Source organism: Staurois parvus, unplaced genomic scaffold, assembly GCF_062004578.1.
Source record: "Staurois parvus isolate SC_StPar_1 unplaced genomic scaffold, SC_StPar_1.0 ptg000715l, whole genome shotgun sequence".
Taxonomy (NCBI): domain Eukaryota; kingdom Metazoa; phylum Chordata; class Amphibia; order Anura; family Ranidae; genus Staurois; species Staurois parvus.
The window spans coordinates 8,716,928-8,958,225 of NW_028318511.1; the positions used below are offsets into that span (position 1 = coordinate 8,716,928).

Consider the following 241,298-nt stretch of genomic DNA (forward strand, 5'->3'; position numbering starts at 1 on the left):
TTCAATCACTTAAGACCTGTCAGTCTTCAGAAAAAAGTCTAGCAAGCTGATTGGAAAAGAGTCTACTTTCTAGGCACAATCCCCTTAGTAAATACACAGTCCAGTTAGACATATTTCTAGGAGCAATGCTGGATATAGTCGCTAGGTGGCGCACAAGCACGGGCTTTGTCCCGTTAGTGGTTTTATGTGCTAATATAATGATATATCTTCATTCTCTATAACCACTTGCCCTCCTGAGGATTTACCCCCCTTCCTGACCAGGCCTTTTTTTGCTGTTTGGCGCTGCACTACTTCAACTGTTAATTGCGCGGTCATGCAATGCCGTACCCAAACAAAATTTACTTTCTTTTTTTTCACACAAATAGAGCTTTCTTTTGGTGGTATTTAATCACCTGTGCGCTTTTTATTTTTTGCACTATAAACAAAAAAAGACTGAAAATTTAGAAAAAAAAACAATATTTTCTGCTTTCGGCTATAAAAATTATATCATAAACTCAAAGTTAGTCATAAATTTAAGCCAAAATGTATTCTGCTCCATGTTTTTGGTAGAAAAAAATCCCAATAAGTGTATATTGATGGCTTTGTGTGAAAGTTATAATGTCTACAAACTATGGTATAGATACTGTAATGTATGCCATTTTTTGCTATACAGCACTGCACTAGTTTAAGTGACAATTGCGCGGTCATGCAATGCTGTACATAAATGAAATTTATGTCCATTTTTTCACACAAATAGAACTTTCTTTTGGTGGTATTTGATCACCTGTGCGCTTTTTATTTTTTGCACTATAAACAAAAAAAAAAAACAAGAACATTTTGAAAAAACAGTATTTTTTACTTTTGGCTATAAAAAATATATAGTAAACTCAAAGTTAGTCATAAATTTAAGCCAAAATTTATTCTGCTACATGTTTTTGGTAAAAAAAATCTCAATAAGTGTATATTGATTGCTTTAGGTGAAAGTTATAGTGTCTACAAACTATGGTATAGATACTGTAATTTATGCCATTTTTTTGCTATACAGCGCTGCACTAGTTTAACTGACAATTGCACGGTCATGCAAAGCTGCACCCAAACAAAATGTATGTCCTTTCTTTCACACAAATAGAGCTTTCTTTTGGTGGTATTTGATCACCTGTGCGCTTTTTATTTTTTGCGCTATAAACAAAAAAAAACCCAACATTTTGAAAAAAAACATTATTTTCTCATTTCTGTCATAAAAAATATCCAAAAAACTCAAATTTCGTCATAAATTTAGGCAAAAATGTATTCTGCTGCATGTTTTTGGTAAAAAAAAATCCCAATAAGTGTATATTGATTGCTTTGTGTGAAAGTTATAGTGTCTACAAACTGTATACTGGTATAGTGTCTACAAACTATATACTGGTATAGATATTGTAATTTATACCATTTTCTGCTATACAGCGCTGCACTAGTTTAACTAACAATTGCGCGGTCATGCAATGCTGTACATAAATTAAATTTATGTCCTTTTTTTCACACAGAGCTTTCTTTTGGTGGTGTTTGATCAGCTGTGCGCTTTTTATTTTTTGTGCCATAAACAAAAAAAACAATATTTTCTCATTTCTGTCATAAAAATATCCAAAAAACTAAACTTTCATCATAAATTTAAGCCAAAATGTATTGTGCTACATGTTTTTGGTAAAAAAAAAACCCAATAAGTGTATACTAATTGCTTTGTGTGAGTTATAGCATCTACAAACTATGGTATAGATAATTTGAAATTTACATAGCTTTAACTTTCTGACTGCCTATCACATTTCTTGAGGTGCTAAAATACCAGGATAGTACAAACACCCCCAAATGACCCTTTTTTGGAAAGTAGACACCCTAAGCTATCTGCTGAGAGGCATATTGAGTCCATGGAAGATTTATTTTTTTCCACAACTTTTTGGAATATTTTTACACAAAGTTGTCACTTAAATGATATATTGCTCACAAAAGCCATGGGTATATGTGGAATTACACCCCAAAATACATTCTGCTACTTCTACTGAGTATGGGGATACCACATGTGTGAGACTTTTTGGGAGCCTAGCCACATACAGGAGCCTGAAATCCAATGACCACTTTGAAAGCCTGAAGGTGCATAACTTCTTTATTTCACTTCCTCACTACCTATCACTGTTTCAGAGACCCTGAAATGCCAGGATAGCACCAAACCCCCCAAATGACCCCTTTTTGGAAAGTAGACACCCCAAGGAATTTAAAAAGAGGTATGGTAAGTATTTTTCAGATCTTATTGTTTCTCACGAGGTTTTGAAATATAAAAAAAAGAAAAGAAAAAAAATGTTTTTTTTTTCGTTCTTCATTTTCCCAAAACTTGTGGCAACAAACGATATCTGAAAAATACTCACCATGCTTCTTATCAAATTCCTTGGGGTGTCTACTTTCCAAAAATGGGTCATTTGGGGGGGGGGGGGGGGTTTGGTGCTATTCTGGCACTCCAGGGCTTCTGAAACTGTGATAGGTAGTCAGGAAATGTAATGAGGAAATAAAGCCCTTTAAAAGCCCGAAGGTGCTTATTGGATTTTGGGGTCCTGTGCTTGGCTAGACTGCCAAAATGTCTCTCACATGTGGTACCCCCATACTCGGGAGAAGTAGCAGAATGTATTTTGGGGAGTAATTCCACATATACCTATGGCATGTGTGAGCAATAAATTATTTAAATGACAATTTTGTGTAAAAACCTTTTTTTTTAGTCATTTTCCAAAAACTTGTGGTAAAAAAATAAATTTTATTGATTCAACATGCCTCTCAGCAAATAGTTTGGGGTGTCTACTTTCCAAAAAGGGGTAATTTTGGGGGGTGGGGGGCATTTTATGCCCAGCATTAGAAGATTATGCCACACATCACTCACTCTTCTAACCACCTGAAGACCAAGCCTTTTCTGACACTTTGTTCACATTAAAAAAATCTGTATTTTTGCTAGGAAATTAATTTGAACCCCCAAACATATTTTTTTTTTAGAGCAGACACCGTAGTGAATAAAATGGTGGGTGCTGCAATTTTTTATCTCACATAGTACTCACACAGCGATTTTTCAAACACAATTTGTTTGAAAAATATACACTTTTTTTTAAATTTTAATGCACAAAAACACAATATATATATTGGCCAATTATTTGGTAAGATTTAAAAGATGATGCTATGCTGAGTAAATAGATACCAAACAAGACATGCTTTAAAATTGCGCATGAAATGTGCCAACAAATATAAAATATATATGCCGAAGAATAGGGGCCATCCACCCACTGGCCACCCCAGGCCCCCATGCTTCGGCATATATGCTCTTTTTTTAAACTGCGGATGAAAAATCTCATCCGACAGTGCTGCCCACACTGATTTATGTATATTCTGAGAGCAAGTTCCTGTTGCTGTCAGAATAAACAGGTCAGTGCTGCAGCTGAAAGCATTCCTGCAAACAGCAATGGTTAACAATAAAACAGTAAAAGTAGAACAATAACAAAAATGACAACAACAAAAAAAACTATTTTTGGTTTTTAAAATTTAAATTTTTTTGGGGATTTGTACTTTTTATTTATTTTTTTAACCTTTTTTTTCCAAACTTTAACATTTTAAAAACAGATTGTAGGGTCTCTCCAAATGCGATAGCCAGTTTCCTGACTACCTAACATCTTTCGAGACCCTGTGTAAATGTACCCTGAACTGTGCCATGCTGTACCCTATACTAATACTCCACTAGTGTATGGTAGCGACGGAAGCAGTCCTTGACGCAGAGGCCAGGTTGGTCAGGACAGGAGGGACAACAAAAGCGGCTGTCACACCTAATTCCATGTCTGCTACAGACACATCTTTTTTGGGGGTTCCTATGGGTTGGGGTACCAGGAATGACATCAGGAAAATGCCTCTCATGCAGCCAGCTAACTGTATCTGGGTTGGGTTTTGGTGCATAGCACCTTCTGGATACAAAAGGGCCCTGATGATCTCTACCTGGAATTTTAGGAAGGATCCACTATGTCCAGTTGCTTTGTAAAGAACAAAAGCGTTATATAAAGCCAATTGAAATAAATAAACAGGCACTTTTTTGTACCAGCGTCTGGCTTTTCGGGAAACTAAGTATGGCTTCATCATCTGGTCGTTGAAGTCAACCCCTCCCATGTTAAGGTTATAATCATGGACACAGAGGGGCTTCTCAACAATACCAGCTGCCATGGTAATTTGGATGGTCGTATCTGCGTGAATGGAAGACAGGAAGAAAACATCCCGTTTGTCCTTCCACTTCACTGCGAGCAATTCTTCGTTTCTCAAGCAGGCTTTTTCCACCTTTCTAAGATGGGTATTTACAAGCCATTGGGGGATGTCCCAGCGATTAGGTCGCACAGTGCCACATGCGCCAGTTCCAAGATTGTACAAATGTCTAAATAGTGGCACGCTTGAATAAAAATTGTCCACGTATAAGTGGTACCCCATATGGAAAAAGGATGACGCCAAGTCTCAAACTATCTTGCAACTGCTCCCCATGTAGTGTGGGCGTCCAGGGGGCTCCACATGACTATCTTTTCCCTCGTAAATCTGAAACTCTATAGCCTGTTGCCCTCTCACGGGTCTTATACACCTTGACCCCATATCTGGCACGCTTGCTGGGGATAAACTGTTTGAATGCAAGGTGGACAGAAAAATTAATGAGGGACTCATCGATGCAGATGTTTTGCTGGGGAGTATACACATCTGCAAATGTTTGGTTAAAGTGAAAAAATTGGCATGCAGAAATGCATCCGGAAGGGATTTGGAGTGCGTTTTTGAGGTGTGAACTGGCCCTTAGTGTGCTGAGCGACCAATCTTGTGTGTACACTCCCAGCCGGTTCTGTCATTCTGTGCGTTGATGCACAGAACTTTGTGGCAAGCCACACCCTCAGCTTCTGTGCGGGACATCAGCTGCTCCTTCAATTACCTTTGCTTGTTGGAAAGAAATGATGCGCTAAGAAAACGGACAAGTGGTGGTGCATGGAGAAAATAGTGAGTTATTCTGCCCTTACATGCATTGAATTGTCAGCCGGGGCAGAGTTACTTAGGTCATAGGCTTTAATCGTTATCATTAGTGAGGGATACCCTGGCTGTCACCAGAACTAGTGTTCCCATTGGCAGATTTCCGCTCAGTTCCTGTTTTGGTGACAATCCAACATTTGGGATTTTCTTTCACTTTCTGTAAGAACAGTAATAAGGACAAATCTCCCTAACGAGGCACAGACAGCACTAGAACCTGATAGGTGCTCCACATATTTTCCCCTCCATCCAAAACTAAAAATGCTGTGTCTTTAGTTATTCTTTTGTTATGTAAAGCGTAAAGTCCACCCATTCATTCCTATAGACTTCTGAGTATGAGCTCATATTTCACAACTCATAGGATTAAATGGCTGACAGTGTCTGGCTGAGAAAACATTCAGTTAGTGGCCTATTGCTGGATCAGGAATGGGTAAGTATAGAGCTCACCACACACGTTACAATGTGACCATACAATCTCTGTTAGATCTACCCAAGACAATGTAGTGCAAGGAGCTGTCTGATTGAATACAAATTGATGGGTTGGACTGGGTAGGTGCTCCTATTACATAGCTTTGGTCAAATCTAAAGTGGATTGTATGGTCAGATTGTAAGACTAGGTGGGGCATAGAGGCATGGGATCTATCAGAGAATGTGATTGCACCAAAGGTTACTATTCCTCAATTCCTCAAATCTATTCCTCAATAGCCACGAAGAATATAAATCCACTTTGCACCAAATGCCTTGGCAATCCCAACTATTATGTTGTAAAAATTACATCATCACTCTTCTGTACATAGCCTGAGCAGAGCTTTGGGAAATACCCAGCAGGGTCCACCCACTACAGGCTGCTTAGAGGAAAATACAGGAGGAGGCGGAGACAAGACCAGCCACCCTGCACAAGGAGAGGGAGCAGCAGTGAGCGGTCTTAATTACAGGAAGCTCCTACACAGAAGTAAAGTCTCACACTGCATTGCTGCACAGATCTGGAAGAAATACAAAAAGCACAAGATCCAAGTAACAACACACATGCCTCTTGGAATTGGACAATATTGGCTTATCCCAGAGTTCAGTTTTAAAGACATTAGCACAATGTATACATAAAGGAAATTGCACAGAATATACAAATGGATGTTAAAATAAATTTGTATTTTGTTTGTATATTTCTTGCGATTTATTTTTGTTGTATTTGATGAAATGCTGGAAGTCACCTTATAGTTTATTAGAATGTTTTGTGTCTGTGCAAGCATTTCTAATAAAGTGTTTTGAAACAAATATGTTTGTTTGTTTTCTTGGCTTTTCAAGGAAGTTGTTTTAGGCCTCGTTCACACCATATGTGCAGAAACGCTGATGGAAACTGACGCACAGAATTCACTTGCAGAGACATCAGTTTACATCCGTTTTCATGTGTGCTGCAATGAGTTTGATATGCGTTGCAAATTCCTGCACAGAAAAAACCCGCACGCGATACCATATTCACATACAGAGCAATTGATTTTGTTGTACCCTTGCAGAACGCGTGCAGAAAAACTGACGTTTCTACACCATGGTGTGAAGTTCTTAATTTGACAATCCTACAACCCTCCAGGAACCCCCTCAGGGGAGCTCTTAGGAGTCGAAGGGAGCACTGTGCTCAGGTGTGAGTGGTGACAGAAGAGCCTCCCCTGTCATTGCCAGTTTTTATTACTCAATTTATGCAAGTGTCAGTTTTTGTGTCTGCATAACATTGATACATTTCTGGATAATTTATGAAAAACAGCGTCACGTTAATAGAGTGCTCTGGGACCTGAGGCTCTAGAGACTGTTTCCAATATGAGTTTTTGTTCATTTTTTTAAAAACAAATTTGAGAACAGATTCACTTAAATGGCCCACAGATGGTGCAAGTAAGGTGGTAGGTGATCCTGCAAATGATATAAGGAGTAATTGTCACTGCTTCAGGCCAATCTTACCTTGCCTGAAAAAAAGATTCTCTGAGTGCACATCCAGCTCTTCACTGAGATATATGGATCAGTGGTACTTAACCACTGGGCTATGGCAGACTCCCAGACCTTCCTTAAACATCTAAAGTGCCTCCCAGCTCCCATAGTGCCATCCAACCTCCCATAGGGTCCTGCTGTGCCTCTCAAACTCTCATGAGGCCCCCCCAGGCCACTTAAAAGGCCTCAATTTCCATAGTGCCTGCCAACCTTCCACAATGCCCCCTTCAGAGTACTCTAGAATGCTGAAGAGTCTCAAGCCCCCCATAGTGCCCCCAACAGTGTCCCACAGTGTCCTCCAGTCTCCCACATTGTCCCTGCAAAGCCCCCAGCCTCCTGGTGAGATCCAAAACCTTCAGATACTCCATCCCCCTCAATTGCCTCCAAGACTGCTACAGTGTCTTTTATGCACCTTCAGAACCCCCATCCCACCACAGTGACACCAAGCCCCATCCAGAGCCTTCCAGAAGCGCAATACAAGTTTTGTAAGGTACACTGTGGATATCTGTCTAAAGCATAAGATAAGCCCAGGTACATTGATTCTGAGGTCCCTTTATTTAACAATGAAAAGAGAACAAATAGGAGTAATGGGGACCCACAGAATAAATATTATGTAAGAATAAAGAAGAATGGATAAAGAGCAACACAAAGAATGACCAAGGAGAAGAGCATGAAGGGAAAAAAATGCAGTGAGAACACTAGGCCATGGAGCAAGGGGAGTTACAAAGAGGGAACCTGGGAGAAAGAAGGAACAAAGAGTAGAGGAGAAATGGTAGAAATGTGAAGAGTACAGTAGGCCTTAGAGTGGTAGAAATAGCGGAGAGGAAGCCAAGGAGAGAGAAGGAACAAGGAGTAAAGGAGAAAGGACAGAAGTACAAAGAGCACAGTAGGCCATAGAGTGGTGGCTGTAGTGGAGAGGAAGCCAAGGAGTAAGAAGGAACGAGTAGAGGGGGAAGAAAAGACATTCAAAAAACAAAGCAAGCCATGGTGTGGTGGAGAGGGAGCCCATCTGGAAGAACATACAAGGAATTTGAGAGGAAGGGAAGACATACGGAGAGCATAGTAGGCTGTGGAGTGGTGGGATAACCAAAAACAGAGCCGAGGAGACAGAAGGAACAAAGAGTATAGTAGGAATGAAAAAGAGGCAGACAGCACAGTAGGTCAGAGTTGTGAGAGCAGCAGATGTCAGATCATCGAACTCTGGTAGATTTTCATAGTAATGCAAAACCTGTGGTAGAGAAAAAAAGATCTTTTAAGATTACATAGTCGATAAATTGGAATTTATTTTTTTATTCATGATGTGGATAAACAGGGAGAAAGAAGGAACAAGGAGAAGTGGAGGCAGGAATGACATGTGAAGAGCACAGTAAGTCAAGGAGTGGTGGGATTAGTGGACAGGGAGCTGAGGAGAATGAAGAAACAAGGAATAGAGGATGAAGGAAAGACATGCAGAGAGCATTGTAACCCAAAGAGAGGTGGGAAGAGTGTAGAGGGAGCAAGAAGTAAGGGGAAGAGGAGGAGGGAAAGACACGCAGAGAGCACAGCAGGCCATAGAATGGCGGGGGTGGTGGAGACGGAGCCAAGGAGAAAAAAGGAACAGCAGAAAGAAAATACATGCCTAAAATACAGTAGGCCAAAGTTTACCTTGAGGATGCTGGAGAGCCCCTCCATTTTAGAAGGGACAAGCATTACCCAGGCCTTGGCAGCCCTAAGAAGATGTCTCTTTCCTTCCTACTATTCTCTTTGTTCCTTCTGTCTCCTTGGCTCTCTTTTTGCTTATCCCACCACTCCACAGCCTACTATGCTCTCTGCATGTCTTCCCCTCCTCTCTTACTCCTTGTTCGTTCTTCCAGATGGGCTCCCTCTCCACCACACCATGGCCTGCTTTGCTTTTTGAGTGTATCTTGAGGATGGGGGAGAGCCCTTCCATTTTAAGAGAAGGGACAAGCATTACCTAGGCCTTGGCAGCCCTAAGAAGATGTCAGATGATCTACCTCTGGTAGGTTTTCATAGGAATGCAAAACCTGTGGTGGAGAAAAAAAGATCTTTCAGGATTACATAGGCCATAGACAGGGATTTATTTTTTGTATTCATAATGTGGATAGACAGGGAGAAAAAGGGTACAAGGAGTGGGGATACAGGGGGAAAGAAGGAACAAGGAAAAGAGAAGGAAGGAAAGACGTGAAAAGCACAGTAGGCCATAGAATGGTAGGAATAGAAGAAAGGCAGCCAAGGACAAAGACAATGAAAGGCATAGTGGAGGAAGGAAAGCCATGCAGAGAGCATTGTAAGCCAAAGAGTGGTGGGAGTAGTGGAGAGGGAGCTGAGGAGAAAGAAGAAACAAAGAATAGAAGAGGAAGAAAAGAGATGCAGAGAGCATTGTAAGCCAAAGAAAGGTGGGAATAGTGTAGAGAGGGAGCAAGAAGAAACAAGAAACAAGAAGAGGGGTAAGGAAGACACTCAGAGAGCACAGTAGGTTAAAGAGTGGTGGGAGTACTGGAGAGGGAGCCAAGGAGAAAGAAGAAACAAGGAGAAGATCAGGAAGGAAAGACACACAGAAAGCACAGCAGGCCATATAATGGTGGAGGTGGTGGAGAGGGAGCCAAAGAAAGAAGGAACAAGCAGTAGAGGGAAGGAGGAAAAACATGCGAAAAGCACAATAGACTATAGAGTTGTGGGAGTAGTGTACATGCAGTGTACCCACACATCGGTGAGGAGGGAGGACTGCTGAGATATGTGAGTTTTGTTACTTTGCACTTTGAAAATAAAGGAGTCTTTAATGCTACACTTAGAGGGTGTTTTCTTCTTTGGCTCACTGGATTGGTGAGCCATTGTTCTTCAGAGGCACCTTGGCAGAATAAGAGAAATAGGAGGCCCACCAGGAAACACAAAGAAGGAAGGAAAAGTTGTTGGCCCTTTTTGATTCTAGGATCCAGGTTGATCCTACAAGCCTGTTGGCCCTTAGGGGTCGCAGGGAGGAGGTGAGGAGGAAATTTAGCCACTGTTTGGAGAAGATTTTGGCACAAATCACTTATTGAGCATCACCGTATATTGCATGAATTGATTTATCACTTGAAGAACATTATATATATTGATTTGTAGAAGGAACGGACATTTATTTATTCTTTTGCACTATTTTTTGGCACTTTTACACTTTTTAACAAGTTGGTACTACTTTTTTTTTTTTTTTTTTGGTCACTTATATGTCAATTATAAGCATGTGATTTATTTAAGCCACTTGTTTTATTTAAGAGTGTGATCATTTGAGTCATTTATTGATGCACTTATTTATTGAATATTTATTTGAGACACTTTAATCTTTTAGAGTGTGATCACTTGAGGTATTATTGTAATTATTTTTATTGATTATTTATTTTAGCAGTCATTATTTTTGTATTTTGTATATGAATTGATCACTTATTTATATATATTTATTTATTTTGAGCGCCACACTATATATTTATTTATGTTTGCACACTACACTAGGTATTAGTAGGAGAGTGTTGGCAGCTGTATTAGTCGTTCACCATTTTTAGCGCAAGAGGATTCTCTAGACTACCATTGAGGGCCTGCCCCCCTGTCCGCTCCTGATCCCAACTCCCCCTCTGTCTTTTCTCACATTCCGTGCTTGTTCTTTCCTTTGTCTTTTCTCCTTGCTACATTTTCTACAGTGAGCTTCCCAGAGACGAATACTAATAGTTTTTGTGTCTTATTTTAGGGTGCGTCCCTGGGTCATAGGTCTCTGTCATATTTATGTTGTTTACTGATGTACTTCTAATTCTATTGTCGAGATGTATAGATTGTTTTATCTCCTTGGATTTTCTTCATGCTTAAGACCAGTGCTCTGGTCCCATTTGTCTGTACCCATTGTTCTCTCTTCTTTTATATGTTTTGTTATAAAACATAATAAAGACAAATTTGCCTTTAAAATTTGTGGAAAAAAATAAAATCTTCCATGGATTCAATATGCCTTTCAGCAAATTCCTTGGGGTGTCTACTTTCCAAAAAGGAGTAATTTGAGGGAGTTTTATACTGCCTTGGCATTTTAGCACCTCAAAAAGTCAGTCAGAAAGTAAAAACTCTGTAAATTCCAATATACTGTAAAAACCATAGTTTGTAGATGATATAACTTTCACATAAACCAATATACACATATTGGGATTTTGTTTTTACCAAAGACATGCAGCAGAATGCATTTTGACCTAAATTTATGACTAACTTTTATTTTATTTGACATTTTTTTATAACCAAAAGTAGAAAATATAATTTTTTTTCAAAATGTTTGGTCTTTTTTCATTTATATCACAAAAAATACAAAAACCCAGTGATGATCAAATACCACCTTTGTGGGTTTCAACGAGTAATGATATTATGGGAATGAAAGAAATGCTGGCATTTGCCAATGACACTTATGACAAACATAAGTTATTGTGGTCAGTCTGGTTCCATTTCTCCTCTTCCTCGACCCTTCGGGAATTGTGTGCTCCTACTGTGCCTCCCTAGACCTCGTTTATTTGGACTAGTGGACTCGCAGTCCTCTGCCTAAGCACCAGCTTCCTTGCTTTAGACATGATATGTTATGGTCCCCTCCTGGGGTTTTTCCAGGGAGCACACCATTGAGGGCCTGCCCCCCCGTCCGCTCCTGATCCCAACTCCCCCTCTGTCTTTTCTCACATTCCGTGCTTGTTCTTTTCTTTGTCTTTTCTCCTTGCTACATTTTCTACAGTGAGCTTCCCAGAGACGAATACTAATAGTTTTTGTGTCTTATTTTAGGGTGCGTCCCTGGGTCATAGGTCTCTGTCATATTTATGTTGTTTACTGATGTACTTCTAATTCTATTGTCGAGATGTATAGATTGTTTTATCTCCTTGGATTGTCTTCATGCTTAAGACCAGTGCTCTGGTCCCATTTGTCTGTACCCATTGTTCTCTCTTCTTTTATATGTTTTGTTATAAAACATAATAAAGACAAATTTGCCTTTAAAATTTGTGGAAAAAAATAAAATCTTCCATGGATTCAATATGCCTTTCAGCAAATTCCTTGGGGTGTCTACTTTCCAAAAAGGAGTAATTTGAGGGAGTTTTATACTGCCTTGGCATTTTAGCACCTCAAAAAGGCAGTCAGAAAGTAAAAACTCTGTAAATTCCAATATACTGTAAAAACCATAGTTTGTAGATGATATAACTTTCACATAAACCAATATACACATATTGGGATTTTGTTTTTACCAAAGACATGCAGCAGAATGCATTTTGGCCTAAATTTATGACTAACTTTTATTTTATTTGACATTTTTTTATAACCAAAAGTAGAAAATATAATTTTTTTCAAAATGTTTGGTCTTTTTTCATTTATATCACAAAAAATACAAAAACCCAGTGATGATCAAATACCACCTTTGTGGGTTTCAACGAGTAATGATATTATGGGAATGAAAGAAATGCTGGCATTTGCCAATGACACTTATGACAAACATAAGTTATTGTGGTCAGTCTGGTTCCATTTCTCCTCTTCCTCGACCCTTCGGGAATTGTGTGCTCCTACTGTGCCTCCCTAGACCTCGTTTATTTGGACTAGTGGACTCGCAGTCCTCTGCCTAAGCACCAGCTTCCTTGCTTTAGACATGATATGTTATGGTCCCCTCCTGGGGTTTTTCCAGGGAGCACACCATTGAGGGCCTGCCCCCCCGTCCGCTCCTGATCCCAACTCCCCCTCTGTCTTTTCTCACATTCCGTGCTTGTTCTTTTCTTTGTCTTTTCTCCTTGCTACATTTTCTACAGTGAGCTTCCCAGAGACGAATACTAATAGTTTTTGTGTCTTATTTTAGGGTGCGTCCCTGGGTCATAGGTCTCTGTCATATTTATGTTGTTTACTGATGTACTTCTAATTCTATTGTCGAGATGTATAGATTGTTTTATCTCCTTGGATTGTCTTCATGCTTAAGACCAGTGCTCTGGTCCCATTTGTCTGTACCCATTGTTCTCTCTTCTTTTATATGTTTTGTTATAAAACATAATAAAGACAAATTTGCCTTTAAAATTTGTGGAAAAAAATAAAATCTTCTATGGATTCAATATGCCTTTCAGCAAATTCCTTGGGGTGTCTACTTTCCAAAAAGGAGTAATTTGAGGGAGTTTTATACTGCCTTGGCATTTTAGCACCTCAAAAAGGCAGTCAGAAAGTAAAAACTCTGTAAATTCCAATATACTGTAAAAACCATAGTTTGTAGATGATATAACTTTCACATAAACCAATATACACATATTGGGATTTTGTTTTTACCAAAGACATGCAGCAGAATGCATTTTGGCCTAAATTTATGACTAACTTTTATTTTATTTGACATTTTTTTTATAACCAAAAGTAGAAAATATAATTTTTTTCAAAATGTTTGGTCTTTTTTCATTTATATCACAAAAAATACAAAAACCCAGTGATGATCAAATACCACCAAAAGAAAGCATTATTAGTCTGAAAAAGCACGTACATTTTGGGTACAGCAATGCATAACCATGCAATTACCAGTTGAAATGGTGCATTGCCAAATAGCAAAAAAATGGCCTGGTCATAAAGGGGCATAAATCTTCTGGAACTGATGTGGTTAAATTCACACTGCAAGTCCATGACATATATGCAAATGACCACAATAGAGACCAATTTTGTTTACACATCATGTGAATCAATGTGTTCTAAAATGCATCTGAATTTGCACATGTGTAAACCGAGGTGGTTGTAGAGAAGAGAGGACTGCAGAAAAACAGGTACAACCTATGTAGGAGGATTTGTGTGTCTGTGTATCACCTGGGGTCAGTCACTTCACTGGGTATATGTAAGGTTTACAACCACTTTAGGAGGAATGGATTTTTATTTTTTTACACTTTTTACAAGTTTTTTTGAAAATTTTAGGAAACCTAGAGTGTAAACTTACTCGTTTATGTGTGCTACATACGTCAAGTTTGTCTTTTTATTGTGCCTGACTTTGTATTATGTTATTTATGTAATGGGAGAACCAAATAAAGATCTATAAAAGTAGTAAAAAAAATAAAAACAGGATTTAAAAAAAAAAAATTTTAAACTGGAATTAGGCTTTAAGAATAAACACTTTTAACATAGAAAAAAAACTGCATAGCCTATAAGTGTAATGCTACCAGCAGGCCAGACTTCCGCACTCTGTCATTCAAGGAGCCGCCATTCTAGTGAAATCATGCATCACACTCTTACCACGGTGCACTGCCCTGCTCAGCATCCTATCCCTTCACAATATGACCCTGCATGGACAATATTAACTCTTCCTCACCCTTGTCTTTCACTTTCTACTGTTCAAAGAGAGGCCTCTGCCCACGCACTGCAGCTGAGGACCAAAAGAGATGACATTAATAAAAATGAAAGCCAGGGAACTGTCTATTCTCCAAGTAAAAAGGAGCAACCAAGATAATGTGGATAACACACAGGTAAAGTAATTTTTTGACAGAAGAGAGACTTTTAGAGGTGTATTTATTAAAAAAAAAAAAAAAAGACAGTGAAACTTTATGTACATTTGTTCTGTGTGAATGTTTTCTCCAAGCCCAATGTTATTCATCCCCTTAAAAATAGAGAGGCTCAGAAAAATACCACATTATGACCAGCAGATGGAGCCGATGATTATAGTAAACAAGTATGTATTCCTTATGCTCACCAGCTCCATCTAGGGGCCATAATGTGGTGGTTTCCTGACTTGCTCTATTCTGTATTCTGTATGTATTCTGTATAATATCATATTAGTCACACTTTCTCCCTCGAAAGTCCAAAGTCAAAGTAAAACCTTCCCAGCGTCTGTGAAATCCTCAAATCAGTACAAATTCATGCTCCTAATTCATCCACCTTCATGAAATCACTCCTTCTTATTCCAAGTATACCTCAAAAAGGGAAGAAACTATACATAGTGCATTACCTATTTAATAACCAAATTAAATTTCAAACCCAGTGCATAATATATGCAAAAAATGTTTTCACCCAATTTCCACTTCTGAGTGACTGTATTAACCAATTCAATACCGGGCAATTTTACACCTTCCTGCCCAGGCCCGTTTTCAGGTTTCAGCGCTCTCACAATTTGAATGACAATTGCGCGGTCATACAACACTGTACCCAAACTAAAATTTTATCATTTTCTTCACACAACTAGAGCTTTCTTTTGGTGGTATTTAATCGCCACTGGGGTTTTTATTTTTTGCTAAATTAACAAAAAAAGACCAAAAATTTTGAAAAAAACACACGTTTTTCTTTGTTTCTGTTATAAGAGTTTGCAAATAAATAATTGTTCTTCATAAATTTAGGCCGAGATGTATTCTGCTACATGTCTTTGGTGAAAATAACCCAAATTAGGATGTATTTTTTAGTTTGTAGGAAAGTTATAGAGTTCACAAACTATGGTATAGATCTGAAAATTGATCAATCCTGAAGTACTGACAGCCAATCTAATTTCTTGAGGTCCAAGAATGTCAGAACAGTACAGATATCCCCCAAATGACCCCTTTTTGCAAAGTAGACAGTCCGACGTACTTCATAAGAGGCATGGCAAGTTTTTTGAAGTTGTATTTTTTTGTCATAATTTTTCAGAAAATGAAAAAATTAAAAAAATTAGTTTCACTATTTTTTTTTTTACATATTGTCACCAGTGCAGTACAGCGTCATCATATAACTGGCAGTGATTATTTTTTATTAATTTTTTTCTTTTTTTTAAGATTTTTTTTTCATATTGCACTATGACCAAAGTAGTACAATGTTACCATAGTAACATTGTACTACTTTGGGGAAGTGATCAGTATTTTTTTTTTTTTTTACACAATTTGCTTATAGCAAAGAATTACTTTGCTATAAGCAAGCATTTACCTGAATGACATCGATTCATTCAGGGTTTTTTTTTTTTTTGTGCTTAGCTGTGATTTGGCCACACATGTGCATGTGATTAGCTGTGACCATTCACAGCTAGACACTAGTATACAATAGATGGCATGAATGAAGCCATCCATTGTATATAACTGTCATGTGACCTGCTGTGACCGTCTATGTCCGACATAACATCCTTGACGCGTTTAGTCACTTTCGACTTCTTCAAAAAGTCCAAAGTCAAAACATCCGATGTCACGTCCTTGATGCATTTCGTCACTTCCGACTTCTTCAAAAAGATCCTGAGGAGGTGTTGACAGAACTGATCTGATCAATCAAGAGGTTTGAGGTGTGGCTGATGGGATGTCACCTTGATTATGACCATGTAGATGCCCTTCCACAGATACTGTTTTCTATAGGTATTATTATCTTTATGTACCCACAGGTTATATTCTAGTAATGTGTATATTATTGTTCAGCATAAAATTACCTCTTAAATGAATCCAAACATGATAGGTATCAGATGGCTATTTTACCTAGGTGAGGTAACGTGTACAATTTGCATCCAGTACCTTCCAGTATTGTGGTGTTTGGGCTTAAAGGATAAGTTCACCTTTTCGGGCAGAATTTCACTTTTCATAATAAATAGAAGCTTTTTCCAATGCTAATTATGGCCCAGCCATCCCAATGTGCTTTTCTCTCATTTACCTCTCCCACTGGACATTTCATTTTTTATCAGTTTATGTGAGATTTTTAACTGATTTTCAGATTGAATCATTTTCTGTTGATGATATCTCAGCATCCACCTCCCAGAAGCCTTCACTTCCTTGTTGCATCACAGAAGAGGGCAAGGTAGGATGTGTTCACCATTCTGGACCACACCTCGCTCATTACAACTACCTTTCTCCCATCAGCTATGTAGTACAAGGGCCTGTCTGATTTGATACCAATTGAATAGATTGTTCAGGTGTGTACTCCTATTCCATAGTTCTGGTAAATCTAATGGAAATTGTACAGAGATTGTACAATCAGATTGCATAGTGTATGGCTTTCTTCATACAAGTACATAGGAGGGAGTGTATGGAGACACTCAGTTGTCAGGCCCTGTTCACATCTCCACATAGTGAAGACTCACATTCCTGTATGCGTTTGATTTGGGTGTTTTGGAGCGTTTTCACTCGTCACGCATAGTGCAGTCCATTCACTTGAACGGGCTGCCATACATGCAACAATCTCCCGAGAGAAGCTCCAGAACATTTTTGGAGCGGAGCACGATCTGTTACCACAGTTTTGGGTGTGTTTGCTGCACTTGGGGTGCCTTTAATCACTTGCTTTCCAGAGGATTTACTCCCCTTCCTGACCAGGTCATTTTTTGCGTTACGGCTCTGCGGTAACTGACAATTGTGCGCTCATGCAACTCCGCACCCAGATGAAATTTACGTCCTTTTTCCCCATGAACTGAGCTTTCTTTCGGTGGTATTTGATCATCTGTACATTTTTTATTTTTTGCACTATAAGCAAAAAAAGACTGACAATTTTTAGAAAAAAACTATATTTTGGACTTTTTGCTATTAAACATGTCCAGTGAAAAAATGTAAAAAATCTAATTTCATCATAAATTTAGGCCAAAATGTATTCTGCTCCATGTCTTTGCTAAAATAAATCCCAATATGTGTAAGTAAATTGGTTTACGTGAAAGTTATAGCGTTTACAAAAGGCGGTATAGATACTGGGATTTTTTTTTTCTTCCTACTAGTAATGGTGGCGATCAGCAACTTTTAGCGGGACTGCGGCGGGCATTCTGACACTGGGGGGGGGGGGAAATAAATTGGTGTCACTGACATCCCCAGTGCCAGCAATACAGTGATCAGTGGTAAAAAAACAGCACTGCCTCTGTACTAATGGCACTGGTAATGACAGATGACCCCCTCCCATTAGCAGGTAATGAAAGATGATCCTCCCCCCCACCAAGTAATGACAAATGATCTACATCCCCCCACCAAGTAATGACAGATGGCTCCCTCCCCTTACCAGGTAATGACAAATGACCTACCTCCCTCCAACAGGTAATGACTGATGGCCTCCTTTCCCCCTGCCAGATAATGACAGATGACCCTATCTCCCCACACCAGGTAATGACAGATGACCAATCCTCTCCACCAGGTAATGGCAAATGGCCTCCCCCCCACAGGTAATGACTGATAGCCTCCTTCCCCCTACCAGGTAATGACAGATGACCCCTTTCCCCACCAGGTAATGACAGATGACTCTCTCCTCCTAGTAACGACACTTGGCCCCCAGGGAATTACTAATTCTCCCCCCCCACCATCCTGGTAATGTCACATTATTCCCCCTCTCCCCCATGCTGACAATGACAGATTCCCCATCTAGCTCTCCTGCTCATCCTGTTTAAAATGTCACAGTAAATCCTGCAGCCGCCCCTCCGGAGGGGTTTTTGTGAGAATTTTTGTGTGAGTGTCAGCAGGAGTTGTGGGGAGGGGTGGAGCAGTGTGTCTGTTCTCTGCACGGATCCAACCGCTATCTTTTTACCTCCCCAATGACAGCAGTACCAGATCCTGGATGGTGCTCACCTTCTCCTCCCTCGCTCAGCCCAGTGACAGCTCGGTGTCCATCCCTGCCTGGTTGTCAGCACTGACACTTTCCCATTCAGCAGGGCTGTCCTCACCACGTCCTTCCACCGCTACTCTCTGGAGCCAAGAGCTCAGAGCTCAGGAGCTTCCGCTTTGCTCTGGATTCTGCTTTGCCTGTCATAGTGACAGGGAGACAGCACTGGCCCCCCTGGAGCATGAGCACTGTCACAGTTGTGACCCCTTGAGATCCCTGATGCCAGGCCCATGCCATACACTATACATATGATTGTACAATCTCTGTACAACCTCCTTTAGATTTACCAAAACTTTATAATCGGAGGACACAACATCTATCCAATCACGATGTATCCAATCAAGCAGGCCCTTGCACTACAACAGGAGTGTCCCATGGGCTGCATTGAGGCCCAAGGAGTTTATCATGTGGCCTGAGCCCATCTGTAGAAATGCTGGGGTAACCAGGCAAATGCACATGGGGAGAGATCCTGGGGATGCTGTGAAAAAATAGGGTGTGTGTTTAATGAGGTCAGTGCAGGATATGTGTGCTAATGAGATCAGTCTGCTTCTGGGGTTCTACTGACTCCTCTGTCCTCTGTCTACATTCCAGGAATTCAAAAAGCTGTCTAAGAAATTTACCAAAGACTAAGGTAAGGCCTTGTTCTCCAGATCAAAGAGAGATTATATATTTTTGCCACTGAGGTACGTTAATTGTATATTGGTGCAAAGGAGAGCTGCATTTTAGAAAGAAAATAAGGTGAGTTTAGCCTTTAAACTGCTGCTAATTAATTGATACGGGTAAATATATCCTTATTTTGGCAGTACTATTATTATCTTAGGAGTTATGAAATACACTGAAGTTTGGATTTTACAGGACGAGATAGACAGAAATGTTAATTACTCCAGCTAAATTATTTACAATGGGGAGTTAACTAAGAGAATATCTGCTTGCTTTTACGATATCACTTAGCCCTGGATAAGACATTTTATTGCCAGCCATGTACTCATAATGGGTTTAATTACACTGCAAACCATGTGTGGCCAAATTAAAATGTTTTATAGCTTTATGATGGCTAATCCTAATTTCCAATGTTGACAACCTTGGGGGATTTTTGTTGTTTGCAGATATGGAGATGATAAGCAAACTCTTGACATACTGCAGTGTTCTGTTACAGATTTCCTGCTAAAACATTGAATTGGCTATTATTATTTGTCTTCTAAGTAATGGCCCGCAGAATGTTTTCAGCTATTCCTCAGTTGAGATAGCAGGTCCTTTGAAATCCAAGCCCCTAGCAGAAATGTGAATTAAGTTAAAAGGCTTTGGAGGTGCAGTCCTAAATATATGGAAAGGAATTCACTGCTGTTCTGTGTCCCTATTCTACAAAAATTTCATGGCCAACCTATGACTTCTGAACAGCATGTTTGTTCATCTCACATATCCTTTTGGGGTGCCCAGTCTGCACTGTGAATGTTTACATGTTATGTGCAATTAAACCATGGCAACATCTAATGTTTGTGTAGTATTATGTTCAGCAGACTGTGTTCTTCTATTGTTGTGACTTAGATGACGTTCAGAGCACATTTTATGCCCAATTCATGCAAAACTCCATGTAATCCCAAGGGGTTCACATACTTTTTCTTGTAACTGTATATGATGACACTGTACTGCATTGGTGACAGTATGTAAAAAAAAAAGTGAAAACATTTTCTTCATTTTCTACAAAATTATGACAAAATAAAATTGCCTTGCCTCTTACTAAATACCTCTGTCTACTTTCCGAAAAGCGGTCGTTTTGGTTGGTATTTGTACTGTCCTGGCATTTTTGGGCTTCAAGAAATTAGATCAGCTGTCAGTACATAAGGATTTTTCAATTCTTAGATATACTGTATACCATAGTTTGTGGACTCCATAAACTTTCCTACCAACTAAATAATAAACACTGCTTTGGGTTATTTTCACCAAAGACATGTAGCGGAATACATTTTGGCTTAAATTTTTTTTTCAAAATATTGTCTTTTGTTGTTTATAGTGCAAAAAATTAAAAATAAAAACAGTGGCGATTAAATACCACCAAAAGAAATCTCTATTTGTGTGCATAAAATTATAAAAATTTCATATTGGCACAGTGTTGCATGACCGGGCAATTGTCATTTAAAGTACAACAGCGCTGAAAGGTGAAAATTGGCCTGGGCAGGAAGGGGGTAAAAGTGCCAGGTAGTCAAGTGGTTAAAATACATATAATAATGATTACAGAGCTAAATTAATGTGTTTCTTTTATATCCTTCTAGAGTTCAGGTGTAACTCTCAATCTATGCAAAAAATAAATAAATATGTATATATATATATATATATATATACATACATACATACACTCTTTTTTGACACCCAAAGCATTTTAATACAGCCAAGAAAGGACATTCGTACTCAACCCCAATCACAAAAAGAGTTATTACTCCATAAACATTTGATTATTAAGTTTTATTTCCAGTGATCACAATATTACAGGTTTTCACTGTGATGGTCAATAAGAGAGTGTTTTGCACTTACATTTTCATTGCTATTAAATAATTTACCATAACATTGTATTTGTTACTTTTCTGTAACATCAAAGAACTGAAACATACCTTGAAAAGGGTGAATTCAGAAATAAAAAGACTAGATGTATGCTTGCATGATGACATTAAACTTGTCCTGCTCCTGAAGAATCAATGTTGAGCAAGTTGGGCTGAATCCTAGTTAGCTGAGTAAACATGATGGCTGTTTATCACTTCTGAGATGCGCTCAGGCACTGAATAGCTTCCCCATACTTCGCAAAGCTATTATTGTAAAACCTGAACATCTTTATGTGGGGCCCCTGATCTCACCCAAAAATCACGTTCATATCTGAAATAATTGTATTAATTTGTAATGCATGGCTAATAAAACAAAGTCCAACCACAGCTCTTACCATTTGTACCTTGAGTGGTGGTGGTTGTTGTGTATGTGAGCCAATCATTGAGCTGAAAATCACCCAACATGCACTTCCAGACCTAATGCAATGTATTGTACTTGCAGTGCAGAGGCCATGCATATTTAATTTGCTGTTGGATCACATTTTAATAGCATATATTTCTTAACCTATTGCAGTAGTATCCTTTGCAGTACATCATACACAAGAAAATTAGAATTTTCATGTTTGGATGACCAGATGTTCTGTAGATCCATTCTTACGCATAATGAACATCCAAGTGACAGTTCATGTCTTACAAACTTTGAGGCAATAACAGGTGACATTGACTTATGTTTCCTGTATCAACAACTAAAGTGAATGGACTCAAATTTTCCAACTAGTCATATAGTCATCAGTAGGGCCGGGACAAGGGGTGGGCCAGAGGAGTGACTGCCCTGGGCACAATGGTTTGCTGTAGGGATGGGGGCACCTTCCTTCTGTTAGAAGGCTGAGAGGAGTAGTGCAGTGAGGAAAGCAAGAGAGAGCCGGGAGGTGGTGCAGGCTGTGTTCTCTTAAAAAAAAACTGTGTACTTCCATGTCAATGCAAAACCTGACTTACAGATCAGGAGCTGCACAACAATATTGTCAAGCGAGTGACTGCTGGGAGCAGGATCCCCTAAGCTTGCACATCATGAACGAAGGGGGATGGGGGGGCAGTTTGGCATCTTTGCCCTGGGCGCTGGGTGACCTTGTCCTGGCACTGGTCATCAGTATCCAAGATACAGAGAGACAGTCGCATGACTATACTGATATATTTTTATTGTGTGACAATCTCTTTTCAACTGTGGCCAACTCAACACAAACCTGACCCAGCTGTCAAACAGACCTTTCAAACTGTTCTTTTTTTACATGTTTCACTATGTCTAATTAATTTAATTGTGTGCCATTTAGATCAGTGTTAACACACAGTCATACAGCTGCCTAATAAAGTGAAGCAACACAGACAGAAACAGGACATTTCATTTCAGGTGTCCCTCATCATCCAAATAAATCATCATATTTATACAGAACTGCAATTATTTGTGGTAAAGCATTTCTCTGTATTGTGATTGCATGCACAGCTAATACAGACCAAGCACAAGAACGTGGGGTCCACATTGTTCACTCCCAAGACCGGCTGCAAAATGATATTATAATAGTCTGTATGTAGGATAACCCCTTCACTGCCAAACTATGAATTCCTAAAGATGGAGATTTATTTCATCTGCCCTGCACAGACTCTTGGCAAGGCTCTGCCTGGCTCCAGATGTCTTTGCACAAAATCAGTTTATAAAATAAAGGAATATACATATAAAAATAATACTTTCATGCAATACTTATAGCTCATACCCCTTTTCACCTTATAACTGCTATAAGAACAGCAGGCCTCGTAGGCAGCAAAGAAAAGAAACAAAGTGTAGAGAAAATAAAAACTGTCGAGTCCATGAGATATACAAACATAAATATGTGAATACTATATATATATCTATACATACATGCAGATGTGCTGTGATGGCTTTGCTGTGTGCTGCAGGCATGTTAAATGCTTAGAGGCAACAATGGTTGAAAATACTCTGCAATGCACCACATGGCCCACTAGGGGGAAGGAAAGAACTTGCTGCATATTTATGTATACATTTATATATATACTGTATATATACTGCGGAGGTCCATATTGCTTTCCCTTGCTTTAACAATTTACAGGGGTACATCCAAAAATCCTTTTGCAGCCAAAGGCATACACAGCAGCGAGTGATTCTGCAAGGCTTTGTGGATCGTTGCATAGGATAGAGAGAGTCATTAAGGAGACATTCTGCTAGTCTTCAAGCTTCTCTTGACGCCTTCTCATGATTTCACTGAGTTCATTCCCACCCTGACTTATCTGAAAAAGAAATGTGATTTAATTATTAACGATAGCACTACACTCCTTAAATCCAGTGTCCATGCTCTTTAAAGTGAATATAAAGGCTGAAGTTTTTGTTCCCTTTTTGGATTTTATGTATGAAGCCCCCCTCCCCCGTTATATTTACCTGAGTCTGATCGCAATCCTGCACTGTGCACAAGAGCCTTGGCTCTCCCAGGTCTCTCCTCATTGGCTGAGACACAGATGAGGGAGCCATTGGCTCCTGCTGCTGTCAGTCACAGCCATTGAAGAGAGAGAGGGGGAACTGAGCTGCGCTCTGTAGGTTCTATGGATGTACAGGGAAAAACGAGTAGGATCAGGGCTGCTCTGTGCAAAACCATTGCACAGAGCAGAGAGGTATGACATGTTTGTTATTTTAATAAAAAAACAAAGCTTTACAACCACTTTAGGAAGGCACAGCTTATAGTCATCAATCATAAATGAAAAATATGCGTAAACTGCAGGGTTACACTGTAGGTCTGACTCAGCAGGTGACATGTTGGACCTTTGCTTCAACAAGGTGTTTCTCTATAGAATTCTTGCAGGTGACAGTCTATTCTACTGTTGTAGCTGCTTTCTAAGGGAAACAAATTGTGAGACGTATAACACCTTTTTGTTTTGATGTAAAAGTTCTGGAAAGTATTTAACTGAATACAATGGAAAAGTTCATCTGGACTTTAAACAATTGGTTGTGAAATATTGTAACTGAAAAATGATAGAAAGCTCCAAAACCTCCAATAAAATGGTCAGAATAAGGCATTTCCAGACCTATGCTCTTGGAATTTTAAAGACAAATATAGCACTATATCAAGTGAGACATATCTTTTATTATTCATTGGGACTTGTCTGGTAGGCTTTTATTTTTATCTGGACTTCAGATAAACTCAATTTCATAGACTTTTTTGTATTGTTTATGCAGTACTTATTTATTGTTTATGTAGAGGGCTGAGTAGCAGCCTGGGTGTGATAGCTAGCAGGGTCAAATTTGGGTCAGAGCTGAAAAGTAATACAGACTAGGTCTCTGAGACTTCCCCCTGTTCAAGAACGTTGGAGAAAGATCTAGAAACACTAGGCAGAGGTGAGGAGTGGCTAGTCTGTACTCTTGGAGGATCTTGGCCAATCCCCAAAAGGAGGCTTGGCAGGGGCCAGGGCAGCCTTTAAGAATAACCAAGCCTGCTCAGCAAGAGAGTGAAGAGAGAGTTCGGTTGGAAGATGGAGAGGAAGTGAGGCTGAAGAGCAGGATCATGGGAGGGAGCCCAGATGCAAGAGGGATCCACCTTCAGGCAGGAAGCTTGGAAGAAAGAAAGCTTGTGTCAGGAATGGACTTGCCAATAGTGGTGGGACTCACCTGCCTTGTGGGCTGCAGTACCAGGGCTGGCCAGCGGGTGCTCTCAACAACCAGAGGTTCACTTCGGCAATTAGCCATCACCTGGGGCTGATTGCAGGTGGTGTATTTAAGGGATGGCCAGACCTGCAGTCTGTGCCTTGGTGTGTGTTTTTCCATGGGCCCCTGTATCTTGTAACCTGCATTCCTGTTCCTGTTTCTGCCTGAATTGTTGCCGACCCTGCCTGATCCTGACCTCTGCTGACTTCTCCTGTTTGATCCCTGGCTTGTGACCCTGACCATTCTCTGCCTGACCCCCTGTACCTACCTGTCCGTTAGTTGCTGTACCCGGCTCGTGACCTGACTACTCTCCGCCTGCTCCTCCTGTACCTACCTGCCCGATAGTTATCGACCCGGCCTGCCTGACTACGTTGTGCTCTATATGTGTATGTACCTGTGTATCTATATCAGTTTAGGTTTGGGTTTGTTTCACCTTGTTGTATGTATTTGTGTTAGCTTGGGGTTTGGTGCACTGCGTTTATATTTGTATTGTTAGTCTTAATAAATTGTCTTATTTACTATATCTGAAGCCTACGTTTCCCTGTGTCAGTCCACACACTGCTGGTCACACCCGCATCTCTGATAGCTTGGGACTTCACAGGCCCCCTGAGAGAGGACCACGTGTGGGGCAGGGAGGAAGCGGCCCAGCTAGAAGGCCTGGTAGCAGACACCAACCCACCAGCAACACAGAAGGACAGAGAGAGTAGATCTGCACCCCCTGGGCCAGATAGGGGAAGGAGCACTCTGCTGGGAAACCAGATTAGCAACTACCCAGGACTGTCTTACTTTAAAGTTACAGGCACTGGATCCCCTGCTCATGGATTCACCCAGAATCTAGTATCTAGGGTCTGGGGTGGTACAACTGTAGACGCTGGCTAGCTCTCCAAGAAGAGGAATTTTTTTTTACTGTAAAAAAACTTGTATATAGTTCCAGGAAAGTTTCTCAGTTCTATTGGGCATCCTGTACGGGTTTACTCCATCCAAGTTATCAACCCCTCAATAATATCACAAAAACAAAGCTCAAGGACTGATTACTGTGTCCTGGATGCAAGTCTGACTGAGGAAATGTGTGTTGCCTGGCAGTGCAGGACTATAGGGGAACCCAAAAACTTCAGCAACTCCTAAGGGGGTAGTGCTACGTTTACAAACTGTTTATTTCGGTAATGGCATACAAATAGTACAGTGAAGACATATACAATGGACTGTATCCAAGAGCTGTCATCAAGAACATTTCAGTCTATACAGGCGTAGAACAACTGCATATGTCATACAAAAACATAATACAATCAGGCAAGGCATTGCATAACCCTCATGCAAAAGTACCTTGTGATGGAACTGACATTAAAAGTAGAAAAACAAGTAAGGCAAAGTTGTGGATAGAGTGGGGAAGGAAACCTTTGTTTTTTTATTTCTGTCTGTGCACCTGTTGTGTTGACTTCTTTTTAATTCCTGTCCTAGTGACATCTGATTAAAATCCTGACTAAAAAGAAGTGTAGAGAAATTTCCCCACTGGAAAAGTACCATATTCTTGACTGCTTACAACTTAGATATATACTTCTTATTGCTTGTGCCACATACATGGAGTGATTACTGCTGTCTTATCCAACAATTTCCCCCCGTTTTGTATGTAATGGCTATTTAACTGCTATTGTATTTAACTCTTGACAACAAAGTAAATATGAGTTTAATACAATACATAGGATTGTTAGTAGCATCTAATGTCAGCACTTCTCAAGCTCCGCCATATGCATTCTGTCTGAAAAGGACACCATCAGGGGCACCTTTTACCAATGTAGCATCCTCCTAGATAGGTTGTAATATAGGTTAGGTCACAGGTGTCAAACTGGCGGCCCTCCAGCTGTCCCCAAATTACAAGTCCCATGAGGCATTGCAAGATTGACAGTTACAAGCATGACTCCCAAAGGCAGAGGCATGATGGGACTTGTAGTTTTGCAACAGCTGGAGGGCCGCCATTTTGACACCCGTGGGTTAGGTGAATTTATTTTTGGCTCCTCTGCATTCAGTGGAGCAACTTGTTATTACTTCAGGCTGTTCTGGGATTCCCTGGCTGCAGGACTGACTATTTACCCTGCCACCTGGGGGGGGCAACCCATACACATGTAAGGGGCCTGAGGTTCCTGAGGGGCACGCCCACACGGGCCATAACCAACGAGACTGAATTGTTTCTGCTGTAGTAACTAGCAATTGTCACATCAATCGCAGCTCAGGTGTATGGAAGAGCTGCACTGCGTGTAGACTGCAGGACTGCTCAGTGCTCACTGTGGACTGGTCTCGAGACAAGTTCTTGTCACTGACTCTTTGTTGGATTGGGTTGTCTCTTTGCTATATGGGGATGTCTGTTTGCTTAATTGGGATGTCTCTTTGCTGAATATATGGGATGTCTCTTTGCTGGATTGGGGTGTCCCTTTGCTGGATTGGGATATCTCTTTTCTAGATGGGGATGTCTCTTTGCTAAATAGGGATGCCTCTTTGCTGGATTGGGATATTTCTTTTCTAGATGGGGATGTCTCTTTGCTGGATTGGGCTGTCTCTTTGTTGAATATATGGGAATGTCTCTTTGCTGAATATATGGGGCTGTCTATCTACTGGATTGGGCTATTTCTTTGCTATATGGGGATGTATCTTTGCTGGCTTGGGATGGCTCTTTGCAGAATATGTGGGGATGTATTTTTGCTGGAATGGGCTGTCTCTTTGCTGACTATATTTGTTTTTTGTTTTGGAGTTTTAATTTTGTTTTTTTTAGATCTGCTAGGGGAGGATAGCTTGGGGGACTTTGAAAAGGTAGTGCAGTTAGTGTTAGTGTAGAGTCCTGCTCAGAAGAGTCTAGCTTATTGTGGTGGCAGGCTTCAATGTTTTTACCAAAATATAATTCCTTACTGTTAAATCTTGAAAGCACTGATGACTTGGAATGCACTCTTCATTTTCATGTATTAGGAGTGTTAAAATAAGTGGGTGCACTGAAAGACTTTGTGGGATGGCCAGTGGGCAGATTTTGTTGGGCGGCTAGGCCTAAAGCTGTGTAAGGGGCCCCAAAATTTCTGATGGCTGCCCTGGATAATACTAAGAAGCTTGAGAAATTAACAGTGTCCTTGTGTTGCTACATTGTGTTACACAGCTCCCCTGATCTCCATTCAAGTTTCTTCAACAATAAATATAAAAAAAAGCACCTCCAGACTGATCAGTGACCTGGACAGTGATTGTTGCTGTGTGCCTGGCTGCTGTTGCACTAGTTTGGGAAAGGAACTTCAGGACAACTCAGCAGGCCCTTTCAGGAGTGAACGCTACACCTATGTGTTTTGTTCAAAATGGACTAGTTCCCTAGACAAAAGTAGAATTTTAGTCAGAAAATTAAGTCTTGATAGGTTACTTCATGCTGGCCGCTTTTGCAGCTATAGCTATGTAAAACATTAAAAATAAGTGCCTATACTGTTTAAACTCGAATAATGGATGGTCTCATCTTGCTCTGCACAGCCTCAGTTTTTCTCTATTCTTGGCACTGTGCCTAAAATCAGAGTCAATGGAGGCCAATCAACTGATAGCATAAGAGTGTGGTTTCCCCACAGTGTGGGTGCAGCACATTGTACCCACGGTTTTTGTATGGATTACCTACGCTTTCCAATAGACTTCTATTAGACTGGGCATTCTTGTTGCATTTCCTGAAATTGCACCAAACGTCTTGCATGCTGCGTCCTTGGTGTGCTGTCAGAAAAAGCACCAAAAACACCTGATCTATAAAAAAAGTCTATGGGAAAGCGTTGGTGACCCACATGAAAAATGTGGGTACACTACGCTGTGGGGAAACTGTAGCAGGGCACTGTGAAGGGGTCTAAATATTTACTGCTACTCAGGCCTTCTGGTTTTCAGCAAAATGACAGCCTCTGGCAAGGAACAAGCAGAAGCAGTGATGGAGGCACATTACAGAACACATTGGTTTTGGTAGCATAATTATTAATGTGTAATGTATGTTCCTTGCTAAAGAACATAATTTTTTTTATCAAGTTACTATGGGTAAAGTTCTACTTTAAGTGCATATAGCTACACTTTGTTGCCTTCAGTGATATATAGTTTAAACTATTGTCAAAATGGTTTCCACTGAGGATCAGTTGGTTGTGACCCTATTAGGCAAATACTGATCTCTTTTTAATCCAAGGTTCAATGATCTGATGAGTTACCTCTTTTCAAATTTTGAATGGAAGCCTCACAGTGGTGAAAGCAGCTGAATTAACTGAAGCACCGCATGTTCCTGGGATCCTATTGAAGGTTACATATTGTATGCTGATGACTGTTTTAAATTTAAACTAGCGCAAACTTATTTTCTATCATCTAATAGTCCAGTTGATACTTACTATCTGTGTGAGGAAAGTTGTAAATGACAATTGAATTTTACTTGTTACCACATTTGCTTCTTATCAACTTTAAAATATTAAAATAGAGAATTTCTGTTCAGTCACCATCTCTGATAAACCCATGCATGTAGACACTTACCTCTAACTGTGACTTTTGCACAAGCAGCTGACTGTATACTCTTCCACCTTCTTCCCCACAAACCTTCCTTAGCTCATCTTTGTTTAGAGAGAAAATCTGTGCCCCATTTAAAATGCCCAGTTGGCCTGATGTCCTGATGAAGAAAAAAGAACATCCCTTAGCTTGCTTAAGCATGAATAGGAAACATGACATGACAGTGTAAACACAAAGACTTTTGAAAACCAAAATATAGAGCTTGGATGGAGCACCATAGCTCTGTACAAGCAAAAACTGCAAGGTAAATCATGTTTGTCATATTTGTACCCTTTCACCCAAAAAAAACATTTGTGAGGTTAGGTATGGATGTTGGCTCGCAATTGGCATTCCGATTGTAATCAAAGGTATGCAAACAGGTTGAGGTCAGAGCACTGTGCAGGCCATTCAGGTTACTCACACCCATGAGGTTATAGACACCATTACCCCCTCCCACCCACCCCAATATCCTTTTATTTGGTTATTACATCCGGGAGAAGGGAAAGTTTGCCTAATCATGTGACCACTGTAATTAGCTGTCACAGTGGTCACATGATTGGGAGCTGGTCCCGCCAGATCCTAATCATTAGTACAGACCAAGAGCTGTCATTGTCAGTGCTGTGTATAGCATTTTGTATACCCCATGTCAATTTACTTTTGCTACTACTTTTGAATATTACTTTCTAGAAGTATCAAAGACAGGACAGGAAATTAAATATCTCCATCAGGGACATGCTCAGCATGACATGGACAATTTCGGGTTAATTTACTAATACTGTTGCACTCAGAATCTGGTGCACCTATGCATGGTAGCCAATCAGATTTTAACTTCAGCTTGTTCAATTAAGCTTTGGCAATAAAACCTGGAAGCTGATTGAGTTACACTAGATTTTACACTCTCCAGTTTTAGCAAAAAATCCCATTTGTATCCTGATTGGATACAAATTGAATTGATTGTTGAAGTAGGCACTTGAGTTAAATATCTTTTGTAGTACCCTTGTCCTAAACAAGGGCAACTATCTAAATTTAGTTTTTGACTGGGTGGTAGTTAGCCCAGATTGAATGTATAGTTTTTCAACTGTTTTTTTCCCTAAGCTTCAGTTGGGTTGTGATTTCTCACTTGTCACTGGTATCACTGGCCATAGTATAGGATTCCATAAACAAGCCTGAGTTGTGAATATTTATATTTCCTTCAGCCAATGCAGTAGGGGGTTTAGGTCACTGGTGCATGCTGGGGGAGAATATAAAAATTTGAGACAGACCATGTGCTTGTTCTTTTCCAGGGCTGAGGCCTGGAGAGGTGCTGTTGGATGGAGCTTTGCTGTTAGGTCCAATAGCCTGTTTGGAACCCTAATGTGTGCTGAAATGGTCCTGACGCTGTCCTGCCTGGTGTGGAGGGAGCTGTTCCAGAGAGAAGATCCAAAGAAGGCCCCTTGCTGGAGAAAGCCAAGAAGAATTCTGGTTTCACGCAGGGCTTGGAGACTTACTTGGCGGATGCAGTGAATTTGGAAATGTGCTTACACTGTTGCCGGGTCAGCTTAAAGGTTCTGACATTTTGAAGATGGACATTGATCTGGAGAGTCTGTAAGTGATCTGCTACAGTATCTGGGACCCATAATCCTCACCTCCTTAACTGTTCTGCAGTAAAATGCTAAAAAGAGGAAAGTGACTGATGCCCAATATTCTTTCTCAGTCCCCCATTTTAGCCTTGGACTCAGCTGTGGGGTGAAGTGCTAGCCCTCCTGCCTCTGGAGGTGCCATTCTGCCTTGGTGTGTCGGGGGGACTTTGATAAATCTAAAATAGATTTTGCGTGGATTGCACAATCAGGAAGCACTGTGTGAACAGTGTTATTAGTCACTGGTAAGATCTTGTCATGGATACATGTAAATTGTAATCACACATAAAAAAGTCAATTTTCACTTACGATTTAGTAAAACCCTTAGCTTCCAACCAGGCTTTCACTTCCTCTGGCTCAGACTGGAAAGTTAATGGAACATGTACTTGCTGAGCTTTTTGTGTTACAAAATTCCTTTTAGGTGGTTGATGACTTGTGATTTTCTTTAACAGTTCATCATTCACTTCATCCATATGGTGAATTAACTCTGCAGAAATAAAATGAACACCTTGAGAACTATTTGCTACAATAAACCAATGGAGGGAAGCAATGTCACAGAATGTACGATACTGTAGGATACAAATAAAGAACCGCGATAAGAACTATTACATTGTAATATGATCTCCTATCAACTTTGCTGCATTGGTGTCTGCTTGTGGAAAATAGAGTATGTTGCATTTAAATGCAGTGCAGTATGTTTCATTGTCCCAAACTGGTGATCACTGAAATAGAATGTGATAGGAGATCTCTCAAATAGGAGTACATACAGCAATAAAAACACTTTGTTTTTAATAGTCACAGTGCTCGTTATGGAAAAGAAAAATTGTGTCCTTTTAAAAAATACCCTTACTATAAAATTCAACAACAATTTGCAAAACATGTATAAAAAATATCTTTGTGCATGCAGCACAGTGGCTAAATGGTTAGCACTTCCGCCTGGCAGTACTAGGGTTGCTGGTTCAAATCCCGACCATGGCACCATCTGCCAGGAGTTTGCATGTTCTCCCTGTGCCTGCGTGGGTTTCCTCTGGATACTCCGGTTTCCTCCCACTCTCCAAAAGACATGCTGGTAGGTTAATTGGCTCCTTTCTAAATTGGCCCTAATATGTGTATGTATGGATATGAGTTAGGGACCTTAGATTGTACGCTCCTTGAGGGTTAGGAACTGATGTGAATGTACAATATATATGTAAAGCGCTGCGTAAATTGATGGTGCTATATAAGTACCTGAAATAAATAAATACATTTAAATGCACATTTTCAGCACATGTCAACTGTGATATTAATGGGCCCTAAAAGTAATTAAACGATCATTCTGTGCGTAGAACTGCTCTTCCACAGCATATCATTCCAAAAGTAGCAGCGCATTTCTTCTGGTGCTGTGATCTGCAGCAGCCAACAACATTTACAGCAGAAAATGTAATCCAGCCTAACTGATCGGCTGGCTGGGTGCAGTGACGCCTGTGAATTGTGTATGGCTGATGTATTTATTGCTTCAAATGGAATTCATGTTGAGTGTTTGAATGTAACATGAACAAACCCCATACATACACAATTTGCATATTAGAAGCAATGCCTAATGTATTGTAACAGGTCTGCTGTCATTGAGCCATGCAGGACATCCATAGACTATAATGTAAGATTATTTGTTTTGCAATTTCTTCTTCTGGCCACAAGATAGAAATATGTAGATGCTGACTTTTCCTTCCTGAACATTCACAGACAAAAGCACACTGGGAAGTAAAGCGTGTCAGTAGCATCAGGACACTGCATTTCCTGAACATTTGGATTGCATTTCCCAGAGGTCTGGGAGTACAGGCATGGTTAAAGAGACAGATGGAACTGGACTTCTTCCCGGGGTAACGAGGATTCGCCTCAGAGGGGGGGCTGAGGTGACAGGATGGTATCAAGGAACTCCACTTCAGAGAGAAAGTAGGAGCCAGTGTCAGCGATGCCCACAGCTGTGTGAGGGACATTCAGAGGCTACAGAGTGCGACTCAAGGGTGGAGAGATGAAGCTACCTACCAGAGATGCCATGGGCAACCCAGAGTGAGCAGATATCTAATCAGGGGGGCTGGGTTATTAGGAACTACCTCCCAGTTACCCCATAGCTAAAGTACTGCCTGCTGGCTTCATTGACTGGGTTAATGAGCTCCAACGGTTTAGCCGGTAAAGAGTCAGGACTAAAAACTGCTACAGACCATAGCTGCCCCAAAGTCTTAGCCTGTTTGCTAGTTAAAGTGGTACCATATCCTAGTTCCATTTATTTGATTGCACTCAAAACCAGTACAGAACTGCTATCATTCTAAATGCATTTCAAATTCAGCTGTATTGTTTGTTGCTGACTCACTAATTTATGTATTGATTCTGGCTAGTGATATATATATATATATATACAGTCATGGCCGAAATTGTTGGCACCCTTGATATTTTTCCTGAAAATCAAGTATTTCACACAAAAAAGGTATTGCATTAACACATGTTTTGCTATACACATGTTTATTCCCTTTGTATGTATTGGAACAAATATAAAACAGAGGCAGAAAAGCAAATATGACATAATGTCACACAAAACCCCAAAAATGGGCTGGACAAAAGTATTGGCACCCTTAACTTAATATTTGGTTGCACACCCTTTGGAAAACATAACTGAAATCAGTCGCTTCCTATAACCATCAATAAGCTTCTGACACCTCTCACCCGGAATTTTGGACCACTCTTCCTTTGCAAACAGCTCCAGGTCTCTCTTATTGGAAGGACACCTTTTCCCAACAGCAATTTTAAGATCTCTCCACAGGTGTTCAATGGGATTTAGATCTGGGCTCATTGCTGGCCACTTCAGAACTCTCCAGCGCTTCTTTGCCATCCATTTCTGAGTGCTTTTTGACGTATGTTTGGGGTCATTGTCCTGCTGGAAGACCCAGGATCTTGGACGCAAACCCAGCTTTCTGACACTGGGCCCTACAGTGCGACCCAAAATCCTTTGGTAATCCTCAGATTTCATGATGCCTTGCACACAGTCAAGGCACCCAGTGCCAGAGGCAGCAAAACAACCCCAAAACATCATTGAACCTCCACCATATTTTACCGTAGGTACTGTGTTTTGTTCTTTGTAGGCCTCATTCCGTTTTCGGTAAACAGTAGAATGATGTGCTTTACCGAAAAGCTCTATCTTGGTCTCATCTGTCCACAAGACGTTTTCCCAGAAGGCTTTTGGCTTACTCAAGTACATTTTGGCAAACTGTAGTCTTGCTTTTTTATGTCTCTGTGTCAGCAGTGGGGTCCTCCTGGGTCTCCTGCCATAGCGTTTCATTTCATTTAAATGTCGACGGATAGTTCGCGCTGACACTGATGCTCCCTGAGCCTGCAGGACAGCTTGAATGTCTTTGGAACATGTTTGGGGCTGCTTATCCACCATCCGGACTATTCTGCGTTGCAATCTTTCATCAATTTTCCTCATCCGTCCACGACCAGGGAGATTAGCTACAGTGCCATGGGTTGCAAACTTCTTGATAATGTTGCGCACTGTGGACAAAGGCAAATCTAGTTCTCTGGAGATGGACTTGTAACCTTGAGATTGTTGATATTTTGCCACAATTTTGGTTCTCAGGTCCTCAGACAGTTCTCGTCTCCTCTTTCTGTTGTCCATGCTTAGTGTGGCACAGACAGACACACAATGCAAAGGTTAAGTGAACGTCTCTCCTTTTTATCTGCTTTCAGGTGTGATTTCTATATTGCCCACACCTGTTACTTGCCCCAGGTGAGTTTACAGGAGCATCACATGCTTGTAACATTCTTATTTATCCGCAGTTGTGAAAGGGTGCCAATACTTTTGTCCAGCCCATTTTTGGAGGTTTGTGTGACATTATGTCGAATTTGCTTTCTTTCCTCCCTTTTTTTGTTTTGTCCCAATACACACAAAGGGAATAAACATGTGTATAGCAAAACATGTGTTAATGCAATACGTTTCGTGAGAAATACATGATTTCCTGGAGAAATATCAAGGGTGCCAACAATTTCGGCCATGACTGTATATATATATATATACACAAATCATTGGATTCAGGTGTTCAAGTTAACCTCCATAGCCACAGGTGTATAAAATCAAGCACCTAGGCATGCAGACTGCTTCTACAAACATTTGTGAAAGAATGGGTCCCCCTCAGGGGCTCAGTCAATTCAAGTGTGGTTCCATGATAGTTTGCTGCCTGTGCAGTAAGTCCATCCGTGAACTTTTCTTGCTACTAAATATTCCACAGTCAACTGGTAGTGTAATTAAAACAAAATGGAAGTGAATGGGAGCAACAGCAACTCAGCCACCAAGTGGTAGGCCATGTAAAATGACAGAGCGGGCTCAGCGCATGCTGAAGCACACAGTGCGCAGAAGTCGTCAACTGTCTGCAGAGTCAATAGCTAAAGACCTCTAAACTTCATGTGGCCTTCAGATTAGCACAACAATAGTGCATAGAGAGCTTCATGGAATGGGTTTCCTTGGCCAAGCAGCTGCATCCAAGCCTTACATCACCAAGTGCAATTCAGAGCGTTGGATGGAGTGGTGTAAAGCACGCCGCAACTGGACTCTAGAGCAGTGAAGATGTGTTCTCTGGAGTGACAAATCACGCTTCTATGTCTGGCAGTCCGATGGATGTGTCTGGGTTTGGGGTTGCCAGTAGAATGGTACTTGCCTAACTGCACTGTGCCAAGTGTAAAGTTTGGAGGGGGGATTTTGGTGTGGGGTTGTTTTTCAGGGGTTGGGCTTGGCCCGTTAGTTCCAGTGAAGGGAACAGGCCCTTTCTTGTTCCAACATGACTGCGCATCAGTGCACAAAGCAAGGTCCATAAAGACATGGATGAGCGAGTTTGGGGTGGGGGAACCTGACTGGCCTGCACAGAGTCCTGACCTCAACCCAATAGAACACCTTTGGGACGAATTAGAGCGGAGTCTGCGAGCCAGGCTTTCTTGTCCGATATCAGTGCCTGATCTCACAAATGCGCTTCTGGAAGAATGGTCAAACCTTCCCATAGACACACTCCTAAACCTTTTGGACAGCCTTCCCAGAAGAGTTGAAGCTGGTATAGATGCAGATAGATAGATAGATAAAGGTGGGCCAACTCAATATTGAACCCTACAGACTATGACTGGGATGCCATTAAAGTTCACATCAAAGCATATGTGCGTATAAAGACAGGCTTCCCAATACTTTTGGCAATATAGTATATACAGTATCTCACAGAAGTGAGTACACCCCTCACATTTTTGTAAATATTTTATTATATCTTTTCATGTGACAACACTGAAGAAATGACACTTTGCTACAATGTAAAGTAGTGAGTGTACAGCTTGTATAACAGTGTAAATTTGCTGTCCCCTCAAAATAAGTCAACACACAGCCATTAATGTCTAAACTGCTGGCAACAAAAGTGAGTACACCCCTAAACACAAATACAATAAAAAACACAAATAAAAAAAAATCTAATTGCCTCACAAGGCAATAACAGCAATACATTGATTTATTATCATCTAGCTTTCCTTTTCTTTTCCCCTCTTACTCCAAAGCAACCAATAGATATTATTCATAATATAGCATAAGAACTCTCTGTGACAGACCAACCTAGTCTACTAAGAACATACCCAACCTTTATTAAAAAATTAAAATTAGACTGTGATGTGTCTAACCATTTTTTCCATATTTTAAAAAACTTTTATGAGGCGTTTTGTTGAGCATAGGTATATTTCTCTAACATTACATGTTTATCCTTTTCCCGAATCCAATCCCCAAGGGTAGGAATCCCAACTAGAGGCTATCAACTTTTGTGCCGTAAAAAGTGATTTCGCAATAGCCAGTAGCTGGCCATGATCCAGGTTGTTTGAGTTCACATACCCTAAAAACCATAGAGTGGGATCTGGAATCAACACAGTGTCATATACAAAATTTAAAGGATAAGTTCACCTTTTAAAAAAAAAATTATAAATGCACATTTTTACGCAAATCCGATCGTTACATGTTACACCCTGAATATGGGTGTAACATGTAACATGTTACTAAAGGTGAACTTATCCTTTAACATATCTAGCACTTCCTAACAGTACCAATATAGTTTCAGACATCTCAATAACAGATGCATAAATGAGCCAGGAGATTGACCACATCTTGCACATTCAGAATTTACTCTCCTGCCTACCCTATGCAGCCCTGTACAGAATGAAAAGTTGGGTCACTGTGAGTTGGAGATATCAAAAATAGTACTTTACATTCTGCAACTTTTTTTAAACCAAATCACTCTGTGCTTCTTCCTCCTGAGTTGTCCTTCTTTTAGGTCTGTATAGATCTCTGCAAAAATACTATTATACTACCGGAATTGTTATACTACATTAAATATATTTATCTAACCTATTATTGCAACTCTCATATGCAATTATGACATTTGTTATTTTAAAAAGGAAAAGTAGCGATGATAAGCACTTGTGGGGTTTCGTTTAGTCAATTTTTTTGATCATACATTTTTTGTGGTCCACAGAACTTTGCTGTCTCAGAGAGTTGGGAGGCATATACACTACATCCTATTCTGCAGGAGATATAACCTTGCAGAAGGTATAAAAATCCGTTTCTTGTTAATACATTTTTAACATTTTAAAAAAACACTTGGAAATCCTTTCTGTCCTGGAGGCATGAAATACCTTTGTTGAATATGTCTCCCAAAATGGGTTGGGTGAAAGAAGGATACCCAACATATTATATGGGTATATTTGGGCTAGCAGCAAAGGTATCAGGCTGCTGGACAAGTTGTGGTACACTAATGGCATGGTATGAATCAGGTCTTACAGTCAGATAATACAGAACCAAACTGGGAATCTTACTATGTGCTGGATCTGTGACAATATGACCAGCACTGAGACTGCACACTTCCATTTTCACTTAGCTCTGGGGAAAAAAGTACTTTATAACAAAAACAGAACTTAGTTGGCTTTTGTATATGACATTATATGATACAGCCACACAGACTATCTGGCACGCTGTTTGGCACAGTCTATGGCAGTCTCTTTGGTGGTCTGTATGATGCAGTCATTCCTTAGCATTCTACATGGTCCAATCTCTGTCCAGATCTCTGATAGCTGATGTGGTCCCATCTTTGGTACTCTTTGTGGCATAGTCTATGGCAGTCTGCCTATACAGCCCTTGCCAAAAGTTTTGAGAATGACTCAAATATTAGTTTATCCACAAGGAAACACATGCAGTCATCATTTCTTTGCACAAAAAGGGATTCACAGGCAAGGATATTGCTGCTACTAAGATTGCACCTAAGTCAACCATTTATCAGATCATCAAGGACTTCAAGAAGAGAAGTCCAATTGTTGTGAAGAAGGCTTCAGGGTGCACAGTAAAGTCCAGCAAGTGCCAGGACTGTCTCCTTAAGTTGATTCAGCTGTGGGATCAGGGCACCACCAGTATAAAGCTTGCTCAAGAATGGCAGCAGGCAGGTGTGAGTGCATCTTCATGCACAGTGAGATAAAGACTTTTGGAGAATGGCCTGGTGTCAAGAAGGACAGCAAAGAAGCCACTTCTCTTCAGGAAAAACATCAGGGACAGACTGGTATTCTGCAAAAGGTACAGGGATTGGATTGCTGAGGACTGAGGTAGTCATTTTCTCTGATGAATCCCCTTTCCAATTCTTCGGGGCATCTGGAAAAACCTTGTCCGGAGAAGAAAAGGTAAGTGCTACCATCAGTCCTGTGTCATGCCAACAGTAAAGCATCCTGAGACCATTCATGTGTGGGGTTGCTTCTCAGCCAAGGGAGTGCGCTCACTCAGGATTTTCAAAAGGAACACAGCCACGAAAAAAGAATGGTACAAAAACATCCCTTTTCTCCCAACCATCCAAGAACAATTTGGTCACGAACAATGACTTTTCCAGCACCTTGCTATAAGGCAAAAGTGATCACTAAGTGGCTTAGGGAACAAACATTGAAATGTTGGGTTCATGGCCAGGAAACTCCTTAGACCTTAATCCCATTGAGTACTTGTGGTCAATCCTCAAAAGGTGGTTGAACAAAAAACCTCCCACAAATTAAGACAAACTCCAACTTGATTATGCAAGAATGGGCTGCCATCAGTCAAGATGTGGCGAATTGCAGAGGTCTTGAAAAAGAAGGGTCAGCATTGCAAATACTGACACTTTGCATAAACCTAATGTAATTGTCAATATAAGTCTTATGAAATGCTTGTAATATACTTCAGTATGCCTTAGTAACATCTGACAAACAAATCTAAAAAGCAGCAGACTTTGTGAATAATAATATTTGTGTCATTTTCAAAACTTTTGGCCAGGGCTGTACAGTAGTAGAGTCTTTGCACATGATGCCATATTTATGTATAGAGCAATCTGTATGGTACAGTCTCTGGTAGTCCCACCGTATCGTACTGCCTATATAAATCAGTCTGTATGGTACAGTCTATTGGTACGCTGCTACCATTCTATTTGGAGCAGTCTCTTTGTAACATGTACAATTGCTAGCAGTCTTTCTGTAACATAGCAGTCTCATGTAATACGACAGTCACCTTTTAACGGTTGTCAGGGGTCAATGGAGGTATCTGGCAGGATTTGAATATATGGCTCATTGGTTAGATCAGTTTATGGATTCAGAAGCAGGTTGGGTGTTGTGTTGGAGAATCTGTAAAGAGAAGGTAAACCGATGCCTTCTGCTGGACAGTCTGAGCTTTTGAAGAACACCAGATGAAAATAGAAGAAAACAAGTCTAAAAAAGAAAACTAATGCATCCATCACATCTAAGAATTGAGTCCCCACTTGCAGAACCTGTTCAAAAAAGGGGACCCCAGATGGTGACACGTTTAAGACACGTTTAAGAATCTTGGAGTGCCTACCCCGAGTTGTGATTGGAAGGTGTATGACCCTGACCTTACCATGGCAGTAGATGTCCGCTACCTGATGTAACAGGATAAATCTCACATGTGTATTTTTGACGCACGTCTGGTGAGTGTGCATTTTTTACCCCAGATTCACCGTGTGGTACACTAGAACTCTGCCCCACGCACTCATTAGGATCTATTGGATCCCCACGTTGGGCCTTCATTTATCTTGGGACTTTTTATTCACTCAATTTCACCTCAGTGTGATCTGATATTTGCACTTGATTTTATGCTATAATATGATGTCTATATTTATGTTATTTTAGCGCTGCACCTTATATGTAGGTAGGAAAGCCACTGCAACTACAGGGTGTAAATGTAAGGCCAGGTGCAGGTCTGTAGAACCAGAACCTAACTTACGTTCTTTGGTGTTCTGACTGGTTGACCATCCAGCCATCTCACTTCCCCATTTATCTCCAGCATAACTACTTGGAAGCTTGAATGCAGGGCTAATGGGACTTCTTGGGTTTCCTTCTCGGTATTTGTTTCCAAGCTAGAATATAAGCAGATATATTTGTAACAACAAGCTTAACACATATTGTATTATATTACAATAAAATTATATGGAATGTCTTTATTTTCTTGCTAAACAATTTCACATTTTTTTAAACAAACCATCCAGCTGTTTAAAAATTTCAGAAGTAAACAGAATATACCTGAAAATTGGCTAAACCCATTCAATTTGTTTATTTAAAACAGCAGCTAGTCATCTGCTTGGCTCAAGACATCTGCATATGAGATCTTGTTACTGTTATCTCATATATCCTATATAAGACTGGGGTAGGAGGGCATTTGTATTGATGCCCTAAGGACAGGTAATGCCTTCTTCCAAATTAAATATATTATTACTTTGCCATATGGTCCATCTATCTGGCTCTCTTCCGTTGATACTACATCAAGAATATTATATGGGACGTAGCCCTCTTGCCCAATGCTGTTTCTCAGCTTCCACCACTGTTTGTTATCTTCCAGAATCTGCAAGAAAAATACAAAAAGAAAACATCTAACACCTTAAATATACAGCAGAATCAAAAAGCTTGGCCTGTAGTCATCTGGTCATCTTTTGAAATTTGAAGAAAATAATAAAATTCATAAAAACAATATTACCTCCAGTACTTCATCTTTCATTACTGACAGTTCGTTGGCATTTCTGGCAGTGAAGTCATAACGAATTTTGGCGCATTTCTGTGGCTGTGCAGGCAGTGGTGCTTCATAACTGTTTAACAAAATATGAAAGAAGACTATGATTAATAAACTTTCTTGACATTGCTGGGAATTATAGGTGACCCTTAAAAACCTAGCACGATTAAAAAATCATTAATATGTTATCATTAATATAAATATTTAAAAATGTTGGTAATAAACTTTCATATTTAAAGGTACAATAGAGGAATAGAAGTATGAGTAAAGCGAATACTTTTTTTAAATTTTGGGTAGAGTGGAGAACATTTAAAGCAGATCTACACAATAGATTTTTTACCATAATGCATTCACTGCATAAAGGTCCAAAAAATACCCCACTACCTGTTTCCCCCCCCCATCCCTAAACATTTACCTGACTCCTTTCACTGATCTGGCTTTGTACCGGCTGCAGTACCGCTTTTCTCACTTCCTAGATTCACAGAAGACACTGAGAGCAGTGGGAGCCAAAGGCTTCTGTTGCTGTCAGTCAAACTCCTATGAGAAGGGAGCAGGGATGTGACTTACCAGTGCTGTGTGTGTCTATGGATGCACACAGCCTGGCTCAGAAGCCAGCGTGCACGGGTGATCCCATAGCACATGGCTTAATAAGGGGCACTCGAGGGAGGATTAAGAAGCGGACAGCACTGGCAAGGGAATGCCAAAAAGGAGGTAAGGGACCGGTCTGTAGAATAGGGTTATATGTAATAGCACCACCTGGTCTCCTCCACTGCACTGTGGGTCCTGTTAGTGCCCCTTCCCTTTAAAAGATGGTTGCAATAACATCACTCCATCTGGGCCTTTGACAAAGTCTTGATAACGAAACATATCAGGTGGAGCTTGATGACGCAACCAGAAAATGTTGTGAGAGCTACTGAAGGAGCTAGAGACAGGCTCTGGATGAATTTGTATCCTTGTGCACGTGTCTTGGGCACCTTTTGTGATTGTATCTTTTTATATTTTTACCTTCAATCAACATTTTAAACAGAGATCACTATTAGTTTTTACGTTATCCTTGAAGAATATACAGTATCTGTGCCTATCTGTGAAGTGCAGGAGACTGAGTGATGATATTGCAGCCATCCTTTAGCCCTGGGTCACACTGATGCGGTGCAGAATTTGCAGCGTTTTCTGTGCGAATTCCAAACCGCATCAGAATTGCACCATGCACAACTGCTGCAGGTGTGTATGTTAAGTTAACAACACCCCAAAAGCGATCGCAAAAAACGGTGCAATGTGCAGAATCAGATCACATTGGTGTGAATACCCATGCGATCCGATTCTAGTGCGGACCAAAAAAAGGGTCCTACACATTTTTGGTGCAGGTGCGGTGTGATTAGAGCCATAGAAAAAATGTATGGCTCCAATCGCACCGCACACAAATCACATGTGATTTGCACAGGAATGCAGTGCAGTTCCTGTGCGAATCACATGCGATATACAGCACAGATTATATATGTGAACCCAGGCTCAAAGGGAAGGAGTGCTAACAGGAACTACTGTGCAGTGGAGGAGACCAGGTGGCACTATTACGCATATCCCTTTAAAGGAGAAAGGTGCAGTATGGACCTATGGTAACCCATTCCCACTGTGCAAGGTGAAAGACCACCTTGTTATTAAATTGGCAAATGACCACAAAGTGGTGGTGTTTTTTAATGCAGAATCCATGTGGAACAGTATATCAATATTGAGCAATGAAAAGCACATTGCATACTTTTGGGTTTAAAAAGGGACATTATCATATACTTTTCAAAAGTATGACTTTTATGGTTTTTATTTATTATTAAATCCTGCGTTGCACTTAATTTTTGTTTATTTGGTTTTCTGCTAAGATCATCACTTGTGACCTCAAGCCAAGTGTAAGAAAGCTTTTGTCTGTATAAAAAAGAAAAAGTTAACTTGGCTAAGATGTCTAAACAGAAAGGCACAAGTGTATGGCGCAATCCTAGGCCTATAGTAATAAAACTCCCCAATGAGTCAATTTTTGAAAAAAGCTAAATAAGTCCATAACAGTCCATAATGTGAACAACCATAATAAAGCTGATGGCAGCACAAAGATAGGGAGTTCCACTGAGAGACAGGAATTGATCTCTGGAATGCAGTAGAAAAACAACTTTAATCAGCAGCCAAATTTACACTCACATAGTTCCATGTTAAGAGTGCTTGTCCGTATGGTTGCAGCTACTGGAAGGATTGTCCACCCTCAAGGGATCTGTTGGTAGCAGCTAGCAGCGGAGATGGAAACGCCAGAGAGCCTCTCGTCAGCTGGTGTACGAAGTCATCAGTGATTCCACATTTCCATCTCCACTGCTAGATGCTGCCGACAGATCCCTTGAGGGTGAATAATCCTTTCCATAGATGCAACCATACTAACAAGCGCTCTTAATGTGGAATGTAAGTATAAATTTGGCTGCTATATTAAAGTTGTTTTATTACTGCACTTAGTGGCGCCCCCTTGTATTCTTCTAAGAGTCTGTGTCTGACTCAGATTCTTAGTTAAATAGAACCAGAGGCAAAACTATTTTTTAAATTTGGACAGAGTAAGGGAGGGTTCCCTTGACAGTTTTTTTTGCAATCTGCATCCCATTGAGGAGATCTCCCTTCACTTCCTGTCTCATAACAGTGAAAGGAAATCCCTCCAAAGTGAGAGATATTCCTGAAAGTTACCAGAACGAATGTCCCCATTGGAGGATTCCCCCTGTATTCCTGTTCTGGTGACCATTCAAAATAAGACATTTTCTCTCACTTTCACTTTTGGTGATAACGGTCACCAGGACAATTAGTGAGGGTGAATCACCCTAACAGGGACACAGACAGAAATAAAATCCCGACAGGTATTCTAATACATCTCCACTCTATTAAAAAAAAAAAAGAAAATGTTTGCCTTCTGTTATACCTTAAAGTGGTTGTAAACCTCAGACACAAATATGAATAAAGCATATCCCTCTATAGTGTGTACTTGTCCCAATCCACAGCACTAAGTGTCATTTCTGCCTGCTGCCTCATTTCTCAGCTATCAGCATGAGTCACTTCTGACATGTTTTTATGGAACCAAGAGAAACATGGTGACAGAGGAGGGGCACAGCCTGTGATTAACAGCCTCAGCTCTGTTCATGTGTGCTGTGTGAAAGGGGTGTGTCTCTTCCTTCCAATCAGCTCTGAGTTCTCCTCACTGCTGTAACTTCAGCCCCCCCGCCCCCTGCTTTTCAGAGCTTTGAGATGCTGTGTAAATTCTGCACTTTGAAAAAATGTAGGGGGACAGACATTTTAGATAAACAGGTACAACTTATGTAGGAGGATTTGTTTAATCTCTGTGTATCCCCTGAGTCCAGTCACTTCACTGGGTATATGGAAGGGTTTACAACCACTCTAACTTCAGCAATACTCACGTGGTAAGTTTAGGGCCTGCGTTGTATTCTGGCTTAATTTCAGGCTGAACTGGTGAAGGCTGCTGTCTGAAAGATGGAGTCCGATAAGGATTTGCACTTGGAGGAGAAGCCTGGAAGACACAAATTGGACATTTAAATCACATTCAGTGTGACACTTATGATTTTATATGGGTTATCAAATAGATACACCCAATGCCAAGTCCACACTGTAATTGGACATTAGACCATAGCAACCAACAGTTTCCTTTCACTGTTCTAACCCCGGAGCCTCCAAACTTTGAACAAAGCGTCTTTTTACTGTTCTTCAGACTTTAGGGGGGTTGGACTGTGGCCAGCAGGAGTAAAAATGCAGCAGCTTCAGTAAGATTAATCAATTCTTCAATGCCTGCTGGTGGTCAGCGAGAGTAGGAAAATTACATAGTGTCTGTTGTCAGCAGAAGGAGCAATAGTGCCCCAATGTTGGTGTCAATGGGAGGAATAATGCCCCATCGTTGGTGTCAATGGGAGAACCAGTACCCCATCACTGGTGTCAGTGGGAGGAATATTGCCTCATTGTTGGTGTCAGTGGGGGGAAAAGTGCCACATCTTTGGTTTTAGTGGGAGAAATAGTGTCCCATCATTGGTGTCAGTGGGGGGAAAAGTGTGTCATCTTCAGTGGGAGTAAACAATACCTCAATGTCCACTAGTGGTCAGTGGGAGTAGAAAAAAATCACATAGTGCCTGTGGTCAGTAGGAGGAGGAATGGTGCCCCATCGTTGGCGACAGTAGGAGGAATAGTGCCCCATCATCGATGTTAGTGCAAGGAGTAGTGCCCCATAATTGCTATCATAGGGAGCAATAGTGCTCCATCGAGGATCTCTCCAAACTTTTAACAAAGGACCTGTTTATTGTCCTTCAGACTTTAGGGGGATTGGACTGTGGCCAGCAGGAGTAAAAATGCACCAGCTTCAGTGGGATTAAACAAAGCTTCAATGCCTGCTGGTGGTCAGTGGGAGTAAGAAAAGTACATAGCAGCTGTGGTCAGTAGGAGGAGCAATAGTGCCCCAATGTTGGTGTCAGTGGGAGGAATAGTGCCCCATCATTGGTGTTAGTGGGAGGAGTAGTGCCCCATAATTGTTGTCATTGGGAGCAATAGTGCCCCATCGTGGGTGTCAGTGGGAGGAATAGTGGCACATCTTTGGTTTTAGTGGAAGGAATAGTGCCCCATCGTATGTGTCAGTGGTAGGAATAGTGGCCCATCATTGGCATCAGTGGAAGGAATAGTGCCCTGTCATTGCTCTCAGTGGAAAGAATTGTGCCCCATCAATGGTGTCAGTGGGAGGAATTATGCCCTACTGTTGGACTCAATGGAAGGAATAGTGCCTCATTGCTGGTGTCAATAGGAGGAATAGTGCCTCATATCATTGGGAGGAATTATGCCCCACTGTTGGAGACAACAACCGTTCTTATTGCCTGGTAAGGGTTACTTTACATTTTGCATTATCATTATTCTTTATGGATACATTCCAGTATGTATATAGGTATATTTGGGAAGTGTAAAGTGTGTTTGTTTTCTGAAATGCATGCTAATGATAATTATGTACTCAAATATGCTCCATTTGAGAGCATAATCCATTGGCTAGGACCACATCCAGTGGCTTTGAAGCCACAGGTACATCTCAGAAGGCTCTATAATTAGTGTTTTTTCTGTGATAATGCTCAGCTGTGAAGAATGTACCTGCTTAAAGTACCGGTATATCTAAACCCTAGAGAAAAAATGTACATACATTGGGGTTGCCAGACCTAAGATATGTTGGCTGAATTTCTTAAGACTAATTACTTTTTGATCCTGACAGAAATGCAATGTCCGTGTAGCTTCCTGTGTACAAAACTCCAATCTCAAATAATGTTATAAGCTTCACCAGCTGTCCTCTGTGAACTAGAAAGAAACTCCTCTTTCTGAAATGGAGATGAGGAGAAAGGGATATGTATGTGGTCCAAATCAGGAGTGAGCAGCCTAGTTTGACAATGCTCTATAGATATAGTCAGGTGAGTGAACAATGCCACCCTATGGCAGGAAGTGTATTACTATCTGGATCACCAGGTGAAAATGAATAGGGAAAAGTCTGAAGAAAAACCCCAGTGAACTAGAGGGATATTTAAATTTTGTTGTCGAGTTTAGATACACTTTACAACTTATTTTATTTATAATCACAAAGCTATTCAACTTAGGGTTTAAAGTCTGTGAAAAAAAAAGGTGATTCGCTGCAGTTCTGCGCAGGCTATGCATTTCCTTCCATAGACAAAAGAAAATGGTTCTAACCCATACTTTATGCAAAAATAAAAAAAATTCTGGCTGCAATTGAGTTTTAATATAAATTATGTGACATTTTTAGAAATATACAGTAATTGTCTTAGATTAGAATTAAAGACAAAACTTTTTTCATTTTGGGATTTTGTTTTTTTTATGCTATCTGCGTTCCACTGTGGATATTTCCATTCAATTTCTGTCTCATAGCCAAAAGCAGGAAGTGAGGGGAAATCTCTCTGCAGCCGGGTGCCCCTCCAGCTGTGTGCCGTTCTCTGTCACTTCCCCCTTCCTTGCCACCGTGCAGCAAGCACTTCTGTGCCCAAAAAGGAGGAGAGCACTTCTGTGCCCACTCTCCTCCTCTCTCCCCTCCCCACTGCTGGGTGTGTGACTGCAGCAGCTGCGTTGTGACAGGGGAGAGGCACAGCTGCAGGCTCTGTGTTAAGATTCCTCCCTCCCTCTTGACAGCAGTACAGCAATGACTCAAGCCAATCAGTGGAAGGGAGGCAGCTCCGTGAATGATGATGCAGCCTCATGGAACCCTTAGTTTGTGGATGCTCCTGGCTGCATCAGTGACCACATTACCCAAAAAAGCCCTGCACCAGAGAAGGGGAGAGCAGAGTTTCCTGGGCAAAATGTGCAGAGGTCAGCCAGTCTAGTGCAGGGAGACAGGGATTGAGGACCCATCACTGAGGTGTCTGCACCTAAACCAGAGTACTGAGAAACTGAGCAGCTTTTGCTGTGCTGAGAACTGGAGAATACAGAGCTGTGACCTGTGTGCTGAGGGACTGAGCCACTTACAGGATACTATCTTTGCTGTGCTGAGGACTTGAGTCGCCCCAAGCAACCCAGAAGTGACCAGATGGTGAGCTGCAATATCGCTGGGACTAGTGAGCTGCTGTTGTGTGGATTCACTATCTGCTGCTAGAGAGACTGAGCCCTTTATTAACTGACCATAAAACCATCTAGTAGTCATTTGCTGCCTGCAGGCTTCACTGGGACTATTCCCATGTGCACCAACGGTACAACTGGGCCCCAACAATAGCCAGCTGAAGAGCTAGGACTGTCCTTATACAATTGCTACACACAGACCTTTTCCTATTGCTTATGCTTAGAGGTACGTCTCAGGGGACATTGCACCATATCCTAGCCATTCTCCTAGAGTGCCCTCTAAACCAGTTATATCATTATCATTCATGTTGCTGGTAATGTTTATATGCACTATTTAATGCTGACTTTGCTGATTTAGGGGGTGACTCCAGTCTAGTGGTACAGAACTCTATTCTGAGTTAGCTTGGCATAGCAATTACACTGTCTAGCAAACTGTGTCTCAATCTACCGTCTGCATGCTCATTTATATTCACACCATCATTTACTCCAACCTGAACCACACATTGAGTTAATTTATCAGTAAAATCTTATCTCTAGTTCCTGGTGCTAATTTCCAGCTAAGTTAAAGGTATCTATATACTTGTGTTCTTATAAGTTCTTGCAGTAACTTTAATTTAACCAGGTGTGTCAGGGGGGCTGAGGTTTTCCTGGGAGTCGAGGTGGAGAACAGAGAACCCAAATGACCAAGCAGCTCCTTCAGGGGGTAGCACTACATTTCAAAAGTGGGGGAATCCCAAGTTTTCACTAGAACTAGTGTCCCTATTTATAGATTTTCCCTCCATTACTGTTCTGGTGACAAGCCAAAATTTGAATCTTTTACTCTCAGCGGTAACAGTAAACAGGACAAATAGGGGAAATCTGCCTAACAGGAGCACAGACAGCAATAAAACCGCTCAGGTGTTCTAATCCCTCTCCACTCTATCTAAAACTAAAAAAAAAAAGCTTTGCTTTTAATTATACTCGATGTTTAAACCCAATATTCCAGTGTGCATTACTACTGTGTTAACTGCTGAGTTAGCCCGAGTCCACATCTCCAGAAGTCCAAACAACCCTGTAAGTGCTACATTCTTTGGTGTGCTGCAATGTCAGTACAATCTCAGTAGCTGATGTTAAAATCTAACACAAACATGCACACAAGCACAAACACATTAACCAGGTGCCCCTCTGTCATGCCTAAGGATAGTTTATAGGTTGAAACAATGAGGGTACACTTCAAACAGCACATTCACAAACCAGTTCTAGTAGAAAAAACATTTGCTGAGATTTGTAGGGACACAGGAGGTGCCACTTACATTTCTAGGTCCATGGTTTTCTATTGGTTTGGGTGGCTGCAACACAGGTATTAATTGTTGTTAGTATTATTAGTAAAATTAGGAAATGATAAGGTGATTATACATAAATAGTGACATACAATTTATGAAATAAAGAGAGCATTTTCTTGGAATGGAAAAGAGGATATGCTAGTCTGTTCACATCATAGATATAGAGTAAGGTGTGGTTAGTTAGGGTGGTTTAGGACCTTCTTGTAAGAGGAATGCATCAGTACAAGTAACAGAAGGCTTATCTTGGAAGAATTATATGTATGGGAAGTCTACCAGCGTGTATAGTGCCAAAGAAAATGAATAGGTTGATTCAAGATAAAGATCTGTAACAGGTTTAATTAATGAACTGAAAGACACATAAAAATACTGTAAAACTTAATACTAGGCTCAGTTCACCAACATAAATACATTATTTAACTCCATGAATTTATCTCATGATATTTTTTTCCTAAAAATATTCAACTTATAAACAGAAATATAGTTTAGGCAGGATTATTATTTTATCTTACAAAATATTTTTTATCATAAGAAAAGGCAATTTTTTCTGCTCTATCTGTATCTTAAATGCTCTGATATATAGCATGACATGCCTATGGTATAATATTAATATGCCACCCTGGTTTGTATCCCTCATATAACCAACCTATATGTAGAGCTTACCTCTTCATGGATCTTGGGTTTAAAAGGCTCTGGTGGATGTCCTATGTCTAGCTCCCAAGGAGCTCCCTGGAAGATGTCTGGAGGTGGTATCCAACCATTGTTGAATTTTGGAATGTACTGAGGAATCAGAGGCTCTCTTGGCCATTCTGCCCTGGAATCAAAAGTGTTTTTCTTTGTTAGTTGTCTAGAACTACATATCTATTACAATTTGAGATATCTTTAAGATATTGTATTCATCTATGTAGTGTGGAATGTTCTACAGTATTTTGCGTGGAGCCCACTATATCTGATAAAGGTCACACACACATACTAATGTCAACTATAGACATTGATAAACCGATTAGTACAATGAATATGTTTTTAAATCAAGGAGGGTAAATTGGAATACCCTAAGGAAAAATCATTCACTTTGTGCAGATAGAGTCCCATGTAGAACCCCAGCACTGTATGACACGGGGACTGTTCAATTAGTCATAATCTAGGAATATAACTTTCATAACCTGTGCTGAATGTGCCTTAGCCTGCTTCATGAGCTACCATTTTGAGGGACCGTCCTTACACGTTGTTCTCTCTGATGTGCTTGGTGATTTGCTGTACCTGGCATGTAGTATTGTTTTTATATTCTACTGTACAAATTCGATAAATGTTCTTCTAGAAAGAAAATCTACCAGTGACATGGAAAGAGTTACCTATGTGAATCCTAACAATTAATCCAAGTAACTACGTAAGAGATGCATCATTCCATATAAAAAGAGTTATCAGTTAGGATCCTTGCATCACAGAGCCATCTTGACAGAGGCCAGATCCTGAGCAATAGATCTGCATAAAACTTTAATTTTCCTGTTTACTTACCTTGATTTGGTCCATCGTTCTCCCAGAGCATCCCATGTCTGCATTTCTTTTGGGGTGAGATGCCCCCTTAGAAAATCTGTAGCGTCTTTTGAAAGGAGAGGACAGGTGATTGATCTTCCCAAATCTGGACCTCCTGAGCTCTGCATTATCTGTAGGAAATCGCACATATAAACTGTACAGCGCATGCACATGCAGATCTAGCCAGTTGGCTAGAAAGAAGCTGTAAAAAATACAGCACATGCATTTATATTCATAAATCACCTATACCCTTTGCCAGACACAATGAATAACACAATGGCAAGGACTGTGTTAATATAAGCTACATGTAGTATGTTTTTTACAGACAGGATGACACAGAAAAAGAAACAGCTCACCAGCTCCAGTGGCCCAAATAGGAAATGGATAAGCTCTGCAGCACTAGGATTCTGGATATGTTTTCTCAGCTTTGCCTGAAGAAACACAATATGCAAACAAATAAATATAGAGTTCAAGGAATATTTTTAGAAGTCAAAAGCAAGCATTGATTAATATCAAACACTGATAAGAACAAGGGTTCTGGTCTTGAACTTGTCAATCCAGGATCACCTTGTAGCAGAACTGCTGCATCTTCAAAGAAAGTGGGCAATTTGAGGTGTGGCATCTTGTATAGATGTCCCATGAATGGCTACCTGTGAAGATCTATTATATGTATTTATATAGGAAAAGATCAAGGAACATGCTAAAGTGATATAATCACTTGTCCTTAGAAAACCTTGGAATCCATCAATGTTAGATGTTGGCCAGGCAGACATGAATGGGCAAATATGGGTACATCTGTGCTGACATGTTTAGTTTATAGACCCCCAAATTTTAGGCTGTATGAAAATGAAAATAAAAATAAATTACAAACAGCAATAACACATTGAATAATCAGTTAAAGCATGAAGTACAGAAAATTATAACATATTCTTATTTGCAAACTCATAAACCAAAAAAACAAATACAGTATATAAAATAAATCAAAAAGGTTTTGTATGCCTCTCAAAGAATTCAAACTCAAAGAATACTAAATGAAAAAAATGAAACCTTCTTAATTTACCCCTCTCCCCTTAGAAAAACAGTCTCTAAAATAAAAAATGGATTGTTTTTATTGTTAATCAAATTTTGCCTAAGCAGTTCAATGAGAGAAATTTTGAGTTCTGTAAGTTCTCTGCAAAGTTAATTTCACCAAATCATTGTGCTCTTCCCTAGCAGTGACCATGAGGGGAAACTATTTTCTTCTAGAATTTACATGTGAATAGCTCAAGACTTTTTTCAAAGTCAGAGAAAGAGGTATTGTATGCATGTACAGCATTCCATTGTCTGGGACAAACTACACATATTTAATTGTATTTTTACCAAGAGGTTAATAGCCAGCTTGATCTTCTGATAGCAGTCGATGAACTCCAGCTCAGTAGGTGGCCGAGACCGTAATGTCAGGACTCCCTCTATGATTTGAAATTGCAGAAAATGATTATGTTATTCAGGCATTTCCAAAATGCACATAAAACAAATATGCTCCTTTCCCAATTGCAAAGATGTAATTGTAAATAGTTTTTTACTTCAAGCAAATTGGTTGATATACTGAAAGAAATTTTTAAAGTGAACCCCATTTTAAAATTACAAAAAACTGGGGGGCGGGGCTCTAACAAGCAAAAATCTACAACAGCTAGTTCCTGAAGTTGTGGTACCCTGTTTCAGAATGGCTTCCTATGGAGCCACCCTACACTGTGAACATCAACAGAAACACACAGCTCCAAAGCCTAGAAAGGTGAGGCACCGCTCTGCTCCTCTTTCCTCCCTTTTCCAAGCTAACAGACAGGCTGGAGACTGCACTGTCCACTCCTAACTCTTTTCTGTGAAGACTGGAAGTTCAGGGAAGTAGCACTAAGAAAGCAGGAGCCGAAAGCATTGAAGAATGGGAGAGAATTTTAACAGTTTACTGGGAGGTGTTTATATTCACATGTTCAATGTGTTAAGGTAAAAACACTGAGGGTTTTATACTACTAGGAAGCTAAATGCACCATTTTGCAATATAGGCTGTGTGTACTAAGAAAATGCAATCTGAGCATATGATGAAAAAAAGCATAAAGCAAGATAGCTTCTAGAAAAGCTGCTTGTTAAGGAGATCTAAATTTATGTACATATCTTGACTTTACTGCTTCTTCCTTTCACACTCCAGCTCAGCTGTAGAGGTACTACAAGAGCCTGATACCAGGTAAAATTTAGGAATTTTTATTGCTTGCACATTAAAAAAATATACATTTGATGATGTATTAATGATTACATAACTGCATGTCTGTCTGTTTGGATCTTTTATATCTCTTAAAAACACACAAAAGTAAGGATGTAGGAGAACAACACATAAAATCACACAAACTATTTAATTTTTGGTTTTAGGACGAAGTCTAGAAAACATAATCTGCTTACCACTTTGGTATGAAACTATAGAAACAGTGTCTGGAGTAGGGCGGTGGCACAGTAACAGTTACGAACCGATAATTACCTGCTGGCCCTTTCTTTTTATTCTTTTTGCCTTTCTTCCTTGCATTCAGCTGCTTGAAAGCTTCAGCTGCTTTTTGGAGTTTTGCCACAAAGAATTCTATGTCATCCAATGTGCAGTTTAAGCATTGCTGTAATAGAGATGCAAGTATTACCATAAGAAACTTCATTACAAAAATGGAAAAGACACAAATAACACCCTGACTCTCTGACTCCAAACGATCCTCTTATCCATGAATAAGGAAACTACATCAATTAGATTTAGCCAAAAATTGTATGTACAGGGAAACCTACAAAATGAAACCTTCCCATTCCTAACTGCAACAATGGCAATACATCAATAGCCTGCTTTAAGCTACCTATAGATATAAGAAGCATTGCACTTTATGATTTTTCACATTATATATACACATTAAAGGATGGTGACACACAGGATCAAGTGACATCTTAGGAGGTTATGAATGAGCTGGCACCCTCAGCTGGTAAAACTGAGGGCAAAAGTCTATATCCAACCTAACGAACAGGTAAAGTTCCTGAATAAGAGTGACACTATACTGATAAAGCACATATACTTGCTCCCCTGCACATCATACGACAGTCTGTCAAAAGAAAGATAAGTTTGTTCATCTACATCTATACAGTATTTGAATGTTTACAAGTATATAAACTGAAGTATTTTATATATATATATATATATATATATATATATATATACACATACACACACACTGCATATTGTATATTTATATATATATTTTGTATAAATGTATATATATATATACTATTTTTTATAAATAATAAAATAACAAATAAACATTTAATAGATGTGCAATCATGACATACATTTTGCTGAGTAACCTGGATTGAAAATCCAGATGGATCTACGTGTGTAGAGCAGTTAGGGCATATTCCATCCCATTCAACTATGCTTTCTACTGAGGTCTATTAACAAAATCAGCCATTCCCAGCAAAGCAGCAAGTCAGCCTGATGAAAATATGGAACATTAGCTTATGAACCATTCATATTTCATATTTACCTTTCTAATAATATAAAAATAGAATTGCTATTATAATCTCTGTACATATTAAATACAAAATTAAATAATGTGAGGGAGAGACCAATATCTATAGGAGAGAGGCCATTATCAGTGTATATTCCATCTTACAGCTGCATTTAAATGGTATTCACTAAAAGCAGGCAGCAGTGTGGAGCTTTCAGTGTCACATGGGGTTCTGTCTGTTTAACTCTGCAGAGAGCACACAGCAGAATACCTACAGTAAACCCATACTACTGCTTTTTAAACCATTCTTTATTGTAATTTTTTTCAAAAAATAATGTTTAACGAGAAACATAACAAAAGTTGAACTTTCTGTGATATTATTTTTGCTATGTTTCAATGTACAGTTATGGCCAAAAATATTGGCACCCCTGCATTGTATCAGATAATGCACCAATTTCGCCCAGAAAATTGTTGCATTTACAAATGTTTAGGTATTCTCATGTTTACTTCTTTTGTTTGTATAGGTATGACACAAAAAAAGTGGAGAAACAAACAGCAAAATCTGACACATTCCAAGCAAAACCCAAAAAATGGACAAAATTACTGGCACCTCAATTTAATATTTCGTAGCACATCCTTTGGAAAAAATAACAGAAATCATTCGCTTCCTGTAACCAGCAATGAGTTTCTTACACCTCTCTACTGAAATTTTGGACTACTCTTCTTATGCCAACTGCTCCAGGTCTCTCAGATTGGAAGGGTTCCTTTTCCCAACTGCTGTTTTGAGATCTTTCCACAGCTGTGCTGTGGGATTGAGTTCTAGACTCATTGCTGGCCAGTTCAGTACTCTTCAGTGCTTTGTCTTAAACCATTTCTGGATGCTTTTTGACATGTACTTTGGGTCATTGTCCTGTTGTAAGACCCATGACCTCTGACGGAGACCCAACTTTTTGACACTGGGCCCTACACTGCACCCCAGAATTCTTTAGAAGTCTACAGATTTCATAATGCCATGCACACAGTCAAGACATCCAGTGCCTGAAGCAGCAATACAACTCCAAAACATCAGTGAATCTCTACCATGTGTGACTGTATTCTTTTCTTGAAAGGCCTCATTTCTTTTTCTGAGTAAAATGAAGGGCTTTACCAAAAAACTGTAATTTTGTTTAGTCTGTCCACAGCACGTTCTTACCAAAGGATTTTGGCTTCCTCGGGTAAGTTTTGGCAAACTCCAGTCAGTCTTTTTTATGTTTCTTTGTCAGCAGTGGGGTTCTCCTGGGTCTCCTACCATAGAGTCTCTTTTCATTCGGATGGTGACATATAGTGCAAGCTGACACAGTTGTACCCTGTGCCTGAAGGTCAGCTTGAATTGGCCTGGAAATTGATCAAGGTTCTTTATCCACCATTCAAACAATCCTTTGTTGCAATATTTGATAATTTTTTCTCTTTTGTCCACATCCAGGGAGATTAGCTACAGTGCCATGGGCTGTAAACTTCTTCACAATGTTGCACACAGTGGACACAGGAACATTAAGATCTCTGAAGATGGACTTGTAACCTTGAGATTGTCCATGCTTTTCAACAATTTTTGTTCTCAAATCCTCAGACAATTCTTTGCTGCTCTTTCTCATCTCCATGCTCCATGCGGCACACAGACACACACAACAGAAAGGTTGAATCAATTTTTCACCATTTTAACTGGTTTCTGGTGTGATTTCTATATTGTCAGCACCTGTTAATTGATACAGGTGAGTTTAATTACAAATTACTGGAGCATCTCAAACTTGGAATGCAAGTATTTCTTACAATTTTGAGTAGGTGCCAATAATTTTGTTCAGTCCATTTGTGGGGTTTTGCATGGAATGTGTCAGATTTGGCTTTTTGTTTCTCCACTTTTTTGTGCCACACCAATACAAACAAAATAAATAGACATGACTCGCCATGACTGTATACTACTGCTTTTTAATTGTATCCCTATATGTCTATAGCCTACTTTAGAACGTTTGAGATGCTCTTTTTTTAGGAAAAGGGAAAAATGGTTGTACTGCCCATCAGCATCTTATTATCATTTTCAAATATTTATTGATAACCACGCAATAAAGTTGTAGTGTCGCTTACTGTTTCTCTTTCAATTTTTTTTGCTAGCGCTTCCCTGGATTCCTCTTGCTCCTGGGAGATGTTACTTCTTCGATCAAACTCTGCCAATGAAAGCAAAAAAAAAATATATGCTACCATCTAGAAAATAAAAAGCTGTAGATACTCTGTTAGGCATATGAAACAGTTCTTATTTATTGCATATTTTTGCATGTCACAGACCTCACGAAATTAGCCCGAAAATTTATGAGCAACAGAAAAAAAGGTACTACACTTTTACTTTACCCAGCGGTCACATCAAAGCCGATTTTGAAATCGTGCGACTTACAGTGAAGTCGCACGATTTTAAAATCGGGTGACCTGCCAATTTCATTGCGATTTGCAAGACATCTGACACAGATGTCTACGCAAATCGCAACAAAAGTAGTGCATGCACTACTTTAATAATAGGTGCGGCTCTGACCAAGTCGGAACTGCAACGATATGACTGCTCTAATAGCGGACAATAGGGTGTGACGTGGCATACGAGTTGCGATGCATGTAAATCGCATGCCAAATCGCACCTGATGTGAACAGGGGCTTAATAGAATAATCAAGCATGTTCAATATGGTGAGGAGAAAAATATATCAGAATATACTTTTCGGTTATCTGATTTCTGTGAAGAGAAACCAGATTAGTTGCTTTTTGACATTCTAAATGTACTCTTCAGTTGTTTTTGAGACTTACTCAGCCATTGATAAACATTACAATGTATTTATTCAATCTCTGTACAAACTAATTTAGATTTACCAACAACTAGGCTTTACAATGGACTACCTGGATCAGAATGCATTCAGTGTATATTCAAATTGTTAGGTCCGTGTGCTACATTATTGTTGGTAATGGTAAATTAAATTGTACAATCAGATTGCAACATACATGGCCATTTAAAGCCAAACTCTAGGCAAACAAATAAGTACACAGATGTCTAGGAGCTGATTTTCTTGCATGTTTTGTTTATTTTGACCATTCAGTCATGGGATTTATACAGCCCTGATACACAGCCATCTCGGTGACCTGACATTTCTCTGCTGCATTTAAGCAACACATTTTGGTCACCTCCCTTCCTGGCATATGATTGGACAGTGGAAGAGCAGCAACAAATACATGAGGCCATCTCTTCTTCCTACTTCTGTCAGAATGCTCCTTTTCAGCACATGTGAATGCAGGACACCTGATTAGCTGCTAGTGCTGCCTCTCCATTTCCTAGTATAACTATTGCTGTACAAGGGTTTAAAAGTTGCTGAAATTTGCTGTTCAGGTATTTATACTAGTTGCATTAAAAATAAATATAACACATTTTAATACATTAAAGATCCATAGGCATATAAAATTGGTATTTTTACGATATACAGTATATGGATGGAGTTCAGCTTTAAGAGTTTGAAGATTGTAAATTATATTTTACCAATCTCATTGGCTGCAGCTGGTGACATCACACGATTTTTGTTATCTCTGTAGGCTGGTTTGGGGGCAGTGGAGGGTGGCAGGATTGATTCTCTTTGCTTGATTTGCTCCTGGTTAATTCTACAATCAGAAATAACAAATTCATAGCAGTCACAAAGATATATTGTTGTTTCACAGAACCACATAAGAAAGGAACAAAAAGGCATTTATCCTGTGGCCACCAAGGACAACTTAATAGAATCAGAGCTTTCCAGTATGAATGAAGTACCTCCCAGTATGTGCTATATATACACTATATTGCCAAATGTATTGGGACACCCCTCCAAATCATTGGATTTAGGTGTTCCAATCACCTCCATGGCCACAGGTATATAAAATCAAGCACCTAGGCATGCAGACTGCTTCTACAAACATTTGTGAAAGAATGGGTCACTCTCAGAAGTGTGGTACCGTAATAGGTTGCCACCAGTGCAATAAGTCCATCCGTGAAATTTATTGCTGATAAATATTCCACGGTCAACTGTTAGTGGTATTATAACAAAGTGGAAGCAACTGGGAACAACAGCAACTCAGCAACGAAGTGGTAGGCCACGTAAGATGACATAGCGGAGTCAGCGCATGCTGAAGCACACAGTGCGCATAAGCAGTCAACTGTCTGCAGAGTCAATAGCTAAAGATCTCCAAACTTCATGTGGCCTTCAGATTAGCACAACAGCAGTGCATAGAGAGCTTCATGAAATGGGTTTCCATGGCCGAGCAGCTGCGTCCAAGCCTTGCATCACCAAGTGCAATGCAAAGCTTTAAATGCAGTGGTGTAAAGCACGCCACCACTGGACTCTAGAGCAGTGGAGACGTGTTCTCTGGAGTGACAAATCACGTTTCTCTGGCACTCTGGGTTTGGGGGCTGGCAGGAGAATGGTACTTGCCTGACTGCATTGTGCCAAGCGTAAAGTTTGGTGGAGGGGTTGTTTGTCAGGGATTGGGCTTGGCCCCTTAGCTCCAGTGAAGGGAACTCAGCATACCAAGACATTTTGGACAATTTCATGCTCCCTATTGTGTTGGAACAGTTTGAGGATGGCCCCTTCCTGTTCCAACATGACTGCACACCAGTGCACAAAGCAAGGTCCATAAAGACATAGACGAGTGAGTTTGGGGTGGATGAACTTGACTGCTGCACCTCACCCCACTAGAACACTTTTAGAATTAGAGTGGAGACTGCAAGCCAGGCCTTCTTATCCAACATCAGTGCCTGACCTCACAAATGCACTTCTGGAAGAATGGCCAAAAATTCCCATAGACATGCTCCTAACCTTTAGGACAGCCTTCCCAGAAGAAATGAAGCTGTTATAGCTGCAAAGGGTGGGCCAACTCAATGTTGAGCCCTACGGACTAAGACTGGGATGTCATTAAAGTGTGTGTGTAAAGGCAGGCGTCCCAATGCTATTGGCAATATAGTGTACAGTTGCAAGAAAAAGTATGTGAACCCCTTGGGATTACGTGGAGTTTTGCATGAATTAGGCATAAAATGTGCTCTGAACGTCATCTAAGCCACAACAATAGAAAAACACAGTCTGCTGAACATAAAACTACACAAACATTAGATGTTGCCATGGTTTAATTGCACATAACATGTAAACATTCACAGTGCAGGGAGGAAAAAGTATGTGAACCTTTGGACCTAATAACTGGTTGACCCTCCTTTGGCAGCAATAACCTCAACCAAACGTTTCCTGTAGTTGCAGATCAGACCTGCACAACGATCTGGAGTAATTTTGGACCACTCCTCTTCACAAAACTGTTTCAGTGTAGCAATATTCTTGGGATGTTTGGTGTGAATCGCTCTCTAAGGTCATGCCACAGCATTTGAATCGGGTTGAGGTCAGGACTCTGACTGGGCCACTCCAGAAGGTGTATTCTGTGCTGTTGCAGCCATTGTTTTGTTGAATTACTTGTATGCTTTGGGTCATTGCCCTGTTGCATCACCCATCCTCTGCGGAGCTTCAGTAGGCCGTACATTTTCCTGCAAAATGTCTTGATAAACTCTGGAATTCATTTTCCCATCAATGACAACGATCCGTCCAGGCCCTGAGGCAGCAAAGCAGCCCCAAACCATGATGCTCCCTCTGCCATGTTTTACAGTGGGGATGAGGTTTTGATGTTGGTGTGCTGTGCCTTTTTTTCTCCACACATAGTGTTGTGTGTTCTTCCCAAACAACTCAATCTTGGTTTCATCTGTCCACAGTATATTTTGTCAGTAATGCTGTGGAACATCCAGGTGTTCTTTTGCAAACTTCAAACGTGCTGCAATATTCTTTTTGGACAGCAATGGCTTCCTCCATGGTGTCCTCCCATGTACTCCATTCTTGTTTAATGTTTTCCTTATTGTAGATGTGTCAACAAAAATGTTAGCATGTGCCAGAGATTTCTGTAGGTCTTTAGCTGACACTCTGGGATTCTTCTTTACCTCATGCAGCATTCTGCGCTGTGCTCTTGCAATCATTTTTACAGGACGACCACGCCTAGGGAGAGTAGCAACAGTGCTAAACTTTCTCCATTTGTAGACAATATGTCTTACCGTGGACACATGAACATCAAGGCTTTTGGAGATACTTTTCTAACCCTTTCCAGCTTCATGCAAGTCAACAATTCTTGATCGTAGGTCTTCTGAGAGCTCTTTTCTGCGAGGCATGGTTCACATCAGACAGTGCTTCTTGAAACCAGTAAACCCAAAACAGGTGTGTGTTTTTTAAGGGCAGGATAGCTGTCAGCAACACAACCAATATCATCACACTGATTGGAGTCAAGGTTGGCTCACTCCTGGCTCCAATTAGCTCTGGGAGAAGTCATTAAGCTAGGGCCTCACATACTTTTTCCTCCCTGCACTGTGAATGTTTACATGTTATGTGCAATTAAACCATGGCAACATCTAATATTTGTGTAGTATTATGTTCAGCAGACTGTGTTCTTCTACTGTTGTGACTTAGATGACGTTCAGAGCACATTTTATGCCCAATTCATGCAAAACTCCACGTAATCCCAAGGGGTTCACATACTTTTTCTTGCAACTGTATGTTTATTGGTACAAACATTATTATACTTATGGAGCCCCTGTCACATTATGCATCATAATGGAGCCCTCTTGGAGCCTTTAGTTGCCCATAGATGTGAGGAAATTACCTGATCTGAGAGATTGTGTGTTAGTAGTAGTACGCTGACCACACTACCTGATCATTGTTAAAAGTTAGGGGTTTTAGCAATTCAATAAATTGCAAAACCTGTATCAGTTTCTGTTGCTTTACTATACGTAACCAGGCCCAAGGAACCCAAGTGGTCACTCAGGGCTGAGCATAGTTTTGTTGGGTGGGGAAGGCAAAGTGCATGTGCCTACTAAGAAACAGACGGAGATGGGCAGGAATTCTGCTGACAGTCTGGTCTGAGGGTAGCAAGAGTGTACATGCACTAATGACTAGCATTTTACGTCTATGGCCAGATTTACTGGTTATTTGGAAAGACTGATGCCCGGTACACACGTACCAAAATATGACTGTTCAGCAAGAACCTGCTGACTTTAGGTACATGTGTACTGATGTCTGTTCAACAGAATCCGGTCTAAAGACTGGTTTCTGTCAAACAGTCATGCTGGAAAACCAGCATTCAATCAAGTGCTGACCAGTGTATTCTGGCGGGAGGAAATCCCCGTTGTCAGAATAGAATAGCTCAGCTGGAGAGATCCCTGCATCACGAATTGTTGTGTTGATGTGGTGATCTGTCCATTTTTTTGTTCCACCCACTAGTTGAAGAAAAAAAAAACCTTACACATTGTACTCTAATGGCTTGGGCTATGCGGCGCTTGATCCCACCGAAGCTCTGCACTGCCCCTCTCTTCCTGGGTTTCTCTCTTTTTGTTCTTCCTTCACTTTCCTTCCTTCCTCCTTTACTTTGGTTATTTGTTCTCTCTATTCTTCATAATCAGGGCACTGCCCTGCATATCGAAACGTTTGTGAACTCTGCTATTCTATTCGATAAGTGTTTAGCATTTTTAAGATGGTCTTTGCGACCTATAGGTTACTTTTGTAAAGGAAAATATAAAATGATTTGCCTAGATTTTGCCCTGTGAGGCCATGAATGGCTCTTAAGTTAAACAAGTTAACTTCACTAGGCTGTGCTTTTTGTTACCCTTCCATTGGCTATGACAATTTCTGCCAGGGTTCTGATTGCTGTATTTCCTGCTGTATCTTGATGCATATTTCTTCAATAAAGAAGATTGAAAGAAAAAAAAAAACTGAACGTGTATACCCAGCCTTAATCAGCTAGTTCCTGTGTGTGCAATACCTTTATGAGACCAATATATTTTTGTAATAACGTGGGAGTTGGGTAGGGCTAGAGTTAATTTTAGGGCTTGGTTGATAGTTAGAGTTGACAGGTTAATACCTGTGAAACAAACAGAAAGTACGTAGAATGTTCTAACTCTTCCTTACTGCTTCCAAACCATGGGTTACTACCAGGGGCGGACTGACAACTCATGGGGCCCCCGGGCAATAGGGGATCATGGGGCCCCTGTGTCCTTGCCCAAACTCAAAAAAGCCTATGAAAAAAGGTACCAGGGGCATCTCATGGGGCCCCCTACTGACCCCGGGGCCCTTGGGCAGTGTCTGAATTTCCAAATGGTCAGTCCGCCCCTGGTCACTACAGGCATTCCCACTGAAGTCTATGGGGTCAAAAATGTCCAATTCTGACACAAATGTACCATGTACTCATGTAGCTTTTGGAGTGTCAGGTGTCGAACTCAAGGCATCTGAGAGCTCATATGTGAACAGTATCCGTTGAAATACATAGGATTTGGATGTTGAGAGTTTTGGAGCTGTAAGTCACAAAATGCTCAGGGGTAAATGGAGCCTAACAATTCAGCTGTTCTAAAGTCAACTGGTTATTAAAAGAGGTCCTGCGTCATTGATGCCTAATACAGGGAGCTGTCTTAGACAAACCACTCATGTCATCTTACTGTGGGTATGCCCCTAAAAGGCATACTTTATATATATCTCTACCATGGCATGATCTGTGCATTTTTTTTATACTATTACAATCCACTAGAACTGTGGGATGCAGGAGCCTATAACAAAGTGAAATGCATGTGTGACAAGCCTCAAATATAAGCAGTGCAATGTATATGTCAAAAGAATTAGAAAATTGCAGCTTCTATCAGCAGACCCTGTAGATAGAGCTGTAACTTTGAAGCAAAAAATATGTTTTCTGCAAATATATTTTTCATGTTTGACTTACTTCTGTCCTTACAAGTATATGTAATAAATATCAACCTTGTACTATGTGACATAGTCACTGTTCCTAAGCTTTATAACTCTCTTATCAACTAAAGTCTAAGTTTTTTTTGCTTATGATATACCCAAGAAGGGTGTAACCACAAAGTAGCTCTAATGCTGGTATAAGGACATGAAAAAACTCAGTGTATATGTGCAATATACCCATCTGAGGGCCAGTCTAATAGATTTTATCATATAGAAATTGAGAATACAATGCACCACTAACATGTCATTTTTCATAATAGTGTGGCTCTTCCTGTGATCTTCTTGATTTGCTGTCTATGCAAAGGAATAAATCATTCAGACATTTTCCTTAATTTGACATTTGTTCTGGGTTCCCAGAGTGTAACTCTAATCTCCCCAAAGTACGCTGCCTGTACTCCTCTCCCAGTGTGTAGCATCTAAAAGCAAGGTAAAAAGGAACCTCTATGATCTATATCAGGGGTGGACTGACAACTCATGGGGCCCCCGGGCAATGGGGGATCATGGGGCCCCTGTGTCCTTGCCCAAACTCAAAAAAGCCTATGAAAAAGGTACCAGGGGCATCTCATGGGGCCCCCTACTGACCTGGGCCCTTGGGCAGTGTCCGAGTTTCCAAATGGTCAGTCCACCCCTGATCTATATTCAGATACAGTGTTGTTTGATCCATGTGTAGCTCTGTATTGAATTAGCTGAGAATTCTGGCCAATCAGATACTACATACAGTATAAAATACGTCAACAACTGCCAGATATAACACATCTTGGTGTTGTTTTGCAGAGACTCTCCATCCTTTACATTAGAAAAATGTGATTTCTTTGTAGTCACTAACTATATATATATACATTGATGACTGGTCACTATATTAATAAATTACACTTTTTCTATTACAGGCATGGGAAACATAATGACTGGGTCATGGCTACCATGCAAGCTAAAACTCCTAAATAGGCATAAAGTTGACCATCATTGCTCTGTATATAATGTGCAGCATATAACCTGAAACAGAGCCTCAAGTATTGGCTGGTCAACCATAACACTTTAGTATTAATTATACTCACTTGAGTGTCTGTGGCCTAATTTTGTTCCCATGTTTTATGTCAGCAAGTGCACTTTCAATATCTGCATGGACCATTTCAGCCTATGAAAAAAAAAACAGTATAAATGGGTCATATAATCATTTTGACACTACAACCCAGGCCCGAACTGAAACAAAAACTAGGCCCAGGTATTTTAGACTGAGCAACCCATTTTTTTTGTGATGCACCAGGGACATGACTGGTCAGCAAGTAGTTATTATTGGACCTCGGGAAAACATTTTCCCAACTCCCCCATGCAATTTCACTCTCCACCTACTCTGAGATATGCAATAATAATAAAATCAGTTTACTGCAGCAGATCAGGCAGCGATTTCAATTGGTTGCCAGGTTACAGCATATCATTACCACTCAATGATTGGTTGCTAGAGGTTACAGCACATCATTTCTGCATGAGGATTGCTTGCTAAAGTTTACTGCACATCCTTACAGCTCACTGAATGGTTGCTAGAGGTTGAGGTTACTGTACATCATTACCACTCACTGATTGGTTGCTAGAGGTCACCGTACATCATTACCATGCACTATTTGGTTGCTAGAGGTTACTGCACATCCTTACCACTCACTGGTTGCTAGTGGTTACTGCACATCCTTACAGTTCACTAATTGGTTGCTAGAGGTCACTGCACATCATTACCACTCACTGATCGCTTGCTAGAGATTACTGCACATCACTACCTGTCACTGACTGGTTGCTAGAGGTTACTGCATATACTAAACAGAGGATAACATAAGGTAAAATGAAGGCAGCAAACCAGCATCAGACATAGAGCTCTATATCAGTACATCAAATAGTTAAACCCACAAAATGTATTTTTTTAACAGCAGTTTGCACTTGCTTTCTCTCCCTGGCTTGTGGTGTTTGCGGCAGGTGGCAGCAGTGACACCTATCCCCACATCAAGCCATGGGGTCTCCTCCAGCTCCTTCCCCTTCACAGTCAGCTGATCTATATTTTCCACCGCCTGGCCCTGACAGCGGAACTGAATGGGCCAGCTGGCCGTTGAGAAGCCAGTTGGACAACGTGGGCTCTTGGAGATGCCCAGCTGCTTTGAGCCCCGAGGATATGTGATCCAGCAGCCCTGTTGGCAGAACCAAATGTGCCTGGCCAGCAGCTGCTTTGAGCACAAAAGACATGTGGCCTGGAGGCCCTGGCTCAGTAGAACTAAGAAAAAAGTAAAACTAAAGGAAAAACTTTTTTCCCTCACTTTGGATAAATTAAAGGAGGGTTATAACCATTTTGACTGTCATATATGTACCTTTGGGGAGCTCCCCCTTCACTTCCTATCTCATAGCCAATACAAGAAGTGAGAGGAAATCCCAAAGTAAGGTAATCCCTGGTTGTCACCAGAATTAGTGTCCCGATTGGAGAATTACCTCTCTATTCCTGTTCGGATGACAACCCAAAATTTAGGATTTTCTTTCACTTGTACTCTGAGCCTGGGTTCACACTGATGCGGTGCGGAATTCGTAGAGGTTTCTATGTGAATTCTGCACCGCATCATAATCGCAACCCGTTCATGCGAACCGCTGTGGATGTGTATGTTAAGTTAGCAACACACTGAAATCGGTCCACAAAATGCGGTGCGATGTACAGAATTGGATCGTATGGGTGTGAATACCCATGCAATCCGATTCTAGTGTGGACAAAAAAAAAGGGTCCTGCACCTTTTTGTTGTGGATGTGGTGTGATTTGAGCCATACAAAATGTACGGTTGAAATTGCACTGCACAGAATTTGCACAGGAATGCGGTGTGGTTCCTGTGCGAATCACCGCAGACATGTGAACCCGGGCTCAGTGAAAATGGTAAACAGGACAATAAGAGAGGTAGAATCTCCCTAACAGGGGCACAGACAGCAAAAAAAACCCCAAAAAACTGACAGGTGTTCTAATCCTCCATTTATCCAAAACTAAAACAAAACAATTCTGTATTTAGTTTTGCTTTAAGTGCTAATGCCTAGGTTAGAACGCATAGAAACCAAACAAAATGTACTCTGAGGTACTCAGGCCACTACAAGATGAATTCTATTGCTTGCCAGAAGCTATTGCATTTAGGAATTAGCATTTGAAGGAAACCTGTACTAAAGGAATATTGGGGCTGCTATTGCAGACTTTGCTCAGAATATGCAAGTTACTGACTGATTCAGAGTCACTGAGTCAAAGAACGCATGCACCAAATGAAAAGAGAAAGGAGTTCCTAATTCATGCATGTTAGTTTTAAGTTAGTGATATATAAAGTACTAAAACTACTGGATTATCAGAATATTCAAGAAACTAGCATTTATAGAAGTTACAGATTTATTGTTCTTACTCTGAAATTTACCCTGTACACCTAATGCAGTCTTTTTCAGGCTGTGAAAATATCCCAGCGTGCCTCCTTAGCTAAATCTGTTATTGTTGCTACTACAACTTGTTTTTTTTACTTGACTTTACTGACTACTAGTTTACTTGCTTCAGCACTTGCTTGCTAGAAAAACACCTGATGAGTTGAGGAGTTACTGATCGTATGCTGACAGCTCTCCTGCTTGTCCTGTTTTAGGCATGCTTTATGGTAGTATTGTCACAGCAGAAACTTACAGCTGCTATGTGGGAATGAGGGAGGCGAGGGGGATTTGGTTCTGGGGCCCCTTGATCTGTAGTTACTACCTACCCTGCCAACATGTGTCACTGACTGAGAGTCCCACTCTGATTGATGTCTGAATAGGGAAGTAAAATTGTGAAAAGTGTTTTCAAAGGCAAAATGATTCTCAGATCTGACAATAAAATCTTGTTAAAGTATATACAGTATATATATACAGTCATGGCCGAAATTGTTGGCACCCTTGATATTTCTCCAGGAAATCATGTATTTCTCACGAAACGTATTGCATTAACACATGTTTTGCTATACACATGTTTATTCCCTTTGTGTGTATTGGGACAAAACAAAAAAAGGGAGGAAAGAAAGCAAATTCGACATAATGTCACACAAACCTCCAAAAATGGGCTGGACAAAAGTATTGGCACCCTTTCACAACTGCGGATAAATAAGAATGTTACAAGCATGTGATGCTCCTGTAAACTCACCTGGGGCAAGTAACAGGTGTGGGCAATATAGAAATCACACCTGAAAGCAGATAAAAAGGAGAGACGTTCACTTAACCTTTGCATTGTGTGTCTGTCTGTGCCACACTAAGCATGGACAACAGAAAGAGGAGACGAGAACTGTCTGAGGACCTGAGAACCAAAATTGTGGCAAAATATCAACAATCTCAAGGTTACAAGTCCATCTCCAGAGAACTAGATTTGCCTTTGTCCACAGTGCGCAACATTATCAAGAAGTTTGCAACCCATGGCACTGTAGCTAATCTCCCTGGTCGTGGACGGATGAGGAAAATTGATGAAAGATTGCAACGCAGAATAGTCCGGATGGTGGATAAGCAGCCCCAAACATGTTCCAAAGACATTCAAGCTGTCCTGCAGGCTCAGGGAGCATCAGTGTCAGCGCGAACTATCCGTCGACATTTAAATGAAATGAAACGCTATGGCAGGAGACCCAGGAGGACCCCACTGCTGACACAGAGACATAAAAAAGCAAGACTACAGTTTGCCAAAATGTACTTGAGTAAGCCAAAAGCCTTCTGGGAAAACGTCTTGTGGACAGATGAGACCAAGATAGAGCTTTTCGGTAAAGCACATCATTCTACTGTTTACCGAAAACGGAATGAGGCCTACAAAGAACAAAACACAGTACCTACGGTAAAATATGGTGGAGGTTCAATGATGTTTTGGGGTTGTTTTGCTGCCTCTGGCACTGGGTGCCTTGACTGTGTGCAAGGCATCATGAAATCTGAGGATTACCAAAGGATTTTGGGTCGCACTGTAGGGCCCAGTGTCAGAAAGCTGGGTTTGCGTCCAAGATCCTGGGTCTTCCAGCAGGACAATGACCCCAAACATACGTCAAAAAGCACTCAGAAATGGATGGCAAAGAAGCGCTGGAGAGTTCTGAAGTGGCCAGCAATGAGCCCAGATCTAAATCCCATTGAACACCTGTGGAGAGATCTTAAAATTGCTGTTGGGAAAAGGTGTCCTTCCAATAAGAGAGACCTGGAGCTGTTTGCAAAGGAAGAGTGGTCCAAAATTCCGGGTGAGAGGTGTCAGAAGCTTATTGATGGTTATAGGAAGCGACTGATTTCAGTTATGTTTTCCAAAGGGTGTGCAACCAAATATTAAGTTAAGGGTGCCAATACTTTTGTCCAGCCCATTTTTGGGGTTTTGTGTGACATTATGTCATATTTGCTTTTCTGCCTCTGTTTTATATTTGTTCCAATACATACAAAGGGAATAAACATGTGTATAGCAAAACATGTGTTAATGCAATACCTTTTTTGTGTGAAATACTTGATTTTCAGGAAAAATATCAAGGGTGCCAACAATTTCGGCCATGACTGTATATATATATATATATAGACAAATATCTAGTGACAATGGATGCTTTTTAACTCTAGACCTTGAGGAAGAGCCAAAACACAACATGTGATATATGGAGAAATCAAAAGAACTTGGAGGCAGACTGCTCTGGTTCATTAAGTTTTTTTTCATATTGACATTGATATGCTTCTTATCCTCATATGTCAGCAATACAAATCTAAAATTCAACAATGTATATAAACATTTCTTTTATATCTTAGGAAACCTACCATGAGTAAATTCAAGGCTGTCGCTGATAATCTTCATTTTAAAATACTTATTGTCCGGCTTTCATGTTGACCCTTGAAATCCTATTCTGCCTGTGTCACTTAACAGGATCAAGAATGCAGATCAAAGGGTTTAACTTTACTCTGACTTCACTTCTGCATGCTTCTTCATCAGAACTCAAAAAGTATTAAAATCTGAAACATCAGCATGGCGGCCAGGTAGTTATCATTTTCAGAAGCAGGTCAGCAATGGCTGCCTGGCATGTCTCTTGTGACAGTTTTTTAAAGGATAAGCTCACCTTTAAAAAAAAAATACACACTGTTTTGGAGGTAAAAAATGTGCATTTATTTATTTATTTTTTTACTTGGAGCCTGCAAAGCATTGCACCTGTGATCAGCAGATCATGGGTGCCATGCAGGACTCCTGCAGACTTGTCAGTGCATTTGCTTGTACCTCGTACGGCCAGGCAGATACAGACTCACAGGAAGAGACAATGAATTACCACAGCACTCAACAGCGCCGTAGTAGGTCATTAACAACAAGCCGACAGCCTCAAAGGCTGTTGGTACTTGTAGTCCCCAATTCACAGAACTCTTTTAAAAAATAGTGACAGCTAGCGGGGAGAGAAGATCCCTTGCTAGCTGTCATTAGATGCAGTGGAGCGGACAGTGGCTGCAGGAGTAGGAGCATGTTGCATGCTCCACCCTAAAAAAGGGTGGAACATGCAACGTGTTCCTAAAAGTGAACTTATCCTTCAAATCTTATTTGACTACACTATATTTGACTATACTACATTATATCTGTATTGCCACAAAGAACCAGTAGGTGGTGCCAAAAGGCCAAGGCAACTTCATGGATCAGGAAGCCCAACTTCAACAATCACTCTTCACATCCAATACTTGTAGTCAAAGAAAAAAGGAAGAAAATGACCAGACAGTATATCAATTGATTTATATTAATTATGTGGATGACTTTGACAGATGTTTAATATATTCATGTTTTTATATAAATAATGTTTCTTTCTTTCTTTTACTTCTTGCTCTTGAACACTTCACTTTGCGGAACATTAATAAAGTGGCAAATGTCATCAGTTCACATTTACTGGAGGCATTTGCCCTATTTATAAAGTTTTTTTGACTAGCCAGATTTGTCTGTACATTCCTCATTGTCAAGTGACAACTTGTGCAAACATCTGTTTGTAGTGGAAAGATGCTATCTTACATTCTCTGCACTAAAAAAAAGAGATGACTCAATGTGAAGACCAGTCTTGAACCGGTGTTTTTACATGCGCCATGAACTTGCAGCCCCCATGCCCATAATTACTAGAGGGGTGCTTTGAGACACCCCTACCCCCGCTCCCAAAAAAGGGTAATTTTTGCTAAGCACATGCAGTGGCCAGGAGGGGGAGCAGGGGCGGGGAGAATGGATTGCTGTATGTGCAACCTATCAGCTCTCTCCAGGCTGTAAAATATGCCTGGAGTCACTAGATTGTTATGGTGTCAGAACACACAGAAACCTTCATCTCATGCATGGAGGCTCACCCATTACTTTTCTCATTGAAACGAGAAGGAAGTGTTTGCTTATTTCTCTATCGCTTCTGCATTGTTTGCCAAGTCACAAGGTAGAGTGATGGAAATGACTTATCACTTGTCATTCCTGGAAACACATCTGCCCCGTCTATGGCATTTCTAAGGTTCCAACTACTCATAAGACTTTAAATGATAATTGTGATATTCATTTAGCCTTTAGTTGTCACTGGCTTCATTGCCAGCCTATGGAGTTGGGGTAGCTAGGACCGAATGCATGCACCTTGTTTGTCAGCAGTTTGCAATCTGTTACCTCTCTGCCTATTATAATAAAAGTAAACCTGTACTGACTGTATATACCCAAACACAAGCTCACAGGGACAATGTATAGCATGCACCCTATGCAGGACCATTTAACTGCTTCTATTTAATGCCATCTCCCACAGTCACTAATACTTCTTTACCCTTTATTTCCCCGATGCTCTGTTCTCTTTCAGAAGTAAGGAAAAGAACCCTGTACAAGTTCCAAGTCCAGACTTCATCAATTCAGTTCTCTTGGGTATAGGGAAGCATGTAGCTCACTTTTCTTCCTCCCAATTGACAGTGCTGCCTCTTGCCAACTGTTTTCTCAGGCACTCAGCACTGTCATTGAAGATGTGCACAATGGAAAAAATGTGTTTTGTTTTGGATTAGTTTGTTAATTTAATACTTTTGTTTCATCCTATTTGTTATGTTAAAATGATACATTTTCAAAATGCGTTTCGTATATACATTATTTTCAAATCGATTCCAATTGAATGTAAGGTATAAAAGTGAAATAAGATGATGATTCCGACTTAGGCTGCTTCATAGAATAGAATAGAAAGGAATAGAATAAAATAAAACAGAACAGAAAAAAAACTGAATAGCACAAAACAGAATAGAATTGAATAGAATAAAAAAGAATAGAACAGAATTGAATAGAATAAAACAGAATAATAGAAAATAAAAGAATAGAATAGAAAATAATAGATAATAGAATTATATTCTAATTTGTTTTATTCCATTCTATTCTTTTCTATTCTTTTCTGTTTTATTATATTCTATAAAGCAGCCTAGGTAGGAATCATCATCTTATTTCATTTTTATACTTTACTGTACGTATTGCAAATTCAGATAATTTATTTGCTGGGCAGAGTGACAGTTTCTCTGCCAAGGGCATCCCCTGATCCCCAAATATTCACATTACTTGTGCTCCCTGGCAGCTCCTTGCTCCTCTACAACTGGTGCTAAAATCAACTGTGTGGCGACCCTGGGGCACAGCCACATGAATCCATTCAGTCTTGTAATGGTACTGACGAGGCTTGGGCACTGTCATATGGGAGCATGTAACTTGCTCACCCATAACAAGAAGTGCCAGTATGCTCGCCAGCTGCGAAGGAGCAAGGAACTGTGAGAGATCGCAGGAAAGGTGAGTGTAAGGGTGTCAGGGTTTCTTTTTGCAAAGACATTGTCACTTCGCTTTAAAGTCAACATGTTTTGCCATGCATGAGCCAAGCACTAGTTAACTTTAACAGTGCTGTTCAGGCAAAGCAAATCAGGTCACCCAGACTTGTTTTCTCATATTCTCAGTTTATTGGCTCCTCACTTTTTCAATAATTTAAAAAACATGGGTTGTTTAAATCTTGTCTAGATTATAAAACAATAAAGTCTCATAATATTGTTATCTATATAGTCTATCAATTATCAGCATCAAAGGTTGACACATTAGTACAAAAATAAACTTTTATTGCATGTTAAATATGGAACAAGACTATAGAGCTGCTACAGCTACATGAGTTACTGTTTGAAAACAGAAAGTACTTCAAATTTACCACTTCCTTTTTTTTCTATAAATATATTTAAATTCTGATTGAAAAGCAAAATGACAAGTGAAAATAGAAAAAGAGGGTAGCATGGTGTAACCTCCATGGCAGTCTGATTACGTAATTATTTTTGAATGTCAAAGCGGTACATTGTTTTGCATGGAAATTTGTTGTTTTAAATTGTAGGCCTGTAATTCTTAGAAATAACTCATTGAACTCTGCCCAAACAAGAGTCTAGTAAACATCCCGCGTATGATACAGTTTGAAACATGAAATCATAAATTATAACATAAATAATTATAAAAAATAATAATATAATAATTATAAATTAAATTATAAATTTAATTCAATAATATAATCAAACCAAAAACACTGAAATTTGAAACAGAGCACAAAGTTCGCACATCACTGAGCTCAGTCGCAGAATCATCGCTGTCGTCACTTTCAGTGTCTGATGACTAATTTCCCCACGAATCATTATCGCTCAATTCTGCAAGTGATTCTGATTTACTATCGCTGTTTTATTGCTGGTCTAAAACAGCTTTTGACCTAAAGGGACGCTTTTTGGACGCCATGAGGAGAAATGGTTTGATACAGTAATGTAATCCTAACAGATTATAATGTATTGTGTGTATGTCATGTTTTTACTTCTTTTAATCTCCCGCCGGTTCCGACCCCTGTGTCGCGATGCTCGCAGGGAAGGGAACCCGGAAGACGGATGCTGGCATCAGCTGGAGGACACAGCGGGAGGACATCCGGGGATCGCAAGACAAGGTAAATTACATTACAGTGTAACCCCGAGGGTGGCTTGGGGTTACCACTTTTGGTACTGAAAATTAACCCGAGCCTCACTAGGGATTACCCTTAGGGAGGTTAATGGTATTATTTTACTCTTGCCCGCTCTAATTTATCACCAAGGTATTTGTCAAGTTTAAAAGCTCAATCACATCACAATGTGCTGTAGTGCTATCCCCGTAAGAGCCACTGAATTTGCTGGTTATTCACCAAACAGCGCAGAGACCATCAATCACGCAAGCAACAGTCCATTCCTGCTGGCTTCAATAAACAGTTTAGAGGTTGTCTTTTTATATTTTATTGTTTGTAGAATTTGAAATGGGAGAGGGGTTTGGGGCATGGGATACTCCAAATATTTGTAACACATAGCAATTGGAGGACACTCTTTTCTTTGAATGTGCACTAGTGCTGAACAGTCTAACGCCCCCTCCTCCTTACAGCTGAAGGCCATGAGGGCCATTCTGGAGTAGGCTATCACTTCACAGCTGAAGGCCATGAAGTTCTTTAGCATACAATCTCTTCCTTAATAGATAAGTTCACTTTTTTCATTTTTTTTCTTTTTTGGAACCTAGAAAGCATCACACCAGTGATCAGCAGATGGTGTCATGCAGAATTCCTGCAAACCTGTCAGTGTATTGCATACGAGCATGCAGATACAGTCTGACAGGAAGACTCAATGAACTACCACAGCACTCAACAGCACCGTGATAGTTATTTGAGAGCTACAAGCTGACAGCCGCAAGAACTGTTGGGACTTGTATTTCATTCATTCACAGAGCTTGGTGTGGGCGGAGCCCCATATGGCCGCGTTGTTATACAAAAAAGTTACAGCTACTATGGGGAACTTCTCCCTGTAGTGCTGTCACAGGGAGAGAGGACAGCGGGTGACAGCTGCAGCAGTGGGGAAAAAAACGGGTGGAACATGTAACATGTACCCAAAGGTGAACGTATTGTTTAAACAGTGAAGAATATCAGACAGTCTGAGCCCTCACAGCTGGGGACCATGAGCCAAATCTCTGACATATAATCATCTCCTTAGTATTTACTGAATACTGAGCACTCTAAAGCCTCACAGCTGAGGGTCACGGGGTAAGTCTTTGGATGTCTGGTTACCTGGAACTAAGCCTGTAACTGGTAGCTAGAGCAGATTCCAAACACACAGTCTCAAGGATCAAGGACAGCTGCCGGCTCCCAGCTTTGCCAGACACACCCCAGTGAATAAGATGGTATCTCTCAGGAACTGTCCATTTACCCCTGGAGCTTCTGAGGCCTCCTAGAGCAACAACACTGTCCATGGGCTGCTCAACAACAACAGCCCTAGACCACTGGAACCCTCCAGGAGAAAAGGAAACCTGCTCTTCAATGTCTCATATGATTTATCTCCATTCAAGCCCCCTACTGGACACACCTCTCCAGAGATTGGCTGGAACCTGATAACTATTCATGCTGGTTGATTTGAATCTCTCAACCTAAGCTCTGGAAACCTTTTCCAGATGCAGAGGGAAGCATTCAGATTTCCAGCCTGTGAGACCCTGATAGGGCCACAATAAACAATCAGTGTTCCCTAGATTACGGAAGGAGCCAAAAAATAGATTTGCTTAGCATATTATGCTAGGAGGGTGCTACAGTGCATTATGATGAATGTTGTGGTCAGTTGCCATTTAGAATTAATTGCACCATATAGGGACACACCATCCTTCCTGGAATCCTTCCTCTTGGGTGAAGACTGGCCAGGCTGTATTCCACCCTCTGAGACAGCCGCTGCCAGCACACTCAAGACCCAGTCTGTTCTACATTGCCAAGACATACTGTGAGTGTTTCCAGTCAGGTGCCTTCCCATCGGGCTGTATCTAAACTGACTTTGACATCAATACAAGTTCTGTTCTCACAACTGGACTCTGTCTACTTACTGCCGCCGCACAGCGCTGCATCAAACAACATATGCAGTGTGCTGCAGAGCACCTGTGCTATAGCGCACTGAAATGCACATGCTCTCTGTGTTGCATTTGAAAATAGAGCAATAGTTTTTTGTGTGTAAAAGTGCATTTACAGCTCATTAAAAATGAATGGGCTGAGTCATGCAACATGCAGGGGGGGGGCCACCATTTAGGCAAACTGAGATGACAGCTTCAGGTGGCACTTGGTGGGGGCAAGACTGAAGTTGGAGTTTCAATACTGGATACTCTGTTCTCACTGCAGCTCAGTAATGTTGCTTTGGTTGCTTGGACACTGGCGCTGCCTGTATTGTAACAATTAATGTGACTCAGCCACCTGCGGCCTAGCAAACAATGATCCTACGTAGCTCAGTTGCCAGCTCTAGCAACCAGTGATGCACAACTACACAGTGTCATTGGTTTCTAGGCCGCAGGTGGCAGAGTCATGGTGTCGGTGGTTACTGTGAGATCAGCAAAAAGGCCACCTCGGGTGGCAATTAACCTAGGCAGGCTCCTGGCAACATGAATCAATGCACAAAAATGCATGCATTGATGCACATCACGTTGTGGTAGAAAGCTGTGCTAGCATTTGAAGACATTAGCAAAGATATCTATAGAGAGATGTATATTGAATATTTGATATATTGTTCAGTGACAATGTCCTGAAAAGTAATGATAATATGTTTCTATTACTCACCTCCATTTCACAGTTAAAGAAGTGAATGTCAGGCTTGGTCTGATCTGGTTCCTGACATACTAGAAGGAGAATGTGTGGATAGCGATGTGGACCTTGTAAACTCTGGCAGTGATGTACAATGGACAGTGGGAAATTCTCCAACTCTTCCTAATATAGAAAAGAAATAATTGTCAATCTGTGTTGTAGTACTGATCATTCTCCTTGATTGTTTATGTATGATTTATCTTTGCCTTTATGTCTTGTGCACATTCTTAGCCTTTGCTATACAGCCATAAATGCATATGGTTATCTACAGTCAACAAGCAAAGCTAAAGTCCCACTAATACAGATGTGTCATCACACAAGTTCAGCTTGTTTTCATTGGAAGCTTTTATATGCACACCTACAAACACTTCCAGGCCTGCCAGTGAAAGTCCCACTTAGACCTCCTTCAGCTTGAGTCAGTGCTCAGTTACAGTTATGCCAACATTAGGTGTGGTTATCAGGTGCTATCAATACTATTTGATGCTCTATATCACACTATACCTGTGTGCCAGAGTCCAGAAGGCTGATGGAATTGCTCATAACCTGGAAAACCATTTCCTGGGCCCAGATCTTATCCTTGGATTCTAGTTGCATCAGCCGTTTGATGGCTTCATCCACTGTACCCAGAGCATCACTTTTATCCATCAAAAATGTAGCCAGATGCTAGAAAAACAGAAATAAAATAGCTTAGTGTCTTAAATATTAAAGATAAAGATTTCAAGGTGGATTTCTAATGTTTACATTAAGAATGTTATAAGGGGACTATAATTTTTTTCCTCACGTAGTTTTGCCAGCTAGTTTTTTCGCACTGTAGTCCCAAGTCTGTGGACTTGGGGCTGGGGATTTCATTGCTGAAAACAATTTTGATCTAAAATATGTACACTCATTCTTCTGACTGTGTCTGATTCTATACCCGGGTTTCTCAACCAGGGTTCCTCCAGAGGATGCTAGGGGTTTCTTGAGCAGCGAGCAGTTTTTGCTTCTCATATCCGTTCCCACCGATACCATTGATCTTTGTAGCTATCTGTAAGGGGTTAATTCTTCCCAATGACCAAAGCTGTAAGGAGCATTCTTCCCAATATCCATCACACAGTATCATGAGTTGTAGATATAGTAATTTTTAGCAGGGGTTCCCTGAGACCATAAAGTTATTTCAAGGGTTCCTCTGTGTTGAAAAGGTTGAGAAAGGCTGGTCTATACCCAAAACGTAACCTTATTTTGAAGCTTAACTCCACCCAAAATGTTTGTCTTTAGTTTTGAATAGAGTGGGAAAGAGTAAACATGTCTACAAGATTTTATTTCTGCTTGGGATCCCAATGGAACGTAACGGGAAGTTAGGCTCTAACTCTTCCTTACTCTATACAAACAAAATATTATGTTTTGGTTGGTGTTGGGCTTTAATATAACAAAAAAATGTAACCCTTAATACTTAAACCTCCCCTTCTTCCTAAAAAAACCTTTAAAAATTAACCTCTTAACCCTTGATCCTAAACCAAACCATAACCTAAACCTTTAACGCACACCCTGACACTAAATGTATCTGTAAAATTGTGCACATAACGAACCAAACTCTTCATAGTGAGATGTGAGAATTTCATGTGGCAAGAAAAAAAAAATTCCCTGGTGGTTTACAGAAAACAAAATGAGTGGCCAAGGGCTGAATGTGGCCAACCAGTGCTACCTCTGTAGCCATTTTTTTTTGTGTGGACGTGCTACAAGTAAGACAAAAGAAATTCAATATTTTTTTGCCTTTTCTTTCTTTTAAGCCGTGCGTGTCCGTGTCTGTGTTGATTGTCGAGCAGCCTAGTGCTAGGAAAGAACCCAGGGTTGTGCTTTCAAAATCATAATATGAATGTTTCCATTATTGCACAAAACTCTCTAACTTATCTACAGCTTATTAATAAAGCAAAAACTGTCATTAAAATATAGCAATTATTCCTATATCCTAGGAGGCACAACTAGGTATAATGGTTAGAGAAGCTGAACACATGAAGGCCTAAACTTTAGTCACATTTTTAGTATTCTGTACCATGTGATTAGTAGCTGATCCTCCCTGATTCAGCAGTATGCTATTTGCTTATGGGTTTCATTCTATTGCATACTCTCTTCCATCGAAATTGCTTGTAAATTCATTCTGCGCTCATGGGGCAACACCAAATACATTCTCTGCAGATTGAATGTGCAAAAATACTGCATTATGACTACTAGATAACAAGCAACCGTATTTCCTATGGTACGCAGTACCATCTGATGTGGCATTTTCCTCATTTTCATATACAATCTACAAAGAGTATAGCCTGAGAACATTCGATTTTGCCCAATTGGCACAGAGTGAATTTACATGCAGTTTTGATGGACAAACAGCTATGCACATTTTTTCATAAATACACCCCTATGTAAAATGTTAGGCAGAATTTCCTTCACAAGCAAAGTTGGTATTAAACTTGAATATAATGCAGAATAAATGCAGTCTGGCTTAGTACACCAGAACAAATGCAGTAGCATAACCAAACACACAGTAACACAGTCTGTACTTATAAAAATAGTTAGGATGCTTTTGTTTAACTCAAATGTAACCACTTGCCCTCCAGAGGATTTACCCCCCTTCCTGACCAGGCCATTATTTGCACTACGGCGCTGCTTTACTTTAACTGACAATTGCGCAGTCATGCAACGCTGGACCCAAATGAAATTTACGTCCTTTTTTTCCCACAAATTGAGCTTTCTTTCGGTGGTATTTGATCGTCTGTGCGTTTTTTATTTTTTGCACTATAAACAAAAAAAGGCAGACAATTTTGAAAAAAAAACAATATTTTTGATTTTTTGCTATTAAACATGTCCAGTAAAAAAATTTTAAAAAAATCAAATTTAGTCATAAATTTAGGCCAAAATGTATTCTGCTATGTCTCTTTGCTAAAAAAAAATCCCAACACGTATAAATTAATTGTTTTACGTGAAAGTCATAGTGTTTACAAATGGCGGTATATAAACTGGAATTTCTTTTTTTAATTTTTACTAGTAATGGTGGCAATCAGTGACTTATAGCGGGACTGCGGCGGGCATTCTGACACTGGGGGCAACTGACATCCCCAGTGACACCAAGACAGTGATCAGTGCTAAAAAACACCCACTGACACTGTACTAATGACACTGGAAGAGGTTAACATGAGGGGCAATCAAAGGGTTAACTGAGTGCTGCGTGTGTTTTACTATGAGGCCTTGTGTTTGTGCTTCACTGTAAGCACACTCCTTTCTATGGTTGTGCACAGCCATGCAAAGCAGTGTGCACAAGCTGACAGTTAGATCCTCTGCAATCACCAGGCGCAGCGAGTAATCACCGGCCAGAACCCAGTGACTGACAGCAGTGAAAGGCGCCTCGCATGTGCCCTTACCCAGAAATGCAAAATCACGTATATATACACGTGATTTAACGCACCCATGCCGCCCTGTAGCAGTATTTCTGCTATAGGGCGGACGGGAAGCGGTTAAATTGCTAGTTGCCCATTTTTTACTTCAGTACTTTCTAAAACGCTGGCCTGGAATAAATGGGGATGGGAAAGTCAGTACTTCTAATCTGTATACTTGTTGCAAGTCAGTGTCTCAGAAAGTACTGAAGCTACTGGATTAGTATGACAGCCAGGAATGATTATGTTGTGAAGGTTAGGTTAGCAATGGTAGCCTGCACACAGGTTACTGCAGGGCAGAGCTCTAAGTTGTTTCAAGAGGTAAAGTAGAATGTTCTAATTACTGGCAGAATGACATAGCCATTGAAAGGAATTGCATTCTCCATTAGAGAACTGTATACCCCGATTACACATCCTGCAAAGTCCCCCAGAACTATCTAGATCTAGATAGCTCCAAGAGTAAGGCCAGGCACTGCACATGTCCTTCAACAGGCTATCACATACTTTATACCAAATGCAGCAAAGTTCCCTTGCAGCAAGCACAAAAAAATCCACATTCAAATTGGACACGTTTAACCATTCTAAAGGTTGAAAGTGTGTGCCGCTTGACAAACCATATCATGCATGCAAAGAATACAAGCAATCAATGACTAAATACCTGCTTAAAATGTATAGGAACTGTTCTACTGCCATGTCTCTTTTCTGCCGATTGGACTGCCAGTCAGCATCATCACACTGGTGATGTCTACTCTGAGCTTCCTCCCTCTTGTAAGCCCACTTATTTTCTGCTCCCCACAATGAGCTTACAGAGCACTGTCTGATTTCAACTTTCAGCTGGTATATGGCAGCTATAAAGACTTATTTTAGGTAATAGTGCTAGCTGATTTAAAAAAATGACTGTACGACTTTTGAAGGACTAAACAGTTGAAATAAACGCATATATAAAATCCAGGAATTGTTTTTACCACCAGGAAAAACAAACCAGGAATTGTTTTTACCATCAAGTCAGTACATTGGAAAATGGTCACCATTTATTTGCTTTGGTTGCTGTGCTTTTTCTGTTGTTTATTGCCTTGATATACAGAAGCTATCCTTTGCTCTTAAAGGGCATGTACAGTATAGTGTTTTTCTTATTGAAAACTAAGTTTAACCCTTTCCTGTTCTGAACACCAGGGGATGGGGAAGAACAGCTGATCTCGTGACCACTGTGATTGACTGTTACAGTGGTCACATGATCAGGAGCCACCGGTCGTTAGGGAACCAATAGCTGTCTTTCACAGCTTGATCTCTGTGCTGGAAGTATGCAGTGAGCTTGCTCTCAGCAAAGAAACATTGGCTGCCCAGTGATACATATGTACAGGGTTTGGGCGTTAAAGCCCACTCTTTTGCTGTTTTGTGTTATGTGGGCAGCAAGATGTTAATGCTGTTTTTACTACTTTGATCAAGTAGGAATTAAATATTACTTATGAAAATTTAATATTTATCACTTTCAATCAGCAGGTGGGGCTACTGACTCCTTTTCAGTATTTACCAGTTTACTTTGATTTTCTGAAGAAGACCTGATTAATATAGTGCTGTACTGCAGCTAGATATATAATAGAAGTAATCTTTCTCATGGGTCCCTTCTATATTTAATATATATATATATATATATATATATATATATATATATATACACAGGGTTGGACAAAATTATGGAGACAGCAGATAAAAGAACAAAATCCTTATCCAATATGGTGTTGGACCGCATTTGACATCCAAGACAGCCTGAATTCTCCTGGGAATTGACAAATATAAGCCTTGAATGTTGAATAATGAAACCTGATACCACATTTTGTGCAAAAATCATTTCAGTTCTCACAGAGGTACCGGAGGCAGAAAACGAGCCTGAACCTTGTTCTCCAAAATTGACCATAGTGGGTCTATGATACTGAGCTCCAGCGACTGTGGCGCCCAGGGAAGGTGTGAGGCTTCATCTGCATGCTCGTCAAACCACAATTTGACAACACCAGTTGTGTGAATTGGAGCATTAGCGTCTTGGTAAATGGCACTGTCTTCGGGAAATAATGTCTGCACCATGGGGTGCACATAGTTGGACAAAAGTTGTACATATTTGCTGGCTACAGAGGCACATAGTGACTCTACCTTTCAAGGTGATGATGGGGACTGCAGAATACCAAGATATGGCTGCCCAAACCATGATTGCACTGCCACCATGTTTTACCAATGACACAAGACAGTCCTGGTTGAAAGCTTGGAATGGTGTTCGTGACACGTAAACATGTCCTTTTGTTGGGAACAGTGTGAAGCTCAAATATTGGACTATATTACAGTCTTCCGTTGATCAATAGTCCACAATTTATGGGTGTTGCACCACTCTCTCCTCTTCAGAGCATTAATATGGGTCACTAGTGGTTTGACAGTTGCAGCTCTCTCGTGAATGTTTTGCTTATGGAGTTCCCTCTGCACAGTTTTTGTGGGCATGGGCTTTATAAGACTGAGACTGGGCTTTGAAGCCACTTTTGCAGCAGTTGTTTTTTATTCTGGGTCACAATCCTGCCTGATGTCCTCTTGTCTCTTTCGGTCAGGTGACCATGTCGACCACTCTTTACTTATCAGACAACGTTTTCCCAGAACCTGTACATGCTGTCATAACCTTTGATACTGTACCTCATGACACAGCAAATAAATTGGCAACTTCAGTTGCAGAGGCACCAGCTAATGGGGCACCAACAATTTGCCCTCTTTGAAGCTCAAAATCCATGTCAGCACACGCAGTGAATGATGAAAATAAGACTTCCCACCTGTTAGCTAGGTGTCTCATCACACAGCGGAAGCTAAAGTATGTTACATCAGTTCCACTTCCAATGCAAAACATGTCGTCACTTTCACACCTGCAAATCATGTAGTGTTTCCATATTTTTGTCCAACCCGTGTATATACAGTATATATATCACAATAAATGTAAAAACTTTATTCATTTGTGAACTTAAAAAAATTTAAATAAAAGTGACCCAAACCATAATGACTCCACATTAAGGAGCACTAACAATTTAGCTTAGTGCCAACAGTTGGGAGAAGCACATGGGAGATTAATAAATGTGATTTTATACTTTTTTGGGGAGTCCACATTTCACGGGCCTATATATATTGTGTATATTACTGTGCAGCAGATATCCACAACTGCTTTGCCAGTTGTGAAATGATGGATTTAACAGGAATGGGCTTGACTTGCTCAAAAATGGCCCCAATGGGAATGGAATGTAGAGAGACTGTAGCCGGGCATCATGTGCCCAGGTTAGAAGGTGCAGCCCATCCCCCTTCCCTAGGTTACATTCCCAGCAAAGTTGCCCCACAATTCTCATTGGGAATGAAAAAAAAATTGCCCTTTTCACTATCACTTATTCATTTTATTATATAATTCACAGTTGCTAAATGACAGGATAACAGCTGGGATATCCATATATTGCTGTCACTTGCCATAAAACAACAAACCAATGTCTTTTGGCTCTGGAATGCCAGGAAAGAGACATGCGTTTGTCCTGCATTGCCTTTAAATCTTAATAATATCAATAACATATTTCCATATATTAAATCATATACAGTATGTCCTTAAGAGCATTGAAGTGGGAGTTTAGGCATTTACTAACTAAGCGTAAACCTGTTCCCACCCCCCATTTTATCTCCTATGCTAATTACCTTGTGAAAGGAAGATGCCTATACTTACCTATTCACAGAGTACTCTGGTCTGATCATGTGATCTCACCAGCACTCTGCTTCATAGATGAGGAGAGAACGCCAACAATGGCAGCAATGCCTGTGCAGTCATGTCACTCATAGGCTTGTTATTGAGCATCTGTAGTCGGCTGTCCCTCCTCTCCCCTGAAGCAGCCCCTGGGAGGCGATCATGTAACCGGACCAGAGCTTTCTGTAAATAGGTAGGTATAAGCATCTTCTTTTTACAGGATAGTTACAACAGGATTTAGAAGTGAGGTGGGAGCAGGTTTAAGCTTAGTTAGTAAATGCCTGGACTACTTTAAAGAGGTAGTTAAGTTCTCTATCTAATTTTTTAAGGGCCCCAGCTGGGTTATGCCATAATGTGCTAGTATGCATTGCATATTAGCACATTATGGAAGACCTACCTGCAAAAGAAACCCTCTAGTGCTGAGGTGTATTCAATCCGGAAGTTCCTGGGTACCCTGGGATCCTCCCTCCAGGTACTGTGCCTTCAGCCACTTGAATGACCGGGCCGCGATGACCTTACTCCCACGTATGCACAAGGGAGTCACATTGCCCCGGCATCAATCGGCTTTAAACGTACCCTGAGCTGCGCATGCGTGGCTCAGTGAACATACGGCTGACAGGCAGGGGGAAGGTTTTTTGACAGAAGAGACCGATATGGTCATAAATACCCTGCCTGTTAGCAAATTTTTAAGAAGCTAACTTTACTGGCGCTTTAAAGAAGGATTTTGTATACATAGTTGTTCAGGTTGAAAAAAGACACAACTCCATCAAGTTCAACCAATAGAAAAAAACCTCAATTTATACAAATTTTTACCCAAAGTTAATCCAGAAAAAGACAAAACCCCCTATGGAGCATGGTCCAATTTGCTCCAGTGCACACCAAACGCCAACGTACACACCAAACCCTCTTCTCTCAAAGCAAATCATATTTACCATTTCTGCTTCATGTGCATCATTCTTTTGATTCTTTCATCTCAACATTTTTAACTAACTTTCTTTTACCACCAAACAACGTTATATTGACAGCTATTTATCATATACAGTAATAAAGTCAGGTTAAATTGCATTGAGAAAAGAAGCTGTAGGTTGACAGATAAATGCGCTCAACTCCACTGTGACTTCTACCCTACTTCCTCTCCGGGTTTTTCTAACATTGAAGAGATTCGCTCCATTTTTGGGGCATGAAAATAGCTTCAAGATCGGAGCTTCAATTTTGCACAAAATTTCAGTTTTAGCTCATAGTGGCCAATCAGAAAAACCTGAGTAGTTCCTATTGACAACAATGCCAATTTTGAATGCATTTTCTTTGCTCCATGTCTTGCAGTCCATAAAATGTATGTTGATCATGCTAATCTTGGTGATTCTTTTACAGTGGCTTAGTGATTAGAACTTCTGCCTTGCAGCAATGGGGTCCTTGGCTTGAGACCCAGTCAGTACATTTGTCCACATTGAATTTGCATGTTCTTCCTGTGCTTGCATGCGTTAACTCCAGGTGCTCTGTTTCCCTCCCACATGCCAAAGACATGCTGGTAGGTTAATTGACTTCTGTTATATTAAGATATTCTAAAGGTGGTGTCTCACCCTTTGCCCCAACAGATAAGGAACCTTAAATCCCAGGGAGAAAAGTGCTATAAAAATGTAAATGAAATGAAAAACAAAAAATCCAAAGGATGCCTGCAGCCTATTCACCTATATCTATGAAGGACAGCTTCCCTTGCGGATAGGAGTGGTGTGGGAGGAGGGCTCCAGGCAAAGCAGAGGCACGGAAGGCTGCTGCAGCTTTACTTTTGGTTGTCAGTTGTGGTTGTCAACATTTATACCTCCACTTACAATACACTAGAGTCCCCATCATATATAAGAAATCCATACAAGATTCAGCTTTTCAGTGCTATTCTAAAATAAAAAATCACTTCTGAGAAACATGGTCTGTATGGAAAAAAAATCACTTAAAATGTCAACAAGTCTGTATTGTATGGTTATACAGCCTTCACTGCAAAGATGAGTAAACTACAGAAGTTGAAAAGATATGTTTTTAAAAATTAACATCCATACTAATAAGAGCCAACTAGTCCTAGGGACAAGCTCCACGTAGGCTTTGCCAAGCAACTCTGGCTTATCTCTTGTCAATTAGTGATGTGAAATATCATCTGAAGTTTGTCGACTTGTCCAGTCAGTTTCTGGTGACCGTTGATCAGATGTGATCATTCTTCATAATCTTGCACTGCTGACTTATTAAGCAACTTTATTGGAATTACTCAGAATAATAGACAACGCATGCAAGCAGACCTTTACAACAGCAGTAGCGCACAAGGAAAACCAACATCACAACCTTTTCTGGGTCTAAATGCTGCCTGTAATCACAATGTTCATAATTCATGATGGAGTCTTTGTATCTTAAATCGAGCTCAATGGCAGTTATATATTCCAGCAGTATCTAACACTGAGCAGTCTTGTCTCAGGATTCGAAGGTCTGTGGGTTCGGTGGAGGTCTAGGGATTATGTTGAGGTTTTGAGGTTAAGGTGAAGCTAAGGGTAATTTGCTTAGTACAAGGGGAGTCAAACCGGGACTTTTGAGTTTATATAATAAAAGAACAAATTTCAAGGAGTGGAAACTACATTTATTTTTTGGCATACTCCCCTGCTACATTTATACACTTATCCCAGCACTTAACTAATGCTTGGAAAGCTTTGAAAGATAAATATTTGTCAGTACACCTGAACCATCCTAGGACAGCCTGCTTCACTTCATCAAGATAGTGTTCACCGTTCCCACAGAAAGGTTAATTTGTTGTGCAATTTCACGACAGGTTGTGTTGAATATCCAGGATCCACATGCTGAATGTTCACAGGAATGACTACTGTGGGCTGGGAAGCACATCACCGACAGACATACGGCCTTCTTTGAAACGTTTACACCATTCAAATGTTTTACTGTGGCTGAGCATCTCATCACCATACTGTGCTTGAAGTCTTCTGTAGATATCCATGGGATTTACACCTTTGTTTACAAGAAACCTCATCACCACACGCTGTGCCATGCACACACTAACATTGTTGTCTGCCATCTTGATTAACGGTCTCTGGACTGGCCTGCGACATGTGTGCAACCTATTAGAAATAGGACATACTTGCCACCACGCTAGCATTCCTAGCGTGCAGTACCACCACGCTAGCATCCCTTTTTATACCTTTAAAAATTAAAAGTCCCGGTTTGACTTGAACGCCCCTCATATTTGCTTTTTGGGTGTAATAAATTAATTTGTTGGATGCTTTAAACGTGTGGAAAATAACACACTGTATATAGGGGAAGGATCAGATAAGATACCATGCAACAGCAAAAATGTGATCTTGAACAGTAAAATTGTTACTGAAAATGTTTGTGCAAAATTGCACCAATACACCAATGTTTAAAAGAAAAAAATGTTTCAGTACAGATCAGGGGCAGACTGACCATTTGGAAATTCGGGCACTGCCCGAGGGCCCGGGGTCAGTAGGGGGCCCCATGAGATGCCCCTGGTACTTTTTTCATAGGCTTTTTTTAGTTTGGGCAAGGACACAGGGGCCCCATGATCCCCTATTGCCTGGGGTCCCCATGAGTTGTCAGTCTGCCCCTGGTACAGATGCACTCTCTGATCACTCACCTGCACATAGCACTATGGCCTTCTTGATGAGCAAAGGCAAAGCTTAGGCATTTCCTAAACTGACTCAATCCTGTAAATCTCCATACAAATAACCTTAGGTAAATCTGTTCCAGAGTAGTCTGGTAGTCATAAAATACAGTATACTCTTACTAGTTATTTAAATATACACAGCCTATACATGCATAAATACCAAGCACAAGCTAACAGTACAGTAAAAAGGTATACTTATAGTTTTATTCATTACAGCTTATGGGGCCTGGGTTTGTGTCAAAATCCAATCAGTCTTATGCAAAATAACTATATAAGTAATGGACAAACTCCCCTCAGTCATTACTAATCAAACTGACTTATGATCCCAAAATAAGGATATTCCAATGATCATCCTTCATAAAAAAATATTAACAAATGCATAAAAATATACAAAAATATGTAAAGAGCAAAAATGAAAGCTGTATCACAGCCAAAGAAAAAAAAAGTTAAACCCAACACAAAAGGTGTAAATAATACCCCAAATCACACATAACACAAAATAAGTTAAGAACAACTTTATGTGTTTTGCAGTGTTATTTACACTTTTTGTGTTAGGTTTAATATATGTTTTTCTTTGTGTGCTACAGCTTTCCCACATCATGCATCAACATAACCATAATATTATTTTTATTTTCAATCCTGTACTATAGAAATAACTGGTAAAGGTCTCATTCACATGGGGCATGCGTACCATATGCCCGTGCAGGGTTGTTTACCTGCACAGGGAGGCACAGGTATTCCATGCATCTTTGTGCAGGCAGTTCCTTTAATGTCTACTGGGACAAAGCTGCTGCTCCCAATGTGACATCTGTGTGGGTGTTAGTGAGTGCGGGTGCATATACCTGAACTCATACTGTCTGCATTCGGGGACACACACCCGCACCCACACGGATGTCATATTGGGAGCAGCAGCTGTGGCTGTGCAGGCACTGTGTCCCAATAGACATCTATGGGACTGCCTACATGGAGATGCACGGAATGCCTGTGCATTCCCATGCTATGCTGGTAAACACGGCCCCTCATGGGTGTACGGTGCAGTATGAATGAGGCCTAGATCTGTTTTTATTTTAATATAAACAACATATTAGGGTATAATTACAGACCACACTTTTTTTGCAGGGTTGTCAAAAGTGAGGTAAAGTTCCATCTTTGGTGGCCTGGCCACCACTCTCTAGAAGGGGTTATTTTCTATCATTCCTAGAGTGGCAGAGGATAGGTCAATTTGATCAGTCTGCTATGCAATGATCAGTCCACTATTCACTATTTTCACTATTCACTATTTTCAGTAAAATACTAGTATAAACACAAATATATTTTCTGCAAACATTTTCAGTTCTGAAAGCTCAAGAACCCTTTACTACATATAATACTAGCCTTTAATGATGTAGCACCTTTTTAATATGTAGCACTACCCCTGTAGGGATCGCTGGTGATAGCTGGTTCTTCCCAATTAGTACTCACAAACACCAGTCCATGCACACTGGCTCCAATAACTCAGTTTACAGAATGTCTTTTTAAGATTTATTACCTAAAGAACTTTAAACAGGAGAGGGGTTGGGGCATGGGATACTGCAAACGCTTTGCACCGTAACAGGAGGACACATCTCTGTGAGCTCCTATGCATTCTGCTCAAAACAGGGCAATGACCAGCACTCTGAGACCCTATGAGAGCCCTCTCAGTCCATAGCTACCTTTATTCCAAAAGCACACAGTCACCCAGGATTACTATTCAGGGTTAACACTCACAAGTCCTAGGACAGCTGAACACCTTCCAACTTCCACCGCACACTTCTCAGTGAGGGAGATGACCCTTCTCCAGACCATGTCCCATAGGATGATGTCCCACAGTCTGCTCCTCAAATAGATTGCTTTAGGCTCTCAACTCGACCACAGCGTAAACCTCTATTGACAGCTACTCAGTCCACAGGCTGCCTCAGAGAGTCAGCAATCCCAGAGGCTTTGAAGGAGATCTCTCGAAACTATTTATCACCTCCCCAGCCACCTTCTGAATACTCCCCTCCATGGATTGGCTAGGGAATGATAAATATTCACGTTGGTCATCAGCTCTATATTCTGTAAATTCTTCCAGAATCAAGAGGGGGGAGCAGTCAAACTCCCAGCCTGTGAAGCCCTGAACAGACCAGAACAAACAAACAATTACTGCTCTCTTGGCTACAAAAGGAGCCAAAAATGAAGTTTGCCTAGCATCCTACGCTAAGAGGGATTTAGTTTATTTTACTTTCTTACATTTGGATTGTTACTTATACAAATGTTATCTGCTTTAAAAAAAAAAATTAGCTTAAAAAAAAACAACATTACAGGGATCCTGTGCACTGAGGAAATGGGGCACGCTAGCATTGCAGAAAGTGAGAAACCAACAAGTACAATTAGACCAACTTACACATGGCCAGAGACTGTCATGTGCATGGTGGTGGATCAGGATAACAATTAGGTCACATTCACTAGCCTTCCTTGTTTAACCTAAATTATCTGGGAAATGGGGCAAGTTCTCCTAGCTTTTAACCACTTGCCCTCCTAAGGATTTACCCCCCTTCCTGACCAGGCCATTTTTTGTGTTACGGCATTGTGTTACTTTAACTGAAAATTGTGTGGTCATACAATGCTGCACCCAATGAAACATACGTCCTTTTTTTCCCACGAATTGAGCTTTCTTTTGGTGGTATATGATCGCCTGTGCGGTTTTTATTTTCCGCACTATAAAAAAAACCCTACAATTTTTAGAAAAAAACAATATTTTTGACTTTTTGCTATTAAACATGTCCAGTATAAAAATGTAAAATATCAAATTTCGTCATAAACTTACACCAAAATGTATTATGCTAATTTTTTTTACTAGTAATGGTGGCGATCAACGACGTATAGCGGGACTGTGGGACTGTGGTGGACATTCTGACTCTGGGGGGAACTGACTTGGTGTCACTGACATCCCCAGTAACACCAATACAGTGATCAGTGCTAAAAAAAAGCACTGACACTGTACTAATGGCACTGGGCAGGAAGGGGTTAATTTGAGGAGTGATCAAAGGGTTAACTGTGTGCAGGGAGTGTTTTTTCTAGGGGCTGTGTCAGTGTGCTTTACTGTAATCATGCTGCTCAGGATGGTTGTGCTATGCACAGCCATCCAGAGCAGTGTGCCCGAGCTGACAGGGAGGAGGATTGTTAGTAAACAAAACAATCCTCCTCCCCATCGGAGAGCTTCGGAAATCACTGGGCGCAAGTGAGTAATTACCAGCCGGGATCTAGTGATTGACAGCCGCGGCCTGGAAATGCAAAATCACGTATTTATGCATAATTTTGCGCACTTTTGCCACCCTGTAGCAGTATTTCTGCTATAGGACGAACGGGAAGTAGTTAAAGATTAAGTAGTTTTGTATTACTGTTTGAATTGGTTGTTTGATTGTGTGTAAGTTTATATTGTAACTCTTTCATGATGGAGAGTAAAACAAATCTTTAACAGAATTTTACAACTTTGACCTGTGTTACTGTATCACTGTTACATATCATTGTAACTACCTGGTGTACCCAGGTGGATTATATTTTCGTTTTTATAGGACAAATTGGGCTTTCATTTGGTGGTAAATGGTAATGGATATCTCCTGATTATAATATATAAAAGGAAAACCAGGGCAAAATAGTAAAAAACATTTTTAAAATGCTGCTATATATTCCTTGCTATTACAGTAACCTACATCTAAAAAACAACCCAAAATAAATTCTCCTGCCCCTGACGATAACAGAAACACCACATATGTATATGTTAGCTGTTGTTTGTACCCCTAGCAGGGCCCAAATTAACACGCAATAACTTGACACCGGCAAAACTTGCTATACACTTTTCTAAGCGTCAGACTTTTTTTCGCCAAAATGCTGCTGGCTTCTAGTGGAGTTAATTTAACATTAGTGTGCATGAAGACTAACTGACACTGATACTAATAGTAGAAAAAAACAAGCTTTTTTTTAACCCTTACTTAAATACAGTAACCCTGACCCTTGACCCTGGCCTTCAACCCTAACTCCCTAATCCAGCTAATTTTATCTTTATTTTTTTAATTACTTTTTTTTTTTGCACACACACTTTTTTGTTTACAATTTTATCCTCTAGCAAGGAGAAAAAAGAGACAACGGGGGCGATTTACTAAAACTGTAGCACACAGAATCTGGAGCAGCTGTGCATGGTGGCCAATCAGCTTCTAACTTCAACTTGTTCAATTATTATTCAGTATTTCTGCTATAGGACGAACGGGAAGTAGTTAAAGATTAAGTAGTTTTGTATTACTGTTTGAATTGGTTGTTTGATTGTGTGTAAGTTTATATTGTAACTCTTTCATTATGGAGAGTAAAACAAATCTTTAACAGAATTTTACAACTTTGACCTGTGTTACTGTATCACTGTTACATATCATTGTAACTACCTGGTGTACCCAGGTGGATTATATTTTCGTTTTTATAGGACAAATTGGGCTTTCATTTGGTGGTAAATGGTAATGGATATCTGATTATAATATATAAAAGGAAAACCAGGGCAAAATAGTAAAAAAAATGTTTAAAATGCTGCTATATATTCCTTGCTATTACAGTAACCTACATCTAAAAAACAACCCAAAATAAATTCTCCTGCCCCTGACGATCACAGAAACACCACATATGTGTATGTTAGCTGTTGTTTCTACCCCTAGCAGGGCCCAAATCAATAATGCACATTTTGCTTTTTTTATAATCCTACCTAAAACACACCGACACCAAAGTAGAGTACACACTATGAGAAAATTGGAAGAACAATTCCATGCGAGGCACGATTGTTCATTTTTCATATAGTGTGTGCACAACTCAAGACACCCGATTCAGACCTTCCAAACAAACATTTCCAAAGGGACAAATGCTAAAATGTTTCTCGTACTAGAACAGAACTATCAATTTTAATTCATTGTGTGCTGTTCTTGTATGGTTTTCATATGAGAAAAATTGGATACGTAAGACTGCGTATGATAAGAAACAATAAACAACAAAAAAAGTCTTTGTCATATGAGAATTTTCGTACAATTAGCACCCTGCTCACTTTTGACCTGCTATGAAACAATTGAGGAAAATCGGATGATCATTTGTACGATTTTCTTATAGTGTGTTCTGGGCTTATGGCCTCATGCACACAGGACGCTTTTGCAGCTGCTTCTAGGGGCATTTGGTGGTTTTTTTTTTACTGCCTCTGAACTCCCCTCCATGTTAGCCTTTTTTTGCCCAAAATGCTGCTGGCTTCTAGTGGAGTTAATTTAACATTAGTGTGCATGAAGACTAACTGACACTGATACTAATAGTAGAAAAAAACAAACTTTTTTTAACCCTGCCTAAAATACAGTAACCCTGACCCTTGACCCTGGCCTTCAACCCTAACTCCCTAAACCAGCTAATTTTAGCTTTATTTTTTTCATTACTTTTTTTTTTTGCACACACTTTTCTGTTTCCAATTATATCCTCTAGCAAGGAGAAAAAAGATACAATGGGGGAGATTTACTTAAACTGTAGCACACAGAATCTGGAGCAGCTGTGCATGGTGGCCAATCAGCTTCTAACTTCAACTTGTTCAATTAAGTTTTGGCAAAAATACGCGGAAGCTGATTGGTTTCCATGCAGAGGTGCACTATATTTTGCACTCTATGGTGTTAGCAAATAACGGTATCTTTTTCTCCATTCAAGAGAAGAAAAAAACCCAACATGGGTGGGCTGTACAATGATTGATAACTGTGATAGTCAAATCAGGTGATTGGGAACTGGTCCTCCCGGTTATTGATCATTAGTACGTGACCCGGAGCTGTCATTGACAGCTTGGTCTCTGTGCTGGGAGAGCACTGTGCAACATGCTATCAGCACAAACACAGTATCGCATATATGTGGCCGCATGGATAAAGACCTATTTCTGTGAGGCCACATATAAACGTATGTTTGGTGGGAAAGGTTAAGTAAATAAAGGGATTATTATTATTATTATTATTATTATACAGTATTTATAAAGCGCCAATAGTTCACTCAGCGCTGTACATTACAAAGGGGGACAGAACATGTGACAGAACAATAACAATACAACGCAAAACATGAGGGGATCGAGAGCCCTGCTCTTTCGAGCTTACAATCTATTATTTCTAAATCCAAATGAAGGGGCCACAGCCTAATTTCCCCACGTTCAGGTCTGCGTGTCTATTTATTTATATAAAACAAACAAAAAAACAGCGAGAGCTCAAGGATCCGATTAGAATCAGCTGCGAATGCACTAAAAAGGAACCCTAAACCTTACACATAATACAAATAGAAAACAGTGCAGCGCTGAAAAATGACAAAACGTTGAAATAAATAATAATAAATTATAATTGATAAATCATTATTCGTGATATAAATATATGTGGATGAAGAGCTATGAATGGCACTGTAAAAAGAAAATATGTGCAACTGTGAAAGTCTTAAAGCAAGGAGTGTTCATAAGATGGTGAAGGTGTGACACAATCGGGTCAGCATACAGTGTTGCAAACGGGTCCTGTTGCACAGATGGTGTCAAATTATTCCATGTGGCTTTATCCATGTGGGAGATTAATAAAAATGCGCACTCACCAGATGCGCATAATCAAAGCGCTATTTGTTGAACCGTATATTACAATCGAGAATCAGCAGGAAGACTTTCACAGTTGCACATATTTTCTTTTTACAGCGCCATTCATAGCGCTTCATCCACATATATTTATATCATGAATAATGATCTATTAATTATAATTTATTATTATTATTATTATTTATTTCAAAGTTTTTGTCATTTTTCAGCACTGCACTGTTTTCTTTTTGTACTATTTATTTATATAGTAATTTGTCTTGGGTTTTGGGAAGACATATAAGGTGTATAGTCCGATGTCCCTGTGATTCCTATACAAGAAAAGAGAGGAACAACTGTCAGAGAGACAGGGAGGCACAGACTAATTCAAATATTTTCCGAACTACCCCCACTCTACTATAAGGCCCCTTTCACACTGGTCTTGTGATTGGGTCTGTTTACTCCCAGACACCCAAAGAACAGAGTGGGCCCTGTCCATGTCGGCTCTGCAGAGTGGACACGGCTGTGTTCTGTGATCTGTGAGTTGATCCCCTGCTGATTGTAATGGAAGCCACCCCATGTGAAAGGTGCCGAAATATGTGCTGTCTACCTGTTAAAAAAAAAAAAAAAAGTGTTTTGTCTGTATGCTTGTTGTCTAATTTTTTTCCTGTCCTGATGGAAAATAAGTAGAAATCTCAATAGGGACATAGATGAAAAGAGAAACATGTCATAGGCTTTATTCCTTCCATGCTCTATCCAGAACAAAATAAAATGTTTTGGCTGGTGCTGGTCTTTAACACGTCTCTTCAGATTTCATTTATCAGGCCGGTATTTCACTGCGAATAAAGTTTTATATTATAACTATATTACAGCTTACTGGGGTCTGTGCCTTAAACTGGAAGAAAAGCCTAACTATATCTGTTCTTAAAAATATTCCCTCCCCCTCCTGCTAGGTATCCTGCCTACCCTGTATAAAAAGATCTGTGTACTTACCTGTGTTTAACCTGCTTTGGTCCAGTCACATGATCCTGCAGCTCCATCTCTCCAATGTCAGTAGGCTGCTTCTGCAGGTGGGAGCTAGGGTTGTCACCCCATCCCTTTAAAGCCGAACACATATTAATTGCACAGGTTCTGTGGCTGATTAGGGGGTAATTAAACTCACATATCTCCATTAAATTAGCCCCAGAATCTGTGTAACTAATATGCGTTTGGTTTTAAAGGTATGAGGTGGCAACCCTACAGGGAGCGCCAACAACAGATAGGCCATTGGTGCCTATGAGTGACATCACGGCTCTGGGAAATCAGGGCCCTTGTCAAATGCTCCCTTACCACAGAGGTGCAGGGTCACAAGACCGGACCAGAGCATATTAAAAACACTGTAGGTAAGTACACAGATCTTTTTTATAAAGGATAGGCAGGAGGAGGTGGGATGGAACATTTTTAAGAAAATATATAGTTTAGAGATTCTAAAGGCAAAAACTATTTTTCTTTAAAATGACAAACATGTCATACTTACCTGCTCTGTCCAATGATTTTGTACAGAGCAGCCCACATCCTCCTCTTCTCGGGTTCCCTTCCGGCGTTCATGGCCCTTCCCTCCTCACGTGAGTGTCCCCATAGCAAGCGGCTTGCTCTAGAGGCACTTGTGCTTGCTCCCTCCTGAGCCGGCTCTGTATGTATATTAATACACAGAGCACTGCTTGGCCCCGCCCCCGTATCTGTCCTCACTGGCTGTACTTGCTCACTCCTGAACCGGCTCTGTGTGTCTATTAATACACAGAGCACTGCTTGGCCCCGCCCCCTTCTCTGTCCTCACTGGCTATACTTGACAGCAGGAGTCAATGGCTTCCACTGCTGCCTCTCTGCCTAATGAAGAGAGAGAGAGGGAGAGAGACGCTGCTTTTTTGCACATCACTGGATCAGGATCTGGGCTCAGGTAAGTATTTGGAGGGGCTGGGGGGAGCTGCATGCAGAAGGTTTTTTTTTACCTTAATGCACAGAACGCATTCAGGTAAAACACCTTGTACCTTTAGAGCCTCTTTAATGAGACCGCCTATGGGCTGGTGAACAATAGGTATGCATTAATGCAATAGGTAAACTGTCATGTAATTAGGTAGGTCCACAATCATAAGACTGAAGTTAATATGTGAACAGGAAACTGCATGTATACTGTATATAGCACTCCTATATCAGGTTGTTGGTATATTGGTTCAGGATCATTGGAGATAACATACTGTTTTCATGTGCTGATGTAAATAGTAAGGTTGTCAGGAAATATTCTGTTTATTCTGATAATGGGAGTTGTGTAGGCTGTATAATGTTTTAGCACTGACCAAATTCCAGGGTTACTACATAGCTCCCAACTGTCCCAACCGTTTGGAGGGGCTGTCCCTTTTTTAAAACCAAATCTCTCTGTCCTGCTTCCCTTCTCAGTTGTCCCTCTTTTTGATCTGATATATAGACCTCCATGAAAATAATGATTTATTTGACTGCCAAAAGTGTTATACTACACCGAGCCTTTCATTCTACCTCTAGATATTGCCAGGGGCGGACTGACAACTCATGGGGCCCCCGGGCAATAGGGGATCATGGGGCCCCTGTGTCCTTGCCCAAACTCAAAAAAACATAAAAAGGTACCAGGGGCATCTCATGGGGCCCCCTACTGACCCCGGGCCCTCAGGCAGTGCCTGAGTTTCCAAATGGTCAGTCTGCCCCTGGATATTGTATTTATTATTTTAAAAAAGCCAATATGAGGCCCCCTTCATACTGTACCTATCTGTACACCCATCAAGGGGTCATCTGCATACAGGCGTGCATCTGCATACAGGCGGTCCCATTCATATCTTTTGGGACGCAGGGGCTGCACAGACACAGCCATTGGTCCTAATTGGACAGCCATGTGGATGCTTGTCCCCTGAACACAGAGAGTTATAGATGTGTGGAACTGCATGAGGCCTGGGTGAAGAGGTTCAGGTGTAGTGAGTGAGCATTCTAACTTTAGCACAGATGCAGGGTTTCCTGGATAGCATTAGTATCGCACTCGCTGATTTTAGCTGTTACCTGCAATTGCTTTTAACCAGTTAGAGTGGTATTAACTACTTATCGCCTGGCCTATAGTAAAATGACGGCCAGGCGAACCTCTTGTCTCTCAGGTAGGGCGTCATATGATGTCCTTCCTTGATCGAGCTTTGCGCATGCCTGCAGGGCCGCACTGTGGTGAGATCTGTCACCGGCTGTGTACCTTGGACACGGCCGATGGCAGATCTGTGTACCGGCCCCTTTGCAAGTACCATGTGACCTGCTGTGACCAATCACAGCAGGTCACATGACAGTTGTATACAATGGATGGCTTCCTTTCATGCCATCCATTGTATACAAGTGTGTCTAGCTGTGAATGGTCACAGTGATCACATGCACAGGCTGGGCCAATCACTGCCCATCTGTGTCATGTAATTAGCCGTGGCCAATCACAGCTAATCACAACAAAAAAAACCTGAATGAATCGATTTCATTCAGTTAAATGTTTGCTTATAGCAAAGAAATTCTTTGATATAAGCAATCAAATTGTGAAAAAAAAAAAATACTGATCACTTCTCCAAAGTAGTACAATGTTACTATGGTAACATTATACTACTTTGATCATATTGTAATATGAAAAAAAAATCTTAAACAAAGAGAAAAAAAATTAATAAAAAAATAATAAAAAAATAAAATAAAACTGAAAAAAAAGTATAATTTTTTTTTTCGTACTGTCACCAGTCAGTGTCCCTGATCACCACCACACCAGTTATATGATGATGCTGTACTGCACTGGTGACAGTATGTAAAAAAAAATTGTAAAAATTATTTTTTTAATTTCTTCATTTTCTAAAAAATTATGACAAAAAAATTACAACTTCACAAAACTCGCCATGCCTCTTATGAAATACGTCGGACTGTCTACTTTTCAATAAGGGGTCATTTGGGGGATATCTGTACTGTTCTGACATTTTTGGGCCTCAAGAAATTAGATTGGTAGTCAGTACTTCAGGATTGATCAATTTTCAGATATATCCCATAGTTTGTGAACTCTATAACTTTCCTACAGACTAAATAATAAACACTGATTTGGGTTATTTACACCAAAGAAATATAGCAGAATATATTGTCCTAAATTTAGGAAGAACAATTATTTATTTGCAAACTTTTATAAGAGAAAAAAAGAAACGTGTATTTTTTTTAAATTTTCGGTCTTTTTTTGTTAATTTAGCAAAAAAATAAAAACCCCAGTGGTCATTTTTTTGTTAATTTAGCAAAAAAATATAAAAACCCCAGTGGTGATTAATACCACCAAAAAAAAGCTCTAGTTGTGTTAACAAAATGATAAAATTTTAGTTTCTGTACAGTGTTGCATGACCACGCAATTGTCATTCAAAGTGTGAGAGCGCTGAAACCTGAAAATTGACCTGGGCAGGAAGGGGGTAAAAGTGCCCGGTATTGAAGTGGTTAAAGTCATTTTTTATTGATTTGCTGACACTTCATCCTGCCTGACAGCTGTCATGTACACTGAGCCACACATGCCACTGAGCAGACATTTACAGCACCCAATCTGTGCCACGACAGTGTTACTCCTGTGCTTATGTGCGAGAGTGATGTATTGCAGCCCACCCATTCAAATGGCTAAACAGGTGGAACCCGGAAGGAAGACTGGGTTAAGATGGAAGCACCCGGAACCCCTGAGATCAGTGACAGTGCAGCGCTGGAGGGCATATTATGACAGGTAAGTCTGTCATAATGTGCTAATATGTGGTAAATACTAGCACATTATGGCACAAACCACCTGGGGGCACACATATATAAAAAAAGAAAAAGAGTTTAATACCACTTTAAATATGATCTCTGAGCACAACATTTTTATTGTCATTCGCTATGATATTTTTTACTTACCCATGCAGCATGCCTTTATTAGCTGTCAAAAGAATATAAAACCACTTGTTAGCTGCCTGTGCCACAGTACTACCAGCCTCGAGGCCAACCCCAGCGGTTGTGGCAGTGTCATCATAGTCTGGGTTTTTATTATGGGAAATGGCACTCAAGGGGGTGGAGATACAACCATGCCTGCAGGGTCAGCTGTGAGGTGGTATTAGTATTAGCTGTACTGACATGGGAGCTTATAAGGGATTTTTTAATCTTATCAGAGGAAAAAAAACTAATAGGCCAGGCAGTACCATCATGAGGTCAGATATACCGTAGCAGCTGAAGTTTCACAGGGAGCTAACAAATTATTTTATATGTTTATCAGAGGAGAGAAAGTTAATAAGAAATTAAATAGGAAAATTAAAGTGGTTATTAATCTCTAAAATGGAAAATGAACAAAGCATATCCTTATATAGTGTGTACTTGCCTCTATTCAAAGCACCCAGTGTGATTTCTGTCACCCCACTCATTCCTCTGCTATCTGCATGAGTCATTTCTGACAGTCTATGTGAACACCAGACAATCCCAGCAAATGCCCCTCTCCAGCACACAGGAGGTGATTGACAGCCTCAGCTGTGCATGTTGCCCTATAAAACTGTGCAGAGGGGATGGTGTGTCCATTTCCTGCACTCAGGTCTCAGATTAAACTCAGCTCTTTGCTCTATGCTGTGCAGTGTGAGATATTAGATCCTTTCCCCCTGCCTTCTGAAGCTGAGAAATGCTGTCTAGATTCTGTACTTCGAAGGCCTGTATAAAAGAGAGACGCAGATAAACAGGTACAACTTATGTCTAAGGATTTGCTTTATCTCTGTGTATCACCTGAGGCTAGTCTCTTCAGTGGGTATATGTAAGGCTCCTTTCTCACAGGAATGGTCAGCTCTTTACCTGCCTGGCATTCCTGGCTGCATAAGGAGGCAGTGTGGTGAACGATTCAACGCATCGCACAGCTCCCCTTTCTTTTTGTTTTGAACAAACTTTATTTGAAATGTAAAAAATTGTACGCTTCATTCATGTATAGCAGTGTGGTGAGTTGTGCTACTGCACAGTGCCATGTGATTCTGTACAGTGTGTTGTGCTAAAATGCAGCATTTTATTGCAGCCCCAAGTTGTGTTGCAGTGTGAATGGGGAACACAGGTAACAATTGTTTTCCATGTATCCTTGCAGTGGCAGACATTTTACAAATCAGTGAAACATCTGTCACCGCACAATGTGTGAATTATCCCTAAGGGTTCACATTCACATTAATAAGAAAATACTAAGCACAACACTGCATTTGTAAGCAAACAAAACAAATAAAAATATTTAAAATGTTGTGCCGAGTTCAGTTTTAAGCTCCAGAGCAGTTTTCACTTTGCATCTAAAAGCATCTTACTTCCACAATGATATTGTTATTATCTATGATCTAGGAGTGAGACGTACACTGTTTTGGCTTTTTTGGACAAAATAAGGGTTTTTTTGGTATTACGGTCTTTGAAAAGGTATTAATTTCCCACATATTTTAAAGGCTAAAACAATTAAACAAAATGCACATAGCAAGGTGCATGGGAGTGCCGTTAGAAATTGAATGACACCGCCAAGTACTAGCAAAAGGGCTGTGCATTTTTGTGCGTTGCAGAAATGCGTGCAATATTGCCCACAAATGTGAACCTATCCTAAAGCTAAAAAATGCTGAGCGTTTAATACTGCTTTGACATTTCCGGATGTCCACTATAACCAGGGGCGGACTGACCATTTGGAAACTTGGGCACTGCCCGAGGGCCCGGGGTCAGTAGGGGGCCTCATGAGATGCCCCTGGTACCTTTTTCATAGGCTCTTTTGAGTTTGTAAAGGACACAGGGGCCCCATGATCCCCTATTGCCCGGGGGGCTCCATGAATTGTCAGTCCACCCCTGACTATAACATTGCAAAACTTTTACTTTCTGAGCTTGTTCCACATTAATACAATGTATTATTTTAGCAATTACTGATGCTGAACTAACTGTTCAGCTTATCAGTGACCACAGAGCTACTGATGGCAGCTCTGCTACACAAATTGGAATCTCCTTGGGCCCTGAGGGCTTTGTGAGCATGTACCTATTTCGAGAAGACTCTGGGATGTATGAGAAATGGTCTAGGTCAGGGGTTCCTAACCTGGGGTCCATGGACCCCTAAGTGGTCCATGGATTGGTTTCAGGGGGTCTGTAAGTGTCATATAAAAAATAACATTAAGGTCTCATGCACACTGACAATGATTTTAACTCCTCTAGAAGACAGCAGCATTTTGGCCAAAAAAAAATGCTTGATGCCTGGAAAAGTGTGTACTGCGTTTACAGCATTTGGGGATTAATTAATTTCATTGGCAAGAATAAAGAATCTATTCTGGCCACTGAAATAAATTAACCCTCAAGGGCTAAAAGCGCCTAGCATTTACACACATTTAAGCACGTCAAGCATTTTTTCAGCCAAAATGCTGCTGCTCCAGGATGCCCTGGCAGTGGTTTTTTTGCCACTAAACTCTCCTGCCACAAAACGCTGATACAATCCTAGGTGTGCGTGAGTACATAGGATAACATGCAGTGGAGTTTGGAGGCAGGAAAATAAAATGCCTAACGCCCCTAATAGCAACTGTAAAAACGTCCAGAGTGCATGAAACCTTACATTCACTAGACAGCGCTCCTTGTTGTTCCAATCAATGGTTTCCTATTGAAAGAAATGAAAGAAAATGCACCCTGACGCTACTTATAGTGCTGGCCACTAAGCGTCATTTTGACTCGTTGTTGGCCCGTATTTATCATTTAAATTAGTATCATTGCTCTCTACACAACTGCCATCTTGTGCCATTCCATAACTGCAAGTGCTATTTTTTTTTGTTTTTGTATTAATAGTAGTGGTCAGGGGCAGACTGACCATTTGGAAACTTGGGCACTGCCCGAGGGCCCGGGGTCAGTAGGGGGCCCCATGAGATGCCCCTGGTACCTTTTTCATAGGCTTTTTTGAGTTAGGGCAAGGACACAGGGGCCCCATGATCCCCTTTTGCCCGGGGGCCCCATGAGTTGTCAGTCCACCCCTGGTAGTAGTAGTAGATTTCAGCAGAATTTAAATTGTTTTGTTTAATTTGCACAAGATGATTTTTCATTATATTATTTTTTTTGTAATGAGTGGCCATTACTTTTTGCATTGAAAGGAGTGAGTTTTTTGTTAAGCGTGTTTACTTTATTCAAACTTTGTCACATATATGAGGCAGTCAAATTTAAAAAAATAAAATAAAAAATATATATTCATTGCATGCAAAGTTTTGGTTATGTGAATATTTCTGGGGAAGGGGTCCATAGCTTTCATCAAATTCTTAGTAAGTCCATGACTCAAAAAAGGTTAAGCACCACTGTGCAGGTCCCTAAAGCAAAATTAACCTCTCTTAATCAACATGAACTATTTTTAATCCTTATGCTTCTAACCTTAGTAAATAGAAATGAAAGTATATTATATTTACTTGTTATAAACTTTTTTTTAAACATTTCTTGCTTCCTGGTTTCAGGCCTAGGCCAAAATGATCTCATACACCCTTTGAGTCTTCATGAGTATTTTTTTCAAAGTGTTTTTCAAAGTGATTTCTCAACAAAATAAAGTATGGAGAAATGGATGGATAGGAGAGTTGATGATTATTAAAAATTTATTAAATAGTGTTTTCAGTTTGTGGTGTTGAGATAAAGTTTAATTTCACTTTAACCAGATAATCATTGAACCTTTGTACCTTTAATATTTCAGTAATTAAAGGAGTTAGTTGGCAACCCTGCCACATTAGCAGTTTACAGGCTATCCTACCATTCAGTAGCTAGTCCATTAGAAACAATGTCTTTTACTTACAAGGAGAAAACATTATAAACATTCTTTGCTATCGCTAATCTCATATGGTCTTGTTTGTCACTCGATATGCCAGTCATCTATTCTCATCACCTTTATACAATCCGATGTCAATTAAAGGAGTGGCTTTGTTGAGCCATGTGTGAACTTTGAGTCTAACCTGCTTGTCTGTGTCATGGTGAAATGCTGAGCACACCCTGCTGTGCAGAGCCACAGTACACTGCTGTTCCGTGTACACTTACCACTGATACTCTGTGTCTGTGTTTGACCCGTTTTAACTGACCAAACAGCATTCTAGCACCTAATCAAACGGAATGTATAGTTTTTTTTCACATTTTTGATATATACGGTAATCTTATCTGTATAATTTTTAGATCCTTGTTTCTATATATAATTTGTAGTCATATATGTACAAGGTGTCCATAAATTCTGGACACATAGGTATTATCACTATGTTTTTTTCTCAATATCCATTTTGCCTGTGTGTCCAGACTTTAGGGACACCCTGAACACAGGGCAGCCATATTTGCTTCCTACATGCTCAGGCTCTGCTTCTTGCTTTTATTCCTATACCATGGTTGTGCTTTACCATTTTTTTTTCTTGCAATGCAAGTCTACGAAGTTGATTTACTAAAGGAGTAGAGACTGACCATTAAGCAGATTGACAGCTAGAGAATACGGTGAACATGTTCGGGTAAAATACCCAATCATGTCCGTGGAAAATTAAAAAAAAAAAATATATTTGCTAGCACAGGACTGGGTATTTAAAATGAGCACAGCTTTACTTTTTTCATTATAATTCACTTTGCTATGTAAACAGTCTTTGGTCGTTTAGTAAATCAAGCACTATGAGCTAAATATTTCACTAAAAGCAAAGGGGTTGATTAAGTAATGGAGTAGGAGACTGTTCCCTTAGCATAGTGACTATTTAGGCCTCATTTACATTCAATATACCACAGTGAATGCCCATGCAAGGGCCATGTTTACCTGCAAGGGGATGCACAGTGCAGGAAGTCCCTTTGATGACAAATGGGATGCATTGGCTGTACAAACACAGCTGCTGCTCCCAATATGACATCTGTGTGGGTGCACGGCCCTGAATGCAGACAATGTGTGTTTGGGACTGGTCACCCACATGGATGTCAGATTGGGAGCAGCAGCAGTATCTATGCAGCCGCTACATCCTAATTGTCACCAAAGGGACTGTCCGCCTACCACCGAATGCATGGAACACCTGTGCATTCCGCTGCAAGTAAACACAGCCCTTGCATGGGCGTTTGCTGTAGTATACCTCGTGTGAACAAGACCTTACAAATGAGTGGTCACCTAGCTTTGTAAATCATGTGAAGCTGTGTTCACTTCAATCAAACAATCAAAATTATTGTTTCTTTCTAGCAGAGTAGGGCTTCAGGTATGAGAGAGCGCATGACCTCCACACGACAGTGCTCAGGCCTAAGCAGCCAATCATCAGGCCCAAACACTGTCACCCCTTGTCAAAAATTGGCAGGGATGCAACTGAGGAGGTCATAAGGGAGCATAGTTCTGTGAGCATAAAACCCTAGGGAGTGGGCTATCTGTATACACTGTTATTGTGCCCTGATTAGGCCATGACAGTGTCTCTTTAGGTGTTAAAATGTTAGCACACCCCCATAACAGACATTTTGGTAGTAAGCAATGTCAGATGAATCATCCACTAACTTTGTTTATCTCTTGAAGACTCCAAAAGTGAAATCTGCTGAGAATTTCAGACCAAATTAGCTGGTACTGGCCTCTACCCCAACAAAGTTACACTCCCCCATCTACCGCTAACTCCTTCATATGTATTCTTCATTAATGTAAAGGACATTTAAAACCAATAGAACCAAAAAGATCTGAAGAAAAAGGATACAACAGGCAATTATTAAAATCAAGAACAGAAATTGTGCATTACATAGTTAATCTGGTTGAAAAAAGTCCATCCAGTTCAACCAACAGAGAGAAAAAAAGACACACCCACAAATAGAAAACCTCCATATACACAATCCTATATCCACAGTTGATCCAGAGGAAGGCAAAAAAATCCCAATAAAGTATGATGCAATTTGCTCCAGCAAGGGAAAAAAACTCCTTCCTGGTCCCCCAAGAGGCAATCGGATATTCTCTCCATCAATTTTACCTATAAATATTAGTATCCATATACATTATGTGTACATCAGAACAATCCAGGCCTTTTTTAAAACAATCTACTGAGCTGGCCAGAACCAGCTCTTGAGGGAGTCTATTCCACATTTTCACAGCTCTTACTGTGAAGAAACCTTTTCGTATTTGGAGATTAAATCTTTTTTCCCCCTTGTCCATTGTGATAACCTTAAGCTGAATAACTCTACACCGAGTTTACAATATGGATCACTTATATATTTAAATACGTTGATCATTTCCCCCCTTGATCCTCTCTTCCAAAGAGAGAATAAATTCAGTTCCTCTAATCTTTCCTCATAGCTGAGCTCCTCCATGCCACGTATCAGTTTGGTTACACTTTCTCCAGGTCCTCGAATCTCAGGGTAGGACTAAAACCCTGCTAGTTGCTTCATTCCACCTGTATCTATCAAAAAATAAAATAACTGTCTTAAATGGACTGGCCCAGACCAACACAGAGAACCACTTACGAATAAAGTGCACCCTTCAATCTGTAGTTTGCTCTAGGGGTGTCTTCAAACGCCACGTATACACATGCCCATATGAAAGAGGCAATTCCTGTGTAAACTGTTACAGCAATAAATTAGGATCTAATATATATGCAGAATCACAGTTCTACACTGTGATAGTCAAATCAATTAGACAAACTGATTTAAAAATGAAAAACCACAGGAGCACATTACAGAGCCTGATCACAGCTTGCATGTCCATATGAACAAACACTGCCTTCTACAACGACTTAGGGACATTTCTTCCTAGGTTTATATGCAAAAAAGTCCATGTATCAACTGTCCTTTGTACACATACAGTTCGTGTAACTAAATTGTCTACACAGCCTTTATGGTACTATACATTTCATGCTTTTGACCTATCTGTCTTCACCAGAGCTGTTGTCACACAGAACCATCCATTGTCCAATGCCAAAAATACATACAGACCTTATTTAAGGGCGCAAAAAGGAAAATGTAAAATTTTATAGCCTGTGGCAACCAAGCAGAATTCATCTTTGACATATGACAGTAAACTGAAATAAGATTGATTTACATTATTATCATACTTTATATAGCCTAGCTACGTCTATTCATACATTGTATTGCACGTAATAGACCTAGCACAACCATACCACATAAAACATACGTCACAGAGCAGTCGCTTGAGCAAACATCTGGCTTTTTACATCGCTGACAATGTAGGGTGAAAGAGTGTATTTTGACAGACAAATACGTAGGAAATAGCATGTATGTACATACACATTGATATATAACATCTGATAAGGATATGTAGCATGGCACCCTACAGTGACAGAACTCTCCACCATCTCCACCCATTTTTATGGATCTAGAATCCATAAGGATCCAAAAGACTTACTTAAACCAAGAAAGTCCATTGACAATCACTTTCCTGTCACCTATGCACCTGCCACGTACTGGCAAGAACACTTACCTCAACATTATACTGAGATGTCTCGTGCATGATGACATTTGAGTTGGAATATTTTTTCCTCTGTTCTGTAAGATAAAACATATGTATAGAATAAAAAAATCGATTATGATTATTGAAAAGAGAAATTAATCATCAATTTTTTTTAGACTCATATGGAGAACTGTAGAATACAACATACATACCATCGAATAGTGGGACATCCCAGGGCTGGTTGTTATAATTGTTATATGAATTCATGAGTTAAACAGATCAGTGCCTTCAGCTCACAGCAGTAATAGAATACACGGATCCGAGCAGTGACAGGTTTTCCTCCAACTATCTCGGTTACAGAAAGCAACATCCTATTGATGTTAGAGCACACCCACATTCACCTGTCAGCCCTCCTCTTTAACCCATAAAGTGGTGACTACACCTTCATGGGGAGTGGACAGGTATTTGAGAACCTCTTTGAAGCAATTTCCTTTAGTTTACCATTATCTTTTATGGCCTAATGCTGGAGGTTATTATAGCAGGCTCTTAGTTAGACTGGGCATGGCTGTTTTACAGTGGTTCAAGGTACAAGAACTCTTGTTCTCATCTCATAATGCCATTTAAATAAATCATTATGAATTCTCAGAGCTTAGAAACATTAATAAGGACTTTAAAAACAAAGGACGTGAATGGTTTGAAAGAGCAAAAACCAAAGCTGTACCAAATAAGGAAATGTAGTGGTAGGGAGGAGAGGTCATTTGTGATCTTTGCAATACGGCAATAAGCTGGGTCACCACATATTGAACAATCTAATTGTACAAACGCTGCTTCTGAGTTTATTTAAACTGCATTTGGATTAAAATGCATTTGTACTGGGAAGACTCAGATGTTAACAAATGCCTGTAAACACTTATTCCAAGAGTATCTATACATTATTATTATTATTACATCGAGTTTATATAGCGCCAAGGGTTTGCTCAGCGCTGTACAATAGAGGGGGGGACAATACATGAAACAGTACAGCAACTACAAACAGCACACGAGGGGTTAGAGGGCCCTACTATTTCGAGCTTACAATCTAGGAAAGAGGGGGTAGTGGTACAGGAGGAAGTGGCTGTGGGGGATGGATTGGTAGGAGGAATGAAGGAGGAACGGCTGCTAGGTGAGGTTGGGGTAGGCTTCCCTGAAGAGGTGGGTTTTCAGGGAGCGCCTGAAGGTGAGGAGGGAAGGTGACAGTCTGATGGATTGGGGTAGTGAGTTCCAGAGGATGAGGGAGGACCTGGAGAAGTCTTGCAGTTGTGTGTGGGAGGAGGAGACCAGGGAGCAAGATAGAAGGAGGTCCTGTGAAGAGCGAAGGGTACGGGTAGGGTGGTACCTGGGAATCAGTTTGGTGAGGTAGTTAGGGGCAGTGTTGTGAATGGCTTTGTAGGTCAGAGTGAGTAGTTTGAATTTGATGCGTTGGGCAATATGGAGCCAGTGGAGGGATAGGCAGAGGGGGGTGGCAGAGGTGGAGCGGTTGGTGAGGTGGATGAGTCTAGCCACTGAGTTCAGGATGGTCTGAAGCGGGGAGAGCCTGCACTGGGGTAGGCCGGTGAGGAGGGAGTTGCAGTAGTCGAGGCGTGAGATAATTAGGTTTGTAACTGTTTCTGTTTGGGTCTATTTCCTTGGAATTCACTATCAAACTTTAAGAGACACTGCTGTCTACCCATGTAGGTCAAAGTGACACAACCTCCTGATTCATCCACAGTTCCTCACTGCCTTCGTATTACAGGCCCCCACCCCCTCGCCCAGGTAAACTTATAGTGACACTAAAACTTTGTTTTGCTTTTTTCAAATAACAAACATGTCTATTTTTACCTGCTCTGTGCAGTGATTTTGCACAGATCTGCTCCAATCCTCTTCTTTTCAGGTCCCCGCTGGCACTCCTGGTTTCTCCCCCTCAAGCAGAACAACCAGGGAAAGCCTCTTGCCCTGGGGGCGCCACTGTGTGCTCATCCCCGAGCTGCTGCTCTATGTGTCCATAAGACACATAGAGCCGTGGCTTGGTCCTACCCCCTGCTATCTCCTCATTTGCTCACTGGTAATGATTGACAGCAGTGGGAGCCAATGGGCTCCTGCTGTTATCTCAGCCATTGAGAAGGGAGAGTTCCCAGACAGCAGACGCTGTCGAGAACATCGGAGAGGGCTCAGGTAAGGGGGGGGGGGCGATGCGCACAGAATGCATAAAATACATGAAGATAAAAAACCTGGAGCCTTTAGAACCACTTTCAGTGTTGGATGGGGTTGACGCTTCGGGTGGTTGCCTTTTTTTTAGTTTTCAGCACTGTGATAGTTTGACCTACAATTACAAATTAATTTTATATCATATTTTTGAGAGAAATAAAGCTTTCTTTTAGTGGTATTTATTCTTCACTGGGTTTCTTATTTTTTACTATATAAAGTTAAAAAGACTGAACATTTTCCTATAGTTTCTGTTATAAAGCTTTGCAAAAACAATATAATCTTTTTTCATAAATTGAGGTAAAAATGTATCCTGCTACATTTATTTGGTGAAATATATAATATATGCACAGGGTGGCCAACACATACAGAATATTTTTTATTAATTAATTCTGTAATTATTATTTTGGAAATAAAGGTATTTTTAGCTACAATTTCCCATTTTCCCTATGTATGGCACCTTTTGAGATGCCCTGAAAAAAAAATTATATATATATATATATCCCTCCCCCCCATTCCATGACAATGGCAATCAAGACACCGTTTTCGGCTAGTGGTACTAGAAGACACTGTTCTGGTGTAGCTGGTGACCAGGTTACTGTTGTTGGCTTGCACTGGCACTGGTGTCACTCTACCAGTGTGGTGGCAATCAGGACACTGTTGCTGATTTACACTGACTCTGGTGACACAGTCCTGGTGTGATTGTTATCAGAAACATTGTCGTTGGCTGACACTGGCTCTGGTGGTACTGAAATTGGCAAGCAAACAGGACAATGTTGCTAGGTTTTGCATTCTGGCAACAATGGAGCAAGGGTGGTGGTGGTCTGAAACACTGTTTCTGGTTTATACTGGTCTGGCAACACTGGGACTGTTATGGCGGCAATCAGAAACACTGTGGCAAGCTACACTGGTCTGGTAACACTGTATTATTTTGGCAGCAATCAAGGACACTGTGGCTGGAGGCACTGGTCTGGTGACTCTGGGCTGGTGTTGCGGCAATCAGGGGCAGACTTTCTAATTGCACTGGTCCACTGACACAGAGAACTGGTGAAGCTAGAAATCTGGGACACTGTAGTTGGCTACTTCTTTCCCCATGCAAGTCAATAAGAAAGAAAAAGCAGCTTGAAGCAGCTTATGAGATCAACTACATGTCAGATATTCCTGTCAATGAACACTCAATGGCCACAGTAAATGGAACCATCACATCTAAGGACTTGTAGGCAGAAATATATTATTTGTTTTTTAGAAATGCTTTTGTTTCCCAGTTATTTGAACTATAACAATATATTCAACCCTGTAGACTCTTAACCTTATCTTAGATGCCCCCCCACACTCACACCCACACCCACCCCTCCCCAGGAACTTACTTAAGTCCTCCTAATAGTGAGGGCCTCCTTTGGTATTTACAATCTTCCCATAGTCTTGCCCAGCGCAGTTTGATCCTGAGTGGCAACTTTCCATATACTTGATGTGGGCCGTGTGTGCACTGTTAGAGTATGGCCCAGTTCAAGTCTATGGGGCATTACTGCACAGTGCGGGCAGCTTTCTGGAAGCAGGATGTAAACAATAGTGGAAGCAACAGCCATTTGCAAGAGCTCAGTAAGCACCTGGGTAGGGAAGGTGAGATTAGGTTAGGGAATTGGGGGGGGGCTGTAGGGTTTATTTTAGTAAACCTTAATTCATTATTTAATTAAATTAAAGTGATTTAAATGAATGAATGAATTAAAGCTTAACTACAGCCGCATAAAAAAATCAACATTGCCAGTCCACTCTGCCTTACGATTAGGATAGGCACCAATAACCATACGGTACCCCTTCTTTGGCAAATGGAGGTTGAGAATAACTCTGCCTTGCAACATTAAACAGCACATAAGGAGAAATGTGAATGCTAACTAATGTTGTCATGACATTCCCCCTTTAATCCCTTAATTAACACTCTATACTAAGAATATTAATGTACTGTATGTACTCTGTAGCGCACATAATACTATGAATCCTTTGATTAGGTAAAACTATTGATAAACTACATGTACTTTTTCTATGGTTTAAATAATATTAACACTAAAGCCATCCAGCAAAAGCAATGCAGAAAGCCTACTTCAGACTGTTGAGACCTGTTGTGGTATTCTTAGGACTGACATTCATTCCTCTGCTTTGCTTATTACCATTATACAGTAAATTAAAAAAAACTCAAAAAAAGGGGATACTACCAGTCTTCCTGTATGGGGCCCAGGCTAGCAGGGGTCCCAGGCAGCTGGGTGAATCAGGTGTGGGCAGGGAGGGCGATTGGCATGGCGGGGGGTGGGGGGGATTACTGGAATCAATCCCGATTGACTCTCTCTGCAGCAGCTGAAAGCTGGACTCTTCTTCTCTCCCTCCTGCTGGCTTTCAGCTGCTGCAGAGACCCATACAGGTGATTGGTTTTAGTAATTGCCCCTCTTGCCGCACTCATCATCCTTACTGTGCACCACGTTTCCCCCTGCTGCCCAGGCCCCCTTGAGTGCCCCTACCCCTGCAGTGCTGCCAGTTTCCCACCGGAAGCTGCAAGCACACAATGGAATCCTTCAGAATGGTGAGTGGGGGATGGGCCGAGTAAATATGTTGCATTTACCATCCCCTTCCTTTCCTGAATGAACACAATGATTGATCATTATTAATCACTGTGTTCATTCATAACTGAAGCACAGTTAGCTGGGTTGTTTTTTTTTTTGGGAGGGGGTGGGTCCCTGTCAGGTTGGCTGTGTGGGGCCCACTTGTTTCTAATAGCAGCCCTGTGTGTAACTCAAATATTAGAGTCTTATATAGACTTCAATGTGTTAATGTAATTTCAAAAAATAATTTACAATAGTTTTAAATCTGCATCTTTTATTAAATAATGCTTGGTGATTCTACCATGAGGGTGCTTGGTCCGACACTTGCTGTTATAGGGAGATATTACCCTTTACCTTTCTCTCAGTTGTGCTTCTACATTGTCACCCTGTCAAATGGCTTTTATATGGAGATTACTACAGGCTGTTTTATCACACAATTAAGCAGACATTGGCCACTATTGTGACAATCAGGAAACCCACCGTGGGAGATGTATGTATTTGGAAGAACTTTGCTATCTAAATCTCAACTCCAAGAAAATTTAAAATTCTCCATGGCAATGCAGGTACCACCCCATTGCAAGGGTTAAACTGATTGTAAATCCTCACCTCATTCAGTTTAAAATTGTTAGAAATTCTGTATATAACCCTACAGAACAGAAAATGTACAGTTCACATGTGCTTTTCTGCATGCTTTACAGGAAACAGGAAACTTTATTTCAGAGAAAATACATAGAGTTTATCATAGATGCAGCTACCAACTTATAAACACTGCCATCTACTGGTTGCAGAATATATTTCTACTGAATACTGATGTAGTTGTTGCACACATGAACACTGAATTCCAACAAAAATAGAAATGAAAGGCAAACCATTTGTGTATGGATATAAAAAAAGTTATATACACCTTTTTCCCCCTTTTATCTAAGTGATCACATACCCTTTGTTCTCTACTGCATAAGAACTGGGGGAGGAGAAACAGCAATACACTGATTTTGGCTGTGAACCTGCGATGGCTGTGGCCAATTGTAGCACAGAGATCAATCTGTTAGTAAACACACAACATAAATCTGGCTGGTTTTGCTCTCTGATCTCACTTACCGTGCAGAGCTGAAATCAGGAAGAAAAGACAGCCAGTCTGTGAGTAAAATCAGCACACATACACTTGTTAGGCACACAGCTAACCCATTGATTGCCCTCCTGATCACCAGTGGTGTATTTAATTTTTTTTGCTGCCTTAGGCAACACAAAAATTGCCTGCCAGCACACATACACTTGTTAGGCACACAGCTAACCCATTGATTGCCCTCCTGATCACCAGTGGTGTGCTTAATTTTTTTTGCTGCTGTCAGGGATGGACTCGCCAATGGTGGAGGGACTCACCTGCGTTGTGGGCTGCAGTACTAGGGCTAGCCAGCGGGTGCTCTCAGCAACCAGAAGCTCACTCCTGCAGTCAGCCATCACCTGAGGCTGATTGCAGGAGGTGTATTTAAGGAATGGCCAGACCTGCAGTCAGTGCCTTGTTGTACTGTTTCGCTTGGCCCCGGTATCCTGATCCTGCTTGCTTCTACCCTGATTCTGCATGAACTTTGCCTGTACTGACCTTGGCTAGTCCTGACCACTCTCCCACCTGCTCCTGGTACCTTGTTTGCCCGTTTGTTAACGACCCGGCCTGCCTGACTACGTTTAGTGTTGTATGTATGGTTGTTTGTTGAAGGTTTGGTTTGTTGCACTGTGTTATGTTTTGCACTGCGTTTATGTATTGTTAGGCTTTAATAAATTGTATTGTTATACTATACCTGAAGCCTGCGTTTCCCTGTGTCAGTCCACAGACTTCTGGTCATACCCAGATTCCTGACAGCTGCCCTAGGCAACACAAAAACTGCCTGCTCCCTAAGATCAAGCCAATCACAGCACAGGCCCATAGAGCCCATTGTAGCCTTCCAAAGGTGCTTTCAAACCCTAACTGACTGCCTCCAAATTCAGCAGCACCTGTTATTCACCCATTCACAGCCCAGCTTGGGGTTGAGGTGGAAACAACCAAGTTAAAATGGTAATAAAGTCACTTTCAATATTTTCACCAACAGGTAAGCTTATAATAAAGCTTACCTGTAGGTCAAATAAATATCTCCTAAATGTGAACCGTTTAGGAGATATTCTATGGAGCAGCAGCCGGTGACAATTACAGCACATGCGCTCTGAAGGAACGGCATACCCGTGCCGTTCATTCAGAGCTGTGTGACATGGCCGAAACTCCCGCAGTGTCATCATCGGTGGCTCTGCCATGGAAGCAGCCGCAGCCTGTAAACCAGCCTGGCATCTGCATCAGAGACTGCTACACCATAGTGAACTAGGGCAGAGCATGGCACAGTATAGGGGTCCACACAACTCTGCAAAAGAAAGGTCTCTAAAGACGTTAGGTAGTCAAAAAACTGTCTAACACATTTTGCGAGACCCTAAAATCAAAGGCTGGAAAGGTTACTGTTCTGAAAAGTTAAGTTACAAAGAAAAGTTAAGTTTTTAGTTATTGTTACTGTGTGTTATTGTTAACTGTTGTTGTTTTCTTTGCAGGAACACCAATCAGCTGGAGCACTGATCTGTGTATTCTGATACCAGCAGGGTGCTGCTGTCAGAATGCATATGTAGCACCTCTCTAGCTAGGAGGAGCTAGACTCCAATTGTTAGCTAGGGCTGAGTAGAAGTCCGGGTGTAATAGCTAGTGGGGATCAAAATTTGGTCAGAGCTGAGAGGCTCTGCAGACCAGCTCACTGGAATTTCCACCTGCTCTAGAACTTTGTAGAAAGGTCTAGAAGCAGTGGGTGGATCTGAGCAGTGGCTGGTCTGTACTCTTAGAGGATCTTGGCCAATCCCCAATAGGAGGATTGGCAAGGGGTCAGGACAACCTTTAAGAGTAACTGAGCCTGCTTAGCAGAAGGAGGAGAGTGGTGGTGGGAGTTTGGGTGGAAGAGAGAGAGGATGTGAGACTGGAGTCGGGAGACTATGAGGGGGCCCAGATGGAGAGGGGCTCACCTGCAGGCAGAAGACCTTGGAAGGCTGAAAGCTTGGAACTTCCCTGGCCTCCTGAGAGAAGACTACCTGTGTGGCAGGGAAGGAGCATCCCAGCTAGAAGGCTGGTAGCAGCCACTGACCTACCGGCAGCACAGGAGAGGGACCAAGTGAGTAAAACTGTATCCCCTGGGCAAGTAAGGGGAAAGGAGCAATCTGGTGGGAAACTGTATCAGCTTTTTACCTGGGACTGTTCATATTACAGAGGTCAAATATTCCTGTAGTTCTTGACCAGGTTTGCACACACTGCAACAGGGATTTTGGCCCACTCCTCCACACAGATCTCCTCTAGATCTGTCAGGTTTCGGGGCTGTCACTGAGCAACAGAGTTTCAGCTCCCTCCAAAGGTGTTCTATTGGATTTAGGTCTGGAGACTGGCTAGGCCACTCCAGAACCTTGATATGCTTCTTACGGAGCCACTCCTTGGTTATCCGGGCTGTGTGCGGCGGGTCGTTGTCATGTTGGAAGACCCAGCCACGACCCATCTTCAATGCTCTGACTGAGGGAAGGAGGTTGTTGCTCAAAATCTCACAATAAATGGCCCCATTCATCCTCTCCTTAATACAGTGCAATCGTCCTGTCCCCTTTGCAGAAAAGCACCCCCAAAGCATGATGTTCCCACCCCATGCTTCACAGTATGAATGGTGTTCTTGGGATGCAACTCATCCTTCTTTTTCCTCCAAACACGACGAGTGAAGTTTAGATCAAAAAGTTCTACTTTGGTCTCATCTGACCACATGACTTTCTCCCATGCCTCCTTTGGATCATCCAGATGGTCATTGGCAAACTTCAGACGGGCCTGGACATGTAATGACTTGAGCAGAGGAACCTTCCGTGCAATGCATGATTTGAAACCATGACGACGTAGTGTTCTACCGACAGTGACCTTTGAAACTGTGGTCCCAGCTCTCTTCATGTCATTGACCAGCTCCTCCCTTGTAGTTCTGGGCTGATTCCTCACCTTTCTTATCATCAGTGATACCCCACGAGGTGAGATCTTGCATGGAGCCCCAGTCCGAGGGAGACTGACAGTCTTCTTTAGCCTCTTCCATTTTCTAACAATTGCTCCAATAGTTAATCTATTTTCACCAAGCTGCTTGGCAATTGCCCTGTAGCCCTTTCCAGCCTTGCGAAGGTCCACAATTTTGTCTCTGGTGTCTTTTGACAGCTCTATGATCTTGCCCATGGTAGTAGTTGGCGTCTGACTGACTGTGGGGTGGACAGGTGTCTTTAAAGAGCTCAGACAGGTGCTACTAAGTTAGATTAATGATCTGTACAATGTTACTATGGTAACATTGTACTACTTTGGTCATAGTGAAATATGAAAAAAAAATCTTAGAAAAAAACTGTAATAAAAAATTAAAAATAATAAAAAAATGAAAAAAAATAAAAATAAAATATTTTTTTTTTCATACTGCCACCAGTCAGTGTCCCTGATCACCGCCATGCCAGTTATATGATGATGCTGTACTGCACTGGTGACAGTATGTAAAAAAAAAATAGTGAAAATAATTTTTTTCATTTTTTCATTTTCTGAAAAATTATGACAAAAAAAATACAACTTCAAAAACCTCGCCATTCCTCTTATGAAGTACGTCGGACTGTCTACTTTGCAAAAAGGGGTCATTTGGGGGATATCTGTACTGTTCTGACATTCTTGGACCTCAAGAAATTAGATTGGCTGTCAGTACTTCAGGATTGATCAATATTCAGATCTATACCATAGTTTGTGAACTCTATAACTTTCCTACAAACTAAAAAATACATCCTAATTTGGGTTATTTTCACCAAAGACATGTAGCAGAATACATCTTGCCCTAAATTTATGAAGAACAATTATTTATTTTCAAACTTTTATAACAGAAACAAAGAAAAACTTTTTTTTTCAAAATGTTCGGTCTTTTTTTGTTAATTTAGCAAAAATAAAAACCCCAGCGGTGATTAAATACCACCAAAAGAAAGCTCTAGTTGTGTGAAGAAAATGATAAAATTTTAGTTTGGGTGCAATCTTGTATGACCGCGCAATTGTCATTCAAAGTGTGAGAGCTCTGAAACCTGAAAAATGGCCTGAGCAGGAAGGGGGTAAAAGTGCCCGGTATGGAAGTGGTTAATTTGTGAAAAAAATGTTTCATATATCACATAATGTAAATTGATATACACTATATGATCAAAAGTTTGTGGACACCAGACCAACACACGTACAATATACGAGCCAACATTTTGGGGTTATAACAGATTCCACTGGAAAGCGTGTCTCTGGGAATTTGGTCCATTTATTCAAAAGAGCATTTGTGAGGTCCAATACTGATGTTGAATGAAAAGGTCTGGCATGCAATAGGCATTTGAATTTGTCCAAAAGATTTTCAATAGGGTTGAGGTCAAGGCTCTGTGAAGGCAACTCAGGTTCCTCCACCACCAAGCTCATCAAACCATACCATTTTGGACCTGACTTTTGGGCACAACCCCATCCTAAAACTGTCAACACAAGGTTGGAAGCACACAGTAGTTTCATATTTCTTTATATGCTGTAACATTAACAAGAACCTTCATTGGAAACAAATGCACTCAATAATTACTGTAGAAGGAGGTGTCACATAATTTTTGCCATATAGTATTTGAGATTATTAGGTGTCCACAAACTTTTGATCATATAGTGTATATACTGTACAAATGAGTGTTGTATACTGTGTTTCATTTATATAACTGTGTAATTAGTTTTTGTTGAATACAGGGTGCATAAAAATATAGTGATATTTACTATAGAGCTCTGCACACATTCGATAGTAGTTAGCCTTATAAATAGACCCTAAATATTGCTCTGCCACTGAAGCATTAGCTTTACCAGAGGCACATAGATGTGTGAAGTATCATCCATAACAAGAATGGAAAGATATCTTTAGTATTTCAAAATGGACATTTATAGATACACAATGGGCTTTCATATTATAGCATTATCTTATATTTTAGGAAGCTATGTCCTGCAATAAATAATGCATTATCCAAATATGTTGTCTTGGCATATCCAGTATATGTAAATAGCCTGAAGGAAGGATAATGAAAATGTATGCCTAAAATAGAAATAGCATGTAAACCTATTTAGTATTATGTTCCTATAAACATATTTCCCCCCTTTGGCATGGTAAGAAGGGTATGACTAGTTGATCTATGCACACTGAGTATCACTTTTTTCACCTGCAGCTAGATAAAAATAATTACTTCCTGACTAAAAAAATAATATGTACATGCAATCAGTTAAAGTGGTTCTGAAGCCTAATTAATGCATTCTCTGCATTAAGGTACAAAATGTTTATGTAACAGTACTCATACCCTCCCTCCTCCCCTTATACTCTCATGAGCCCCCACCTGATCCAGAGCTGTGCCCGTCTGTAGTAGCTCTCCCCGGGCTCACAGACTTTTTTGAGGCAGTGGGAGCCATTGGCTCCCGCTGCTTGTCAGTCAAATTATATGACGACGAGTGGGGGGGGGCAGGGCCAAGCTATGGTCAAAGGCAGCGTGGCTCAGGTGGTATGCTACAATAGTGAGCAGCTACCTATGGTCCCACACCAAAAAGAGGTAGAGATAGGAGCAGAGGAGGATTGGTGGATAAAGGCAGCATGGCTCAGGAGTGAGCCCGCAGGTATGCTACAATAGGGAGCTGCCACCTATGGTCTCATACCAAAAAGAGGTAGAGGTGCAGGAGAGGAGGATCGGGGCCACTCCGTGCAATTCAACAAGTATGTCATGTTTGTTATTTTTTTTTTAAACAAGCATTCCCATTAGCTTTTGCAGCAGAGGATTATCATCTAATTTATATTAGGTCCTCTATACTGGAAAGTATAGTCCCAAGGTTTCCAACGAGATAGGAGCAGAGGAGGATTGGTGGACAAAGGCAGCGTGGCTCAGGAGTGAGCCCACAGGTATGCTACAATAGGGAGCAGCTACCTATGGTCCCACACCAAATGGAGGTAGAGATAGGAGCAGAGGAGGATTGGTGGATAAAGGCAGCGTGGCTCAGGAGCGAACTCGCAGCTATGCTAGAATAGGGAGCAGTTACCTATGGTCCCACACCAAAAACAGGTAGTTAGGGGCAGAGGAGGATTGGTGGACAAAAGCAGCGTGGCTCAGGAGCGAGCCCACAGGTATGCTACAATAGGGAGCAGCTACCTATGGTCCCACACCAAAAAGAGGTAGAGATAGGAGCAGAGGAGGAGTGGTGGACAAAGGCAGCGTGGCTCAGGAGTGAGCCTGCAGGTATGCTACAATAGGGAGCTGCCACCTATGATCTCACACCAAAAAGAGGTAGAGGTGCAGGAGAGGAGGATCGGGGCCACTCTGTGCAATTCAACAAGTATGTCATGTTTGTTATTTTTTTTTTAAACAAGCATTCCCATTAGCTTTTGCAGCAGAGGATTATCATTTAATTTATATTGGGTCCTCTATACTGGAAAGTAAAGTCCCAAGGTTTCCAACAGCAACCAATCAGATTGAAACCAAATGAAAGGCTGTATCTGATTGGATGTAGGTTTGTGTACAGGCATCAAGCTATTCTAGGCATACCTGAATGAAGGCCCCCTTTTTACAAGCCTCACCCCTTGTGTCATGTGATTGTTTTTGTAAAAACTACAATCATTGCATTATCGTTGACTGCATGCAGTTTGCTTTATATGTTAGACTTTCAACTGTACATATATAAAGATGGTTTCCTGAACTATAAAAATGAATATGACTCTTCTCGGCACCTTCAGTACCCCTTCCCCCTATGGTTCACTTTCAGAATTTAGCTTTAACTGCCTCCCGCCCGCCATATAAAACAATGACGGACGCAAGGCGGTTCTCTCGTTCTGGGAGGACGTCATATGACGTCCTCCCATTCTAACCGTGCATGCGCGGCTCTGGGAGTCCACAGCACGGCGATCGGCGGTGCGCTGTGTCCCTCGTACACAGTGGATCACCAATCAACGGAAAGAGCCAAAGATGTCGGCTTGGTCATGTGATCAGCTGTGTCCAATCACAGCTGATCACATGTAAACAGGGAAATGCCGGTTATCGGCATTTCTCTCCCCACGAGCTGAAATTCTAATTTCAAATAGAACAGAATAAAATAGAAGGAATATAACACTCAATTTTGTTCCAAAATTTGAATTTTGAAAATAATAGAATAGAATAGATTAAAATAGAAAATTAATAGAATAGAAAAGAATAGAATAGAAAAATAGAAAAGAACAGAATAGAAAAATAGAAAAGAATATAGATGTCTTCCAAAATTCAAATTTCGAAATTTGAAAAGAATAAGATAGAAAGAATATAGCTATCTGCTGAAATTAGAATTTTGAAAAGAATAGAATGAATAAAATAGAATAGAAAAGAATATAGAAAAACAGAATAGAATAGAAAATAAAAGCATACAATAGAAAATAAAGGAATAGAATAGAAAATAGTACAGAAAAAAAATGAATCGATTAAAATAGAATAGAAAAGAAAGAATATGGTCATCGTCTGAAATTCGAAGTTCGAAGAGAATAGAACCACCTATTCTTCACAATCAATTCGGATAGATTTGCTATTTTTGATTCAAATTTGATTTAAATATGTTGAGTCAATTGTAAAGATTCGAATCTGGTTGAAAATGAATAAACTAAACAAAATTAAATAAAATTCATTACAAATTCAACAAAACAAAAGTAGTAACTTAACAAATCGATCTGAAAGGAAACACATTTTTTTGTCCTGCACATGTCTAGGGGCACGTATTTAACACATCTGTAAGCAGAAGCTAGTACCCATTTTAGGGAAACCTCTCTTTAATCCCGTTAAACTTGATAGACCAGAATATTTTTGTCCTTGTAGGTGCACATATAGAGGGGATCAACTATTGATGCAAATTATGTTGTTATTGTGTTAATGCCTAAAAAATTTGAAAGTCTATGAATCAGCTGTAAGGAAAACATTTTTGTAGTAGCTGAACTACCCTGCACCTATTGCAGTAGGTAATCAGTAAATCTCTACATTTAAAACTGACATTTCTTCACAATTTAGACAAATATTCTTTGTTTGTCCTCCTAGTCACCTTTTCTGAACAGCTGCCTATGTAAAAAGCACTTCAAATTGCAGAATGTATTTATTCTAGCCCTGGAAGATGTCTGGTTATGACGAAACGTGTCGGGTGGAGCCTCCCTTGTGATGTCATCACATTGGATCACCATTTTGGACCATCTCTGTGAATTGATGCTTTTTATCTTTTTGTCTATTTAATAAACTGGCTGTTATTTACTGCACTATGAGAGGCACCTCTTTATTTTGCATGAACAAACATTGACCCTAAAACATTGAGATGGCTTGATGAGTTTCGGGCAGTGCACTTGGTTCCATATAGGCACAAGAATCTGGATATATATATATATATAGTCTTGGGCAGTGCACTTGGTTCCATATAGACACAAGAGTCTGGATAATATATACATTGAGAATGTTATGACCCCCTATAGTGAAGGGGTCTAGAGATCTGGTAAACCTCCGATTTGATAATACAGTGGTGGCTATTCACGATGGTGGTTATGTGGGAATGAAGATTTTTACTATTCAACACAGAAATCAGGGGACTGGTTTACCTTCTATGGACTGTTTGGGATGTGTTTTTAATTTTTTTGTTTACATTTGAGCACTATTTATTTATGCAGTATTGTATGTACATTATTAACTTTGTTTGCTATAGATTGTTTTTGCTTAGCGCAACACTAATTTATATTTTGCTTTGGTACTGAGAGGGGATATCCTCTAGGTGTGTTTGCGGCTTTGCACGACGAGAGTGTGGGGTATTTGCGCAGTGCATTATTTAATTTAGTATTTATTAAAGTAGTTACTTTTTTGAGCTCCCACTTCACCAGGCTCAGTCTAGGCACTAGTGAAGTAGTGAGTGCCTTCCCTCAGCTTCATAGGAATGCTACATCACTAAAGGATACAGGCAGATGTCGGGAATGTAATAGCGAAATCTTACTAGACTTCACCATTCTAATGAGATTTCTGTATTTAATTTCTGAAGACCTGTGCCATCTTTATTTAGGAATCATCTAGGGGGGTTCTCAACCAAAGACTTGCGAGCCATATGTGGTCCACAGAGCCCTCTGATGTGGCCCGTGACCTCATGGTCTGGGATGGCATCAGTGTGCAGTGAGCCAGCGCCAGCAGCAGGGGAAGCAAGTGGTGACTGAAGGAGCAGGAACTGCATAGATAGATGCTTCCTCTGTAGTGCCCGCTCCTGTGCCAGGCAGAGTGATACCAAGTACACTTCACCTGGGACCTTTCTAGCAGCCTAGCGATGCCAGCAGAAGCTGGAAGAGAAAAAGGTCAGTTTATTGAACGTCACATAGGTTTGCAATGGGCATATTAAAATAGGGTTACTGAGCTGCTTTCACACTGATCTGCAGATCCAGTGCAGCGCACCTGTGGCTTTCCTGCCAGTTTGCTGTATTGAGTCATAGACTTCTAATAAATCCTGCAGGTTTGGTGCACTTGCTGAAAGTGCACCACACCTGCAAGATATAATAGAAGTCTATGGCAAAGTGCAGCTAACTGGCAGGAAAGCCACAGGTGCGCTGTGCTGCACCCATCTTGTGGGTAAACTACCGCAAATCAGTGTGAAAGCAGCCTTATTGGGGGCTCAGGACATCAAGGGCTCATTTACATTTGCAGTTTGGAGGCAATAAAACCCCATATTAGGAATGCATTTTTACCACACTCCCCCAACCACTGGTGTAGTGTCAGGGGTCAATGTTGGCCCCGTCCCATGCTCCAGGGGGCTTGTGCAGCCTCCCTGTCACATTCTGTTTTACACTTGGACAGGAGGGGCAGCAGGGGGCAGCATATGCAGGCATTCAGGGGCTGCAGGAGGAAAATGTTCATTTTACTATTCAAAATAGAAAATTCGATATCCTGAACTATATTCAGGTATACTCATCCTCTTGTACAGCTGTGAATGATCTACATGTATCAGGATGATCTGTATGTATTCTTTATAAACTTTTGTACAAACGTGTTTACTAAGCACGCAAACTTATAGACAGGTGAGCAGAGGCTGATATATAAGCACATGCAATGACCAGACATGCCTATGATGAGCAAATATTATAGACCAGGGGTCTCCAAACTCTCTAAACAAAGGGCCAGTTTACTGTTTTTAAGACTTTGGGGGGGGGGGGGGCTGGTCTGTAAAAAATGCCCTGGCGTCAAAGGGAGTAAACAATACCTCATCATTGGTGTCAGTGGAAGGAATAATGCCCCATCATTGGTGTCAGTGGAAGAACACTGCCCCATCATTAGTATCATTGGGAGGAATGGTGCCCACTTTGGTGTCACCTGGAGCAATAGTAACCCAAGAGCCGGATATAGGCAGGCAAGGGGCCTTATCTGACCCACTGGCCACAGTTTGGAAACCACTGTTATAGACTTTCCTTTAGTTAATTTAAAAACCAATAATCAGAAAATAACCATAAGGAACTTACCAAATAAATCCTTTGCACTCATTTTGCCTGATCCTCCACTGTAAGAAACAGAAAACTTATTTAGTAAATAACACCAAATCTAGGTAAAGATAAATGTTAACATCTTATTTTTTTTAAAGCTTTGAACATATTTAATCATCTATAAATACTTAAATATTAACTCCAGGTAAACTTGAACTTAAAAACTAGATGAGATACATATGAGAGCGCTGCCAAAGGATTTTTGTCTGTTAAGTCGTCCTCAGATTTATGTAGCTCATCCAGTGAGAACAGCAAAGTAGACAGCGACCTGAATTTTCTCTGCTAATGTGAAAGCCCATTTCTTATGGAGTGTGTGTTTGTGTGAGTAGTGGGAGGAAGTCCCTCCAAATTGAGGGAATCCCTGGTTGCCACAAGGGTGACCTGAACTAGCGTGCCTATTGGAATATTTCCCCTTTATTCCTGTTCTTGTAATCACCCAAAATATGGATTTTCTTTACTTTCACACTTGGTGATAATGGTAAACAGGACAAAACAGTGAGGGTGACTCTCACTAACGGGGGCATAGACAACAATTAAAACCTGTACAAAAAAAATATCTCTAAGGTGAGTAAAGATAACAGGAAATTAAAGGATAAGTTCACCTTTGGGAACATGTTACATGTTCCACCTGTTTTTAGGGAGCAGCTGCTGCCTGATTCCCCCCTTCCTTGTGACAGCAGTACGGGGAGAAGTTCCCCGTACAAGTTGTCACTTTTTGAATAGAGAGCGGCCGCGTGGGGCCATGTCATTCATTCACAGAGTTCTGCAAATGAAGGAACCACAAGTTCCGACAGCCTTGGCGGCTGTCTGCTTATATTTCTCAATGAACTACCACGGCACTGTGGAGCATCGTGGTAGTTCATTGATTCTTCCTGTCAGTATATCTGCTTGCTAGTACATCCAGTACAGGCAAGCAGATATACTGACAGGTCTGTAGAAGACCTGTATGGCATCAGCGATCTGCTGATCATTGGTGCAATGCATTCCAAGTTCCTGCAATCAAAAATAATAAATGCACATTTTTTACCTGCAAAAAATGTGCATTTATTATTTTTGGTCAAAAGGTGAACTTATCCTTTAAGGTGCTGCAAACCTCTTACCATATCAAAAATAATGTATTTTTATAATTTATATAAAAAGTTTTAAAAACGTTTTCTAGACCGAGCAACTGCCCAGATACCTCTAATACAGTATGCTTGTGAAGCCAGCGCCCAGCAAAGATGTAACACATGATGTACATTTTGTACTGGATTACACTGTGCATTGTATTTTCCTTCTTGTCCATGTGGGACATCTTTGCAGAGGTGACTATTGGTTGGTGTGTGGCGGCCCTGCTGTCTGTTAACTAGATTTTCAGAGTGGATCCATATACCTGTATGCTCATGACTCTATTAGGATCCTTTCACAGGGGTGTCCGTTTTTCTTCCACCCTTTGACCAATGAAAAACGGACAGCAATGCGATTCTAAGGATCACATGGATCACCCATTTACATCCATTAAGATACATTTTTTTGAAATGGATCTAGGCTCTATTATAGATGTGGTGTCTCTGGTAAGAAGCTTGAATTTACATTAGTGATGGTTCACTAAAGTTGGCACATGATGGTTAAGCGGCAAGTTGGCACGTGTGGATTTTTCACTTTCTGAATGAACACTTACCAGGTATGGGCTCTATGTTTTATGCCTGATATTCATTTTACTGTTCAAGATGTCACCTATCTATATGTAGTTTATTAGCATAAAACACTTTTGTTTGTTTGTCGATCATTATTATAGCGCAATTTATGTGATTATTCTCACATTTAACGGAATAGCTCAACATATATATTTTTAAATTTTCATGATTCATAACTTACTACACTCTTGTAAAATGAAAGTTGTTATTTTTGGGTTTTCATCAAAAGATGTGAAAAAAAAATTCTTTCTGCTCCTGGGATTTATTTCTGATTCCTGAGCACTATATAATGGCTATGGGTCTTTGAATTTAATACATAAATCAATTATTGAAGTTATGAAGGAGATAACAGTTCTTACTTGGAGGAACCATGCTTGCTTCCAGTAGATCCTGACTGACTCATCGCTGCATCAGCTGTAATAAAACAGAAAAATAGTTATCACTATGTTATTTGAACGTGTCTTCAGAAGTGCTTCAACTCTTGGCACTCCAATTTTCATATCATCCTATTCTACCCATTCACGTCTGAGTGATGTGCTGTCCTTCAAGCATTTTTGGCCCCAATAATCATCAATAGAAGCACCTGCAAAATGCCTAAAAACATGCAAAACACACTATTTTGCATGGTTTTGCACCTAAGAACTCTCTTCCTCCTAGGATCTAGCTTTCCATTGGCTGAAACAAAAACATTTAAGCCTGAAATCGCACAAAGACTATGCAAAAAAAGACCAAAGATGCTGACGCTCAAGTGGCAATGCAATTTTACAGCTAATGACTCTCTGCATTTGTGTTGCTACAATGTTTCTAACCATATAATTCATTTGAATGAGCTGCCAAGTGCACCAAAATTACAATATGTTACCATGCATTGTGGTACACAGCAAGGCACTTGTGTTGGCAAGGTGTGCTGGGTGCATTAGGAGTGAGGAGGACAGCAGTGCGTCAATAAGAAGAATGTGTTTTCATGCGTATGAAAACAATAAATGATCTGCAGTGGTGTATTGGCCATGACAGCCGACTAGCAACCTAAATTAATGCAAGCACCTTCGGACTGGTTGCTACGAACTGACAGGCTGAGTCAAACCAGTAATAACTATAAAACACATCCACATGACCACAGTGTCATTATGAATCCTACATGGCCTTAGTCTGTATGAGCATGCACTTACACTGTAATATAAATAATGAAGGAAAAACTGTGCTCAAAAAAACATGGAGGTCACGTTATTATTATTATACAGGATTTATATAGCGCCAACAGTTTAACAATGTAACGGAAGACAATACAGTAACAATACAGTTCAATACAAGAGGGATTTGAGGGCCCTGCTCCTTGGAGCTTACAATCTAGGAGGGAGGGGCTAGTGGTACAAAAGGTAGTAACTGTGGGGGATATACTGGTTGGAAGAGTATTAGCTGAGGGCAGGATAGGCTTCCCTGAAGAGATAGGTTTTCAGAGATCGCCTAAAAGTGGGCAGAGTAGGCGATAGTCTGATAAATTGGGGTAGAGAGTTCCAGAGGATGGGGGAAGCTCTGGAGAAGTCCTGGAGAGGAGCATGGGAGGAGGAGACAAGGGAGCTAGAGAACAGGAGGTCTTGCAAGGAGTGGAGAGTACGGTTTGGGTGATATTTAGAGATAAGATCGGTAATGTAATTTGGGGCAGAGTTATAAATGGCTTTATACGTTATTGTTAGTGTTTTGAATTTTATCCGTTGGGCAACGGGAAGCCAGTGGAGGGATTGGCAGAGAGGGGTGGCAGATACAGAACGGTTAGTAAGGTGGATGAGTCTGGCAGCAGCATTCATGATAGACCGAAGTGGAGATAGCCTGCGATTAGGTAGGCCAATGAGGAGGGAGTTACAATAGTCAAGGTGAGATATAACAAGGGAGTGAATAAGTTGCTTAGTGGTTTCCGTGGTTAGGAACTGGTGTATCTTGGAGATGTTGCGGAGGTGAAGTCTACAAGATTTGGACAGTGATTGGATTTGGGGCTGAAAGGACAGATGGGAATCTAGGGTTACACCTAGTACCCTGGCATGAGGGAATATGTTATGATGCTCCTCCGGTTTCTTAGTCACTGACCAAAAATCCATATTCATAAACTAACCTAGCTGATTATCCTAAAGGAAACCTGTACTAAAAGAATACAGAGGCTGTCACTACAGGCCACTCCTTTTGAAATTGCTAGCTATCTAACGGTCATATTGATCCAGCGACTCTAATACTTTATGGGTCACTGATCTGAAAGAAGTATGTCAGGATTCACAAATAGTCAGAAATCCTCCTGCGCTATGAGATGGAAGTACTAAACCTATTCTACAGCTGCCAACACTCAAAAACTGATACCAAAACAGTGTCAATAAATCATAAAAAACAGTGTAGCGCTCTTAAAAAACTGTGTCTAGTACTCAATATTAATTCCTAAAAATAAATAAATCAATATAAAATATTGTAATATACAATAGTGACAAAAAATAAGTGCCAAACTAAGATATCAAACCGAAATCTATCACCCATTTAAAAAATACGTGTACTATTATATAAATAATATATGCCTACTATTTCACACAACCATATGGATAGTGTACACACATCTACTATAATTAAGTCAAAAACTCCAAACTTCATCCAATGAGGGAACTCTTAGCAGTGCTCACACAGTGCCAAAAAAATAAACATTTATAAATGTGTCTTAAACAATGTCCTTTTGTGGGAATGAATAAAATCATGCAGTGTGCAGCAGTGATAATTAAATAAATCCGTGACTGTGCCAAACTCTTCTCCTGTTAATGGCTAGATTGCCTCCTCACCTCCTCCTAGTGACCCCAAAGGGGCCAACAGGCTTGCAGGATCACCCTGGATCCTTGATTTTTAATGGCCAGCAGCTTCCTTCCTTCCCTGGATCTCCTTTGTGGGGCTCCTAGTGCCCCTAATCAGTCAAGGTGGTTCTGAAGGATAATAGCTCACCAATCCAGTGAGCCAAGAAAAACCTCTAAGTGTAGTACTTTAGTAAACTTGGTTTATTCAAAGAGTAAAAGAGTATCACTCACATTACAAGCAGTCTTCCCTCCTCACTGATGTGTGGGTATACTGCATGTGAATGGGACCTCCTGGGTGTAGCAAAATGGCGTCTCACGCCGGAAATGCGTCACCACGCACCGGAACTACGGACTCGCGAACCTACGCGTTACGTCACCGTCTGCTCGTGACTTCCTCGGGGTCAGTCACGAGCAGACGGTGATGTAACGCGTAGGTTCGCGAGTCCGTAGTTCCGGTGCGTGGTGACGCATTTCCGGCGTGAGACGCCATTTTGCTACACCCAGGAGGTCCCATTCACATGCAGTATACCCACACATCAGTGAGGAGGGAAGACTGCTTGTAATGTGAGTGATACTCTTTTACTCTTTGAATAAACCAAGTTTACTAAAGTACTACACTTAGAGGTTTTTCTTGGCTCACTGGATTGGTGAGCTATTATCCTTCAGAACCACCTTGACTGATCAGGGGCACTAGGAGCCCCACAAAGGAGATCCAGGGAAGGAAGGAAGCTGCTGGCCATTAAATATCAAGGATCCAGGGTGATCCTGCAAGCCTGTTGGCCCCTTTGGGGTCACTAGGAGGAGGTGAGGAGGCAATCTAGCCGTTAACAGGAGAAGAGTTTGGCACAGTCACGGATTTATTTAATTATCACTGCTGCACACTGCATGATTTTATTCATTCCCACAAAAGGACATTGTTTAAGACACATTTATAAATGTTTATTTTTTTGGCACTGTGTGAGCACTGCTAAGAGTTCCCTCATTGGATGAAGTTTGGAGTTTTTGACTTAATTATAGTAGATGTGTGTACACTATCCATATGGTTGTGTGAAATAGTAGTCATATATTATTTATATGATAGTACACGTATTTTTTAAATGGGTGATAGATTTCTGTTTGATATCTTAGTTTGGCACTTATTTTTTGTCACTATTGTATATTACAATATTTTATATTGATTTATTTATTTTTAGGAATTAATATTGAGTACTAGACACAGTTTTTTAAGAGCGCTACACTGTTTTTTATGAGTATGTCAGGATTGACTTAATGCTGACCTTCTGCATGCTTGTTCCAGGTCCACTCAGAAAGTACTAAAGCCAGAGCCAGTCAGACAGCAAGCATTTTTATTACATACACAGAAAACACAAATCAGTGAATTAGCTACATAGCTTGTGTCCTGTTAAGACATTAGGGGAGATCAACTAAAACTGCATGGTGCAAAATCTGGTGCAGTTCTGCATAGAAAACAATCGGCTTCCAGGTTTGATTGCCAAAGCATAATTGGACAAGCTGAAGTTAGAAGCTAACTGGCTACCATGTGCACAGCTGCACCAGATTCTAAGTGCTTCAGTTTTAGTGAATTTTCCCCATAGTGTCCAAAGAATTTGTCAGTTGGCCCTTTATCACTGGAGAATGGAGTTGGGCTTGACATTCGATTCGAATGCAAGATCGATCGTTCAAATGTTTGGCTAAACCCTTGAATGGTAAGGGTGTTTGGTGGGCTGTTTGCCCTCCGTGCCCTGACCACCTGACAGTGGTCAGGTGCATTGCTTTGGCCAATCACAGCACATGATGATCTCACAAGGAGGTAGGGTTGATATCACCGGGTGGGGTGGGCCCTGGGCCCCGCCCCCCGCCCCTTAGATATTTAGGAACTGCCAGGCCAGCGCAGCTGTCAGATGGTGGGAGCCAGCATCGAGAATGGAGCATTTTTTTTCTTCTTCTCTGGTCAGCGGTGCCAGTGGGCATCGAGATTGATGTTGGATCTACTTTGGGGGACTTTTTTTATTTTTGTTTTTAATGAAGGACTTGTCAAAGACTGTCTACTGTCATGTTTTACACTACACTTTCTTTTGAATGAGTAGTGGTACCATGTAAACCAAACTCATTCACATAGGGGGGGCTGGATCTTGTTAAAGGGAGCTTCCATATTCCGATAAGCCTCCTACCCGCAGACTCCCACAACTACCAGCCACGGTTGTGGAGAAGGGACCCTTTTCCCCATCAGCATAGGGACAAGGTGCTTTAGGGAGGGAGCCCATCTGCCCCAAAGCACCCCTCTATGTTGAGGGCATGTGGCCTGGTATGCCTCAGGGGGAGGTGCTCGCTTATCCCCCCCCCTTTTCTGACCTGCTGGGCTGCATACTCAGATAAGGGTCTGATATGGATTTTGGGGGGGACCCCATGACATTTTTTTTTTAATTTTGGCATGGAGGTTCCCCTCAAAATCCATACCAGACCTGAAGGGCTTTTTTTTTCCATTCAGCTGTTAGCTGGGAAACCTGCTGACAGTTGAAACATTAAAGAAAGTTTTCACTACTAAAATACCACATGACTTAATAATATAACTCATGCGGTATTTTAGTAGCTGTGCGGTACCTTACCGCATACTTGGATGCTGTAAGATACCGCTTAGTGAATTGTCCCGGTTCAAAGTTTGCGGTTGAACTTTCATTAGGTTCGAATGTTCGACCGCGAACCAAACAAGGGTGTTTGGCCCATCACTGCTAGAAAAGGTATTTCTGTCCTGCTCCACTACGACCAGTCATTATAGCAACCTTTCTTAATCAGGAATCCATGGAATCCTAGGGTGCCTCCAGAAGTTGCTAGGGGTTCCTTGAGCAATTAATCTATTTTTGCCTATCAGAAAAAGTTAGCACTTACACTAACCCTGTTTTTACCTGTATGTAAGGGAGCATTCTCCTTACTAACCTCCAGTGCAATAGGCTCTTTTTTTCACTGACTGTATAAAGGGCTCTTCTCTCAATGATCACCAGTGTAAGGTGATCTTTCTCCCACTGACCATTAATGTAAGGGGCATTCTTCCACTGACCACCAGGGAAACAACATTTTTCACTGTCTGCATTTCTTCTTCTGGACATGATTAGTCTTTATTTCATTTTTTGTTATTACCGAATTTAGGTATATGTCAGCTTGCCATTCATGCTAAAAATCCATGTGCTGTAGATATAGTAATTATTAGTAGGGGTTCCCTGTGACCTAAATGTTGTTTTCACGGTTCATCCATGTTAAAAAAGATTAAAAGAGGCTGCTTGTAGAAGTAACATCCCTGAACTGACTCCCTGGTCTGGACAGACACATAAAGGTTGTTTGCTGGAACAAAGGGCACTCTGACTGTGCACTTTGTATAGAAAAGGAAATGAGTATTGATGAGTCTCAGCCGCTACATCAAATATACATTTTGAATAAGACAGTACAAAGTATAATGATTGTAACAAGTACAATTACCCACAGCAACCAATCACAATCAGTTTACTATAGCCATACCAGCAAAGAAATTGTTTTTTAGTGGTTGATCTTGGTTGTTGCACTTTGTAAATTGTCATTACTTGTATTGCTTTAGTAAACAAAGTCACACATCTTAGCTGGTAGCATTAAAGAATAGTTTACATGGATATACGTTTCATAGGGGGATGAAATGTGCAGGACTGAGAATCAGGAGTTTTGACTACCCTCTGACTTTCTAATCTGCATGCTGGTTGCAGGCCAGTAATGCAAAAAGTATAAAAGCCAAAGACCACCAGGCAAGATTTTTTTTCTTTAGTATTGGTTTCCTGTAAAACAAGAGCATATCTCTTCATCTCCACCAAAATGTAAAGATCTGTCCATCTATGGATAAACAGGCAATGCTATACTCCGTAGCTAAAAAAAAAAGTTTATAATTTGTTGAAGGTGATCTCTTTTGCATACTACAACCTACACATGATGTGATTAGTTACTACACAATAACACTTTGTTTATGTTAATTACAATGCACTCCAAAACCTTAACCATTCATCATTTATTACATGTCAAATTTAGCTAAATTAATAATCATTGTGTAAGCAGGTGCTTGGCTAAGAATAGAGAGTGAGAGAAACAATGGCTGCAGCTGCTCCTTGTAGCTGCTGCCCCACAGTGCCAAACTGGTTAACAGCCATATCAACAAGAGGGAGCTGCTGAGCAGGAGGAGTTCAATAGACTGAGTTAGGCAACACTTCACTTGTGGGAACTGTAGTCCAGAGAAGAGAGAGACTCTGCTGTAATTAATAGCTTTTGAACTGCATTCCCCAGAGAGAGATTGCCAGGAGGAGTGGAAAGAGCTGCATTTTCTCAGGCTGCACAGGACTCATCTTCCTCTTGCCATGAGTCCAGAGAGTGCACATTGCTGGCCAGTGTGCCCCACCACTGCCGCATAACAGGGACCTAAGCAGGATCCGGAGTGCTAAGGTCCGGATGTGCTGACAGCCAGAGTAACTTGGATTGCTATATGTGACCGGATGGTGACCTGCAACATTCCTGGGACTGGTGAGCTGCTGCTGTGGGGATTTACTACCTGCTGTTAGAGAGTCTGAGTCCTTTAGGAACTGACCATACAACCATCTAGTATCTTTATTGCTGCCTGCAGGTTTGACTGACTACTCTCATGTGTAGCAACAGTACAGCTAAGCCCTAACGCTAGCCGGCCAAAGAGTTAGGACTAAAAACTGTCCCTTTACAGCTGTTACACAGAGAACTTCACCTATTGCTTATGCTAAGAGGTACTTCTCAGGGGACATTGCACCATATGCTAACCGTATAGTGCTATTATTCACATTGCAGGTAATGCTTATATGCATTGTTTATTGCTGATTTTGCTGGTTCATGAGTTAATCCCATGCTAGTGGTACAGAACTCTATTCTAAGTTACCTTGGCATAGTGATTATACTGTCTAGTGAACTGTGTCTGAACCTGCCATTTGTGTGATCATTTATGATCAACCCGCCGTTTATTCCAACCCATACCAATACATTAATTTTGGTCGTGGGAGAAGGGCACAGGAAGGCCAGGCAAATAACTGTCTGTCGCCGCCTGCTTCCTGGTTTTCAGGTGTGTGCATGCACCATGTTGACCCGTGCTGTGATTGGACACAGCACAAGCTATTCAACAGGTTTCAGCCAATAATTTTGGCTGAAAACTGGTGATCAGCTGTGTTCAATCACAGAACAGAGTCCCATGTTTGCAAACAGGACTCTGTTCACAGCACAGTGATCTGTTTCTTCTCCCTGCAAAGCATGTAGAAAAACAGCCAAATCTGTTAGTAAAAGCAACACATATTACACTTGTTAAGCACACAGTTAACCCATTGATTGCTCTTGATGTTAACCCCTTCCCAACCAGTGTCATTAATACAGTGTACAGTATTATACTGTATATGATCACTGTATGTCAGTCAGTAAGTGTACCACCAAGCAAGTGTCTGTTAGTGCCAGATCGCCTGCAACACATCACAGCCCCACTACAAGTCTCTGCTCACCGACATTACCAGTGTAGCATCTATAACTGCGTAAATTCCAGTATATATACCATAGTTTGTAGGCGCTATAGCTTTCACACAAAGCAATTAATATACACTTATTGGGATTTTTTTTTCTATCAAAGACATGTAGCAGAATACATTTTGGCCTAAATTTCTGAAGAAATTAGATTTTTTTTATTGGATATGTTTTAGAACAGAAAATAGAAAATATTGTTTTATTTTCAAAATTTTTGGTCTTTTTTCATTTAATACATTTTTTTATAAATTTAATTTGGGTACAGTGTTGCATGACCGCACAATTACCAGTGGTCTGGTCCTGAAGGGGGTAAAACCTTCGGGAGGTCAAGTGGTTAAAGTGAACCTGAACTCAAAAAATTAAGCCTTAAAGGGACATCTAGAAATGTTACTATGCCTAAGCAGTACCCTGAAAATCTACAATTGGTCTTTAATTTTTCCTGAAAAACCAGTGTGCTTCATGTGCCTAAACCAGTGGTGGTCAACTTTCTTAATATATGGTGTCTCAAGTGCGGCCCTTGATATCACTAAAGGGCCACACATAATATTTATTGATTGCCCTGTTACAGAAAGCTGACAAGGGCTGCAGGCATACAACAGGAAATGGTCAAAGACTATGTGCATTTTATCTACAAGAGATGGTCAGAGACTGCAAACATGCTATAGGAGTTATTGGAGACTGGAGACACGCTTAAGGAGACAGCCATAGACTAGAGACATGTTACATGGGACTGTTAGAGATTACTGCTATCACAGCTCCTTTACAAATCAATGCTTCCACATTTTTGATTCTTACAGCTCTCTTAAAAATGACTTGTGCCACACTTAAAATGTTACTAAACCCAGGGCCCTGCATTCACTATATCTGGTTTCCCACAGTACACACAACAAGGAAATACAATTATTTTAGTAAATACAAACTGCTAAATACCTTTTCTCATCAGCAGTTAGAGCAGTCTTGTGACTTCTATCAGTGCCCAACAGAGTACATGGTAAAGCTTGTAGAAGGAGTTTTTTCTGCTTTAGGAGAATGCAAAACCCCTGACCTCTGTCTGGACAGTGCTGATTGGCCCTGTGCTGATCACATGTACGCTTCCTAGAACCAAAAACTTCTCTAGCAATACACACAAAACTAAGCATGTACAGAAGGGCTAAGGGTTCATTCTGTCTTATCAGGTGGACATTTGAACAAGAATAGGGGCAGAGAAGAAAGGATCAGACAGCCTTTATACACAATGCAGAGTATTAACCCCCTTAGGTTCCACAGTGAGTATAACAAGCATGCTTTACTGTATATACAGACTGATTTTACTGTTGTAGGTTTAGTAACACTTTAATACTTCTCTCCACAAGATCCATTATAAAAGATCAGAGGGGAAAAACATAAAAGTGATGGACAGCACAGAAAAGATAAGATAAAACAAAAGAAATAAACAGAACCGTTTCACTTAAATATTTTTCCTTCACTGGCCTGAATAAGCAGGTAAGTATGGAAAGCATAGACAATGACTGCAAGAGCCCTGAAGACTGCACAATTACTGCTAAAGGATGGGCACCAAGGGTCTAGGCACTGCTATGCCTTGAGCTGCATAACATATTTGTGCAGTGTGAGATCATCTAAGGCATGCGGCCCTTTGCTTGCTTTTATCCGGCCCTTGGGGTATTATTACCCCAACTCTCAGCAACAGTGGGGCATATTCATGCCACTGACACTGGGGTACTAGTCTTCCCACTGACACCAACGATGGAACACTATTACTCTCATTGATATCAATGATGGGGCACTATTTCTCCAACTGACACCAATGATGGGGCACTATTTCTCCCACAAACACCAATGACGAGGCACTTTTCCTCCCAATGACTCCAATGAAGAGGCACTATTCCTCCCACTGACATCAATGATGAGGCACTATTTCTCCCGCTGACACCAATGATGTGGCACTATTCCTCTCACTGACACCAATTATGGGGCACAATTCCTCCGTCTGATGTCAATGGTCAGGCACTATTCCCCCCAATGACACCAATGATGTGGCAATATTTTTCCTACTGAGATCAATGATGGGGCACTATTCCTCCCACTGACACCAATGATGTGGCACTAATCCTCCCACTGACACCAATGATGAGGCGCTATTCCTCCTACTGACACCAATGATGGGGCACTATTCCTCCCCTACTACCAATGATATGGCATTGTTTACTCCCACTGATGCCAGGGCACTTTCTTTTTCCAACTGTCCACAGTCTGGCCCCCTAAAGTTAGAAGTATAGTAAAGTGGCCCTTTGTTTAGAAAGTTTGGAGACCCCTGATCTAAGGCACTGTGCCTCTCACTGCTAGTCTCAGTATATTTAGCTTGAGATTTTGGTGGTATATATATTTTTTTTAAATTGCAAACATGTCATACTTACTTGATTTGTGCAATGGTTTTGCACAGAGTGGCCCATTGCCTATGTTCCTGGCTCCTGCCGAGTGCCCACCATAGCATGCCGCTTGCTATGGGGGAACTTGTGCGAGCTCCATAGATACACAGAGCGCTGCTCAGCCCCGCTCCCTCCTCACTGGCGGTGATTGAGAGCAACCGGAACCAATGGCTCCCTCAGAGTCTATGAGAGAGCCAGCGCTGGATCAAGATTGGGCTCAGGTAAGTATAACGGGGTCTAGTGGGGGAAGCTGTACTTAGAAGGTTTTTTATCTGAATGCAGAGAATGCATTCAGGTAAAAAACCTTCAGCCTTTAGAACTACTTTAATAATGACATCACCAGTCGTCAAATAACTAGTTCTGACATGAGAAAGCAAAGCCCTACCAAGATGGTCCCTTTGACACAGAGATACAGTGCAGAACAAGGTGTAGTAAATCAGTGATGGGGAAAAATCAGCTGCAGAGAGCCTATAGGCAGTACTGGTGTCTAGTTTGCCCCCTGCTTGCCTTTGTTAGGCCATGGCTTCCACAGTACAGGTTCTCTTTAAATACGGCAACAGATATGTTCCCACAATCCCAACATTCTTACATTTTTCACCTTTGAGCAAAGAGTTTCTTTTCACATTCCTTGAATATTTAACAGAATAACTGGAAGAGATTGTATGGCCTTACAGTATATAGTGACATGCCAAGGCTATGCCACTGAGGTATAAAAGGCTGCAGTGTTTGCTGTGTAATCTCTTCCAAATGTCTGTCCCTGGAGTCTGAGAAATCACCTATGAACAACTAAAAGGTTAGATTCATAATGTGTTTTACGGAGCACTGCTTCGGCTCATAATGCACATTATGCTTATTAATCTAAAAGAAGTCACATTCTCTTTTTTTACTTTCATTTATAGGCATTAAAAGATAAGTTCACCTTTGGAACATGTTATGTGTTCTTCTCATATTTAGGGTGGAACATATAACATGTTCCAGGTCCTGCCTCCCCCTCTTCCAATCCCCCCTCCCTGTGACAGTGGATGAGGGATCTTCTCCCTCTCCTCCCTACCTGCTGTCACAATTTGAAAACAACACAGCTGTGCGGGGTTCTGCCCATACAGCCACGTCACTTATTCACAGGGTTCTGTGAATGAATGAAATGCTACAAGTATCACCGGCCACCGCGGCCAACAGCTTGTAGTTCTCAATGAACTGTAAGGGCACTAGTGAAAACTCTCATAGTTCATTGATCCTTCCTGAAATTCAGTAACTGCCTGCCTGTATGGGAGGTATGGGCAGACAGTGAACTGAGAGTCTGCAGGAGCCTGGCATTGCACTCACGATTGGCTGATCAGGGGTGCAATGTTTTACGGGCTCCAGTGTAAAAAAAATAATTCACTTTTTTTTAATCTGCAAAAAGATTTACATTTATTTTTTTTTTTATAAAGGGAAAACATATCCTTTAATTGTGTGAAGCTCATAAGAAAAGGTAACTATTGCATTTTTGTTATTTCTGTAAATAGGAAGCAGTCAGTGTGAGGGGATTTCTATCCCAGCTCCACAATCTAGTCCCATCTTTACAATGTCCAAACAAGCCTCCAGAAGGCAAATGGGGCAGTGGGTAAGTTCCAAAAAGATGAGGATCAGTAGCAGAGGGTGTGCGATATCAAGAGAACCCTAAACAGACAGAGTGACAAGTTCACTTTACCATTTAAAGTGACTGGGTCTCTTGAAAGAACAATCCCCTACCACCACTCACTGAAAGAACAATCCCCTACCACCACAAAAGGTAGCCTGCCACCACCCAACAGTTTATCCGCAGAACGGTCTGCTGGGACACCCCACACACACAGATCTCCGTCTGGCCGATCTGTTACCTTTTACAATCTGCACGCAATCTGCCCACACACAGTGCAATTGCATACAGATTGGCAATGAGCTTGACCGAGCGTTTAAAGGCACTAAAATACGATACAATCTAATCCAATCTAATCTCTCCAATCCAATCTCATCTCTCCAATCTCTCCGAAGATATGAGCATGTGCTTAAATACACAGAAGTCACTAATTATTTTAAGCTTTAATTTCCCAAAAGTGGGCAGTGCATAAAATATGTACAAAATATAAAAAGTTACAGAAATACAAGAAATACAAGAAGACACACAAATGACTATTCACTATAAAATAAAAAGGGAATAAAAGACAGAAGTAAAACTTTACCAGTATTTACCCTGCAACTGGAGCAAGTCAGAGAATCAGCAATCCGTTGGTCGATCAAACCAGCTCCGTAGGAATCACAAATGTCCCAGTGTCTGGGTACCCTTTTCATGGGGATATGGACGTAGGAGGGACATTAGTCCTCGGCCAATTGACCATGGGGGGGGGGGTGTTCCTGAATCTGCCCAAAGGGTGTTCTGGGTGTTGACCTGCCCAAGTTCAATTGGGCCAAGACCGGCTTGAAACACTAAGTCGGGGATTGGATTTCCAACACCAGCGCATCAGTCCGATCGCGACAGTACCAAACACCAGTCGACTGTCGCCATCCAGCGCCACCTTACCATTTCCTGCATTTTCCTGGCCTTCTGCCTACCCCACAAGTATGATTTTTAGTGCCGATGTGGCCTACAGAATGCCCTACAAGAAGGGAGAATGTTCATCTCTCTGCAACTAATATTTTAGCTTTTATGAGAGATTAAACATACCCCTTTTGATGTATGGATGAAGCTGGAATGTCTGGGCCACTTCCCTTAAACTGGTTTCACCAGAAGGTGACAACCTTATTAACACAAAAGGTGTCATTTCCCCAAAGCAGGGCTTTTCAGCCTAATTGATGCTAATTGTACCTCATTTCCCTAATGACAAGGACTGAATAAACATCCTTAATGACAATGGAATGTCCCTGCAGAATATACATCCTTAATGACAATGGAATGTCCCTCCAGTTACGATTACATATTGCTACTGATCACATCTTATCTACTCAAATCTGTACATTTATGTCACATGCACGTTACATCATTACACTATTTATAGATAAGAGTGCTCCTGTGAACCTTAATTAGTGATATTAAATGCATGGTAAGTGCCAAATTACCTCACTGGTAACCTGTTCAGAAAATAGGTGAAACATTTTCATATATGTGACCCAATTGCAATATGATATTTCTTACGCATAGGCTGATGCTATGGAAATGTAAACATTCAGGACAGGTGTGCTTTATTTTGTTTCTACTACAGAACATAAGTAAAGGTTATGCAAATGATATGGGTACTTTTGTTAAGTCACCCCTAAATAACCTAAGTTATAAGTTATAGTAAACCTAAAACCAAAATTATTTTAAAAATTTGGATAGAGTAGAGAATGTTGCCCCAATCTGTGTCCCATTGGGGAGATCTTCCTTCACTTTTTGTTCTGTAGACCCAAAATCAAATTAGAGGAAACTATGCACACAGCCTTCCCGATTAGTCCTGGAGATTACATAGATCTGCTATAGGGCATAATAAAACTGCCAGTACATGCAATGAGGTACTGATGGAGACTGACATTTTACGCCATGACAGAGCCCACCATCCCCTGTATTGTGCTTCGAAAGCTGAGGAACAGAATAATTTGGGAGTTAATGTCACTGATGCTGAAGGATTCTGGAAGGGCCATGGCTTTGAGTTCCAGATAAAAATAAGAGGCACAAATTACTGCAGCAATGTAATCATCAACAGAAGTATGGCCAATGCTATTATTACACTACAGAATAAATAATTCAGCTTTGTAATAAGTTTAGTTGGTAAAATACAGCATGTCTTTGATGATATATGTGTAACTCACTCCTACTTAGGTGCTAGGATTTGTATAGTTAGGATAAGTATAGCTGTGTTTCTCTGCTTAACAGAGAGGCTATTAGGAAAATCTAATTGGGCTCACTGCTTAACAGAGTGCTGTGATGGATTAGTCAGGTCTGCTCATGATGCCCTGGTGCTGCTCATTAGATTGTCTGAGTTATGCCCGCCTCCAGGAATCTATGAGAGCCTTCTAGAACCTGGGAGGGGACTAGCAAATGAGCAGCATGAATATGGATAAAGCCCTGGCCTATTGCAGGGGGGTGGCCCCATTGCATGCTGGGAATGGTATTTATGTTCTGTGAGCACATGGGTTCAGCATCTTTCCCAGGAGTGGACTGCACTAAGCCAAGCTGGAGGCAGGCTTGCCTCGCCTGATACTTGCTGCCATGTGGGCCTCAGGTGGGTTACCTGAGAGCCTGGAGATAGAAGGAATGGCCTTTTATCAACAGTACACTGACTGAGGGGAGCCGTCCGCCAAAGATTTGTCTGGCATCACTGGAGACAGAGTTGCTTGGAAGATTGGAAGGAGGTTGCCATTCTGTCCTTGGGCTTGTTAGTACAGACACTGAAAGATCTTGGGGAATCTCTCTACTTTTCTACCCCTCAGGTGCTTGATAGTCAGCGTGGGTCTGAGAAAAGGGAACACGGGCTAGTGTTGAAGAGCTTGTCAACTGTTGCTACTGCAATGGACTTTGATCAGTTCTATTACTTCTGGACTGCCACAGTCTGCCGTAAAGGGAGTGCACCTGAGGAGCTCAGCTCTGCAACTATTAGGGACTTTGTTCACTCCTAAGCTACTTGTTGCTACAATTTAAAGAGTATTCTGCTATCTGCTTTCAGCCAGGATTTCAATAGTGCTCAACTAAGATATCAGCTAAATGTTCTCAGTGTGAATAGTTCTAATTTTGAAGTATCCTACTAAATTCCCCATCCCTATCCCCAGTTCTACAATAAAACTCCAAAAACAAACATTTCCTAGACTGGTCATCGAAGACAACTAGCGAAAGAGTGTGCATACATGGTTGTGGAAAATACTTTGTGCCTGGCTGAGGGGCGAAGCAAGGGGGAAACCTGGGCAAAAATACAATATGCTCCTCCAGGGGTAGCGCTAAATATAGTATGTATGGTAAAAGTGAATCCTCTATACCTTTTCTCAATGTTTCTAGCAATGTGAGCAGTCAAGTGGCCTATTCTGAATTCTGAATCCTAGTTGTGGCAAGACCATATAGGCTTTCCAGTATAATGCTTGAGTTATTCAAGACCAAGAGTCAGTGTTGATGGGGGAATCCCTCCAGCTTCTCGGTCTATTCCCTGCCATCAGAATACAATCATCACTGCTGTCGGCTATAGCCAGCAGCAGTGATTGTACGAAAAAAGCCCAACAGGCTGGTTGTACTGAACTTGATAGATAGATTGACTTCAGTACAACCAGCCTGCCCAAAGATGGATCGAAATTTGTCAGATTCCAGCTTTAACTTAGAGACTTAGAGAAAAATGAATACTGTATACAATAAAAATACTTTTGTTGAATCATTTATCAAAGGAGTGATTTCCCTCATCATTTCTAAATAAAAAGCCTTGGTCATCTTGATTTTGATCCATGCTCAACCTGGTAAATACATAAAATTAGGAAGGTTTTAATTTAATATAGCTGTAGAGTCTGGCTTGGGGCTGAACTGGAGGAACACTTAAAGCAATTCTAAAGTTTAATTTTTGTTTTTTGGAAAATAACAAACATGTCTTTACTTACCTGCTGTGTGCAGTGGTTTTGCACAGAGCAACCTAGATCCTCCTCTTCTTGGGTACCCTGCAGGCTCTCCTGGCCCCTCGTTCCTGTTGGGTGCCCCCACAGCAAGGAACTTGCTATGGGGGCACCTGCTGCTCCATGTGTCCATTCACACATGGAGCCGTGGCTTGACCCTGCCCCCTCTCTCTTCATTGGCTGACTGGCTGTGATTGACAGCAGTGGGAACCAATGGCTCCCGCTTGCTGTCTCAGCCAATGAGGCAGAGACCCGGGACAGCCAAGGTTGTTGTTCACGTCACTGGATCACGATGAGGCTCGAGTAAGTATTGAGAGGGCAGGGGGCAATGCTGCACACAGAAGGTTTTTTAACCTTCAAGCATAGAATGCATGAAGGTGAAAAACCTTGAGCCTTTACAACCACTTTAAGAAGGTTCTTATATTTTCAAACTTTTTCTCACTTTCAACAAGTATTGAGTCTAAATGGTAAGGGCAACATTGTTGGGCTGTACTTAGAGCACGTTTCCTTAATCTGGCCCTGATCATATCTCATCAAGTACTGTCTCATGTGGGACAAGATCCAATTTACTTCCATAATGAGATGTTGCAGAGATTTCATTGGATTTCTTATCCAGACCTGGTCATTTATCCTCTATTGCAGCTGCACAAACTATACACATATCACAGCAGGAGTAATACATCGTAGAATGTCAAGAGGGTCAAGACACAGTTTACAGTATTTTCATTCAAGCCAATTTGCCCAAGTGGTTTTGTGACTAGCCCATGTATGTGTGCATAATTGCACATAGCATGTGGGTAGGGCCTCCTCATGGCCAGAGGCCACATTGCAACCTTGGGGCCCCACAAACAGATGAATAATGTATTTTTACCTGCCAGTGACTCCTGTCCTGGTATGGACCACACAGTCATTTCAGAAGTGACAGCGTAGAGCATTGTCCCTCCCCACAAGCTCTTCCACTAAACACTTTTTCACCCTTTCAGCTTGTAGACTAGGAGGGAAGCTGCTGTATACATTATGAGGCCAAGCACACTGTGGTTTCAGGCTGGGTTCCTAGGACCAGTCCATTCTACAGCAAGGCCCTAAGACAGGGACCCAACTGCACGGAAGGGTGAACCCCAGCTACCAGTCCACCCCTCCTATGGGACCTCTGTGTTCCACACCTGAGCTGGCTGCTGCTCCTCACTCACTTTGTTACCCAGAGGGTTAACCTGAAGTAAGCACACTTTGTTCCCCAAAGCATATCCACAGTGGATTCATATTCTTCTTCACAAGAACCAGACCTGATGTGTATCTCTACCAATAAATATTTTATGTTTCAATTTGCATCCATTGCATACAGATTTCAGGAGGATTGCAGTATGGTAATTCACATAACTACGCAATATCAGTTTAACAGAACTTAAACCTGTCCAGTGCAAGGATGAACCCAAGGATGACCCCATAAGGTAAAAAAAGAAAGTCAAGTCCTTAGTCCCATGCTTGGGTCCCGATGAGGGGTAACTCTAACATTACCATAACAATCACATCTCACAGTGTATGGTCATTCTCCTGACTCCCAGAAAGACCACAAGGCCCAGCCTCCTCCTGTATTTATCACTCCCCAAAGACAGAAAGAGACTCATGCAGGGGGAGGCACGCCACAGCACTAAACCTTTACCCTATAAAGCACACAATATTATTAACTCTAAAGACACCCAACATAATTAATTATTCAGGCACCTGCCTACAAGCAGACGTCCATGTGCATGGCTGCAGTCTGTAATTTTTGTACTGTACCAAAAATTCTTTTGAATATAATATATACAATTGCTCTAAAGTCAGTAAATGTACAGAATTATATTTAATATGCTGTTTATTCACCAGTTCAATTGACATGCTGTGCTGATGCCACTTATATGATGCAAATATTTGACGAGACAATATTAACAATGTAATCTCCTAAAAAGCCAGCTGTTTCAACATTGTGGTAGAGCACTGGACCTGGAGATAAGTACAGTACTCTGTTGTTATTCTAGTACTCTTCATTTCCCTTTCACTTATGCTTTGACTACTAGTATTATTATTATTATTATTATTGAGAATTTATATAGCGCCAACAGTTTGCTCAGCGCTTTACAATATAACGGGAGACAATACAGCAACAATACACTTCAATACAAGAGGGTTAAGAGGGCCCTGCTCCTTGGAGCTTACAATCCAAGAGGGAGGGGCTAGTGGTACAAAAAGTAATAACTGTGGGGGATGGACTGGTAGGAGGAATAGAAGATTCCAATAATTAGCTGAGGGCAGGATAGGTTTCCCTGAAGAGATATTTTTTTAGAGATCGCCTAAAAGTGAGCAGAGTAGGTGACAGTCTGATAAATTGGGGCAGAGAGTTCCAGAGGATGGGAGAAGCTCTGGAGAAGTCCTGGAGACAAGAATGGGAGGAGGAGACAAGGGAGCTAGAGAGCAGGAGGTTTTGTGAGGAGCAGAGAGTACAATTTGGGTTATATTTGGAGACAAGATTGGTGATGTCATTTGGGGCAGGGTTATAAATGGTTTTATATGTTATTGTTAATGTTTTTAATTTTATCTGCTGGGCAATGGGAAGCCAGTGGAGGGATTGGCAGAGAGGGGTGGCAGATATGTAATGGTTGGTAAGGTGGATGAGTCTGGCAGCAGCATTCAGGATAGACTGAAGAGGGGATAGCCTGCGATGAGGTAGGCCAATGAGGAGGGAGTTACAATAGTCAAGGCGAGAGATAACAAGGGAGTGAATAAGTTGCTTAGTAGCTTTAGAGGTTAAGAACGGGTGTATCTTGGAGATGTTGCGGAGGTGAAGTCTACAAGATTAGTATACTAGTATAGTATAACTACTAGTATAATTTAACAGGAGACAGGACACTTAGCATAGCCTCTTCTCATCCCTGCACAATAATATTTATTAATAGACCATTATTAATAGGGCCATGTCTTTTACCTGGTACTACATTTCATGTACTATGGCAAAAAACATCAGAAAGGTTTTACATTAAAATGTAATAATGCTTGAGAATTACAAAATTTGCAAATTTTGTTAATTTAATAATTGCTTTTATTTCATAGACATTTATCTTTAATTTAAATGAAATCCCTATTAAAAATCAAAATGTGTATATAAACCCTGAGGCTAGGATCAAACCTATGTGATTGGTGCAGCTCACGTTTGCGCTGGCACAGCAACCCATTCCTTTGAATGGGCTACTCTACCTGCTGGAAACACAGGAAAAAGATCCCTGCACCTTTTCAAAATCGCAGCTGTACAGAAATTACATGATGCTTTTGCATTTCCCGCAGTTAAAAACGCACTGAATTAATGGCACTTCTGCATGTCTGCTAAATAGCAGCATAGTTTACCTGTGGGTGCAGTAAGGAGTGTGATTTACATGTATTCCTGCATCCACATATATGTGAACCTAGCCTGATAATGAACTTGTTTGCTCCTCTTTGGTGTGTTAAAGGATAAGTTCATGTTACAGATGCACCAGCTTCCGTTTTTCCCTCAAGTCCCTATTTTGACAGCAAGCAGGGGATCTTCTCCCCCCACTCGCTGTCACAATCTAAAAATACCCATGGCGGTGTGGGACTCTGCCCATTCGACCACGTCATTCATTCACAGTGTTCTGTGAATGTGAAAACTACATGTACTGACAGCCTTTGCAGCTGTTCTCCATGATCTACCAGGGTGCTGTTGAGCGCTCTAAGTAGTTCATTGAGCTTCCTGTTATTCCCACATTGGAGGTAGAGGCAGACAGCTACACAGACAGTCTGCTGGATCATGGGGGCAATGCTTTACAGGCTCCTAACAAAAAAAAATAATGAATGCATATCTTTTTTACCTGCAAAAAATGGTGCATTTATTATTGTTTTTGTAAAGCTGAACTTATCCTTTAAATATATAATTGAAATTGTTTTGTTATATCTGTCTAATCAGTTAAAAAAGGAATACCTGTTGATCGTATCAGGAATCCTGTGCATTCTGCATTGTTGTCAGCTCTGCACAGTCCATTCCTGTGGGCTATAGAACACCTCCTTATATCATAGGGATGAAGGGAGGAAGAAGTATTCTGCAGTCCTAAAATACTTCCTGTCCTAGAGTGACAATACTGCTACTCTTTAGATACAGTGCGGTGAGTGTTGTCACCCTTGGGCAGACAGTATGTTACTCTCAAGATTGCCGGGTGGAAATAATGGGAAAAAAAAGTCTGAAAAAAAAAACCTAATGCAACCACCACATCTAAGGCCTGGTAAGCTGCAATTTATTAAAATTGTGTTCCTGGGTTTATAAACAGTTTCTACATCACTATTCTACTGAGGTAAAGCTTAGCTTACTTAAAACATTGTCAGCCTCACACCTAAAGAACTAAAATGCAAAAAATGACTGGTTAAATCAACAAGTGTTTTTTTTTTACTGCTACCATTCCTTTATACTAGCCTTTCAAAATAATTAAAAAACAATAATTTAGTGGTTGGATAAAAGGTTTAGTGTAGTACAACTCTTTGGTATTTGCCCTTGTTTTAGGGGTCTATATACCAGACAATATAGAGAGACATTTAAGAAGCAAACCGGGCATATAGATTTGTCTAAAAAAGGGACAACTCCTTCTGAAGAGGGACAGTTGGGAGCTGTTAGTTTTTCTGTTATATGTTCTGATATTTGCCAAGTGCGGCCCCTTAGGCTCATGTTTTTTTTCCACAAACCTTAGAAATGTACCTTATTGCAGAGCTTATAGCTGCTAATGGTGGCTACGTGCATTTTGTTTTTTTATCCGATTGATCAAAGCAATCAAATCCGCAAACAATCTAATAGCTATAATTTCTCTTCCAATCGATTTAGGCTTGATTTTGATTGGAATTGATCGATCATTGGCCAGGGTGGAATATTATCTATCATTATTTATCAATTGGCAACACTGAGATACCTTGTTCATTAATTTCACTCGTATGTAAATTATTTCAATCCATCAGATTAGTTCACATGGCGGGAAAACAGATAATCTACAATTGTAAAGTAATTTTGTATTTTACCAATCAATCAAAGTCCACTTCCCTGTGTATGGCATATTGATCAATAGGGTTATTGACTATAGATTTCCTATTGGAAGAGACCGATCAGAAAAGTAATTGATAATTTATTGTAGTGTGTTTGGCCACCATAAGTTAGGATAGTCACATACTGTACGTCTAGTTCTTTATGATAAAGGTTTGGAAACCTCCTCAACTGCCAAACTAGGGTCTAGGAATGATAGGAACTTGACTGCCTCTAATTACTGCTGTCTTTGAGAAATACATACTTTTGTGGAACCACCCATCCCAGGATAAACTGAATAAGTGATTGTGAAGAAGTACTTCTCTCCCGGTTCTATTCAGATAAGTTATTTGTTCGGTCATCACTAGTGTTGTCTCTTGATTTTAGCAAGCCAATCAAACCTGTACTTCTATATTAGTCATTCTAGCCAGGTTTTATTATATCTTGGTGTAATAACTCCTTGTGCAATCTTAATCTTCCTTTTTTGAACCCTTTGTACTTAGGAGATAAACTAAAAATGCGTCACTGTAGTGTAATACTATAGATCAAAAGATATGGGACACTTTCCAAGTTCAAAGTGATAAGAGCTGTTTGCAGACTAAAATACTGACTATCCAGAATAGCACATTCAATGCCTTCCAAAATTGAACATCTCAATTTACAGAATTTACAGAAGCAGTCACAACCTTTATTTCTTATATTGTATGCCAGTGATGTCACAAACATTGTAGCTAAAGATTATTGACAAATTGTTCCTTAAGGTGATATTAAGAGCTTTTTTTTAAATAACAAACTTGTTATACTTACTTGCTCTGTGCAATGGTTTTGCAAAAAGCAACCCCAATCCTCCTCTTCTCTGGTCCCCCATCGGCCCTCCTGGCCCCTCCCTTCTACCTATTACCTCCATAGCAAGCAGCTTGCTATGGGGGCACGCAAGCAGACTTGCTCCCAAGCCACTGCTTTGTGTGTCCATTCACACACAGAGTGCAGCTCCGCCCTGCCCCCACTCTCTCCTCATTGGCTCACGGTCTGTGATTGACAGTGGGAGCCAATGGCCAATGAGGAGGGAGAGACCTGGGAGAGTCAAGGCTTTTGTGCACATCACTGGATTGAGATCGGGCTCAGGTAAGTATTAGGGGTGCTGGGGATACTGCTGCATACAAAACTTTTTTTGCCTTTATGCATAGAAGGCACGAAGGTAAAAACCTTAAGATTTTACAGCCACTTTAAAGCTGCACAGGATTCTCAAATATTCCTTTTGTCCAACGCAAATTCTTCATTTTCTGCATTACCTTTGTGGAACTGCACCTTTGTGGAAATTGGCACAATTCATTTCAGACATGATGAATGCTTCCAGAGCCCGTTCTTTTAGAGAGTAATATATTATTCTTTTAACTGACAGAGACTATTTTTCCTTTATTGTGCATATGATAAAATGCACATTGTAGGCCTGAAGATTGCCTAAAACCCCCAAAATAACATACCAAAAAAAGGAGTATCACTCTTTCCACTATATTCTCTGCAAATTAAATCAAAATTAAAAAAAAGCATGAGAGGTGTTCCTGGTGGCTGTGCAAATGGATGGAACCAATAACTGAATTGGTAGGGACAGGGGCGGACTGACCATTTGGAAACTTGGGCACTGCCCGAGGGCCCGGGGTCAGTAGGGGGCCCCATGAGATGCCCCTGGTACCTTTTTCATAGGCTTTTTTGAGTTTGGGCAAGGACACAGGGGCCCCATGATCCCCTATTGCCCGGAGGCCCCATGAGTTGTCAGTCTGCCCCTGGGTAGGAAAGGAGTTGGAGATGAGTTACAGAGGCAAATTCTGCTAGCCTTGCTATCCTGTAGTGAAAGCTGCAGTGACCAGGACAGGTTTAATCGAAATGCCTGCATTTTATATTTGCTTGCAACTCTATATTTTTTTGACAGAGTCCCTTTAATCCATGCTGTTTCTGTTATGAATATAGTGAATATAGCGTTTGCTGCTGCAGCAGCATGTCTCCCATGTCCAGTATGCCAGGATTGTTTTTCAATCCAATTAATTTACAATTATAGCATTGAGATTTACAAATGTATCAGTTATTGCACTTGACAACAGGTATTGATTGGTGTTATTACTACTAAATTAACACGATTACATGTTTATGGAGAATTAATAATATAACGATTGCTTGATATGCACCAAAGCCTGAATTTGAAAATTCACCAGCTTCTGGCGCAGTGATTGGTTTAGGGCAGTGTTTCTCAACTCCAGTCCTCATGGACCCCCAACAGGTCATGTTTTCAGGATTTCCATTATTTTGCACAGGTGATTTGATCAGTTTCACTGCCTTAGTAATTACCACAGCTGTTTCATCTGAGGGAAATCCTGAAAACATGACCTGTTGGGGGTCCATGAGGACTGGAGTTGAGAAACACTGGTTTAGGGAGATGAAACTCTACAGTTGTGCTTGACTGAACCTTGCCTGTCCCCTTCTTTATTTCCATGCCAGCCTGGAATATATCTGGGGCAAAGTCACTCTGTTCACCTCCCATAACAAGCCAACCCTCTTTATTAAGGCTACAACACATCAAAATAATAGCCCCATAGGCAGGTAACAGATGAAGAATCAGTGGTAATGTTACATTAAAATACACTATATTGCCAACAGTATTGGGATATGCCTCCAAATAATTGGATTCAGTTGTTCCAATCACCTCCATGGCCACAGGTGTATAAAATCAATCACCTAGGCATACAGACTGATTCTACAAACATTTGTGAAGGAATGGGTTGCTCTCAGGAGCTCAGTGGCACCGTGATAGGTTGCCACCTGTGCAATAACTCCATCCATGAAATTTCCTTGCTACTAAATATTCCACGGTCAACCGTTAGTGGTATTATAACAAAGTGGAAGCAACTTGGAACAACAGCAACTCAGCCACAAAATGCTAGGCCACATAAAACGTCAGAGCTGGGACAGCGCATGCTGAAGCGCACAGTGCATAAAAGTCACCAACTGTCTGCAGAGTACTTGCCTGACTGCATTTTGCCAAATGTAAAGTTTGGCGGAGGGGGCATTGTGGTATGGGGTTGTTTTTCAGGGGTTGGGCTTGGCCCCCTAGTTCCAGTGAAGGGAACTCTTAAGGTGTCAGCATACCAAGACATTTTGGACATTTCATGCTCCCAACTTTGTGGGAACAGTTTGAGGATGGCCCCTTCCTGTTCCAACATTACTGCACACCAATGCACAAAGCAAGGTCCATAAAGACATGGATGAGTGAGTTTGGGGTGGAGGAACTTGACTGTGCTGCACAGAGTCCTGACCTCAACCCTATAGAACACCTTTGGGATGAATTAGAGTGGAGACTGCGAGCCAGGCCTTCTCGTCCGACATCAGTGCCTGACCTCACAATTGCACTTCTGGAAGAATGGTCAGACCTTTCCATAGACACACTCCTAAACCTTGTGGACAGCCTTCCCAGAAGAGTTGAAGCTGTTATACCTGCAAAGGGTGGGCCAACTCAATATTGAACCCTACGGACTAAGACTGGGATGCCATTAAAGTTCATGTGCGTGTAAAGCAGCGGTTCTCAACCTGGGGGTCGAACGACACTTTCACAGGGGTCGCCTAAGACCATCGGAAAACACATATTTCCGATGGCCTTAGGAACCGAGACACCGCTCCTCTGTCTGTCTCCAGGTATGGGCGGGATGACATGCCGTCCCTGTCATCTGGACACACCCCCGGGATCAATCCTCGCCGGTGATTGGCCGCCGGAACTGTAGCTCAGGAGAGGCACACAGGCGGGCAATCACCGGCGAGGAGGTGGAGCTTGGAGAGGAGGAGCCGAGCGGCACCGCGAAGATCGAGCGAGTGAAGAGGAGGAGAGCGGCCGGAGAAGGAAGACGTCTGACCGGTAAGTGTCTGTACCATGGGAGAGGGAGGGAGCGAGCGAGCCCAGGCTGGAGCAGGGGTCAGCAAGGTAAGTATCATTGGTGTCAGTGGGAGGAATAGTGCCCCATCATTGGTGTCACTAATACCAATGATGGGGCACTATTCCTCCCCCCACTGACACCAACGATGGGGCACTATTCCTCCCCCCACTGACACCAACGATGGGGCACTATTCCTCCCCCCACTGACACCAACGATGGGGCACTATTCCTCCCCCCACTGACACCAACGATGGGGCACTATTCCTCCCCCCACTGACACCAACGATGGGGCACTATTCCTCCCCCCACTGACACCAACAATGGGGCACTATTCCTCCCACTGACACCAACGTTGGGGCACTATTGCTCCCCCTGATACCAACGATGGGGCACTATTCCTCCCACTGACACCAACGATGGGGCACTATTCCTCCCACTGACACCAACGATGGGGGCACTATTCCTCCCCCCACTGACACCAATGATGGGGCACTATTCCTCCCACTGACACCAATGATGGGGCACTATTCCTCCCACTGACACCAATGATGGGGCACTATTCCTCCCACTGACACCAATGATGGGGGAACTATTCCTCCCCCCACTGACACCAACGATGGGGCACTATTCCTCCCCCCACTGACACCAACGATGGGGCACTATTCCTCCCACTGATACCAACGATGGGGCACTATTCCTCCCACTGACACCAATGTTGGGGCACTATTGCTCCCCCTGATACCAATGATGGGGCACTATTCCTCCCACTGACACCAATGATGGGGGCACTATTCCTCCCACTGATACCAATGATGGGGCACTATTCCTCCCACTGATACCAATGACGGGGCACTATTCCTCCCACTGACACCAGTGTTGGGGCACTATTCCTCCCACTGACACCAGTGATGGGACACTTTTCCTCCCACTGACATCAGTGATGGGACACTATTCCTCCCACTGACACCAGTGATGGGGCACTATTCCTCCCACTGACACCAATGATGGGGCACTATTCCCCCCACTGACACCAATGATGGGGCACTATTCCCCCCACTGACACCAATGATGGGGCACTATTACTCCCACTGACACCAATGATGGGGCACTATTCCCCCCACTGACACCAATGATGGGGCACTATTCCCCCCACTGACACCAATGATGGGGCACTATTACTCCCACTGACACCAATGATGGGACACTATTCCCCCCACTGACACCTATGATGGGGCACTATTCCTCCCACTGACACCAATGATGGGGCACTATTCCTCCCACTGACACCAATGATGGGGCACTATTCCTCCCACTGACACCAATGATGGGGCACTATTCCTCCCACTGATACCAATGATGGGGCACTATTCCTCCCACTGACACCAGTGTTGGGGCACTATTCCTCCCACTGACACCAACGATGGGGCACTATTCCTCCCACTGACACCAATGATGGGGGCACTATTCCTCCCCCCACTGACACCAACGATGGGGCACTATTCCTCCCACTGACACCAATGATGGGGCACTATTCCTCCCACTGACACCAAGGATGGGGCACTATTCCTCCCACTGACACCAATGATGGGGCACTATTCCCCCCACTGACACCAATGATGGGGCACTACTCCCCCCACTGACACCAATGATGGGGCGCTATTCCCCCCACTGACACCTATGATGGGGCGCTATTCCTCCCACTGACACCAATGATGGGGCGCTATTCCTCCCACTGACACCAATGATGGGGCGCTATTCCTCCCGCTGACACCAATGATGGGGCGCTATTCCTCCCGCTGACACCAATGATGGGGCGCTATTCCTCCCGCTGACACCAATGATGGGGCGCTATTCCTCCCGCTGACACCAATGATGGGGCACTATTCCCCCCACTGACACCTATGATGGGGCACTATTCCTCCCACTGACACCAATGATGGGGCACTATTCCTACCACTGACACCAAGGATGGGGCACTATTCCTACCACTGATACCAATGATGGGGTACTATTCTTCCCATTGACATCAGTGATGGGACACTATTCCTCCCACTGACACCAATGACGTGACACTACTCCTCCCACTTCCAAATTACAGTTATGAAGTAGCAACGAAAATAATTTTATGGTTGGGGGTCACCACAACATGAGGAACTGTATTAAGGGGTCGCGGCATTAGAAAGGTTGAGAACCACTGGTGTAAAGGAAAGCGTCCCAATACTTTTGGCAATATAATATATATGTGAACCCTTACATTGCAAAACAACCCATTCAGTTTATTATAGAAATGAGAGGCAAGATGTGTGTGTTTGTGTTTTTTTTAATTGATCACATAATCTCTGTTCTCAGCTGCACAAGAGGCTTGGAGAGGTGGAGAAACACCAGTACACTGATCTTACTAGTGAACAATTGTGCAGGGGGGCGTGTCAGCATGTCTTTGCCAGCAAGTCTGTATCCATTGAAGGATATGTAGGTGGTGCTCTCAGCACAGCCAGAAAACTAGTCACGCTGGGATGGATGTGCTTCTATTCTCAGTGTGGTCTGTTTGCAGGAGGACTGGCAGGATCACCATGTATTTTACACAAAGTAAGCAATACACTGAGAACAAGATACTTTTTTCTTAACAGCAGTACATGGTACCGCAAACACATATCAGGAATATGAAATGCTTGGGTAACATATTCTTTAGTTGTTTACACTTTCACTTTCATAATATCACTTGTCCAGATCTTACCTTCTGCTGATTAGTGGGGGGTCTTTCTACTCACAGCACTATGATCAACAGTAGGGAGCATGTGGGTAAGTAGCACTGTTGACTGTTTTCCAGTGCAGCCAAAGGGTTGAGCAATGAATGTTCTAAGAAGAAATGTTTTTTTGGTAGAGTGGGGAAGGGATGAAAGCAGGGGTGGACTGACAACTCATGGGGCCCCCGGGCAATAGGGGATCATGGGGCCCCTGTGTTCTTGCCCAAACTCAAAAAAGCCTATGAAAAAAGGTACCAGGGGCATCTCATGGGGCCCCCTACTGACCCTGGGCCCTCGGGCAGTGCCCGAGTTTCCAAATGGTCAGTCCGCCCCTGGATGGAAGTCTTGTTAAGTGTTTTCCATTGCCTTGTCCCCGTGGGCACGGTTCTCCTCACTTTCTGGGTGATCACCTAGACCAGTGGTTCTCAACCTTTCTAATGCCGCGACCCCTTAATACAGTTCCTCATGTTGTGGTGACCCCCAACCATAAAATTATTTTCGTTGCTACTTCATAACTGTAATTTGGAAGTGGGAGGAGTAGTGTCACGTCATTGGTGTCAGTGGGAGGAATAGTGTCCCATCACTGATGTCAATGGGAAGAATAGTACCCCATCATTGGTATCAGTGGTAGGAATAGTGCCCCATCCTTGGTGTCAGTGGTAGGAATAGTGCCCCATCATTGGTGTCAGTGGGAGGAATAGTGCCCCATCATAGGTGTCAGTGGGGGGAATAGTGCCCCATCATTGGTGTCAGCGGGAGGAATAGCGCCCCATCATTGGTGTCAGCGGGAGGAATAGCGCCCCATCATTGGTGTCAGCGGGAGGAATAGCGCCCCATCATTGGTGTCAGCGGGAGGAATAGCGCCCCATCATTGGTGTCAGCGGGAGGAATAGCGCCCCATCATTGGTGTCAGCGGGAGGAATAGCGCCCCATCATAGGTGTCAGTGGGGGGAATAGCGCCCCATCATTGGTGTCAGTGGGGGGAGTAGTGCCCCATCATTGGTGTCAGTGGGGGGAATAGTGCCCCATCATTGGTGTCAGTGGGAGGAATAGTGCCCCATCATTGGTGTCAGTTGGAGGAATAGTGCCCCATCCTTGGTGTCAGTGGGAGGAATAGTGCCCCATCATTGGTGTCAGTGGGAGGAATAGTGCCCCATCGTTGGTGTCAGTGGGGGGAGGAATAGTGCCCCCATCGTTGGTGTCAGTGGGAGGAATAGTGCCCCATCGTTGGTGTCAGTGGGAGGAATAGTGCCCCAACACTGGTGTCAGTGGGAGGAATAGTGCCCCATCATTGGTATCAGTGGGAGGAATAGTGCCCCATCATTGGTGTCAGTGGGAGGAATAGTGCCCCATCATTGGTGTCAGTGGGAGGAATAGTGCCCCATCATTGGTGTCAGTGGGGGGAATAGTGCCCCATCATAGGTGTCAGTGGGGGGAATAGTGCCCCATCATTGGTGTCAGTGGGAGTAATAGTGCCCCATCATTGGTGTCAGTGGGGGGAATAGTGCCCCATCATTGGTGTCAGTGGGGGGAATAGTGCCCCATCATTGGTGTCAGTGGGAGTAATAGTGCCCCATCATTGGTGTCAGTGGGGGGAATAGTGCCCCATCATTGGTGTCAGTGGGGGGAATAGTGCCCCATCATTGGTGTCAGTGGGGGGAATAGTGCCCCATCATTGGTGTCAGTGGGGGGAATAGTGCCCCATCATTGGTGTCAGTGGGAGGAATAGTGCCCCATCACTGGTGTCAGTGGGAGGAATAGTGTCCCATCACTGATGTCAGTGGGAGGAAAAGTGTCCCATCACTGGTGTCAGTGGGAGGAATAGTGCCCCAACACTGGTGTCAGTGGGAGGAATAGTGCCCCGTCATTGGTATCAGTGGGAGGAATAGTGCCCCATCATTGGTATCAGTGGGAGGAATAGTGCCCCCATCATTGGTGTCAGTGGGAGGAATAGTGCCCCATCATTGGTATCAGGGGGAGCAATAGTGCCCCAACATTGGTGTCAGTGGGAGGAATAGTGCCCCATCGTTGGTGTCAGTGGGAGGAATAGTGCCCCATCGTTGGTGTCAGTGGGGGGAGGAATAGTGCCCCATCGTTGGTGTCAGTGGGGGGAGGAATAGTTCCCCCATCGTTGGTGTCAGTGGGAGGAATAGTGCCCCATCATTGGTGTCAGTGGGAGGAATAGTGCCCCATCGTTGGTGTCAGTGGGGGGAGAAATAGTGCCCCATCGTTGGTGTCAGTGGGGGGAGGAATAGTTCCCCCATCGTTGGTGTCAGTGGGAGGAATAGTGCCCCATCATTGGTGTCAGTGGGAGGAATAGTGCCCCATCATTGGTGTCAGTGGGGGGAGGAATAGTGCCCCCATCATTGGTGTCAGTGGGAGGAATAGTGCCCCTTCGTTGGTGTCAGTGGGAGGAATAGTGCCCCATCGTTGGTATCAGGGGGAGCAATAGTGCCCCAACATTGGTGTCAGTGGGAGGAATAGTGCCCCATTGTTGGTATCAGTGGGGGGAGGAATAGTGCCCCATCGTTGGTGTCAGTGGGGGGAGGAATAGTGCCCCATCGTTGGTGTCAGTGGGGGGAGGAATAGTGCCCCATCGTTGGTGTCAGTGGGGGGGAGGAATAGTGCCCCATCGTTGGTGTCAGTGGGGGGAGGAATAGTGCCCCATCATTGGTATTAGTGACACCAATGATGGGGCACTATTCCTCCCACTGACACCAATGATACTTACCTTGCTGACCCCTGCTCCAGCCTGGGCTCGCTCGCTCCCTCCCTCTCCCATGGTACAGACACTTACCGGTCAGACGTCTTCCTTCTCCGGCCGCTCTCCTCCTCTTCACTCGCTCGATCTTCGCGGTGCCGCTCGGCTCCTCCTCTCCAAGCTCCACCTCCTCGCCGGTGATTGCCCGCCTGTGTGCCTCTCCTGAGCTACAGTTCCGGCGGCCAATCACCGGCGAGGATTGATCCCGGGGGTGTGTCCAGATGACAGGGACGGCATGTCATCCCGCCCACACCTGGAGACAGACAGAGGAGCGGTGTCTCGGTTCCTAAGGCCATCGGAAATATGTGTTTTCCGATGGTCTTAGGCGACCCCTGTGAAAGTGTCGTTCGACCCCCAAAGGGGTCGCGACCCCCAGGTTGAGAACCGCTGACCTAGACCAAAGTGCAAAGAATTTCCTCTCAAGAGACAGAGGTAATAACGAAAGCCTGACAGAGGTCTTGACCTTTCTCCACACCACCTAGAAGTAATACATTGAAGGCCTGTGTGTGAGCTCTGCATTCTGGATCATCTATATTGAAACATGCTATTGTTTATTAATATATTTAACATATTATAAAGAGTTGCAAAATTAGGAACACAGAATTCTAATGTTACATGTAAACAGCTACATGGGCAGGTATTGTTTGTTCATATGTATAATTTTTATTTAACAGGAAAGCCTCTAGTTTTTATTAGTCTTTAATCATTAATTATTTCTGAATCATGTACATTGTTAAAGTGCATAAAAAACTCCAAAATAATCCAAACTCAGGACAAGGTTGTTTAGTTCTTTTATGTTCCAAGTATACACACTGACTTGTTGATGTCAGAACCAGTTCTATTTTTATGTGAGAAAAAGATAAAATAAAGATAAGCGTTAGTATATATGGACAACAGACCCAGAAGCAAGTCAAGTGCATCAGACTTTAACGTAAAAATGTCTTGCATTTGAGATACGTTTGAGATCCCTTCGAAATATTTTTGAGTTGGCGGGAGCAGGTAAAGCTGCTTTGTTTAAGCTACAAGTCATTCAAGGTGCAGCCTACACAGGGCTATGGACTCAATTTATTGAATATGACAGCATTGGTGCACAGCCCAGTCTCATGCTGGATTCATATAGTCTTCCAAACTCAGAAATGGCTATTTTCTGAGCTCTTGGCATTTGAACAGAGCAGTGGGGGAAAGGTAAGAATATGCAGATTGAGAGGAAAGCATTAAAAGAAATCCACAATGTCAAGCACAGGTTTGACAACAGAAAAGCAATGCTCTTGCCGGGACCAGTGGTGTGCTCATAGTTACATAGTTAGTCTGGCTGAAAAAAGACAAAATCCATTCAGTTCAACCATTAAAGGAAAAGAAAAAGTTATAATCTTATACCCACAGTTGATCCAGAGGAAGGCAAAACAAAACCCAGCAAAGCATGATCCAATTTGCTCCAGCTGGGACAAAATTTCTTCCTGATCCCCTGAGAGAAAATCAGATATTCCCTGGATCAACTTTACCTATAAATGTTAGTATCCAGTTATATTCTGTGTATCTAAGAAATAATCTACACCTTTTTTGAAGCAATCCACTGAGCTGAACAGAACCAACTCTTGAGGGAGTCTATTCCACATTTTTACAGCTCTCACTGTGAAGAAACCTTTCCATGTTTGGAGATTAAATTTCTTTTCCTCCAGATGTAAAGAGTGCCCCCTTGTCCTCTGTGATGACCTCAGGGTGAATAACTCTGCACCGAGTTCACTATATGAACCACTGATGTATTTATACATGTTGATCATATCCCCCCTTAATCTCCTCTTCTCAAGAGAGAATAAATTCAGTTCCTCTAATCTTTCCTCATAGCTGAGCTCCTCCATGCCTCTTATCAGTTTGGTTGCCCTTCTCTGTACTTACTCAAGTTCCCCAATATTCTTTTTGTGAAATGGTGCCCAAAACTGAACTGCATATTCCAGATGAGGTATTACTAATGATTTGTACCGGAGTAATATGACATCTCTCTCTCTGGAGTCTATACCTCTTTTAATATAAGAGAGGATTTTGCTCGCTTTAGAAACCGCAATATAACATCAACTGGATGATTCGATGGCTGTATCCTGTTTTGCATGCACAGGTTTGCTTGATGCTGTTTTGTTGTGTAGCCAGGTGCTGGCTATATCATTATGCCATTCAGGGACATTTACAGATGGGACTATGGTTAATCCTTTTTCCCCCTAGTGCACAGTACTGGGGCTGCTACATCACACCCCGTTAACAGAGTGGATCCAGTTCCTCTGACAGTAGAGGATCCTGGGACCCATAGTCCTAAAGCCAATACATACTGTATTTCTGAGTGCTGAATGAACTACAACTACCAGAGAGCTGGGGACCCAGAAGGTTGCTGGGAAAGCAGATATATTCTACAGCAAATAACTGGCTCGCTCTCTTGGTGCAGGATTCAAAGCTCCTCCAGACACAGATTTCTGGCTACTACTGCTGGACTCTGCATACCAGTTCAGCACAGTAGTGACACTGATCGCCACACCGAAATCACATTAGCTTCTCTGCATCAGGACTGTCACTATCCAGTCTTCACACAGTCATCTCTGCTTGCTGCACTGACAGGCTGTCAGGTGGCAACTCTGCACTTCTCTGCGAACAGCCAAGAGCTTGTGCAAGTACCCTATTCCTAGGAGGCCATGCTATCCATGGGACTGGTGAGCGGGTGGATGCCCAACCTCTTTTTTACAACACTCTAGAGACATGCAGACACCTTTACACCTCAGTACCAAGAGATCATGAACATTTACCACAGCCTATCTGTTATCTTCATTGAATTACCATTACGCACTCCACCATTGCAGGCAGAAGACAACGACTACTTTCACATCAGGAGCTATAAACATCTCAGGACTCAAGTTGCTACTTCTAGTTAAAGAGACCTCTTTGCATCTAAGCCATTGTTATTCAAATGAGGGTGTCTATTCTCATTTATGCCAGAGTGTATATTATTATTATTATACAGTATTTATAAAGCGCCAATAGTTCGCTCAGTGCTGTACATTACAAAGGGGGACAGAACATGTGACAGAACAATACCAATACAATGCAAAACATGAGGGGTTCGAGGGCCCTGCTCTTTCGAGCTTACAATTTAGGAGGGAGGGGATGCTGGCACAGGAGGAGATAGCTGTGGGGGATGGAGTGGTAGGAAGAGTGGAGGAGGTCGGTCAAGTTAGCAGGGGGTGAGGTAGGCTTCCCTGAAGAGATGGGTTTTCAGGGTGCGCCTAAAGGAGAGGAGAGTAGGTGATAATCTGATGGGTTGGGGCAGGGAGTTCCAGAGGATGGGTGACACCCTGGAGAAGTCCTGGAGGCGGGCATGGGAGGAGGAGACCAGGGAACTAGAGAGAAGGAGGTCTTGTGAGGAGCGGAGTGTGCGTGCTGGGCGGTACTTGGATATTAGTCAGTGATGTAGTTCGGGGCAGTATGGTGGACAGCTTTGTACGTCAGTGTTAGGATTTTGAATTTGAATTTGATCCGTTGCACAATCGGAAGCCAGTGGAGGGATTGGCAGAGGGGGGTGGCGGAAACGGAGCGGTTGGAAAATACGGTTGGTATATACATATATATTTACATAATTCTTTGCATTTCCTGTTGTGATGCCTGTGGCCGAGAGGCAACTGATAACGTGAACAAGCCTTTTGTTCTGCTGCTGGTGTTGCAGTTACATCGTTACAACATACAACTTGTGACCATATAATCGGTTAACCGTTGCTATTTGGTTATTTCCATTTTATCAGTGTTTTGCTTTTATGTGTTAACTGGGGATATACTTCCTAAACCGTCATTCTGTGATCTACTCTTTTGAACAAGCCTAATATAGAGATGTTATTGAAGAATCATGTCTCTTGCATTATTATTTCATGCTGTTGGAATGTGTGTGAACCCAGAGGGTCAGAGGTGTCAGGAGGCTTGCAAGGTCAGCGCAACCACTGGGGACAAGCATTATCAAGCGGCTCTTGTAGGGGTAGCGCTACAGTTGCAATTTTAACAAAGATACTTGAACTATTACTTTCATGCTATTCACAAATATTTAACAAATTATCATGTTCTGCTACATAGCACTTGAATGATCTGTATGACTATAGATATGTCCTTGGTATTGACACCTTCCATTCAAGATTCTGAATGTAAACCAATATTATGTGTACTCTACTAGACAATGCATATAGGCAGCTCAATTTTTTAACGCAGTACTAAACTGCATAGTAGCAGTTTGCACCGCATAGTAGTAGATTATGATAGATTTACCAGAAAACTAAGACTTCCAGCAGCGCACTGACACCTCTGTAGGCGCTTCCATCTTCACGTGGTCTTCCTTCTAGGTTTGCAGTCTTCAGCGATATGAATTGCCGAGCTGCAATGACGTCACTCCTGCAAGTCACTGTTTATGGCACAGAGCTCTGAAAGAACGGCACAGTATGCTGTTCCTTCAGAGCACATGCGCCAGTGATGTCACCAGTTGCTTTTTTAGTAAATATCTCCTAAACGGTGAGATATTTACTGTACCTATAGGTAAGTCTTATTATAGGCTTACCTATAGGTAAAAATCAACCAAGGGTGTTTACTCCCACTTTAACTGAAGTCATGGTTAGTTCTCTTATGGGGACCTCAATTGTGATATCTCTTGTGGTTATCTCTTGTATGATTCATGCAATAATGATACTACAAGGTGGGAAGTATACAGTACAGCCAGAACCCCAGGGCTGAGGTCTTGTTAATGGGTTTACCACAGAGATAAAGAAACAATTGCTGACTACACCCAACACCACCAGCTCACAAATTAAGATTTGGGAGAACTGTCTATTTAACATTAAAGTAGTTTTAAATCTGATAAATAAAAAAATGAACAAGGCATATGCCTAGTGTGATTTATAGCTCTTTTCTTCTACCTCTGCTATCTGCAGGAGTCACTTCTGATCATTTATCCTGACCCAAAACAATCTCAGTACACAGGCCTTCCTCTCCTCTAGCACTAGCATTGAATGGCAGCCTCAGCTGTGCATGATTCCCTATGAGACTGTGTAGGGGGCGGTGCTCAGGTCTTAGATTACACTCAGCTCTCTTCTCTGTGCTGTGCATTGCGTGACATCAGATCCCCAACACCTGCTTTTTGGAGCTGAGAAATGTTGTGTAAAATATGTGCTTTGAATGGATGTAGAGGAAAAAGAGCTATTGCTAAACAGGTACAACGTATGTAGGAGGATTTGTTTAACTAGTTGCCGGCTGCAGATAGCCGAATGATGGCTGCACTGTGGCCGGCCAGTTCTGGGAGGGCATCATATGACGTCCTCCCTAAACGCACTCTCCTGCGCACCCCCAGGGGCCGCGCACCCGGCGATCTCCGTCCAATGGACACAGCTGATCACGTGATGTGGTAAAAGACCAATCACAGCGGCCATTTACCACGAGATCAGCCGTGTACAATGACACGCTGATCACAGGAAAATGCAATTGCCAGTTCTCTGCTGCACTTTCCTCATGCTGTCAGAGCAGTTGTCAGAGCAGGGATCGGCACCGATCATCTTGGCACTGATGATCAGTGCCCTGATGATTGGTGCCCAGGACTACCACCCACCAGTTCCGCCCACCTGTGCCCAGAAGTGCCACCCACCTGTGCCCAGCAGTTCCACCCACTTGTGCCCAGCAGTGCCACCCACCTGTGCCCAGCAGTTCCACCCACTTGTGCCCAGCAGTGCCACCCACCTGTGCCCATCATTGCCACCCACCTGTGCCACCAGTCAGTGCCCAGCAGTTGTGCCAGTCAGTGCCCAGCAGTGCCGCCAGTCAGTGCCGCCTATCAGTGCCGTCTATCCGTGCCACCTCATTAGTGCTGTCTATCAGTGCCCCCTATCAATGCCCTTCAGTGCCGCCTATCAGTGCCCATCAGTGCCGCCTATCAATGCCCATCAGTGCCGCCTATCAGTGCCCATTAGTGCTACCTATCAGTGCAGCCTCATTAACGCACATCAGTGCAGGAGAAAAATGACCTGTTTGCAAAATTTTATAATAGAAACAAAGAAACTTTTTTTTTTTCAAATTTTTTGCTCTTTTTTTGTTTATAGCGCAAAAAGTAAAACACCCAGCGGCAAGTAAATACCACCGAAAGAAAGCTTTATTTGTGAGAACAATATGGGTACAATGTTGCATGACCGTGCAATTGTCATGCAAAGTGCGACAGCGCTGAAAGCTGGATGTTGTGCATTTTATGCTATGTTAATGAATACATACTGTACGTAATGTTCTTCTAACATACTGACTTTTTAAACTATTCTGGCTTTTGAAACCTTTGGAAGGTGTGTGGAAGGTGCATACTTGCAGACATTGAGAAATACTGTGTGAGCTGCGATTGGTCACGGCTTGTCACATGGTACAAGGCTGTTGTGAATAGCCTTGTACCATGTGACCTCTGTGATCATTCACAGATTTCACTAGTAGTAAGCAATGATGTCAGGAAGTGACATCTTGCTTACTACTATTCATGTGTTCACTGATTGGCCAATCAGTGATCACATGATCGGGACCTTACGCAGAAGTTCCGTACAGCGATCAGTGTTCCGCTGTGTCCTGAGGACACAGCGAGCACTGGATCATGGTGCAGCGTGCTCCCAAGGAGCACACACAGGCAATTAGTGCAGGGGGCCGTTTCTAATCAGCAACCTGCTTTGGCACTGCTCCTGTCCGGCTGTTTATGTACATGGGTCGGACGGGAAGTGGTTAACATATGAGAATAGCTTAAACCTGGACACCAGGCACTTTTCCAAATTCACTGACAAAATACAAAGATGGGAGCTGTTTTAATTGCCATTATTGTGTAATTTTGTTCATCTAGTCCTGAGATGTACTTGTTTTGCCAGAAAGGACAGCACAGGGGTGACCTTCATTTCTTTATTTCAGGTAGTCAGTACAGTTTGCACACCTGTCCACTCAGGGCCGGAGCTACCACTAGACAAACTAGGCAATCACCTAGGGCGCGGCCAGGTCCGCCAATAGGGCAGTACAGCTGACAACATTCATTAGATTTTACCTGGGCCCTATCAGTTTATTTGAAATGTGGATAAAATTCATTTTCAGTAAATGATCTGAGAAAAGAACAATGTATGGCTACATGAGCAGCAAGGATACAGATTGGAGGGGGTTACAAAACAGGAACAAAATTCCCTTCTTCTTCGACTATGGCCATTTCACCGAGCCTGGATATGGACACATATTGCAAGACTATTGAGGGACTCTTTTTTTAATTTTAGGAACAGGCAGCTAAAGCCGCGCTGCGTTCTGCCATGCTGATCAGTGGCGACCGGCAGCGGCTGTTCACAGCCTTTCACTGGCGGAATGATTATTCCTTCCTCTGCTGAGGAGGTTGGAAGGTGAGGCTGTAGTCTGGCAGCAGGAGGTGATTCAACAGAAAGGTGACCAAAGGCACAGACAGCAATGGGAACTTGGTGCACAGGCAAGCTCACAATATCTGTTTTCTGAGACACAGACAGCCATACACTGTATACAGACAGACATACAGAACCTTCTGTATTGTGTGATCATCATAATGATAATGATGGTGATTACATAAGCACAGCGAGATGCTTACTGTTAATTCCTATTTAAACCACTACTCATTATGCTGCAGAGGCACTGCCACCATAGTATGGCAATAGTGGCAGGGTGCTGTGTAAAATCCCTTCACCACTATGGTGGCAGTGCCTTTGCAGCATAATGGGGAGTGGTTGAGGGTGGTAAATGTGTGGCTCGGCCACACATTTTTAATGTCTCTCAAACACAAGTGTAAATAGGAACTAACAGGAAGCATCTCACTGAGTGTATGTAAATCTGAAAGGCTGACTGTCAGGTGGAAATGATCGAAAAGCTGTGCAGCCTCCAGATCACTTCTACACCCCCCCCCCTCATGTGCCCTGCTATGCTTCCCAGCCTCCGTGCTCCCATCAGCCGTCCTGGAACCTGCATGGTGGGTACCACTGGTGGAAGGGAGGGAGATCAGCGAACACCTGTTCATTGATCTCCCCTTCCTATTAATGTCCTGGAAGCAATGTGTAAAGTGTCACTTCTGGGTCCTGATGTCACTGTCCCCAGACAGGATTGGATGATGTAAGCTGTCCCCTGCAAACTGAAGAAGTGAAGAAGAGGTATCCAGCCAATGAGGTGCCATGCAAACCATGCTGCATGCAATATTACTTCCTCCCAGCTTCACAGCCAGTCTCCACACAGACCTAACATTGGCAAGCATTAACTCTGTGTGGATTTTTATTTTGAAGGTCTATTTTTTGGGGAGTGGGGGGTGCAAGTAGCAGGTCTTGCTTAGAGTGCAAATTAGGCTACCACTGGCCCTGTCTCCACCCCTAGTGTATGGATGAACAATCAAGGAGTGCAGAAGTAGACTGATGAGGTCACATCTTTCCTGTCTACATGCTTGCTGACAGCTAAATCAGTTGCATCGTTTGGCCAGCGGTTGTAGCGCAGTCCCATTCACTTGTATGGGTCACGTTTGCTGGTTCTACTGCTCTCCGCATGAGATCTGTTGTATAAATTTTGAAGCACAGAACCATGACCAAGGCAGTGTTTATTGATATGACCACTTGGTATGTTGACTTGTGGCTGGGTGGTCAAGTAGTGGCAAAATTGTGGCTCAACCACCTATGCCCCCCCCCCCCCCCCCCAGCCATCCAAGGCCTAACAGGAAACAGTGGGAGAAGAAAGTAAGCATACTAAAAGCAAGGGGTCTTAGAAGGAAACATAATGAAGTCAAGGGTGGTGAAATGAGGGGCCAATTGTGGCTTTAGATGGCTAGATTGAGGCTGTTTGGAAAGGAGAAGTCCATTATGGGTTTAGATGGCTAGACTGAGGATGAGGATGGTGGGAAAGGAGGGGTCCATTATAGGTTTAGATGGCTGGACTAAGGATGGTGTGAAAGGAGGAGGATGGTGGGAAAAGAGGGGTCTATTATAGGTTTAGATGGCTGGACTAAGGATGGCGTGAAAGGAGGAGGATGGTGGGAAAGGAGGGGTACATTATAGGTTTAGATGGCTAGACTAAGGATGGTATGAAAGGAGGAGGATGGTGGGAAAAGAGGGGTCTATTATAGGTTTAGATGGCTGGACTAAGGATGGCGTGAAAGGAGGAGGATGGTGGGAAAGGAGGGGTACATTATAGGTTTAGATGGCTAGACTAAGGATGGTATGAAAGGAGGAGGATGGTGGGAAAAGAGGGGTCTATTATAGGTTTAGATGGCTGGACTAAGGATGGCGTGAAAGGAGGAGGATGGTGGGAAAAGAGGGGTCTATTATAGGTTTAGAAGGCTAGACTGAAGATGATTGAAAAGGAGGATGTCATTAAAGCCACCCAGCACATGGCCTCTAACCAAAAATCTATTGGCACATAAGCACAGTTGACTCATTTATAGGTCAATGCCCTTTACTGAGAGAATATGAAAAACCAACATTTCATATTTTCGTCACTTCTGGGTCCTGATATGTGCCTGTATGAAAAAATATCCTGTTCTGTTTTTATTACTTCCTTTGTGTGAAATCCCTGGTGTTCCTGCCAGTCCTTCTGCTTTCCTATTAAAAATCAACTACACTAGGCATGAGAGCACAGCGTGTTCAGTGTTCTAGCTGGAAGACTTGGTCTGACATGCCTGCCCCCCTCCCCCTAACTCAGCCATTCTCTGGGAAGTTCAGTGAGTCGCTGTTTCTCCTCTCCTAGCTCTTATGCAGCTGAGAACAGAGGGTATGTGATCACTTATAAAAAAGAGGAAAGAAGGTACGGTATTTATAATGTTTTTTTTTATATTTATATGCAAATGTTTTGCCTTTCATTTCTATTTTAAACTGAATGGGTTGTTTTACAAGGTGAGAGTTTACACGTATTTTAAAATGCTCTGTGGTTTTGACATTTTTTTACAGAGCCAAACCGTATACCATCAATTGCCAACTGTTCTATACAAAAGAAAGTAGAACTGGGATGTATGAGATCTACAGTGTCTAACAGCAACTAAAATGTTTGCCCCCCTGAAGGGTATGGCTTGATAACATTTTGACAGACTATCTAAGTATGTTTAGGCTGGGGTCTAATTAGGAGGAAGCTTTCAAATCTTGTGGTTTTAGGAGTCTAAAATGCTGATGGAGACAGGGGCGGACTGACAACTCATGGGGCCCCCGGGCAATAGGGGATCATGGGGCCCCTGTGTCCTTGCCCAAACTCAAAAAAGCCTATGAAAAAGGTACCAAGGGCATCTCATGGGGCCCACTACTGACCCCGGGCCCTCGGGCAGTGCCCAAGTTTCCAAATGGTCAGTCCGCCTCTGGATGGAGATATACCTAAGTTGCAATCTCTGCACATAATGGCGAATTCCCTAGGCCTAACGTTATTTCATTATTTAGATTTACTCATTTATAATGAATAATCATATGGAATTAATTTTTTAGGGTATATTTTACTGACGTAATACAAGCTCATGAGAAGAACAGAGTAATAAAGGCCCATTGACTCCATAAGCAATTAAAGGTTTTTATAACAGTGTTAACAGAACATTGACCTTCATTATACATAGTTTATGGGGTTACAGAATTCCAAGAATGTGTTTATTGTCTTCATTAACATATTGGATTTCTAGGATACACCTCTCTTCTTTAAATAGAAATTGTGACATCAACTGCTCTGCCTCTCCATCTAGTCCAGGGGTCTGCAACCTTTAAGACATAAAGAGCCACTTGGACCCGTTTCCGAGAGGGAAAAAAAGACTGGGAGCCGCAAAACCATTGCAACATTTAAAACAAATCCGACACTGCATATATTGCAAAAAGCGCTCTGGTCATGAAGGGGGTTTAAGGGCCCAGTAAGCAAAGGGTTAATCAGGGCCACAGTGTATCATCATAATCACAATCATAGCCTTAGGCCAGTGGTGGGCAACCTTTTTTTTCAACTGAGCCAAATCTCGCCAAAACCACGATTTAAATTTATTTTGAGAGCCACATTTTTAAAACTGAAAATACATCCCCCATATAGTAATTCATCCCCCATAGTAATTCATCCCCCATATAGTAATTCATCCCCCATATAGTAATTCATCCCCCCTATAGTAATTCATCCCCCCTATAGTAATTCATCCCCCCTATAGTAATTCATTCCCATATTGTGTCAATTCACTTACCTGTACTCCGCGCGTTCCTCTCGCCGTGTTCCCGCGCAGTTCTGGTCTTCAGGGCGGACTGTGAGAGGAGAGGAGTTCGTCACGCTGCCCCGCCTACATCCTGACAGCCAATGTTTGCCACGCTCCGCGGGCCGGATTATAAGGTCCGCCGGGCCGTAGTTTGCCCATTGCTGGGCTAGCTGCAGAGTCCTGACTTTTGGGGCGGCCGCCCGAGAGGAGGGAGGGGAGCGGGCGCCCGGCACACAGAAGAGCTGCATTAACCTCCCTGGCGGTATGATTCCTTCCGATTTTTTGTGCTGAAAGCGGTACCATTTTTTCGCATGGAAATAGTTTTTTATTGTAGGCTGTAATTTTTAGGAAAATTTCCCCACCAATCATTATCACTCAATTCTGCAAGTGGTTCTGATTTACTATCGCTGTTCTCTAGCCGGTCTAAAACCGCTTTTGACCTAAAGGGACGCTTTTTGGACGCCATGGACTTTTCTAAGTTTCCAGGCAGAAAGAACAGACAAAATGCAGGCAGGGCGCAGGACAAAGCACTCGGGACAATATGTATGTGAAATGGGATGAAACAGCAATGTTTTACTATTGAAAATTGAAAAAAAAAAAAAAAGACATTTTTTAAATTTCCCGCCGCTGGCGGCGGCGCCCGTACGTCCCGACGTCACGGGGCCCGGAACACAGAAGCCGGATGCCGGCATCGGCCGGAGGAGATGGCCGGGGACGCTGCAGGGGACACATCGCGGGAACGAAGGACAAGGTAAGTGCTGCAGGGACCCCCAGAGCAGCGCCGCATGGTAAGCCTGAGTGTAGCTCGTGGTATAGAAATTCTACCACGAGCTACACTCGGGAAAACCGCCAGGGAGGTTAAAAGAGCCGCGGCTTGCCGACCACTGAGCTACGGCAACCCTATTGCCTGTCACCTGGTGGGCAGTGTGCTCCGGAGCCGCAGCAAAGGTGAAAAAGAGCCGCATGCGGCTCTGGAGCCGCGGGTTGCCGACACCCGATCTAGTCCAATCAGAGAAAATCTCCTATTCACTGTATAAAATACATGATGCTCTCTGAATGGCAGAGGTGTCAAGCAAGTGACTCCATGTGTTCAAGTGACACTAAATAATATCCTTATTTTCCAAAAATAATCCACACTCATCCACTACTTCATGGCCCTGCAATAGATTTGTCATGAAAGTAATTTCTTACTGCCTCCTTGTAACTAGAGGAGTAAGTTGAAGTTTGTAGGCCCCAATGCAAAGGTTGACCTGGGGCCCCCAACTACCACCTGTCGCTTACACCGTGGGGCAATATAGTCCTGCTGTGCGCCAAAATACTCCAAGAGCCTAAAGAGTTATTTCAAATCTTTATTTACTTATTGAGATGGTAAATCAAAACATTTTGGAGAAAGTTTCCACATTTTGACATATCTTTCCAATTTTTTTAATACCCTGGAGCAGGGGTAGGCAACCTTTGAGAGGTGGAGGTTTACCTAAACAACAGGAAAGGGATCAAAGATCACTGTGGTGCAGTGCCTTTTTTTTTTGTTAAGAAATTATGGCCTAACTAAATAGTAAGGAAAACATAGAAAAATATAATAAAACACGTCACTGTAAAAATATAAATTTAGCCTACCATAAAGTGAACGATGTAAGTCAGTAAGGCAGTAGACAATGTCAGTAGGGCAGTGGAATGGTGTTAATACGGCAGTGGATGGTGTTGATAGGGCAGTGGACAGTGGCAGTAGGGCAGTGTTATGAATGGACCCAGGATCAATCCTCCGTGAGCTCCCGAACTTTTCTCACTCACTTCTGTTTGTTTGCAATGTACATTAAAAACATAGATTGTAAGCTTTAACAAGCAGGGTATTCTGATCCCTCCTGTATTAAATTTGTTGTAAAGCACTGTGTAAGATGTCGGTGCTATATAAATCCTGTATAATAATAATGATTGATGTCACATACACTGCTGTATGCACACTTCACTTCCCATAGTCTAGAGTCCCTAGCCCATCTTGGGAACCAGCAAGACAGGGTGGCTACATCCCTACATATGGAGAGTGAACATAGGCACCCTCTAACGTGAAGTCAGAAAACAGCAGCAAAAACAATAGAATCTGAAGATTTGAAGGATGCTGAGAGCAATAGAAGGTATTTTTCTAAGTTGAGCGTCACTTGACAAGTCATTTGAGTAGCACCCAAAAGTGACTAGTGCTGTCAATAGGTAGCACAGGCTACTATAGAGAATTGTGAATTTCTACATCCCCAATGACCCCCAAGATGTGAGATATGAAAAATTATATGAAACCAAGCTGGACCAATGTAAGTTTAAAAAAAGATCAGTCCTAGAGTTCAGCTTTAAAAAATCCTCTTATGAGAGCCATTGTGGACAACCAGGGCCAGGACAAGGGGTGGGCAGAAACGACAGCTGCCTTGGGTGCAGCAGAGGAAGGGGGCAGAGAATGAATGTAGGGGGTCACACCCATTCTACAGCATGCATTAGCAGTGGGGGAGGGTGCGCAGTTCCACATCCTTGCCCTGGGCGCTGGATGAACCTGTCCTGGTACTGGACATAACTGCCAATAGGTACCACCAAAGAACAATTTTAGGCCCAACAGTAAACTACTGGGCAACAATGATCATTTACTTACATTGAGTGGACAGATGGAACAATATTATTATTATTATACAGTATTTATAAAGCGCCAACAGTTCGCTCAGCGCTGTACATTACAAAGGGAGACAGAACATGCGACAGTACGAAAACAATACAATGTGATACACGAGGGGTTCGAGGGCCCTGCTCTTTCGAGCTTACAATCTAGGAGGGAGGGGATAGTGGTACAGGAGGAGATAGCTGTGGGGAATGAAGTGGTATGAAGAGTGGAGGAGGTCGGCAATTAACAGGGGGTGGGGTTGGCTTCCCTGAAGAGGTGGGTTTTCAGGGTGCGCCTAAATGAGAGGAGAGTAGGTGATAGTCTGATGGATTGGGGTAGGGAGTTCCAGAGGATAGGTGATGTCCTGGAGAAATCCTGGAGGCGGGCATGGGAGGAGTAGACCAGGGAATTAGAGAGAAGGAGGTCTTGAGAGGAGCGGAGTGTGCGTGCTGGGTGGTACTTGGATATTAGGTCGGTGATGTAGTTTGAGGCAGTATGATGGACAGCTTTGTATGTCAGTGTTAGGATTTTGAATTTGATCCGTTGTGCAATCGGAAGCCAGTGGAGAGATTGGCAGAGGGGGGTGGCGGAAACGGAGCGGTTGGTGAGGTGAATGAGTCTGGCTGCCGTGTTCAGGATTGACTGAAGCGAGGATAGCCTGTGGCGAGGCAGGCCAGTGAGGAGGGAGTTGCAGTAATCGAGTCGTGATATGATGAGGGAGTGGATGAGCGGTTTAGTGGTTTCTGGGGTTAGGAACATGCGGATTTTGGTGATGTTACGGAGGTGGAGTCTGCATGAGTTTTTTAGTGATTGGACTTGGGGCTGGAAGGATAGGTTGGAGTCCAGAATGACACCAAGTACTCTGGCCTGCGGGGCGGGCCTGATAGTGGCATTGTTGGATGTGATGGAGAAGTCAGTGGGGGGATGAACCTGTCTTGGTACTGGACATAACTGCCAATAGGTACCACCAAAGAACAATTTTAGGCCCAACAGTCAACTACTGGACAACAATGATCATTTACTTACATTGAGTGGACAGATGGAACAATACAATAATTTTCTCGTGGTCTGTAATATACATTTAGACCAATAGCAAACATCCTTTTCACGTCTTCTCAAATGCTGTCAGGAGGTAACACTCTGCATAACTCAATGCTGGTCAATCAGGGAGTGAAGGTAATTTTCGCTGCCTGACACCACTTGAATATTACAAACTAAGGCAATTAGGACATCATGACAAATGCCTCCTGCTTCTCATCTGCCATAATGCAGGTCTTAGTGACAACTAGAGGAGGTCAATATAATATTAAAAAAAAGCCTTGTCACATTAACCCCAGCAAATATATTTTAGATTCTTTATGTCCAGAACTACCAGACATGGTGCAGTCAGCACAACTGTAATTTGACAAATAGAAAAAAAGAAAAGAAACTGTGCCTGCACTTGTAAAGATTTACTGAAGAGTTAATTAATATTAACTGGAAATACCAAATATGTACAAACAACCCTTTCCCAGCAAGTTCATAACAATATTAACATCCACAGATCTGTCTTATTAAACAGACGTGCCCTTCTACATTCAGGTCTGTGTTAAATTGAGGATGTAAAAGCACTTAGCCCATTGCTATTTATCAAAATATAAAATATCAAAGACTCCAAGGGGATTTAACCCACCTTTATATATGTAGAACTAGACTAGAGAAGCCCGAACACCAGCCCAATCCTACATCCAGTGCAAAGTGGCCCCCAGTCTACTGCTGCTGCTAATGGTTCCTTCTGGAAAATCTAGTTTCCGGGGAATTACTGACCCAGGCCACACAAGCAGATATGGATTTCTGGGATCTCCAGAATTCCAACAAGTGTATAGGAGGTTTGTAGATACATCAGGTGGGAATTCTAGATTGAATTTCACACGGCTCAGTGGATCTCGATTAGATAAAAGGTCATATTTTGGGTATAGGGTGTGGAAAGTCTGTAGAATAGCTTTAATCAGCGGAAGACTGGTAATTTCAAAAGAATCATAGGCTTTCTTGATCCCTGGCCATATATGTAAGGGAGTTAGCGAAAACTCTTGTTTAAATTATATCCAGTCTTTGAGTGTAGTTAGACATTCCAGTCCACTACTTTGGTTAATTGACAAACCGTAGTATTTTATTCTGTCCAGAAAGACTATACGTCCTTTACGTTTTATGAGACAAAATGTATTTTATATGTGAGCATTTGTTGAGAAAAGGGCAATGTTTGAAGTGAGTTGAAAAACTGACTGGGAAGCATTATAGGAACATTTTGGAATAAATAGAGTCTAGACAGGGTTTTCATTTTGAATATGTCTGGCTACCCTACCAAGCCATGAGAAATGTGATTTATCCCAGGCCTTCAGGTCTGAATCAAGAAGGTGGTAAACTCAGGAAAAGTTGAGTGAGTATAGGTGATCTCCATATCTGTTTTCTATATACCATAATCTAGATGCTTATCTAAGGGCTAAAATCTACATTCCACATTATAAGTATAGACTTCCTTTTTTTCAGTATTTGGAAGACTTTTGGCTAAATGACTGTAATCTGTTCTCTCTCTAGAACTGACAATTCACATTTCTAATCAGCCAAATTCCTGACATCCTCATGTGGAGATTACACACACATCCAACAATATCACCATGTTCATACTTATGTAGACTCCTGGAATGAGATACATAGATAATATTCTTTTGATTTATGAAAACAAAAGTGCGGCTGACCCTTATATGGCCATATGGCCAATCAGATTGACTGTTTCATTTGAAAGGCTAAAACGTATTGGTTGTTGTGGATAGCTCTAGTTTTCATAATGAACCATTTAATGCATCTTTTGCATTTTATTTGTAAATAATACCCTAAAGTAGAACTAAAAGCAATAATTTTTTCATTTTGGATAAAGTAAGGGAGGGTTATAACTGCTGCCAGTTTTGTTTTGCCATCCTATTGAGGAGAGTTCCCTTCACTTCCTGTCCAAAGTGAGGGAATCCCAAACTGTCACCAAGGCTCCTTTGGGATATTTCCCCTCTACTCCTGTTCTGGTGGCAAATCAAAATCTGGGAATTTCTTTTACTTTCACTTTTGTCGATAATGATAAACAGGACAAACAGAGATGACGAATCTCCCGGGGGCCATAGACAGCAATAAAAACCTGACAGGTGTTCTAATCCCTCTCCATTTTATCCAAAACTAAAAAAAAAGTTGCCTTTAGTTATACTGTAACGTCTTTGCTATCATCACTGACACTGGCCATTCACTTCCTAATATTTACTAATGATGTTACATAGTTATTCTGGTTTAAAAAAGACACAAGTCCGCCCAGTTCAATCAAGAGACAAAAAAACACACATGACACACACAAATAGAAAACCTCCCAGAGACAATCCTATACCCACAGTTGACTCGGAGGAAGGTAGAAAAAAAAAAAAGAAAAAAGAAGCATAATCCAATTTATTCCAGCGGGGGAAAGAAATCCTTTCTGATCCCTCAAGCGGCAATCAAATATTTCCTGAGTTAACTTTACCTATAATGTAAATTATTTGAACATTGCTTGCAGTTATCATGTAACTATAGGTCTCAATTAGGCTCTGATCAGGTGCGGACTGACAACACATGGGGCACCCGGGCAATAGGGGATCATGGGGCCCCTGCGTCCTTGCCCAAACTCAAAAAAGCCTATGAAAAAGGTACCAGGGGCATCTCATGGGGCCCCCTATTGACCCTGGGCCCTCGGGCAGTGCCCAAGTTTCCAAATGGTCAGTCCACCCCTGGCTCTGATTACAGAGATTTTCTTTCCTGCTGGAAATTTGGAATGGGGAGCCTAGATCTTACCTCTTCCCTGAGAGAATGCATCAGTTCTTTTACTACAAATGAATTAACATGTTACTTAGCCAAGGCTTGCAACGAGCAATGATAACCAGTGAACCATGAATTCCGATTGGAGGCTGTGGGTACCTAGCACTTTGTACTTTGCTTTATTGAATAAATCTGTAAAACATCACACAAATCAAGAAGGGACATTTGTGGTGTTTTCCATTAAAAATTAAAAGAATCTACAGATATCATAAATGCTAGACAGAGCTGACTGTTTATAGACAAATGAAAGAGAACCAGTCCCCAACAGGCATCTTTAATAATTGTTACTATAGTGCAGGCTTCTACCAGAGATCACTAGATTTATGATTATTTACTCTTACAGTCAGAGCATAGGTATCAGGTAAGGCTGTAAGGTCATTCTATCTCCTGCCTGAGCTTAGTGATGATAACAGTTACCATATGACAAAAGTGCTATGTTACCCTCATCTAGCAGCTTGGAGAAACAGTGGGATTGATTTACTAAAGCTGGAGAGTACAAAATCAGGCTCACTTCTGCGTAGAAACCAATCAGCTTCCAGGTTTTTTTGCCAAAGCTTAATTGAACAAGCTGAGGTTAGAAGCTGATTTGTTTCTTTACAGAAGTGAGCCTGATTTTGCACTTTCCAGATTTAGTAAAATAAACCCCAGTATGTCAGTTATTGGTCCTGAGCATAGGCTTAAAACACAGCAATCGACGTGGAGGTTGTAGATCCTAACAATATGCTGATATTTGTCCTTTGACATGACTAGTGTAGAAGAGATGTGCTAGTTAAGACCATAGCTACTGAACAATCCCCTACACAACTGTCTCTCTCTCTTTCACTCCATGTCTCCCTTCCCCCCAACTCTCAATATACCAATGAAGGAGACCAAACCACCATTGGAGTAAAATGGCCATCACGGCCTTTTATTAACAATTCAACTTAAATAACACAAAAACATTCCTTAAAACAGAAACATACAGGAAAAAGTTGTTGGTTTTAGAAGGCACAAAACAATACCGGAACCTTAACCATAATTAATACTAAGCCTCCAGCTACAACACACCAGCGCAGAGACAAAACACACCATCCGCAGTGCAGAACCTCCACCTTCCAGTTAAACCTTGGTTAACCGGAATGCTCCCGGGCACATCATTCCACCGATGGGTCCCAAACATTCACTTTAGCTTAAAATTATTTGCCGCCTCCAAAGACCAACAACTGCCCAAAGCCAGAACAAACCTGGATCTGAAAGACCCAAACAACCCCAAGGGATGGAAGTTTCCTCTTCGGCTGCCCCTCCTGTACTGGATTGTCTGACCCTCCACCACTCCCAAAGGTGCCGAAGACCCCACCCTGCACTACCCATCACCAATCACGTAATCCTACATGTTTTACAACCTTCCCTTAACCCTTTACTGTCTTTCCTACCCTCTTCACATAGTCATGTCTGCCCTTCGCTATTTTTTTTTTTTCTATGGACACCGCTGGAGGATAGTACAAGTGAATAACTGCACACATCTAACTATGTCCGCTAAGGCTGAAGTATTATAACAACCTATGGAGGGGCTCAGCAGACTCCACCACTATAGGCTGCCTGCAGAACACTACAGGAGGGGGGCAGAGACAAGACCAGTCACCCTGCACATGAAGAAAGAGCAACAGTGACTGGTCTTTATTACAGGAAGCTCCTACACAGAGGCAAACTTTTACACTGGATTACTGCACAGATGGGGAAGAAATATACAAAGCACTCCAAGGTTTGTATTTAGACAATGTTTGCTTATATCAGAGTTCAGCTTTACGGTCACTGCTATACTTGAATCTATACAGCAATGTTTTAACAATCTATACGACAGCCTCCACTCATGTTACTTGATGGACATCACTAGATACACATTTTATATATAGAACAACAGATGTGCTTTTGTTTTAGTACACATGGAATAAATAGAAAACTAAATTACATCTATAAATAGCATATATTTACCTTTAATTATTAATACTGATAGACAGCAGCGTTTGTCAATTATTAATGCTCATTTTTTGAGCATGTTGGATACATACTTCACTAGATTGTTGTCTTTAGCTGTCACAATGCAGACACAGTTAGAGTGATAGTTAACCTTTAGGCCTCATGCACACAGGGAATTTTTGCAGCCACTTTTTAGGGGCATCAGGCGGTTTGGTTTTTTTTACTGCTTCCAAACGGCCCTCCATGTTATCCTATATGTCCATGAACACATAGATTTTTAGAAGCTTTTAGTAACAGTAGCGCTTACCAGCAGGAAAAGAAAAACCCAGATCAAGTGCAGAAAAGAAAAACCCAGATCAAGGAGCAGCAGTGTTTTGACAGAAAAAACCCTTGACTCATGTAAACGCGACTAAACATGCCTAAACGTGTGTTAACGCTAGATACGTTTAGCGCTTGAATGTTAGGCTACGTTCACACTAGCCTTGTGTGCAGGCGGCAGAGAGGCGTTTGGGAAGCGTTTTTACCGCTTCCCAAACGCCTCTGCCAATTCTGCACATTACAGCACATGGTGCTGTTCTAACGGGAGCGTTGCGTCGCGTCGGGTTGCGTCGCGGCAAAACGGACGCCTCTGGACGAGTCAGGAGGCTTTGAAGCCTCCTATTCTCGTCTATGGTGCCGCTCCGCAAACGCCCGGCCGGCGTTTGCGGTGCGGTTGCGACGCGGTTGCGGGGCGTTTGCGGAGCGGTAACACCACTCAAACTGCATTATAGGCATTTGTGGGGCGTTATTAACGCTCGGCAAACGCCTAGCAACCGCCGCTAAACCGCGCATGCGGCGTTTGCGGAGCGTTTGCCGAGCGTTAAAAAACGCTCCGCAAACGCCGGACCAACGCTTGCCAAACGCTATAGGAGCGTTTGGCAAGCGTTGGCAAAACAGCCTAGTGTGAACGAGCCCTTAATTAATTTCAATGGACAGAATAAATTGTTATTGTGACCAATTAAATGAATTAATGCCCAGCGCTTGATCCTTGTAAAAGTGCCTAAACGCTTGCAACAGGAGTCAAGAGGAGCAAAAATCACCCTGTGTGCATGAGGCCTTTGTTTTTTAAGCACATTCAGCAGCTAGTTTATTCACTTACTGAGTATGTGGCTTGTTTATCTTTTAGGGTCCATTCACAGCAGATGTGGTAGGGTTATCCCAGTGCAGTCCCACCACATGGCAAGGCAAAATGCTCTGTCTGCTGTGTGCATTGTGGAGGTGTGCAGGCATAGTGCACTGAAAAAAATTACTGAATGCACTACTTTTTTTTCAGCACAGTGCAGCACAGCGCAAGGCACAGCCAGCTGAACTTTATGAAATGTCTGTATGACATTTCAATAAACTTGTTTAGGAAAAAAAGGGGACAGTGCAGTATAGTGAGGTGATCCTTCTAGACTGCCCCACACACTAGCCGCTGCATTACAACCCAGCAGCTTGTGTGAATAGAGCCTTAATCCTTGCCTAAGTTCAAGTATAAGCTGGTGCCATGACCGCTGCCTTAGGTTTCTTGTTTCAGGGTGTCTCCTTTCTCTTGCAGCATCCTATGGAGCCACCCTTGCATGTAGGGGCTAGAGTTGTGTCTCCCTACATTGTGTGCATTATTATAAACACACAACCCTCTAGCCCAGTCTTTTTCAACTTAGGTGTTGCCTGAGGTCTTCAGGGGTGCCGCGGCATCCTGGTAGAGAAAAGCTGTCAGATGCTGATCTCTGATCACAAGCTGAACTGTACTTTGGCAATGAGGAAGCTCGGTCAGACCTAGCAAAGTGGAAGGAAAAGGAGGGGGGGGGGGTGAGTGCTGTGCTCTCTACCTCCCTCTAGAGTGCAGTACCCGGTGTGTGAGAGAAGGTGCTGTACTGCAACTTTTTAACCGATTGACCACCGCCCTCTAGCAGATGTACTGCTACAGGGTGGCACAGCTGCACAAAATCACGTATATATACGTGCTTTGCATTTCTGGGTAGGGAGGGTGTGCGCCGCCCTACCCGCGCTGCTATTGACTGCTGGCGATGTCAATGACTCAGTGATCAACGGCAAAGCTGACAGGGGAGAGACCTGTGTGTAAACAACACAGGTCTCTCTCCTGTTAGCATGGACATGCTGCTTTGTATCTCTCTGCACAGCAGAGAGATACAAAGCAGCATGTCCCCCAAATAAAACAACACACAATGTAAAACACACACAGCACACTGTTAACCCTTTGATCACAACAGATGTTAACCCCTTCCTGTTTCATGGCCAGGTGTGGGCTACTGCTTTGTTATTTTTTCATTAGTTAAGCAGGTAAAAGTTCTGGAGTTGATTCTAAGTATGGTATTTGCATTTGGAATCTATTGGTGTGAACCTACATCATGCATTCAAAGGAGCTGTCCATGCAAGTGAAAAAGGACATTGTAAGGCTTCAATAATGAACCAAATCCATCAGAGAGATAGCAGCAACATTAGGAGTAGCCAAAGCAACAGTTTGGTACATTCCGAGGAAAGAAGAACGCACTGATGAACTCAGCAACATAAAAATTCATGGACGTCCATGGAAGACAACAGTGGGGGATGATCGCAGGATCCTCTCTATTGTAAAGAAAAACCCATTCACAACGTCCAGACAAGTGAAGGACACTCTCTAGGAGGTGGGCGTATCATTGTCAAAGTCTACAATCAAGAGAAGACTTCACGAGAGCAAATACTGAGGGTTCACTACAAGGTACAAACCATTCATAAGCCTGAAGAATAGAAAAACCAGATTAGACTTTGTAAAAAAAAATCTAAAAAAGCCAGACCAGTTCTGGAAAAGCATTCTTCGGATGGATGAAACTAAGATTAAGCTGTACCAGAGTGATGGCAAGAAAAAAGTGTGGAGAAGGCTTGGAACAGCTCATGATCCAAAGCACACAACGTCATCTGTAAAACATGGTGGAGACAGTGTGATGGCATGGGCATGCATGGCTTCCAGTGGCACTGGGTCATTGGTGTTTATTGATGATGTGACAGAAGACAGAAGCAGCCGGATGAATTCTGCAGTGTTTAGAGATATACCGTCAGCCCAGATTCAGCCATTTGCAGCAAAGTTGATTGGACGGTGCTTCACAGTACAGATGGACAATGATCTAAAACACACTGCAAAAGCAACCCAGGAGCTTTTGAAGGAAAAGAAGTGGAATATTCTGCAATGGCCAATGGTCAGGTGAGTCAATCACCTGATCTCAACCCAATTGAGCATGCATTTCACTTGCTGAAAGCGAAACTAAAATACAGAAAGACTCACAAACAAAGAACAACTGAAGACAGCTGCAGTTAGAGCCTGGCACAGCATTAGAAAGGAGGAAACTCAGTCTTTGGTAATGTCCATGGGGTTCCAGACTCCAGGCAGTCATTGCCAGTAAAGGATTCTCAACAAAATATTAAAAATGAACATTTTTTTATGATTAAATTCATTTGTGCAATTACATTTGAGCCCCTGAAAATGGATTGACTGTGTATAAAAATGGTTGCAGTTCCTAAAATGTGTACTTGATATTATGTTAAACTCCTTGAATTATAGCTGAAAGTCTGCACTTCAAATTCATTTGGAGTGTTTCATTGTAATTTATTCTGGTGGCAGACAGAGCCAAAAGTATGCAAATTGTGCCTGTGTCCAAATATATATGGACCTAACTGTATATATAAAGAATCTAAATAAAGAGCATATTATAGTAGATCCCTTTTAGGTACACTGGCATTCACTGAAACCACGGATGGAGCCGCACAATAAAGCATAAATTATTGCTTTATCTCGATCACTTGTGTGTAAATTTCAACTTGAGCTAAACCATGTAGCTTTTTCAACAAAGAAGCAAGGCAAACAGAGGAAACATGAAAATGAACCTAAAGCTCCACCTGCAGGCTGCATTGAAAATACAACATATTCATATGCAATATTTTATATTTATCTGACAGAAAAACTCAAATGTCATTTTTAGTCCTGTTTATGAAAAATAGGTTTGTTTACAACTTCTGTAATTAACCTTTAATTGAAGCCTGTCTTTTGCTAATTATAGGTCAATTGAAAAAGCTGAGCTAAATCTAAGATGGTGTCACCTAACAGAAGACTGCCATGAGCCTGTCTTTGTACTGAATAGAAGCAGAGTACTTATCATAATGCCAGCTGACATTCCAAACACAACTGAAACACCTATCTCTTCCTGCATATAATGTTGCTGCTAGTGAAACAAAGTACGTATGCACGCCTCTGCAGATAAATCTGACAGGGGTCAAAATAAAACTAGCCTAACAGGAAGTTAAAATGATCTAAATGAGGTAAAAAAAGAAAAAATATCTTAAAGCGATTTCCATAAGGAACACTAGTTCCTTAAAGAAAATATCTTCAATCAATTCTAATGAACACTCTCTCAATTAACATTGATTATTTGTAATCCTTATGCTTTAGTATATAGGTTGGTAGATATATTATATTTACTTGTTTTTAACTTTGTTTTACATTTCTTAGTTTCTGTCTGGTTTCCAGGCCTAGGCAAATAGTGTCATACATCCCAGGAGTCTTCAGGAGGGGAGGAGAGACTTTCTCAGCTAAGCCTGAGCTAAGAGAAGATGGATTCCAGGAAGTAAACTCTACATGGATCATCTGATCTTGACTACGGCCAGAAATGTTAGAGGGGTGTTTTTCAGTGATTTTTAAAAATCAAAATAAAGCCTGGAGACATGGATGGGTGAGTTTGCTTTGAATATTAAAAATGAATGAAATTGTGTTTTCAGCTTTTGTGGCTCAGATGCATTGTAGTTTCACTTTTTAAAAAAATATATTACTTAAAAAAAAAAAAAAAATAAATTATATAAAATAATGATATTAGATAATAAAATAATAATTGTACACATGTCAACCTATCTACACAGGTTAGCCATTGCTGAGTGTTCTAGGGCTTACTGGTAACAATGGCAGCACATGAAAATTCACATAGTAGGGTGAACCCAACCTACAGTTTATCTAAAGCCAAAATTGTTTTTGTTTTGACTTGAGTGGGTAATAGTGAGACTCTGATTAGCATCTGTTTGGTGCCTCTTCTCAAATATGCATAGATATTCATATTGGGTGATTACTGCCTCCTGGGAGGGGCCCCCATTTTGTGGAGAGCTGCTGTACCCAAGCCACCGGGTTACATAGTTACATAGTTAGTCTGGCTGAAAAAAGACAAAAGTCTATCCAATTCAACCATTAAAATAAAATGTTATAATCCTATACCCACAGTTGGTCTAGAGGAAGGCAAAAAACCCAGCAAAGCATGATCCAATTTGCTCCTGCAGGGGAAAAAATTCCTTCCTGATCCCCCGAGAGGCAATCAGATATTCCCTGAATCCACTTTACCTATAAATGTTAGTATCCAATTATATTCTGTGTATCTAAGAAAGAATCCAGGCCTTTTTTAAAGCAATCCACCGAGCTTGCCAGAACCAACTCTTGAGGGAGTCTATTCCACATTTTCACAACTCTCACTGTGAAGAAACCTGTCTGTGTTTGAAGATTAAATTTCTTTTCTTCCAGATGTAAAGAGTGACCCCTTGTCCTCTGTGATGACCTCAGGGTGAATAGCTCTACACCGAGGTCACTACATGAACCACTGATGTATTTATACATGTTGATCATATCCCCCCTTAATTCAGTTCCTCTAATCTTTCCACATAGCTGATCTCCTCCATGCCTCTTATCAGTTTGGTTGCCCTTCTCCGTACTTTCTCCAGTTCCCCAATGTTCTTTTTGTGAATTGGTGCCCAAAACTGAACTGCATATTCCAGATGAGGTCTTACTAATGATTTGTACAGGGGTAAATTTATATCTCTCTCTCTGGAGTCTATTTTGCTCACTTTAGAAACTGCAGCTTGGCATTGCATGTCATTATTAAGCTTGTGATCTACCAGAACTCCCAGATCCTTCTCCACCATTGATCCCTCAGTTGTACTCCCCCTAGTATGTATGATGCATGCATATTCTTAGCCCCCAAGTGCATCACCTTACATTTGAGCTAAGGACTTCTATTTGTATTGGTTTGAAAGTCATGCCCAGTGCCTCACCCCTACCTCTCCTTGAGTAATAAAAACATGACAGGGGTTCTGTCCCATCCACCCAAAAATATAATTTTTTGTCTTTAAATACACTGTAATAAATACCTTTCTGTTACATATACATATGATGTAAACAAGGCTTAACTGATGAACTGCTTTATTGAAAAGTTTGTTCCAGTATTAGTATGATCCCAACGGAAATGGAAAGGTAAACTCAAAGCCCAACAAAAATGTGAAATGTGCATCTAAATTAGATGGAATTCATTCATCCATTGTTTATGCATTTTAACTGCTCAAGTCTCCTGCCATCTGTACATAGATACACTAGGATTCATTTCTGAACAAATGAAAAGGAATGTATAAGCCATTCCTCAGGGCTTTGTGATGTCGCATAAGGTTACATTTATTTTGAAAGAACCCTGCCCGATTTAGCATAGCATGAATCCTAAAATTAGATATTGCTTCAGGTAAGAATTTTTGTTTGTAGAAATAAGCTTAATTATCACAAAGAAATTGATCAGAGTAAAAAATAACAACTAAAGAGCAGGCTTTACTCCAATATAATGAATTATAATTAAAAGACGTGTGCAAGAAAGAATAAAAAACAAAGAGGAATCACGAACATGAAACAGATACTGTATATCATTCTATAATACTTAATCAATGCAAGCATCATTGCAACAATCCTTTTCAATTTTACATTCAGGCCTTGTTTACATTGGTGGTTGGGGGGCTGTAAAAACAGGAGGTAGAGTTGTGTTTTTACTGACCCCGCCCCCACACACACACATACCCTAAACTTCAAAGGCAGCCATGTGTGGGTTTTACACATGCCATGGGATTGAGTAGGTAATAGTGAGACTCTGATTAGCATTTGTTTGGTGCCCCTTCTCAGGTATACATACAGTAGATATTCATACTGGGTGACCCTTTCCTCCCAGGAGGGGCCCCCATTTTGTGGAGAGCTGTTGAACGCAAGCCACCAGGCTGAGCTAAGGACTTTCATTTGTATTGGTTGGAGAGTCATGTCCAGTGCCTCACTCCTACCTCTCCTTGAGTAATAAAAACATAACAGGGGTTCTATCCCTTCCACCCAAAAATATTTTTTTTGGTTTTAGATATACTGTAACCAATACTTTTCTGGTACACATACATATGATGTAGAAAAGGCCTAACTTTAGGCTTTGTATCATGGCACAGCAAAAATGACCCCCCCCCCCCCAATTATGTTATGGGGCCACACCACAACCTCCCTGGCCCATGATGCAGGCTTTTAGGTGTTAAAACAGGCAGTGTTTTAACCCTTAAAAGCCTGAAAATGCCCTCTGAAAAACAATCCACAGTGGGTTAGGGAGCTACCGTAAGCATAAACAAACCCTTGGCACACTTTGGATATCAGTAATGCATGGTTTTTGTGGGAAGTTAGAGCTGAATGCCAGACACATATATAAACACAAATACATGCATCTCTTTAATCATTAATACATCCTAACATTTATTTTTTAACTGCAAGCAGTGTAAGTACAGTCTGTACAGCAGAGCTCAGAGATGAAGAGGGAGAAGAAGCACAAGGAACCAACTAGGTGTGTTGTAGTGTAAGGAACCATGCTGTTAGGAGGGGAGAGCGGAATGACAAAGAGGTTAGCTCAATGGGACAATGCTTCTACTTTCACTGTCCAACCAAGGGGGATGGTGGGAGAGGTTCAAGACCTGTAAGTGAAACTGAGAAAGGTCAGGTGCCTTCCCTTGCTAATCAGAACTTTGCTATGTGACAGAACTGTGTAATTCTCAGAGCTGGTTGTACAGAAATACCAATCCTTTGCCAGGTAAAACAGCTCATGTATATGTATTTATTCTGTGTATTAAAGTGTTACTAAACCCAGGACCCTGCATTCACTATATCTAGTCTCCCATGGTATACAGAACATGGAAATTAAATTAATTTAGTAAATATAAACTGCTAAATACCTTTTCTCATCAGCAGTATTTAGCAATCTTGTGACTTCTATCAGTGTCCAGCTGAGCACTGATTAAAGCATGTAGGAGTTTTCATTCTCCTCTGACTGTCCTATGAGGCTGCATGACCGCTTATCCTCTGTCTGGACAGTTCTGTATTGATCACATGCACCTTCCCAAAGAAAAAAGTAACTCTATAGCAATACATACTAAACCGAGCATGTGCAGAGTGACTCCAAGAGCTCCGGACTCTCAGCAGATGGATTGGGGACAGTAGAAGAAAAGGAGGATCAGAGAAGACAGTATCAAACAGCCTTTTTACACAACATATATTTACAGTTACCCAGCATGCCATCAGACCTAGCCTCTATGGGATAGGCAGAGGCTGTATCAATATTCATGCATTCAGTTCTGCGTAACTCCACACCTATCATCTAGAAATCTCTCAAGTCTCCTGGATACAAAAGCAGCTAGGCAGGATGGCAGCAGCTCAACACACAGAGCAGACCTAACTAAATGATCAAAACTCACCAAGTACAAATACAGTGAGCTAACTGTGTTTACCTAACAAATAATTACAGCCCCTCTGCCTACAGAGTGACAATTCTATATATCTAACCTTAGCAACTACCTAGGAGGGTGTTAAATCATAAAAATGAGTGTCTTCAGCAACCACTGCTGCTGGTTACACACTATTGATGTTTACATGTAGGCCCTGAATGATGAATTCATGAATGACTGAAGGCCGATCATTCTGCACATTTATCGCTGCCGATAAATGACACATTCAGAGCCACCATGCATCCTTGGCTGCTAAGATGCAGGCAGGTCCACATTTTTTTGTTGTTAATGTAGCACCCTCCTAGATAGCTAGGGGGAGCTAGCGTTCAGTTGTTAGGCAGAGGGCGAGTAGCAGCCTTTGGTGTTAGTCTGGTGGGCTCTGCAGGCCAGATCCCTGATACCTCCCCCAGCTCTAGAATCTGGAGAAAATTCTAGAAGCAGTGGGCAGGGGTGAGGGGGGGCTGGCCTGCATGCTTGGAGGGCCTTGGCCAATACCCAAGCAGGGGGCTTGGCATGGATCCAGGGCAGCCTTCAAATGTGACAGAGCCTGCTTAGCAGCAAGAGAATTCAGGTGGAAGATGAAATGAGAGGCTGGAGAGCCAGAGCCTGGGAGGGGGCCCAGATGATAAAGGGTTCACATACAGGCAGAGGAGCTGGAGAGGAGGAAAGCTTAGGACCTCATTGGCCCCCAGAGCGATGACCATCTGTGGAGCTGGGAAGGAGTGACCCAGAAGAAGGCCTGAGAGCAGCCATTGACCCATCATCTCACAGACAGGGGGCTGAGTGAGTAGACCTACACCCCCTGGGCCAGAAAGGGGATGAAGCACTCTAGTGGAAAACTGGATTAGCTGCTACCTGGGACTGTCTTACCCTTTAAAGTGACAGGCTCTGGGGATTTTCTTTCTTTCTCTGTGATATAGAAGCAATAGAACCCCATCCAAAATGAATGTTTTGGTTAGAAGTTCACATTGATGGGTCATTAGCACTGGAGAAACACTTGAAAGAAAAGTAACGCATTTGAAATCTACCATATTCAAGGTCTGCTTTGGGTTTCCTGAATTTAAGCTTTTTCCTATCTGCTGATCTGATTCTACATAATCCAGCACATGGGATGTCTAAGTGCTGCCTGCTCTCCCCGAACTGGCCCACCATGCCTTTCATGTTATGCTAGAGTATACCAGAGCAAAGCAGGGTTGCTACAGGTCATTCATTGCTAGAAATGCACTCATCTGTTTAATTAGATTGCTAAACAGAGTTATTGCCTGAAGAATAGGCCAGGGTGCCTTGAAAGGGCTACAATCTTTTTAGTTAGCCAATAAATTACACTATTTATTACAGCTACTTATAGAGCGCTGTCAATTTGCGGAGCACGTTACACACACACACACACACATATATATATATATTACTTTTTTCTCAGAAAATAGGTGGAGGAACACAAGCACGACCCCCCCCCCCCTACACACACACACACACCCTCCAAATTACATCAAATAGTGGTTAAATTTTACTAACAGTAGGAGGGGCTTAAAGGGGCAATAAATACCAGGAATGCATTAAGTATAGAGTTTAGGGCTGCCCACTTACAGAGTTCGGGGTACACTATATACATAGTGCAGAGTTCAGGGGTGTGATACACACAGAATGCAGAGTTCAGGGGTGCACTACACACAGAGTGCAGAGTTAAATCTTCTTACACAGTTTCTTACCTCTGCATCCACCATCCACATCTCACTTTCACCCCTCTTCAGCTCTGACCTCTGAAGGCAACCCCTCTGCTGCCCCCATCTTCTCCCTCCTTAAAAGCTCCATCAGCTTCCACATGTCTTCCTTTTGTTGCTCTATTAAGCTGAAGCACCCAGCCGGATACAGTACCCCCTCACACACTGTAGGTGGCTCCACCTCTCTCACTTGCAGGGAGATCATCCAGTGGGGGTGATGACATCTGCACTGCATCCCAGGCATCTGCATGTCCCTTGTCTCCATCCTGCATCTGCCCAGGAGATCAGATCTGTGGGAGTCGTTGGGAGACAAGCTGTCACTAGTAAACACAGAAGCCAGACTTCTGTATTTACGAATGATAGTGGTGCAGATAGGGATGATAGGGAGCAGAGGGCCTGAGCCAGAGGTGGTGGAGCTCAGTTCCACAAAGTTCCAGCTAAAAAAAAAGCCCTGTATATTATAGATTCACATCAGTCCCTGTCCTCCGGGAGCAGGCTGCTGACATCTTCTCATGGAGAGAAAAGCAGCGCCATCTAAGTGCAGCATTAATGAAACAGTTTATTGAGGATAAAAATTGTCAACTCACAAGAAAGCAATGTTAAAGTGCTTGTAAACACAGGATCATCCACTGAAATCCAGGCATTTCCGCTAGCATGGGTGGCAGGGGTTGGTGCACGTTTGGAGCATGCGTGCTCCTTCTTCAGGCCATTAAGATACTTCAGTGGATGATCCTATGTTCACAAGTGCTTTAAGACTGCTTTCTTGTGCTTTGACATTTTTTATCCTCAAACAATTGTTTCATTAATGCTGCACTTAGATGGCACCGCTTTTCTCTCCATTTGTTTTCTCCAGAGTCCATCCCTGGGTCAAGCACCCTTGGATATATCTGATTACCTCCTAGATTGTAAGCTCGAAAGAGCAGGGCCCTCGAACCCCTCATGTATTGTTTTGTTACTGTATTGTCTCATGTTCTGTCCCCCACTATAATGCACTGTGCTGAGCAAACCTTTTGGCGCTATATAAATACTGTATAATAATAATAATTATAGACTTATACTTGAACTATATGGATTTTCCCATGATTGTTTTCTAAGGACTTTGAACACATTGTCGCAATAGCCACTCCAGCCTCCTCTGAGTGCACCAAATACCAATTTGTCTTTTGCTGACATCTTTCCTCTGGGCTTTTTCCAAGTGCCGGGTTATAGGGCTCGTTCACACTTGACTGTTTTACCAACTCTTGCCAAACGCCGTTATAGCGGTTGGCAAGCGTTGGTCCGGTGTTTGCGGAGCGTTTTTTAATGCTCGGCAAACGCTCCGCAAACGCCGCATGCGCGGTTCAGCGACGGTTACTAGACATTTGCCGAACGTTAAAAATGCCCTACAAACGCCTATAATAAAGTTTGAATGGTGTTATCGCTCCCCAAACGCCAGCCGCGCATTTGCGGAGTGGCACCATAGACTAGAATAGGAGGCTTCAACGCCTCCTGACTCGACCAGAGGCGTCCGTTTTGCCACGCCGCGTCTCTAACGCTCTCGTTAGAACAGCACCATGTGCTGCAATGTGCAGAATTGTCTGAGGCATTTGGAAAGCGGTAAAAACGCTTCCCAAATGCCTTTCTGCTGCCTGCACACAACGCTAGTGTGAACGTAGCCTTAAGCTTCTAGATTGGCCGGTGGGGATCCTTGCATGCTCATGGGAGTCATTCATCCTGGCAAATTGGCACTGAGAATGTATGATGAGCTGTGCAGGTGCAGCTCAGTGAACATGCAATATAGGGCTGTGAACAGGCATAACATGTCTTTTCTGCAATAAAAAACTGCCTTTTAGCTATTTTTTTTGTTCCACTTGCAATATATTCACACATTCACACAACAACCAAAATATCAGTTAAATTATACATCTTGGTAACTATAATCTGTAAATAAAACACATATATTATCATGCCATCCTAGAGGAACAACAGCTGAACTCAGCAGAGGTGACAAAGCTAGCTTGCCTGCTGGCATGGCAGTAACAGTCAGTAAATGGTTAAGGGCACACAAAAACTCCGAGCCACCCGTGTGTAAATGACAAAGGCCTAGTAACTGTACACCTCACAGCGCCTGCTCTCTGCCGTGTGCCCCACGCCCCCTATTCTGTTAATATTTCATAGCATGCAGGTGTCCTTCTGTTCCTCTGCCAAAGATCCTCTGCTAGAGACATTAGGCGGAGGGGTATAAGGTTTCTACACCATATAGCTGGCCAGCTAGGGGATTTCTACAGGATATGATTATATCAACATTGTATAAGGTAGTTGGGTTGCATTCATTTGCCAGTCGCTTGTAATCAATGCGGAAAAAAAACAGTATATATATTTACATTAATACCCTGGTTTGAGGGTGCTTGCTTACACAGAAAAGAGATACAATAAACTTTTCAGATCTGTACAGGTATATTTTCTTGACTTAAATGACATCTGGTTTGACATCATTTAATGGGTCAGTGATCCCAAATCTGATATTTCAGGGGACTGTCACTGTTTTTGATACTCTGTCTAATAATGCTCCATCTCCCTCCTTTATCACATTTGAAGTTCATTTATTTACAAGTACCTTCTTATTCACAAAATAGCTGGAGACCCTTGAAAACATAAGGAGAAAAGATGGCGGTGCGGGGTCTGGCGTGTGGCAGCACAGTGGCAGATTGTACCAGACAACACTGGATTCCCTGGCTTGTGAGCATTTTTTTAATACAACCCAGCGCACAAGGTAAGAGGAGGAAAAAAGGGGGGAGTAAGGTTCCTCTTTAACCACCTGACAAATTGTTATATCCATTGGGGGTTGGGGAAAAGTCCGAGTTTCGGGAGCTTCACACCTGGAGTGTCCATTTTGAGTAGGCCTACTCTCCCTGGTTGATGTTTTATGTGTTTTATATTATGGACAATGTAACTGTAGCAGCTGATACATGCAAATATGTGCAAGAATTGGTCAAAACTGCCAGGCGGACAGGAACAGGGGTCAGGACTTAAGACAGGGATATCTTGTTGTTGGGGTGTCTAAGACACTTAAGAAGCCAGGGATTGTTTCAGGCCACCAGATTTTATCCAGGGGCATACCTACAGGGGTCGCAATTGCGACTAGGTACCATGATACAGGGGGCCCATGCAGCTGCCCTATACACCTGTATAGGAGGGGCAGTGGGGGCAGAAAATAGAACTAATGTCCTCCATTTTCCTCCTGCAGCCTCCCAGCAGTTACTTTACATGACCCCCCCCACGTCCCTCCTATCCATGAGGATTCCGTATGAACACCTGGGTTCCGTATGAACTTCTGCCCCCCACAGCTCTTCTGGGTTCCCACCTCCCCAAGAAAGGGGAAGGGCCCAGTAAATGTGTCATTAATGAAAGAATACCATATCATATTGTCTGAATGAATACCATATCGATCACTGACTCTGTTTATTCACAAACTATGTTTACTATGCCTCAGTTTGTGAATGAACAGGAAGCTCTGTACAAAGCTTTTTCTGTCCACTCATTCTGTGCTGCTCAGCCTGCAGAGATGGAAATTGACATTTGTGTCCTCAATCTCCTTTTTCTGTCTCAAAGGTGAAAAATCAGAGGTCTGTTTAGATCCCTGATATCTCACCAAAGCCCCCCAATGGAGATCCTAAAAAATTGTAAAAAAAATAAAAAAATTGTAAAAAAAAAAACAACATACCATGGTAAAAAATAATTAAAAAAACTAAACAACAAATATAAAAAACTACCGACACTAGTGGCGGAACTACCAGGCTCGCAAAGGTCGCACTTGCGGACTGACCCTTTAATAAGATGTGCAGCAACTCATAGCAGCTGATCAGAAACCTGAATCAGCTTTCAAAGCATCACTTAGATCAGTGGTCTCCAAACTGCGGCCCGGATGTGGCCCTTTGCTTGCTGTTATCTGGCCCTTGGGGTACTATTTCATCCACTGATACCAACAATGGGGCATAATACCCCCACTGACACCAATGGAGGGGCACAATTTCCTCCAAGCCACAAGCATTAGGCTACAATTTCTCCCACTGCTATCATAGATGGGGAGCTATTTCTCCTACTAATACTAAAGATGGGGTATTGTCTATTCCCACTGACGTCGGGACCTTTTCTACTCCCAATAGCCACAGTCCAGCCCCACTAAAGTCTGAAGGACAGTAAACTGGCATGCTTTTTTAGAAAGCTTGGAGACCCCTGACTTCGATCCTTCAGACTTTAGGCCAGTGGAAGTATAAAATGCATTGGAGAGAGTGGATAGTGTCTCAGGATTGGTGGTCAATGGCAGTAAAACGATTACATAGTGTGCGTGGATGCATGAGGAAGAATATTGCCCTATTAGTGGTATTAGTGGGAGGAATAGTGCCCTATTGTTGGTGTCAGTGGGATGAAAAGTGCCCAGTTGTTTATATCAGTGGTTGTTGGTGTCAGTGGAAGGAATAGTGCTTTGTATCCGAGGGAGGAATAGTGCGTCATATCAGTGGGCCAGAAAAAGGCGAGAAAAGGGTCGCAGTTTGGAAACCACTGTTTTAAATTCATAAAAACAGTTTTTTGATTGCTTAGAAAGAAAGGTTAACATTACTCTTTTTCTTTCAGAATAAAGTCTATTGTCATTATTTGCTGTGTTCTCTACACAGAACATTATAAAACAAAAATGGACATGTGAATTTGTTCAGACATCATGAAAAGTCATATGCAAGTAAAAGCAGCCAACAAAATATCACTTAACTGTAGCCAGGTCCATTAAAAGATAACCCTGAATGTATGTAATGAGATTATGTTCTTTGCACTTCATCATTGCTCCTTGCACTGCTTAAGCTGAAAAAGCATGTTTGCCTAGTGAAGTTGTCCGGATTTGTACTGCTACTTTTCAGTTATTCTAAAAATGCTTGCAATCTTCAAAATCAAGTCAATTTATTAAAAATAACAAGGACCAAGCAGTAACCTTATAAACAAAGGCTGACGTTTTTAACTCTTAGATTGTAAGCTCCAAGGAGCTGGGCCCTCCTAACCTTCTTGTATTGAACTGTATTGTTGCTGTATTGTCTCCCGTTATATTGTAAAGTGCTGAGCAAACTGTTGGTGCTGTATAAATCCTGTATAATAATAATTTTAGAGCCATATGGACTGAAAAGCACACTACCTTACAAGGTATAGCATGTATATGTTTAACCAGTTGCCAACCGCAGATAGCCGAATGACGGCTACACTGCGGCCGGCCAGTTCTGGGAGGGCGCCATATGATGTCCTCCCAGAACGCGCTCTCCAGGGGCGCGCACCCGGCGATCTCCATGATCGTTATGTCCTTTGGACACAGCTGATCACATGATGTGGTAAAAGGCCAATCACGTTGTCAGATCGTGAGGAAAGTACTGCCGAGAACCGGCAGTTGTTAGAGCAGGGATCAGCACTGATGATCAGGGCACTGATGATCAGTGCCCTGATGATCGATGCCCAGCAGTGACACCCACCAGTTCCGCCCACTTGTGCCCAGCAGTGCACCCACCTGTGTCCAGCAGTGCAACCACCTGTGCCCAGCAGTGCCCACCAGTCAACCAAGCAGTGCCACACACCTGTTCCCAGCAGTGCCATCCAGAAGTGCCACCTACCTGTGCCCACCAGTGCCACCCACCTGTGCCCACCAGTGCCACCCACCTGTGCCCACCAGTGCCACCAGTCAGTGCCCAGGCAGCGGTTGTACCAGTCAGTGCCCAGCAGTTGTGCCAGTCAATGCCTAGCAGTGCCGCCAGTCAGTGCCCAGCAGTCATGCTAGTCAGTGCCACCTGTCAGTGCTGTCTATCAGTACCCATCAGGGGCGGACTGACCATTTGGAAACTTGGGCCCTGCCTGAGGGCCCGGGGTCAGTAGGGGAACCCATGAGATGCCCCTGGTACCTTTTTTATAGGCTTTTTTGAGTTTGGGCAAGGACACAGGGGCCCCATGATCCCCTATTGCCTGGTGGCCCCATGAGTTGTCAGTCCGCCCCTGGTACCCATCATCAGTGCCGGCTATCCGTGCCACCTCATTAGTGCTGCCTATCAGTGCCGCCTGTCAGTGCCATTCAGTGCTGCCTATCAGTGCCCATCAGTGCTGCCTCATCAACGCACATCAGCGAAGGAGAAAAATTACCTGTTTGCAAAATTTTATAATAGAAACAAAGAAACTCTTTTTTCACATTTTTTGCACTTTTTTTGTTTATAGCACAAAAAGTAAAACACCCAGTGATGAGTAAGTATCACCAAAAGAAAGCTCTATTTATGAGAAAAAAATTATAAAAATTTCATATGGGTACAATCTTGCATAACCGCGCAATTGTCAAAGTGCGACAGTGCTGAAAGCTGAAAATTGGCCTGGTAAAAAAGGGGGTATAAGTGTCCGGTAGGCAAGTGGTTAACTGACTAAATCTTGAGGTCCAACAGAGCAATGATGTAGTATTGGGATAATAATGCAAAGTAAGTACAGGCTGTCATCACTTTGTTATTTTACTATAAATATTATTTTGTATCAGCAGACTCAGACCTGACCTGAGATCATTTCAGACATAATGGAACGTGTATACTAGGTCCAAGGTTCTTTTGAAAGGTTGTCAATTCCCAGTGATAATGAAGGAATGCCCTTTGTCTACACAAAACCTTTGCAATGCTATAGTACATTTAATCTTGACTGTGCATGGAGACCATCCATACACGCATCTCTACCAAATTACCTGATTTTGTATGTAAACCCAAATTTATAATAAATGTATCTGCTTGCCCATGCCCTGTTAGTATTAAAAGTGCATTCATTGTTTATTTTATCTTTAGAAAAATGGATTTGATAGTTTATTTTTGGTTTCCTGACTTCTTATTTTGGGGTGACAATGCTCATTCACTGTCTTACAAAACAGCGATGGCATTGTCACCCCTACAAGCTGGCCCTTGTGACCTGTGAGAGGAAGTGGTGACTAAAACTAAAAAAAAAGTGTTGTAAGGAAGCTTTTTGTGCTACATTAAAGCACAGCTGTGTTGCAAGAGGGGCAAAAGATATTCTTTTTAACATGCTTTTTAACATGTGCATTTCCACCTGCTTTAATCTCTTTGCTGCCAGAACTTTTTTTTTGCATGATTAAAAATAATTTTAGGCCTGAAGATTAGTTAACCACTTGCCTACTGGGCACTTATACCCCCTTCTTTACCAGGCCAACTTTCAGCGCTGTCGCACTTTGATTGACAATTGCGCGGTCATGCAAGATTGTAGCCAAAAATTTGAAAAAAAAAAAAAAGTTTCTTTGTTTCTATTATAAAATTTTTCATACAGGTAATTTTTCTCCTTCACTGATGTGCGTTGATGAGGCAGCACTGATGGACACTAATAGGTGGCACTGATGGGCACTGATAGGCAGCACTGATGGGCACTGATAGGCTGCACTGAAGGGCACTGATAGGCAGCACTAATGAGGTGGCACTACTAGGCAGCACTAATGAGGTGACACGGATAGGAGGCACTGATAGGTGGCACTGATAGACAGCACTTATAGGTGGCACTGACTGGCATCACTGCTGGGCACTGACTGGCGGCACTGCTAGGCATTGACTGGCGCAACTGCTGGGCACTGACTGGCACAACCGCTGGGATGCACTGATGGGCACTGGTGGGTGTCACTGGTGGGCACAGGTGGGTGGGACAGGCGTGTGCACTGCTGGGCACAGGTGGGCACACTGCTGGGCACAGGTGGGTGGAACTGGAGGGTGGCACTGCTGGGCACCGATCATCAGGGCACTGATCATCAGTGCCCGGATGATCAGTGCCGATCCCTGCTCTGACAACTGCCGGTTCTCGGCAGTACTTTCCTCACGCTCTGACAGCGTGAGGAAAGTGCAGCTGAGAATCGTCAATCGCATTTCCCGGTGATCAGCGTGTCATTGGACACGGTTGATCACGTGGTAAAAGGCCGCTGTGATTGGCCTTTTACCACATCACGTGATCAGCTGTGTCCGTAGGACACAGCAATCATGGAGATCGCCGGGTGCGCGCCCCCGAGGGCGTGCAGGAGAGCGCGTTCTGGGAGGACGTCACATGACGCCCTCCCAGAACTGACCTGCCGCAGTGTAGCCGTCATTTGGCTATCTGTGGTTGGCAAGTAGTTAAAAAACCCCAAACATTATATATTTTCTGCATGCAGAGACCCTGGAGATAAAATGGTGGTAGTTCCATTTTTTATATGTCAAACGATGTTTATGCAACAATTTGTCAAGTGCAAATTGCCAGTAAAAAACAAACTGAGGCAAATTTTAGGGCACGCTTTAATGTTTATCTTTCAGGCCAAGGATTCCAAGCACTTTTTCACAATGCAGATATCATGTCTTATTATAAGGTATGATCCATTAACCACTTGCCTACAGGGCACTTCTACCCCCTTCCTGCCCAGGTCAATTTTCAGCTTTCAGTGCTGTCGCATTTTGAATGACAATTGCGCTGTCGTGCAACACTGTACCCATATGAAATTTTTATCATTTTTTTCACACAAATAGAGCTTTTTTTGGTGGTATTTAATTGCCACTGGGTGTTTTATTTTTTGCGCTATAAACAAAAAAAGAGCAAAAAAATTTAAAAAAATAGGTTTTCTTTGTTTCTATTATAAAATTTTGGAAACAGGTAATTTTTCTCCTTCGCTGATGTGCGTTGATGAGGCTGTACTGATAGGCGGCACTGCTGGGCACTGACTGGTGGCACTGCCGGGTGACACTGATGGGGGGCACTGCTGGGCACAGGTGGGTGGCACTGCTTGGCACAGGTGGGTGGCACTGCTGGGCGGCACTGATGGGCACTGATCATCAATGACCTGATGATCAGTGCCCATCTGTTTGCTGACAATTGCTGGTTCTTGGCAGTACTTTTCTCACGCTGTGACAGTGGGAGGAAAGTGCCGCCGATAACCAGCAACTATATACAGTATACCTGGTGATCTGCTGTGTCATTGGACACAGCTGATCACGTGGTAAAAGGCTGCTGTGATTGGACACAGATCACAGAGAGGAGGGCACGTTCTGGGAGGACGTCATATGACGCCCTCCCAGAACTCGACAGCCGCTCTGTAGCCATCGTTTGGCTATAGCATGGTTAGCAAGTGGTTAAACTCAGACCTTGATGTTTGAACAGAGGTCAAGTTTCCAATTCAGTTTTTCATAGACTGGAATGTGACAAGTAGCTATGTGTGCATCTGACATCTGTTCAGCCATGTGGGTGTGTGACATTGTTAGAGGTCCCTCCCGTCTGTGGGCTGCATTACTATGGAGAAGTAAGCCACATGGATGCCACTTTATCAATGACAATATTAAATGAGCAGTTTGGACTTTGAAGGCCTTAGGCTGACCTCACTAAATCAAAGTGAGGACAAAAAGGGACTATTTGTCTCTTTTGGTTATGCAGTTGTGTCAATCTGCATGTGCTGTGGTGCCCTATGTGTATTGTTACTTGTCACCTCGGATATTGAGATAGAAGATAGGAAGACTTGCCAAACAGGTTAGACAAAGGTTTTTGGAGCCGTTTGGTAGCAGCAATAGGAATGACTAATACTACTTTATCCAGGGAATATCGTAGAATATGCCTCTCTAAACTCTTGTTTTTATAGAATGTCTGGCCAATAGTAATGTGCAGGAAGCAAGTAGAATTAGGAAGCTTTGTCAGGTAGTGCCTAAGCTTTGGACATTCGTCCAAAATTGTCCTTATTGGAATCCACCACTGACTGTCAGAGGCAAAGTCATAAAGGAAAGCAGATGTCTCCATCTGTTCTACATTATACTCTGCAGGGTTATGCACACTATGCTCCACATTTTCAGGTCCATTTATTAAATGCAGGCCATGGTGTGGAGCCTGTGGTGCTCTATGGAGTTCCCTCTGTTTAGTACAGCAAGAAGAACTCTGTGATGGGAGGAAAGCCAGTCATGTTACTTTGATGGATCACATGACCAGGCTCTCCATCTTTGCCCTTTTTTTTTTTTTTCGTTCGTTCCTCCCGCTGGTTGAATGAAAAAAACTATGCATGTATACCCTGCTTAAGCCAATGATCCCAAAAGTATTAGGCCAAATATAAGTTGTTAGAATCTCTCAAAACAAATATATAATCTTACCCTGTTTTCTATAATATTCTCACACAAATGGTATAGTGGAGCAAAATGTTAACTTTGTGATTTCAAATTTCAACGGTATTAGGGCCTCATTCACACGGGTGGCAAAGGTGCAGCTGATTGACCCGTGTTTTTACTGCCCACCTAAAGCCTAACATGGGCAGCTGGGGGGATTCCTATCAATGCTGTGGCTGCAATGCTTTGCTTCACTACTGTGGCAAAAATAACTTGCCATGTCAAGTTTAAGAGGTGGCAACGCCTGTCAAACTCACCTACTGAAGTAAACGGGACTGCGCCACAACCAGCAGCATGGTATTTCAATGTAAAATAGCTGCACAAAAACAGCAAAAAAAAGAAAGAACGCATTTACATTTGGTTCACAATATTACCACAGGCTGCAGGTTGGTTGTGGGTGCAGAAATTACACCTGTTCCCACATCCACAACCATCTGCAGCCGAATCGCAGGCCTCTTGCAAGACGCATTCTGAATGGCAGCCACATGCATTTCAGCCCACAGCGCGAGTGCAGGTGTGGGAACCGCATACTCACGAAGACCATGCGTTTTTCCTGCATCTGCCTTTTCAGAGAGGTGCATATACCTTTTATCTGCGGGAAACATGGCCCAGCAGTAGTGTGAACCGAGGGTTAGGAGGAAGCAGTACAGCCACATGAACACCTAGAAGTCACTGCTCCAACTCTTTCTGAAAACTGATCCACTGCAGATTGCTTTTCAACAGGCACTACTGCAAAATCTAGAATATTAAAATTAGGAGCAGTTGACTACAGCAATAATTTAGGTTCCAATTTACCTTTTAAACCTACAGGATTACTGGAGGGAAATAATCCAATATATTTAGGAGATATGTGGGATAGCCATACAGAGAGATCCTATATACTACCGGTATTTAAAAATAGAGTACTCTATCATCTAATTAGTGCGGCTAGGGGCTTGATTCCCAAGTTCTGGCAGGTTACTGATGCACCAAAAATTAACGAATGGATAAACAGAGTTGAAAATATTTATAGGATGGAGGAGCTATGTCACATAGAGCAGGATAAAATGGAAAAATGTGGAAAAACATGGTGTAGTTGGCTGAAATTTAAATCCTTTGAAAGATATATGGAACTGATTGGAATTGTAGAGGAAGTTTAGAAGTCAGGAGAGAGCCTTAATTGAGAATTTGAGGGAGAGCAGTATCAGAGATAGATAGGTAAACATGAGAGAAGATATAGTTCAGGAAAGAGGATGTGGATTGGGAAAATGGGTTGGGGGGAGGGTGGAAGGATGGGGGGGGGGGGGGTAATATTGGGGTAAATGGAATGTGTACACGTGAAATATTTTTATAAATGTGTTCTTTTTGTACTGAAAATCAAATAAAAGTTAAACAAAAAAAAAACATACCTTTTAAAATACATCTAATAGGAAATTTGACAATGAAACATGGGCAGCCCCTCTGCAATAGGATTTATAAACCACTCTTGTGTAATATTTATGATCCAAAAATGTGGGTTCTACAAATTTGAGGTTGGCTGTCTTTAGCCTGTATGGAATTTGACCATCAGGTCTTTAGGTTATCATTGTGCTGTGCTATGAGGAAAGAGTTAATTTGTATGTCTGGGAGCTGCCATTCAGGTTTGCATCTCCTGTTTGGCGGATAGATCCGGTTTATCTGCCTTGATAATAATGGCAACCAAGAAAATTGACTTACAACACCTATAGTGAAGACGATTCAGCTACACCCAGAAACCTTACAAATCTCAGCACAGTCAATCACGTCACATCACAGTACCAACTGGTAAATGTTCCTATAAGCATAGCTACACAGGTTGGTATAAATCAGTATATCATTTGTGTATCCTAATATATAAGTCTAGGTTCACACCTAAGCGTTTTCCATTGCGCTTTGCAGAAACGCACAGCAGTCCATTTAACATGATTTCCTATGTGCGCTTTTTGGAAGGGGTCAGAGACTTTTTTTATATGCAAAACATTGTGTTTTTGGTTCTAAAGACTTCAATGGAGATGCTGCAAAAAAGCATGTAGTACATTTTTGATGCGTTTTGCGGTTTAATCTGCCCAGCAACAAATCGGGAAAAAAAGAAAAACGCATCTGCAAAAACGCACCACAGAAAGCACTGCAGAGATGGATCAAACGTAAACTGCATAGGTGTGAACCTAGCCTAAGGAAACCAATATCATAGCTTTCCAAACTCAGGCTTAAAGCGGAGTTCCACTCATGCTGTCAAAAAATAAGTCAGCAGCTACAAAAACTGTAGCTGCTGACTGGCTGTCCTGTATTTCAGGAGGCCGGCATCTTCAGCGTGGGCACCCTTGCGGCTTCACAGCCGGGTACCCACTGCGCATGCGCAAGTAGCGCTGCGCTTCATGAATGGTCCTGTAGTCCTCTGGGACCTGTCACCTGTCCCAAAAGACTACAGGGAGGGAGGGAGGACACCTTCCGTTTCCGATCGCCTAGGCGATTGTACCAGAAGTGGGAGCGGGTACCTGTCAAATTCGGGTACCCGCTTCCCCCTGCGCCCCAAAGGTGCCGATCCTTAATGGGGAGCAGTCCTTAAAGCGGAACTTCCCCTTTTGGGTGGAGCTCCGCTTTAAGTACCTTTTCCTATCATACCATGTAACACATGTATTCTATGTCTCCTAATACAAGAGGATGGTTTCAAACACCACACCACAGGTTGCGCACCTCAAATGATATGGTAAAACATACATATTTTTCCAGTTTAGATTGACAGTTTTACCCTCAGCCAGCTGCATGGAGAGACTGTCTAATATCAGCCGTGAGCCCAGACAAGAAACAGGTGAGCCTCTGTAGGGCCTTAAAGCTTGAAACTTTTAATCACTTAACCCCTTCACGCCTAAGGGTAAAGCAAATCTTAAAGGCTAAGTAAAATTTTACAACGCTGACATGCATTAGTAAAACCATACATATAATCACAACTACTTTGTACATCCAGATGGATTATACCTTGTTTTTTTCAGGGCAAATTGGACTTTCATTTGGTGGTAAATTATAATGGATATCTCCGGATTTTGTTTTATTATCAAAGGAAAACTGGCCCAAAATAGTAAAAAAATAATTTTTGTTATTTAGGTGTATGTTTCTTGTTACTACCATAACCTACCACCAAAGAACAACCCAAAATACATTTTCCAGTTCTTGACAATCGCAGTGATATCATATATGTGTATGTTATTTGTACCTGTACTACAGCCCAGAAACAATAGTGCACATTTTGTTTTGTGTGTTTTTACCTAAAACACACGGATACTGATACCAATTAAAAAAAAAATCCTGACCTTGACCCAAACACTAACCCTGGCTCTGAACTAGATGAAATCTTGATCTAGGTACTTTTTCAGAACACAATAGCTTTGTGGGAATCATTCCCTTATCAAAACAACTGGTGGAAGGTTGTGTTTCCATGCGTGGTAGTAGGTAAGAAAATCATATCATCTATGGCCTGCTTAAAAGAGAAGTAGGGGGTTTGGATTTTTTCCCCAAATCATACTTACTAGTTGGATGCAGTATCAGTCCAATACTGCATCTGTCCCCCGCCGACTCTTAGGGTGAGAATTTAGCTATCAAATGACCGCTGATCGCTGAGTTCCCACAGCCGCTCTGAGCTGTCAGTCACCGCTGTCTGCTTTGCCCCCCCCTCAGCGCTCAATGGAGCACTGGGCTATGGAGGGGGAGGTAGTGGCTGGTTCAGACTCTCAGGCGATCACTGAGGTACCACTCTAGACTCTGGGGTGGATCCCGACTTTAAAGTTGGAATCTTTCCTCAGCCTGGACCGGCTGAGTGACTTCAGCTGAAAATGGGCCACAGGCAGGGGCGGACTGACCATTCGAGCACTAGGGCAATGCCCGAGGGCCCGGGCTCAGTAGGGGGCCCCATGAGATGCCCCTGGTACCTTTTATTGGCTTTTTAATAGGCTTTTTTGGGTGTGGGCGAGGACACAGGAGCCCCATGATCCCCTATTGCCTGGGGGCCCCATGAGTTGTCAGTTGGCCCCTGGTCACAGGAGTGCAGAACCAACTGCACTCCTGTGATCCACAGAAGAAGCACAGCCAAAAAAGCTTTGGCTGTACTTCTCCTTTAAGGGAAAACTCCTTTGCAAAATGAACAGCCTATACGTAAATCAAGTGTATAAAAAGCCAAAACCTTTTTTTTCTGGTTATAGATAAAGAAGAGAAAGTTTAGATTCTCTTTCAAGTTTTATTGCTGTTTTTGCTTCTGATGGGAAGATTCATCCCTCTAAGGCTGGCCATACACTATACAATTTTCTTGAGATTTTTGCTTTAGATTTACCAAAAACCATATAATATTAGGTCAAACCTAACAACACTTTCAATTGTATCCAGTTAGGCTAGCTCTTGCACTACATAGTTGAAGGCAAATCTAAAGGAAATTGGGCAGAAATTGGACAGAAAATTGTATAGTGTATGGCCAGCCTATGTGTCTTGCTTGCCATTGTCCCAACGACAGAAAATGTTGGGAAATCCTATATTTTAGAGTAGTTACCAGAAAAAGAAGTACAATGCAGGCAAATGTTTTGGTTACAACTATCTAAAATGGGAAATCCACTCTCATTTTCTGTTACGTCTCCTGGACAGGAAGTGAAGGAAATTCTTTTCAGTTGGCCAGTATAAGCTAATCTGATAGGGGGTGGCTATACACTCTCTATTAAAATGAAAATTCAGATTCTTACAAATGCCCATTTGAAATTCTTTATTTTATTACTTCTTTTCCTTACAGAAATCACACTACATTTATCTGTAAATACATATTTTATTCTTGATATAGTCAATGCACCAGTATGTAAACACTTCATGTACTCACTTTTTATCTACATATGCACACACTTCTTTCCTTCCTACATTTCTGTTGTTTAGTAGGCCAGCATACTTGTGATAGTTTCACCTATACTATCACACATCAGCAAACAACAACTCAAGTATCACCTGGAGATAAAAGATAAATTTGCACCTCCAGTGTGCAAAATCAATAGTGGAGAACTTAATGCCAAGACCCCAGGCGACAGAGGCAGCAGATACAAACATCATTCATCTGTTCTTTATCAGATGAGAAAGAGGAACAATTTGCAGAACGAAAGGACAAACCCTGTCCACACCCCCAGTATATGGAAACAAAGAATTCCTGCATAAAAATGCTTAGTTAAACTCATTGGTGACTCCCCCCCTCCATTGGTTTCCTTTTCTACAGCATTAAAAAATAAATGCCATAACAATCTGCTTATTCAAATCAAATTTCATCATAAATTTAGGCCAAAATGTATTCTGCTCCATGTCTTTGTTAAAAAAAATCCCAATACGTGCAAATTAATTGGTTTACGTGAAAGTTATAGCGTTTACAAATGGGGGTGTATATACTGGAATTTTTTTTTATTTTTCTACTAATAAGCGACTTATAGCAGGACCTATAGCGGGACTGTGGTGGGCATTCTGACACTGGGGGGAACTGACTTGATGTCGCTGACATCCCCCAATGACACCAATACAGTGATCAATACTAAAAAAAAAAAGCACTGACCCTGTACTAATGGCACTGGGCAGGAAGGTGTTAACATGAGGGGCGTTCAAAGGGTTAACTGTGTGCTGGGTGTGTTTTACTATGGGGCTGTGTGTTTGTGTTTCACTGTAAGCACACTGCTTTGTATGGCTGTTCTGTACACAGCCATGCAAAGCAGTGTGCAGGAGCTGACAGGGAGAACTGTTTTGTTTACAAACAGCCGTAGCCACGGATGGCACAGGTAGGGTGTGCGCGCCCCCTACCTGAAAATGCAAAATCACGTATATATATATATATATATATATATATATACATGATTTTGCACACCCATGCCGCCCTGTAGCAGTATTTCTGCTATAGGGCGGACGGGAAGCAGTTAAATGGAATAGAAGCCTGTTCATTCTGATCTCTTCAGTGCTGTGTGTTTCATGCCTCCCTTTCTTTCCAGTACAGCAGCCTCCATATATGCCCTGCTTCAAGTGAGACTACAAAAACCCATGTGACTGAAGCGCTTCTAAGAGTGTTGGACACCTGTGCCCCCGCTTTAGTTCCTTTCTCAGACCCCCGCGTCACTTCAGGAGTCAATAGCGATGTACAGGTCAAAGGAGTAAACCAAGGGGACACAGGAATCATACACTCCCAGAAGCTTGAATGTTTAGGAGTCTTCCGAAGGCTGCAGTGCTGGAACAAATGAAAGGTAGATAAACAGGCCATTAGAAAGGCAAGTATAAACACTCTTCTATTGCAGGGACATTTCAATTGGATTTTTTTAAGAGGCTGTGTCAACATGCTTTGGACTTATGTTAATGGAATACGTTTGACATGCTTGAGATGCTTTTGAGATAATTTAGAAATCATTGTAATGCTGGCCATAGACGGGTCGAAAAGATTTTTGCACTGTTAGTGGGTTAATTGGTCAGCCGTTTTTCGGGTTTTTTGCACAGTTTTTTTATCGGTCATATTGGAAAATTTGCGGCCGATTTGGATGATTGGCCGATTTTCCCGGCAATGATGGACCGATCATTTTACCGAAAAAAAATCTGCGCATGAGTTGTGACCTGCAAGGAAGAATAATAATAATAATAATAATAATAATAAGAAGAAGAAGAACAATAATAATAATAATAAGAAAAATAATAAGAAGAAGAAGAAGTCCGCTATTATATTTTATATGAAAAAGTCTTGCGGTTGCAACAAATGTATCCATTTGTATCCAAATAAAAACATAATGTATTTGTATTGCTGTCACATTGTATGGTGTGCTCCCCTGTCTATGTCAAAATGGTTTCTTGTCCCATTCTTTTGTGAGCATTGGTGGCAGCATCGGCAACGGCACCAACCGATTTTTCGTTTATCGGCCACCAATTCGACCGATTTTTTGTTTATCGGCCGTCAATTCGGCCGATAAACTGCCCATCTATGGCCTGCAATAGGTGTTATTGGACCTGCTGTTGACCTTCTTTTGACCTGCATTTGACCTGCCTTGAATTGGTTTTGCATTCCCATAGGATTTTATGGGAATTCAAACAACATCTGAAACTAACAAAAGCCCGTAGACACAAGCCCTAAGACTGCTGGGCAGATGACACTTCTAGGGGTGTTGAACGCCTATGTCCTACACTGTACACTGTAATTGCACGGTAGTTCCTGTAGAACTCAATAGTGAAGTATGGTTCAAAGGATGGAAACATGGGGACACAGGAATCCAACACTCCCAGAAGTGTTCAATGTTGAGGAGTCTATGAAAGCTAAACACTCTCCTATTGCAGGGATCTTTAATCTGGATTTTTTTAAGGGTCAGTGTCAATGGCATCAAATTGACATCAGTTTTAGCTGCTTCTATGATTATTCAGAATTCATTGACAGGTGTATTTGACCTGCAGTTGACATTCATGGCTTGCATTTGACCTGATTCATGCAAGTTTTGCATTCCATTAGACTTGTATGGGAATGCAGAACCTGTTTGAAGAGAACAAAAAAGGCTGTCAACACAACCTTAACCCAACATGTTTGCTTTAAGTGGCACGTATATTTGTAGAGGTCTTTACATCAGGCATTAAAGGCGAGTTCCAGATGAAAAAAAAAAGTAAAAGTTATCAGCTACAAAAACTGTAGCTGCTGACTTTTAAAATACAGACACTTACCTGTCCCTTGGTCCAGCAGTGTCCTCACCATGGCTGGTTTTACCGGCCATCTTCTCTCCCTGGCACCAGCATCTTCAGTGTGGGCACCGGCTTTGACAGATTGGGGCTTCACAGCCGGGTGCCCACTGCACATGTGCGAGAAGAGCTGCACTGTGTGAGCGGCCCTGTCACGTGTCGCAGATTACGGGGATGGGGGGGGGGGACAACTTCCACTTCCGATCACCTAGGCAATCACAGTGGAAGTGGGAGTGGGTACCTGTCAAATTCGGGTACTGCCTCCCCAAAGGTTCCAATCCTTAATGGTGAGCGGGGGACAAAGTCTTAAAGCGGAACTTCCCCTTTTGGGTGCAGCTCCGCTTTAAAGATGGGACAGCTGAAAAAGAAAGTGGGATTGTCCTGCAAAACGGGTAAAATTCAAGTGCAAGGCAATAAAAAAACTGCATTTACTGTATTTCAGAATAACATCCGAATAAAATTTACAGGATATCACTAAACCAATGTTTTAAAGACTGGACCTCACTTCACTTTGTCAGTTTGGATGAAGGTCTTCAAACAATGCATCTGTCAAAGCTGTAATATACAGTACATATTGTAAAGGTCCATTTTTTTTTCAAAGAAACTTTGTCGCTAGGAGGAATGAGAGCAAAATGCTGCAGGTATGAAGTGCAGGTACAGTTGTGACCAAAATTATTCAACCCCCACTGAAATTGAGTGTTTTGGCCAGTTTGACATTGCTTTTGATCATTCAGTCATCTTGCTTACATTTACATTAAAGAGGCACTTGTAGGTCAGACAAATATAACATAACAGTTATAATGAAATAACCACAAATGTCTTTTCTGTGCTCACAGCATTATCAGTTTTATTCAACCCCCAAGTGACATTCAATCTTAGTACTTAGTACAGCATCCTTTTACAGTTATAACAGCTTTTAAACGTGAAGCATAGCTTGACACAAGTGTCTTGCAGCGATCTACGGGTATCTTCGCCCATTCTTCATGGGCAAAGGCCTCCAGTTCAGTCACATTCTTAGGCTTGCGCACTGCAACTGCTTTCTTTAAGTCCCACCAGAGGTTCTCAATCGGATTTAAGTCTGGTGACTGCGATGGCCACTCCAAAATGTTCCAGCCTTTCCTCTGCAACCATGCTCTAGTGGACTTGGAGGTATGCTTGGGATCATTGTCCTGTTGAAAGGTCCAACGTCTCCCAAGCCTCAGGTGTGTGACGGACTGCATCACGTTTCCATCCAATATCTCCTGGTACTGAAGAGAATTCATGGTACCTTGCACACGCTGAAGCTTCCCTGTACCTGCAGAAGCAAAACAGCCCCAAAGCATGATTGACCCTCCACCATGCTTCACAGTAGGCAAGGTGTTCTTTTCATCATAGGCCTTGTTCTTCCTCCTCCAAACATAGCGTTGATCCATGGGCCCAAACAGTTCTAATTTTGTTTCATCAGTCCACAGAACACTATCCCACAACTTTTGTGGTTTGTCCACATGGCTTTTGGCATACTGCAGTCGACTCTTCTTATTCTTTGGAGACAGCAAGGGGGTACGCCTGGGAGTTCTGGCACGGAGGCCTTCATTACGCAGTGTGCGTCTTATTGTCTGGGCTGAAACTTCTGTACCCACATCTGACAAATCTTTTCTCAGTTCCTCAGCAGTCACACGGGGACTTCTCTCCACTCTACGCTTCAGGTAGCGCACAGCAGTCGAAGTCAGCATCTTCTTTCTGCCACGACCAGGTAGCGTTTCAACAGTGCCCTTTGCCTTGAATTTGCGAATGATGCTTCCTAAGGTGTCTCTTGGTATGTTTAACATCTTTGCAATCTTCTTATAGCCATTGCCCTTCCTGTGAAGAGAAATCACCTCTTCTCTTGTCTTCCTGGACCATTCTCTTGCCTTCACCATGTTTGTAACCACACCAGTAAATGTCTAGAAGGAGCTGAGTATCACAGTCATTTTAAAGCTGCCTAATTGGTGCTTATTATGCTTGATTGCTGCTCGGTGACATCCACAGGTGTTTTCAATACCTGATGGAAAGCACCTGTATGAACCTCTGTTCTTCAGAGTGGTAGTCTTTAAGGGGTTGAATAATTGTGGCAATGAAGAAACCACATAAGAACCATTTACTACTGTATTACATAAACAATTGATGTCATTTTAGTTGCATTTGGGTAGTTACAACGTCCTTGTAGGATTTGATTCTGAATACAATTCCAAATGTACACTATAGTCCCTAAACCCCTTTACAGCATTGGGGGTTGAATAATTTTGGTCACAACTGTACCTAGAGATAACTATGAATATAGTCAGCATCCTCCCAAACCTTCCTGACATAGCCGAACTGTTCTGAGATTTCATAGTGATCTTATACTATAGTGTCAATAGGAATGAGTTGGGTGAGGCTTAGCGACAAGCTCCAACACTACTCAGAAATGCTTGTGCCTGGCAGAGCAGCCAGGGATTTGGTTGTGACAGGAAGGATTGGGATGCTATTGCAGGAATATCTTGGTGCCGGCACTACATACTTGCAGCAACTTCCCTCTCTTGCCTTGTGACAGAGTCTATTTAATAAAGTTATTTTTAGACTTCATTTTTGCCTTTCTGCCTTGTAATTCTGGTGCCATCCATTTATCTGAAGGCAGAACGTTTTGATATGTGTGCAATCAAGGTAAAAAGCAACAGACATAGACAATGTACTGTATGTTGAACATGCTGTAGTCAGTTTCAGTCATCTGTGTCCCTTGTATAATGTATCACCGGAGCACAGGAGTCTATTACATAACTGAAGGGAGATAACTTTGTGGTAAACACAATAAATCAAATGCTTGCTTTCATTTTCATTGGTGGCAAAAGAAGGTATACATAATCAGCTTTGCGATTTTATGAGCAACTTTACCTTCACTATCGGGTTGATTTATTAAAACTGGAGGAATCTGGCACAGCTTTGAATGATAGCCAATCAACATGTAACTTCAGCTTATTCAATTAACCATTTCAATACCGGGCAATTTTACACCTTCCTGCCCAGGCCATTTTTCAGGTCTAAGTGCTCTCATACTTTGAATGACAATTGCGCGGTCATACAACATTGTACCCAAACTAAAATTTTATCATTTTCTTCACACAACTAGAGCTTTCTTTTGGTGGTATTTAATCACTGCTGGGGTTTTTATTTTTTGCTAAATTAACAAAAAAAGACCAAAATTTTGAAAAAAAAACACGTTTTTCTTTGTTTCTGTTATAAAAGTTTGTAAATAAATTATTGTTCTTCATAAATTTAGGCCAAGATGTATTCTGCTACATGTCTTTGGTGAAAATAACCCAAATTAGGATGTATTTTTTAGTTTGTAGGAAAGTTATAGAGTTCACAAACTATGGTATAGATCTGAAAATTGATCAATCCTGAAGTACTGACAGCCAATCTAATTTCTTGAGGTCCAAGAATGTCAGAACAGTACAGATATCCCCCAAATTACCCCTTTTTGCAAAGTAGACAGTCCAGCGTATTTCATAAGAAGCATGGTGCATTTTTGAAGTTGTATTTTTTTTGTCATAATTTTTCGGAAAATTAAAAAATTAAAAAAATTATTTTCACTATTTTTTTTTACATACTGTCACCAGTGTAGTACAGCGTCATCATATAACTGGCATGGCGGTGAACAGGGACACTGACTGGTGACAGTATGAAAAAAAAAAATATATATGTATATATATATTTTTTTATTATTTTTAATTTTTTATTACATTTTTTTTATTTTTTTAAAGATTTTTTTTTCATATTTCATCATGACCAAAGTAGTACAATGTTACCATAGTAACATTGTACTACTTTGGGGAAGTGATCAGTATTTTTTTTTTTTTTTTTTTTACACAATTTGCTTATAGCAAAGAATTACTTTGCTATAAGCAAGAATTTACCAGAATGAAATCGATTCATTCAGGTTTTTTTTTTTTTTTGTGCTTAGCTGTGATTTGGCCAAAGCTAATCACATGACATGTGCATATGACCTGCTGTGACCATTCACAGCTAGGCACCAGTATACAATGGATGGCATGAATGAAGCCATCCATTGTATACAACTGTCATGTGACCTGCTGTGATTGGTCACAGCAGGTCACATGGTACTGGCAACGGGGGCCGGTACTCAGATCTGTCATCGGCCGTGTCCGAGGTACACGGCCGGTGACAGATCGCGCCGCTGCGTGGCTCTGCAACCGCGCGAACTGCGCATGTGCGGGAGCACGCCAAATGGTGTGCACCCGGAAAGGTGAAGCATTTTTGCCGCCGCCAAACGGCTATAGGCCGGGCGGCTAATGGTTAAGCTTTGACAATAAAACCTGGAAGCTGATTGGTTTCTATGCAGAGCTGCACCAGATTTTGCATGCTCCAGTTTTAGTAAATCAACCCCTATGCATTTTCATGCAGGAGCTGGGCAGGTCTTAAATAACACTTAATTCGCCCTATCCCGCTTTTCCTGGCCAGTTGCAGGGCTGGATCTAGCCTATTTGATCTGGTGGTGTAGTAAAAAAAAAGTCAGGGGGCATAATGAAAATAGTGTGACAGAGGTGCATGGAACCAGTATTCCCTGTTCACTTGGTATGCTTCTGTACCACAGAGTCACAACCTGGAAATAATATCTGACAGGTAGTGCAGAGAGAACACTAGTATGTATTAGTATGATTAAACAGAACCTGCGTCCCTATCAGAGTTCCCCCTTACATCATGGTTCCTATAAGAGTCCTCCCTAACATCAGGTGTCCTCATCAGAGTGTCCCTTATATAAAATGTCCACATTAGAGTGCCCCCTTAAAACAATTGTCTCAACAGAGTGCCCCTATACATCAACTGTCCTCATCAGAGAGCCCCTTTACATCAAGTCTCATGGATCAGTTGTATGCACTCTCAGAGATCTGGGAGGGGCACAAGTAAAGTCTGGGGGTGCAAAGCCCACCCCAGCATCCCCCTAGATTCAGGCCTGGCCAGTTGGGTCTTTCCTGCTGTCTAGCAGCCAGGTTGGGAAGTAGCTAGCATGGCAAGCTATACACTTGTGCAACCAGGTTAAGCAATGTGAATATCAAACTGCATAATGGTTGTAGCTCAAGTAATAAATCATAGAGGTGGTATAGGGACTTTACAATGTGCCACATTGATTGCACTCTTATCTTTAAAAAGGGACAATTTCTGTTACATATATAAGGAGGAAAATGTCACATCTAGTTGTGCTTGCCATGATGAGTACCAAAGGACCATTCTGAAGGCAGTCAGATACAATAGCCATGTTCAGTAGTTACTTTTATAGGATATTTTGATTTGTTACTGCCCTTAGATACAACCTCTGTTAATGCACATAGTTTCTCTATGCAGCTTTTTGTGTTGCTTTTGTACAGTATGTACTTTAACTATTGGAGATTGATGTTTGATAGCGTGGGTGGCAGCAAATGAATGCAAGAGGAATACTGTCCACAACAAAGCGTGTTTGCTTTATCATGTGAAACTCCACTAACTGAACTAACTGACTGCTATAGACACCCTATCAGATTGTATTATTCAGTGAATAGATGATATGTGTGGAAGTATAGGAGTGTTTTTATTGCGCACAAAGTAAACACCCCTCTGCCAGTGCTTGGCTCATGTGTGAAACAGGAATGCACATTTCACAACTTTCTTTACATGTTTTGTTTACATGGCCAGCTAAGGGGTGGAGAAACCAGGTAGTTGAACCCCCAGCCACCGTACTGCAAGTTTAGGGACGTTTTGGTACGCCAAAGTCATAAACCACATAACAATACAACAGATATATCTCATAAAAGTTTTACACTATATATACACACATCACATAAAACTAGCTTAAAACTAACATATCAAGGCTGGTAGTTCAAATGTATATCCACAGTTTTCAGACTATTCTTTAACCGCTTGCTGTCAGCCTCCCGTAGGAGAATAGCAGCAGGGCAGCTCTCCTGTGCTGGATCACGTATTTACTGTAGTACGTCATCTGGCACTTCCAAGCAGCGTGTGTGCGTGCTGCCAACGCAACAGCTGTGATTAGTCACAGCACAAGTCGTTCAGCAGGTGCTGGCCAATGATTGACAGTCTGCACCCACTGATCGGTGAGGAGGAAGACAGATCAGAGCTCTGTCATTGTAAATAATACTGTCAGTGGGGATGTGCCATTTTTTGTATCCCTGCAAAGCAGGGAATAAAAACAGGCACATCCCTTAGTAAAAGCACTTCACAGTACTCTGGTTAGGCACACATTTAACCCTTTGATCTCCCTAGATGTTTAGCCCCTTCCCAGCCAGTGTCATTGGTACAGTGACAGTGTATATTTTTAGCACTGATCACTGTATTAGTGTCACTGGGTCCCGCAAAGTGACAAAAGTGTCAATTAGTGTCAGATCGCCCGCCACACTATTGCAGTCCCACTAAAAAGTTGCTGACAATTAGTATAAATTAAATAAATAGAAATTCCAGTATATATACCATAGTTTGTAAGCACTAGATCTTTCATGCAAACCAATCAATATACGCTTATTGGGATATTTTTTTTCCAAAAATATGTATCAGAATATATATTGGTCTAAATTTCAAGAAATTTAATTTTTGATTTTTTTAATTGGATATGTTTTGTAGCAGAAAGTAAAAAAAAAATATTTTATTTTCTATTTGTGGTCTTTTTTAATTTATAGCGCAAAAAATTCAGTGGTGATCAAATACCACCAAAAGAAAGCTCTATTTATATGAAAAACATATGATATAAATTTGTGTACAGCATTGCATGACCACGTAATTGTCAGTTAAAGTAACGCAGTGCCAAAAAGCAAAAAATGGCCTGGTCATGAGGGGGGGTAAATCTTTCAGAGGTCATGTGGTTAAAGATATATATCCCCTTTTGATTTATCCTGGTCTATTTTAACAGCGGTCTGTATATAGCATGTTGATATTTCACAATGATTGACATGATCCAGAGACCTGCAATTTCCCCACAATGCGTTTCATGAACAACGGTCACTTCTCAGGAGGATATTTTCAGTGAGTACAGATCTAAAGCTATATCCAGCCAATTTAAAACTAATGTGCCATACTACCTGGGACAACTCCCTTTCCAGAACACTCTGGTTCAGCCAATGGATGAGAGCACTGATCAGAATTCGATTGGCAGACCTTTTTTCTTTGATCATGCCACTTCGACAGAAGCCGACGTGTAGCCTGACATACACACGGGCTGAATGTCGGCCAGTTTCTATTGAACCGGCCAAAGCCACCATACATTTGGCCCTTGTGTACTAGGCTATAGCCTCTGTTTGATCTGTAACTGTCATCATGTTGCACATGTGATCAGTTATGACACCAGACATTTGATGGTCTGACAGTTTGGTTAAGAGCACAAGCAAATGTGACAGCTAGCATTCCCGGCATGCTGGGAATGTAACTGCTTATTGAAACCATTACATTGATGGGTTTAGTTCCGCTTTAACTCTCTTCCTCCTATGTATTTTCTTTATTTTTAATAAGTAGTCAACCACATTGTGGGCCTTATTTAATTAAAAAAAAAGGCAGTAGCATTGCACATAGCAGATTCTAACTGTCATTTTTTGGTAGTGCAAGATAAGAAAAGAAGCTGGCATCTGATTGGTTGCTATGAACATCAACTGCCTTCTATGTATTGACTTTTCTGAAAGCTCTGATTTGGCTAGACTAATCAATAAGAAATGCGCACTTCATCATACTATAAAGGTTGTAACAAAATCATGATTTCAATGAAGAGAATGTGTTCTTAATCATGGCATATCTTATTTTTAAAAACTAGGTGAAGGAAAACTATCTTACTGTCCACAGTAACCAAACTCAAAGTGGTTTGTAATGTAAGCAATTTGAAAATTTAGAAATTTGGAAAACAATTGGATTGGTTATTTGGCAAGACGGGCAATCATTTACTCCAATTCCCTATAAAACACTCATTGCATGTTCTGCTATGGAGAGCTTGGCAATCACAGCAGCTAGGTGTAAAGCATCATTTCAAGTATAAGTCTGCCCAATCTTTCCCCATACTACTCTCTTACTGGCCATCATTCACCTCCTGAAATGTTGCCACAGTAAAACAACTGCAAACTTTCTGGAATGCGAAAGAACAACATATCATAGCACAATGTTTGGATTAGGGATTAATTCCCCTGAAATTTTGGCACAATTTGGGAGATTTTGGCAAAACTATCATATGGCAAAATGAATTGGAGTTGATGGAGAAGGCAAAAGTTAACTTGGTTATTAGGGGTGCAATGGGCTTAAAATGGCTCCTGGGGATTACAGAAGCTTCTTTAACCACTTCAAGTCCGGACACTTTGACCCCCTTTCTGTCCAGGCCAATTTTCAGCTTTCAGTGCTATCACACTTTGAATGACAACTGTGCGGTCATGCAACACAGTACCCATATGAATTTTTTTGCATTTTTTGAGACAAATAAAACTTTATTTTGGTGGTATTTATTCACCACTGGGATTTTTATTGCTGTATAAATGAAAAAGTCCAAACATTTTGTAGAAAAAAGTGATTTTCTTATACAATTTTGCAAATAAATAATCTTTCTTCATAAATCTTTGCCAAAATGTATTCAGCTATCTTTTTAGTAAAAAAAAAAAAATAACCCAAATTAGTTTATAACCAAAAATTACAATTTTTAAAACTTTTTTTACATTTTTATTTTATTTTTTTATATTATTATTTATGTGTTTTTATGTTTGTTTTTTACATACTGTCACCCTAGCTGTACAGTGTTACCATAGTGACACTGCACTACTGGTGGGGGGTGATGAACATTTTCTTTTTTTTTTTTACACTGATTGCCTTTACACCCATAAAGGCTGTAAAAGCAATTATTTCTCCTTCTATCTGGCTGCATTCTTGCAACCAATGAGAAATACTGTGAGAGCTGTGATAGGTCACAGCTTGTCACAAGGTACAAGGCTGTTGTGAATAGCCTTGTACCATGTGACCTCTGTGATGATTCACAGATTTCACTAGTAGTAAGCAATGATGTCAGAAAGTGACATCTTGCTTACTACAATTCATGTGATCACTGATTGGCCAATCAGTGATTACATGATCGGGACCTCAGCACTGTTCCACTGGGAGCACGCACAGGCAGTGAATGCAGAGGCCATTTATAAACGGCCATCCACTCCTGCATTGCTCCCGTCTGGCCGTTTATGTACATGGGCCGGACAGGAAGTGGTTAAACTATCTTGGACCTGTTCTTGTGCCAAAATCAGCATCTCATTTGCCTCATTATTTATGTTTTTCACAGAAAAAAAATAAAATGGCGGCAGTACACAGATGCAATTAAATAAATTAAAAAGGAAAACAAGTAAAAACACCACTACTGGAAAAAACATACCCTACACTCATGCACACACAATATAAAACATACCGCCTCAGTATAGAAAACAAGAATAGCCTTAGTACAGAAAACAGCTTTTCAACCTGCTCGATGATGTCAATTTTGCAAAAAAAAAAATAACATGTATCACAAGCACAGAACATGTAGCCAAAGGACATTTTTTAGAAGTTTGATAAAAAGGTTTATTGTGGTAAAAAAACAACAACAAAGTTTAATAATTAAAGTGCACCTGTGCCCAGACAAATAAAGTAATTACAAAGGAGCTTTAAAACAAGGCATTGCTATCCTCTCTAATGGCTTGTGCTGTGAAGTAATTCATTCTCATACATAACAACAAATGCTCAAAAGGCCTTATTCACATGGGTGCAAACGCCGGTACACCATGAACAAGCGTTTGTTTATGCACCGGGTGCAATCCAGAGTGGGCAGCCTATGTTAATGAATAGACGAGCATGGGCTGTACAGACTCACTGCACAGGCATGCAGGGGCAGGTACATGGTTCTGAATGATCACTGTCTGTGCTTGAGGCCGCATACCTGTCAATCTCGGCTGTGTGGGTGAGTCTACACAGCTCCTGCGTATTCATTCATTAACATAGGCTGCCTTCATGCAGCTCCATGCGGCAACAGTAGTATAAACAAATGACTCTTTTATGGTGTTTTAGTAGCCTCAATGCCTGTTGCTTACAAGCACCTGCTGTGTGTTTACATTAACCTCCCTAGCGGTATGATAATATCAGATTTTTGGTGCTGAAAGCGGTACCATTTTTTTGCATGGAAATGTGTATTTTTTTTTATTGTAGGCCTGTAATTTAGGAATAACTCACTGAAATCTGTCCGAACAAGAGTCTAATAAACATTCCAGATATGATAAAACTTGAAACACAAAATCATAAATTATAATTTAATAAATAATCATAAAAAATAATAATATAATAATAATAAATTTAATTAAATAATATAATCAAACCAAAACCACTGAAATTTGAAATATAGCGCCAATTTAGCACATCGCTGAGCAAAGTCGCAAAATCGTTTTCAGTGTCTGATGACGAATTTTCTCACGAATCATTATCACTCAATTTTGCAAGTGGTTCTAATTTACAATCGCTGTTCTCTACCTGGTCTAAAACCGCTTTTGACCTAAAGGGACACTTTTTGGACGCCATGGACTTTTCTAAGTTTCCAGACAGAAAGAACAGTCAAAATGCAGGCAGGGGACAGGAAAAAGCAGTAGGGACAACATTTATGTGAAATGTTTTGAAACAGCAATGTTTTACTATGGCCGGGGACGCTGCAGGGGACGCATCGCGGGAGCGAAGGACAAGGTAAGCGCTGCAGGGACTCCCTATGCAACGCTGCCTGGTAAGCCCGAGTGTAGCTCGGGGTTACCGCTTTTGGTACTGAAACTTTACCCCGAGCTACACTCGGGAATACCGCTAGGAAGGTTAAAAGACTGCCAAGATTCTGTTTGAAAAGAAAGTAATAGGAAAAGCGCTAAGTGCCTATGTTGTGAACTTTTAGGATGAATTTCTTCAAAATGCTTATAGTTAAAGGGGTGAATGAAATTAAGAATATGTAAATACTTTAGTGTGCAGGTTCATTCTATAGTAAAAGTAATCAAGAGGTATATACATCAGACCAAAATGAGTGACCAGTGAAGAGAAAGGAGGGACACTGGGCTTTGGTCGAAAAGATGGACAGATAAAGTGAGGCACAGTTAGTAGCTATGCAGTTAGAGACCATTTACATCTCCACATTTCTACTTGTTTTCAACCATATTAGAAACCAAGTTGCATCTGTTAAAGTGAAGTAAGGAAACAAAACACCATAGCAGTTTTGCTTCACAGAAGGACTTATGCTTGTGAGGACTTTTTTGACCTTATTCCATATTCTGAAAAACAATGGCCGAATAAACTGTGATTTTTTTTAATACATAGTTGGCACTGATGTGAATGTTTCCTGTTGCTTTACACAGCTCTGTTTTTAGGCTCATCAGCCGAACCTCTGCCACCCACAAGATCAACACAGCCGTCTCCTGAAATTATTATTGTTAACACACCTTGCAAATCCAAAGTTTGAGCATTTTGGACTAAGGAGGAGGAGGAGAGATTGGGTTTCTCTGTTTAGATTTATTTTATTTAACACAAAACAGCCAAAAGGAGTATAAAGAAGAAATCTGGCTTACTCTAGTGTTGGATAGCTTGGAGAAGGGCTATGCCCTTTGTTAGGCTTTCATTGTTGCTGATGTCCAAGCCTTTTATAAAAGAGCCACATCTTTCCATACATAGCAACACTACAAAAGACACCAACACCGTTGTCATCATTTTCGAGTAGCAAAAATAGATTCATAAACAAGTAAAACACAAATCAGTACAATATTTCCAGTGAACAGACAGCTAACATCAACTCGATCTTCAGGTCTTGACATAACCAAAAGACCATAAGTATTACTACAAAATCATCTCAAATTTCACACAAAGCTTCCCAGGACAACTGTAAGGGGCCAAGCCTTGCACCATATTGAGGAGATTTTAACTCATTTTGTGTCTCTCCATGCAGCAATAAGGCTTCGTTCAGACTCTCTTTGGCATTGAGCCTGCATCCGCCCAAGGCTATGTACAGGCAGCCTACAGAGGTAGATGCAGCAGCTGAACGGACGCAGCCATATGTAGCTGCTTGTCAAAATTAGGCAGAAGTGGGTGCACAAATCCAACACTGTGTGCAATTGGATCTGTGCACTTACACCTGTCCGTATGTCAAAAATGTCCATGCATCTGCTGCCTCTGCATCCACCTCTATAGAGTGCCCTCTTGCTGTTTGGGGCAGATGCAGGCGCAATAACAAAGGAAGCCTGTAGGATGGGTGTTATGGCCTGTCTAAATGAGGAAAGAAAGTTAATTTTACCTATGGGGTTATACATAGAAAAAAAAACAAAAACAAAACAAAACAAAAGCTGACATATACTATCCAACTCTAGCATAAATGTTTTACTGCTGTCTATGTTTGTCTACCCTTTCTTCCTGTCCCAGCTGGCAGAAGTCACCAGGATAGGTAACAGGTAACACAGACAGCAAATAAATCATAAAAGAGGACCTAACTCTTCCATACTTTCCAAAACTAAAAATAGATCTTGAGTAGACTACTTAATGCAAGAAAATGGCCATCTAAGGTGGGGCATGGTTTATCTTCATAGGGAAGGATGGGGTCAGACATCTGACAGCAATATAGCCTGATTAGTGAAACATGGATGACTTCTTAGAATGCTCTTAGCTCCCAGCAGTCTTCAGTTTAGTGGTGTGCAAATATTTACTGCCAAAAATCAAGGAGTGTTTGGCAACTTAAATGTAGTCAAATTTGTGTACTTAAAGTGGAATTCCAGTCCATAGCAAACTAGGGCTAAACCTACTCCCACCCTATTCTAAAGCTATTCTATCTAACCCTGTAAAGAAAAGATCTCTTTATGTACCTATTCTGAAGCAGTGTTGGTCCGGTCTCCAGTGGCAGCTTCCGTATGCAGGAGAGAAGCCGATAATGGCTAAGAAATGCTTGGGAAATTACTTCACCCCTTGACTTACTATGGGGCATCTATTGTCAGCTGCCTCTCCTGCACACAGAAGCTCAGCTTGGGACCGGACTGGAGCTGCTTCAGACTAGGTATGTATACAGATCTTTTCTTAATAGGGTTAGATAGAATAGCTTTAGAAAGGGCGTGGGGGAAGGTTTAGCATTATTTAACTATTGAATGGAATTCCACTTTAAGGAGAGGTACTTAAAATGTCTCTATTTGCTATTTTGTTTTGGATACAGTAGGGAAAGGTAGACATCTTTGTCTTTTTTTCTGCTGTCTGTGTTCCTTTACTCCTGTCCTGTAGACACCACAAGATGAGAGAGGAAATTAGTAAATCCTCTCTTAGGCCCCGGTCACACCTGAATGATTTTTCATGTATTTCCAAAAGAAATAAGATTTCCATTTTTATTCTACCTGAGAGATGTGCTACTGCTTGTTCCACCAAAGAGAACAGGTTCCTTTTTGGGGCATGATCATGCGTTTTTAGTCTAATAGATGAGAGCACTTGAAAAATTGCACATAACATACAGTATATTGTTGTGCTTAACAGCCAGTCTCCTTCTCCTAGTAACCTGTTTTCCATCGGCTTAAACAAAAATGCTTACACCTGGAATTGCAAGAAGAACGTAGGTAAAAAAAACCCTGAAGACGCCAACGTTTGGATTGAATCTGGACAGTTGTCACTTTTCTGTCCTGGTAATTAGGTCACTAGATGAAAGGATAACATTGTGTCTAGGGACACTTCCATTAGCTTCTTTTTACATTTTAAAAGCTATGTATATTCCAGCAACTCTGTGTCTCCAAATGTGTGTGGGAACATGTGGTAAATTTGAGTGCATTAATTACTGTTTTCTTGTGCCATTCTCATTAATGATATGGTTTAAAAATGAATGAGTAGGAGATTCAATGATGTTTCAGATTTTTTAATAATAGTGTATTTGATTTGTCTCCATTGTAAATCAATCAGGAAATTTCTGATACTATGTAATTAAATGATAATTACAACAATTTCAGATATGTCAGTCATAGCACAAAAATGTTATCACTTAAAGCAGTAATTATGTTATCACAATGACCACATCTGAGTTCATCAAAATAAACTGGCTGGTCTTTGCAAAGTAAGGCCTTATTGAAATTCGATTTGGCAACAGTGCTCACATGGGTCCATTAGATACTCAGTCTCAGTTGTTTTCTCCAAAACAAGCTGTCAAGACTGTCTTCTGCCCAAGAAGTCATACCTCCCCTACACTCCACATAGCCTAAAGTGGTTGTAAACCACTGAAACAAAAAATGAACAAAGCATATCCCTCTATAGTGTGTACTTGCCTCAATCTAAAGCACCCAATGTGATTTCTGTATCCTCTGTCATTCCTCTGCTGCCTACAGGACTAAGTTCTGACAGGTCATGTGGACACCACAGAATCTTGAGAGAAGGTTTGCCTCCACTAAAGCACACAGAAGGTGATTGACAGTCTCTGCTGTGCATGTTTTCCTATGAGACTGTGTAGAAGTGGGTGTGTGTTTTCCCTCTACTCAGGCCTCAGATTATACTCAGCTTCCTGCTCTATGCTGTGCAGTGTGTGACGTCTTATCTCTGCCCCCTGCCTGTTGAAGCTGAGAAATAGCCTTTGATCTGTGCATTTTAGCAGGCAATAGAGAAGAAAAGGTAAGGGTTTACATGTAAGGGTATATGTAAGGGTTTACAACCAGTCTACACAGCAACACAGAAGCAGCCTAAATGTTGCTTCTAATGGGTAATGTTTTGCCTGCAGACATTGGATCCAGCCTACACATCTAACCATTTTCTGATAACTGTGGATAGCTCTAGGCATGTGTCACTCGAGTGATTTTCTAGCAGTCATTTGTAACCACTACATAATCGCACTACTTAGTGACTTTGTTGCTAGGAAAAAGTGAATTGCATTCATAAGTTACAATGGATATAAATAGTCTACACACCCCGGTTAAAATGTCAGGTTTCTGTAATGTAAAAAAATGAGACAAAGATAAATAATTTGAGAACTTTTTCCACCTTTAATGTGACCTATAAACTGTACAACTAATTTGAACAACAAACTGAAATCTTTTAGGTAGAGGGAAGTAAAAATAAAAAACTAAAATAATATGGTTGCATAAGTGTGCACACCCTTAAACTAATACTTTGTTGAAGCACCTTTTGATTTTATTCCAGCACTCAGTCTTTTTGGGTATGAGTCTATCAGCATGGCACATCTTGACATGACAATATTTGCCCACTCTTCCTTGCAAAAACACTGCAAATCTGTCAGATTGTGAGGGCATCTCCTGTGCACAGCCCTCTTCAGATCACCACACAGATTTTCGATCGGATTCATGTCTGGGCTTTGGCTGGGCCATTCCAAAACGTATTCTTTTTCTGGTGCAGCCATTCCTTTGTTGAGTTGGATGTATGCCTTGGGTTGTTGTCATATTGAAAGGTGAAGTTCTTTTTCACGTTCAGCTTTCTAGCAGGAGCTTGAATATTTTGTGCCAGTATTGACTGGTATTTGGAACTGTTCATAATTCCCTGTACCTTGACTAAGGCCTCAGTTCCAACTGAAGAAAAACAGCCCCAAAGCATGATGCTGCCACCACCATGCTTCACTGTGGGTATGGTGTTCTTTTGGTGATGCGCAGTGTTGTTTTTGTCCCAAACATATCTTTCGGAATTATGGCCAAAAAGTTCAACCTTGGTTTCATCAGACCATAACACATTTTCCATATGCTTTTGGGAGACTTTAGAAGTGTTTTTGCTAAATTTAGGCGGGCTTGGATGTTTTTCTTCATAAGAAAAGGCTTCCGTCTTGCCACTCTACCCCATAGCCCAGACATATGAAGAATATGGGAGATTGTTGTCACATGTACCACACAGCCAGTACTTGCCAGATATTCCTGCAGTTCCTTTAATGTTGCTGTAGGCCTCTTGGCAGCCTCCCAGACCAGTTTTCTTCTCATCTTTTCATCAATTTTGGACTGACGTCCAGTTCTTGGTAATGTCACTGTTGCACCATAGTTTCTCAACTTGATGATGACTGTCTTCACTGTGTTCCATAGTATATCTAATGCCTTGGAAATTCTTTTGTACCCTTCTCCTGACTGATACCTTTTAACAATAAGATCTTTCTGATGCTTTGGAAGCTCTCTGCAGACCATGGCCTTTGCTGTAGGATGCGACTAAGAAAATGTCAGGAAAGACCTACTAGACAGCTGAACTTTATTTGGGGTTAATCAGAGGCACTTTAAATGATCTCAGGTGTGTACTGATTCCTATTTAACATGATTTTGAATGTGATTGTTTAATTCTGAACACAGCTACATCCCCAGTTATATGAGAGTGTGTACACTTATGCAACCACATTATTTAGTTTTTTTTATGTTTACTCCCCCCCTAAAAGATTTCAGTTTGTTTTTCAATTGAGTTGTACAGTTTATAGGTTACATTAAAGGTGGGAAAAGTTCTGAAATGATTTATCTTTGTCTAATTTTTTTACATCACAGAAACCTTACATTTTAACAGGGGCATGTAGACTTTTAATATCCACTGTATCTGTGTGATTTCAGTGATTTGTAGCTCGGTTACTGAACTAATGACTTTTTGAAGTATTTTGAGCTAGCAACAATAGCACTTTATGTCTAATAAAACTGTTATTGATCATAACACACCAGAGATGTCTAGATGCACAGACATGCACTGTAGTCAGCTACAACAACCCTGTAGCCAGAATAATAGCAAAAAGATGTATAAAAACTACAACACTCTACTACAACGTTGCTGGTGTGACATAGCCCTTAGGCCTTGTTTAGGGTTTTTTTTTACCATTGCTGTACCACCCATCTTAAGCTAATATGGTGGCCAGAGGGGGAGGTACAGATGCCACAGCATTGATACTTTGCTTTATATCTTTTCACGCTCAGCGGGCAGTACAGTCACCAAACATGACCCAGTCAGATGAACAGGACCCTGCCGCAACCACCCTTTAACTGCTTGTAATGCAAGTGGTTGAGCTGCTGAGTTGGGCTTTAAACTACTATAGCGCGTACCCCCAAAGGAGCTAGTGTTTTCTTGGGTCCCTTGTTCCCAGAGCCCATGACTCTGTAAGGAACACCACCCTCTCCAACATACCCTGGCAGAAGAGGGAATATTTATTGCAACAATATACTGTATATTCTGTAATACAACAATAAATAAACAGAAATGGCAATACCGACTAGAGAATGACCCCTAACCCCTATAATTAGGGAGGTTTTGTCTAACTGTCCAAGGTCAATGCTAACATAATTAATCAGCAGTCTTTTTTCAAAACCTTCCTCTACTGGCCAGTACATTGGGGCCAAAACCCAATTTTGAAGTGCTCAGAAAGTTACTCTGAATCCAGGTATAGGCACTGGCACTGTTTCCCAGGCAAACAATACTTTTTGCTCTTTAAAAGGGTGTCGTAGGGTTTGTCTAGCAGCCTCTCACCATCTCCTGGGGTGATGATTTGTCTCTTGCCAGCTCAGTGAAGTCAGCAGAAACAGTGTTGTCCCCAACAATCAGACGGTCGCACCAGTCAGCAACAGTGGCATGCTCCCCAATAATTAGGCAGCAGCACTAGTCAGCAACAGTGGCCTTCTCACAAATGACCAGGCAGGTGTTCTCATGTAGCAGGAGATGTTTGCTATTCCTCTCCTCTGCCTCCTTGATGCAGTGCTAAAACGTTCTACTAACAGCTTGTCTGTCTTCCACAATGTCCTCACCACATCTGCCTTGAGCCAGGGAACTGTTCTTACTTTTCCTCTCCACAGAACTCCCGGTCATGCTAGGATTTCTTTATTTATTTATTTTAGGTACTCATATAGCGCTGTCAATTTTACACAGCACTTTACATATATATTGTACATTCACATCAATCCCTGCCCTCAAGGAGTGTACAATCTAAGGCCCCTAACTCACATTCATACATACACATACTAGGGCCAATTTAGACAGGAGCACATTAACCTACCAGCATGTCTTAGGAGTGTGGTAGGAAACCAGAGTACCCAGAGAAAACCCACGCAGGCACAGGGAGAACATGCAAACTCCATGCAGGAGGTGCCGTGGCTGGGATTCGAACCAACGACCCTAGTACTGCCAGGTAGAAGTGCTAACCATTTAGCCACTGTGCTGTCCATGTGTAGCTTCATGGCCAACTTGAAACATTGGCACAGACTGTCAAGGGACTACATTCCCCACAATTTTAATTTTCTCCTAGCAGGCTCTTGTCCCAGAATACGTAGCAGTCTATTTCCTCTTCCTATGTGTTCTCCCGGAGGTGGACGGGGCTTCTCTTTGGCTCTCTGTGTCTCCACACAGCCACTCCTGTGTTTGACAGGAGGAGAGGAAGTGCAGGACAGCAACAATTATAGTAGCCAAGTCCCTGCCATCAGACAGAGCAGCGCTGGACCAGGGGCCACACTATATACAGACTTTTCCTGGTGATGCTGCTGTTTAACCTGGTGTGAACTGATTTCCTTATCCAGCCCAACAACACTATTCTATATGTCAGTGTTATCAGGAAGCATTGCTCACCTGTTCCTCTGAGCCTTTCTACAGTGCACATGTGCATGAATTGTTCACTGAGCTTCACCTGTCAGCTCAGTCTGTACTGTCCAATGACAGATCCTACCGTCCTCCCTAACCCTCCATTCACATCAAGCCCGACTTTGATATCATGTGACTTACAGTGAAGTCGCACAATTTCAAAGTCAGGGGACCCACCGATTTCAGGTGCAATTTACAAGACATCTGATACAGATATCTATGCAAATCGCACCAAAAGTAGTACATGTACTACTTTTGAAATTGGTGCGGATCCAACCAAGCCGATATGACCGTTCCAATTGTGGACAATAGGGTGCGACTTGGCATGCGATTTGCAAGTCACAGGGTATGCAAATTGCATGGCAAGTCCCATCCAGTGTGCACCAGGGCTTAATGTCAGAGGTCAAGTGACTGCAAAGAAACCTTCCAAAAAACAAAATGGTAATATTATGGGTATATAAAATAAATGAATATAACAGAGTGATAAAGTCATCTTCTAGGGACAATTCAGCTTGCTGTTAATATGCTGAATTTTCTTATCATTTCAACCTAAACTACAAACAACATAATTAATAAAAGTGTTCCTGATAATCATAGTTTCATGCTTCATTGTGTTTGCAGCAGAACAGTATTTCTCGTTAATAGGAAAAGTCAAATTTCCTAGTAGCAGTAGAGAAAGGACTGCCCCTTTAATGGGCATTTACGGCTGTGTTTGACGGATCAAGGTTCATAATTTTATGGTGACATTAGGAAAGCAAAGAGCATAGAGCAATCCAGAATGTCCTCTGAAGTCTAGCCACTCCCTGGGTGGGTGCATTAACCCTTCACTTACTGTGATAAATAATCATGTAAATTAATACTGATCTTTGAGCCGTTATGAAGGAAATAAGTCATGCATTTTTTATAACCTTTACAGATACACGTTAACATTTATTGATGCTTAGGTGTTTTTATATGTCATAAACACTGTCTGCAGAGGGCCCTCGTACATTACAAATATGTGGGTGCCTCCTCAGTGCCCATCACTCTGGCATGACTTATTTTAGACATATTGTCAAAACGCCAGACATTTTTTTATTGTCTTTGCTTTCTCAGTGATATCCTGAGTGTCATTTGTACTAGAAGAAACTGAGAAATATGTATGATCTTTCCTTCTGAAAATGCTTGTTCCCTGGCTGTCATATGGATACAACATTTACAAATACTTTCTGAATCAAACACTGCAGATCAAATTACTTGACTATGTCCTGAATTTGATTTCTTAAGTGAATTAGTACATTGTATCTTTATCTAAAGCTGAACTGATGAAATTATTTGTATTACATACTTACATTGGACCAGCTTGGCACAATCTAAGTATGCATATCTCATGCCTAGTAGGCCGCTGGGGAAGCTGACAATCACTGTTGTAGTCACCGCCAGGGGCGGACTGACAACTCGTGGGGCCCCCCCGGGCAATAGGGGATCATGGGGCCCCTGTGCCCCTGTGTCCTCGCCCACACTCAAACCACACCCAAAAAAGCCTATGAAAACTACCAAGGGCATCTCATGGGGCCCCTTTCTGACCCCGGGCCCTCGGGCAGTGCCCGAGTTTCCCAATGGTCAGTCCGCCCCTGGCCAGCGCTACTGTGGTGACAGCCATGATCTCCTGGGTTCTGTGCAAATGGCTTTCCCAACAGAACACATGGGGTCATTTTTTTTGACCCACTGCCATTTATAGTATCCCATGTTTTTTCCAAATAATATAAGATATTCTCTGATTGAACGAGGTTTAAAGGAGAGGTAGTGATGGTCACATCATGATTTCCCCCTTCCAATCAGAGAATACCTTATATTCATTAAAAAAAAGCATGTTTCTTTTTTTTTCTTTTTTTTTTTTGGTGCTGACTTTGGTGCAGTCATGTGACACCCCAGGGTCCTCTTACTTTTTCTTTCTGAAATGGTGGCAAGCAGTCCTCAATGATGCCAAGAACAGTGTCATGTAGTGACAGGAGCCCTGTTCTTTACATCATTCTTCTATGAACCCATGAAAACTTGATGAAATTTCATTGGTGCCTTGGGCTCACAGAAATTGGGTTAATAAAGCTGGGTGTCATGCAACCCAGAGAAGGAGCAATATACAAGAGCAGAGGAGGGCAGCATTGGAACATGAAGAGGGTCAGTAGAGGGTCAGTAATGCTTTGTAACACCCAGTGCCATGTAGACACAGGAGCGCTGTGCTCTACATCATTCTTCTATGAGCCCATGGAAGCTTGATGACATGCTGGCAGGGGAAATTCCCTTGGCAACTTGGGCTCACAGAAATCAGGTTGAATGAAGCTGGGTGTCATTCAGCTCAGAGAAGAAGCAATATGCAGGACCAAAAGAGGGCACAGAGTGCAATACTGGAGTATGGAGTGGGTCAGTAATGCTTTGTAACTTTAAAGAGTCTGGCGGGACGGTGCAAAACATTTGGTGAAGTTGGGCATTAAAGTGGTCTTTTTAGATTTGCCCTTCATGTAAGCTTATAAAAAGTCTTACCTACAGGTTCCTTAGAAATGGCCTGTGGTTGCCCTGTTTAGTAGATATGGTCACCATTTCCAGTTGATGACATCATTGGCATATGCGCAATACTCTCGCAGTACTCTCTGTATTCACAGAACACTGAGTGTGCTGCAATAGTGACTTCCATGTGCATGCATGGGAGTGACGTCATTGCAGACCAGCCATTCAGAAGAACAAAGAGCGTGAACCTGGACGGAAGACCAGGATAAGATGGAAGTGCCAAGAGCGATGACAGCTGAGTTGCCAATTTGACTTTTATGATTAACTAATATAGTAGGAAAAGCTACAGAATGCAGAAATATAGTAATAAATTACTTTTATATACATTTTTTAAAATACAACTAAAAGCAAAACTTTTTTTTTTAAGTTTTGGATAGAGTGGAGATGGATTAGAACACTTGTCAGTTTGAACTGCTGTCTGTGTCCCCATTGAGGAGATTCACCCTCTATTTTTCCTGTTTACCGTTATCACTGAAAGTGAAAGAAAATCCCAAATTTTGGGTTGCCTCCAGAAAAGTACAAAAGAGAGGAAATATTAAAAAGGGGATATTAGTTCTGGTGAACTGAGGGCCCCAAGGGAGTCCCTCACTTTAGAGGGATTTTCTCTCACTTTCTGTTTTGGCTACAAGAAAGGAAGGGAAATCTCCCCAATAGTACACAGATGGCCAAAAATAAACTCACAGAGGTTATGACCTTACTTTAAGTCTGGATCCGCTGCAATTGCGGTGACAATCCCCATGAAATGGCAGGATTAACCAAGTATCTACAAAAAAGCAAACGATGCAGAAGGAAAGGTTCTGCAAACAGGGGACATAACTGTACATAAATAAGCACAGATGCATTTTATTGACATTTATTTTACTGTATTTTTGTATTGTATTTTATTGTAGATTTATTGACACTAACGGATTTGTTTATTTAGGATATTATCTAGTTGCTGTACAAAGTTACTTTTTGGCATTTTTTTAACCTAAGGTCTAAATAAAATACTGTCATCACTATTGGTAATACTTATCTAAATGGCTTGTTTTGCGTGCTTTATGTGTTACATGAATGCAAATTTATTATCAAGAGCTTTTATCTTCTGGTTTCAAGCAGACTAACCAAGCTCTTACTTACTATTTACACATCATGATCAGTGTAGACATTGGGCTCAAATAATACCCACTGATAATACTGCAAAGACCTGTAAAAGCTTGCTTACAAGTTGACATGGGAAAAACATGCAAACTTCTTTTGACCTTCAGTCACACGGAATATAAACAAAGCAGCCTGATGGAACTGGAGAGCTTGTATACACAGGAGAATAAGGTACCTGCCGAATAGTTGCTGTATAATCATTTAGTACAGATTTTTTAGGCTTATGCTCATTTTAGGGATCATTCATAGGGATGCTCAGCCCCATGCAGCATGAAAAGCCATTTGTTTTCTGTTTTTTACTACTACTGAGCTGCATGCAGGCAGCCCATATAAAGTGAATGGGTACTCATGGGCTGTACGGACTCTTCTGCACAGCTGAGTTTAACAAGTATGTAAGCACGGGTGCAGAAATCCACATGCAGATCCTGTGCGTCCAGGTCCACTCACTAGTCCCTACCAAGCTTGACTGTGCGGGTGAATCCGTACAGCACAATCATATTCATTCATTTTGTTTAGGCTGAACACAGCTCTGTGATAATGATAGTAAAAAAAAAAGTAAACAAACTGCTCTGCACAAAGCATGGAGCTGAGCTCCCATGTGAATGAGCTGTTAATAATTCCAGGTATGATTCACTGCATTCCACATTACATTTACTCTTTATAAATGCCAGTTTAAAGTGGTTCTAAAGGTAGAAGGTTTTTTACTTTAACCATTTGCCAACAGTGCTATAGCCGAATGATGGCTACAGAGCAGTTGTCCAGTCTTGGGAGGGCGTCATATGACATCCTCCCAGAACGAGCCCTCCCGCGCTCCCCTAGGGGCGCGCACCCGGCAATCTCCATGATCGCTGTGTCCTGCGGACACAGCTGATCCCATGATGTGGTAAAAGGTCAATCACAGCGGCCTTTTATCACGTGATCAGCTGTGCCCAATGACACAGCAGATCACCAGTAAATGCAGTTGCTAGTTATCGGCTGCACTTTCCTCACGCTGTCACAGTGTGAGGAAAGTACTGCCGATAACCGCCAATTGTCAGAGGATGCATTGGCACCGATCATCAGGGCACTGTTGATCAGTGTCCAGCAGTGCCAATTACCAGTGCTGCCCACCTGTGCCCAGCAGTGCTGCTCACAAGTGCTCAGCAGTGCCACCCACCTGTGCCCATCAGTGCCCAGCAGTGCCACCCACCAGTGCCCAGCAGTGTCCCCCACCAGTGCCCAGCAGTGCTGGCAGTCAGTGCCACCCATCAGTGCTGCCCATCAGGGGCAGCAGCGGGAGCCATTGGCTCCCGCTGCTGTCAATCACAGCCAGTGAGGAAAGTGCAAGGGGCACACAGAGTGTGGCTCAGAATTGAGCCCGCACAAGTTCCCCCATAGCAGGAGGCTTGCTATGGGACCACTTGGCGGGGGGAGGAGGCAGGAGCACCTGCAGGGGACCCCAGAAGAGAAGGATTGGGGCTGCTCTGTACAAAACTATTACACAGAGGAGGTAAGTATGACATGTTTTTTGAAATAGACAAATAAACTAAATGCTGCGCTGCTAATAAAGAGTATAAGTACCAAATAATCAAACAATTGGATATAAAAACATCAAATGTACATAATGAACGGGCATAAATCATATAAATAAAACACAATGCCCATAAAAATATTCTGTGTACTATGAATTAGAACGGGGAATTGTGGATATAGTTTTAACGTCAACTTCCTTCCTTTTTCTTGATCTCTGACCCCGGTTCAGTAACCGGTCACTTTAAGGGTTGCTTGGGATCAAATCTCCCACAATTATGTACATTTGATGTTTTTATATCCAATTGTTAGATGATTTGGTACTTATACTCTTTATTAGCAGCACAGCATTTAGTTTATTTGTCTATTTACCTTAATATTGTGGGAACACAATTTTTTATACAGTTATTATTCATTTTAGTCACATTGAGGTAGTGCAGAAGATTAATTTTTTTCATTTTATATGACATGTTTATTATTATTTTTGTAAAATTCCTTTAGAATCACTTTAACTCTTCAAATGGTCTAAATTCCTTCTTTATTGTATAACAGTGCCAAAAAAACAAGTGTAAAACATAGACACTATTCAACAAAAATGGTCTCCTAAATCCTATATTCTCTTCAGCTTTCAGCACTTCTAGGAGTGTTGCCTGTGTCCCCTGCTGCATGCGGTGGTTTCATCCTCCAATCATCCTCCAATCCCTACGTCTCTGCTGGGTCCTGTAGTGACGTAGAGCTCAGGGGATGGAACCACAATGTGCAGTTGGGAACATATTTTAGGATTTTTTTAGAATTGAAATGTGTTAAGATACTTAACACAGCCTCCTCCGCCACCCTAATCAGTTGACTCTACAGTGCATTAAAAAAGTCTACACACCCCTGTTAAAATGTCAGGTTTCTGTGATGTATAAAAATGAGACAAAGATAAATAATTTCAGAACTTTTTCCACCTTTAAATGTGACCTATAAACTGTACAACTCAGTTGAACAACATTTTTAGGTGGAGTGAAGTAACAATAAATACCTAAAATAATACAGTTACATAAGTGTGCACACCCTTAAACTAATACTTTGTTGAAGCACCTTTGATTTTATTACAACACTGAGTCTTTTTGGGTATGAGTCTATCAGCATGGCACATCTTGACTTGGCAATATTTGCCCATTCTTCCTTGCAAATTCCTTTGTTGATTTGGATGTATGCTTTGGGTCATTGTTATGCTGAAAGATGAAGTTCCTCTTCATGATCAGCTTTCTAGCAGAAGCCTGAAGGTTTTGTGCCAATATTGACTGGTATTTGGAACTGTTCATAATTCCTTCTACCTTGACTAAGGCCCCAGTTCCAGCTGAAGAAAAACAGCCCCAAAGCATGATGCTGCCACCACCATGCTTCACTGTGGGTATGGTGTTCTTTTGGTGATGTGCAGTGTTGTTTTTGCGCCAAACATATCTTTTGGTATTATGGCCAAAAAGTTCAACCTTGGTTTCATCAGACCATAACACATTTTCCCACATGCTTTTGGAGACTTCAGGTGTGTTTTTGCAAAATTCAGTCATGCCTGGATGTTGTTCTTCTTAAGAAAAGGTTTCCGTCTTGCCACTCTACTCCATAGCCCAGACATATGAAGAATACGCGAGATTGTTGTCACATGCACCACACAGCCAGTACTTGCCAGATATTCCTGGAGCTCCTTTAATGTGACTGTAGGCCTCTTGGTAGCCTCCAAGACCAGTTTTCTTCTCATCTTTTCATCAATTTTGGAGGGACGTCCAGTTCATGGTAATGTCACTGTTGCGCCATATTTTCTCCAGTTGATGATGACTGTCTTCACTGTGTTCTATGGTATTTCCAGTGCCTTGGAAATTCTTTTGTACGCTTCTCCTGACTGATACCTTTTAACAATGAGATCACTCTGATACTTTGGAAGCTCTCTGCGGACTATGGCTTTTGCTGTAGGATGCGACTAAGAAAATGTCAGGAAAGACCTACTAGAACAGCTGAACTTTATTTGGCGTTAATCAAAGGCACTTTAAACGATGGCAGGTGTGTACTGACTCCTATTTAACATGATTTTGAATGTGATTGCTTAATTCTGAACACAGCTACATCACTAATATATAATATATATTTATAAGAGGGTGTGCACACTTATGCAACCACATTATTTTAGTTTTTTATGTTTCCTCCCCCCCCCCAAAAAAAAAATTTTCAGTTTGTTTTTCAATGGAGTTGTACAGTTTTTGTGTAGACATTTTATATCCACTGTAGGTTCTTTCACACAGCTAAATCAGGTCACAGTTTAGAGATCGGCTATCTAAAATATAAGCTGCAAATGGACTGATGAAAAGAAGTGAGCTAAATGGAATTTCTTTCAAAGATTTTTTATTACAAAAATAATTAAAGGTATTGTTAAAGCAGTGAAAGGACCACTTAGAGTCATTTACCAGGGCCATTTCTTTTTACCAACCCAGCAGGCACCTGCAAGTGCTTGCTGTTTGGTGTGGATCTCTTGTAGAGTCGTGTTGACCTAGAAGGTCCCTGGGTGGACTACAGGAGATCAAAACCTATGTCTAGGCACCCAAAGGTGTACTTTTATTATTTTTTTGTATGCCCACAGGTCTAATTTGTTTAATTGTGCTCATTGCTTACCAATTGTCTTCACTAAAAAGTTCCTACAGAGATGTGACAAAGGTCAGAAGATCCCAGTACTGAATAATCATGTGTGAGTATGTTTCATGTTAGCACCATATACTTTACATACAAAACTTGGCTTGGCACTTGTAAACAAGATCTTTGCTGGCTATAGCTCTTACCATGCACTGACTTGATTCTCATTGCACAAAAGTACTTACTCCAGTATTAGATTACAGTCAAACATTTTATAAATAGACGCATTTTTGCATGTTATGTATAAAGACTTACATGTTTCTGGACAGGCTCCCAAACACAAATGATAAAATGGTCCAGCATTCAGCCATGTTATAGTTAGGGTCATATTAAACATATCTATGTATGGATGGAGGCTGCGCAGTGGACTATGGTTAATGTGTAGATGAAACTGGCTGCTGCTAGCAATACCACAAGTGTATCAATACAACCAATGTGTGAATACAAACATAAATAAATGCTGCGCTGCCACTAGTGAGTGAATGTGCTGCCAAACTCCATTCGTGATGGTGACCTCAGATAAATGTGTACCTCTATACCATATAAACTTAAAGTGTACCCCTCCTCCCCAGGGTTTCAGTGTATCCGTATGGCAGAGGGAAATTTTACATTCCTATGCATCATGTGTGCTTAGACCAATGCTATAAGCCTGTGCTATATTAGTGAAATAATGTGCAAATACTGCAACAATCATGGATATCAGTTCTCCCTATGTGAACCGATTTCAATCAAAACATGGAAATATTAATATACATAAATACAGTGCACTTATTGCAAATATTAAAGTACCAGAAGATTGTAGGTTCGACTCCTACCTGGCTCGTCACATGGGGCTCCTGATGACATCATACGACGAAACGCGTAGGACAGGGCTTGACAGTGCCACTTTTGTCTCTTGCGAGGGATTACAGAGGATTACATTGTCTCAGGATTTTTAAAGTGCCATGGACATGCTTTACATGTAAATGCATTTTTAAGTGTGTTTTACTTAATAAAAACATTATTATGCTATGGAAGCTTTCCTTTGATGTTTTTCACAGCGGTGGAGGAGTATTGTGGATGGTCTGGAGTGGATAGAGGCGTCAAGATTACACAGGCAGCTGTTCGCTGTAGGGGCTTGCTGAAGCACCAAACACGCAGTTGGACCTTCCTATGCAGGTGGTCAACATCTTGGGGTGAGTGGGGCTCTGGATGGGGAGCACTAAGTGCAGCACTCAATACAAAGATCTTTATGGATTAGAAGATTGATCACTGAATCACCTAGTCTCACATGGGATGTGGAAAGTGTTACACATTGGGACTTTAAATATTTGAATGTGGAAAGTGGTGCACTGGGACTTTAATATTTGCAATAGGTGCACTGTATTTATGTATATTAATATTTTCATGTTCTGATTGAAATCAGTTCACATTGGGAGAACTGATGTCCATGAGTGTTGCACTATTTGCACACTATTTCACTAATATAGCACAGGCTTATAGCATTGGTCTAAGCACGGAAAATATATAGGAATGTTAAATTTCCCCCCGCCATAGGGATACACTGGGACTCTGGGGAGGAGGGGTTACATAGTTACATAGATAGTCTGGCTGAAAAAAGACAAAAATCCATCCAGTTCAACCATAGAAAAAAAAAAGTTATAATCCTATACCCACAGTTAATCCAGAAGAAGGCAAAAACACCCCCAGCAAAGCATGATCCAATTTGCACCTGCTGGGAAAAAAATTCCTTCCTGATCCCCCGAGAGGCAATCGGATATTCCCTGGATATCAACTTTACCTATAAATGTTAGTATCCAGTTATATTCTGCGTATCTAAGAAACAATCCAGGCCTTTTTTGAAGCAATACACTGAGCTGGCCAGAACCAACTGTTGAGGGAGTCTATTCCACATTTTCACAGCTCTCGCTATGAAGAAACCTTTCCGTGTTTGGAGATTAAATCTCTTTTCCTCCAGACATAAAGAGTGCCCCCTTGTACTTTGTGATGACCTCAGGGTGAATAGCTCTACACCAAATTCACTGAACCACTGATGTATTTATACATGTTGATCATATCCCCCCTTAATATCCTCTTCTCAAGAGAGAATAAATTCAGTTCCTAATCTTTCCTCATAGCTGAGCTCCTCCATGCCTCATATCAGTTTAGTTGCCCTTCTCTGTACTTTCTCCAGTTCCCCAATGTTCTTTTTGTGAATTGGTGCCCAAAACTGAACTGCATATTCCAGATACAGGTACACTTTAAGTTTATATGGTATAGAGGTACACATTTATCTTTGGGTCACCATCATAAATGGAGTGTGGCACATTCACTCACTAGTGGCAGCGCAGCATTTATTTATGTTCATATCAAACATAGGAGCCAAGAAGCCAGTAATAGCAAAATATTACTGAAGATCATAGTATGCTGAGGGGATCGTATTAGGAAGGAGACGGTTCTGTGAAAGAGTTAAACTGATGGCAGGTTTTATATGGAGTGACCCCTGTCTGGCCGCCACGCTGCAGTAGTGTAGTGACATTAGTACTGCCACACTCACATTCCAGAGCTGGGACATTCAGCCTCCTGTCAGGGGCTCTTGGTAATGGAGCAGGAATTTGACCCTGCTATTCACATGTGAAGCATACTATGACTAAACCTCTAATTAGCATCGACTTCTTAGCATTTGTTTGTTCAGTGCATTTTTTTGCTTGTTGTGACAGAAGAGCATTGTAAAAGGAACAGAAAACATCTGACACATTATACCGTGTACGGTATGGAAACCATACACTGATATGTACATGACACAAGCTATGTCCTGTAGTTGTCCGTCTTCCACTAGTCAACAAGGTGTGCACTTTAGAATTACGTGCGATGAGCAGTGATAATGAATAACGTCAATATGTGATAATGACTGTCAAAGCCAGTATTGTATAATGGGGATTATTACGACTATTGGTATTATCATTAAACAAACCCAAAAAGCAGAATACTGGAACATGAGGCATCCCTAGGGTTGGTGTCACCGGGTGAGGTAACACGCGGTGTCACCCCTCCAGAGAGGAAGGAGCAGTGCCGGTGTAGCGGTAAAATGAGTATCCCGAACCCGTGAAGATATGTATCCCCTGAAGCAACTGCGCATGTGCCAGTTTCAGGCCGAAGAAGCCGATCTCCAACTTTAGCACAGAGCTGCCACAGTTAACCCCTTACAGGCTGCAAACCGCTGAAGCTGATCCCGCGGATCACTATGGGTTGCAAGATCAATTAACCCCGTATAGGTTGAACCTATACAGGGTTAACTGATCTTGCAACCCATAGTGATCCACGGGAACAGCTTCAGCAGTTTGCAGCTTGTAAGGGGTTAACTGGCAGCTCTATCCTAAAGTCGGAGATTGGTGATTGGCTTCTTTGGCCTGACACCGGCACATGCACTGTTGCTTCAGGGGATACATATCTTCACGGGTTCGGGATACTCATTTTACCGCTACACCGGGGGGCAGCTGTCAGTGTACCGGGAATCCGGGATCACCCCAATAACTGGCCAGGACCTTCATAGAGCCCAGAAGTTCTGCTGGCATCCTGCTCCTGCACCCCCTGTGATGGTGTCACCCGGTGCGGCCTGCACCCCCCTAGGGACGCTACTGTACTGGGCTTTTCATAATGCACTCTAGCACAGCACATACATGTGAACAGATCACATTGAAAACAAGGAATTTTCTCCCACTAATGCATTTTGTTGTTTTTTAAAATACGGCACATTGCATGCCAATGCATTGACAAGCTCTTAAAGTGAAAATGTGCAAGGCAAATCAACAGGTTCAGAAGCCCTAACAATCTGCTGTCTTAGGTTTTTTACTAAGACAGGATCTTTGAGTTTGTTTCAGTAGTATCTATGGCATTATGTCTGGAGGAAGATAAAAGACAACCTTGTTTCACTTGGACAAGCAAGATGGGGGGAGGGTGGCAAAGTTACAGATACGTTTTCCACAAAGACACAAACACAAGATGTCACCTCTTTCACAAGCAAAACTTAGGAGTTGATTTACTAAAACTTTAACCACAAAGACACAAACACAAGATGTCACCTCTTTCACAAGCAAAACTTAGGAGTTGATTTACTAAAACTTTAACCACTCCACTATAGACATATAGTGGAGTGGTTAAAGATTTAACAAGACACATACCAGATTGAAAGATCCTTAAAAAAAAAAACAACACAGCCAACGTAAAGTGATAATAAACCCGAAATAAAAAAATGTATTAAATTGCAGTTTACCAATAAACAGATGTGGTGGCTATATCAGTTTTCTTTTCTTTGGCTTTTTTCCTTCTGTTTTTACCTGGTGATCTGTCCAGTAACCCACCTCCTGTAACAATAAGGCTCAACTCTGGAGGAATAAGCACAGGAGGCACAGCAGACAGCAGCACTGTTAGTTGGGGGGGAGGGCGGGGGGTAGTGATAGATGTACCAGCAGATGTAAATACAATAATAAATTGCAGACAAACTCCAGCTCACACATTTTTATCATTTACTGCAAAAAGTTGTTTTCTTATGAGATAAAGGTTTTACATAAATAAATAAAAGCTGAACATTGTATTCTCCCCAACACTGGCAGTAGTAAATGGTCTGTCTCATCCATGTATACTGATACAGTCTGCTGGAGAGTTTGTGCTTCTGAAAAATAACAGGCTTTCTGGCAATTAATGCATCCATCACATCTAAGAATTGGTAAGCTGCAATGTAATAAATATTTGCTTTTGGGTTTTTTACTGCTATAAGAAATGTTTAACAAAAAGCTGAGAAAACTCCTAGCAGTATCATTAATAGTATCCAGAAGAGTCTGCAAAGCCTCTTTATACAACCCTGTAAATAACCACAAAATCACCAAACACAGCTATGCTACAATGTGAACAGAACACATTAAATCTCCTAAGTGATATATGCATCCAATTAAATATCATATTTTGTCTCTAACAAAGCATAACTTCATTCTGTACATTAATATGTTGATTGTCAGATTGTAAAGCATGGTCAAATTAGAATATAGATATAGTTAAAACATTGAGGGAGTAACAACTCAAGCCTAATAAAATACCTCAACAAATATTCAGCACACTCCTCAGACCCTTTGATTGGTTAATTCTGTAAATACCTTCTTTAGGAACATACAAAGATGGCTGCAAATGGCCAGTTTAAGCTCTCATTCACCATTAACACTGTAAAAGAATTGTAAGAGTAATGAGCTCTAATCTAATCCATCAGATTGGGTTTACTCTGCAAATTAAATATATAAAAAACAAAGGCCAGGTAAACTTTGTTTTTTGTTTTTTACTTTTAATCCTGTTTATTTTACAATTGCTAAATGTCTGTTTTATAATATATTTTCTCTATATTCCATTTTTTCATTCAAATGATATTTAAAACCATTTAACTGAATCTCTAAATACTCTAATAACCTGAAATTAATGAACTTGGTGCCTTGGTGAACTTGGAGTGTTAAAGATCAGAAAAGCTACAAAAGATTCTGTGAATGGTGCATGTTTCTGTTTAATGCGTAGTGGCAGCTAAGGTTTGTGCTCGTAAAGCATTCACTGCTCAGTTAAGCAAGCCAAATGAGGTCCACTTTCAGTCACTGGCGCTTACAGTGTTGTCCTGCAAGCCGGAAAATCTCTGCACAGGGTGAGGCTGAGAGTGAATATCATCACATTCTGGTTGTCAGGGGCAGACTGATCATTCGGGCACTCGGGCACTGCCTGAGGGTCTGGGGTTAGTAGGGGGCCCCATGAGATGCCCCTGGTACCTTTCATAGGCTTTGTTGGGTCTGGTTTGAGTGTGGGCGAGGACGGACTTACCATTTGGGCATTGCCCGATGGCCCGGGGTCAGTAGGGGCTCCCATGAGATGCCCCTGGTACCTTTCATAGGCTTTTTTGGGTGTGGTTTGAGTGTGGGCAAGGACACAGGGGCCCCATAGTCCCCTATTGTCCGGGGGCCCCATGAGTTGTCAGTCCGGCCCTGGGGGGGTACTTCTGTTAAGAACATTAACGTCACATTGTGAATATATTTGAAGATTTCTGCGCCCCATTGTGTATTTTTACAGTATTTTTATGCACTATAAGCACACTTGAGAACTTTTGAAACCCCTGAACCTGATTCTGTAAGGATAGCCTTGTTGCATCAAATTAGGACAAAAATAACATTATTTTTAGGGGCTTGGTTCAGTGGTGACAAGCCTGGAGGCTGATTATTTTATAAATGTAGTTCCCTTTGTAGAACGGGGTACAATTAAAGAGGATGCATGTATTCTCCATAAAGGGGTCTTTTCAAATATTACTTTATACTGTAGAAAGAAGTGATAGACATTAGCTTCATGTAAATATTTTTAATGAAATAATTTGTATTTGTAAATGTAAACAACAACGACTGTGCTTTACGCTCTCCACACAAAGTCTATGGGTCGGCTGGCTCATTGAAAACAATGCATTACCTCTGAGGCTGATATCTTATTTCAACAGTAAGAGCCAGAGTATCTACGCTGAGCCACTAAGAACTCCCTCTGGTGGCTAATCCACAAATCATATTTGCTTGTTATTTATTACACTACCAAAATATAGAAGATCAAGCTTAAGTAGAAAATTCTTTGAGGCAAACACTACAATAAAAATACAATTAATAATAATATGTAAATATACTATATTTTTCATTTAAACACTGAACTTCAGTTACAGTTTGGTGGCTAAATGAAGCAAGAGGCCCTGGAGCCCATAATATGGGAACTTTCTTTGAAATCTCACCTAAGCATTCTGGGAAATGACTGCAGTTATATACATGTGCAAAAAATGAACGAACGAAACCAGCGCTCCAGTCTTCATACAACCAAGGCGATGCCAAAATGCCAACCGAAGAGGTGCTGTCCTTTTAAGATCGGGGAATCTGACCACTAGTGTGCCCTTGTTTGTTCTTTTCCACATGTGCAAAAAAGGTGGCATTGCACTTGCTGTTTCTGGATGGCACCCCGAATGCAGGTAGCAGTCCTGCATTTTGTAGCACAGTGCCAAAAAAAGGTACACAAGCTATTTGTCGCATGTAGAGCAGCCCAAGGGAATTGGCCTATGTCCATGAAGCCCTATGTTCTGGTGTGAAAATGTGGCAAAAAAATGCAACATGACGTTTAGGTATGAATGCAGCCTAAGCCTACTACAGCTATACAATATTAGGATGGCATTAATAACTCTTATGTGGTCTCATTTCCAAACATGTGATCAGACATTCCATATGAAGTCATGACCCTGCATTGCATAAGCTATTCCCCTTCATTGTAGAAGCGTTTCTTGTATTTGGCAGCAAGGAGTAGAACTAGTTCATTCACTAGGTTATTCCCTGTCAGAGCTGCATCAAGCCTGTCAAAAGGTCACAACTAAGCGGAAGGTCAGTGTGACACTCGCAGGAAGCGATATATTACTTTGTTAAAGGGAAATGATGGTGTACTTTAAGTAACTACACTTTTTGAGTTACTATTGTAATTACAATCTTATTTTTGTAACTAGAACAGACTTAATTTTCTACTTTTTTGTATCCCATATTTTCCCATAAGTTCTGAACTATAAATGCTGCCTTTAGTTTCCATCTAGCTGCTCTCTGGATATGTAAAATTTAATTAAAACATTTATAGCGCTAAAGGACTGCTGAGATAAGATCAAATAGCCAGAGGTTGATTTATGATGTCTGCAGGGCATGTCATTGTTTACTTCTTACTGCACCTGCATTTTGTATCTTTTGTATCTTTTGTAAAATGCAGAGTGTGGTGTGGAGCCTGCCATGTCCTTAAAGCTGAAGTTTAGTTAAATAAAAAATGTTTTTGGGTTCACATATATGTTGTGCGGTATATCGCATGTGATTAGCATAGGAACCGCACCACATTCCTGTATAAATCACATGCGATTTGTGTGCGGTGCGATCGGAGCCATACGTTTTGTATGGCTCTAATCGCACCCGCACCAAAAACATGCAGGACCCTTTTTTTGGTCCGCACTAGAATTGGATCACATGGGTATTCACTTCTCTGCAATCCGATTCTGCACATCGCACCGCGTGTTGCAGACTGCTTTTGGGGTGTTGTTAACTTAACATACACACACGCAGCAGTTCGCATGAACGGGGTGCGATGCTGAATTCACACAGAAAATGCTGCGAATTCTGCACCACATCAGTGTGAACCAGAGCTCAGCCACATAATTCCACTGTATTGAAGTGCATCCCAAGTTCTATTGATTACTCCTTACTGCGTCTTCTTTATAGCTCTGAACTAAAAACCTTCAGCCTTTACAACTACTTTAAAGAAACCTCATTCCTTATTCTTTTATTTAAAAGCTGTAAGTGTAAAAGATTTAGTGGGGGGGGTCCCTAAGATCTAAAAACTATTACCAGGGTTCCTCCATGCTTAAAAAAGGTTGAGAAAGGCTAATCATGTAGCATGTGGATTAGAACAGGGGCGGACTGACAATTCATGGGGCCCCTGGGCAATAGGAGATCATGGGGCCCCTGTGTCCTTGCCCAAACTCAAAAAAGCCTATGAAAAAGGTACCATTGGCATCTCATGGGGCCCCCTACTGACCCTGGGCCCTCGGACAGCGCCTGAGTTTCCAAATGGTCAGTCCGCCCCTGGTTTAGGAAACACTGCTCTTCAGTATATTCTCCTCTAATATACAACACTGGTGCTCACATGCTGCATGATTGCTTTCACCAATAATCGAGCATACGTGTTAAGCCACAGTCTGAGCAGTCTCTTGTCATGCATGACTAAAAGTGTCAGCATACCTTTAAAATGTGCAATAAAGGATCATCTACGTAAAAAGGAACACCACGATGGGAAGTTGCATGAATCCATACATTTAAGGTGTGACATATAGTAGCTAATTAATATTGATACTACCTGCCTTCCCATTTTCTTTGCAGGGAGCATTTCTGTGAACAGGTACTGGATTATTTAACCCATAAGAGCCATCTGAAGTTCACCCATAAATTATTCTATTTCAACTTTGAGGGAGATTTACTAAAACTGGTGCACACAGAATATGGTGCAGCTGTGCCTAGTAAGCAATCAGCTTCTAACTTCAGCCTTTTCAAATAAGCATTGACAATAAACCCTGGTTCACATATGTGCGTTCCTGTGGTCTGCGTTTTGCATGGGCATGAGAGCCCATTTATTTGAATGGACTCCAGTGCCCCAGGACATGCAGGGAAGAAGTCCCTGCACTTCTTCTGAAAATGCAGCCCTCACGGGAACATCGGTTCCCAGTACGGTTGCGATTTCCAGTGCGGGCGGCGTGTCATTAGAATTAATGGCACCCACCCGTGGGTCCGCATTCTTCTGAGCGGGTAGTGCGACTGCACAAATTTTTGTGCAGATCTGCAGCGGCACCACCCGCACATATGTGAACCAAGCCTAAAACCAAGAAGCTGATTGGTTACTGTGCTCAGCTGCACCAGTTTTAGTAAATCTACCCTTTGTGTCATAACTTGAAGCAACTTAGCATCATAGAAAAAAACAGTTTTCTGTCGATTAATAAAAATCGATCATCAAACCATTTCAGATTCTTTTTTAATCAGCCTAAATTTTTAACTTCTACACTTAGTTGGCCTTTACAGCTTTTAATTGTTTAGCTGTTATGTCCCAGCCACTTTGAAAGGCAACTTCACAGTACCAGCCAGCAAAGGCTCTCATGTACTTGGAAAGGATGCAGTTTATGGCTTTATTGCACTAGGTGTATAAATCTCGCTGTACCATTCTACTAAAATGATTATCTATCTTTTGCAATCTGTTCCAGCCATACTATCTGCTTAGATAACATCAGTTTTGAGCAATTATAGTAATTCCGTTAACTTTGCAAGACTCTGTAAAGAAAACTCTCATTTGTATTCAAAATGAGAGTTAATATACAACCAAATGTTGTTCAGCCATGATGTGTGAATATATAAAGATTGGTCAAAACACTGCAAATTGCAATTCAATGATTCTAAATGTAAAATAATGCACCTATGGAAAAAGAATCCCTTGAGTACATCATTGGGGGTACAGGGTTGGCCAGCACTACAGAGGAAAATGTTTTGGGGGGAACTTATTTCAGATGATTGCTAAATGAGCAAACAGTGTGGCCAGACAGTGGGAAAAGTGAATAGAATTCTAGGATGCATCACTAGGAAGGAGGTCCTGATTCCCCTATATAGATCTTTGCCCCCGGTTCACATATACGCGTTTCTGCAGGCCGCGTTTTGCGCGGGCACGAGAGCCCATTCATTTGAATGTACTCACGTGCCCCGGGACATGCAGGAAAGAAGTCACTGCACTTCTTTGGAAACCACAGCCCGCACGGGAACCTTGGTTCCCAGTGCGGTTGCAATTTCCATTGCAGGCGGTGTGCCATTAGAATTAATGGCACCCACCCGCGGGTCCGCATTCTTCTGTGTGGGTGGTGCGGCTGCACGGATTTTTGCGCGGATCCGCAGCGGCACCACCCGCACATATGTGAACCTAGCCTAAGTTAGACCTCATTTAGAATACTGGGGTGTATTTACTAAAACTGGAGAGTGCAAAAACTGTTGCAGTTGTGCATGGGAGTCAATCAGCTTCTAACTTCAGCTTGTTCAGTTAAGCTTTGACAAAAAAAAACAAAACTGAAAGCTGTTTGGTTTCTATGCAGAGCTGCACCAGATTTTGCACTCTCCAGCTTTAGTAAATTAACCCCAAAGTGTTCAGTTCTTGGGATCTCACTTACAAAAAGATATTGATAAGATAGAACAAGTCCAGAGACAAGTAACAAAAATGGTCTGAGAGATAAAACATATCAGGAGCGATTTCATCAACTTAATATGTACAGTCTGGAGGAAAGAAGGGAAAGGGCAGACATGATTGAACCCTTTAAATAAATATATCAAGGGGTGAATAAGGTTCAAGATAAGGTTCAAGAGCGCAGTATCTTCAATATAAAACTAAGCTATGACCTCAAACTAACAGAAGGAAAGTTCAAAACTAATCTTAGAAAGTATTATTTTACTAAAAGAGTAGTTGATACTTGGAATAGACTTCCAGCAGAGGTAGTGAGTCAGTCAGCAGTAAGTGGCTTTAAACATGCCTGGGACAAACATATATCTATACTCAGACAAAAAGTTAAAAAAGAAACACACAAAAAAAAGCATTAAAAAAATGGGCAGACTTGATGGACCACTTGGTCTTTTTCTGCCATCACTTTTCTGCGTTTCTATAAATGTATATTTTTTCTCTACACATGCCCTATACAAGTAGGTGAACGTATTTAATGTTCAGCCAATTAGAAGTTGAATTTCAGTTGTCCTAGTTGCTGTGGATTGCAGCACACCATTGCAGGTAATAAATACATTCAAATAGTTTCTCATCTCCGCAGACTGTGCCAAGGTTACAGGACAAGGAATGTCTACTCGATGAAGCACTTTAAACAAGACTAGCATTAATGTCAGAATTTACGCTCCTTCAATGAACCACTTGCCAAAGCTTCCAGTAATGAACACAACAAGAAGCAGCTTGGGGTAGTGCCAGACCCACTCTCATATTACATGGTGCCTTGCCAAGGGGCCCATTAAGGTACAGAGACAGAGGAAGTGACCAGCTTGTCCCCCCTATTCTACAGCATCAGTTTTGTACAGTTCAGGTATAGTCCTGGTGCTTTCCACTAGCCTCGATCCCATCACTGTCTGTGACCATGATTAGCCTCTTCCTAGGTTAGTCCTTGCATTTGGTCCTGATTAGCCTGATGCTGGTTTTGTTTTGTATTTGACTGATCTGCACCATCAATTCCTTAATATCTGAAAAGCGTTCACATACTATTTCTCTTCATATAGCCTAGACATTTATAGTTACCATTTTTGAAAGCATCCCTTTTAATTACAGTGTAATTATTATCTAGCAAGATCCTTTTATTTCTGTTTGGTTTCATAGGTTTCCTCTGTTCAATCAATGTGCCCATTGTTAGCCCTTTCATTAGTATGTAGAGTCACATTCAGTTTAGTAGATGTTTAACAGGCCAGCAGGTACTCACCGTCTTTAACCTGCACGTTGTTTCGCACCGTGTGCCTTTAATCCAATCTCCTAGTAATTCCAGAGGAGGCAATAAAAGAAAGCACTTGCTGCGTCGGGGCTCCCCCTTGGATGTCACTTTGCCTGGATGCCACTGAACTGCTCTCTGTAGTGCTCTGACAGCAGGTGAATGTTTCACTGTGAACAAATAGAGGTGGAGTTAAACCAGAAGGACAGGTCTAGTGATCCAGGGAGGGGACACCTCCAGCCCTGTACACACTGACTAGACAGGAGAGAATGTGTGTGTGCTTACTGCTGTATATTTTCCACTTCGCTGTGTATTAAACCAATATGAAGTCTCAGGTTTACAAAGATACATAACCTCATATATCCAGAATCCCACGCTGTCTGCTAATGACATGGCAACCTTGACAAACCTAACAAAGATGAAGGCGATCAGCTGTCACAGTGTAATAACCATTTATATTATTACTAGTATGATTTTTTTACACTTTCATGCACTATCTTTATTCATAACCATACTTTTAGCATTTACCATTTTTAATTTTACAAGAACGTGCTGGATAACTTCAAGAATACATTCAGCCAAATGTTTCTTTTTATTTGTGGATAAGCTGGCCATACACTGTAAGATTTCTCCCTATCTGAACAAGAGATCACTATTGATGATTTTATCCACACTATACAGCATGGATGGAGGAAGCTCCACAGTCGGTTGTATACAGCCAGGGCTGCCAGTAGAAATCATGGGTCTCCATACTCCCTGCAATCCCTTGGGTAGGGATTAGTCAAGCGGAGTAATCCTTTGTGCTCTGGCTCCCGACAATTAAAGTTTCACCCTGCCCTGACAAATTGATCTACAATAGAGATATTCAAACTGCGGCTCGTAGGCTGGATGTGGCATTTTGCTTTTCTTTATCTGGCCCTTGGGTCACTATTCCTCCCACTGATACAAGACACTATTCTTTCCACTGACACCAAAGCTGGA

General features: G+C 41.6%; 1 protein-coding gene and 1 long non-coding RNA gene across 4 annotated transcripts; both read right to left on the reverse strand.

The window, feature by feature from the left end:
* Nucleotides 1-7,544: 7,544 nt before the first annotated feature.
* LOC149445652 (uncharacterized) lies at nt 7,545-18,613 on the reverse strand. The gene is made up of 3 exons (XR_016306359.1): nt 18,462-18,613; nt 8,957-9,026; nt 7,545-8,230 (listed from the first exon to the last, which is right to left on the reverse strand). It is a non-coding gene; the product is annotated as an uncharacterized LOC149445652 (long non-coding RNA).
* Nucleotides 18,614-20,936: 2,323 nt separating this feature from the next.
* EPS8L2 (EPS8 signaling adaptor L2) lies at nt 20,937-240,482 on the reverse strand. 3 transcript variants are annotated; one of them, XM_089653576.1, is made up of 22 exons: nt 240,312-240,482; nt 123,549-123,603; nt 121,493-121,530; nt 105,151-105,215; nt 75,826-75,987; nt 75,301-75,447; nt 63,793-63,872; nt 57,436-57,554; nt 56,012-56,091; nt 52,897-53,023; nt 51,750-51,838; nt 50,747-50,821; nt 50,373-50,521; nt 49,521-49,671; nt 48,831-48,866; nt 44,361-44,470; nt 40,900-41,008; nt 40,642-40,767; nt 40,153-40,285; nt 31,176-31,353; nt 29,239-29,371; nt 20,937-23,327 (listed from the first exon to the last, which is right to left on the reverse strand). In XM_089653576.1, exons 2-22 carry the CDS (start codon nt 123,590-123,592, stop codon nt 23,262-23,264), a joined length of 2,217 nt encoding a protein of 738 aa, XP_089509702.1. In that variant the 5' UTR covers nt 123,593-123,603; nt 240,312-240,482; the 3' UTR covers nt 20,937-23,261. The 3 variants fall into 3 exon arrangements, with proteins under 3 accessions (XP_089509702.1, XP_089509704.1, XP_089509703.1); XM_089653578.1 differs by lacking the exon at nt 48,831-48,866; XM_089653577.1 differs by lacking the exons at nt 121,493-121,530; nt 123,549-123,603; nt 240,312-240,482 and adding an exon at nt 105,333-105,473.
* Nucleotides 240,483-241,298: the final 816 nt, after the last annotated feature.

Bases quoted from the DNA above. Each gene is read 5' to 3' on its own strand.
- EPS8L2 (XM_089653576.1), bottom strand. From the start codon at position 123,592: ATGAGTCAGTCAGGATCTACTGGAAGCAAGCATGGTTCCTCCAA. The intron at 75,448-75,825 runs GTATAGTGTGAT...TTTCTATATTAG, and splicing joins TTCTGGACTCTGGCACACAG to GAAGAGTTGGAGAATTTCCC. The intron at 31,354-40,152 runs GTAAGTTAGGTT...TTATTTCTGCAG, and splicing joins CAGTCAGAACACCAAAGAAC to AGTTAATTCACCATATGGAT.